Source organism: Macaca fascicularis, chromosome 5 (genome assembly GCF_037993035.2).
Source record: "Macaca fascicularis isolate 582-1 chromosome 5, T2T-MFA8v1.1".
Classification (NCBI taxonomy): Eukaryota; Metazoa; Chordata; class Mammalia; order Primates; family Cercopithecidae; genus Macaca; species Macaca fascicularis.
Genome location: NC_088379.1, coordinates 72,994,646 through 73,283,003, shown reverse-complemented (window position 1 = coordinate 73,283,003; position 288,358 = coordinate 72,994,646).

Genomic DNA, 288,358 nt, shown 5'->3' with positions numbered 1-288,358 from the left:
GGTTGGACAGGAAAAGAGGACTCAACAAAAGAAACAGGGATAGTGTAGTCTGCACAGCAAGAGGGAAACTTGAGAAGTACTTAATAAACAGCCAATGAAGACTACTAATTCCAGGAACTCAGCCTATGAAATAAAGTGAGAGACATATTTTATACCATATTTTCTAATTGGACTACTCCCATGGAAAATATACTATGATTTGAGTGTGCATAATCAACGAGTTACTTACCTTTGTGGGGATCTCTGTTGGAACTAAAGGTAGGCAGCATTGTTTCAGAGGTATTTCTGTAGAGGACTGTCTGAGCTACTGGTAGTGTTCACTTTAACACTTAAAGTCTCTGCCATTACAGTGAAAGCTACCATAGTCTTAGGGCCAAACAAGCTAATATTTGGATTATACACAAGGTATACAGTCCTAAATGCATACACAGATCCCTGGAAAGAAAACAGTACAATTGCTGGACCCTCCTCTCCCACATCCCAACATGGGGCCTACACCAGTTGGATGACTCAGGTTGTCTTCACCACGTCCTCTCAGGTGACTGGTAAGACTTAAAGTTTCCAACTCTTTTTGGATAATATAGTCTAGTCCTTTTCTTTGGAAGGACTGCTTGAGAGCAGTCAGCGTAACTTATCCCACTTTCCACACTACTAACAGAATATCGGGTGAAGTGTTTAGTTTTGATCTGAGCCCTGTAGCAGGCTGTTATGGATGGAATGCTTGTGTCCCTCTGACATGTATATGTTGAACCCCTAATCCCCAGTGTGATGGAGTTTGGCCATGTGACCTTTGGGAAATAATTAGGGTTAGATGAGGTCATGCATGTGGCACTCTTTCTGATGGAATGGGGGCTCTTATAGGAAGAGATAGCAGAGAGCTTGCTCACCCTCTCTTCTGTCTACCATGTGAGGACACAGCAAGAAGCAGCTGGCTGTCTACAACCTGAAGGAAGAGCATTCACGAGAAATCAACCTTGTGGCACCTTTATCTTGGACTTCCAGTCTCCATATATGTGATTACATAAATTTCTGTTGTTTAAATCACTAAGTCTATGTTATTTTGTTGTAGAAGCCTGAGCTGACTAATGCATAGGCTAATCATTGCATTTCCAACTAAATGTATCTGATAAAAAATAGTATCTGTAGGAGACATAATGAATCCAAACCCTAAGGCTACCATCTCCAGTTTGAAGCTGCCTACTTTTGACAAAGGTTACAATTGGAAAAATTATCAGCTGAAGACCTATATTTTCAAAAAGCAGTTTGGGTATTGTGCACCCAATGAATGATTAGATTGTGCCATGGCTTAATGGAACACTTATCCTGCAACCAACCGATTTGGGCTGCATTCAAAAGATGCTATTTGTGAGTTAGTCCACATATCTTTGATACCCAAGAATACAATGAAGTACTGTGCTTCCTTTTTGGTAGGCTGAACTAAAAAGATAGTAGTTTTGCTTTGATTGCTGGATTTAGTGTTGCAAATCAGCTCACCTAAAACTTGACTTTGTGGGCAGTTCTCTGAAATTTACTGAGGGTATTTCTACTTTTAAATTACCCAAATTAAGAATCCAAACCTTAGACAATAGAAAGTTCCTAATCATATTTGTAGTAATGGTACATATTAATAACTAGTTTGAAAAAATTATCATCATAATTACAAGAAAAGTCAGTATATTTACTTCTAGTTTAAAAAGTGGAATAAAAATGTACTATTTTAAGAAAGCACTGTTAATCTAATTGTATAAGTAGATTTAAGAAGAGAAAAGTGTTGTAACTCATTATTGGCAGTCAAAAACACTCCAAAAGTTTAAAGGTAATCAGACATAACATTTTCTATATAGAGCACAAGTATGTATTAGCAATTATTTACAAGAAGATGTCTAAATGTAACCTTTGGATTAACTTCTCTGTACAAACTCCCCCAAAACATGTCAAATTAAAATGGAAGCATGCCCAGTTTCTCAGCTTCGAGGATCTACACTGGAAGGAAAAATAAAGCAACAAAATTACTAATGTCTGTGCTAGTGAATACAGTACTCCTACTGGGACAGTAATAAGGAGAAAAATGACAAGAAGGACTTCTTAATATAGAGTGGCAATTCCAAGACAGGTACTTTGCCTTCATTGTCTCTAATCCTGGCAACAATCTCTCAAGGTGATTATTAGGATCTCAATTTCACTGAAGGAAGCAGACTCAGAGTGGGCCAATTACTTACCTAAGGCTACGCAGGGAGCAAGAAGCAAGCCAAGTTTAAACCTAGCTCTCTCTGGATTCCTGTCTCAGAATCTTTCTATGCGACTACTTCACTTTCACAAATTAAGAAAAGAACAAAATGGGATTTGAGGGAGAACCTATGTTTTCCCTCAAGGAAAGCTCAAATAGCAGGAGGATTTCAAAAAGTGTTTGGTAAAAGGCAGTGGACAAAAGGCTGGCAAGGAATAAGCACAAGATAAGAAACAAAAACAGAAGGAAAGAGTTGAAACAAGGAGAAAAGTGGCATATGTCTCCAAATAAATGCATTTTTCTGACTTCCCAATGAGAGAAGAGAAACCCGTCAGGTAAAACACATATAAAGGAAAAAATGGAAAAAAAATTCAAAGGGAAGTAAGGTAAACAGCCCATCAACAACAGAAATAAAATCAAATGTGGTGGGGGGGGGGCATGCAGAGAGAAATAGAGCAATTTAAATCAGACAATTGCATGATAAATATAATTTAAAGGAAATTAGTTAATGGAAGCTAACTTAAAAAAAAATAAAAAAAGAGTTCTGTATTTCAAACCAAGCGAAAACCGAATGTAACCAAATTACATACCACACATACACACAGGCATGCAGGCACATGTCCACAATCTCACTCTATGATTAGCCAAAAGCATAATTTCAGCAGTTGTTGTAAAGAGATTTGAAATTTTGTTATGAATTCCAGGCAGTCAGAGGCCTATGTGTTATGTTTAAATGGTAGAGAAAAGTCCTGTGTTTTCTAGTTTGAACAAACTTCTTTGATACGTGTAGCAAATCTAGTAAGTAATGGAATATCTATTTTTATATCATTAAAACCATCAATTTGAGGTTGTAAAGTGATCATACCTGAACAAAATGGGTTATGCTCCTGTACATTTTTTAAAGAGAAGGCATTGCTCCCCTGAATTAATTTCCATTGAATCTATAATTACCAATTATTTTGACTGATGCCAGCGAGGGCTTTCGTGCTCTCTATAAGACGCCTCAACTTTGTGCAGTTTACTATATATTTATCTATGCGCCAAACCACTTGCATGAACTGAAAGTATTTCTTAAGTGAACATGGGACTGAATAAGTCTTTGGACATTGTTTTTAATTTTAAACCACATTTTTAAAACGTGGATCAAGGTTCTTTGCTTTAGATATTCATTGCCACATGGGCTACGGCACTCTGCCTATTAAGTACTACAAATGGAAATACACAGTGTCTTACTATGGACTTACTGACATTTAACACTGTACTTTCAAAGGCCAACTATTCTTATCTGCCTGTTCACCATTTGATATGGTTTGGATCTGTGCCTGTACCCAAATCTCACATTCGATTATAATCCCCAATGTTGGAAGTGGGGCCTGGTGAGAGGTGATTGGATCGTGGGGGTGAACCCTTCATGTATGGTGTAGCACCATCCCTTTGGTGCTTTCCTCATTAGAGTTCTCACAAGATTGGTTGTTTAAAAGTGTGCAGCGCCACCTTCCTTTCTCTCATTTACTCCTGCTCTGGCCATGCAAGATATGCCTGTTCCCCTTTCACCTTGCGCCATGATTGTAAGTTTCCTGAGGCTTCCCCAGAAAAAGAAGTTACTGTGTTTCCTGTACAGCCTGAGAACCGTGAGCCAATTAAGCGTCTTTTATTTAGACATTACCTAATCTCAGGTATTTCTTTACAGCAATTCAAGAATGAGCTAATACACCATTTTACCTTCAACATTTAGATTTTTCTACTGAAAAGATATAGAATAATTTCTTAGCAATAAAATTCTGAAGCTCTGACTTCCTAAAAGGTGTCTTGTACTCAACAACCAATAGTAAATATCTGAGCAGCTTCTAGGTTATATATTCTGTGTTAGGTGCTAAAAATATGAAGAGCAACAGAGACATGCTCCATTAATGAAGATTATGTTATAATCAGACATAGGATAAATAATAATGACATATTTTGTAAGTGCATAAGTTGGAAGTATATAGTTTAGTGGAAGTTCATATCAGAGGTATCTAAGCTGTGCTTGCAAAGTTGGAGAAGTCTCCTAGAGAGAAAATACCTGAAAGTTGAAACATTCAGGGTGAATAGGCATTAGCTAGATGAACAATATAAGGTGAAGTTGGTTAGATAGGCACATCCCAGGGATATAAAGAAACTGATAATAGCTCAGTATGATTGCATCATAGATGCAAGTGGTGAGATAGAAATCCAGAAAGGCGAGCAAATGAAAAATTATTATGGGCCTACTAAAACATGCTTAGAATTTTGATATTTACCAAAGAGCAATAAAAGCAACAGAAGCTGAATAAAGAATAAATCACAATAAAGATGAGTTCAGCAACATCACTGCACAGAGGGGAAAAGATGTGCCACACAGAACCCACCTACAGGCAGTTTGCTCTGTCTGGAAGGCCACTGCTTCAACCCTTGAATAACTTCTATTCTCCCTCATTTACAAAAAAACAATATATATAGCAGGCAATATGTAAAAAACCCAGGATACAGTGGAGAGCAAGACAGAAAAGGTCCTAACTTCATGGACTTCACATGAGAAAATGGATTTTTGAAATTGATGCATTGTCATTATGCCAAATGGGAAAAGGGGAAGTATTTAGGATTTTTTAACCTCCACAAAGGCACAGATATACACATAGTGTCCTTTCCTTTGAGTTCCCTTAAGTGATCACACTACCTTGTACCATTATAGCAATTATTGTGAATATCACCTTTAACCTAGAGTAGTTTTACCGTATGTATATAGATGTTGAAATATATGAAAATTTTACTTGACCTTTTATAAAATTCCAAGAGTCAGGATGGAAAAATATCATGATTCCAAATTTGTATATCATCAAGAACAGATATGAAAGAAAATGTAAGGCTATGATGCCATTGCTACACTTAAGACAGTTTGAGTACTGAAAGGGGATTTCAATTGAATCTAGAACAGAAAGTAGACTAAACAGTAAATAAAAACCTATTGTATTAAATAATAGAGCCACTAAGAATATAAGTTTGAATATATGTGTTTGAATAAAAATGTTAACTGAATGCAACATACTAAAGAAGATATAAATGTATAACAGAATTGAAACAAAAATGTTTTTAAAATCCTACCATTGGCAATTAAAAATATCTTCTCTTCTCACTACATAAGTAAACAAAACTTGGAAAACTTTGGATTATTTGGGGAAAGAAGAAATATTTTTAAATTATTGGAGGGATAATCAAGAGAAAACACTCATTTGTTTATGTAGTCCATAAAAGAGTGGGCTACACTAGACATTTGTACAAAGTTTGACAGAAATTAGGAAGAACAACATTTCTAATCAATAATTATTTTGCATTTGTTTTATTTACTAACGGAAAGTAGAGAACTTTTAAATAAGGCAAAAAGAAAATAAGAATAGTTCAGAAGATGAATTAAAGGCATTATTAATGACTAAGAGGAAAATGTATTAGGAGGAGATAAATTCATATCTGTATGGAAAACCTAATAAATAACAGACCTTCCATAATATATGGGGAGAAAAAGAATAGTGGTAAACTTCCAGGAGAAAATATTCAGCAAATTTGAGAAACTACAAATAGTGAAGACGTTATGCGTGAAAGAATTACAGGAAAAAGAAAAAATGAATGAAGAACAATGTCAAGGACTCCAGCTATTACCAGGACAGTATTCTGGAGAAGTCAAATCTCAGGTAGTGTGCAGTGAATTCAAAGAACAAGTATTTCTAGATTCTACAAGACTCAACAGTTGTGCAATTTTATTCTTCTCTTTTATTTCTATTGATAACAACAGAAAAAAATGAAAAATTTAAAAAGATGAATAGCAAACATAACAACTAATAGTGTGTATCTCTCTGAGGAATCAAGCTAAAATACACACAGAGACAGAGAGAGAGAGAGAGGTGCCTATTGTAGAGAGAGTGAAAAAAATTGCAGACTGGATACTGTACAATATTTAAAACCACACTACTCTACTATGCTCTTGACATTTGCTAGGTGCTTGGAATAATGGTTAAAAAGATACATAAAGCATCTATGTGTATCTTTTGTGTATCTTATTGCAGTATTTTTTGTACCTACTCACATAACTACTGTGTCTATAAGCACAACTGCACTCAGGAATTAATTCCTTGTGCTTTGAGCTTATCAGATTTTTTAAGAGAGCCACACTCAGTTTCTTTTGTTTTTTTCTCTCTTCCTTGAAAGCTACAAAATACTGAACACCTCACTGGCTTTGCAAGTTATCGAAGGGGATATTTCACTGAAAGTTTTACTTTTGTATGTTACTTTTTTTTTTTTTTCCAGCCCTGAGTAATCGAATCTTTTCTGTGCACCTAATCCAAAACACGCAATGTAGTTTCCTGGTCCATCACATCTTTATTCCTGGTCTCAATTTCTGTTGTCAGTCAGGAGGATATAAACTATTCTTCAATTACCAACAGGCTGGATATCTCAGTGGTTTAAAATTACAAAGTTTATCCCTAATTACCACTGCATGCTTACAGGTAGTAATGAGAGCTGTTCATTTCAGTCACAGAAACAATCAGGCCGACAGAGTCTGTGTCTCAGCACGAGCTTTCATGTTCAGAGAGTGGAGGCAGGACTTCATGAAAAAACACACACTGGTTCCTAATACTTACACTTGGGAATAACACCTGTTACTTGCATTTATATTTCATTGGTCAGAGCAAGTTATACTTCCATTTCAAATACATGGGAATTTATAATGTCACGTTAGGTTGAGCATCAAATATATCTTCAAAATATAATACATCCTACCACATTTGGTTCTCCTACACATCATACCTATGTACATGTTTATTTTGTCTCTCCAATTATTTGAGCCCTATCTCACTTTTTAATAAGTGGTCTGGCACCTCCATTTTAAGTTTATTTATTTCCCCCCTTCTGGTTTAACTAGACTTAGGTTGTTGCTGGATTATCATCAGTATATGTTTCCCTAATCTTATTTTAGTCTACGTCTTGGTCCTTTATCAGTCTGCCTTTTTAAATCACACTTACCAAAAAAGTTCTGATTCCCTCCTCCTTCCTTGTTTCCTGGAACATGTTCTTTTTTTTTGAGACAGAGTCTCGCTCTGTCGCCCAGGCTGGAGTGCAGTGGCCGGATCTCAGCTCACTGCAAGCTCCACCTCCCGGGTTTACGCCATTTTCCTGCCTCAACCTCCTGAGTAGCTGGGACTACAGGTGCCCACCACCTTGCCTGGCTAGTTTTTTGTATTTCTTAGTAGAGATGAAGTTTCACCATGTTAGCCAGGATGGTCTCGAACTCCTGACCTCATGATCTGCCCGTCTCAGCCTCCCAAACTGCTGAGATTACAGGCTTGAGCTACCGCGCCCAACCAATATGTTCTTTATTATAGCAGAGACCACGCAAAGTGTTTTATTAATTTATATTTATTTCCTTCTTCCTGGGCACAAAAGTAGAATCAGTATTTTAGCATTCATGCTTGCAGTTATGTGAAGGCTGTGTGATGGAGTTCTGGGAAATGACACATTTGTAGGACATATATAACACCTTGGATGCTTGGGCCCAAAACCTCCTTTATATGCCTTCTCTTTCCTTTTCTTGGTAACACTAGAACTTAAGTATTTAAGAAGGTAATGTCATAGAATGGAAGACGTCATTGAGGATATTGAGGACATCCATACAAGAATAGGTTTCAAAGAGAGCCACTAAACCTGCACTGGACACAATATGAGCAATAAATCTATGTGAAGTTCATTCCTTGAGATTGTGGTTCATTTGTTACTGCAGTATAGACTATCCTAATTGCAACTAATAAAAATATGAAAAAAAATCAAGAGACAAACGTTGTTAGAATTATAATACCTATGAAAAAGAAAGGACATCATCTTTCTAGCTGGAATAAAATTATATATAATTTTATAAAATTTAAACTTTTAAATATAAAACTGATGATATATTAAGAAAATAGTGTGAAAAATAAGAAGAATTAACCATACATGTTAGTTTCAGGGGAACTAATACTTGAATGAAATGAGGAAAGATTCATTTAAGTGTTTTTTCTCTGGAGAAATCAAAGAATATCCTGCATTCGGAAGAACTGGAAGAATTGCAGTGTATATAGAGACACAGTATAAATAGGCTTAGTTCTAGTTTCAAATTGTTCACATAGATATAGTTATAGATGTATGTGTGTGTATATATATACACACACACACACGGATAGTTATAGATTTCCTGAGCCTAGTTGATCACTGATACCTCAAAATTATTCTCTCAGCCAATTATTCTTAAGTCCTATCAAAAATCCATTATGTATAATTAATCTTAACACCAAACCCAACTTTAAAGATTATGTGATAAAGTGTCTCTCAAACAAATTACAGACAATTGCTGAGCTTGACTCAATTTAGATTGAGTTCAAAAACGTTTCAGTCTCACTCTACACTACAGTGTTCTGAATGACCACAGTCCTACATGACTCCACCTTCCCCAGTCTTTTCCTTCAGTTTTCTATACATGCATATCTCCCACAGCCCAGTACTACTCACACCTGTAACTCATTATCATCACCACTTAGTTTCTTTCTTTCATTTAAAAACATGTATTTATCCAAGTAACTACAGCAATTTTCACTTAGAAATGTTTTTCCCTGTAAATTCCTTCAAATTCTAAATGTTGTTTCATTCATTATGCTAAAAATCCTGTCAGTCATCATGTATGGACCCACTCCTACTCAAATCCCAAAAGTAAATCAACTAAGATCAGAGTTTAGAAGCTGGAAGGAATTGATCTTAGAAGTCATTTGAACCAACCTACCACCCAACCACATCACTGAATGTGAGGTCTACCTTTTGCTTAAAACATTTTGCAGGCCATGCGCGGTGGCTCATGCCTGTAATCCCAGCACTTTGGGAGGCCAAAGTGGGTGGATGACGAGGTCAGGAGATCGAGACCATCCTGGCTAACATGGTGAAACCCCGTCTCTACTAAAAATACAAAAAAAAAAAAAAAAAAAAAAAAAAATTAGCCGGGCGTGGTGGCCGGCGCCTGTAGTCCCAGCTACTCAGGAGGCTGAGGCAGGAGAATGACGTGAACCTGGGAGGCAGAGCTTGCAGTGAGCAGAGATCGTACCACTGCACTCCAGCCTGGGCGACAAAGCGAGACTCCGTCTCAAAAAAAAAAAAAAAAAAAAAAAAAAAAAAAAAAAATTGGCAAATGAGAACCTAACCACTTTTTTAAAGAAACATAGTCTATAATTAGTAAAGTATGCTTGTTTATATTGAGCTGAAATATCCCTACTTAATACTTTAACCAGATTATTCAATTTGTCTTCATGAACAAAAGAAAATGACTCCACTCTCTGTTTTACAAACACGTTTTAAAAATGTTTTCAAGATAGCTTCTCTGTCTCTTTTCCCCAAATAGTTTCTCCTACTTAGTAACAAAGCATACATGCAGCAATGTATGGTGTAGTTCATTTGTTTGTCTTATTCATTCTGATATGGAATTAGTGCTATATTCCTATTATTCAATTTATAAGTGTCATCTCTAGATGACAGAGTAATGATGATTGTGACATGATGACTATATAATAAAGATAAACCGTCTTGACTATTTCTAGGCTTAAGTTACCATGCCATAAATTTTATATATATATATAAACTTATTTAGTCCTCAGAATATTGTATGATGGAATGAACTGTGTCCCCCCAAAATTCATAGGTTGAAGTCTTAACTCCCGGTGTGACTGTATTAGGAGCTAAGCCACTGTGGAGGTAAATAAGGCTAAATGAGGTGATAAGGGTGGGATTCTAATACAATGTGACTGATGTCTCTATAAGAAGAGATACCAGAAATGTGCACACAAGAAATGTGAGGACACAGTGAGAAAGTGACCATCTGTAAGCCAAGGTGAGAGGTCTCAGCAGAAACCAAAGCCACTGACATCTTGATCTTGAACTTTCCGGTTCTAGAACTCTGAGAAATAAAATTCTGTTATTTACGCCACCCAGTGGGTAGTATTTTGCTATGGCAGCCCAGGCAGGTCAATACAGTTGTTAATACCTCAATTTCACAAATGGAAAAAGAATTGTTTTTTGCTCTACTAGGAAGTGATGTCTGCTAGGCTACAGAGTAACAGAGGATGAGTAGTCTAAAGCTATGTTTATCAGCCTTTTAAAAATAGATACACTTTAATTAATATTAAAGTAGAAAGATTTACATCTTCTATGCAATTAAAAATGAGTAAATAAGGGATGAAAAGGAGACGTTTCAGCAATGTTACAGGAAGTAGATAAATTGCAACTTATAAAACTTCAAGGCTTGTTAATGGAGCTAAGCTTTTTTTTCATTGAAAGTTATACTTTATTTAATTTTAAAATAGAATGGCTGAAGTAGTGCTCCATTCATTTGGTGGTATATGACGTAAGTGAAAGTAAGATACATCAATAAATTTGTTAGAAAAGAAGAGGTCTATGATGGCATAACAAAGATTAGGAAAACAGTGAAGAAAGCACAACTTTTGAGTATCAATAAATACAGAATATTCAGGCAAGAAAGGAATAAACAGGGGACAGGAAGTATTGAAGATATGTTTGTTTTAAATGGGTAGATTCCAAAATGCAGGATAAAAATAACATTGTCTTCTCTCTTTTTTTTGGTAAACATATATACTTACTTTTTTTCCTCAACTTTTAAGTTCCAAGGTTATGTGCAGGATGTGCAGATTTGTTACATAGGTGTGCCATGATGGTTTGCTGCACAGATCATCCCATTACCCAGGTATTAAGCCCAGCACCCATTAGCTATTCTTCCTGATGCTCTCCCTCCTGCAACCCCCACACCCCAGAAAGGCCCCAGTGTGTGTTGTTTCCCCTCATGTGTCCATTCATTCTTATCGTTCAGCTCCCACTTATAAGTGAGAACATGTGGTGTTTGTTTTTCTGTTCCTGTGTTAGTTTGCTGAGGATAGCGGCTTCCAGTTCCATCCATGTCCCTGCAAAGGACACGATCTTGTTCTCTTTTATGGCTCTATAGTATTCCATGGTGTATATGTACCACATTTTCTTTATCCAGTCTATCACTGATGGGCGTTTGGGTTGATTCCATGGCTTTGCTATTGTGAATAATGCTGTGATGAACATATACATGCATGTATCTTTATAATAGAATAATTTATATTCCTCTGGGTATATACTCAGTAATGGGATTGCTGGGTCAATGCCTCTAGATCTTTGAGGAATCACTTCACCGTCTTCCACAATGATTGAACTAACTTACACTTCCACCAACAGTGTAAAAGCATCCCTTTTTCTCCATAGCCTTGCCAACATTTGTTGTTTTTTGACTTTTCAATAATCACCATTCTGACTGGCATGAGATGGTATCTCATGGTAGTTGTGATTTGCATTTCTCTAATGATCAATGATGTTGACCTTTTTTACATTTGTTGGACACATATATGTCTTCTTTTGGTAAGTATCTGTTCATGTCTTTTTCCCACTTTTTAACTGGATTTATTTTCTTGTAAATTTGTTTAAGTTTCTTGTAGACTCTGGATACAGGACCTTAGATAGATGGATTGTTAAAATTTTCTCCCATTCTATAGGCTGTTCACACCAATGTTAGCTTCTTTTGCTGTGCAGAAGCTCCTTATTTTAATTCAATCTCATTTGTCAATTTTTCTTCTCTTGCTGTGCGTAAGCTCCTTACTTTAATTAGATCTCATTTGTCAATTTTTGCTTTTGTTGCTATTCCTTTTCGCATTTTCATCACAAAATCTTGGCCTGTGCATCTGTCCTGAATGGTATTGCCTAGGTTTTCTTCTAGGGATTTATAGTTTTGGGTTTTACATTTAAGTCCTTAATCTATCTTGAGTTAATTTTTATATAAGGTGTAAGGAAAATGTCCAGTTTCAATTTTCTGCATTTGGCTAGCCAGTTCTCCCAGCACCAATTGTTAAATAGGGAATCCTTTCCCATTGCTTGTTTTTGTCAGGTTTGTCAAGGATCAGGTGGTTTTATGTGTGTGACCTTGTTTCCAGTCTCTTTATCCTGTTCCATTGGTCCATGTGCCTGTTTTTGTACCAGTACCATGTGGTTTTGGTTACTGTAGTCTCGTAGTGTAGTTTGAAGTCAGGTAGCATGATGCCTACATCTTTGTTCTTGCTAAGGGTTGTCTTAGCTGTTCAGCCTCTTTTTTGGTTTCATATGAATTTCAAAGTAGTTTTTCTAATTCTGTGAAGAATGTCAATGGTAGTTTCATGGGAATAGCACTGAATCTATAAATTATTTTGGGCAGTATGGCCATTTTCATGATATTGATTCTTCATATCCATGACCATGGAATGTTTTTCCATTTGTTTGTGTCCTTTCTGATTTCTTTGAGCAGTGGTTTGTAGTTCTCCTTGAAGAAGTCCTTCATTTCTCTTGTTAGCTGTATTCCTAGGTATTTTGTTATATTTGTAGCAATTGTGAATGCGAGTTCATTCATGATTTGACTCTCTGCTTGCCTTTTGTTGGTGTATGGGAATGCTTGTGGCTTTGGACATTGATTTTTGTATCCTGAGACTTTGCTGAAGTTGCTTATTGGCTTAAAAAGCTTTTGGGCTGAGATTATGGGTTTTTCTAGATACAGGATTATGTCGTCTGCAATTAAAGATAATTTGACTTCCTCTATTACTATTTGAATATTATTTATTTCTTTCTTTTGCATGATTGCCCTGGCCAGAACTTCCAATACTAACGTTGGATAAAAGTGGTGAAAAAGATCATTGTTTTCTTGTCCCACTTTATAAGGAGAATGCTTCCAGCTTTTGATCAATCAGTATGATATTGGCTGTGGGTTTGTTCATATATGCCTCTTATTACTTTGAGGTATATTCCTTCAGTAGCTCGTCTATTGAGAGTTTTTAACATGAACGAATGTAAAATTTTATTGAAGGCCTTTTCTGAATCTATTGAGATAATCATGTGTTTTTTGTCTTCAGTTCTCTTTATGTGATGAATTACATTTATTGATTTGTGTATGTTGAGTAACCCTTGAATGTGGGGATGAAGCCAACTTGATCATGGTGGATAAGCTTTTTGATGTGCTACTGGATGCGATTTGCTAGTATTTTATTGAGGATTTTTGCACCAATGTTTATCAGACATATTGTCCTGAAGTTTTCTTTTTTGTTATATATCTGCCAGGTTTTGGTATCCGGATGATGCTGGCCTCACAAAATGAGTTAGTGAGAATTCCCTCCTTTTAGGTTTCTTTTTGGAATAGTTTCAGTAGAAATGGTACAAGCTCTTCTTTGTACCTCTGATATGTTTCAGCTGTAAATTTGTCTGGTCCTGGGTTTTTTGTGTTTGGTAGGCTATTTATTACTACCTCAGTTTCAGAACTCATTATTGGTCTATTCAAAGGATCAATTTCTTTATGGTTCAGTCTTAGGAGGGTGTATGTGTCCAGGAATTTATTCATTTCTTTTAGATTTTCTACTTTATTTGCATAGAGTTGTTTATAGGATTCTCTGATGATTGTTCATATTTCCGTGGAGTAAGTGGTGATATCCCCCTTATCATTTCTGATTGTGTTTATTTGATTCTTCTCTCTTTTCTTCTTTATTAGTCTAACTAGTATTCCATCTATTTTATTAATGTTTTCAAAAACCTAACTCCTAGATTTATTGATTTTTAAGGTGTTGTTGTTGTTGTTGTTGTTGTTGTTGTTGTGTGTGTGTGTGTGTGTGTGTCTTTATCTCCTTCTCTTCCATTCTGATCTTGGTTATTGCTTGTTTTCTGCTAGCTTTTGAGTTTCTTTGCTCTTGGTTCTCTAGTTATTTAGTTGTGATGTTAGTTTGTTAATTTGAGATTTTTCTATCTTTTTATGTAGACAATTAGTGCTATAAATTTCCCCCTTAACACTGCTTTAGCTGTATCCTAGCAATTCTGGTACATCATCTCTTTGTTCTCATCAGCATTAAAGACCTTCTTGATTTCTTCTTTAATTTCATTATTTACCCAGGAGTCATTCAGGAACAGGTTGCATGATTTTCATGTAGTTGTGTGGTTTTGAGTGAATTTCTTAATCTTGAGTTCTAATTTGATTTTGCTGTTGTCTGACAGACTGTTTGTTATAAGTTCAGTTCTTTTGCATTTGCTGAGAAGGGTTTTACTTCCATTTATGTGATCAGTTTTAGAGTAAATGTCATGTGGTGATGAGAAGAATATATGTTCTGTTATGTTTTTCGTAGAGAGCTCTTTAGATATCTATTAGGTCCACTTGATCCAGAGCTGAGTTCAGGTTCTGAATATCTTTGCTAATTTTCTGTCTCAATGAACTGTCTAATACCGTCAGTGGGGTGTTAAAGTCTCCCACTATTATTGTGTGGGAGTCGAAGCCTTTTTGTAGGTCTCTAAGAACTTGCTTTATAAATATGGGAGCTCTGGTATTGGGTACATATATATTTAGGATAGTTAGCCCTTCTTGTTGAATTGAACCCTTTACAATTATGTAATGCTTCCAGCTTCCACCTTTTTTAAAAATATATATATATTAGTTTAAAGTCTCTTTTGTCAGAAAGTAGGATTGCAATGCTTGCTTTTATTCTGCTTTTCATTTGCTTGGTAAATTGTCCTCCATCCCCTTATATTGAGCCTATGTGTGTCTTTGCAAGTGAGATGGGTCTTACGGAGACAACATAACTATGGTTCTTGGCTCTTTATCCAGCTAGTCATTCTGTGTCTTTCAATTGGGTCATTTAGCCCATTTACATTTAAGGTTAGTATTGTTATTTGTGAATGTAATCCTGTCATCATGATGCTAGCTGGTTATTTTGAATATCTGTTTATGTGGCTGATTCATAGTGTCACTGATCAATGTACTTCAGTGTGTCTTTGTAGTGACTGATAATGGTTTTTCCTTTCCATATTTGGTGGTTTCTTCAGGAGCTCTTTCAAGGCAGGCATGGTGGGGATGAATTTCCATGGCATTTGCTTGTCTGAAAGGTATCTTATTTCTCCTTTGTTTATGAAGCTCAGTTTGGACAGTTATGAAATTCTGGGTTAGAAATTATTTAAGAATATTGAATATTGGCCCTCGATCTCTTCTGGTTTATAGGGTTTCTGTTGAGAGGTCTGCTGTTTGTGTGATGGGTTTCCCTTTGTAGGTGACCTAGCATTTCTCTCTGGCTATCCTTAACATTTTTTCTTTCATTTCAGCTTTGGAGAATTTGATGATTATGTGTCTTGGGGTTAATTATCTCATGGATTATCTTACTGTGATTCTCTGCATTTCCTGAATTTGAATGTTGGCCTGTCTTTCTAGGTTGGGGAAGTTCTCCTGAATGATATCCTGAAGTATGTTTGCCAACTCGGTTACATTTTCCCAATCTCTCTCAAGTACCCCAATCAGTGTTAGGTTCAGTCTTTTTACATAGGACCATATTTCTCACAGGTTTTGTTCATTCCTTTTCATTCATTTTTCTCTGTTCTTGTCTGCCTGTCTTATTTCAGAAAGATAGTCTTCAAGTCCTGAGATTCTTTCCTCTGCTTGGTCTATTCTGCTATTGATACTTGTGATTGTATTGTGAAGTTCTCGTGTTGTGTGTTTCAGCTCCAACAGGTTGACTATGTTTCTCTCTATCCTGACTATTCTGGTTATCAGTTCTATTGGTTTATTAGTATTCTTAGCGTCTTTGCCTTGGATTGCAACATGCTTCTATAGCTCAGTGAAGTTGGTTATTACCCACCTTCTGAAGCCTACTCCTGTTAATTCATCCATCTCAGCCTCAGTCTGGCTCTGTGCCCTTGCTGGAGAAGTGTTGAGGTCATTTAGAGGAGAAGAGGCACTCTGGCTTTTTGAGTTTTCAATGTATTTGCACTGATTCTTTCTCATCTTTGTGGGCTTATCTACCTTTGATCTTTGAGGTTGCTGACATTTAAATGTTGATGTTATTGTTGTTTTCTGTTTGTTTTTCTAACAGTCAAGCCACTCTTCCACAGGGCTGCTGCAGTTTGCTGAGGATCCACTCCAGACCCTAGTTGCCTCAGTTTTCCCGTACCTGGAGGTATCACTAATGAAGGCTGTGGGCTGTGAGACAGCAAAGATGGCCGCCTGGGAGCTTCCTCTGGGAGCTCCATCCCAAGGGGGTACTGACATGTTGCCAGCCTGAATGCTCCTGTAAGAGGTGTCTGGAGACCCCTGATGGGAGATCTCACCCAGTCAGTAGGAACAGGACCAGGGATCCACTTAAAGAAGCAGTCTGACTGCTTTTTGGTAGAGCAGCTGTACTGAGTTGTGGGAGACCCCTCCTTTTCCAGACCACCTGGACTCTCCAGAGCCAGCTGGCTGGAATGGCTGAGTCAACTGAATGACAGAGCTGGCAGCTGCCCCTCCACCTTGGGGGCTCCGTCCCAGGGAAAGATCAGAGTTCTGTAGATATAATCCTGACTGGAGTGCTGAAATTCCTGCAGGGAGGCCCTGCCCAGTGAGGAGTCCCTCTTAAAGTAGCAGTCTGGGTATGATCTGGTATAGCAGCTGTGCTGCGTTGTGGGGGACTCCTTGTCTGAACTGCCTGGACTCCCTGGAGTCAGCAGGCTAGAGCAGCTGAGTCAACCAAACTGCAGCAATGGCGACCACCCCTTTCCCCCAGGAACTCTGTCCTGTCATGGGCAGTTGCTGCTGGCTGACTGGAATTCCAGACTAGTGGGTGTTAATTTGTGAGGTGACGTGGAAGTAGGACCCACAGAATGACACTGCTTGGCTCCCTGGATTCAGCCCCCTTCCTAGGGGAATGTACAGAAGGATCTCTCACCTTGCTGGAATTCCTAGGGCTGGAGTATGTGTGCCAGAGTGGCTGTTCTTCCAAGACTCCACAAAGTTCTGTATATTGCACCCAGGGCCCTGATGGCATGGGCTCACAAAGGGATCTCTTGATCCATGGATTGCAAAGACCCATGGGAGAAGTGTGTTTTCCTGGTTGGTGTCATACAATCACTCACTGCTTCTCTTGCCTAGGGGTGGGGGTTCCTTTGACTCCATGTCACTCCCAGGTGGGCTGTCACCCCATCCTGCCTTTCTTCATTCTCCATGGATCCAGTTGTCCACCTAGTCAGTCCCAATGAGAGAACCTGGATATTTCAGTTGAAGGAGATGGATTCACTTGCCATTTTCATTCCACTCAGTGAGAACTACTCACTGGAGCTGCTTCTAATGGGCCATCTTGGCCCCTCCCAAGATTGTCTTCTAAAGTAACAACAATATTACAGAAATCTGTATCAGCCATGACCCAATTATTGTCATTACATGTTTATTCTTCATTTTTTATCACCACCCCCCATAGTTTATAAAGTTTAATGATCAAGAGTTTACAATCAACAGGAAATCTATTTGTATTTGTCTTACACGTACATCATCTCCCAGCTCTATGGAAATACAACCATGTGGAGATAACACAAGTATTCTGTCCTTCAGTTTCTATTTTTGTAAAAAGGGAATAACAGTATAATAGAGTTTATGAGAATATGATGAGGACTAAATAAACAAATATATACAAAGGACTTAGTACCTGAAAAATAAAGATTATCTTTTAATATTATTAAATGTCATTCTATTTTCAATAGGAAACCCGGATTATTTTCAAAATCTAAAAAGTCTATAAGGATCCTGATTTTTCTAACCATCCTTTGCTCAAACTTTTTGCTTTTAATGGGTTTTCAGATTTCTCTTTGCATAACGCTGTCTACTATTTCCATCCTGTTTTCACTCCTATTAATCTCATAAAGGATAACATCACAGTTCATTCATTACACCAGAGTACCCACTAACAAAATTCATTGTGTTAAAAAAGAAAAATAATCTCAAAGTAAAATTGTGGAAAATCAAAGTGAGGCCATAGCACTGCAGTGTGGCAGGCTAAAACTCAAATAAAAATATTACAGATATTATTTCAAAAATGCATTTGTCGTACCTGTTAAAGTAAACATATGTATTCCTATCTCTTCATAGGTGTCAACTTACCTCAGTTATATTGCATCACTTATGTTCATCCCAATAGAAATGCTGAAGTAGACTCTTTGAATTAACAGCCTCTCATATTATGTGCTTTGTTTATGCCTTTCCACACTTATTCTAGGCTACTCCATGTGACATCCCTTGGAAACTAGTGACATGAAGCAATTAGAGGTTAAGAGCTTGCATATGGGGGCTTGCTTTATTGCTGTTATAGTTATTCTAACACCATTCATACAAATAGACTGTGCTAGGCTCTCAGGCTTCCTAGCCTTCCTCACTGAAGCCACCCTAAACCAGTCAGTCCTAAATGACAAATCAGCTAGCCAAAGACACACTGGCAAGTTCAGGCAAGATCAGTCAAACTTGGGCTAGAGCAGAGAAAAATGCCCATGTGAATTCAATACTAATACCCAATTTGCAGAATGTAAGCTGAAAACATGGTCATTTTAAGTCTCTAAAATTTTAGAGTGCCATAAAGCAAAAGCTAGCTGATAAACTAGCTTATGACACACACATTTTTCATTTTTTATTATGCGTAATACTCCAGTTTGCCCAATGCCCTCCAGCAAAATGTGGGCTCTGGGTTGATCTGTATTTCTGTAAAGCCTTATTATAATTCTCCATTAATCAAAAGCCATCTATTACATTTCTTACTCCTTAACACCACAAGGAATTAACAAGCATTGAAACCATATTTTACCAATTAATCTCATAAGATTGTTAGGCAAGGTTCACCTTGCCAGCAATCACTATAAGTAGAAATACAGTTTAAACATTTTTTTTCTAGAGAAAACTTCCAGAGTCATATGTTTATTACTTTATTTTAATTTGTTTTCCCATAAAGTCTTCCTATATCCATGTTAACTTCTGATATATCCTATCAATTATGCAATATCTTTTTTAAAAAGTGCTAGATAATATTGCATTACAGTTTCTGAGTCTTCCAAACTTTAGTTGTCACCATTCTCCTGTCTCTAATGCAGAAAGAAATCAATTAAGTTGTCTTCAAAATTCCAAGAAAATGTAAGCTCAAATAATCTGTTTTAACTTGTATTCTAAATAAAGAGGAAAAAAATTAAAGCAGAAATCTGTTTTTGTATGTCATTTTAAAAGGTCTTCATATAATTTTATCAATAAATGCTATGAATAAGAAGCTATTATGAAGTTACAAACACTCTTGGCTTTAGACACCAAAAGGTCATGTGTGCATGTATTCAGTCAGCCCAGTTTGAAATTAAGCTCAATTTCTTTCAGACATCACAGCTGGATATAAGGTACTAATAAGGACACCTATTATTTCAAGATGTGCACTGGCAATTGTAATTTTATTGTTTTGCATTCCATCTGTAGCACAGGCAACTGCCAGAATATTTGGTAGATGAAAGGGCACTATAATAGGAAGTTAGGGCTCATAGCCAGTACAGTGGCATAGGCTGGTCCTTATTTCTGGATTTAGTTTTGTCTTTTGTGCATACTATTTCAAGCTGTGCGACTACCAACTCAATACAGATCTATTGATCTGCAAATATAATTACATATTTGATCATTAAATTAACAAACTAATTAACTTTTAATGGGTGACATTACTCATTGTACATTAGAAAAATGAAAATCTCGATAAAAATGTGTTTTATTCTACACTGACTTCTTGTTAAATGAGTATTTTGACCAACACAATCCTTTGGTTACCAAGGAATACTGAAACTGCATGCTATGAGTCACTATGTAAACTAAAATGTTTTAAAAAAATTTATATAATTAACTCCATATGGCTTTTTTCTTGACTCATTTGATAAAGGACAAATTCTTACACTTTTCATAATTAAATATCTCAAAATAAGTAACCTTTAAAGAATTATAAAATTAACCTGAAAATTCAATATAAAAATATTTGGAAATATGTAGTCAAGAACATTCTGATAATAATACTTATTTATTAATAATTTATCTAGGAAGTCACAACTAGAACAGAGTTAATAACATTGTTTCAAGTTCCAGAAAAACAAAGAAATAGGGGTTTATATATTTTAGTAGAAAATGATGCAGATTTTCCACAGAGCTTTAATAATATCCTAGATTTTAAAGAGAATTTCTAAAACATTCTTAAATATTTGATAACAATTTATAATCTTAAATAAGACAGAAACTAGAAATGAGAAGTCTTTGGTTTAATTCCTATTTCTGTTACCAACTTAAATTTTTGTTTATATAATAGTGACAGTGATGATTTCCAGGTATTTTAATTTTCTAATTAAATATAATAGCAGTTAGGTTACCTTTATCATAGACTGTTAATCATCCAAATCACATTTAGACTTTCTATACAGTTTTAGTTAACACATTTTAAACTTTTTCAAAAGCAATTTGTAGAGACAAGTTGATCATATCATGTTCCTTCCATATTTATGATTCTGATAGTACATGATATAAATGCCTTAAACTATTTCTGAACTGAAAGCTAAATAAGCAAAAATGTTTACTGCATAACATTCTAGTGACTTCAGACTTTCTTAATCACATCCTATAAATAAGAAATACTCTTTAAATACTGAATCAGTACACACATATGTACATGCACACACACCCAGAGCACATACATATATAATGTATACTATATAAAAGTAAAAATTTTCCAAAATAATATTTAAACTGATCACATTCAATACATTCTAATATTGTCTCCTCTTTTTTATTATGGAACATTGTTTAAATGCTGGTAGAGATTCACTAAATATATGCTAGGACTCAGTCATAGATCAAGACAAACAGCTTGATAAATAATGATTATTTTTAACATGAACAAATTTGCATGCTTGACATATCCTCTTACTCCTAATCCTTTTTTCTTTGAACGTTCTTTGTGTCTTCACCTTTTTGTACTTTTTGTGTTCTGTATTACCAACTGACAAATACCTTTCAGGTTTTATATTTTTCAATTCAACAAACTTTAGTTCTGCCTTATTATCTAAGTTCCATTCAGACGCAGTAGCTCCAAATGAGTCATCATAATCAATTAAAAAGTAAAGGATGGACTTCCAGTTTCCAGTCAGGTATATAAGGATCTTGGAATTCGTCACTTTATCCTAACAAGTAAATCACTGAAAAATCAACAAATCTTAGATCTTTCAGAGAAGTGAGGCCACAGAGCAAACCACTGTCCCCCAACTTGGAAAGGCACAAAGCAGGGTTGGGGTACAGAGAATCACAGCTTACCAAAGCAGAAAATTATGAACCTCTATGAGAACCAGTGCAGGGATAAGGAAACCGAATTGTAATTGACAAATTACTGGATGCTCACTGTGGACTGATTCTGAGATTTTAAAAATCCAGGAAGGCCCATAGGGTGGGAGTCGGGGGAGGGCAGCACACTTTTATGATTTTTACTTCCAGAAACTCTACCAGATTCTGTCATACATCCTGTAGGAGGAAGAGAAAAGGAACCTTTTGAAATTTTGAAATTTGCCAGAACATTCCGTTTTTCTTAACAAAGTCTGTCCTCAGGAAAATTTATTTTACTTGAGCCTAAATTATTGTTTTTTATCAAAGCCTTAACAACCTTGAGAAGGGAAGTACCCAACTCCAGCCCCACAGCCATCCTGTCCCACCTATGGGACAAAGGTGCAGAGGACTATGAAGCATTTAGGAAGTAAACAGCCAAGGGTCACAGCTCACTGAAAGACTGAGACCTAATCATAGGATCTCAGAATGTTACCTTCACCCCATGCCTTACCACCATTCCACTACATGTCTAAGTACTGAAGTTCCTTTTACTCAGTACATCATGTCCAGCTTTCAACAAAAAATTACAAGGCATACTAAGAGACAAAAATAACAATTTGAAGAGACAGAGCAAGCAGGAGAACCCAACTCGGATATGGCAGCAATGTTGGAATCATCAGACTGGGAATTTAAAACAACAATGATTAATTTGCTAGGGTCTCTAATGAAGAAAGTGAACAATATGCAAAAACAGGTGGGAATATAAGCAAAGAGATTTTAAAAATCTAGGAAAAATAAAAGAAATGCTAGAGATTAAAAAGAAAGAACAACACAAATTTTTATCCAATACTGTGGACTGAGGAATTATTAAAACGTCGTGTATTTTGTTGTTGTTGTTGTTGTTGTTGTTGTTTTTTGTAGAGCAGGTTAAAATAATACTTCAAGGAGAACTCAAAGCTACATTTAAATTCAAAGAACCATAGATATTGAATATATTAAATACATTCATAAAAGGAAAATTTGTATATGCAATGTAGTAACACCATGTTACTAAATGCTGAGAACTATGACTGAAACATGCTTTAAAATGAAGAAAACAATAATAAGAAAAAAATGAAAAGGGCTAGTACAATGTCAAATAGTTTCAAAGTACTCCTAAAGTGTGTCATAATTATTCACCTACACATCTATCCTTTCAAGACTAGAGGCCAATTTTTCAGAATTAGTAGTACATATTATAGTATATCAGTTTTCATAAACAGAACTTACAACTTAAAAAAGATATATGCTTTTGGATATAAAATAGGACAAATTGCAGAAACGTGAGGAAAATATGATTCACTGCAAAACACATCAAAGTGTTTTGTCATATTTGCTTCAGTAAAAGAGTTCATGAAAAAGGATGCAAAGTGAGAAATAAACTCTTGTGTAAACCAATAATGATAAGCTTTCTACCTAATATTAATATAAGGACTTACGGCCTAATCTAATCTTCACCTTCTCAGGGGTGACTAATGTACCTACTCCAATTCTTATTTTACAGAGAGGAAAACAGAGGTGTAGAGACTTGACATCCTGTTCAAGGTCACGGATCTAGTAAATGGATAGAGCTGGGTGGCAACCTAAATTATCTGACTCCAGAGCTTATACTGCTAATCAGCTCTATCTTTTGCTGCCTTCAAACCACTGCACTATTCCTATATCATGGCTGAATTCCCTCTATTTGTTCATCTTTCTCTGAAACTGTAAAATTTAAGAAAGTTTTAGGCCCTCTCAGTACCTAAGTTTTGGATTATCCAGCTATTGCTGGATTACTGTTCTTTCCTAACTGTTCTCCTTGCCATAAGCACATGTGTTATCTGATTCAACCTCTACCAGGTCACAGGAATTATTTAAGAACTGATTATGTTATTCTTGCTTAAAATTCTTCAATGATTTCCATTGATCTGCAGAAAAAACAATCCACAATCAGTTTTTCCCAATGAAAATAATTACAATGCTTTGCAAGAGTACATTGCTAAAGATATTGCAACCATATCCTGGCTTCGTAGAAATAATTGATTATATCATAAACTTAAATTAAAGGCTGCTTGGGTAGGGTACATATTAATAGAAGATTCTACACAAGAGAAGCTTCCACATTCATTTGTACTTAATGCTACATTTTTCTTTGTATTCAAAATATTCACATCATGAATGAATGTTGAATAACCTAGTGAGTGAATTAAAACATAATATATTTTAAACTTTAAAAATTCATATTAGTAAGTATTCAAATTGTATGTAATATATCCATATGCACATTTAAATCTTAATATTGTGAGATGAAATATAATTATTAAGCAATGGCATTAAAAATAAAATATTTCAGAGTGTCTTAAAAAGTTATCATGGAAAAACTATAAAAAGGAAAAACTATAAAATGACAATTATTTTTTATTTTATCAGAGAGGGATTGAAATTTAAACATATACAGAAATCTCTCATAAAGAAAACAGGGAAAGACAAGTCTCTCTGTAAAATGGACCATTGTATCTTTAGAGCTTTATATTATTTATTAAAAAGATTAAATGTAAAAACAAACAAACAAAAACAAAATTTAAAACCTGAATGTAAAAGAGGTTGAACTTGAACCTCTGGGATGCTTGACTGACAACCTGAGGTGAGAGAGGGCCATGGGTGAGAAACCTGCAGTCACAGTCCAGTGACTGTTACTTTCATTATGGAAGCAAGGACTTTGAGCCAAAGAAATAAGAGGAAGAAGAAGCAACCTGAAAAGTGTGGAGAGTTATTAGAAAACAGAAACCAGGCCAAGTGTGGTGGCTCATACCTGTAATTCCAGCACATAGATAGGCCAAGGTAGGAGGATTGCTTGAACTCAGGAGTTCAAGACCAGCCTGGGCAACATAAGGAGATCCCTGTCTCTAAGAAAATAAAAAATTAACCAGGCATGAAGGTGTGCACCTGTGGTCCCAGCTACTTAGGACGCTGAGGCCTGAGGCTCACTCAAACCTAAGACATTGAAGTTGCAGCTAGCAGCAGATCACTCCAGCCTTTGTGACAAAATGAGATTCTGACAGAAAGAAGAGACAAAGAAGGAAGGAAGGAAGGAAGGAAGGAAGGAAGGAAGGAAGGAAGGAAGGAAGGAAGGAAGGAAGGAAGGGAGAGAGAGAAAGAGAGAGAGAGAGAGAGGAAGGCAGGAAGGCAGGAAGACAGGAAGAGCCGGGCTCGGTGGCTCATGCCTGTAATCCCAGCACTTTGGGAGGCCAAGGCGGGCGGATCACAAGATCAGGAGATCTAGACCATCCTGGCTAACACGGTGAAACCCAGTCTCTACTAAAAATACTGCTTCAAAAAGAAAGGAAGGAAGGAAGGAAGGAAGGAAGGAAGGAAGGAAGGAAGGAAGGAAGGAAGGAAGGAAGGAAGGAAGGAAGGAAGGAAGGAGGGAGGGAGGGAGGGAGGGAGGGAGGGAGGGAAAGAAGGAAGGAAGGAAAGAAGCAGGGAGGGAGGGAGGGAAAGAAGGAAGGAAGAAGGAAGGAAGGAAGGAAGGAAGGAAGGAAGGAAGGAAGGAAGGAAGGAAGGAAGGAAGGAAGGAAGGAAGGAAGGAAGGCAGGCAGGCAGGCAGGCGGGCGGGCGGGAGGGCAGGCAGGCAGGCAAATGCTACAAGCATTTGATAGAAAGCAAATCTAAGCTATGTCAGGGAACTGTAACAAGAGGGTGAGAGAAAAGTTTCAAAAACAGACAGTAGAATCATTCATTAATGAATACACCTGAAAGTACAGTCATACACTGTTTTTTGTTGTTGAGACGGAGTCTCTCTCTTGTCGCCCAGGCTGGGCTGCAAAGGCGCGATCTCGGCTCACTGCAACCTCCCCCTCCCGGGTTCAAGCTTCTCCTGCCTCGGGGCTTCCTGAGTAGCGGGGATTACAGGCGCACTCCACCACTCCCAGTTAATTTTTGTACTTTTAGTAGAGATGGGGTTTCACCATGTTGACCAGGCTAGTCTCGAATTCCTGACATCAGGTGATCCGCCTGCCTCGGCCTCCCAAAGTGCTGAGATTACATGCAAGAGCTACCACGCCCGGCCCAGTCATTCATTGTTTAGGGATGAAGATACAGTCTGAGAAATGTGCCTTTAGGAGGTTTCAACCTGTGTAAACACTGGAGAGAGAGGGTACCTATGGAAACCTAGATGGTACAGCCTACTACACACCTAGGCTATATATGTTACAGCATATTGCTCCAAATCTATACAACATGTTACCATACTGAAAACTATACTGAACACAGTTGTAATACAATGGCAAGTATTTTTGTATCTAAACATATGTAAACACAGAGCAGATACAGTAAAAAATACCATATAGAATATTTTAAAAAATGGCACAACTGTATAGGGTGCTTGCATGAATGGGTCTTGCAGAACTGGAAGTTGCTCTAAGTGAGTCAATGAGTGAGTGCTGAGTGAATATGAAGTCCTAGGACATTACTATCTGTTCCTGGAGACTTTATAAATGCTTAGGCTACACTAAATTTATTTAAAAAATCTTTTTCCTTCTTCAAAAACAAATTAACCTGACATAATCTATTTTAATTTATACTTTTATTATTTTTTAACTTTTTGACTTTGAATGTTGAAACATCATTTTGCAGCACATGAATGTAATTAATTATCTTAAAACATATATGCCCTAGCTGAAGGCTATACCTCTATCAAAGGACGTTGGTAAAACTGTGTGTGTGTGTGTGTGTGTGTGTGTGTGTTGTTAGACAGATAAAGCCCAAGAATTGTATGCTTTTAGTAAAAAACTGTATACTCCATCATCTTTCTGAAAAAAAAGCAGAATATTTTAAAAACTTAAGTAGAAAAGCAACACTGAAGTGAAAATTTACCTGTCATCATTTCTAATTGACATACTGATACATCATAGATTAAAATGATAATAAGCTTAAGAGTATATTTAATGGAAAAGAATAAATGTTATGCCATAAAATGATCATCAAGACATTGAGTTTGTTTAAACTCTCCAAAAGCACTGTTTTCTTTAATGTTTAAAAAAATAAATTGGTCCTGAGTGAGTTAATATAATTTTATTTAATACAATAACACCCACTCTTGTATCATTCTGTAAATGTGAACATCTCATCTTCCACATCCTGATTTACACATCAGCCTAATCCTTCTGTAATAACTGCAGCAAACAATCAGTTGCCTATTCAATATCCATTCCCCCTTTTTCTTATGTATACGTCCAAATTTAGTTGAGTTGGGAAACAATATGCTCTGTATCAGGCAATGTGAAGTATTTGGTCTAAGTCAACTGTAATAATCTCATTCCTCTTTGCAATACTAGGAGTAATCAAATGAACAATTTCTGGTCAAGGGGAAAAGGGGCTTAGAAAAAATTTTATCTTTGACATAAACAGAGAAAGCAAAGGTAAGCCATTCCTCTCCCACCCCTTTCCTTGCTATTTGTGAAATAGTTTTGCCAGGATGCCGTGCTTGGGGTGTTACTGGGGGCAGAGTGAAAATATTGAAGAACCTAGTCCCCTGTTTTCATGACTGTTTCTGAATGAACTCTGTAACATGCTTATCTCACGCTTCACTGTTAAGTGAAGTCATACGTAACTATATTATCTAAGTCACATTTTGGCTACTCTATTACTTAAACCTGAAGACATAATAATTGATATTACCACAATATCCTTTTTCTTAAAAAAAAAAAAGGTGAATGGAAAAGAGAAAACTTTTTATCCACAAATTACAAATTTTGTATATATATTTTTAGAGAATGCAAATAAACCATTATCGTGTTTGCTGAAAACATCATTGATAATACATTTCACTATATTGCTTTATTAATTCACAATTTGTTTCCCAACTCCAAAGAAATAAGGCTTTTTCTGTTATGCTATAAACTTCAGGAGATCAGGAATTGCAGTTGGTGGTGTGGTGCACTGTGCAGGTGATCCTTTACAGACTGAAACACTCATTCCTCCAGCTGTTGGAAAAACTGCAGTCTGGCAGTTCATCCTAAGAATCTCCCTTGGCCAAAAGGGAGCTGCCTTCTTCAAGCAATGCCCCATTCCTAGAGAGTAGCTTGCATCCATGATTGGAAGCAGAACATCTCTGAAAAACCATCCCAACTTCAGTGTTCCCTGCAGGATCAACTGAAGCCTCTGTTGTGTTTGTATTTAAGTTCAAATTCTTCCTCGTTTCAGTCCTGCTTCTCTCACTCTCTCATGGGTGTTGTTCCCACAAGCACACTGGAATAATCCTATTCTCAGATTCTGATCCCTAAGGACTGTAGCCTACAACAGTTGGTGCCAGGAATTCTAAGAGGAAGATTCAAAAATGGAATTTGGGAGCTGGATTGCCAACCGCTCACCTAACAATGAAGACCACCTCCCTAGTAGGAGGAATGCTGATAGCCATTGGCAGGCAGAAGTGAAATTGCTGAAGCTTTCACTGATGATTAACTGGATTTTTTCATGAATACCAACATAAATGATTGAAATGGCAGGTATAATATCTCAGAGAAATTTATGAGGGTTGGGGTACAAAAGTATGTATAAGAACTATGGAATTGGATGATTAATTTGGAGGGATAGATGCACACACACACTTTAGAGAAGGACAATAAAATAATGAGAGTGATTATTACTAACTTAAAGTAAAACGTGAAGGTGGCATTACCTCCTTAGATGTTTGTTAAGGAGATTATTATCACTTGCAGAACAGCCAGAGTGCAGAAAAACTCAAAGATCTTGTTTGAAATTGCATTATATGGGCAGTGGAGATAATAAATTAAAATTACAGTCCTGACTGGAATTGAATGGGACCCTAAGATGTTGGATAGAGGCATTGATATGGTTTGGCTCTGCGTTCCCACCCAAATCTCATCTTGTAGCTTCCATAATTTTCATATGTTGTGGGAGGCACCTGGTGGGAGATGATTGAATCAAGTGGGTAGGTCTTTCCCATGCTATTCTCCTGATAGCGAATGGGTCTCACGTGAGCTGATGGTTTTAAAAATGGGAGTTTCTCTGCAAAAGATCTCGCTCTTTGCCTGCTGCCATCTACATAAGATGTGACTTGCTCCTCTTTGCCTTCTGCTATGATTGTGAGGCCTCTTCAGCCATGTGGAACTGTAAGTCCAATAACTCTCTTTCTTTTGTAAATTGGCCTGTCTTGGGTATGTCTTTAACAGCAGCATGTTCATATAGTAAATATTGGTACCAGTAGAGTGGGGTATTGCTGAAAAGATACCTGAAAATGTGGAAGTGGCTTTGGAACTGGGTAGCAGGCAGAAGTGGGAATAGTTTGGAAGGCTCAGAAGATAAGAAAATGAAGGTAAGTTTGGAACTCCCTAGAGACTTGTTGAATGGTTTTGACAAAAAATGCTGACAGATAGTCCAGTCTGAGGTGGTCTCAGATGGAAATGAGGAACATATTGGGAACTGGAACAAAGGTGACTCTTGTTATGTTTTAGCAAGGAGACTGGTGGCATTTTGCCCCTGCGCTAGAGATTTGTGGAACTTTGAACTTGAGAGAGATGATTTAGGGTATCTGGTGGAAAAATTTTTAAGCACCAAAGCATTCAAGAGGTGACTTGGGTGCTGTTAAAGGCATTCAGTTTCAAAAAAGAAATGGAGCATAAAAGTTTGGAAAATTTGCAGCCTACCAAAGCAACAGAAAAGAAAATCCTATTTTCTGAGGAGAAATTCAAGCCAGCTGCAGAAATTTACATAAGTAACGAGGAGCTAGAATAGAATGTTAATAACCAGGACAATGGGGAAAATGTCTCCAGGGCATGTCAGAATCCTTTGCAGCAGCCCCTTCCATCACAGGCTCAGATGCCTAGGAGGAAAAAGTGGTTTGGTGGTTTGGGCCCAGGGTCTCCCCGCTGTGTGTAGCTTAGAGACTTGGTGCCCTGCATCCCAGCTGCTCCAGCCATGGTTGAAAGGGACCAATGTAGAGTTCAGGCCATGGCTTCAGAGGGTGCAAGTCCCAAGTCTTGGCAGCTTCCAGGTGGTGTTGAGCCTGTGAGTGCACAGAAGTCAAGTTTTGAACTTTGAGAACCTCCTCCTATATTTCAGAAGATGTATGGAAATACCTGGATTCCCAGGCAGAAGTTCACAGTAGGGGCAGGGTCCTCATGTAGAACCTCTGCCAGGGCAGTGCAAAAGGGAAATGTGGGGTCGGAGCCCCCACACAGAGGCCCTACTGGAGCACCACCTAGTGAAGCTGTGAGAAGAGGGCCATCATCCTCCAGACTCCAGAATGGTAGATCCATGGACAGCTTGCACAGTGCACCTAGAAAAGCTGCACACAGTCAACGCCAACCTGTGAAAGCAGCTGGGAGGGAGGCTGTACCCTACAAAGCCACAAGGGTGGAGCTGCCCAAGACCATGGGGACCTACCTCCTGCATCAGTATGATCTGGGTGTAAGAGATGGAGTCAAAAGAGATAATTTGGGAGCTTTAAGATTTGACTGCCCTGCTGGAATTGGACGTGCGTGGGCCTTAGAACCTCTCTATTTTGGCCAATTTATCCCATTTGGAATGGCTGCATTTACCCAATGCCTGGACCCCCATTGTATCTAGGAAGTAACTAACTTTCTTTTGATTTTACAAGCTGATAAGGGGAAGGGACTTGCCTTGCCTCAGATAAGACTTTGGACTGTGGACTTTTGAGTTAATGCTGAAATAAGTTGCAAGCTTGGGGGACTGTTGGGAAGGTATGATTAGTTTTGAAATGTGACAATATGAGATTGGGAGGGGTCATGGGCAGAATGATAGAGTTTTGCTCTGTGTCCCCACCCAAATCTCATCTTGTAACTCCCATAATTCCCACGTGTTGGGAGAGGGACCTAGTGAGACATGTTTGAATCATGGGGGTGGGTCTTTTCCATGCTGTCCTTCTGATAGTGAATGGGTCTCCTGAGATCTGATGGTTTTAAAAATGGAGGTTTCTCTGCATAATCTCTGTTTGCCTGCTGCCATCCATGTAAGATGCGACTTGCTCCTCCTTGCCTTCTGCCACGATTGTGAGGCCTCCCCAGCCATGTGGAGTGTAAGCCCAATACTCCTCTTTCTTTTGTAAATTTCCCAGTCTTGGGTATGTCTTTATCAACAGCATGAAAATAAAATAATACAGGCACTGAGATTATCATACTCAAAGCTTTGCAAACTCTAAGTCCCTTTGAACCCTCTGGAATTACAGTACTGACCAAATTCTGTGAGTTAACAGTAGTATTCTTTCTTCCTCAAAGATGGAACGGAAGCCTTTGCCTAAACAGACAACATGTTACACCCCTAGGTATCTACCCAAACGTTTCATCTTGACCCTTAAACCCATACCTAGAATGAAGTGGCAGTATAATTTGTTTGGAAAAATATCATAAGGTCAGAATACCCACAAGCTGACTAATATGCACAAAAGGGCCAGAGGACACTCTTTTTACTACAGAAATCAGAAATGCTCCATGGAGAACACAGAAACTTCATTGAATAGCTCAGTAGGGCCTGTCCTCTTAGGCTAGAGCTGAAGGTAGGAGAGGCTGTTTCAGGTTTTCCAGAGGAGGAAACAGACTCTACCCTAAAATAACTTCAGTATATGTACCAGCAAGAGTAAAGACCTTGGAAACTGCCAATAAAAAATGCTGAATCGAAGAGAGTGATATATAAAGTTGGATAAATGAGATTTTTGAAAAAATGTGAGCACTCTCCCATAATGTAGAGTTTGAAAACCTGGCAAAGCCCCAGGAGAAGGTGCTAACACACAGCTGGGATGGCTCTCAGAAGCAGGGATAAATTGATGGCCCACGCTATGGGAAGTAGAAATACCAGAACTGCCATGGCAGACAGTGGAAGAAGAGATTATAAGTTAGAATGGATATAAAACATAAGGCAGAATACCCACAAGCTGACTAATATAGACAAGTGGGCCAGAGCACACTCTTTTTACTAAGGAAATGAGAAATGTTCCAGAGGGAACACAGAAACTTCAATGGGGCTTGTCCTCCGTAGGCTAGAGCTGAAGGTAGGAGAGGTTCTTTCAGAACTGACGTGCCAAAAAGTAAAAGTCAAGAGAGGCAATAATAATCAGGCATACTTAGTGGATGAGTGGCTGGGTAGGAAGGCAGCCAGAGGTAATTTAAAACACACAGAGTTATGGAGATGATTAATAGAACACACCCCTAGGAAGAACCTAGATGGGCAACAAAAGTGTTAATCTAGATAATAAATAGAAATCAAGGTTGAATAACCAGGAGCTTAGAGCAGTTGACCTTTAAAAATGTCAAAGACCACAATTGAACAATGAGAACACTTGGACACAGGGTGGGGAACACCACACACTGAGGGCTGTCATGGGGTGGAGGGAGAGGGGAAGGATAGCATTAGGAGATATACTTTCTTTTTTTTTTTTTTTTCATTTTTAAAACTTGTTTTTATTTTTTTTATTCATTTTTTTTTTACATTTTTATTTATTTATTTATTTATTTATTTATTATTATTATTATACTTTAAGTTCTAGGGTACATGTGCACAACATGCAGGTTTGTTACATATGTATACTTGTGCCATGTTGGTGTGCTGCACCCATCAACTCATCATTTACATCAGGTATAACTCCCAATGCAATCCCTCCCCCCTCCCCCCTCCCCATGATAGGCTCCGGTGTGTGATGTTCCCCTTCCCGAGTCCAAGTGATCTCATTGTTCAGTTCCCACCTATGAGTGAGAACATGCGGTGTTTGGTTTTCTGTTCTTGTGACAGTTTGCTAAGAATGATGGTTTCCAGCTGCATCCATGTCCCTACAAAGGACACAAACTCATCCTTTTTGATGGCTGCATAGTATTCCATGGTGTATATGTGCCACACTTTCTTAATCCAGAGATATACTTAATGTAAATGACGAGTTAAATGGGTGCAGCACACCAACATGGCACATGTATACATATGTAACAAACCTGCACGTTGTGCACATGTACTCTAGAACTTAAAGTATAATAATAATAATAATAATAATAATAATAATAAAGTCAAAGACCAGCTGGGCACGGTGACTCACACCTGTAATCCCAGCACTTTGGGAGGCGGAAGCGGGTGGATCACGAGGTCAGGAGATCGAGACCATCCTGGTTAACATGATGAAACCCCATCTCTACTAAAAATACAAAAAAATTAGCTGGGAATGGTGGCAGGCACCTGTAGTCCCAGCTACTTGGGAGGCTGAGGCAGGAGAATGGCGTGAACCCGGGAGGTGGAGCTTGCAGTGAGCTGAGATCATTCCACTGCACTCCAGTCTGGGTGACAGAGAGAGACTCTGTCTGAAAAAAAAAAAAAATGTCAAAGACCTCGAGCCAATTTTCAGTCTTAGAATTCATTGACTGAAAGACCAGATTCCTCAGGAACAAGGACCTGCAAGACCACAGTAAATATATAAGGTAATAATTTTATATTCCTAGTGGGATTTATGGGACATTTATTCATATGACTGTTCACTGAAAAACAAAGGGTGAAGAGAATATTCCAATATTAAAACGATTATTGGGCATAAAGTCTGAGTTGAAATTGATTTCCAGTGACCTAAAGTGTCAGGAAAAGGTAGGTTGCTGTTACGCCATAGGGGAAAGGAAGGATATGCTTGCCATGTATGTGACCCATTGGAGCATTTATTAGTATTTTAGTATTCCCCTGCCCAAGGTTTTATACAAATTTATCTTTCTATTTCCAGATTGTGATTCCTGAGGACTCTAGCCTACAGCAGTTGGTGCCAGGAATAATTCTAGGAGGCAGATTCAAAAATGGGATTTGGGAGCTGGGTTTGCCAGCCACTCAGCTAACGACAAAGGCCATCTCACTGGCAGGGGGAATGCTGATAGCACCTGGTAGGCAGTAGTAAAATTGCTGAGGCTTTCACTGATGATTAACTGAATTTATTCATATATGCTAATGTAAATGTTTGAACTGGCAGGTATAATATCTCAGGTGTTTGTGAAGTTTGGGGTACAGCATGAAAAGATAGTAGATACATGAGAAGACAGTATATACAGCATGAGAAGGGCATGATAAGTGGAGGTGCAGACCCATCCCACAAAGTAAAGCACCTAGGCCACTGGAGTTTCTAAACGAAGATGAGGAAAATGTAGACTTGTTCGTGGAGCAGAGAGGTGGTGAAAGACCAACTGTAATTGGTGACTAAGACCAAATATGATAGGTGACTTATAGCTTGTCCCACTAAACTTCCTCCTGTGAGTTTTTACAGGAATTAAGGCTAATAAGAATTTCTGAGGATCTGTTCAAAGCCGAGTCCCATTTATTTCATGAAATAAATGGATCTTAGTCGCACAAAAAGTGAACTCCAGTAGATGCTATGCTATAAAGCTCCTTTCAGATAACACTTAGGATTGAGGCTTTCATTCTCCAAAAATTGATATGAATCAAAAGGAATTGCTTCACTGGAGATTGCCATCTTCTCAGGGGCAGTACTCATCCAGTGGTCAATGCAGGGATATAAAATCCAGACCCCCTTACCCGAAATAAAGACATCTCAGATTGAGAGCTTTCTACGTAGCATTACAACTTTCTCATTCCAGTCCTTCTTCCATCACTCCATAATCGGTGTTGATCCTGAGAGCACTCCTTAACAAACTACAGGCAAGCAAATCTCCATCTCAGAGTCTGTTTCCCAGGAAACCCTACTTATGACAGGGGTTACTTATTTTCACTTTTAAAATTTCTAGAATATTTTTGGACATACTGTCTTGTAGTTTGTCTGAAGGAACCCTAAATACCAAAGCTTAAATGCATTACAGATCCTTTCCATAGTCAAACAATCAAACCATATTTTTAAAAGTTCAGGTAATATTTTCTTTGACACAGAGTATAACCAACATCTCCAACAGCCATCAGTGCACAAACTTGAGTCTAAATTATAGTTAAAATTAAATCTCAAACACCTTTAATTATGCTTAAGGATTGATTCCTTTGTGACAGGAAGTATGACATATACCCAGTGTCAAGGATTTCTACCATCATGTCTTGGTTCTAATAAAATGACAAGATTTTTTAAAAAGGAAGGAATGAGATGTTGCTAGTTACACTGACCAAAGTAAAATCGAAGAGAGGATATACTCACTAACTGCAAGTCAATTTAGCAGAAAAAGGAAATTATGAAACCTGAAATTTACTTCCTTTCCTCTGCTAAGAAGCAGGATCTTGAACCTATCCAAACGGAAGGATAAATGCATAACCTGAAACAGAAGCTAAAGATAATTGAGAAGATAGTGAAAGAACACAACTATACTCTTCAATGAATGCAACTTTCAGCCACAGAAATAATCCCTAACAGACTACTGAGTAAAGTTGTAGTAAGATTATAAAGGCATTGGTAGTAATTTCTGAGTAATCCTGGCTAGCTAGATAGTGATAAAGGAAAGATGGAAAGAATGATATCTTAATTGTGGAAAGGGCAAAAAAAGTGGGAAAAAATTACCATCCAGGAAATCTGTAATTAGATCAAATCTTGGATTATTTAAAGCAGTGTCTGTATTTGGAAAGGGAAATAGTTACAGCTAGATGTCAGGCATGTTAGAATGACATCAATCTCTTTATTGATTCAAATATTAGAAAACCAGATCAGATGGAACCATACATAGAGTACTTTAGAATGTCAGCAACACATTAACAAAGTCTCATAGTCATCATATGTATAAGAAAAAATTAATGAGTAGGATGATGGCAAAGTTTGAAACTCCACAGAAAAAAATACAGACAATACATTCAGGTCAACCGGAAGTGAAGTCCAGAGCACTTTGGCTGCAAAGATCCATAAAACATTTCTTAATATTTTGTCCAATTATATAGTCATCAATACTTTTTTTTTTTTTTTTTTTTTTTTTTTTTGAGACAGAGTTTCAGTCTTGTTGCCCAGGCTGGAATACAAATGTGTGATCTCGGCTCACTGAAACCTCTGCCCTCTGCCTCACAGGTTCAAGTGATTCTCCTTCCTCAGCCTCTTGAGTAGCTGGGATTACAGGCACATACCACCACACCCAGCTAATTTTATATTTTTAGTAGAGATGGGATTTCTCCATGTTAATCAGGCTGGTCTCGAACTCCTAACCTCAGGTGATCCACCTGTCTCAGCCTCCCAAAGTGCTGGGATTACAAGCGTGAGCCACTGCGCGCAGCCTGATGGTCATCAATACTTCTGAGGATAATTGAGAAGACAAAAATCAGAAATCCAAAAAATTTCATATGTTATCAGATGACATAAACACAAAATGAAATCATGAATAGTAAGTCATATATTTAAGTAGCAACAGTCCAGGATGAGAAGAACACTAGCTTACTGCTGCTGTTCATGTGAAAGAGACTGAGGTTTCTGTTGATTAGAAATAGGAAGAAACATTGCAAAGGGTTACTGTATTGATAGCAGAATTATTATACGAGTAGTCAAAAAATGATAATCACAACCATGGGCTTGTGAAAGTGAATCTTAAAGTCCGTCCAGAGTTCAAATTGTTATATATTAAGGGAAAAAATAGTGAGAAAGAGCATCAACATTAAACAGCATTTATTATATTCCAAGCACTATGTTAATTACACCAGAGCTGCCAATATTTATTTTTTCAATTAATTTTTCACAATAAGTCTTTGATGTAGATAAAACTATTCTAGTTTTATAGCCAAGTAAACACAAACTGAAATTGTTTAATAAATTTGGCCAAGCAAAAACAACCGTAAGTGGAGAAAGTGAGCTTTAACCAAATTCTGTCAAACTCCAAAACTCTTCTCACTTAGAGTTCCTAATAGAAACACAACTCTTAGGTACTTAATGAAGAAGCTGAAGTTCATGGAAAGTGTGGTGGCTATAATCTATAATAATGGACCTTTTAGCACTACTCTTACTCATTATCACTGTGACTAAATCAGAAGAATCATAATTCTCTTGGTCTAAGTTTTGAAGATATTTTCCTTTGTACTACTGTCTTTTCTTCCACAGAGCCTCTCTCTCTCTCTGTCTTCTTTCTCTTCATGAATATAAATGAATGCTAAAATGTTATTTACAATAAATTTATATTTATTGTGCTGTATTTATAAATACAGCACAAATGCACAGGTCCCTAGCTCTTTCCAACTCACTGAAATTCTTATCTAGAGGTGAATGATTATTTTCATTTTATCACATGGTTTCTTAAGTAAGATTATTCTGTACATTTTTAATATCACACAAACTGAAACACATTGCATAGATTCCTTCACATTATTTATTGCAAGTGTTTTGTACTAAGTGATGTCTTAAGGGTGCTTTCTGTAACTTTGCTTACACATACAAACAAAAATTATCTCACAATTGGTTTTTGAATTGTTTCTTGATGCTTATCAAGATCACTATAGTGCAAATCTGTTGGATGTGACAACAGTGGTGAGAATTTTCCGAGGCCAAATGGCTATCAGACTTTTGGTTGATCAAAGACAATTGATAGCCATTTTAATAGCTAACTAGTAATGATAAATAGATAGATTTTTAAATTTTGACCCTATTGGCTTAAAAGAAAATGTAAAATCTGTAACAGAAGACATTCATTTTTGGCATGAGATCTCTGACTCATAAGACTATAGGCTCTAAGAAGCTTACTTTATTTATATTTGACTCCATTCCATGATATACTCTTGCAATCTTTTAAGGTTGTTTATTTTTAGACCTTGGAAAACAAGGGCCATGCCCCTTCAATCTGGGCTTACTACCTAGCTTCAGGATTCCTGACCTACAATGTTCTACCATGTTATTCATTATTTTGTCCTTTGCTTTTATTTAGATATTCCCCCACTGTAGACCTGAGGCATTATAATAGCAGCCCTATTGTCTGGCTGACTCAAAAGCAATAGTTTTCAAAACTTGTATATTTAAATTCTGCTACTCACTATAAATAGCTTTTAAAATGTTTGCTTACTTATTTACATCTTGTCTAGAGAAGCTTCTTTTATTTTGATATGGTAGAGAATCTGATTTGTAGTTAACCCAGGGCATATTAAGCTCATACTAAAATATTCAAACACTACGTTAAGAAATATATCCTGACTGGTCACAGTGGCTCATGCATGTAACCCCAGTGCTTTGGGAGGCCAAGGGAAGAGGATTGCTTGAGTCCAGTAGTTTGACAGCAGCCCAGGCAACATACCAAGACTCCATCTTTACAAAAAATTTAAAAATTAGCTAGGAGTAGTAGTGCTTGCCTGCAGTCCTAGCTACTTAGAAGGCTAAGGCAGGAGGACTGCTTGAGCCCAGGAGTTAGAGGTTACAATGAGCTATGATGATGTCATTGCACTCTAGCCTGGGTGGCAGAGTGAGACCTTGTCACTTAAAAGAAAAAACAATGTGTGTCCCATTTCTAGTCTGAGAGTACAGTTTAGTAGGTAAAACAGCAATGCATGATCTTATGATGATATTAATGATACTATAGTTTTCAAAGCTAAGTTACCAAAGAAGTAGTGTCCAAACTCAACTATTAAAATCCTAATCCTTAAGGAATTCACATGTGGGATGAAAAGTTTGTGTTATTTACTGAAGAAAATAATTATTAAATGCCTAAATATAGAAAGATAGTGAAATAACTTTCTAAACTTTAATAATGTTGTATTTTTATTGTTGTGGTCTATAATGTTTTATTTATTAATGATTTATATTTATGAATCAAAGTAAGATACTCTAATATTTTAAATATGAATTTAAATATTGTTTCTTCAATTTATGAGAAACAAAGACAGAGAAGCATATGAAGCAATATTGTTTTATTTTAAAAGGAAAAGACAAAAATTATGAAAACTTAATTGTGTTTGTTAAAAGTAGATTCAGATCATCTTTCAATCTTAAAATATTGCTTGTATTCTAGTATAAATTGCTATACTCAATATGAATAATAATTTTAACTTATTACAACTTATGTAATTCTTACATTGCTTGGTTAACTATAGCCCCATACATGTTAATGTATTTAGAAGTTGCTGTCATTGACACCACATAGGAACTATGTGTGGTATCAGCTATGGTGCTGTAACTGAAATATGTTAACAGCTGTTGCAACAGACCAAAGAAATAAATACGAATTAATATCCTTCTTGAGTTGTTTGAAAGTGAAAATTATTACAGTGATATTAATGATGAGTGTACAAATCTAGACCTATATACAACATTCTACATATATATAATTAGATAGACTTTGATGGATAGATTAGATAGATAGATGCTACTAAGTATTGATTAGTGTTAATAAAAAACAAAATTAATTGAAGCACTAACCATGTGCTTCACTGTGCTAGGCCTTTAGTCCTAATAGGAACTCTATAAGGTAGGTAATTTTATAACTCTATATAACAGATTAAAAGATTGAAATTAAGAATTTAGGTAATTTTCCCTAATAGTCAACCAGCAGATAAATGAAGAAGGAGTCTTGACTCCTTCACATTTGGAATGTGAAGGCCAAAGGTGTTGACTCTAGCACTTCAGTTCTTGAATATGCCTTTATTTTATTTTGCACAGATTATTTTTTCTTTAAGAATCTCCATACTTGGAGATTTTTAAAAAGAACATACATATATGTATAAGTGTGTGTGTGTATGTGTGTGTGTGCGTGTGTGCATAAATAATAGCTACAGCAAAAAAACCTCCTCAGAAAGAGTGATTTAAGTTATATTCCAAATGGGGTGATTTAGCATAAGTCTATAAATATAAAAATATAAAATATAAACTTCAACAAAAAAGCTATGTCATGGTTTTCCCTGGTACATTAGTTCAAAGAAAACATATTTATTTTGCTCCTAGTGAGATACCTTGAGAACAAACAAGGATGAATCAGATATCAGGCCTATTATCAAAAATCTTATAATAATAAAGAGGCAATGTCTTATACAAGAGTAAGAGCAAAACGTAATAATGAAATGCCATTAAAAAAAGCATAAATAAAATAAATCTTGGGGGAGTTATAACAGGGGAAATGTCTACTTGGGAGATGATGAGCTGTTTCACTAGAAAAAAATAAGAGGGAAAATGACATTTCAGCTAGCTGTGAGTATGGACACATCAAACTGGAAGAAATAGAAGGACCAAAAAAAGAGAGGCTGTATAAAGGCAGTATGTCTGTTAAGCCAGATACGTTAGTGGAAAAATGGGAGGTAATATTAAGGAAACCTAGAGGCTAGGAGACTGAGTTTTAAACTTTTTTCCATTACTGAGGGGAGACTTCGTAAAGATGTATGTGCAGGAAACCAACATGTTCAAAAATGGACTTCAAGGGCATCAGTGTGTAAAAAGGATCAGAGCTGAGAAAATCTAAAGCCTACCTGATAAGGTAGCTACTGCCATATTCCACTTAAATGTCACCTACACTTTGGATTTAAAGGTGGGTACCATATTACATAGAGTTCTACACATCTCTCTGGTAATAAACAAAAGTATTAGTAAATTTTTGTCATCAAGGGCAAAAATCAGCCTATGGGACAAATTCAGGGGCCATGAACAAAATATAAAGTAGCACCTATATTTTTTAAATTAAAACATAGTCATGCTCATTCATTTACATCTTTTCTATGGCTGCTTTTACTCTGTGATGGCATAGTTGAATAGCTGCCACAGATACCATGTGGCTATACCACTGTTTTTTCAAAAGTGGGAAAAGGCATTTTAATAGAAACGGGAAGTATTTTGAAATATTTTTCTCAACAAAATTGTTAGAGAACACACTTTTTACATAAATGAAACATATCTCCATGTGTTTCATATATAAATATCTCATGTGTTTGACCCATTTAATTTGCCTATATAGTCTCATAGGTATATAAGTTGTCAACCACTGTTTATTATTATACTTTAAGTTCTGGGATACAAGTGCAGAATGTGCAGGTCTGCTACATAGGTATACACATGCCATGGTAGTTTGTTGCACCCATCAATCCGCCATCTACATCAGTTATTTCTCCTAAAGGTATCCCTCCCTTAGCCCTGCAACCCACAACAGGCCCTGGTGTGTGATGGTCCTCTCCCTGTGTCCATGTGTTCTCAATGTTCTACTCCCACTGATGAGTGAGAATATGCGATATTTGGTTTTCTGTTCCTGTATTAGTTTGCTGAGAATGATGGTTTTCAGCTTCATCCATGTCCCTGCAAAGGACATGAACTCATCCCTTTTTAAGGCTGCATAGTATTGCATGGTGCATGTGTGCCACATTTTCTTTATTCAGTCTATCATTGATGGGCACTTGGGATGGTTCCAAGTCTTTCCTATTGTGAATAGTACTCCAATAAACATATGTGTGCATCTGTCTTCATAGTGGAATGACTTATAATCCTTTGGGTATATACCCAGTAATGGGGTTGCTATGTCAAATGGTGTTTCTGGTTCTAGATCCTTGAGTAATTGCCACACTGTCTTCCACAATGGTTGAACTAATTTACACTCCCACCAAGAGTGTAAAAGCATTCCTATTTCTCCACATCCTCTCCAGTATCTGTTATTTCCTGACTTTTTAATGATGGCCATTCTAACTGACATGAGATGATATCTCATTGTGGTTTTGATTTACATTTCGCTAATAAATCGTAATGATGAGGTTTTTTTCATGTTTGTTGGCCACATAAATGTCTTCAGAAGTTTCTGTTTATATATTTGCCCACTTTTTGATGGGGTTGTTTGTTTTTTTCTTGTCAATTTGTTTAAGTTCTTTATATATTCCAGATATTAGCCCTTTGTCAGATGGATAGATTGCAAAAATTTTATCCCATTCTGCATGTTGCTTGTTCACTCTGATGATAGTTTCTTTTGCTGTGCTGAAGCACTTTTGTTTAATTAGATCCCACTTGTCAATTTTGACTTTGGTTGCCATTAATTTTGGTGTTGCAGCCATTAAGTCTTTGCCCATACCTATGTCCTGAATGGTATTGCCCAGGTTTTCTTCTCAGATTTTGATGGTTTTAGGTCTTACATTTAAGTCTTTAATCCACCTTGAGTTAATCTTTGTGTAAGGTGTAAGGAAGCGGTCCAGTTTCAGTTTTCTGCATATGGCTAGCCAGTTTTTGCCACACCGTTTATTAAACAGGAAATCCTTTCCCCATTGCTTGTTTTTTTCAGGTTTGTCAAAGATCAGATGGTTGCAGATGTGTGGTATTATTATTATTTTTATTATTATTATACTTTAAGTTCTAGGGTACATGTGCACAATGTGCAGGTTTGTTACATATGTATACATGTGCCATGTTGGTGTGCTGAACTCATTAACTCATCATTTACATTAGGTATATCTCCTAATGCTATCCCTCCCACCTCCCCCTTCCCCACAATAGGCTCTGGTGTGTGATATTCCCCTTCCTGGATCCAAATGATCTCATGGTTCTATTCCTACCTATCAGTGAGAACATGCAGTGTTTGGTTTTCTATTCTTGCAATACTTTGCTGAGGAGATGGTTTCCAGTTGTATCCATGTCTCTACAAAGGACACAAACTCATCCTTTTTTATGGCTGCATAATATTCTGTGGTGTATATGTGCCACCTGTTCTTAATCCAGTCTGTCATTGATGGACATGTGGGTTGATTCCAAGTCTTTGCTATTGTGAATAGTGCCACAATAAACATACGTGTACATGTGTCTTTATAGCAGCATGATTTATAATCCTTTGGGTATATCCCCAATAAAGGGATGGCTGGGTCAAATGGTATTTCCAGTTCTAGATCCTTGAGGAATCTCCACAGTGTCTTCCACAATGGTTGAACTAGTTTACAGTCCCACCAACAGTGTAAAAGTGTTCCTAGTTCTCCACATCCTCTCTAGCACCTGTTGTTTCCTGACTTTTTAATGATCGCCATTCTAGCTGGTGTGAGATGGTATCTCATTGTGGTTTTGATTTGCATTTCTCTGATGGCCAGTGATGAAGAGCATTTTTTCATGTGTCTGTTGGCTGTATGAATGTCTTCTTTTGAGAAGTGTCTGTTCATATCCTTTGCCCACTTTTTGATGGGGTTGTTTGCTTTTTTCTTGTAAATTTGTTTGAGTTCTTTGTAGGTTCTGGATATTAGCCCTTTGTCAGATGAGTAGATTGCAAAAATTTTCTCCCATTCTGTAGGTTGCCTGTTCACTCTGATGGTAGTTTCTTTTGCTTGCAGAAGCTCTTTCATTTAATTAGATCCCATTTGTCAATTTTGGCTTTTGTTGCCATTGCTTTTGGTGTTTTAGACATGAAGTTCTTGCCCATGCCTATGTCCTGAATGGTATTACCTAGGTTTTCTTCTAGGGTTTTTATGGATTTAGGTCTAATATTTAAGTCTCTAATCCATCTTGAATTAATTTTCGTATAAGGAGTAAGGAAAGGATCCAGTTTCAGCTTTCTACTTATGGTTAGCCAATTTTCCCAGCACCATTTATTCAATAGGGAATCCTTTCCCCATTTCCTGTTTTTGTCAGGTTTGTCAAAGATCAGATGGCTGTAGATGTCTGGTATTATTTCTGAGGGCTGTGTTCTGTTCCATTGGTTTATATCTCTGTTTTGGTACCAGTACCATGCTGTTTTGGTTACTGTAGCCTTGTAGTATAGTTTGAAGTCAGGTAGCGTGATGCCTCCAGCTTTGTTATTTTCGGTTAGGATTGTCTTGGCAATGCAGGGTCTTTTTTGGTACCATATGAACTTTGGAGCAGTTTTTTCCAAATCTGTGAAGAAAGTCGTTGGTAGCTTAATGGGGATGGCATTGAATCTATAAATTACCTTGAGCAGTATGGCCATTTTCACAATATTGATTCTTCCTATCCATGAGCATGGTGTATTCTTCCATTTGTTTGTGTCCTCTTTTATTTCACTGAGCAGTGGTTTGTAGTTCTCCTTGAAGAGGTCCTTTACATCCCTTGAAAATTGGATTCCTAGGTATTTTATTCTCTTTCAAGCTATTGTGAATGGGAGTTCATTCATGATTTGGCTCTTGAAAGTGGGATTACTAGGTATTTTATTCTCTTTGAAGCTATTGTGAATGGGAGTTCATTCATGATTTGGCTCTCTGTCTGTTACTGGTGTATAAGAATGCTTGTGATTTTTGCACATTGATTTTGTATCCTGAGACTTTGCTGATGTTGCTTATCAGCTTAAGGAGATTTTGGGCTGAGATGATGGGGTTTTCTAAATATACAATCATGTCATCTGCAAACAGAGACAATTACTTCTTTTCCTAACTGAATGTCTTTTATTTCTTTCTCTTGCCTGGTTGCCCTAGCCAGAACTTCCAACACTATGTTGAAGAGGAGTGGTGAGAGGTGGCACCCCTGTCTTGCTTGTCTTGCTCCAGTTTTCAAAGGGAATACTTCCAGTTTTTGCCCATTCATATGATATTGGCTGTGGGTTTGTCATAAATAGCGCTTATTATTTTGAGATATGTTCCATCAATACCGAATTTATTGAGCGTTTTTAGCATGAAGGGCTGTTGAATTTTGTCAAAGGCCTTTTCTGCATCTATTGAGATAATCATGTGGTTCTTGTCTTTGGTTCTGTGTATATGCTGGATTATGTTTATTGATTTGTGTATGTTGAACCAGCCTTGCATCCCAAGGATGAAGCCCACTTGATCATGGTAGATAAACTTTTTGATGTGCTGCTGGATTTGGTTTGCCAATATTTTATTGAGGATTTTTGCATCAATGTTCATCAGGGATATTGGTATAAAATTCTCTCTTTTTTTTTTTGCTGTGTCTCTGCCAGGCTTTGGTATCAGAATGATGTTGGCCTCATAAAATGAGTTAGGGAGGATGCCCTCTTTTTCTATTGATTGGAATTGTTTCAGAAGGAATGCTACCAGCTCCTCCTTGAACCTCTGGTAGAATTCGGCTGTAAATCTGTCTGGTCCTGGACTTTTTTTGGTTGGTAGGCTATTTATTATTGCCTCAATTTCAGAGCCTGCTATTGGTCTATTCATGGATTCAACTTCTTCCTGATTTAGTCTTGGGAGAGTGTAAGTGCCCAGGAAATTATCCTTTTCTTCTAGGTATTCTAGTTCATTTGCATAGAGGTTTTTATACTATTCTCTGATGATAGTTTGTATTTCTGTGCGATCGGTGGTGATACCCCCTTTATCATTTTTTATTGTGTCTATTTGATTCTTCTCTCTTTTCTTCTTTATTAGTCTTGCTAGCAGTCTATCAATTTTATTGATCTTTTCAAAAAACCAACTCCTGGATTCATTGATTTTTTGGAGGATTTTTTGTGTCTCTATCTCCTTCAGTTCTGTTCGGATCTTAGTTATTTATTGCCTTCTGCTAGCTTTTGAATGTGTTTGCTCTTGCTTCTCTAGTTCTTTTAATTGTGATGTTAGGGTGTCAATTGTAGATCTTTCCAGCTTTCCCTTGTGGGCATTTAGTGCTATAAATTTTCCTCTACACACTGCTTTAAACGTGTCCCAGAGATTCTGGTGTGTTGTATCGTTGTTCTCATTGGTTTCAAAGAACATCTTTATGTCTGCCTTCATTTCGTTACATACTCAGTAGTCGTTCAGGAGCAGGTTATTCAGTTTCCATGTAGTTGAGCGGTTTTGATTGATTTTCTTAGTCCTGAGTTCTAGTTTGATTGCACTGTGTTCTGAGAGACAGTTTGTTATAATTTCTGTTCTTGTACATTTGCTGAGGAGTGCTTTACTTCCAATTATGTGGTCAATTTTGGAACAAGTGCGATGTGGTGCTGAGAAGAATGTATATTCTGTTGATTTGGGGTGGAGAGTTCTGTAGATGTCTATTAGGTCCGCTTGGTGCAGAGTTGAGTTCAATTCCTGGATATCCTGTGAACTTTCTGTCTTGTTGATCTGTCTAATGTTGACAGTGGGGTGCTAAAGTCTCCCGTTATTATTGTATGGGAGTCTAAGTCTCTTTGTAAGTCTCTAAGGACTGCTTTATAAATCTGAGTGCTCCTGTATTAGGTGCATATATATTTAGGATAGTTAACTCTTCCTGATGAATTGATCCCTTTACCATTATGTAATGGCCTTCTTTGTCTCTTTTGATCTTTGATGGTTTAAAGTCTGTTTTATAAGAGACTAGGATTGCAACCCCTGATTTTTTTTGTTCTCCATTTGCTTGGTGGATCTTCCTCCATCCCTTTATTTTGAGCCTATGTGTGTCTCTGCATGTGAGATGGGTCTCCTGAATACCGCAAACTCATGGGTCTTTATCCAACTTGCCAGTCTGTGTCTTTTAATTGGACCATTTAGTTCATTTACATTTAAGGTTAATATTCTTATGTGTGAACTTGATCCTGTCATTATGATATTAGCTGGCTATTTTGCTCATTAGTTGATGCGGTTTCTTCCTAGCATCAATGGACTTTACATTTTGGCACATTTTTGCAATGGCTGGTAATGGTTTTTCCTTTCCATGTTTAGTGCTTCCTTCAGGATCTCTTGTAGGGCAGGCCTGGTGGTGACAAAATCTCTAAGCAATTGCCTGTCTGTAAAGGATTTTATTTCTCCTTCACTTATGAAACTTAGTTTGGCTGGATATGAAATTCTAGGTTGAAAATTCTTTTCTTGAAGAATGTTGAATATTGGCCCCCACTCTCTTCTGGCTTGTAGAGTTTCTGCCGAGAGATCTGCTATTAGTCTGATGGACTTCCCTTTGTGGGTAACCCAACCTTTCTCTCTGGCTGCCCTTAACATGTTTCCTTCATTTCAACTTTGGCGAATCTGACAGTTATGTGTCTTGGAGTTGCTCTTCTCGAGGAGTATCTTTGTGGCGTTCTCTGTATTTCCTGAATTTGAATGTTGGCCTCCCTTACTAGGTTGGGGAAGTTCGCCTCAATGATATTCTGCAGAGTGTTTTCCAACTTGGTTCCATTTTCCCCGTCACTTTCAGGCACACCAATCAGACGTAGATTTGGTCTTTTCACATAATCCCATATTTCTTGGAGGCTTTGCTCATTTCTTTTTACTCTTTTTTCTCTAAACTTCTCTTGTCACTTCATTTCATTTATTTGATCTTCAATCACTGATACTCTTTCTTCCAGTTGATCGAGTCAGTTACTGAAGCTTGTGCATTTGTCACGTAATTCTCGTGTCATGGTTTTCATCTCTATCATTCTTTTATCTGCATTCTTTTATCTGCATATCAGTTTTCTCTGCATTCATTATTCTAGTTATCTATTCATCCATTCTTTTTTCAACGTTTTAATTTCTTTGCACTGGGTACATACTTCCTCCTTTAGCTCTGAGATGTTTGATCAACTGAAGCCTTCTTCTCTCAAATTGTCAAAGTCATTCTCCATCCAGCTTTGTTCCATTGCTGATGATGAGTTGCGTTCCTTTGGAGGGGGAGATGCGCTCTGATTTTTTGAATTTCCAGCTTTTCTGCACTGCTTTTTCCCCATCTTTGTGATTTTATCTGTCTTTGGTCTTTGATGATGGTGATGTACTGATGGGGTTTTGGTGTGGGTGTCCTTTCTGTTTGTTAGTTTTCCTTCTTACAGTCAAGACCCTCAGCTGAGGGTCTGTTGGGGTTTGTTTGAGGTCCACTCCAGACTGTGTTTGCCTGGGTATCAGCAGTGAAGGCTGCAGAAGATAGAATATTGCTGAACAGCGAGTGTTGCTGTCTGATTCTTGCTCTGGGAGCTTCATTTCATAGGTGTACCCAGCCGTATGAGTTGTGAGGTGTTGGTCTGCACCTAGTGGGGGATGTCTCCCAGTTAGGCTACTCAGGGGTCAGGGATCCACTTGAGTAGGTAGTCTGTCTGTTCTGAGATCACAACCTCCATGCTGGGAGAACCACTGATCTCTTCAAAGCTGTTAGACAGGGACATTTACATCTGTAGAGGTTTCTGCTGCTTTTTGTTTAGCTATGCCCTGTCCCCAGAGGTGGAGTCTACTGAGGCAGGCAGGGGTCCTTGAACTGTGGTAGGCTCCACCTAATTCGTGCTTCCTGGTGGCTTTGTTTACCTACTTAAGCCTCAGCAATGGTAGGCTCCCCTCCCGCAACCTCGCTCCTGCCTTGCAGTTAGATCTGAGACTGCTGTGCTAGCAATGAGAGAGGCTCTGTGGGTGTGGGACCCTCTGGACCAGGTGTGGGATATAATCTCCTGGTGTGCCATTTGCTAAGACCTTTGGTAAAGTGCAGTAGTGAAGTGGGAGTTACCCAATTTTCCAGGTATTGTGTCTCAGTTTCCCTTGGCTAGAAAAAGTAATTCCCTTCACCCTTGTGCTTCTAAGGTGATGTGATGCCTCATCCTGCTTCAGCTCTTGCTGGTTGGGCTCCACCCACTGACTAACACCGACTGACACATCCCAGTGAGACGAACCCAGTACCTCAGTTGAAAATGCAGAAATCATCTGTCTTCTGTGTCGCTCAGGCTGGGAGCTGGAGGCTGGAGCTGTTCCTATTCAGCCATCTTGGGTGCCACTCGATGTGTGGTGTTATTTCTGAGGCTGCTGTTCTGTTGCATTTTTCTCATATCTGTTTTGGTACTAGTACCATGCTGTTTTGGTTACTGTAGCCTTATAGTATAGTTTGAAGTCAGGTAGCGTGATGTGGCCAGCTTTGTTCTTTTGCTTGGAATTGTCTTGGCAATAGAGGCTCTTTTTTGGTTCCATATGAAATTTAAAGTAGTTTTTTCTAATTTTGTGAAGAAAGTCAATGCTACACGGGGATAGCATTGAATGTGTAAATTACTTTGGGCAGTATGACCATTTTCATGATGTTGATTCTTCCTATCCATGAGCATAGAATGTTTTTCCATTTGTTTGTGTCCTCTTTTATTTTCTTATTTCCTTAGTTCTCAGTTCTGTGGGATCAGTGGTGATCTCCTCTTTATCAATTTTCATTGTGTCTATTTGATTCTTCTCTCTTTTCTTCTTTATTAGTCTGGCTAGAAGTCTATCTATTTCTTATTTCCTTAGTTCTCATTCCAGAGGTGCTTAACATCCTTTGTAAGTTGTATTTCTAGGTATGTTATTCTCTTTGTAGCAATTGTAAATGGGAATTCACTCATGATTTGGCTGTCTGTTTTTCTATTATTTGTATACAGGACTGCTTGTGATTTTTGTCCATTGATTTTGTATCCTTATATTTTGCTAAAGTTGCTTATCAGCCCAAGGAGATTTGGGACTGAGAGGATGAAATTTTCTAATTATACAATCATGTCATCTGCAAACAGAGACAATTAGACTTCCTTTCTTCCTATTTGAATGTCATTTATTTCTTTCTCTTGCCTGATTGCCCTAGCCAGAACTTCCAATACTTTGTTGAATAGGAGTGGTGAGAGAGGGCATCCTTGTCTTGTGCTGGTTTTCAAAAGGAATTCTTCCAGGTTTTGCCCATTCAGTATGATATTGGCTGTGGATTTGTCATAAATAGCTTATTATTTTGAGATATGTCCCATCAATATCTAGTTTATTGAGAGTTTTTAGCGTGAAGGGGAGTTGAATTTTATAAAAGTTATTTTCTGCATCTATTGAGAAAATCATGTGGTTTTTGTCATTGGTTGCATTTATGCATTCATTTACGTTTATTGATTTGCATATATTTAACCAGACTTGCATCTCAGGGATGAAACTGACTTGATTGCGTGGGATAAGCTTTTTGATGTGCTGCTGGATTCAGTTTGACTGTATTTTATTGAGGATTTTTGCATCGATATTCATCAGGGATATTGGCCTGAAATTTTCTTTCTTTCTTTTTTTTTTTTTTTTTTTTTTTTTGTTGTGTCTCTGCCAGGTTTTGGTATCAGGATGATGCTGGCCTAATAAAATGAATTAGTGAGGAGATCCTCTTTTTCTATTGTCTGTAATAGTTTCAGAAGGAATGGTACGAGATCCTCTTTGTACCTCTGGTAGAATTTGGCTGTAAATCCATCTGTTCCTGGGCTTGTTTTTTTTTTTTTTTTTTTTTTTTTTTTTTTTTTTTTTTTTTTTTTTGGTTGATAGGCTATTAACTGCTGCCTCAATTTCAGAACTTGTTATTGTTCTATTCAGGGAGTCAACTTATTCCTGGTTTAGTCCTGGGAGGGTGCATGTGTCCAGGAATTTATTCATTTCTTCTAGATTTTCTAGTTTATCTGCATAGAGGTGTTTATAGTATCTTCTGATGGTAGTTTGTATTTCTGGGGAGTCAGTGTTGATCTCCTTTTTATCATTTTTTATTGTATCTATTTCATTCTTCTCTCTTTTCTTCTTTATTAGTCTGACTAGCAGTCTATTTTTTTTTTTTTTTTTTGATCTTTTCAAATATCAAGCTCCTGGATTCATTTATTTTTTGAAGTATTTTTCATATCTCTATCTCCTTCAGTTCTGCTCTGATCTTAGTTATTTCTTGTCTTCTCTTAGCTTTTGAGTTTACTCTTGCTTCTCTAGTTCTTTTAATTATGATGTTAGGTATTGATTTTAGATCTTTGACTTTTAATTTTGGTTCAGGGTACATGTGCAGGTTTGCTACATGGGTAAATTATGTATCACTGAGGTTTGGTATACAAATGATGCCATCATGTATGTAGTAAACGTGGTACCTCATAGGTAGTTTTTCAATCCATTCTCCCCTGACACCTTCCCACATCAAGTAGTCCCCGGTGTCTATTACCATTTTTATATCCATGTGTACTCAATATTTAGTACCCTACTTATAAGTAAGAATGTCAGAATTTGGTTTTCTTTTTCTATGTTAATTTGTTTAGGATAATAGCCTCCAGTTGCATCCATGCTACTGCAGAGAACATAATCTCATTATTGTTATGGTTGTGTAGTATTCCATGTTGTATAGGTACCATATTTTCTTTATCCACTGCACAATTGATGGGCATCTTGGTTGACATTATGTCTTTGTTTTTGTGAGCAGTGCTGCAAGTGACACATGAATATATGTATTTTTGGTAGAATGATTTCTTTTCCTTTGAAAGTTTGACTTTGTTGAAATTGCTTGTGGGAACTAAATTATAAATTATTTGGCAAGGGTAATGTCAAGAATGGTATTTCCTTTTTTTTTTCTGTGGGTTTTATTGTCTTATATTAAGCTTTTAATCATCTTTGGTTGATTTTGTACATGGTTAAAGGAAGAGGTTCAATTTCAATTTTCTACATAGTGCTAGCCAGTTTTCCCAGCACCATTTATTGAATAGGGATTCCTTTCCCTGTTGCTTGTTACTGTGGATTTTGTCAAACATCAGATGGTCGTAGGTGTGTGACTTTATTTCTGTGTTCTCTAACCAGTTTCATTGGTTCATGTATCTGTTTTTGTCCCAGCACTAGTTTGTTTTGGTTATTGTAGCCTTGCAGTATAGTTTGAAGTCTATTAGTATGATGCCTCCGACTTTGTTCTTTTACCTTAGGATGGCTTCGGATATCCAGGCTCTTTTTTGATTCTGCGCCAATGTTATAATAGATTTTTATAATTAGGTGAAAAAAGACATTCTTAGTTTGATAGGATAACATTAAATCTGCAGATTGCTTTGAGCAAAATTACCATTTTAACAATATTGATTCTTTCTATCCATGAGCTTGAAGTCTTTTATCATTTGTTTTTCATGTATCTGATTTCTCCCAGTAGTGTTTTTTTGTAATTCATATTGTTGAGATTTTGTCACATTGCTTAGCTGTGTTCCTAGGTATTTTATTCTTTTTCTGGCTATTTTAAACGAGATTGTGTTCTCTATTTGGCTCTCAGCTTTAATGTTACTGGTGTATAGATATTTTACTAATTTTTGTACTTTGATTTTTGTATCCTGAAATTTCACTGAATTAGTTTATCAGTCCTAGGAGCTGGTTGGTAGACTCTCTGGGTTTTCCTAGTAATAATAGTTTGACCTCCTCCCTTCTTATTTGATTGCTTTTATTTCTTTCTCTTGCCTGATTGCTCTGGATTGGGCTTCCAGTAGTATGTTGAATAGGTATGGTGACAGTGGGCATTCTTGTCTTGTCTCAGTTCTCAAGGGGAATGCTTCCAGGTTTTACCCATTCAGTGTGATGTTGGATGTGGGTTTGTGATAGATGTGTTTTATTATTTTGAGATATTTTCCTTTGATGCCTAGTTTGTTGAGGGTTTTTAACATGAGGGGCTGTTGAATTTTATTAAAAGTATTTTCTGCATCTGCTGAGATAAGCATGTGATTATTGTTTTTAATTTGGTTTGTGAGGTGAATTACATTTACTGATTTTTGTATGTTGAACCAACTTCGAATCCCAGGAATAAAGCCCACTTGATTGGAGTGATTTAACTTATTGATGTGCTGCTGCATTTGTTGTTGTTGTTGTTGTTGTTAATTTCTTGAGAATTTTTGCATGTATGTTCATTAGGGATGTTGGTCTGAAGTTTTCTTATTTCAATGTGTTTCTGCCAGGTTTTGATACAGACATGATGATGGTTCTATATAGTAAATTGGGGAAAAGTCCCTCCTCCTTTACTTTTTGAAATAACTTCAGCAGGATTGCTACCAGTTCTTCCTTGTACGTCTGATAAAATTTGGCTGTAAATATGTCTTGTTCAGGGTGGGTTTTTTTTTTTTTTTTTTGGTTGGTTTCTTTTTTAAAAAAATATTGAATTTATTTTTGAACTAATTATTGGTCTAACTAGTATTTCTATATTTTTCTGGTTGAATCTTGGGAAATTATGCTTCCAGGAATTTATCCATTTCTCTTGGGTTTCTAGTTTGTGTGCAGAGATGGGTTCATAATAGTCTCTGAGGGTTTTTGTATTTCTGTGGGGTTGGTGGTAATGTCACCTTTGTGATTCCTGATTGTGCTTGTTTTGATCTTTTTATCTTCACTAGCCCTGCTCTCAGTTTATCAATCTTGCTTATTCTTTAAAAAAAGTTTTTGTTGATTTTTTGTGTGAATTTTTACATCTTAATTTCATTCTGTTCAGCTCTCATTTTGGTTATTTCCTTTATTCTGTTAGCTTTGGAGTTGTTGGCTTTTTTTCTAGGTCCTCTAGGTGTGATGTTAGGTTGCTAATTTGAGATATTTCTAACTTCTTGATGTAAGCATTTAGTGCTACAAACTTTCCTTTTAACACTACTTTAGCTATGTCCCACAGATTCTGGTATATGTCTCTGTTTTCAGTAGTCTCAAATAATTTTTTGATTTCTGCTTTAATTTCATTCATTGCTCAAAAGTCACTCAGGATCAGTTTGATTTATTTCCATGTGATTTTATAGTTTTGAGAGACCTTCTTTGTATTGGTTACTATATTTTATTGTGCTGTGGTCCAAGAGTGTGGCTAATATGATTGTTATTTTGTTAAGACTTACTTTCTGGCTGAGCATGTGGTCAATCTTAGAATATATGTTGTGTGAAGATGAGTATATTGCATATTCTGTTGTTGTTAGGTGGAATATTATGCAGAAGTTTGCTAGGTCCATTTGATCAAATGTTGAGTTTAACTCCTGAATACCTTTATTGGTATTCTGCCTTGATGATCTGTCTGATACTGTCAGTGGGTTGAAGTCACCATTATTTTGTCATTATCAAAGTCTTTTTGGAGGTGTCTAAAAATTTATTTTATGAATCTGGGTTTCTGATGTTGGCTGAGTATCTATTTAGAATTATGTCTTCTTGTGGAATTGAACCCTGTATCAAAATGTAATGCCTTTCTTTGACCCTTTAAATCATTGTTGGTGTAAAGTCTGTTTTGTCTGATATAAGAATTTTAACCCCTACTCATTTCTTTTTTTGTTCTCTGTTTGCCTGCTACATCTTTCTGTATCTCTTTACTTTGAGCCTATGTGTGTCATTGCATGTGAAATAGGTCTCTTGAAGACAGCAGACAGGTGAGTGTTGTCTCTGTATCCAACGTGCCACTCTATGCCTTTTAAGTGGGTCATTAACCCCTTTATATTCATGGTGAATATTGATATGTAAAGATTTGACCCTGTCATCTTGTTTTTAGCTAGTTGTTATGTAAACTTGATTGTCTAGTTGTTTTATATTGTCAGTGGGCTATATACTTAAGTATGATTTTTGTGGTGGCATGTATCAGTCTTTTGTTTTCATATTTAGCACTCCTATGTGGACCTCTTCTAAGGTAGATCTAGTGGTAATGAATTCCCTTAGTGTTTGCTTGTCTGAAAAGGATTTTATTTCTCCTTCACTTAAGGAGCTTAGTTTGGTGGGATATGATATTCTTGGTTGAAATTTATATTTGTTTTTTTTTAAGGATGCAGAAAATAGGTTCCTTGTCTCTTCTGGCTTGTAAGGTTTCTAGTGAAAGCACAATTGTTAGTTTAACAGAATTTCATTTACAAGTAACTGGCCTCTTCTCTCTAGTTACCATTAATATCTTTTCTTTACCCTTGACCTTGGAAAATATGATAACTATGTATCTTGAGCTGCTTGTGTTGTATATTGTCTCACAGGAGTTCTTCGAATTTATTGAATTTGCATACTGACCTCTCTCATGAGATTGAGAAAAACTTTGTAGACTATATCCTCAAATATAATTTCCATGTTACTTACTCTCTCTTCTTCTCTTTTAGGAATGCCAATAAGTTGTAGATTTGGTCAATTTACATAATTTCATATTTCTTGGAGGTTTTGTTAATTTATTAAAATCTTATTTTCTTTATTTTTGTCTGTCTGTGTAGATTCCAATGAGTGGTCTTCAAACTATTTGATCCTTTCCTCAGCTTGGTCTACTCTGTTATTAATGTTTCCAGTTGTATTATGAAATCCCTGTAGTGAATTTTTTAATTCTAGAAGTTCAGTTTGGTTCTTTCTTAAAATGGTTATGTCATATTTTAACTCTTGGATCGTTATATTGTTTTCCTTGAACTGGATTTCAACTTTCTCCTATATTTTCATGAGTTTTCTTGCCATCCAGATTCTGAATTCCGTCTGTCATTTCTGCTGTTTCAATCTGGTTAAGAAGCATTGCTGGGAGCTAGTTTGATCATTTGGAGATAAGAAGAAAATCTGGCTTTTAGAGTTGTCAGAATTCCTACACTAGTTCTTTCTCATCTGTGTATACTGATGTTTCTTTAACCTTTAAAGTGGTTATACTTTGGATGAGGATTTTTGCTTTTATATTCTTTAATAACCTAAAGGGTTTGATTGTGGTATAAGCTGGGTTTAGTCAATTGGCATCATTTCCAGATGCTTTCAGAAGGCCAAAGCTCAGCTCAGCAACCCTCGGCTGCATGCTCTAACCACTGGGGACAGTCCTGCAGGAAAGACAGCTCTACTCTCTCCAGGTCCAGCAGTTAACAAAGATTAATGCCATCTAAAGACAGATGGCCATGGAGGATAGGCAAGTATGGTCATGTTCCACTGCAGTTGTCCCCATGTGAAACCCTTTGGGCTCTGTGCAGACTCAAGTTTTGTCTCTGCTGACTCTCTTGGTAGTTCCCCCACCCAGTAAAATGTCCATGGGGCTTGTGGGGTTTCCTGCAGTTAGGATCTCAGAGGTCAATGGCAGGTGTGCAGCACTCCACAGTTATTTCACTCTCCTCTTCCTTGGGAACTCTTCAGGGCCAGAAATGAGTCCTGGCACTTGGTAACACTACATGGTTCACAGCTTCCTCTCTCATCAGCCTTGGTGTCTGTGTTGTCTCCCCTTCCACTTTAAATGCATTCTGTCAGAAGATCTGTTTGGATTATATCAGTCTACTCAATATTCTACATTCTCAGGAGGAGAAGCTCTTCCTGGCCGCTTCAAGTCTGCCACCTTGGATCTATATCTTTTAATTAACTTTTAATTCTTAAGACATTAGAGATATTTTTTAAAACAGTCACATGTAGCTAATCTCAGGCATCTCCCCACTATTCTATATCATATTTCTTTCTTAGGTATTAAACCACCCAAATGAGTCTTTTTTTTACTTTTAGCGATTGTGTTGGTTCCTAAAGTTGCATAATACATTACCAAAAAAACTGATGGCTTAAAACATCAGAAACCAGATGTTTTACTATTTCTGATCTTAAATATGTCCCTTTTCTGTCCCTTTCAGTACTTTTTGGCAATGTTTCTGCTGTTATAAAATTGCCAAAATCCTTATTTGTCTTCTGTCAATATAAAGACAAGACATGACATTAAACATTAGCATTCTGTACAAATCCTTCCTCGATAATTTTGTTTTTATTTCTAGATTCTACTGAGATGGTTGCTAGATCCTTAAGTCACACACCTACTTATATGCCTAACCAGTATCTTAGTATACAATTGTGCAACTACACACTTGACCCAATTTTCAGATCATTTTATTTGGGTGGACTGAAAACTTTCAAAATAATCAAGTGCTCATTCTTTTTTACTTAATAGTTTATGCCCTAATTTATCTCTTTACTGTCACAATTATAATAAAGAAACAATGAGAAACTAAGCTGTTCCTTCCACATTTGACTTAGAAATCTCCTCAGCTAACTATCCAACTTAATCAGTTAGAAATTACATCTTCCACTCAGTGGCTGCAAACAATTCAGCTCAGTTTTCTTACACATTATAAAAAGGATAGCCTTTCCTCCAGTTTCAAATAGCATGTTCCTCATTACCATCTGAAATATCACCAGAAAAACTATTACTGTTCATAATCTAGCAACATTCTGCTCATAATATATGTATTCTCTCAGGTAGTAGAGGCTTTCTCTCTAGCTCTCCTCATTATTTTCAGAGCCCTCACCAGAATCAACAGTAACATCTGTATATACAAGTATTCCCTTCAAAGCAGTTTAGTCTTTTTTTTTTTTTTTTTTTTTTTTTTTTATCATGTGCCTCCAATCATTAATAGGCTCTACTTGTTACCTTTAATAGAACATTTTATTTTTTTATTTATTTTTTATTTTTTAGATGGAGTCTCACTCTTTAGCCCAGGCTGGAATGCAGTGGGGTAATCTCGGCTCACTGCAACCTCCACCTCCTGGGTTCAAGCGATTCTCCTGCCTCAGCCTCCAGAGTAGCTGGGATTACAGGTGTACACCACCACGCCCAGCTAATTTTTGTATTTTTAGTAGAGATGGGGTTTCACCATGTTAGTCAGGCTGGTCTCCAACTCCTGACCTTGTGATCTGCCAGCCTCAGTCTCCCAAAGTGTTGGAATTACCGGCGTGTAATTCCAACCTAGAATTCTACCACATCCAACCTAGAACACATTTTTTTTTTTGCATAAATAACAAATATTTTCATGTGTTTAAATAGCCACTTTCCCATTTTAATGCATTTGTTATACCAGTACCTAAATTCTCAATACCAAAACTTGAATTTGTTTCTTGGACCTACTGTACAAATTACCAAAAATGTATCTATTAAAACAATAGACATTTTTATCTCACAGTTCCAGAGACTAGAAGTTCCAAATCAAGTTGTAAGCAAGACCATGATTCCTCTTAACCCCGTAGGGGAAAATTCTGTTGGCTATAAGCAATCTTTGGTGTTCCAATTTTCCCATGTCCTTCTTTCTGTGTCTGTGTTTGTGTGTCCGAATTTTCTGCTTATTATAAGAACAGAAGTCTTATTGAATTTGGGTCTACATCAGCTCAATTACATTTTCTAAGATCATGTTTCCAAATAACATTCTATTCACAGGTTTTAGGTGCATATGAATTTTGGAGGAATGCTATTAAACACACTATAAAGTTATTTAAAAAGCTTTGAGAAAGCCATGGAAATTCCATTTGGAATAACCTATATCTAAAATTTTTGTCTTTCCTAGCAAAATAATTCAAATAACTTTTGTTAACACTTATTAATCTCTTTAAAAAAATATTTTGGGCTTTATGTAAGTCATAAGTTATGTTTAGGTTTTTACTTTTATAGAGGAGACCCAAATATGAGGGTTTAGGAGGCCAAAAATAGAATACCTTACTATGTAAAATGGGAAAAATAGTATTAATGAGTAAATTTTCAGAAGAATTGATATATGCAACAAAAACCTAAATTTAATTCAAGGTAGGAAGCCATTTATTCTTCTGATGGCATCGATTACCATTTAGACACAAGCTTGATTAAACCAAACAAAGGAATACAAAACATACCATTTTCTATTCCTCTTTTAAACCATTTTACTGCAGTGGTTGATTGGCTCCAGGCTTTGGTGCCCCTGTGCCAAGGGTCTTTGTGTAAACATCAGGTTTTGTTAAGGGTCTACATGACAACAGATCTCCTTCCTTTCCAGGTGATTGTGTTGGCACCCAGATATAAGCTGCTTTCATCAGTCACAAATCAAACTCTAACACCAATTAGACTGCATAGTCACTAAAGGGAGATTTCCTGAAAGGACAGAATTGGCACATGATGTGCCAGACAGGTTGCCAATATCCTTGTTTTATTTCTATGTATCATTTTATGCTATTCCATTATAATGTGTGACTGGTCACCTAGAGATTACATTTTCCTTTCAGCATATTCTACCTCAAAGCAAATGTAAGATTGGCATTCTACAAACACTGTGGAACTTACATATGATAATGAAACAGCAAATAGGTAAAAACAGAAATAATCATTTATAGTTATCTAGAATGCTATTGACCCATTTATTTATTTATTTGCTCTTCACTGATGTCTACTATATGCCAGGTATCTTTGCATATAAAGATGTTAAAAACTAATTTTACTGTTTTTAAAATTTAGTTTTAGTAGAATAACAAATTTTATTCTACAGCACATTTAACAGCTTTACGTAAAACGTGAACAAGGGGCTTCATTAATCTACCTTGAATAAATAATTTCAGCAGGCATATTCTTCATGCGAGTAGACTGAGGGTTTCTAGAATGTTCACTGACAAAGTGCTTATTTTTTATATTGTCAGTGAATCAAAAATGCAAAAATCATGTCATAAAATAAAAATAATTTACCTTTCTAACAGTAGAGGTCAATTCAATTCAATTCACTTCAATTCAACTCTCAGGAGGTATATTAGTCCCTTTTCATGCTGCTAATAAAAACATACCCAAGACTGGGTAATTTATAAAGAAAAATAGGTTTCATGTCCGGAGAGTCTTCACAATCATGGCAGAAGGTGAAGGAGGAGCAAATATAGTCTTACATGGTGCAATAGGCAAGAGAGAGTGTGCAGGGAAACTGCCCTTTATAAAACCATCAGATCTCTTGAGACTTATTCACTATCACAAGAACAGCATGGGAAAAACACACCTCCATGATTTAATCACCTCCCACAGGGTGCCTCCCACAACACATGGGAATTATGGGAGCTACAATGCAATATGAGATTTGGGTAGGGATACAGCCAAACCATATCAGAAGGGCCTACTACATTGCCAATCTAATGGAAGTTTCCACTAAGAGTAGATCAACCATTATCTTTCTTCTCCAAAAATAAAATAGTAACTTCAACTATATACATATTCATTTATCTTCTTTTGTTTGCTATCCTGTTATGGTGATTGTGTGTCATATGTCATCCTAATTTGCTCCTGTACTTAAAAAATATCGAAAATATATTAAACTGGTGAACAAATTCACAATTTACTAATTGGCATCCTAACAATTATTATAATATGTCAAGGAAAATCAAACAGGAGTAACATATAATCTTAATTTATTATCAATGTGAAGAGAGTATAACTGACACTTACCCCTGCAAGAAAACCCTCTAAAGTGATGTCTGGGTCTATAGGAAGTTCTTTCTTCCTACTTCAGTAACATAAGTTAAAACTTGGGTTGAAACAATACTGCTGTCTTTCAGTTACATACTTAAAGAACAAAATCGATACCAAAAAGGAAGAGAAAGGGAGATATTAAAATTTACAGGGCATCAATACAGAAATTTCACCTCATTTAATCCTATTAATCATCTACACGATGTTATAAATCAAAAAATTGACTTCTTTCTTCAGTGATGTGTATTGTCACCTTCAAAATGCTGTCAATCTGTCTCACATCTCTGTATAAATCCTTAGGCTTAAATCATTTTGTTTACACTTCCAAACATAAAACAGTTTAAATCTCCTCCATTTCAGTTCACAAAAGGCTTTTTTTTCCCTCTTTTTTTTTCTTTTTGTCTCTGACAATGTATTATAGGTAATGTAAAAAAAAAAGAAAGAAAAGTCAAAATGATGGGACCTAATTCAGAATAGGTAATTAACTTACTTAGTTAAATGGAGGACAACAGTATAAAAATATAATTCCAAATTTTCTTTTTTAATTTTTTATAGCTGCCATAAGAGAAGAAACTTTGATAGCAGTTGAACATTGAGAGTGGAATCAACTTGCATTATTGTGATTCAGACTCTTTACTGAATTGTTGTCATGATGGTTTTAAGTTATGTTTTATAGCACAGAGTTAGATCTTTCAAATATTTGTATCTAGTGGTTTTTGTTTTTAGTGTTTCATTATCATTATATTTAAAATCGACATTCAGAAGAGTTCTTGTTTTTCATTACAATGTCTCCAATTGTGTGTGTAATTCCAACTTATCTCTTTAATTGACTGGGCTTTATTAATACTATTTGTATTTACAAGGAAAATGCATTTTATTGAGGTTGGCTGCTTAATTTTTTGAAATAGATAAAAAGAGAGAAAAGTGGAATGTTTTCACAATAACTGATGCAATTTTTCTTTAATATTTGTGTTTTCTTGTTGCTCCATTTTTGTATATAATATCTCTTCTTCATTTATACAAGTAATTTTCTATAATTATTATCATAGTCACAGTTTTTTCTATTAAACTCCTGTGCCTTCTTTTAAAATTAATTTCCATATAGTCATTGTATTTATTGTTCAATGGTGAATATCTTATGTTTTACTGTTTACTAATTATTTCTGGTATTTAAAAATGCAATTTTTATATTGATCTAATATATAACATAATTATCAAACTTTTAATTATAAAAGTTTGTTAGTAGTAATCTATTTTTCTGACAATCATACAATGTGGCAATATTAATTTCTTATTATTCTAATCTTACATCTATTTTTCTTGTCTTGTTAAGTTGGCTAACAACTCCAGAAAAATATAGAAGAAATACACTGATAATGGCTGTCCTTTTATATTTCTTGATTTTACAGGTAATTCTTCTCTTTGATTGTGGCCTAGACTTGATTGACCACTTGCTGTTAATGAACAGAATATTGTAAAAACGATGGGATGCCATTTTCAATACTAAGTTCTAAAAATACTGAAACTTCCATCTCATTTACTCTTATGTGCATTTCTGTCTTATATAAATTTGTTGTAGATGTGTGTTGTGAGCAGCCTTATGCAGAGAACCACATGGCTCCATTCATGAGAGCTCTGCTCTTATGACCTAATGACCTCTTAAAGGCCCTGCTTCCATATAGCCTCACACTGGAAATGGGATTTTAACATGTTAATTTTGGAGAACAAATGTATTCAGACTATGGCAACTACTTATTTCTTAATATTCTGAGTGTCATATACATTCTAAACCATCTAGGACTTGTGTTTTCTATCTGGGAAAATTTTAAATTTCAGACTTAATTTTTTACTTAAAGGAATTATTTGAACTTATTTTTCTTGTCAGTTCTGTTAATTTATATTTTTCTAATAAGCAAACTGTCTAAATGTATTTTATCATATTTAAATACCTTCTGTCATTGAAGTTATATTTTTATTTGTGCTCTTTCTTTTTCCTGAATATTTTTAAAGTTTCGTCAATGTACTAATCTTTTGAAAGAATCACATTTTGTGAGTTTAAAAATGTTGTTATATCTTGATTTTCTATCTCCTTAATTTATTTTTCTTATACTTTCTTTTTATTTTCTTTGTGTATACATTAGTGTTCATTTTCTAAATGCATAACACAAATGCTTCATTTATTTGTTTAGTCTTTCTTTTTCTTAATACGTATACTTTAGACTATAAATTTACCTCTAACTACTACTTTACCAACATCTCACAAGTTTGATAAGTAGTATTTTAATTGTGTTAGCTGAATTTCCATTTTTATTTCATCTGAACTGAAATATTATTTAGAAATGTATATGACATGTAAATTCCTGAAGATTTATTTTTTCATCTTTTTGTGGTTTTTGATTTATAAAAATCCTATTTTGGTAAGAAACTGTTCTGTATAAAATATTTTCTTTGGATTTCTTTGGCTCATATTATAATTCATTATATATGCTTAATTTTACAACTTGTCTGTGCATGCTTTCAAATGTTTATTTTGTAATAATTGGCAGAAGTTTCTATATGGCAATTATTATTATTGATTGTTTTTCTATTCCTTTAATAAATATGTACCTGCTTGACAAAAATACTAGAATAAAAGTGTTCCGATATAATGGTGGATTTGTTTCCATTTCATTGCGATTGTGTGAGATTTACTTTATATATTTTGAAACTTCATTATTAGGTTTGTAAAAATTTGTAATATTTCTTTCTCTTGCCTGATTGCTCTCCCGGTAGTAAGTTGAATAGGAGGGGTGAGAGTGGGCATCCTGTTCTTGTTCCAGTTTACAAGAGGAATGCTTCCAGCTTTTGCCTGTTCGGTATAATGTTGACTGTAGGTTTGTTACAGATGGTTCATTTTATTTTGAGGTATGTACCTTTGATGCCTAGTTTGTTGAGGGTTTTTAACATGAAGGGATGTTGAATTTCAACAAAAACCTTTTCTGCATTTATGGAGATGATCATGTGGGTGTTTTCTGAAGTATTGCACACTTTCAAATTGATCTACTTTTTCAAATTCTGATACCTAGTTCTCATTTTTACTGGTTAAGAAGATATGCATTTTCTTTCTATTCTTCAGGTAGTTGCTGTTGAAATGATAACCTGCAATGTTAGCTTTACAGTGTCTTCTCTTAATAATTTACTCTCTTCTCAAGACATAGGAGGATCATAAGCTACTATAATGTCAATCACATTTCTTTCACTTTGCTTAAATGCTATAATTCCCAGTATTTAATGTATTTTAAACAACAAAATCTAGACATCATTCAAGTATTTTTATACACTATATACTTGTTTAAACACATACAAGCATTTATCATTATCTTTAGTCATCATTTCTTCTTTTTTTGACCTTGCTTCTAGAATCAGCTCCCATCTATTAAAGTAAGTTATTTAAGAATTTCCCATACGATTCTCTTGACTGTAAATTCTTCATTTTTTCCACCCTTTTTTTTGAAAAAAAAAAAAAAGTTTTACTAAAAACGCAATTTTATTTGACTGAGAGTTTCTACAGAATTTTGATTACTATCTGGATTCCACTGGTGCCCTTGAGAAGTCACCTTTCACCAGAATATTTTATTTCTCCTTTGTTTCTGATTATTTTTAAAGTTTCCTATTGCTCTTTAAAGTTTTACTGTGTGACTAGAAAATTTCCATTATGCATATTTATCTTTGTCAACTATTTTGAAAAATATTTGCTATTACCTCTTTGATTATTACCTCACATTATTGTTTTTATGTTTCCTTTAGATCATGATTAAGAAATAGCTTTTGAGTCTTATCCTCCTAAGAGTAGAATTTTTTTTTTAGGCTTTTATTTCTTTCACTTTTTCCATGACCAGATCACAGCCAAAAATCAATCTGTGGAAGCTGTTAAGTTACTTGGATCTAAATACATGCTCCAAAATTACCCAGTGTTCATCACCATGTGATTTACCTGGCTTGGTATTTATAATTTGTTTTCATCCTTTAAGTGATTGTATTTACTTTTTGTAGGCTTCACCATTAATTTAAAAATATCCATTTTTCGAGTGTATAAATGTGTATATATATATGTGTGTGTGTGTGTGTGTGTGTGCGTGCACGTGTGTTGTGTTCATACAGTCCATAACTCTATAGTCAGGAGATATCCAGAAATTATATTTCTGGGAAAATATTTTTTGTCTTTTTTTCTCTTTTACAAAATCATACTTAAAATTCAAAGTCCAGGTGTCTTTTTAAACCTACCATAATTCTTTCCACCGGAGTTATCACACATTCCTCTTTGCTTCCAAGGCATTTTGCACATCCCCAAATTTTAATAACTACCAATTAAGTGTGAGGAATTATAGTCTATCATTAGAGATAAGTTAGATGAGAAATAAGCATTGCTCATCATTAAAAATGTCACATGACCCAATTTAAGTTACAATTCACGTATCCATGTACTAATAAGAAAATGGAAAAAAAAATCGTTGAAGAAGAGCAAACAGATTTTCTGCAGTTCATTTTTAGTCAACTTGTTAAAAATAGTTTATGAGGCCGAGCGCGGTGGCTCACGCCTGTAATCCCAGCACTTTGGAAGGAGGAGACAGGCGGATCACGAGGTCAGGAGATCGAGACCATCCTGGCTAACACGGTGAAACTCCGTCTCTACTAAAAATACAAAAAAATTAGCCGGGCGTGTTGGCGGGCGCCTGTAGCCTGTAGTCCCAGCTACTCGGGAGGCTGAGGCAGGAAAATGGCATGAACCCGGGAGGCGGAGCTTGCAGTGAGCCGAGATCACGCCACTGCACTCCAGCCTGGGCAACAGAGTGAGACTCCGCCTCAAAAAAAAAAAAAAGAGTTTATGAATTTGGCATAATAACATTTTAGTTCCAAATTATAGATACAATTCAAAATTTTAAGGTACTGGTTGTGATGGACAATATTTGAACACTTGGATAGAGTTAGGATTTCAAAAAGATTTCAGCAACCTAGTGATACACTGGATAGCTACTATTCCATTTTATCCTCAGAGGAGAAGCAATTTGTTGTGTAATAATATGACCAATTTTTTTACAGAGATTATTTTATAAACTGAAATTAAGTTGTCTTAATAGGAGACAGTTGGATAATTCTAATTACCAAATCTAAATTAGCAAGATTTTCCATTTGATCAATGTATAAAGTAAAAAACATATAAGAACCTAAAAGGAAACATTTATTAAATACTTATCAAGGAAGTGTCTGAGCTCATTAGTCCTAAAGGGGAAAGATATGCTGAGCTGAATATATATCAGCATAAAAGCAAATCTGAAGGCATATTTAAGGAATGTATATTGCAAGTATTTTAAGCAATAATAATGAAAATGATAATCGTTTTGTAAATAAAGGAATTAATTAGAAATAATACATATAACTGATTGCATTTATTAAATCATTTACTAAATGTTTATAGTAAAAACATATTAGATATGTACTATTGTCTTTTAGCTACAGAATCTTTCCTCTATACAGGTTGCTCTGTGTTCCCATAACAACCTAGCTGAGTCTTCACAGTTAAACCACCTTGCTAATATTTTGTATTTACCTGCTTATTTTCTTTGCCAATTGTAAATTTAGTGAAGGCATGAATTTCATTTATCTCGTTCATTGTGATAACGATGGTCTCTGGCACAAAGTCTAATATATAAAAAAGGTCACACTGAATGTATTAAACTAAACTCATTATACATAGCTTAGGCAATTGCAGAAATAAACAAAAACCAAGCAAATGAGAACAGACATAGCCTATTTATTCAGACTTTGCTGTAGCAAGGGAGTCAGGCGCCACCCCTTCTGGTTTCGCAGAGAGTCAAAGGCAGACAGAGGAGTGGGAAAACTTCATGGTGGAAAAAAAGGAAAGGTTTATGTATGTTCTAACAAGAGGATATTGGCATGAGGAAGTTGTAGGCAGGTTAAATAGAAATGGGGCATCATAGGTGAGGGTTGTGTTTTTGGCTTTTTTTTTGCTTGGCACTAAGTTGGAAATAGGGACAAAAATTAAGTAAGCTGTCAGTTACTAATCAAGTCCTGGCCATTTGGGTCCCATTGTTATAGAGGCTTTTGTTTTGCTATCTGGATAGTTTCATAGAGACAGTGGTTTGATTTCCTACAAGTCTGACTTATAGATAACAAGATGAGTTGGTTGCTGCAGATTGTAAGTTAGTCATAATATTATATATACTTTGACTATTGTTTCTGTATTTAGTCTCTCATAAGCATGTAATTGAGAACATAAAGAGTTTAATGGTTATTGTCATGCTTTTGTGAAGGATATACAATATACACTTTTGATTTTGTGATATATATATATATGCTTCACAAAAAACACTCTTCAAAACATATCTATATAAAAGCATGAAGATGCATAAAAATAAAGCATAAAGCCTCTCAGTTTCAATATTTGATCTAACTTCAGCTGAATATATAAGCAATTTAAAAATTCTATTTTAGACCTGTTTAAGATCACGAATCTTCAAATATGTCTAAAAGTAGATGAGAATAGATAAATGTTGCAGATATAAAAATAAAAACAGTAACCATAATTGAAGAAGAAAAGGATATTGAACTAGTACTCATCAGTGCTAAATCAGATGTTAAAACATACAGACCCTGATGTCGAATACGATAGTTTACTATGATTCATTGGTAACTAACTGAAATGACTTTAACTGATTCTAGAATAGCAGGAAAGCTGGTTTAGCCTATCTTGTCATCATTACCAAGCCACAGAGGTAAGTTTGAAAAATATTGGTTCTATTACTCTGTTGATGTTTGGTGACCAGTGAGCAAGATAAATCTTTTCATAGAAGTCTACATTTGGTTTGCAAATCATAGATAATTATAATAACTGACATAAATTGTATGAATATACAGTCTGTCAGCTGAGAAGTAGATTTAGTAACAATGAGCACAGATTAACATAAGACTTAAACACCGTCCTCACCAATAACTCATTGATACTACAACAGACGCATCATGGCAAAAAAAAAAAAAAAAAAAAAAAAAAAAAAAAAATCAAAAAGTGAGCTAATTTCAACAGTACAGAAGAAAGATTAGTTAATTTAAATATGGTATTTAATGTCACCCAACTTTAGAGGACTTTAGTAGAAAACAAAACAAAATAAAACACTATACCTTGATTACAGTTTATATTCATAAAAATGTGTACAGAATTTAAGCCACACGAGATACTAATAAACAACTTCCCTGGCCGAGCGCGGTGGCTCAAGCCTGTAATCCCAGCACTTTGGGAGGCCGAGACGGGCGGATCACGAGGTCAGGAGATCGAGACCACCCTGGCTAACATTGTGAAACCCCGTCTCTACTAAAAAAAAATACAAAAATCTAGCCAGGCGAGGTGGCGGGCGCCTGTAGTCCCAGCTACTCGGGAGGCTGAGGCAGGAGAATGGCGTGAACCCGGGAGGCGGAGCTTGCAGTGAGCTGAGATCTGGCCACTGCACTCCAGCCTGGGTGACAGAGCGAGACTCCATCTCAAAAATAAAAAAAAATAATAAAAATAAAAAATGAACAACTTCCCCAACCTCTGATGAAAATCCCAAACCCATTTGGCTAACCAGAAGTAATACAGGGAAATTTCATTTTCAGTTCACTTAACTTGGTTTATTTCCTTCCACTTTGATCTGTGCTTCATCAACTCTTGCTGACCTAGGTCTTCTTAAAATGTCCCAACATAGACCAATCCTTTAGAAACTCCCTTCCTGTGCTCCCTAAATTATCTTTAAATTATCCAGGCTTTCACTAAGACTCTCCTCTATCAAAATATAAGAACTGTTCCACTTCCACTTATTCTTTTGAAGTACAATCATGTTGTTATCTTATTCAAATTCAGTAAGTAAACATGATTAAGGATAAACATAATTCAATATGCTCGTATTTTGTGAAGAAACATGATTACTGCCGTCCTGGAATCTGATAAACTTATTTGAGTTACCATCAATAAATCATAATAAACTACCATTCCATGTCAGAGTTTATCTCTATGTTTTTAACGTAAAATTATAATTAGCCTAATATTTATTGACTTCATACAATGTACCATCCACTTTATTAGGTGCCTTCAAAAATTATCTCATTCACTGTTTACATCTGGAGGAATAGTAATCTCTATTGAGTAGATGATAAAACTGAGTGTCTGAAGGTTAATTGCTTTGTTAAAGGTTACATGGGGCGTACACAGTAAAACTGTGATGCAGTCCACCTCTTTTCTGATCTGCTGATACCAAAGCCAACATTCTTTATGCCCTCCCTTCTGGCTCAAGCTATAACACGGAAATGTGAGATAACTAATGAAACTCAAATTCAGCCTGGAAGGAAAAGATATTAGAAACAGAACAATATTTTCTGTTATCCTTCCACAAAGTTTATTGGCTTTCAGATATAGTAGAAAAATTAAACACTATATATGTCAACATATTCTTTTCCTTTTCGGAAACTAAACCCCAAAGTATGAGTCTTTCTCAAGCTCCAAAAACTATTATATACACAGATCCAAAGCTAGAACACTTCTCATCTGACACAGGCACTATTCTGTATGCCTCAAGATCATATTGAAATCACACTTAATTGTGTGATATCTCACCTGTGTCATTTTAAATGCTCATTTGTTAATGTAATGTTATTTGAATTAACAGAGGTGTGATGGGAAGTTAGACCCAGGGACGATCCATGTGCCTTGAAATACATTTTGTTGGCCGGGCGCAGTGGTTCAAGCCTGTAATCCCAGCACTTTGGGAGGCCGAGACGGGCGGATCACAAGGTCAGGAGATCGAGACCATCCTGGCTAACATTGTGAAACCCCGTCTCTACTAAAAATACAAAAAACTAGCCGGGCGAGGTGGCGGGCGCCTGTAGTCCCAGCTACTCGGGAGGCTGAGGCAGGAGAATGGCGTAAACCCGGGAGGCGGAGCTTGCAGTGAGCTGAGATCTGGCCACTGCACTCCAGCCTGGGCGACAGAGCGAGACTCCGTCTCAAAAAAAAAAAAAAAAAAGAAATACATTTTGTTAAGTGCTTGTTTATATATTTAATAGTAAACCACTTAAGAGTTTAAATAAACTCAACTTAGAGAATTTCTGGAGATAACAGCAGAATGAAGCCTGTAAACTTGTTATAGAGATTTAAACACAAAGATTTTGTTTCCCTCTGTTCTTATTTATTCAATGTAGCAAACTTTACGTAATCAGAAAGAGTAACGTTTTTATGCCAAAGAAAAGATGAGGCAGGAAGCATTTATCTCAGAATTAATCAAAAGATTTCTTAAAATTCAATAAAATCTGTCTCCTTTTTGTTATATTTAGTATGTTAATAAGGAATTAATGACCAAAATTAAATCATTTTAAGGTTGGTTAAGCAGAGGCACTTAAGAGTAAATTTTGTTCTTGGTAGAAGGATAATAAATGCTAAGCTTTATCTCTTGTCATAGGGAGATTTTAAAAGATGATAGAATTTTTATGACTACAGATTCCAATATCGTCTCTATGTAGAATCATTTAAAAATATTATAGTATTATTTTCTATAATACCATATATACCCAATAGATCTACATGATGCCAAAGCAGTTTTTAAATGTGGAAAGTTTAGTTGACTTTTTAGTCTGAATACTTCAAACAATCAATAATTAAATTGTATCCCTTTGTTTGTATTGATCAGTGATACCATCCTGGATACTTCAGAAAAATAAACATAAATATTCAAACACTTGAAAAAAAGGTTTTGTACAACATATATCAATAAAGGTATATTCCTGTAGATATCAATTTCCAAGTATCTTTTTCTAGTATGATAATTCCAAGTATATTTGCTAATGTCACATCATATGACACTAAGTCAATGTAAAGTAATGTAATTATTTTTACTCTATGATTACTGAGTATACACTGGCATTATGAATATACTAATAATGTTTAATCAAAGGTATTTATAGAAGTTAGTGCTGCATTTTGCAGAAAATTATTAGACACACACATACACACAAAACTTTCTTTAATAAATTAGTTTTTCCTCCTCATTTAATTCGTTCAGAGGAAGAGAGTGCAAGGCTGGCACAGTGGTTTTATGATATATTCACTGTCCCAGGCACCTTCTACTGTTTCTGTTTGGAATCTTCAGTCTATGCATGTCAGAAGATGTTTCTCTACTTTTAGCATCTCATTATCATTCTTGGAAAGTTATATAGGAAAAGAGAAGGTGATGGCAAATGACCATGAGGCAATAGGCAGCCCAATTTTAAAGGGGCTTCCTCAAGCCCCATCTAGTGTCTACTGAATTACATCTCGTTGACCATAACTACTAAGGAAGTAACATAGCTTTTAGTGGGCACCTCCCCCTAAATAGGAGTTATGCCTTTCCATAGAGAGTATAAATATTGAATAGGTAATTACCAGTGTCTGCCGCAGTATTCTGTAACTGCTGCAGAATGGTAAAAAGATTTAATATATCGCAAATAGGTCAATCTAATCGAGTAAAAAAGACGTCAAAGCATTCCTTATTTCCACCCCTCCACAAAAGAAATAACATATTGATTAACTAAATTTCACTAAGTAATGAAACACGCACAAAGCATACTGTCTTGTGAGAAGACATTAAACAATGAGGAAATGGAAAAACAGCTATGAACAGAAAAACCAGGAAGGTGTACATGGCAGAAAACATACTTTGGAGTCCATATTACATTTATAGTAAAAAGAGAATAACACATGAACTCCGTAAATTTACATAATATAAACCACACTGTGCTTAAGAGATAAACTTTTCTGTACCCTAATGCTTCAGTGATGCAATTCTAAAACACGGGAGGAACAAGAGGGCTTGGTAAGAAAATCTATGCCTACCAACAGGATCAACTAGATGATGAAAGAATGAGTCTTTTAAATTAAAAAAAAAAAATTGTTAAACTAATTCGAGTTGGCTAGAGAGGGCATCTCCTAATCTACAATAAATTCAAGGTCATGAAAATAATGAATTCCCATAGTTCTAGAAAAGAAAGTCTATACTAATGATTATAAGGGAAGACTCAAACAGGTTTTACACTTTTAATTAGTGGCCATTATTTAATCATGACAAGCAACACCATAACAGATTTTCATGTTTAATTGATCAATGCCAGATCACTACAGTGAACATTCTGAAAGCAAATCAATTGGTAGCTGCCTCACATTTTGAAAGTCAGCTGATCTGTGGTAGATTCACTCTCATCAACAAAATTTAGGAGGTAACTTCAATCCTTCTTGTCTTTGAACTAACACAAATACTCTCCTAATGCAGAAATAAACTGAGTCTTTCCTCAATGGATATCACATTTCTAGAACAAACGTTCTCCGAAATCTCTAAGTTTGGCTGGGTTCTGAAATAGGGATTTTCCAAGAAATGTGAAGGTATTTTCTTTTTCTTTTGATTTCAGTCCACTCTTTGGTTGTGCTCTGTGTCAAAGCTACAGCAGAGTACATCAGGGATGATTCAGATCTTCACTATTGTTATTGACTTTCTTTGAAAAAGCTTTCATTTACAGAGAGAACTAGTCTTACTCTTCAAATGTCATTCGGAATGACTTCACCATGTCTTTGTCTTTGAGTCATTTGTCTGAATCCTTTGTAGAGGCAGTGAGCATAAAGATGCATTTTAAACTCAGAACAAGTGCCATTGAAAAACTTTGAGAAAAACAAACATAATGAATGATGATAGGTTTTACTGTGATGTATTAATGTCTGAATATGCTGTTAGATTCTGTTGCTAATGTTTTATTTATAATTTTTGTATCAATATTCATTACTAAGCTTTGTGTATAATTTTCCTTTGGGGGTTCCATTCATCAGGTTTAGGTATCAACTTTACATATATTCTGGAACAACTTATGTGGCAATGCAATTTTCTAACCTTGTTGCTAAATGCTGCTAAATGTCCCCAGTGAAATCATCTGAAGTTGGTACATTTCTGTAGTTTATTTTAATAACTTTCCTTATATCTTCCATGGAAATTTTCTGGTTTTTTCCTCTATTGTAGTCAAATTTAACTACAATCCATGTAGTAAAAATCCATGTATTTTCCTTAAAAATGTATGCATTTCAGCAACATTTTCTTTTTTTATTATACTTTAAATTCTGGGGTACATGTGCAGAACGTGCAGTTTTGTTACGTAGGTATACACATGCCATGTATACTACTGCACCCATCAACCTGACATCTACATTAGGTATTTCTTCTAATGATATTCCTCCTCTAGCCCCCCTGTCCCTGACAGACCCCAGTGTGTGATGGTCCCCTCCCTGTGTCCATGTGTTCTCATTGTTCAACTCCCACTTATGAGTGAGAACATGTGATGTTTGGATTTCTGTTCTTGTGATAGTTTGCTGAGATTGATGGTTTTCAACTTCATCCATGTCCCTGCAAAGGGCATGAACTCATCCTTTTTAATGGCTGCAAAGTATTCCATGGTGTATATATGCCACATTTTCTTTTTTTTTTTTTTTTTAAATTAATTTATTATTATTATACTTTAAGTTGTAGGGTACATGTGCATAACGTGCAGGTTTGTTACATATGTACACTTGTGCCATGTTGCTGTGCTGCACCCATCAACTCGTCATTTACATCAGGCATAACTCCCAATGCAATCCCTCCCCCCTCCCCCCTCCCCATGATAGGCCCCGGTGTGTGATGTTCCCCTTCCTGAGTCCAAGTGATCTCATTGTTCAGTTCCCACCTATGAGTGAGAACATGCGGTGTTTGGTTTTCTGTTCTTGTGATAGTTTGCTAAGAATGATGGATTCCAGCTGCATCCAAGTCCCTACAAAGGACTCAAACTCATCCTTTTTTATGGCTGCATAGTATTCCATGGTGTATATGTGCCACATTTTCTTAATCCAATCTGTCACTGATGGACATTTGGGTTGATTCCAAGTCTTTGCTATTGTGAATAGTGCTGCAATAAACATACGTGTGCATGTGTCTTTATAGCAGCATAATTTATAATCCTTTGGGTATATACCCAGTAATGGGATGGCTGGGTCATATGGTACATCTAGTTCTAGATCCTTGAGGAATCGCCATACTGTTTTCCATAATGGTTGAACTAGTTTACAATCCCACCAACAGTGTAAAAGTGTTCCTATTTCTCCACATCCTCTCCAGCACCTGTTGTTTCCTGACTTTTGAATGATTGCCATTCTAACTGGTGTGAGATGGTATCTCATTGTGGTTTTGATTTGCATTTCTCTGATGGCCAGTGATGATGAGCATTTTTTCATGTGTCTGTTGGCTGTATGAATGTCTTCTTTTGAGAAATGTCTGTTCATGTCCTTTGCCCACTTTTTGATGGGGTTGTTTGTTTTTTTCTTGTAAATTTGTTTGAGTTCTTTGTAGGTTCTGGATATTAGCCCTTTGTCAGATGAGTAGATTGCAAAAATTTTCTCCCATTCTGTAGGTTGCCTGTTCACTCTGATGGTAGTGTCTTTTGCTGTGCAGAAGCTCTTTAGTTTAATGAGATCCCATTTGTCAATTTTGGCTTTTGCTGCCGTTGCTTTTGGTGTTTTAGACATGAAATCTTTGCCCATGCCTATGTCCTGAATGGTACTACCTAGGTTTTCCTCTAGGATTTTTATGGTATTAGGTCTAACATTTAAGTCTCTAATCCATCTTGAATTAATTTTCGTATAAGGAGTAAGGAAAGGATCGAGTTTCAGCTTTCTACTTATGGCTAGCCAATTTTCCCAGCACCATTTATTAAATAGGGAATCCTTTCCCCATTTCTTGTTTCTCTCAGGTTTGTCAAAGATCAAATGGCTGTAGATGTGTGGTATTATTTCTGAGGACTCTGTTCTGTTCCATTGGTCTATATCTCTGTTTTGGTACCAGTACCATGCTGTTTTGGTTACTGTAGCCTTGTAGTATAGTTTGAAGTCAGGTAGCGTGATGCCTCCAGCTTTGTTCTTTTGACTTAGGATTGTCTTGGAGATGCGGGCTCTTTTTTGGTTCCATATGAACTTTAAAGCAGTTTTTTCCAATTCTGTGAAGAAATTCATTGGTAGCTTGATGGGGATGGCATTGAATCTATAAATTACCTTGGGCAGTATGGCCATTTTCACAATATTGATTCTTCCTATCCATGAGCATGGTATGTTCTTCCATTTGTTTGTGTCCTCTTTGATTTCACTGAGCAGTGGTTTGTAGTTCTCCTTGAAGAGGTCCTTTACATCCCTTGTAAGTTGGATTCCTAGGTATTTGATTCTCTTTGAAGCAATTGTGAATGGAAGTTCATTCCTGATTTGGCTCTCTGTTTGTCTGTTACTGGTGTATAAGAATGCTTGTGATTTTTGCACATTGATTTTGTATCCTGAGACTTTGCTGAAGTTGCTTATCAGCTTAAGGAGATTTTGGGCTGAGACAATGGGGTTTTCTAAATATACAATCATGTCATCTGCAAACAGGGACAATTTGACTTCCTCTTTTCCTAACTGAATACCCTTGATTTCTTTCTCTTGCCTGATTGCCCTAGCCAGAACTTCCAACACTATGTTGAATAGGAGTGGTGAGAGAGGGCATCCCTGTCTTGTGCCAGTTTTCAAAGGGAATTTTTCCAGTTTTTGCCCATTCAGTATGATATTGGCTGTGGGTTTGTCATAAATAGCTCTTATTATTTTGAGGTACGTTCCATCAATACCGAATTTATTGAGCGTTTTTAGCATGAAGGGCTGTTGAATTTTGTCAAAAGCCTTTTCTGCATCAATTGAGATAATCATGTGGTTCTTGTCTTTGGTTCTGTTTATATGCTGGATTATGTTTATTGATTTGCGAATGTTGAACCAGCCTTGCATCCCAGGGATGAAGCCCACTTGATCATGGTGGATAAGCTTTTTGATGTGTTGCTGAATCCGGTTTGCCAGTATTTTATTGAGGATTTTTGCATCGATGTTCATCAGGGATATTGGTCTAAAATTCTCTTTTTTAGTTGTGTCTCTGCCAGGCTTTGGTATCAGGATGATGTTGGCCTCATAAAATGAGTTAGGGAGGATTCCCTCTTTTTCTATTGATTGGAATAGTTTCAGAAGGAATGGTACCAACTCCTCTTTGTACCTCTGGTAGAATTCGGCTGTGAATCCATCTGGTCCTGGACTTTTTTTGGTTGGTAGGCTATTAATTGTTGCCTCAATTTCAGAGCCTGCTATTGGTCTATTCAGGGATTCAACTTCTTCCTGGTTTAGTCTTGGAAGAGTGTAAGTGTCCAGGAAATTATCCATTTCTTCTAGATTTTCCAGTTTATTTGCGTAGAGGTGTTTATAGTATTCTCTGATGGTAGTTTGTATTTCTGTGGGGTCGGTGGTGATATCCCCTTGATCATTTTTAATTGCGTCGATTTGATTCTTCTCTCTTTTCTTCTTTATTAGTCTGGCTAGTGGTCTGTCAATTTTGTTGATCTTTTCAAAAAACCAACTCCTGGATTCATTGATTTTTTGGAGGGTTTTTTGTGTGTCTATCTCCTTCAGTTCTGCTCTGATCTTAGTTATTTCTTGCCTTCTGCTAGCTTTCGAATGTGTTTGCTCTTGCTTCTCTAGTTCTTTTAATTGCGATGTTAGAGTGTCAATTTTACATCTTTCCTGCTTTCTCTTGTGGGCATTTAGTGCTATAAATTTCCCTCTACACACTGCTTTAAATGTGTCCCAGAGATTCTGGTATGATGTATCTTTGTTCTCATTGGTTTCCAAGAACATCTTTATTTCTGCCTTCATTTCGTTATGTACCCAGTAGTCATTCAGGAGCAGGTTGTTCAGTTTCCATGTAGTTGAGCGGTTTTGAGTGAGTTTCTTAGTCCTGAGTTCTAGTTTGATTGCACTATGGTCTGAGAGACAGTTTGTTATAATTTCTGTTCTTGTACATTTGCTGAGGAGTGCTTTACTTCCAATTACGTGGTCAATTTTGGAGTAAGTATGATGTGGTGCTGAGAAGAATGTATATTCTGTTGATTTGGGGTGGAGAGTTCTATAGATGTCTATTAGGTCTGCTTGCTGCAGAGATGAGTTCAATTCCTGGATATCCTTGTTAACTTTCTGTCTCGTTGATCTGTCTAATGTTGACAGTGGAGTGTTGAAGTCTCCCATTATTATTGTATGGGAGTCTAAGTCTCTTTGTAAGTCTCTAAGGACTTGCTTGATGAATCTGGGTGCTCCTGTATTGGGTGCATATATATTTAGGATAGTTAGCTCTTCCTGTTGAATTGATCCCTTTACCATTATGTAATGGCCTTCTTTGTCTCTTTTGATCTTTGATGGTTTAAAGTCTGTTTTATCAGAGACTAGTATTGCAACCCCTGCTTTTTTTTGTTCTCCATTTGCTTGGTAAATCTTCCTCCATCCCTTTATTTTGAGCCTATGTATGTCTCTGCGTGTGAGATGGGTCTCCTGAATACAGCAGACTGATGGGTCTTGACTCTTTATCCAGTTTGCCAGTCTGTGTCTTTTAATTGGAGCATTTAGTCCATTTACATTTAAGGTTAATATTGTTATGTGTGAACTTGATCCTGCCATTATGATATTAACTGGTTATTTTGCTCATTAGTTGATGCAGTTTCTTCCTAGCCTCAATGGTCTTTACATTTTGGCATGTTTTTGCAATGGCTGGTACCGGTTGTTCCTTTCCATGTTTAGTGCTTCCTTCAGGATCTCTTGTAAGGCAGGCCTAGTGGTGACAAAATCTCTAAGCATTTGTTTATCTGTAAAGGATTTTATTTCCCCTTCACTTATGAAACTTAGTTTGGCTGGATATGAAATTCTAGGTTTAAAATTCTTTTCTTTAAGAATGTTGAATATTGGCCCCCACTCTCTTCTGGCTTGTAGAGTTTCTGCCGAGAGATCTGCTGTTAGTCTGATGGGCTTCCCTTTGTGGGTAACCCGACCTTTCTCTCTGGCTGCCCTTAAGATTTTTTCCTTCATTTCAACTTTGGTGAATCTGGCAATTATGTGTCTTGGAGTTGCTCTTCTCGAGGAGTATCTTTGTGGCGTTCTCTGTATTTCCTGGATTTGAATGTTGGCCTGCCCTACTAGGTTGGGGAAATTCTCCTGGATGATATCCTGAAGAGTGTTTTCCAACTTGGTTCCATTTTCCCCCTCACTTTCAGGCACTCCAATCAGACGTAGATTTGGTCTTTTTACATAATCCCATACTTCTTGCAGGCTTTGTTCATTTCTTTTTCTTCTTTTTTCTTTTGGTTTCTCTTCTCGCTTCATTTCATTCATTTGATCCTCAATCGCTGATACTCTTTCTTCCAGTTGATCGAGTCGGTTACTGAAGCTTGTGCATTTGTCACGTATTTCTCGTGTCATGGTTTTCATCTCTTTCATTTCGTTTAGGACCTTCTCTGCATTAATTACTCTAGCCATCAATTCTTCCACTTTTTTTTCAAGATTTTTAGTTTCTTTGCGCTGGGTACGTAATTCCTCCTTTAGCTCTGAGAAATTTGATGGACTGAAGCCTTCTTCTCTCATCTCGTCAAAGTCATTCTCCGTCCAGCTTTGATCCGTTGCTGGCGATGAGCTGCGCTCCTTTGCCGGGGGAGATGCGCTCTTATTTTTTGAATTTCCAGCTTTTCTGCCCTGCTTTTTCCCCATCTTTGTGGTTTTATCTGCCTCTGGTCTTTGATGATGGTGATGTACTGATGGGGTTTTGGTGTAGGTGTCCTTCCTGTTTGATAGTTTTCCTTCTAACAGTCAGGACCCTCAGCTGTAGGTCTGTTGGAGATTGCTTGAGGTCCACTCCAGACCCTGTTTGCCTGGGTATCAGCAGCAGAGGTTGCAGAAGATAGAATATTTCTGAACAGCGAGTGTACCTGTCTGATTCTTGCTTTGGAAGCTTCCTCTCAGGGGTGTACTCCTCCCTGTGAGGTGTGGGGTGTCAGACTGCCCCTAGTGGGGGATGTCTCCCAGTTACGCTACTCAGGGGTCAGGGACCCGCTTGAGCAGGGAGTCTGTCCCTTCTCAGATCTCAACCTCCGTGTTGGGAGATCCACTGCTCTCTTCAAAGCTGTCAGACAGAGTCGTTTGCGTCTGTGCTGAGGTGTCTGTGTGTCTTAGTTTACTGTGCCCTGTCCCCAGAGGTGGAGTCTACAGAGACAGGCAGGTTTCCTTGAGCTGCTGTGAGCTCCACCCAGTTCGAGCTTCCCAGCAGCTTTGTTTACCTACTTAAGCCTCAGCAATGCTGGGCGCCCCTCCCCCAGCCTCGCTGCTGCCTTGCCGGTAGATCACAGACTGCTGTGCTAGCAACGAGGGAGGCTCCGTGGGTGTGGGACCCTCCCGGCCAGGTGTGGGATATGATCTCCTGGTGTGCCTGTTTCCTAAAGCGCAGTATTGGGGTGGGAGTTACCCGATTTTCCAGGTGTTGTGTGTCTCAGTTCCCCTGGCTAGGAAAAGGGACTCCCTTCCCCCTTGCGCTTCCCAGGTGAGGCAATGCCTCGCCCTGCTTCAGCTCTCGCTGGTCGGGCTGCAGCAGCTGACCAGCTCCGATCGTCCGGCACTCCCCAGTGAGATGAACCCAGTACCTCAGTTGAAAATGCAGAAATCACCGGTCTTCTGTATCGCTCGCGCTGGGAGTTGCAGACGGGAGCTGCTCCTATTCGGCCATCTTGCCGCCACATTTTCTTTATCCAGTCTATCATTGATGGACAGTTGTGTTGGTTCCAAGACTTTGCTCTTTTGAATAGTGCCGCAGTAAACATATGCGTGCATGTGTTTTTAAAGTAGAATGATTTATAATCCTTTGGGTATATATCCAGTAATGGGATTGCTTGATCAAATGGTATTTCTGGTTCTAGATCCTTAAGGAATCGCCACACTGTCTTCCACATGGCTGAACTAATTTACACTCCCACCAAGAGTGTAAAAGCGTTCCTGTTTCTCCACATCCTCTCCAGCATCTGTTGTTTCCTGACTTTTTAATGATAGTGATTCTAACTGGTGTGAGATGGTATCTCATTGTGGTTTTGATTTGAAATTCTCTAATGACCAGTGATGATGAGCTTTTTTTCATATGTTTGTTGGCTGAATAAATGACTTATTTTGAGGAGTGTCTGTTCTTTGGGTAAAAATAAATGAAAAAATTTGAAAAAACAGATCTTCAAAATAAAAGATTACAAAGGAAAACTAAACATTGCAAAGAAAATTAACAAAAACAGACACTTTATATAAATTCATTAAAAATGCTTTGAAAATTTTTGAAAATTTTGAAAATTTTTAATGAATTTGGGGAAAATGTCAGTTTTTCTTTTGTGTAAAATGTCTTTTGTGTTAATTTTCTTTTGCAATGTTTAGTTTTCCTTTATAATCTTTTATTTTGAAGATCTGTTTTTCTAATTACTTTTATTTATTTTTCAATTATTTTCATTAGCTTTTAATAAACATTTTGATTTATTGATTGCTCATTATCTTTGTATTTGTTGTCTTAATCTTGTATTTCCCTTTGATTTACCTTATGCCTTTTCTACCTTGTTGAGTTGATTTGCATGTGCATTCTTAAATTTTCATTGATAATGCCCACCTCTTTAAAATGTATTCTTTTCATATTAGTTGTTTATACTGTCATATTTTACAAGTTCTACCATTTGGATTTATATTTTCCTTTTCATTTTGGAGATTTTCAATAGAAAGTTTTCAAATTTCCAGATGGAAATATTTTTTTGAATTTTTATTTTGAATTTCTAGTCTTTTTATATAATTTTATAAGAAACTATTTGTAATTTCTCTATGGCATGTAACTTAATGATGTTGTTTTAAAATGTAATGTTTGAACAATTGTTTGTTAAAGTTATCTGTGTGCTTGAGCAGAATATATATTCTTTCTTACAGGGTAAAATGTTTGAGACATCACCTAAACTTTTATGTTAAGGATTATGCTGTTCACAAATTTTATTTCCTCATTTTTGGTTCACTTGGCCTATATTTAACTGTGAGTGCTGTATCTAACTCTCTTATTAGTGTTTTCTGTTTATATCTTCTTGGGTCTCCTGTAGTTTCTGTTTATGTAGATTATTATCATGTCACTTTATATGTAGATATTGGTAGTTTTTATACCTCATTGTGAATTGGGGCTTATACAATACTGAATCATCTTGTTTGGCATATTTAGTTCCTTTCTGTCCTGAATTCCTTTGTCTGGTATTTGGAATGCAACTTCTACTTTCTTGATATTCAAACATTTCTCCTAAGTACATATTTGCCCCTTTATTTTTAGGCCTCTTTTATACAGCTCAGAGTTATGTTTTATTTGTGAGCCAATCTGAAAATCTTTAAGTGAGTTAAACCTATTTACATTAATTTATATGACTGAAACGTCATGTTCCAACTCCGCCATCTTATTTTGTTATACTTATTGTATGTTTCCCTTTTATGTATTATGTTTCTTTCTTTATGTGATATAATTCCTTAGATTTCTTATTAATTTATTTTAATTCATTTTGATATGTAGATTGTTTAGATTGATTTTATTATTATGTATTATTTATTTTATGTTGTTTTATTTTTTCTTCCAGGTACTCTAATTGAATATGTTATAGATTTTCATTACCCCTCATTATGTATGCATGTGGTGTTTTTGTTCAAGATTCTTTCCTGAGTTTGATTAATTTTTGTTTTATGTCTTTGTTTTTCTATATTGTTTTGTTTTCTATACATTTCTATATTGTTTTTTAATTCTACATTTAAGGTATTTCTCTTATCTGATAATTCTTCAAGTATGTTTTATTCTGGCTGGAGTATTGTGATGCAGTTGTCTTGATGCCTTGAATTTATATTTGGTGAGAAAAATTCATAATTTGAAATATTTTCTGATTTTTTCTTCTTTCTGAACCATTGTATCAATGGTGTCTTCCACTTTCTGTTCACTTCCCAATTTTATTTCCCCAGAGACCAGCAATAACAGTTATTTCACTCATACAAGAAAGAGTGGGGGTCTAACTAGGTTTCTTAGTTCAAGACTGCCCTCTTCCACTGGCATAGAAAAGTGCAGTTTCTTTAAATTTATTGTGTTCTTTTATTTGGGTAGGAAGGCAATGCTGTAATTTTCAATAATGGGCCCCAAATATTTTCGTGTTCTCGTCCCTGGAACCTGTGAATGTTACTTTATATGACAAAAGGGAGTTTTGTTATTAAATTGAGAATCTTGAGATGTGGCAATTATCCTGGATTATGCAAGTATACCCAATATAATCAAAACAGTCTTTATAAGGAGGAAACAGGAGGATCAGAGACAGAAGGCAAAGCAATGATGGAAGCGGAGATTTGAGTGAAACACTTTGAAAATAAAGGAAAGGCTCATACGCCAAGGCCTCAGGCAACCACTAGAAACTTAAAAAGGCCAGAAAGAGACTCTTCGCTAGAGCCTTCAGAAAGAAGCGGTCTGGCTAACATCCTGACTTTGTGAAAGTCAAGTGAAATGATTTCAGTGAAAATGATTTCAGACTTCTTGTTTTAGCTACCAAGATAAGGTAATTTATTATAGAAGCAATAAAATAGAAAACTAATTAAGGGCGTGACTTATGAATTTATAATTTCCTTGTATTTCAGCAGGATCATTTATGTCTTATTTATTTAAATATTTATTTTAAGTTGAGGGGTACAAGTACAGGTTTGTTACATAGGTAAACTTGTCTCATGGAGGTTTGTTATACAGATTATTGTATCACCCAGTATTAAGCCTAGTACCCATTAGTTATTTTTCCTGATCCTCTCCCTCCTCCCACACTTCACCCTCTGCCCTCCAAAAGACTCCAATGTGTGTTATTCTCCTGGATGTTTCCTTGGGTCTTCATCATTTTGCTCCCACTTACAAGTTAGAACACGTGGCATTTGGTTTTTTGTTCCTGTGTTAGTCTGCTAAGGATAATGGACTCCAGCTATTTCTTTTCCTGATCGTTCTTTTTCTTTACCACCAAATCTCCAAGAGATGATTCCTCTTTCCATGTTATCACCTTATCCTAAAGAAGTGGCGCCTTCTCAGTACACGTCCCACAACCTTTCAAGCTTCTCCCTTTTGATTCCTCAATAGCTATCGCTGTAATGTATCAGATATCAGATTTGCTCTCAGTATTCTGCATTCCGCATGGTATCTGTCTTTCTGAAGTTATTGTGTCTGTATTCTGTCACAGCTAGGTATACAGTCCGGAGCTATTTCTGGTGAATTGGTGTGTTTATTTTCCATATGTACAGGTAGTTTGAAGTTCGTAGTACTGTCCATCTCACAGTTATGATGAAGACGTGAGTTTTAATTTTAATTGAGGTTATACTGCCATCGTTTTATGATAAACCAGAAATCAAAGCTGTATCTATTGACTCCATAGGAATGATGAGGATTTTGCTATTTTCAAAATTTGCTCTCTGTAAATTAGGATTTTTAATATGTCTGTTATTATTTTTCTATTTGTTATATTTATTATTGTAAATTATATTCTTGAAACTCCATCAAGGTTTGAAAGGTTTCTTTAGCTCTACCCTTTGTCAGATAAGGATATTAGTGAGTAACACGAATTTTTTCTCCCTTTTCACTGCCCAAGTTCTTTCAGCTACACATTTACTTTCACTTTTACTTTTGCATTGCCGTGATGATTATCATTTACTTTTTGTTGTCCAATAACTTGCTTTTTCTTAGACTTAATCTGAAATTCATCTCCCAGTAAAGTATAATTATATGATTTTTAAAATCTTTTTTTATATCAAGTTGTGAGTTAGAATTATATTTATTTATTTAGCAAATAACATGAGCCTGCCCTTCTAAAAGGACATTGTATCTAGGAACAAGGTCAACTGGAAACTTTTATTATTCTCTTTAAGTCACGACATATTTCAGAAAGTTAATAGTTCTCGCAATCACTTTTTCTAAATACTTCATTTTTCTTATCATATCCTCATCTTTCCTTCATCTCTTACATATTGGTTTTTTGCGTGCCATGCATTGTTCTTATTCATTTATACATTTTTGCAATAATTTTTAATTTATTTTTCATTCATTTTTACAATAACATTACTATATCAATACTGTGGTATTGATGAACATAAGCTACAGAGTTCATGACTTTTTAATGAAGCCTACTATCCTGATGTTAAATCACGTAATCACATAATCTTTTCTTTTCAGTCCTCCTCACCCTTACACTGACCCTCTCTCTGGAAAGCTCCCATTTAGAGCTCTCTCTCCTGCTGCTCCAATTTATAATGCTCACAGTATAGGCCTGCTGACATGTTGACCTATGACTCCTTGCCTTCCTTACACTGCTCTTCTGGATTAGATACAGAGTGAATTATTTGACAAGTGCTAAAGCAAATCTGCTGGCATCCAATCTGATTGGTCTGTACCTAAGCTCTACAAACTGCACCTAGTTTATTTCCTAGTTTTCCTGGAGTACATCCCAAAAAAGTTTCCTAAGAATAAGTACATATCAGGTGAAAGTATTAAGTCCACAATGTTTTAAGAACATCTTATGATACCTTGGCAATTAATTTACACATTATTCAGATGTGGACGATAGGTGAAAATTTTTAAATACTTTTTGAAGACGTCGTTACAGTGCCTAAGAAATTAGTTTCATGCCATGTTTAGCTTTAAATCTGCTAAAACCACCATTTGTTTTTCCTGAATATCCTAATAGGAGAAAAACTAGACACAAGGGACTAGTATTTTTTCTACTAATAGAAAAGCCTGAACTCTTTTTATAGACTTCAGTAAGATTAACACAGTTCATTAACTTATTTTCCTACAACAGTCTATAGATTAAATAAACATTGAAATGTTTTGCAATTTAAATAAGACCCTTTTTGCACTTGTCTGATATATTAGTAGCAATCCCATTTTACCATGTTCCTGAGGTTATAGAGTTTAAATATCTCTATCTTACCAGAATAAGTATATTTTATTCTTAAGGCTTATCGGATACTTTTAAGACTACGATTTTTTTTTTTTTTTTTTTTTTTTTTTTTGAGGCTGTCGCCCAGGCTGGAGTGCAGTGGCGCAATCTCGGTTCACTGCAAGCTCCGCCTCCCGGGTTTATGCCATTCTCCTGCCTCAGCCTCGAGAGTAGCTGGGACTACAGGCCCCCGCCACCTCGCCCGGCTAGTTTTCTTGTTTGTTTTGTTTTGTTTTGTTTTGTTTCTATTTTTTAGTAGAGACGGGATTTCAGCGTATTAGCCAGGATGGTCTCGATCTCCTAACCTCGTGATCAGCCCATCTCGGCCTCCCAAAGTGCTGGGATTACAGGCTTGAGCCACCGCGCCCGGCCAAGACTATGATTTTAACCAAGGTGATATTATAAGTTGAGGTGATGTTACAACACATACAAATAGCTAAGTGTTTCAATTTGTATTGGAGAAGATACCAGTTAGAAAGCACTTCTACATAAACCTTTTTACTCTAAGGGAAAATTAATAACCACTTCTTTTGTCTTCCGTAGACCTGAAAGTGATAAACAATACTATTCTTAATTTGAAAGGTTGCTTCATTTCACTCAGTAGAAGAATTTAATAATGCTGTTTTTCAACCACTTGTGTACCATGGAAATTTTGGGAAGGAAAATTACTGACAGTAAAATTTCTGAGAACATTTGTTAGTTTTCTTGTGGTTTGTTCCTTGATACATTGTGTTCTACACTTGAGTATTGTTGACAATCTGTGGAAAGATATGATTCTGGTGTTCAGTATGATAAAATAAAAGCCTTCCTTTGGTATGTGAATACATATATGCATACACTGAAGCCGAATGCTATATGCAGTGTCTTTTCTGGGTCATTTATTTTGTTTTCAAATGTTACATCATTATGAAAATTTCCATTTCAAAGTGAAAAAAAATAATAATATTATACTGTCACTGAAATGTAAGTGCTCTGTCAGGAACACATTCTATAGCAAAAGTGTATTATTATATGTTCAAACAAACAAAATAGTAAACCCAGTAATTATTCACATATTTAGAAGGAAGTAGTATTATGCATTTGCCAAAATATTCAACTACTACATCCAATACCACAGCATTTTATTTTACAAAGAGATAGTCCTTTGAGTAGAGTGTTTCACAAACTGATCATCTCATTTGCCACAGTACCATGCATCCAGACAATAAATCCTCAAACATATTTTCTAAGTAACAAATACTTGCAAAACTTTCCAAAATTTTGTCTCCATTTATTCATGTGGATGTTCCCTCTCAACAACACTTTTTTCCATATTAAGAGACAAAATAGCTTAATCTAGAACATTAGTATTCTTGTGTACCAACATAGAGAATGTATTTAACTAAAGAATTTTGGCTCATGTCTGTAATCCCAACACTTTGGGAAGCTGAGGGGGTAAGATCATGAGGTCAAGAGATCAAGACCATCGTGGCCAACATGGTGAAACCCCATCTCTACTAAAATTACAAAAATTAGCTGGGCATAGTAATGTGTGCCTGCAGTTCCAGCTACTCAGGAGGCTGAGGCAGGAGAATCACTTGAAACTGGGAGGCAGAGGTGGCAGTGAGTCGAGATCGCACCGCTACACTCCAGCCTGGCAACAGAAGACTCCGTCTCAAAATTAAAAAAAAAAAAGAAAAAAAGAAAGAATTTCAATTATGCCTTTAAAACAAGTGTTCTTTGTAGCGTTGTTTAAATAGAAAATCTTTGTGTTTCAGAAGTGAGAAATCATTTGCTTTAGCAATGATTTATTAAATACAAGTAATCATATATTAAATACTAGAAAAAAATTTAGTGTAGAATTTGATCTTAAAAATAACTTTTATAATGTATGTTTATTAGACTACACCTTTTTGCCTAATTACAAATATTTTGCTTCTTTGTTTTTTTAATCTTTTGAGACAGGGTCTTGCTATGTTGCCCAAGCTGGAGTACAAGGACAATTCACATGTGTGATATTAGCACACTGTAGCCTAGAATTCCTGGACTCAAATAATCTTCCTGCCTCAGTCTTCTGAGTATCTGGCACCACAAGAGTGTGCAACCACACACAACTCCCTAATTATAAGAATTTTAAAAATTATGGGGATGTCTGAATATCTGTCTTCTCTAAGTAGAAATTCAAGAGACAGATGTTACTATACAACCCATACATGCACTCTTAAGTTTTTGACATTGTATTTCCAATAAATAATTCACAAAGATATTAACTAGTTTGGTGAATTGTGTTACTTTAGTGCTAATAAACTCTCTCTCTCTTTTTTTTTTTTTTTTTTTTTTTTTTTGCTGTGTAGAAAAATGAACCTTTTCTGGTCATAGAGATTGATATGGTTTGGCTGTGTCCCCACCCAAATCTCATCTTGAATTGTAGTTCCCATAATCACCATGTGTCATGGGAGGGACCTATTGGGAAGTAATTGAATTATGGGTGCAGTTTCCCTCATGCTGATCTCGTAATAGTGAGTGAGTCCTCATCAGATTTGATGGCTTTATAACCATCTGGCATTTCCCTGCTGGAACTCGTTCTCTCTCCTGCCACCCTCTGAAGAGGTGCCTTCTGCCATAATTTTAAGTTTGATGAGGCCTCCCCAGCCATGCAGAACTGTGAGTGAATTAAACCTCTTTTCTTTATAAATTACCCAGTCTCGGGTATTTCTTCATAGCAGTGTGAGAACAGACTAATAAAGTAAAGTGGTATCACAGAATGTAGGGCATTGCTATTGAAACGGGATACCTCTCTTGATCCCTACATGGGACATGTAAAGGCATTGGCTCATTTACTCAGCCCATGGCTCTCAACCCTTCACAGGAGGGGAAACATGCATGTGAGTAGGTACAGTGGCCAGAACAAGTGATTCTGGATGCCAGCAGGAGTAGATCGCTGTGCAGCCCTGTGACAGCATCTAAGGGGATGCCTGCAACCCCCAGAGCCCCAGAGCACATGTGATACAGTGTGTTCATTTAGCTTTGCCATCCATGGATGGCTTAAGTGTTTAAAAGCTCAGTGGAGGATGAGGGTGATAGCCTTTTGCACACCCCCTTGGTACCTGAGCTCTTGTCTGACATCCAGGAAGAATCAGGCTGTGTGAATGAATTGAAAGGTGGTAAATGTGAAGGATTTTATTTAACAACAGAAATGGCTCACAGCAGGAAGGGGAGCTGGAAAGGGGATGAAATGAAAAGGTGGTCTTTTCCTGGAGTTTGGCCATCCCCAGTCAAACTCTTATCCAAAGTCCCACCATCAAGCTATCCCTCTGAAGTCAAGCTCCTTCTCTCTGACACCCAGCTGCTTCTTCTCTTCCTTCCTTCTTTGCCAGTGGAGTCTGGAGTTTTATGGGTACAGTCTGGCAGGGCAGGCCAGAGTGGTTTTGGAAAAGCAACATTCAGGCGAGAACACAGGAATGTGTGTTCTCACTTTAGGCCATGGTCCCAGGCTTGAGGGTGTGACTCCTGCTGGTGGTCACCCTCTTCTACCCAGTATATCACTGCTTCCTGTCTGTGTCACCATAAACATACCCAAAAATGTGGAAGCAACTTTGGAACTGGGTAACAGGCAAGGGTTGGAACAGTTTGAATGGCTCAGTAGAAGGCAGAAATATGTGGGGAGGTTTGAAACTTCCTAGAGACTTGTTGAATGGTTTTGACCAATATGCTGATAGTGATATGGACAATGAAGTCCAGGCTAAGATGGTCTCAAATGGAGATGAAGAACTTCTTCGAAACTGGAGTAAAGTTGACTCCTGCTATGCTTTAGCAAAGAGACTGGTGGCATTTTGTCCCTGCCTTAGAAATCTGTCGAACTTTGAACTTGAGAGAAATGATTTAGGGTATCTGGTGGGAGAAATTCCTAAGTGCTAAAGCACTCAAGAGGGAGCAGAGTATAAATGTTTGAAAAATTTGCAGCCTCATGATGCAATAGAAAAGAAAAATCCATTTTCTGGGGAAAAATTCAAGACAGCTGCAGAAATTTGCATAAGTAACTAGGAGCCAAATGTTAATTGCCAAGACAATGGGGAAAACATCTCTAGAGCATGTCAGAGCCCTTCATGGCAGCCCCTCCCATCACAGGCCCAGAGACCTAGGAAGGAAGAATGGTTTCCTGGTCTGGGTCTAGGGCCCCCCAGCTTTGTGCAGGTTCAAAACTTGGTGCCCTGCATCTCAGCTGATCCATCCATAGATAAAAGGGGCCAAAGTACAACTCAGGCCATTGCTTTAGAGGGGGCAAGCCCTCAGCGTTAGCAGCTTCCATATAGTGTTGGTCCTGCATGTGTTCAGAAGACAAGAACTGAGGTCTGAGAACCTCTGCCTAGATTTCAGAGGATATATGGAATTGCCTGGATGTCTAGGCAGAAGTCTGTTGCAGGGGAGGAGCCCTCATGGAGAACCTCTGGTAGGGTAGTGCAGAAGGTTGGACCCCCACACACAAAATCTCCACTAGGACATTGCCTAGAGAAGCCATGAGAAGAGAGCCACTGTCCTCCAGACCCCAGAATGGCAGATCCATGGACAACTTGCACAGTGTGCCTGGAAAAGCCACAGACACCCAACACTAGCCCATAAAAACAGCCATGAAGGGAAACTGTGCCCTGAAAAGCCACAGGTGCAGAGTGCGCAAGGCCATGGGAGCCAACCTCTTGCATCAGCGTGACTAGCATGTGAGATGTGGAGCCAAAGGTGATTATTTTGGAACTTTAGGGTTTAATGACTATCTTCTTAGATTGTAGATGTGCATTGAGCCTGTGTCCCCTTTGTTTTGACCAATTTATCCAAGTTTGAACCAGTACATTTACCCAATGCCTATACCCCGATTGTATCTAGGAAGTAACTGACTCATTTTTTATTTTACAGGCTCATAGGCAGAAAGAATTTGCCTTGTTTCAGGTAAGAATTTAGACTTGGACTTAAGTTAATGCTGGGATGAGATAAATCTTTGGGGGACTGTTGCGAAGGCAGTATTGGTTTTGAAACATGAGAACATGATCTTTGGGAGGGGCCAGGGGCAGAATAATATGGTTTGGCTGTGTCTCCAGTCAAATCTCATCTTGAATTGTATCTCCCATTGTCCCCATGTGTTGTGAGAGGGACTTGGTAGGAGGTAATTGAATCATGGGGGTCGTTTCCCCCATGATGTTCTCATGATAGTGAGTTCTCACCAGATCTGATGGTTTTATAAGAATCTGGCATTTCCCCTGCTGGCACTCATTCTCTCTCCAGTTGCCCTGTGAAGAGGTACCTTCCACCATGATAGTAATTTTGATGAGGCCTCCCCAGCCATGCAGAACTGTGAGTCAATTAAAGCTCTTTTCCTTATAAATTACAAAGTCTTGGGTATTTTTTCATAGCAGTGTGAGAACAAACTAATAGAGCGATGGAGTAGGGATATTATATATCCCTCTTAAAATCTAATAAATACCAGGAAAATGCAGTGATGGATATGCATACAAACTTTTTCACATATTTTCTATATTGATCATTAAGGATATGTTTGAAGGATGTGTTAGACATAGCACTATGGTGAACCTGAGAGTTAGAGAGGAAGAAAAGGGGTAATAATAGCTGTAGCCTATTTCTTTGAGCCTAAAAAACTAAACATTGTTGAAAATGAATGATAGCAGGCAATAGGCCTTGACTCATCAAATAACTTAATGACATAGTGCAAGTTTTCTGGGAGTTATGGAATAGGAATAATCTTCCTTGAATCACCTAGTCAAAGTAGCCTCCCTGGAAAAAGATGAAATTTAAAATTTTGTTCCATAATAGTTTATTAAATAATTTAAATTTGAAAATAACTGGTAAAAGTTGATATAAAAAAGTTTTAGCGTGCTTTCTTTCATCAAAGCTGAATAAATTAGTGAAGATTCATTGCAACCTGAATTTTGACAAGTGGAAAGATTTGTGAAATTTGAATACAGTGACTGGAAAGTTAATTGTGAACAGGAACACAAAGAAGGCATAAAGACAATTGCAGAATGAATAAAATGTTTATTAGACAATGTTGACAATACAAAGCTCTGTCCTTGTAGCTAACATTTCAACTTTTGGAAAATTGTCATTGTCTATTAAAATTGTATGAACAGGTAAGCAGTAGTATTGATATCAAATCTGATAGAAGCCTAGTTTAACAAAAATAGTATTCAAGATAGTCAAGGTTAAAAACAATGGCTTTTAGTAGAGAATACAGCTCAAAATGCTTGAGAAATTTTCTTTGTGAATGCTCAGTTAGGAACCATTTTGAAGAAATAAAATGTTGATTAAGTATGTATGCCATGTGCCCCTAATATTTCCCTATTGCCATCAAATATAATAATCTTTACAGCTTTCTGTGCAATTATTATACAAGATCATTTACCCTGAAAAAAAAAAAAAAAAAACAAAAAACAAAAACTAAGATCAGAAAGGAATAAGGAAACCATACAATCTTATTATCTCATTTTCTATGCTTGATGTTTCTCTGTAATTATATCTTGTGCTATCTTTTTAAGTAAAATGACAATACATTTGCTCCTAAATCTATGCCAGTGTTTTCTCTTGAAGAGTAAAGTGTAGACAAGTATCTTGTTGGGTTGAACTTCCTGGGTTTTATCCACTTCCATTCATCAATTGTTTCCTGTATGAGGGAATAATTATGAAAAAAAAAATCCTGTGGGCTGAGTTTTTGCACATTATAGGTACAAATGAAAACAAGAAACAATGTGTGTGAAGTGTTTTGTAAACTTTGAAGTGCTATACAAATTTGTTTATTAGAAAATATAACTGGGGATGAGTTCTCTCACTGTCCTACACATTGCCATCTGTTTTGAAAAATATTTTCATGCCCTCTTTTGTGCCTTAATCAAGAAATCAAAATTTTGTTGGCATTTTGTTTCCATTAAGAATTTTTATAGTAAATATTGTTTCAAGTGTGTAATAATATGTAACATTCTTGTAGTCTATTATCTCATTACAAATAGACATTTGATTATTTGATAATTCTTAGTCACTTCTCAAAATATCCTGAAATTCTTCCTTGTATTGACAATTTAAGTAAATATTACAATGTTGAGGAGATTAATATATTTTAACAACCCTATTAATTTACTAAGAATGTTCAGTAGATAAGATAACTACACTCCGAATATCTCATAAGTTTCTAATGATTTTGTAGATAGAGATGATAAAATTTCTACAGATTATTTGTTTCTACAGAAAAACATAGAACAAATTGGTGATGATATTCAAAGATTTTACTCCTGCATGCCCCTTTATTAGGATTTATTAATAACAGAGTCTTACATTTGTATAGTCAGCATTACCTTCATGTTAACTTCAAAGCTTTTACTAGGTTGGTGCAAAAGTACTTGCATATTTCGCTATGACTTTCAATGGCAAAAATCGCAATTACTTTTGCACCCACCTAATATTTTCAAGAAGAAGCAAAAAATAGTCCAATGCTGCATTTTCTGCTCTGGGCTGGAGGCTTTTGTATGATAGCACTGCTTAACTGATATAAAAATAGTCACTCTGATACATAGTAAGGATAATATTTTGCTTATACATGATACTATATCCCATAGTCCCTACATAAGCATTGAGCCATGTATCAGTCAGGTTTCCTTAAAGAAAAAGTAGTAATAAGATATGCATCCTGTTTTAGAGAAAGAGAGAAATTGTTAAGAATTGACTTGCATGACTATGGGAACTGGCAAGTCAAAAATCTGTAGAGCAGCTGGCAGGCTGGAAGGTAACAATTGATCTTGAGTCCAAAATCTACAGAACAGACCTACAGGCTGAGTACTCACACAGGATTTCTGTTATAATCATAAGGCAGGATTATTTCTTCTCTAGAAAGCCTCAATTTTTGCTCTGAAGGCTTTGCACCAATTGGATAAAGCCTATCCACATTAGTGGGAGTAATCTGCTTGACTTAAAGTCAACTGATTATAAATGTTAATCACATCTACAATATACCCTCACAGCAAATTCTAGACTAAGAGTGTCAACAAACAACTAGGCACAATAGCCCAGCCAAATTGACATACAAAATTAACTATCACAAATTCTAAAACAACCTAGCCAATATTTGACTTTTCTTTTACATTCTTACTCTTGAATTAAAAATGTGTTGAAATATATTATTTAGGGTCCAGGAAGGCATAAAAATAATATATTACATTTTTATTTAGAATTGGAGCTAATGTTGGCTGGGCACAGTGGCTCACGCCTATAATCCTAGCACTTTGGGAGGCCAAGATGAGTGGATTACCTGAGCTCACGAGGTCGAGGCCAGCCTGGGCAACAGAGTGAAACCCCGTCTCTACTAAAATACAAAAAATTAGCCGGGAGTGGTGTCATAGCCTGCAGTCCCAACTACTCAGGAGGCTGAGGCAGGAGAATTGCTTGAATCCGGGAAATGGAGGTTACAGTGAGCCAAGATTGCACCACTGCACTCCAGCATGGGCAACAAAAGTGAAACCCTGTCTCTCCCAAATAAAAAATAAATAAAATAAAATAAAATAAATAAATAAACACATAAATAAAATTGTAGCTAATGTTTATTAGAAAATAACTGAACTAGTTATAACCAGTATTGATACATTATTGATGATTTGTTTCAAAATTGTGTGAAGTCACTAAACTAGGGCATGACATGGACAGGTACCCACTGCTAAAGGGAATTCTTTGTTATTTACCTTTCCATGACAGCGTAAGTAAAGACACGTGCAATTCATCACATTATGCAAAGAAAAGCAATTACATGTACCAGTAGTTATGTTAACTTTTCATACACAAGACAAGTAAATGTTGCTTCCATTTGGCAGAAGTTATTTACTAGCTTGATAATTTCATGATTCATCTATTTCCCTTCAGAGCTTGTTTTGTTATAACATTGGTAGATGTACATTTCAATCTTTCCTGGAAGGTAGTGTTTCAGAGATTTTTACATCTATCTTTTCAATTCTTGTGCAATGTTTTTCTATTTCAGAAAAAAAAATATATGTATATATATATATATAGGTGAAAATCCAGCCAGAGAACTAAACAGTAAAAGCCGTAACTGCTTCTCATGTGGCACCTAACAACCCATCACCCTCTTTACTCAAATGTTATTTATATAATCTTTTTATTCATCTCCCTTTTAACAACTCTTTTTCACCTTCCAGTAGAGATGAGACTTAAAATACAAGGACATGTTAGATCTTCTTCAGTTTAGTTAAAGTCAAACTGAAGATTCAGAAATCTCTCTGAAGATTTTAGATTTTTCACCACTTTGACCATGTCAAAATATGAGAAATTAAGTTGACAGTTTAAAGTCTTTTACAATATTTATAATTCCACTAGTTTTTTTCAGTGCCATCTTATTTACTATCATTTATGAAGGTCATTTGAATAGCTCTTTACAAACTGTTAAAGAATTCAAATATGACAATATGACATCAAATCTCTCACTCCCTATTAGACTTTTCTTTCTAAATAGATTCACTGTGGCTGTTTATAAACATTCAGGTGACTTTCCATACTGAATACATTTTCATACACAGGCCGATACAGCCTAATGTCTTAAGGACTTTTCAAAAATGGTAAAAGCACAAACTAATCCTTTAAATATCAGAAAATAGGGCCAATAAGTCCTGCTAATTTGCATATGATAAGTTTTTCCAATTACTTTTTAGTTTTCTCTTTTGAAACAGGATTACACTCTGTCACCCAGGCTGGCATGTAGAGGCAGAATCATAGCTCACTGTAACCGCAAACTCCCGGGATCAAACAATTCTCCCACCTCAGCCTCTCAAGTAGCTAGGGCTACAGATGCATTCCACCACACTCAGTATTTTTTTATATTTTTTATATTTGGTAGAGATGGGGATCTCACTATGTTGCCCATACTGATCTTGAATGCCTGGCCTCATGATCCTCTTGTCTCAGCCTCCCAAACTGCTGCAATTATAGGCATAAGCCACCATGCCCTGATTAATTTCTATTCGTTTATCTGCTTTTTTGTCAAAATTTTCAGGTCTGTCTTTCTCAGTTATAATTTTATGAGAAATTGACAAATAACATGATAATACTGTTCTATTTTAACATCATCATTAATATTCTTCTTTTCTGGACGATTGCTCTGTTAGATTTCCCCCGGGTATGATATCTTTGTAAAGGCTTTTTATTATAATCTTAAAAGCCATTAATAAACAATAAACTCATTCTATATTTGATTTTCTACTTCAATGTGCTCTCTTAAATTATATGTAACTTTTTATATTCTGTTTCTTTTTTTCTCCTTGTTTCATTTTCAGAATGTCTATTCCTCTTTCCTTCTATAGCAGCTTTTTGTTCAGTTACCTCTTTTTCAAATAGAACTATAATTTAAATTACTTTTATTGTAATATCTTTTTATAATACAGCATCTTTCTAATTTTTTTAGATTTCTATACTTAATTTTTCCTTGTTAAGCCTTATAGATGTCTTAGTTCACTGAACTTTCTCTAATTGAAGTGAAATATCATTTCCCATAGTACTTAAAAGTAATATTCTACTATATTGAAACAAAGTAATTTCTGGTACAAGACTGTTTTTAAAATTTGCAATAAAGATTTCATAATCATAAAAAAAGTTTTTTGTTTATATTTAATATAAGCTTAATAGAGTGGTCTATTTTGATTGAATTCTGTATTTTCTGGTTAATAAGGTCACTCAAAGTGAAATTTAATAATCTATTTGGTATAGTAGATTTAGCTGCATTTGTTATCTAGAAATAACTGATATATTATTAAAGTATAAAATATTACCAAATATTGTAAACTGCTTAAATAGCAGTCCAAACAACATATCTTCAGAAGCTGCTTGTGTTTCACGTGTTATTGTGTCAACTAAATAAGAGACAAGAACCACCTGTGTTATTTACTGTGTCATTTATTCATTAAGCAATTATTTTTTCATTATATGCTGGGCCTTGGTCTGCATTTGGGACCCAAATGGGACACCAGACAAGGCTCCTAATTTCACAATGCAGGGTAGAAGGGCAAAATAATCAATAAAACATCAATACGTAATTTAATGAAAAGAAAATAGGGTGAAATAATAGTGACCAGGAGACTTCTGAGAGGAGGTGTTTAGGGAAGGCTTTTGGATGACATGACATTTGAGCTGAGGTTTTACTAATAAATGGGAAACTGTCTTATAGGAGAGCTTCCCAGGTAGAGAGAAAGCTAAAATTAAAGCTCTGTATCCCAAAAGGCATGGCGTGATAAACTATCAGAAAACGAGCTGTGCAGTAGAAGCATAGAGACTTGAAGGTAGATGAGGTACCACACATTTGCCCTAGTTTTGCTATCTGAAGTGATATGTTCTCTCTTTCAAATGGCATTTCTTTTCATAGCTGGTTATAAGAAACGTTTCGAGTTAATCAGTATCTTTAGGTACCAGAGTAATAGAGTAGTAATTGATGAAGAACAGTTGTTTAGCTTAATGGTCCTAAGAGCAATTTAGAGAGTCTTGCCTACCTTGTGAGAGTCTCTGGGTTCTGCCTTGCGAGCAAGAAGAATATGTGAGTGGCTGCAAGGGTTAGAAGAGAGGAAAAACTCGCAGGTTTGAAAAAAGAGGATATTTTCATGGGATGTAACTTAAACCATATGAACCTAACATCACAGTAGGATCTGTACAGCAGCATCAGGTGCAGCAGAGACCAATACCCAATACCCTTGTCATGCACAAGACAATCTGCGTCTGAGAAATGGCCAGCAGAATACACTCAGGAAAATCCACCTCCTACATTACCAAATGTTGCTTTAATAAGTGAAATTATGCTTGAAAACTGAAATTCCCTTGGGAGAAAGAAATGAGGGGAAAAATAATGATTCCTGAACTAGGTAAGTATTTGCCTGAGTAAGTATTCAACTGAGAATTGATTCACCTTAAGTCAGCAAGACATGTTCCAATCATAAGTTGATACTGGGGGAACTAGAACTAAGGTAAGTTAAATTGTAGGAAGCTCAGGTTGCATATTTGCACATCCAAAATTATAGCTATTAAAATATTAAACTTTTCCTCTTGTCTATGGACAGGACCTGTGACTTGAACTAACAGAATAAGACACAGTTGATGGGATGTCATTCTTGAAATAGATTATGCTATATATCAAAGAATTTCACTCTCATGATTGTTTTCAATAGATAACTTTTTGTTCATTTGTTTCTTTGGTTTTTGAGATGGAGTCTTACTCTATCACCCAGGCTGGAGTGGAGTTCATTGTCTCAATCTTGGCTCACTGCAACCTCCCCCTCCTGGGTTCAAGTAATTCTCCTGCCTCAGCTGTCCAAGTAGCTGATATCACAGGCTCCTGCCACCACTAAATATTTTTGTATTTTAGTAGAGATGGTGTTTTACCATATTGGCCAGGCTGGTCTCGAACTCCTGACCTCAGGTGATCCATCCGCCTTGCTTACCAAAGTATTGGGATTATAGCCATGAGACATCAAGCCCAGCCTCAATAGGTAACTTTATATGGCAAAGGTTGTGTGATGTCTTTCTTATAATTACATTACATTATATAAGACTTTATCTTGGCAGACTAGAGTGAGAAAGACTCTCTTTGTGACTTTGATGAAGTAAATGACCATGCTGAAGAAGTCCTTGTGGTAAGGAAATGCAGGTGGCCTTTAAATAATTGCAAGCAACCAAGTGATGTCAGCAAGGGGGCAGAATAGGAAGTCTCAGCCTCCACTCCCCTCTACAGAAAGTTCAACTAGCAACTAGGAACATTTTAGAGCACGCTTTTGAAAATCCCAACATTTGGAACAAGCTCGAGATACTCGTATGGTACACAGAACTGAATGAAATCTGAATTAGTAAGGTAAGAATGGTTTCACTACAACTGTGCCTCTATCCCCACCAAACCAGCACAATGTCAGATAGAGGGGATTTTCCTGGGCCCATAGTTTCTGCATGAGGAAAGAAGAATTGAGAAAGTCATCCAGCTTCCCTAGCATTCTGAGACTCTTGCCAGGAGTCCCACTCTAGTTTTACCTCACACGGAGAACACTGGGGGAAATGGCATAGATAGAACACCCCTCCTAGCCATGTACAAACAAAAGAAGGCAGAGGTTATAGTGACAAGCATGCAGATCTTGGTGGTAGCTCTGTGGCTCTGTATTTCTGCCATCTTTAGCTCAGAGTCAGAGACATCAGCCAACCTCATAGTCCACAGCAAAACTGAGTGGTGACCTTCAAAAGCCTGATGGGAAGTGCAACCTACCTTGAGTGCCCAGATTGCTAGTCTCTCTGCCCAGCCTCAGATCCCACCCTAATGACCTTGTCCAGGTAGGAAGACTAATACCTCTGCACATTTCAAAGAAGCAGAGGGGCTAGATCTCTTGATCCAGGAGGTGAAACAGCCACTGAACTCAACTTAAAGCCCACCCCACAGTTCCACCCTGACAATAAGGCAATACTCAATTGCACATTCTTATTCTTTCATCCTTCACATTATTATTTACAGTGGCAAATGCTAAGATACAATTAATTAGATTGAAAATGTAGGTAATTGATTATTTCAGTGAAATACACTTGTTTATCTCACAGAATGACCCATAATAAAGGCAGATAATGTGTCCTCACCTTTTGTAACCAAACCAGATACCTAAAAATAAGTTAATCGAAACTAAAGAGCATAATCTTTAAATGATGAAATAATTTATCTATAAGTATAAAATATAAATATTTTTTGATACATTGCTATCTAATGGCTTTTTAAATCATTTTTATTTTTTCTACTAAAATTTTGCCAGATTGAATGAAAAGAGAATCTACTGTATTTTCATTTGCATCAGCATTAGTTAAACATCCTATAAATAGAAGCAAATTTTTATTATTTAAATTCTGCACAAAATGCAAGATGGCTACATTATTTTCAGAAAGATTGAAACAGTCTCAAAGAATAAGCCGATTCTCTTATAATTGCTATGAAATTCCAAGTTCCAATGTAGAGAATATTTTTGAGTCTAATTTTTATCTGATCTTCTACAGTAACATTACCACGGCCATATTAATTCATTCAAATTGACAGAGTTTATACTCAAAGATACAATACAATGCAATAGAAAAAAGTAATGTAGCCAAAATTTCAATGTTTTAGAGTCAAAGAAACATGCTTTCATAGCTACCTACTTGAATTAGAGATATATTCCAATTTCTCTGAGGCTGAGTTTACTTCTTAAATTGGAAATAAAATATTGTTTGTATTTTCTTATTTTTGGTAAGAAATACATAAAATATTCCTGTCATATAGTTGGTACACAAAAAAATGACAGTTGGTATCATTAAGTATAAACATCACTGATTAGGAAAACAAGATGTCAATTCATGATGAGTTAAGAAGGCCTAACATAATTTTCTAAACCTAATTAGAAAATAAACATTGAACATGCAGAAAACCAAAAATTATGTTTAATGATACTCTTCCTTACTGCTTTATTTTGTCTTTTCTAGTATCTATTCACTTATACTTTCTTATTCTGTAATTACATAATTCTGAAAAGTTAAGCTTCTACATGTTGGTACTACATAGCTGCTTGATGAAGAAGAAAAACGTCAGATCTTCTGTCACTCAAAAAACGCAATATATAAAAGCTGACCAAATCTTTTGTAGCTCCATTGAGATTTTTTAAAAAATGGTGTATTAAGCAGCTCATGACTAGGAGAAATAATTTAAGCACTATTCCTATTCCTAACTCAAGTGATGTTCATGATTCTGGAAAAAAACACCTCATTCATCAGGTAAAACATGTAAAATTATAGGTAAAAATAAACATGTTGCTTGATATAATCTTATTAACTTTAAATATTTTTCACACCAAATGAAAGGATTTTAAGCAACATCATATACAATTTAGGTTGGATGAGAATTTCCTTATTGTACCAGTAATCAAATATTAGAATGACATATAAAATATATTTTGACATCTTTCACAGCAGATTAGCATCTAAATTGGCAGCATTTAATTATGTAAGCTTATGTTAAATAATTTCCCCAAATTATGTCTACCTACAGCATTATAAATGTTCAATAATTTAAAAAAATAAATTACATATGCTCATTTATAGGCACTCATTATAGGCACTCATTAAGTGCCTATAAATGAGCATATTTACTTAGACTGTACTTAGACTACAAATACTAATAAAAATTAGCTTCTAAGAGAACTATTTATTCTTCTTCCCATTATAAAAGATGTAAAACAAAACCTATTAGAACAGTTAGTTTAAAAAGAACCGATTTTAAGTTGTTTGTTTGTTTGCTAAATACCGACAGCTGTCATTGTGGATAGGAAAGGTACTAAAATCATATGGCTGACACATGTTTGAGACAAATACCTAGATATCACCAGTTTTAGATAGTCTCTTTAATATGCAGTTAGATTTGCAACAGGAGCTTAGTGTTTGTCTTCAGTGCATTCTGTATTTAGCAATGTTTATATAAACACAGTGTTCAGTCCTTTTTTGTTCCAACTAAGATGTGCACATATGATAAGAAACTAATTTTTGTATATGCTTCCGCCCCCATTTGCTGAGGGCCATTCATGATCAACTATAATCAAATGTAAGCCTGTCACAAATTAAACACATAGTATTGTAGTATTTAAAAACATAGTATTGTAATATTTAAACATGTAGTGTTGTCATATTGTAGGCAGCCTTAACAGAAAGCTTCATGTACAAAAGCATGCTTTTATGTATTTATTTGCCTTAATAAAGCTTTGAAATTACAGACCTTTCGACTCTTGTAGTCAATATATACAAGAGTTTATAAGGATTATTTTCACAAGCATAAAGAAGTAGAGGAGTAGAATTTATGGCTTTATTATGTTCAGCTAAATTTCGCTTTTTTCTAATAAGAAAACACTCCATTACCCTATCAGCTAAGTTGCATGTCAGACACAAGTCAATTTAGTAATTACATTTTTTAAAATAAACTGTTAATTCATCAAACATGTAGAGTAGTTTGTATGGCACAAGCATTATTCTAGGTACTCTGGGCAGCATAAACTAGAATTGTATACCAAGTGGCTATATCTTTCAAAATTAAAAATGATAATATGGTTTTAAAACAAAAATGCTGTAGAGTTAAACAGCAGCTGATTCATAGTAATGGATATATTGAAGGAGTTCTTCAATAAAGAAAATTATTGCAAATTTAACCATGAGAAAGAAAGGAAAGAGGGAAGGAAGGAAGGAAGGAAGGAAGGAAGGAAGGAAGGAAGGAAGGGCAATAAAAGGTTGAATATGTGATTAAATCTAACATGGTGGTAAACAGATGGTTAGACCTATTTGCTAATAAATTAATAATAATAACGACTTGTAGAGTTTTAATATATTTTAGAATTAAATTATATAGCCACAATAACTGAAAAAGACAGGAATGAGGTTAATTAGAGTTAATATTGTCCAAAGTAATGCTATTCAATTTTAACGTACATAAAACACACCCGGAATTCTTATAAAACTATGGGATCTGATATACTAAGTCTAGGGTGAGGCCTGAGCATTCTGCAGTTTTAGCAAGCACCCAGGTGATATCAATACTGTTTGTCTGTGAATCAACTTTGTGGTGCACGTGTCTGTTTTATCATCATTTGGAATATAGTTAATATATTATTGAATACAATAATTTAGGTAAGTTAACATTGCATATTGTAATCTCCAAGATACTCTCAAAATAATAGTTGTAGAATGTATAAATAACATAGTAACAAAGCGGAAAAATATTTAACAAAAATCCTAATTAACTCTAAATAAGGTCAAAAAAGGAGAGAAAATTGAGTATGGAACAAGTGACACAATCAATAAGAAACAATAAGATTATAGATTTAAACCCAAACACACATAAATGGACAAAACAATCTAATAAAGACAAAGACTTTTAGGCTGGATTTTAAAACAATGCCCTGTTATATTCTTTTAAGAGACATCCCTTAATTATAACACAATTTGCAAACTGTAAGCCTAAGGAAAAAGATACAAAATAAACAACTAATAGAAAGAAAATTGACTTTAAAACAAAGGTCATTACTAACAATAAAAAGGAATAATTTCTTAATGATATAGGAGCCAATCCACTAGGGAGATACACAAATTTTAACATCTAAAATCATATTCTAAACATAAATAAGTTAAGAATTAAGAGAGCTAAAAGGACACATATGTAAATGTATAACTTGGTGTGGGCTAATATATCCTTTTCAATAACTGAGAAAACAGAAGGCATAGATGTAGACTATTTGAAAAGGTTTATGTGACTTCACCTAATTGACTTACATGAATGCTTTACTCAAAAATTTCAGGATGGAAATCATTTTCTTGTGTTTTGGAACATTTATATATACTGGCACGTTGCATGTTCAAATAGCAAATGTTAGCAAACTTCAAGATCATGCAGAGCACAATAAAATTAAGCAAGAAAAAAGTAAGATAGCTCAAAAATCTCTAAATATTTGGGAAATAAACAATACAGTTCTTACCCACTCATCAAAGAGAACTTCCAGTGGAAATTTCTTAAAAAATATCAGAACAATCAAAAGTTGTGGGATCTGGCTAAAGCTGTGATTAAAAAGAAACTTGTACCTTTAAAAATGTACACTAGAAAATAGTTAAAACCATAAAACAATAAGGTAAGAAATATCTAATAGAAAAAATTGCCTAAAGTTAGGAAATAATAAAATTGTAAAGACCCTACTAAGAAGGACCAAGAGAAAAAAAGAAAAATACATGTTGTATTATGAATGTAAAAAGGATAGCACCAGAGATTCTAGAAGACACTGAATTTAATGAGATCATTTAAGTAAATTTCTGCCAATAAGTTTGAAAATTTAAATGAAAAGAAAAAATTTCTTTAAAAAATACAGAAATTACCCAAACTAACAAAGGAAGAAATTTTTAAAATATATTAGACCTTTATTTATTAATGAATTTAATAATTCAATTTCTTTTCAACAAACACCATGACCAGAGGACTCCACAGTAAATCCTTACATTTAATAAAATAACAACCTAAACTCAGAGAATAGGGAAGTAAGAATCAATTACACTGCCTGAGAATAAGAAAAATATAATCTATTTTCCAGCTTGTTTCAAAAAGCCAACATAACAGTGATCTCAAACAACATAATATTACAAGAAAAAATATTATATGCCAATCTTTCTCATGAATGTTAAAATTGTAAATGAGTTTTTAGCAACCAAATCCAGCAATATTTTTTAAAGAAAGAAAATCAATTTTAATCAAATTATATTTGTTCAAGGAATGTAAGCTCATTTAACTAGGCAAGAATGTCTGTTTGTATCACTTTTACTCAACCTTGTATTGGAGGGCAAGAAGAAGAAATGTAAGTCATGAAAACTGAAAAATAAAAAGTAACACTGCCTTTCTTCATAAATGATATGATTGTGTACATTAAAAATTTAAAGATGTCTTAAAAATACTATTGAATTGCAGCAAGGTCTCAGGATTCAAACTTAATTGATGAAGAATAAGAAAATAAAATGATATGTGCTGAATGATGTACATTTAATTAACATTTATTTCTAAGTTATTAGTAGAAGAAATGGAAAAATGGCAGTTATCAAATATTATAGAACTGTTAATATTGATGCCAAATGATTAAAGCAATGCTGAGATCATTTTGTGAATATAAGTGTCTGGTAGATTTAAACATATTTGATATTCATAATTTCTTCCAAAATTCATAATTTCTTTTCATAATTTATTCATAATTTCGTTTCATACTTCTTTTGTCATCTAACTGCATAGTCCTTTATTCTTTCTCCATTAGACTAATTCTGCCTAAGGGTATATTCAAGTTAGCTATATATTTTTACAAAAGATTTGACATACATTATACTGCCGCAAATGTAAGCAAACTTTAATAAAACACAAAAGTGCAAATGTTGCAAATAGAACTATAAGCCTAAGAAAATATGAGCGTACTGGGATTTTCTTATATTATACCATCACCGGTAACATCCAGAAATATACCTATCAAATATTATATGTATTTGATCAATAAACAAATGCCTTTTAAATGATTGCCTTTTTGCCATAATCCAGGTTGATTCTCAAATCTAGGAAATTCAGTGCTCATCTAGTCTTGTGAGGAATCTTTCATGAGAAGACATTACTAAGGCCAGTTGGGAAAGTTATTTTCCATGGGAATGTTATTTTCCATGAACTATTTATTAAATTTACGTATAACATTTTGAAAGCACAGGGCAATCTCTGCCAGTTTTATTAATCTGTTAGTGTCAAACCACTCGGGTACATTAGTTTTGTGTCATTTTATTTATTTTCTAGAGGTTCTAAAGATACTGTTTTCTTTTTTCTTTCTTTTTTTTTTTTTTTTTTTTTTTTTTTTTTGAGACGGAGTCTCGCTCTGTGGCCCAGGCTGGAGTGCAGTGGCCGGATCTCAGCTCACTGCAAACTTCGCCTCCCGGGTTCACACCATTCTCCTGCCTCAGCCTCCCGAGTAGCTGGGACTACAGGCGCAGGCCACCTCACCCGGCTAGTTTTTTTGTACTTTTTAGTAGAGACGGGGTTTCACCGTGTTCGCCAGGATGGTCTCGATTTCCTGACCTCGTGATCTGCCCATCTCGGCCTCCCAAAGTGCTGGGATTACAGGCTTGAGCCACGGCGCCCGGCCTAAAGATATTGTTTTCTAAAGCCTCTCTCCCTATGGCATGACATTCAATGCTCCCCAACAGTGTGGAAATGTTCTGTGTGCTGCAAGGTGTTTTATACCACATCCTAAATACTTTAGTCTCTCTCAAAATTCTATTTTTCTAGAAAGTTCTCTGAAATAGTTATGCCAGGCATAAAAATATGGGGAAAAACTTCATGCCTGGTTTGTAAAAATTCTGTCAGTTGTTTATTTTTTTAATTAAATATTGTCCTCTCCTCCACTAAAGGATTTGGGCATTCCAAAAGGAAAAATAGTCACATAATCCCATATTTGCTCAATGCCCTCAAATCGACATTGGTTGGATGGCTGAATTTCCTCCTTACCCTCAAGTTACCATGTATACTACCTCAACAGCAGTGGCCCAAAGATGTGACTTCTCCAATATAACCACCAAATACCTATACCTCTATACTATGCTGTTGAAAATCACTGTCATTGATTTCTGCAAGTGTGCCTTTGATCTCTAACCCTAATTTGTTTTTCTCCTCAGGGAATTGCTTAGTGATCTGCGCTAATAAATCTCAGCTATGGGTTATGAAGGAGAATGTGAGTCTCGGTGTTCTTTTTAGATAAGAATCTTAACCTGATCTTTGGCTTTTGGATTTCACTACTGTCCTCCAACCAGAGGTTAACTATTATAGTGCTCAATCTTCTCCATCATAGATGATTGGGATAAACTTGATTAGCATTATAATTAACACATATGCTGCAATTCTAGGGCCATCCTTCATTTAGTTAAGTGGGTGATTCTATTCATTATGCCAACTCTTCCTACTCTATCTTGAATCACATGCATTGTTCTTAATATAATGGCACCTGAAAAATTCTCCTAAATTCTTAACTTACCAAATACTGGGCCCTTGGTCCCTGAGCATGCTGAAATTAAACCATCATTAATCCATACTCTTGGAGTGGACAGAGAAATAATCCTAAATACACAGCCATGGCCATCCTGAGTTCCTCTTCTTTCTTCTTATAGAACTGTTAATTTTAATCGCACGTTTAAGACTTTGGAAAGTAACATTCATTTTGAATTTTAGAAAACAAATAACACTTTTAAAATGCATATATTATTTTCACATATGTTTGGTAGCTTTAACATTTATGTTGACGCTGTATTACTTATATTTTCTTTTTTCATCGTGCCTTCCAAATATAAACTCCAGCAGAAGTTACTGATATGCAGATCTGTTTATGCTACCATATTTCTTATTTCATTAAGTCTAACCCCTTCAATCTGACATTCAATGCCCACTTTCATTTGACATTGTCTTAGTCTTTCAGTTTTGCAAAGTGCTTACGTCAGGAAACTAAAACATCTGAGTTCAAGTAAAGATCTCTTAGTAAGTTCGGATTGCTATAACAATTTCCATAAAGTAGGTGGTTTGAACAGCAAACATTCATTTTTCAAAATTCTGGAGGCTGGAAGTCTGTGTTCAGGATGCATGCTTAGGTTCTGGTGAATATCCTCTTCCAGGTTGGAAACAGCAGACTTCTCTTTGTATCCCCAAATAGAAGACTGTAGAAAAAGAACTAAAGAGCTCTCTGGACCTTCTTATTAGGGAATTAATTCAATTTCTGAAGGATTTACCCTTATGACCTAATTACCTCCCAAAGGCCCCACCTCCTAATACCAACATATTGGGTGTAAGGATTTCAACACGTGAATTTGTGGGGTGGGAGGGACACAAACATTCAGTCCATAACATATCTTCTATTTTACTAGCTCTGAGACAAGTTACATACAAGTAAATGAAATTATTCAATAATATAATTGTTCATATTAAATAACTTCTGAATATTCCTACTTTCTTTGTGCTTGCTTATTCATTCCAAACACAGATTTTACTTTCAGCCAATTTCCATGCTACACTTATGCCACTCTCCATTCTTGCTTTCCCTCGTATCTCCCTCAATCTAACTTTTTCATGATTTGTATGTGCAAATAACCAATGAATTTCTAAAGTCAATCTATGGTAATATTTCCCTTGAGTTTCTAAAACAATTATTTGAACAATATTTTATATTATCTATTAATATTTCTTAGAGTTAATATCCAAGTAATTGAAACTCCTGATGTAAGTAATACAGATGTATTCAGGAGGGGTACTTCTAATTTTATGAGGACTCAAATTTTGCTTTAAATAAAAAGTTCCCCAAGAGTGAGGACTTATTATTGAATCTTTTAGAGTCCATGACAGAGCAGAGCACTTATGGAATACTTAATAGGCGTTGTAAATAAATAATTAGTTACAATAGATAACTTAACAATTGGCACACAGAAATTTTTAAGCAATAAGGTAATGTGAGTCTTATTAATATATTTGTTAACTATGTTTCATGTTCTTTCCATACATTTGGTTACTATAATTTAAAAAGTTTATGCTTTACTATTTGTAGTGTATAAACTTAGGTGTCTATATGAAGAAATTATATCAAGGAGACTTTTATAAATTACAATTGTGACCTGGAAGCAAGGTCACAAAATATAGCTTCACTACCATTCAGCTGTGCATAATTTCTTTATTTTGTTTACCATGCACCTGGACATTCATCAAAGCCTGTGTCTGGTACTAAGGTGGCAAAACTCACCTGAATGTTTAATTTGGCTTAAAGTTAAATCAATGTGATAATTTTAAAATTTCCTTCAAGTAGCACTCATTCCTTCTTAAATGAAAGGATATTGATACCCTTTACAATTCACCCTTACTTCTATTTCTTCTTCTTTCAATGGCCTCTGAGAGTCTGAATATGTCTCGGCAAAATTCATATGTTGAAATGTATTCACCAAAGTGATATTATTAAGAGGTGGGGCTTTTAGGAGGTGATTAAGTCATGTACCCTCATGTATTAGTCAGGGTTCTGTAGAGGGACAGAACTAATAGGATAGATGTATATATACAGGGTAGTTTATTAAGGAGTATTGATTCACACGGTCACAAGATGAGGTCCCACAATAGGCCATCTGCAAGCCGGGAAGAAAGAATGTCTGTCTGAGTCCCAAAGTTGAAGAACCTGGAGTCCAATGTCTGAGGGCAGGAAGCATCCAGCATGGGACAGAGATGTAGCCCAGCAGACTAAACCAGCCTAGTCTTTCCACGTTCTTCTGCCTGCTTTTATTCTGGCCACACCGGCAGCTGATTAGATTGTGCCTGCCCAAATTGACAGTGGGTCTGCCTTTCTGAGTCCACTGACAAATGTCAATCTCCTTTGGCAATATCCTCATATACACACCCAGGAACAATACTTTCCATCCTTCAATCCAATCAAGTTGACACTCAGTGTTATCATTACACCTCATTAGTGGTGTTAATTCCCATATAAAACAGCTGCAAGAGAGCTATTCACCCCTTTTTTCCCTTCTGCCATGTGCACCAACAAGGCACCATCTTGGAAGAAGAGATTGGGTCCTCACCAAATACCAAACCTTCAAGTGCTTGTATCTTGGCCTTCCCAGCCTGTAAGAAATAAATTTCTATGGTTTATAAATTACCTAGTCTAGGACATTTTGTTATAGCAGCATTATCGGACTGAGACAGGGAGCCCAGGATGACAGACACGGGGCTATGCATCCTTACGATTTAGAATAAGGGAGACTTTATCCTGGACTTTGGTGAGGTGCTGCTTGCATCAGCTTGTTTGCTTGACAATATCACTTGTCCAGTCACCATTGATTTTTCTGCCATTTTCTAATGTGGAAATCTAAAAACGATATATTTGTAGTCTCTTTTCATTTTATGTATTTACTTTTTATTCAGTAAATGCTCCCTTCCAAATTTGATGTTCTCCTCCAGAACTGAATTAACTGGTTTCATATATCAAAATCTGTAACTGTTTTTCTCTATCTACCTCAGTGGCCCAGAGGTCCCCCAACCTCCACTGCAGGGTCACCCCAGTCTGTCCACATGACACCGCCACAAGCCTAATGGCTCTTACCCCAGAACTCAATGTCACTAACAAGCACTTATTTTGGCTCAGGAGAGTTAACGCTAAAACTCTACCTTGGTCTAATCTCATCTGGATTGTCGCCTAGATTAACATAGAGAAGCCTGAAATGTGGATTATTTTCATAATTTCAAGGAGAAGCTGGAGGAGAATGCTAGACCACTGTAGGCGATTATTCCTCTCCTCATTTCCCCAATCATACTTTGTTCCTCTCAATCCAGAGTAGAAAGGTAGAAATTCGGAATCTGCCTGATTATCTAATCTCTTCTCTCTTCTTTCACTTTCATAACATTCCTTGGAGGCAATGAAGAATTGTGCTCTCTTTGAATGCCCTACAACATCCCCTCTTTCCATCTCAGCTAAAATTTAAGAGGGTACTAGAGCGTTCTCCTGCACTATGTACTTCTGTGCACTTAATACTATCAGCTAGGTGATAATTGAGATACTAAGTGGAGAAAAAAGAAATTTGAGAGATCCTTTCTTAGAACAATATCTGGATCGAAAATGTATACAATTGCATAATTGTTTTTTTGAATATCAGAAGCTAAATAATACTAATATGCCTATTTCACTCTATATTACCTCTGTCACAAGTTCCAATCTCCTCTTGCCTCTTTCCCACTAATATTCTCATCCTTACAGATGGGTACCCCAATATTAATACAAAAGCCCTATACACTTCACACGAAAGGACAAGGACAGTAAAATATATATTAATATATTCTATAAATAACTTGCATGAAGTATTATAACCAATCAGTTTACACTTAGAAAAATGACTATAATTGCATTACCTCTTGCTACCTTTTCTATTTAAGGTATAAAATATCTTCATACCTATACAGAGAGAGATCTAGTAGTCTTATTTAAATTTACAACTGTATGAGCTATAGAAAGAATTTACAACATGTACTTTTTAAAACTAGAAGTTGCTCAATATTATTTTTGTGTGTGTAGAACCAATTGTTTTCAGATTTTTATATATTTATTCTTAATAGAATGCTATTAGAATTATTAACTATTTTCTTTTCTGATTCTTTACATATAATTTTGAAATAAAATATCTAATTGGTATTGATCTTTTTAAAACTAATATAAATATTTTACACTCTTCATTTAAATTCCAAGTCACTGTATGTTCTATTTTAAACCTCTATTTACATAAAATATTACGTTCTTAATTAAATTGGTATGAATCTATATTACTGAGTCCTGATACACTTGAAGACAAGGTTTTTGGACTTTGTAAAACTATGTATAAGTTTTGCTGTTCAAAATGAAAATATAATACAGCAGGTGTAATGTCTTCGTTTAAAAGCTATCTGAATTTTTTTCAATATATTATTTGGATACTAACATTTGGGTCACGAATTTGACCTTGAGATTCCTTTTCAAGTTTTTACTATAATTAATAGCGACCTCGTGAATGCCATATCTCTGCAACTGAGCAGGCAGGCAGGCAGTCATCATTCAGTTGGTAGTCCAAATGGATCAGTTGTCAAGGGAGTATGGAATTCAGCATTTCCTTCTGCAGGGGCTGTTTGTTTCAACTTGGGCTTAAGGCACACTTCTAGTCTCAAGGAACTATTTATAAAAGAATTGGGCCAGGTGTGGTGGCTCATACCTGTAATCCCACCACTTTGGGAGGCCAAGGCAGGTGGATTGCTTGAGGTCAGAAGTTCAAGACAAGACTGACCAACATGGTGAAACCCTGTCTCTACTAAAAATACAAAAATTAGCCAGACGTGGTGGTGGGCCTCTTTAATCACAGCTACTTAGGAAACCGAGGCAGGAGAATCGCTTGAACCGGGAGGTGGAGGTATCAGTGAGCCGAGATTGCGACATTGCACTCCAGCCTGGGTGACAGAGCAAGACTCCATTAAAAAAAAAAAAAAAAGACAATGGAAATAATATTATAAATCAGAGGTCAGCAAACTACGGCCTATGGGCCAAACCTGGTGCATCATCTGTTTTTGTAAACACATTTTATTGAAACACAGCCACACCGATTTATTTATGTATTGTCAATGACTGCTTTTGTCCTTTCACAGTAGTGTCAAGTCATTGCAACAGAATCCCTATAGTTTACAAGGCTGAAAATATTTACTACTTGTCTCTTCACCAGAAAAGTTTGCCAAAGCATGTCCTAAATTAAAAATAGATTGTAGCTATTTAAAAGCATATCAATTCAGAAATGAAATGAGTGGCCTTGTGATTTAAAATAATTATTACATGGCATTTACCATGTGTCACCAATTATGAATAATTTTGGTATGTTAACTAATCAAATCATCACAATAATCTAATGAGACAGTCAGGGGGGCAGAAAGGGGATTTAAATTTTAAAAAATCTGACTTCAGAGTCTGCTGTTAACCGGCAATTTATACTAGCCCCTGTAAATGGTAAATGTCTCATTATTGGAGATGTTCAGCCAGTTTAATGAAAGCTTGTCAGAGATTGTAAGAAAAAAAAAGTAATTTTAAGGTCATTTTCCACAATACAATCCCAATAATTTGTCATATCCGAATCAACAAAAAGCAATGCAGAGAAAAAAAAGTATTTGATTTCAAACTCACTGAGAGTTTTACGATTCAATAACAATGAGATATTCTTAAAATTAAAAAATAAGCTAAATATTCTAAAAGTTAAGTATTTGAGCTTTTAACCCCCCAAAAAGAAGAAAAAAATCAGTTCCAATGAAGAGGTGGAGCGTGAAAAGAATTTTTACACAGTTCACTTGGTCTCTGACTTACTAATGACTATTACTATATTATATGGAATCTTCCAACATAAAGTCATTAAAACAATAAAATCTGACTTATTGGCAATAAAATCTGACTTATTGGCACCTGTTGCTGTTAGCCAAAAACAAATATCCGAGTAATATGCAGGATTATTTATGGTTCAGTCATGTTAAGGATGTGTTTATGTCTGAGATCAACTCACTCTGTTTTTCCAATTAGACTTATACCAAAGTCCCCGTGGAAGAACCCTTCATTCCAGTCACTATCCTGCCCAAGTCACTGTCAGAGGAGATGTTTAGAATGCAGAATCACAAAATTCATCCCCTCCTGACTTACTATGTCTCTCTTAGGAAAGGAGATCTAGAATGGCAAGGTGTTCTTATTCCCTCTTTCCTGGTCTCCATGTAGTTCCAAGTCCAGTCCTCACTCTCCTCCTGCTCCATCCCTTGATCTCACATGAGCATCTGACTCTCCTTCTCTGCTGCTATGAAAAGATAATTAAGCCTGAAGTGAGAGGACCTGGTACCAGCTGGATTCTTAATGATTCAGTGTGTGTCTATGCAGTGAATAGTGACTCACTTCTTTTTTCTTACTTTCATTTTCCCGTTAGAAACAAGACATAGTAACAGTAGCATTGTATTATTTGGAGAAGGTAAATGCAAAGGTTCTGTAAAACTAGCAGAGACAACTGTCATATATTATTTGGTATTCGGTGTATATTTTTTCAGTCTGAAACTAAATGATCAACTAATGCTGAGAAAAGTTATATACAGTTACTTCACATCTAAAAAATATATTATTTAAAGTCTAATGGAGAAGATAATCTTAGGGCATAAGATTTATTTTTTTTTCCAATAGATTTTGGATGAAACTAAACCTCTTGTCTGTATGAATATTTGTCTCACATTTGTATGTGCATAACATTATTTTCTATTACATCTAACAACACCATGTGATTTTCCCAAATATTTTTATAATAGTTACTTTAAGCCATGAAGGAGAACTGTGGAATGCTGGGGGAAAAACAGTTAAGGTCATACAAAGTCAATCCTGAGCCAAAAGCAATGGCCTGACTCATTTCAAGTGAATGTGTATTTCGGTAATGGCTGGAACCCAAAATGTAACAGAATCTAAAAATAATGATGATCAAAATTTGGGCACAGTGTTGGCTTCTAGTTATAATTTGGTCTTTTTAGACACATTGATCTTTAAATAATAAGGTAGGGGGCTGACTGTTACCATACGTTTCTTTAAATTTTCATAAAACATATCAAGTTAACTTCTCCTTCCATCCATAGACAAGATGCAGCTATTCTGAGTCAAATAACATTTCAACTATATGTTCTTCTTTTGATACTACACAATTCACTAAAGGATTAAAAGAATGGCAGATATATCTTATTTTCAACATCTTCCTCTTTTCATTTATCACAAAAATTAGTAGAATAATGGGATAACACAAAGTACTTTTGCTTTGGAACATCTCAAAAACAAATACACAATGTAGGCTCTGACTGATACGTAGACTTTGTGGGCATTATGCATTATTAGTATTCTATTACTAAAAAAGGCAGTCAGGAACAAGTAGGTATTACATATTTTGTACTTTATGAATACTCTGTTTTCATAAATAATAACTTTATAAGTATAAGCTATTAGCACCGAAGCTGTAATTTTAAAATAAATTTTGCTAAAGAATATTAGCTCTTATGAGAGTAAGCTTAGGTAGCATAAATGTAATCTCTCTTTTTTTTTTTTTATTATACTTTAAGTTCTAGGGTACATGTGCACAACGTGCAGGTTTGTTACATATGTATACATATGCCATGTTGGTGTGCTGCACCCATTAACTCGTCATTTATGTTAGGTATATCTCCTAATGCTATTCCTCCCCGCTACCCCCTCCCCACAATAGGACCCTGTGTGTGATGCTCCCCTTCCTGTGTCCAAGTGATCTCATTATTCAATTCCCACAATGAGTGAGAACATGTGGTATTTGGTTTTCTGTTCTTGTGATAGTTTGTTGAGAATGATGATTTCCAGCTGCATCCATGTCCCTACAAAGGACATAACCTCATCCTTTTTTATGGTTGCATAGTATTCCATGGTGTATATGTGCCACATTTTCTTAATCCAGTCTGTCACTGATGGGCATTTGGGTTGATTCCAAGTCTTTGCTATTGTGAATAGTGCCACAATGAACATACGTGTGCATGTGTCTTTATAGCAGCATGACTTATAATCCTTTTAAAATATCCCCAGTAATGGGATGGCTGGGTCAAATGGTATTTCTAGTTCTAGATCCTTGAGGAATCGCCACACTGTTTTCCACAATGTTTGAACTAGTTTACAGTCCCACCAACAGTGTAAAAGTGTTCCTATTTCTCCACATCCTCTCCAGCACCTGTTGTTTCCTGACTTTTTAATGATTGCCATTCTAACTGGTGTGAGATGGTGTCTCATTGTAGTTGCCTCCAAGAAGTATGGGATTATGTGAAAAGACCAATACTATGTCTGATTGATGTGCCTGAAAGTGATGGGGAAAATGGAATCAAGTTGGAAAACACTCTGCAGGATATCATCCAGGAGAACTTACCCAACCTAGTAAGGCAGGCCAACATCCAAATTCAGGAAATACAGAGAGTGCCACAAAGATACTCCTCGAGAAGAGCAACTCCAAGACACATAATTATCAGATTCACCGAAGTTGAAATGAAGGAAAAAATGTTAAGGGCAGCCAGAGAGAAAGGTCGGGTTACACACAAAGGAAAGCCCATCAGACTAACAGCAGATCTCTCAGCAGAAACTCCACAAGCCAGAAGACAGTGGGGATCAATATTCAACATTCTTAAAGAAAAGAATTTTCATCCCAGAATTTCATATCCAGCCAAACTAAGTTTCATAAGTGAAGCAGAAATAAAATCCTTTACAGACAAGCAAATGCTTAGCGATTTAGTCACCACCAGGCCTACCCTACGAGAGATCCTGAAGGAAGCACTAAACATGGAAGGGAACAACAGGTACCAGCCATTGCAAAGACATGTCAAAATGTAAAGTCCATCAGTGCTAGGAAAAAACTGCGTCAACTATCAAGCAAAATAACCAGCTAATATCATAATGACAGGATGAAGTTCACACATAACAATATTCACCTTAAATGTAAATGGACTAAATGGTCCAATTAAAAGACACAGACTGGCAAATTGGATAAAAAGTCAAGACCCATCAGTTTTCTGTATTCAGGAGACCCATCTCACATGCAGAAATACACACAGGTTCAAAATAAACAGATGGGGGAAGATCTACCAAGCAAATGGAAAGCAAAAAAAATAGGGGTTGCAATCCTAGTCTCTGATAAAACAGACTTTAAACCATCAATCAAAAGAGACAAAGAAGGCCATTACATAATGGTAAAGGGATCAATTCATCAGGAAGAGCTAACTATCCTAAATATATATGCACCCAATACAGGAGCACCCAGATTCATAAAGCAAGTCCTTAGAGACTTACAAAGAGACTTAGACTCCCATACAATAATAATGGGAGACTTTAACACCCCACTGTCAACATTAGATAGATCAACAAGACAGAAAGTTAACAAAATGTAATCTCTTTGAGAATTTGTACTAAGTGTTTTACTTTGAAATTATGTTCCTATCAGGCATAAGAAAATAATATCTCTGCCTAGTTAAATGGATTTTGCATACTAGCAGAAGACCGTTTTATATCATTGTCAATTCAATTATATGCAGCATTTATTAATGTTTACCATTAATATTGACACTTCATACACATTAATTCAACTGTCATAGACTGTCAGATATCTATCAATTCTTTCATTACAATGAATTTATATTAATTTACATGATACATTCATTAAAGCATGAAACTAGTCCATAAATTAAGCTAGGACATTATTTTCTAAATATTATGTTAGGATATGTTCAGAGATACATGTTTAGTATTTCTTTAAAAAATGGTTATAAACACATAGGTTTTAAATGACATTTCTTTGATCTTGTTTGAATTATTTTGACCCTCCAACTCCCATTTCAGGTTTGTTGTTGTTGTTTGTGATTTTGTTTTGTTTTATTTTGTTTTGTTTTATTTTGTTTTGTTTTGTTTGATACAGGTTCTCTTTCGCCCAGGCTGGAGTGCAGTGGTGTGAAATCTGTTCACTGCAACCTCCACCTCCCAGGTTCAAGCAATTTGCATACCTCAGCCTCCCAAGTAGCTGGGATTAAAGTGCCCGTCACCATGCCTGGCTAATTTTTGTATTTTTAGTAGAGACAGGGCTTTGCCATTTTGGCCAGACTGGTCCTGAACTCCTGACCTCAAATGATCCACCCACCTCAGCCTCCCAATGTGCTGGGATTACAGGCACAAGCTACTGCGCCCAGACTCAACACCCACATTTTAAAGGATTATTTTACCTGTAGTCCAAAACAAAGCATTCAAAATAATGCGCAAATAGCACAGATGCTCCTCAACTTATGGTGAGGTTATGTCCCAATAAATTCACAGTAGTTTGAAAACATCAAGTCAAAAATGCAGTTAATATAGCTAACCTACTGAACATCAATTATAACCTAGCCTATCCTCCCTTAAATATACTCAGAACTCTTATAATAGTTTACATTGAACACAATCATCTAAGATAAAGTCTATTTTAAATACAGTTTTTAATATCTCATGTAATTTTTTGACTACTGTACCGAAAGTGAAAACAGAATGGCCATACAGATAATCAAAGCATGGTTTTGACTGAATGTGTATAGCTTTTGTAGTATCATAAAGTCAAACAATTTTTAGTTAAACCATCAAAAGTCAATGGACTGTCTGTACATTGAAAGCAATATAATTTGCACTTTAAAGATTTCATGTTATTTTATTAAAGTATAATCTTCCTGACTAATTATAAGACTTTATGACCAAGTAATATCATTATGTCAGAGAATTCTATAGCAGATGTTTTCTAGTAAGACCTATGTAGTAACTAGTTTAATATATATTTTATAAATATATTATATATATAAATATATAAATATATATATATTTTATAAATATATTTATATATATATATTTTATAAAATTCTTACCCCCTTTGGCTTCCCCTAGGGGATCTACAGAAATCTCTCACCTTCAGGCTCAAACCAGAACTGTTCCTGTCTGAAGTGGGAAATATATCAGCAGCCTCAGTTTCTCAATCTTATAGAATTTACTCGTATCACCAGTTCTAGCATTTCATAGGCAATGACTGTCAACTTCTTTTTAATTCCTACCTCTATAGCCTGCTACCCCCATTAACTTTTGTCCTAGGAGCCCAGGTTATGATTCATACAAAAAAAACTAAGATGTTCCTGAAACCCAGACATTCTCAAACTCTACTTCCTCAATAAGGGAACCTAATATTCTTATTGTGAGAGTTTCAAAAGGTATGCATCACAGTCATATTTATTTCTTGCAAACGTAATTCCACGGCTCTGAAACATGTGGAAACTCACTGTACTAACTTTATAAGTTTTCCATTATTTTAAAACTGTTCTAAAATTTCCATTATCTAAAACTACTCTAAAATTATTTTTTAAATGCAGCTCTCTGGGTTCTATAATACATCTGCTAAATTCTAATTCCTAAAAGTGGCATGATGGGGAGCTACTTTTAATAAACACCTTAACTGATTCTTATGTACACCAGAGTTTCTGTACTGACCAGGAACAGGCTTATGCCCTTTGTACTCTTCCGTATTGTCAAATTGGCCAACTAATCCACCTTTAAGGAGAAACTGGAACCCAAGATGTTTTTATTATCACCCACTGTCTACCATTCCTGTTCTTGTTCTGTGTCTACAAGAACAAGAGTAATAACTTTCCAAGCATAGAAATTAGCCTGGCAGCACTTGTAGGCAGGTCAACATACCAAGTAGACTTCCTGGATTAAGTAATTTGGCATAAACACCAAACTCCTTTCATCAGGTTCAGCTTGAAGTCCTGGACTAGTCCTCCCTCCCTTGCTAACTCCCTTTTCTTAGATCATGAAATATCTCCTTCCACTGACATGTTCCTGAGTTAGAATGGAGGCAAGAAAGAGAATGATGAACACTGTTTTGGAAAATAAACAAAAAAAAAATGCATCACCAAAACAAAATTCTAAAAACTAAGCACAGAGTTGTAGTAAATGAGAATGTTTAATGTGTTTCTTATGACTTTCTAGACTCAGAATTCTATTACTTATTATTTATACTACTTACATATGTTTATATACTACTTATTTATTTTTAAATAACTTTTACATTAAATAAACTCAAAATATAAATGTTACTAGTTATCTAGCTGTATTGACTGATCAACTATATTAAAATTGCTGAATCCACTCATCAGTAGTTGTAAGATAAAATTTGTCACATTAGCTTTGCATGAAAGATTCTTAAGAAATCCTGAATATAATTTTGAGAAAATAACCGGATCACTATTGAGTCTTTTAAACATAGTCTTTACCACTCTTTCCTCTCACAGGAGCTGAAAAAATAAAACTAGAATTATTTTAAGGTACAAATTGACCATTTAACACTTCAACCTCTCATTTACTCATTTAAGATCATTTTCCATACATTTCAATTTCCATATGTAGCAGTCAAGTCTCCTGAATAATTGCAGAGAGTTATGTTTGTAATAAATTTCTTAAATTATTTGATTTCAATCTGGTCTCCTTTTAAAAGATTTAAATTAAATTAATGAAGAGGAAGTGTCTCTGTGTGCCTAAGTAGAATAAAAGCCAAAATATTAAAGCAACATGTCAAAACCTGATTCACATCATTCAGTGGTGGGAAGCTGGTATCAGGCAGCCTGAATCCCTATGCTACTTTTGTCCCATGGGGACCAAATCAGAAACAACTAGTCATTGTGGAGTATTGTTTAAAAATGAATGTGCTGAAGATTTTCTGATTCGCATTTATTATCCACTGACCTGTTCTCAATGGATTTGACAAAAAGTAGCAAAACTAATTACCTCAGGCCAGGTTGTCTGGAAAATAATGACATGATGATTTAGGTGAAAGGATTCATTCTTTAGAGGCATTTGGAATAGCACATATTTTTTAAAGTTAAATATGACACTTTTTTGATAATAAAGCTTTTGCATTTGAGCTAATGCACCCTCATTTCTTTGAATTAAAAAGTCAGTGCTAAACAATGAAGACCTTTGTGTACTAAATATTCATAACATTAGTTTACTTCATCTTAAGTGATTGTAGCATACTTGAAAAAAGACTTGCACAATACAGGAGATTATATGGGAGTGCTTTAGAAATGAAGAGAGAAAATAATATAATAACCCATTAAGAAGTCTTAGAGCACAGGAGGTCATCACTTAACGTTGTTGATAGGTTCTTCGAAACTGCAACGTTAAGCAATACATAGAAGGTACTTAAATAAAGTCATTTCATTATGACGTTGATGAGAAAAAATTGGTTTCTTTTATATGTCGTTTTACTTAAAGTCATTGTGTCCAAGAATCTATTGACAACATTGTGAGGACTTATGTATATGTGAATTTAGTAGATTCTGGAAACCTGTAGAGATCACAAGACCTTAGAGAAAAATAGCTAAAATTAAAAGGGGAATCTGTAAAATGATTATACACTTATGACCACAAAAGTAAAGCTAATCAAAAACACAGTGGAAGTTTGGCCAAGCAGGCAATATAATATCCACTCCCAGAAGCCCTAATTATGAGGTGCTCTTGTGGTTAGAGAATAATCATATGAAAATTAGTAAAGAGGAGCTAGAGATGAAACTTTAGTGATCCAAATGGTTCCACTTTGGATAAGGTCTAGAAGGGTTTGGAAGAGAATTATACTGTCCAGGTATACCTCATTTGATTGTGCTTCATTTTATGGTGCTTGGCAGGTGTTGCATTTTTTACAAATTGAAGATTTGTGGCAACCCTACATTATTCAAGTCTATCGGTTCCATTTTTCCATAGCACGTGTCACAGTATGTCTGTGTGTCACATTGTGGTAATTCTCAAAATATTACACAATTGTTATGATTCTTAATCTGTTATGGTAATCTGTGATTGGTGAACTTTAATGTTATTGTTGTAATTGTTTTAGAATGCCACAATGCACACCCATATAAGATGGGAAATTTACTTGATAAATGTTTATGTGCCGACTGCTCCACTAGGTGGCCACTCCTTCATCTCTTTCTCTCTTGCCTTGGGCCTCCCTATTCCCTGAGACTCAACAATATTGACATTAGTCCAATTAATAACCCTACAATGGTGTGTTCATGTTCAAGCGAAAGGAAGAGTTGTATAACTCCCTCTTTAAATCAAAAGATAGAAATGATTAATCTTAGTGAGGAAAGCATGTCAAGAGCTGAGACAGGCCAGAAACTAGTCCTCTTGTGTCAGTTAGCCATGTTATGAATGACAAAGAAAAGTTCTGGAAGGAAATTAAAACAGCTACTTCAGTAAACACGTGAACACTAGGGGGTGAAATAGCCTTAGGGCTGATATGGAGAAAGTTTTATTGGTCTGATAGAAGATCAGACCAGCCACAACCTTTTCTTATACCAAAGACTAATCCAGAGCACTCTGTATCTCTTAAATTCTATGAAGACTGAGGAAGTTAAGGAAACTGCAAAATAAAATAAAAGTTTAAATCTAGCAGAGTTTGGTTCACAAAGTTTAAGAAAATAACCTGTCTTCAAAACAAAAAAGTGCAAGGTGAAGCAGCAAGAGCTGCTGCAGAAGCTCCAACAAGTTATCCAGAAGATCTAGTCAGGATCATTGATGAAGGTGGCTATACTACACAATAGGTTACCAATGAAGGCAAAATAGTCTTGCACTGAAAGAAGATACTGTTTAGAACTTTCATAGATAGAGAGAAGTCAATGTCTGACTTCCAAGCTTTCAAGGAAAGGCTGATTCTCTTGCTAGGGGCTAATAAAGCTGGTGGCATTAAATCAAAGCCAATGTTCATTTACCATTCAGAAAATCCTATGGCCCTTAAGAATTATGTTAAACCTATGCTGCCTGTCCTCTATAAATGGAATAATAAAGTCTGGATGATAGCACATCTGTTTACTGCATGGTTTACTGAGAATTTTTATTGCGGGATCTGGCCAGCAGCCCACAATACAATGGAGTGATCTCTTTGTTCTCAGGAGAATCGGCAGGTCGAGAAATAATAGACATACACAAGATAGTGAAAGCTGGGTCCGGGGGGTCACTGCCTTCTGGTTCAGCATTTATTATTAAGTTTAGTGAGGGCAGTGGTAAGTTAGTGAGGGATTTAGGGTCATTTGATTATGAGGTGAGATGGTCACATGGGGATGAAATAATTCTTTAATATAACATCTGTATGCAAAAGTACAGTATACAGAGGTAAGAATTTACAATACAATGTGTGCATCAGTAATTTCTAACAGAGCCTTAAAGCAGAAACACAGTCTTTCCATAACCTATGATTAGCAAGATATTAATCAGCAGTAACAGTTGCAGCAAAAGCTGGTTACGAACAATCCATAGAAACAGGATGTGAAGCTAGACAACCGGTTAGACCAGAAATTCTCAGAAGAGAGTGTGCCTTAACCCTAAAGAGGCCTAGAAGAGCCGTGGCAAGATGAGGGCGTTTATAGCTCTATCTTATCCATATGGACAGGCTCCCCCCATGCATCCATTTGTAGGCTCTCCATGAGGGTCGCGTTCCATTCCCAGGGCTATGAACATCTGCTTTTCTGGGATAGGAATCTTGGTGACGTGAAACTTCCCTGACTGCACGTCCATTCATAGGCTCTCTGCAGGGGGAAGCACATCACGCACTGTTGGCTCATTCTGGCAGTCCAAACTGGCATTGTCTTTACACAATCCTGCATGCAATTTTGTATTTACAATAATCAGGAGCGTTTCATCTTTTAATCCGTAGCAATAGTTTCAAGGGATATCCCTACAAATTTTAAGCCCAATGTTGAGATGTCGTGCTCAGAAAAGAAGATTCCTTTCAAAATATTACTGCTCATTGACAATGCACCTAGTTACCCAGGAGCTCTGATGGAGATGTACAAGAACACCTATGTTTTATGCCTGCTAACACAACATTCATTAGACAGCCCAGGGATCAAGAATTAATTTTGACTTTCAAGCTTTATCATTTAAGAATTTTATTTTGTAAGACTATTGCTTCCATAGGTAAATTATTCCGATGAATCTGAGAAAAGTAAATTGAAAACCTTATGGAAATAATTCCCAATTCTAAATGTCAATAAGAACATTTGTTTTTCATGGGAGGAGGCCAAAATATCAGCATTAACTCTGAAAGATGTTGATTTCAATGCTCATAGATGTACTTTGAGGGGTACATCTTTGTACCCCTTTGGCAGAGGAAGTAACTACAGATGTGATGGAAATAGCAAGAGAATCAGAATTAGAAGTGGACCCTGAAGATTTGATCAAAGTGCTTCAATTTTATGATACAATTTTAACGAATAAGTAGTTGCTTCTTATAGATGTGCAAAGAAAGTGGTTTCATAGAAAGGAATCTATTCCTGGTGAAGATGGTGTGAACATCGTTCTAATGACAACAAGGAATTTAGAACGTTATATATAAAACTAGTTGATAATGTAGTGGCAGACTTTAAGAGGATTTACTTCAATTTTTGAAAAAAGTTCTACTGTGGGTAAAATGCTATCAAACAGCATCACATGCCACAGATAAATTGTTCTTGAAAGGAGGGGTCAATCAATGTGGCAAACTGCATTGTTGTCTCATTTGAAAATATTGCTCAGATAGAAGACATAACAGTACTTGTCCAGAAAAAAAAATTGCATTACATTTGTTTTTGAAGTTGTATGAATTTTTTTATACTTCCTGTCAAATTGGGTATCATAAACAAAAGCCCCGGACCAGATGGATTCATAGCTGAATGCTACCAGAAATACAAAGAGGAGGTGGTACCATTCCTTCTAAAAATATTTCAAGCAGTTGAAAAGGAGGGACTACTCCCTAACTCATTTTATGTGGCCAGAATCATCCTGATACCAAAACCAGGAAAAGACACAGGAAAAAAAACTTCAGGCCAATATCCCTGATGAACATCGATACAAAAATCTTCAACAAAATACTGGCAAACCAATGGTTCAACATATGAAAATCAATAAACATAATCGATCACATAAATAGAACCGATGACAAAAACCACAGATTATCTCAAAAGATGCAGAAAAGGCGTTTGATAAAATCCAATATCCCTTCATGTTAAAAAGTCTCAATAAACTAGGTATTGATGGAGTATATCTCAAAATTGTAAGAGCTATTTATGACAAACCCACAGCCAATATCATATTGAATGGGCAAATTGAACCTCTGAAAACTGGTACAAGACAAAGATGCCCTCTCTCACCACTCTGATTTAACATAGTGTTGGAAGTTCTGGCCGTGGCAGTCAGGCAAGAGAAAAAAATAAAGGGTGTTTGAATAGGAAAAGAGGAAGTCAAATTTTCTCTGTTTATAGACGACATGATTTTATATTTGGAAAACCCATCATCTCTGCCGCAAAACTCCTTAAACTGACAAGCAACTTCAGCAAAGTTTCAGGATAGAAAATTAATGTGCAAAAATAACAAGCATTCCTATACACAAACAGTAGACAATCAGAGAGCCAAATCATGAATGAACTCCCTTTCACAATTGATACAAATATAATAACGTACCTAGGAATACAGATAACAAGGGATGTGAAAGACCTCTTCAAGGAGAACTACAAACCACTGCTCAAGGAAATAAGAGAGGACACAAACAAATGGAAAAACATTCCATCCTCATGGATAGGAAGGATCAATATCATGAAAATGGCCATACTGCCCAAAGTAATTTATAGATTCAATGCTATTCCCATCAAACTACCATTAACATAATTCACAAAATTAGAAAAAAAAAAACTATTTTAAATTTCATATGAAATCAAAGAAGACCCATATAGCCAAGACAATGCTAAACAAAAAGAACAAAACAGGAGGCATCAGGCTACCTGACTTCAAACTATACTACAAGGCTACAGATACAAAAACAGCATGGTACTGGTACCAAAACAGACATGTAGCCCAATAGAGCAGAACAGAGGCTTCAGAAATAACACCACACATCTACAACCATCTGATCTTCAACAAACCTGACAAAAACAAGCAATGGGGAAAAGATATCCTATTCAGTAAATGCTGCTGGGAAAACTGGTTAGCCATATGCAGAAAACTGAAACTGAATCCTTTCCTTACACATTATACACAAATTAACTCAAGATGGATTAAAGACTTAAATGTAAAACCCAAAACCATGAAAATCCCAGAAAAAAACCTACGTAATACCATTCAGGACATAGGCATGGGCAAAGACTTCATGAAGAAAACACCAAAAGCAATTGCAACAAGAGACAAAATTGACAAATGGGATCTGATTAAACTAAAGAGCTTTTGCACAGCAAAATAAACTATCATCAGAATGAATAGGCAACCTAGAGAATGGGAGAAAATTTTTGCAATCTACCCATTTGACAAAGGTCTAATATCCAGAATTTACAAGGCACTTAACTTAAACAAATTTACAAGGAAAAAACAAACAGCCACATCAAAAAGTAGGCAACGAATATGAACAGATATTTCTCAAAAGATGATATTTGGCCATGCGCGGTGGCTCACACCTGTTATCCTAGCACTTTGGGAGGCAGAGGTGGGCAGATCATGAGGTCAGGAGTTCAAGAACAGCCTGACAAAGATGGTGAAACCCCATCTCTACTAAAAGTACAAAAATTAGCCAGGTGTGGTGGCAGGTGCCTGTAATCCCAGCTACTCAGGAGTCTGAGGCAGGAGAATCGCTTGAACCCAGGAGACGGAGTTTGCAGTGAGCTGAGACTGTGCCACTGCATTTCAGCCTGGGCAACAGAGTGAGACTCTATCTCAAAAAAAAAAAAAAAAAAAGATATTTATGTGGCCAAAAAACATCTGAAAAAAAGTCAACATCACTGATTATCAGATGAATGCAAATCAAAACCACAATGAAACGCTATCTCATGCCAGTCAGAATGGCGATTATTAAAAAGTCAGGAAACAATAGATGCTATCGAGGCTGTTGAGAAAAAGGAACGCTTTTACACTGTTGGTGGGATGTAATTTAGTTCAACAATTATGGAAGACTGTATGACAATTTTACAAGGATCTAGAAAGAGAAATACTATTTGACCCAGCAATCCCATTACTGTGTATATACCCAGAGGAATATAAATCATTCTACAATAAAGACACATGCACATGTATGTTTATTGCAGTACTATTTACAATAGCAAAGACAAGGAACCAACCCAAATGTCCATCAGTGATAGACTGGATAAGGAAAATATGGTACACATACACTATGGAACACTATTTTTTTTTAATTTATTTATTATTATTATACTTTAAGTTGTAGGGTACATGTGCATAACGTGCAGGTTTGTTACATATGTATACTTGTGCCATGTTGGTGTGCTGCACCCATCAACTCGTCATTTACATCAAGTATAACTCCCAATGCAATCCCTCTCCCCTACCGCCTCCCCATGATAGGCCCCGGTGTGTGATGTTCCCCTTCCTGAGTCCGAGTGATCTCGTTGTTCAGTTCCCACCTATGAGTGAGAACATGCGGTGTTTGGTTTTCTGTTCTTGTGATAGTTTGCTAAGAATGATGGTTTCCAGTTGCATCCATGTCCCTACAAAGGACACAAACTCATCCTTTTTGATGGCTGCATAGTATTCCATGGTGTATATGTGCCACATTTTCTTAATCCAATCTGTCACTGATGGACATTTGGGTTGATTCCAAGTCTTTGCTATTGTGAATAGTGCTGCAATAAACATACGTGTGCATGTGTCTTTATAGCAGCATAATTTATAATCCTTTGGGTATATCCCCAGTAATGGGATGGCTAGGTCATATGGTACATCTAGTTCTAGATCCTTGAGGAATCACCATATTGTTTTCCATAATGGTTGAACTAGTTTACAATCCCACCAACAGTGTAAAAGTGTTCGTATTTCTCCACATCCTCTCCAGCACCTGTTGTTTCATGACTTTTTAATGATCGCCATTCTAACTGGTGTGAGATGGTATCTCATTGTGGTTTTGATTTGCATTCCTCTGATGGCCAGTGATGATGAGCATTTTTTCATGTGTCTGTTGGCTGTATGAATGTCTTCTTTTGAGAAATGTCTGTTCATATCCTTTGCCCACTCTTTGATGGGGTTGTTTGTTTTTTTCTTGTAAATTTGATTGAGTTCTTTGTAGGTTCTGGATATTAGCCCTTTGTCAGATGAGTAGATGGCAAAAATTTTCTCCCATTCTGTAGGTTGCCTGTTCACTCTGATGGTAGTTTCTTTTGCTGTGCAGAAGCTCTTTAGTTTAATGAGATCCCATTTGTCAATTTTGGCTTTTGCTGCCGTTGCTTTTGGTGTTTTAGACATGAAGTCTTTGCCCATGCCTATGTCCTGAATGGTACTACCTAGGTTTTCCTCTAGGATTTTTATGGTATTAGGTCTAACATTTAAGTCTCTAATCCATCTTGAATTAATTTTCGTATAGGGAGTAAGGAAAGGATCCAGTTTCAGCTTTCTACTTATGGCTAGCCAATTTTCCCAGCACCATTTATTAAATAGGGAATCCTTTCTCCATTTCTTGTTTCTCTCAGGTTTGTCAAAGATCAGATGGCTGTAGATGTGTGGTATTATTTCTGAGGACTCTGTTCTGTTCCATTGGTCTATATCTCTGTTTTGGTACCAGTACCATGCTGTTTTGGTTACTGTAGCCTTGTAGTATAGTTTGAAGTCAGGTAGCGTGATGCCTCCAACTTTGTTCTTTTGACTTAGGATTGCCTTGGAGATGCGGGCTCTTTTTTGGTTCCATATGAACTTTAAAGCAGTTTTTTCCAATTCTGTGAAGAAACTCATTGGTAACTTGATGGGGATGGCATTGAATCTATAAATTACCTTGGGCAGTATGGCCATTTTCACGATATTGATTCTTCCTATCCATGAGCATGGTATGTTCTTCCATTTGTTTGTGTCCTCTTTTATTTCACTGAGCAGTGGTTTGTAGTTCTCCTTGAAGAGGTCCTTTACATCCCTTGTAAGTTGGATTCCTAGGTATTTGATTCTCTTTGAAGCAATTGTGAATGGAAGTTCATTCCTGATTTGGCTCTCTGTTTGTCTGTTACTGGTGTATAAGAATGCTTGTGATTTTTGCACATTAATTTTGTATCCTGAGACTTTGCTGAAGTTGCTTATCAGCTTAAGGAGATTCTGGGCTGAGACAATGGGGTTTTCTAAATATACAATCATGTCATCTGCAAACAGGGACAGTTTGACTTCTTCTTTTCCTAACTGAATACCCTTGATTTCTTTCTCTTGCCTAATTGCCCTAGCCAGAACTTCCAGCACTATGTTGAATAGGAGTGGTGAGAGAGGGCATCCCTGTCTTGTGCCAGTTTTCAAAGGGAATTTTTCCAGTTTTTGCCCATTCAGTATGATATTGGCTGTGGGTTTGTCATAAATAGCTCTTATTATTTTGAGGTACGTTCCATCAATACCGAATTTATTGAGCGTTTTTAGCATGAAGCGCTGTTGAATTTTGTCAAAAGCCTTTTCTGCATCAATTGAGATAATCATGTGGTTCTTGTCTTTGGTTCTGTTTATATGCTGGATTATGTTTATTGATTTGCGAATGTTGAACCAGCCTTGCATCCCAGGGATGAAGCCCACTTGATCATGGTGGATAAGCTTTTTGATGTGTTGCTGAATCCGGTTTGCCAGTATTTTATTGAGGATTTTTGCATCGATGTTCATCAGGGATATTGGTCTAAAATTCTCTTTTTTTGTTGTGTCTCTGTCAGGCTTTGGTATCAGGATGATGTTGGCCTCATAAAATGAGTTAGGGAGGATTCCCTCTTTTTCTATTGATTGGAATAGTTTCAGAAGGAATGGTACCAACTCCTCCTTGTACCTCTGGTAGAATTCAGCTGTGAATCCATCTGGTCCTGGACTTTTTTTGGTTGGTAGGCTATTAATTATTGCCTCAATTTCAGAGCCTACTATTGGTCTATTCAGGGATTCAACTTCTTCCTGGTTTAGTCTTGGAAGAGTGTAAGTGTCCAGGAAATTATCCATTTCTTCTAGATTTTCCAGTTTATTTGCGTAGAGGTGTTTATAGTATTCTCTGATGGTAGTTTGTATTTCTGTGGGGTCGGTGGTGATATACCCTTTGTCATTTTTAATTGCGTCGATTTGATTCTTCTCTCTTTTCTTCTTTATTAGTCTTGCTAGTGGTCTGTCAATTTTGTTGATCTTTTCAAAAAACCAACTCCTGGATTCATTGATTTTTTGGAGATATTTTTATGTCTCTATCTCCTTCAGTTCTGCTCTGATCTTAGTTATTTCTTGCCTTCTGCTAGCTTTTGAATGTGTTTGCTCTTGCTTCTCTAGTTCTTTTAATTGCGATATTAGAGTGTCAATTTTAGATCTTTCCTGCTTTCTCTTGTGGGCATTTAGTGCTATAAATTTCCCTCTACACACTGCTTTAAATGTGTCCCAGAGATTCTGGTATGTTGTATCTTTGTTCTCATTGGTTTTAAAGAACATCTTTATTTCTGCCTTCATTTCGTTATGTACCCAGTAGTCATTCAGGAGCAGGTTGTTCAGTTTCCATGTAGTTGAGTGGTTTTGATTGAGTTTCTTAGTCCTGAGTTCTAGTTTGATTGCACTGTGGTCTGAGAGACAGTTTGTTATAATTTCTGTTCTTGTACATTTGCTGAGGAGTGCTTTACTTCCAATTACGTGGTCAATTTTGGAGTAAGTATGATGTGGTGCTGAGAAGAATGTATATTCTGTTGATTTGGGGTGGAGAGTTCTATAGATGTCTATTAGGTCTGCTTGCTGCAGAGATGAGTTCAATTCCTGGATATCCTTGTTAACTTTCTGTCTCGTTGATCGGTCTAATGTTGACAGTGGAGTGTTGAAGTCTCCCATTATTATTGTATGGGAGTCTAAGTCTCTTTGTAAGTCTCTAAGGACTTGCTTTATGAATCTGGTGTTCCTGTATTGGGTGCATATATATTTAGGATAGTTAGCTCTTCCTGTTGAATTGATCCCTTTACCATTATGTAATGGCCTTCTTTGTCTCTTTTGATCTTTGATGGTTTAAAGTCTGTTTTATCAGAGACTAGGATTGCAACCCCCGCTTTTTTTTTGTTCTCCATTTGCTTGGTAAATCTTCCTCCATCCCTTTATTTTGAGCCTATGTGTGTCTCTGCGTGTGAGATGGGTCTCCTGAATACAGCAGACTGATGGGTCTTGACTCTTTATCCAGTTTGCCAGTCTGTGTCTTTTAATTGGAGCATTTAGTCCATTTACATTTAAGGTTAAGATTGTTATGTGTGAACTTGATCCTGCCATTATGATATTAACTGGATATTTTGCTCGTTAGTTGATGCAGTTTCTTCCTAGCCTCGATGGTCTTTACATTTTGGCATGTTTTTGCAATGGCTGGTACCGGTTGTTCCTTTCCATGTTTAGTGCTTCCTTCAGGGTCTCTTGTAAGGCAGGCCTAGTGGTGACAAAATCTCTAAGCATTTGCTTATCTGTAAAGGATTTTATTTCTCCTTCACTTATGAAACTTAGTTTGGCTGGATATGAAATTCTGGGTTTAAAATTCTTTTCTTTAAGAATGTTGAATATTGGCCCCCACTCTCTTCTGGCTTGTAGAGTTTCTGCTGAGAGATCTGCTGTTAGTCTGATGGGCTTCCCTTTGTGGGTAACCCGACCTTTCTCTCTGGCTGCCCTTAAGATTTGTTCCTTCATTTCAACTTTGGTGAATCTGGCAATTATGTGTCTTGGATTTGCTCTTCTCGAGGAGTATCTTTGTGGCGTTCTCTGTATTTCCTGGATTTGAATGTTGGCCTGCCCTACTAGGTTGGGGAAGTTCTCCTGGATGATATCCTGAAGAGTGTTTTCCAACTTGGTTCCATTTTCCCCCTCACTTTCAGGCACCTCAATCAGACGTAGATTTGGTCTTTTTACATAATCCCATACTTCTTGCAGGCTTTGTTCATTTCTTTTTCTTCTTTTTTCTTTTGGTTTCTCTTCTCGCTTCATTTCATTCATTTGATCCTCAATCGCAGATACTCTTTCTTCCAGTTGATCGAGTCGGTTACTGAAGCTTGTGCATTTGTCACGTATTTCTCATGTCATGGTTTTCATCTCTTTCATTTCGTTTATGACCTTCTCTGCATTAATTACTCTAGCCATCAATTCTTCCACTTTTTTTTCAAGATTTTTAGTTTCTTTGTGCTGGGTACGTAATTCTTCCTTTAGCTCTGAGAAATTTGATGGACTGAAGCCTTCTTCTCTCATCTCATCAAAGTCATTCTCTGTCCAGCTTTGATCCATTGCTGGCGATGAGCTGTGCTCCTTTGCCGGGGGAGATGCACTCTTATTTTTTGAATTTCCAGCTTTTCTGCCCTGCTTTTTCCCCATCTTTGTGGTTTTATCTGCCTCTGGTCTTGATGATGGTGATGTACTGATGGGGTTTTGGTGTAGGTGTCCTTCCTGTTTGATAGTTTTCCTTCTAACAGTCAGGACCCTCAGCTGTAGGTCTGTTGGAGATTGCTTGAGGTCCACTCCAGACCCTGTTTGCCTGGGTATCAGCGGCAGAGGCTGCAGAAGATAGAATATTTCTGAACAGCGAGTGTACCTGTCTGATTCTTGCTTTGGAAGCTTCCTCTCAGGGGTGTACTCCACCCTGTGAGGTGTGGGGTGTCAGACTGCCCCTAGTGGGAGATGTCTCCCAATTAAGCTACTCAGGGGTCAGGGACCCACTTGAGCAGGGAGTCTGTCCCTTCTCAGATCTCAACCTCTGTATTGGGAGATCCACTGCTCTCTTCAAAGCTGTCAGACAGAGTGGTTTGCGTCTGCAGAGGTTTCGGCTGTGTTTGTTATTGCCCTGTCCCCGGAGGTGGAGTCTACAGAGACAGGCAGGTTTCCTTGAGCTGCTGTGAGCTCCACCCAGTTCGAGCTTCCCAGCAGCTTTGTTTACCTACTTAAGCCTCAGCAATGGCGGGCGCCCCTCCCCCAGCCTCGCTGCTGCCTTGCCGGTAGATCACAGACTGCTGTGCTAGCAATGAGGGAGGCTCCGTGGGTGTGGGACCCTCCCGGCCAGGTGTGGGATATGATCTCCTGGTGTGCCTGTTTGCTTAAAGCGCAGTATTGGGGTGGGAGTTACCCGATTTTCCAGGTGTTGTGTGTCTCAGTTCCCCTGGCTAGGAAAAGGGATTCCCTTCCCCCTTGCGCTTCCCAGGTGAGGCAATGCCTTGCCCTGCTTCAGCTCTCGCTGGTCGGGCTGCAGCAGCTGACCAGCACCGATCGTCCGGCACTCCCCAGTGAGATGAACGCAGTACCTCAGTTGAAAATGCAGAAATCACCGGTCTTCTGTGTCGCTCGCGCTGGGAGTTGGAGACTGGAGCTGTTCCTATTTGGCCATCTTGCTCCGCCCCCCTATGGAATACTATTGAACCATAAAAAGGAATGAGATCATGTCCTTTGCAGGGACATGGATGAAGCTGGAAACTATCATTCTCAGCAAAGGAACACAGGAACAGAAAACCAAACATCACATGTTCTCTGTCATAAGTGGGAGTTGTACAATGAGAATACATGGACACAGAGAGAGGAACAACACACAACACACAGGGCCTGTTGGGGGGTGGGAGGTGAGTGTGGGAACTTAGAGGATGGGTCAATAGGTGCAACAAACCACGATGGCACACGTAAACCTATGCAGCAAATCTGCATGTTCTGCATATATATCCCACCTCTTTTTATATAATAGAGACAAAAATGGTTATCATTATTTCTTCCTTGTTCCTTTCTACCACAGAAGAGGCTCTCTCATCTGCAAACCGTGACTCAAAATACTTTTTTAGAGTCTTCCTTGACACCCTACTGTAGAGTCCACCACCTCCTGTATCTATTATCTGATAACCTTGACTTAATGTTTCTATTACTAAAATTATCACTTTACATTATAATTGTAGATGTGGTCTCCATACAGTTTTCAGTTGAATGCCAAATAGTTAAATGTCAAAATTAATATTTAGGGGAGGCCAACTAACACTATTCTAGATTGAAATTATGGGACTTCCAGAAAAATCTGAAAATGTTCCCGAAAATGTAATTACGATTATAGTTTTACTAATAAAAATGTTAAAAGTCAATTCTAAGGGTTTCAATATTTAATTAGAAAAAATAACTTCTCCACTCACTTTCAACTGTGGATAGTGGGTATGCAAAAGTTTTGGAGTAACTCTGCCAGTACAGGCTTCTCTGTGGATAGTGACGTTGCCACTAAATTTGAAAGTTTTCCATTATCTAGGTAAAGATTTCAAATCCTGTGAGGTCATAGCATCAATCCCTCAAATGGAAGTTTTTCTCACTGAATGAAGAAGATTCTGCATATTTTCAAAACTGTCTTCACATATTATTTTATTGGGCATATTTTTATGTAGTTGTTGCCTTACACTTACCTAAGGTAATTTTTTTTTACTCTTGGATTTAGCAATATAGCAATGGAGATATTTAATTGGTTTCTGTATAACAAATCTCTAAATTCCCACCTGTACCTCAGCTTTCATTCCATGCACACTAATTTCAGCAGGTTCTGTCAAGCAAAACGTTGGAAGATATTTTGTTTTTATAGAAAGCACAATATAAGAAATACTTCTGTCCTCAAGTCATACCAGTTAGGTTATTTCCTTAGCAGATTCTAATAAACTGTTATTTGCAAGCAAGTTGTCTTTTATGTTGGTACTGTCACTGATGTAATACAGTGTTAAAGCTTTCTTAACATTAATCTCTTTAAAAAGTGTTATACCTTCAATTCCATCTTGTTTGAACATCTGATATCTGGCAAAGCAGTTCCATTATCTTTCTTATGTCATGTAGATTATTTTTGGATAAGGTAGAGTGATAACATGAAATCACTATTTTTCTGCTTCAGGGCAGTATTTATGTTATGCTTTTTGTGCTCTAATTACTTTTCCAACACATACTAAAGTATGTGAACTAAATATCCATCATCTGCTTATTCCCATGCCGCTCACAGTCTTCATCACATTTGTTTCATTGTTAGTCACAACTATATGACATTTTGTTTGCTGATTTCCCATTCCATAAATAAGTCACCAGATTCACTCAGTTGTTAGTTTTGTGAGACTCAGAAAATTTTCAAACAGAAGAATGATGAAAATCTTCATTGGTTCAGCATACTCAGACTTAAAGATTTATGGTAATATCTTTATATCTAAATATGTAATTATAAAAATAAGAAAAGTACTTATTCAATAATATCACAAACTTTTTGTTGCTGTATACAACAGAAATAAGTCCAGAACAAGCTTTTCGACAACATGTCTTCTACACAGAATTCTGTTGCTTAGAATTTACAGCTTGAGAAAAATAAAAACTTCTTGATATTCTTTCACAGAAAATGCTTGCTATTCTGTTGCAATCATTATACTAGGAATCTCCTCCACATTTTTGCCTCTACAGGCTTAAAATAATAATTTTTAAAAATCTGTTGCTAAATCATTTGTGAAAACTCTGTATTGTAGTTTGATACATGAAAACAAAATTGAATTTTTGATACATTTTTCCCTGACTTTTAAAAATTTTCTTTTTACTGCTTATTTTTATATCATAGTTAAAGATGATTTATCAGTGCTATTTTGGAGTCTTGGAATCTCATGAAATTTTGTAATGGCATTCTGGTCTTAATTCATTTTCCCAACTTGTACAGAGATTCCCATAAAAGGAATACTAAGGCCAAAACCAAATTTTCATGCTTCCCAAAATATGTGTTTATGTGAATATTCTCTCCATTAGGCTATGAGAATCATTAAAAACATTCATTTTATTTATCTTTCCATCTCAGTGTCAAAAACAGGGCATGACAGATACCAGGCACTCAATGAACATTTATTAATTGAAAGAACATTTATTAATCAAAATGAGGCAGCATGTTACCTCATTTTAAAAGTAATTTAAAAGTATTGCATTTGTGTTCAGAAAGAGATATATATATATATATTTTTTTTTTTTTTTTTTTTTTTTTTTTTTTTGAGACGGAGTCTCGCTCTGTCGCCCAGGCTGGAGTGCAGTGGCGCTATCTCGGCTCACTGCAAGCTCCGCCTCCCGGGTTTACGCCATTCTCCTGCCTCAGCCTCCCGAGTAGCTGGGACTACAGGCGCCCGCCACCTCGCCCGGCTAATTTTTTTGTATTTTTAGTAGAGACGGGGTTTCATTGTGTTAGCCAGGATGGTCTCGATCTCCTGACCTCGTGATCCGCCCGTCTCGGCCTCCCAAAGTGCTGGGATTACAGGCTTGAGCCACCGCGCCCGGCCAGAAAGATATATTTTTGTATATGATAGCACTGTAATATTGGACAATTTAATAAACATCTTTGAACATAAATTTCCTTATTCACAGAATACTCCTTGAACTCCCTGATTTTTATGATACTTATGGGTGTATTTCAAATCCCAGCATAATACCTGTCATCCAGTAGGTGCTCCACATGGAGACTACTAGGGAGGAAGGACAAAAGTAAAAATGTACATTAAAGTTTGCATTGATTAAATAACTATTTTTCTGTCCAATATATAAATAGACTTTAAAGATCTAATTTACTAAACTGAATGTATTGAGCTGAAAAAAATAGCATTCTATCATTAAAATTACAAACTTTTTTTTCAGTGGATGGTTCAAGGATAGATTCAAAACATATTTTCAGAGAAGTTTCTTAAAGTATATCCATTTAACTCCTCAGTATCAAAATTTCATTTTTAGTATCAGATCTCATTTGTCTAATGCGTATGAATGAGCATTTCTGCATATGGATCATGTTTCTACCAAGTTACAAGTAAAGGCTATAAATCATTATGTTATGTCCTCACAGTCTCCCTTATTTCTAGTAATTAGTGGGACTATTTCTTGGCTTGCAGCAGCAAACTCAAAGGAATCTCTACACTTATGTTAGCTCTGCAGACTTTCCGATTTATATGAGAAATGACCTCAATTACTCACATTCCTCACCCTTCCTAATTCCTTTAAGTATTGCAAAAGTATATTAAGCAGAATGATGTTCCAAAAATTAATATTTCCATCAGTCATTTCAGTTTTCTCAGTCTTGATCACTGATACTAATCACTCTTTGTATAAATACTAATTAGATTCAGGCAAATTCTTTGGAATTAATGAAAGTCTACTATACTCAGGCTCTAGTTTTTCTCTAGTATTTAATATTTTCTCTATTGGTATTTTGGTCACTGATTCTCCACCAAACATATATGCTTCCAAGTAATTTTTTAGTGAAATTATGAGGTTATAATATTTAGGAATTCATTAAAAATATTGGTCACTTAAAATAAACTTTTAATTTTCATTAAAGTAATACAGTACATATTTAAAAAAAAAAAATCAGTTTGACCTAGATTGGGAGCGGTGGCTCACACCTGTAATCTCAGCACTTTGGGAGGCTGAGGCGGGTGGATCACCTGAGGTCAGGAGCTCAAGACTAGCCTGACCAACATGGAGAAACCGCATCTCTACTAAAAATACAAAAATTAGCTAGGCATGGTGGCAGGCGCCTGTAATCCTAGTTACTCGGGAGGCTGAGGCAGAAGAATCTCTTGAATCTGGGAGGCGGAGGTTGCAATGAGCCGAGATCCCACCATGGCACTTCAGCCTGGGTGACAGAGTGAGACTCCGTCTCGCAAACAAACAAACAACAAGAAAAAACGGTTTAACCTAAAGATCTTATAGTGATAAAACGATACTATTTCTAAATCCAGAGTACCCTAGCCCAACTCAATTCAACACCCATTTCTAATTCTTTTAGCTGTTTCTATTGCCTGATATTTACATAATCTAAACCAGGGGTCTACAACCCCTAGCCCATGGACCAGTACCAGTCTGTGGCCTTTTAGGAACCAGGCCACACAGCGGAGGTGAGTGGCCAGTGAGTATTTTCACCTCCTGTCAGATAAATGGCAGCGTAAGATTCTCATAGGAACTCAAACCCTATTGTGAACTGTGCATGCGAGGGATCTAGGTTGTGCAATACTTATAAGAATCTAACTAATGCCTGACAATCTGAGGTAGAACAGTTTCATCCTGAAGCCATCTCCACCCCGCCCCCACCACCCCTCACAACCCTGGCATGGAATAATTGCTTTCCATGAAACCAATCATTGGTGCCAAAAAGGCTGCGGACGGCTGATCTAAACAATATGGCGATGTAGGGATTGCTCAATGTTAGAACTTCATTAACTTCGTTTATGAGAGATGATCATTTAGTTCTCTAGCAAACACTTTCTCATCAGCATTCTTTCTACACATTTATATATATATATAATATATATAATATTGGAATATATAATATTTATATATATCTACACATTTATATATAATATATATAATATTGGAATATATAATATGGAAACATTGACTTTCTTGTGCACTTCATACTTTGTGTTTATTTGCTGTGCATATATTAGCAATGTTTTCCCCAACTCTGTTAAATGTATATCTTATATTCAAAATAACAAGTTATTAGTGTTTCTTTTCTTGCTCTGGGTTTCCATCTTTCAGCATATCTCATCCTTCTGCTCCTGTCTGACTTCCTTGTCCTGCTGTAGAATATATATATATATATATATATATATATATTTTTTTTTTTTTTTTTTTTGAGACAGAGTCTCGCTCTGTTGCCCAGGCTTGGGCACAGTGGTGTGATCTTGGCTCACTGTAAACTCTGACTCCCAGGTTCAAGCAATTCTCATGCCTCAGCCTCCCGAATAGCTGGGATTACAGGTGTACGCCACCAAGACTGGCTAAGTTTTGTATTTTTAGTGGAGATGAGGTTTCACCACGTTGGCCAGACTGGTCTTGAACTCCTGACTTCATGTGATTCACCTGCTTGGGCTTCCCAAAATGCTGGGATTACAGGCGTGAGCCATCACTCCCAGCCAAGAAAAAAATTGAAATTATGCATTTCTCACATGGACATTATTTATTGATATTTTGATGAGGTATTATTTTTGCAGAATTATTGACGTGTAGTTTGATGCACTTCTCATTTCTAATAATAACAGTTGAGAATTTCCAATATTGGCCGTGCATTGTGGCTCACACCTGTAATCCCAGCACTTTGGGAAGCTGATGTGGGCAGATCACGAAGTCAGGAGATCGAGATCATCCTGGCTAGAACAATGAAACCTTGTCTCTACTAAAAAATACAAAAAATTAGGCCTGGTGGCAGGCGCCTGTAGTCCTAGCTACTCTGGAGGCTGAGATGAGAGACTGGCATGAACCTGGGAGGTGGAGCTTGCAGTGAGCCGAGATTGCACCCCTGCACTCCAGCCTGGGTGACAGAGTGAGACTCCGTCTCAAAAAAAAAAAAAAAAAAAAAAAAGAATTTCCAATATCTAGTTTATGATTACTTGTACAAATCTATTCTTTTTTTATTTTCCTGGAAACATTTTGTGTTCTCTTTATGACCTGCCTTCTTCAATTTGTAATGTCATCACACATTTTCAAAATCTCACATTCTATAACTCCTAAAATTTGAATGTTTCACATCCTGAATTTATCATTTTATTTTTATGTTTCTTGCATTTATTTCTATTCTTCTCTGTTGCATTTTGCTTTTCTTTTCTCAAAATTTCTGGAATTTTAATTCAAAGGAACTACTAAATGCATAATTTTCATGACTAATTTTTAAGCTGCTTTTTCTCATTCTTATTCTTCCTATTTTAACAGCCTGTTACTATTTATGAGTAAGATATCTAATTTTCCATCTCTTCATGAAGATTATGTTCCTGTAATAGTGAAGTTCTCTTCTGTTCTCTCTATTGTCTGGTTTTCCTTTTGGTTCCTTTAAAGAAAAGAATGTTTAAATAAAGGTATGTTTTTTGCTATCAAAAATTCACATCCAGAATACATAAGAATTTTTACAAATCAGTAAGAAAGGAGAAATTCCAAATTTATCGTGGGTGAAATACTTGAACAAAAACTTCAAAAAAGAGTATACCCAAATACCTAATAAGCATATAACAATGTAGAACAAAAACTTCAAAAAAGAGTATACCCAAATACCTAATAAGCATATAACAATGTATTCAGTGCCATCAATCATCAGAGAAATGCAAAATAAAACTGCAATGTGATACACCTACACACACTCCCAGTCCCTAAAATTCAAGATTGATAATAACAAATATTGACAAAAAGCGTGGAGTAATTGAAAGTTGCAGTAGTAGAATATATCCCATTTCAGAAAGCCATGTCACAATTAAATCCAGTGTATACTTTGTTTCCTTATCTATGACCTCTTTTTGTCTACTTGTTTGCTGTGGAAGAGATGGTAATAGTCAAAAATTCCTGTTGCTGCTGCTGCTGTATATCTGTCATTTATGTGTTTTTCAGTATTTTTTACTTAATGTATCATGATAACAAGATAAAACATGTCATGTTCTCATATGTCTTTTATTAAAATGAACACTATAATATTTTAATATAGACAGTTCTATTTATTACTATAAAATAACATTCTTTGCGTAGTGTATTTGTTCTCAAATGCTTTATTTATCAGATATTAATCTCAACCCTATTGCTTTGGACATAAATGTGCTTGCCTTCTAATCAACTTTATCTCTTTCAACTTGCTGTGTATATTTTCTCAAATTTGTCTCATATGCAGCCTATCGTCGTATCGTTGTATCTTTTAGTACAACCTGGATAAGCTTTCCCTTCAACTTCCTTACCATTAATTTAAACACTCACTGTCAATGTAAAGCTCCATTTATTAGCCTACCTGTAACCACATAACCAAACAAAACATTGCTCTGCAGCTAAATCTCAGAATGATCTCTAGGCTATACCCTAAATAGAGATCACAATATTGGTCTCATTTTAAAAATTGTTAAATACATTTTTGGCTTTGTACATGGAATTATCTTTTTTTATCCCAGCTATACAAGGTAGGCAGTTGGAACTAAACTAACTCTCTGACTTGAGATTTAGCAATGTTCATAATACTGCTTTCAGTTTTGCTTCATCAGAGCTATTCATAGGCTAGGGTTGTGATGCCAACATAACCAAGCTGAAACTGTTAAATATGGCACCTTAGCCCAGAAGAGCTCTGCTGTGATGTCACTTGTCCAGTTAGGATGGCAAATCATAATTGCAATGTTTGAACTACCTTCTGAAGTAGTATTTTATGTGTCTAAGGGTGATGTGTGAGTGTGTGTGTGGGGGGGGGGGGGCGGTCAGAGATCAAAAATGATGAAAGTTTTTCAACCTTTTTTTTTTTTTAATCTATTCCAGTATCCCATTCATTACCAAGTTTGTTTATTCCTATTATAAAAATATCAACATAAACATCTTTTGCACATTTGTGTGAGAATTGCTATAGGACTAACTTCTAGGGATTTAATGGTAGGTTAAAATGTGTGCACATTTTAAGGCTTTTGATTCATGTTTTCAGGTTGGCCTCTCAAGCAGTGCAAGAACATGCTGTTTTCTCACCATATTTTTGCCAGTTCTGGAAGTCTCTGTTCTTTTTACCTTTGTCAATATATTATGTGAACCACATTTTTGGGAGTATCAAAATTTACTTTTACCTAATATTAATTTACTTAATATGTGCTCCAATTTTTTCCAGGGATATAAAGATCAAGGAGAAAGAGAAGGATAGACTCCAGAATTTGCATTATAAATAGAAACAGATTTATCAAACATATGGTATCAAAATCAGAACGATACAAATGCCCAGTCCATACTCTCATAAATATTGGCTCAATTATCCTGAAATTGTGTCTGAGGTTGAGTAATGTTTTTTAAGCTCCCCAGATAATTCTAATATGACATTTGACCCAAAAACCATTTACTAGTTTATATTCTACGTTCATTTCTCTCAATAAATGTGCTATCCCTGATAAGAAAATAGAATCTTCTAGAGGCAAAAAATCTGGAGTTGAAAAAGCATCTTCACATGGAATATTGAGTAAATAATTTAAGTCTTTCTTTTCTCAGTTTTTATGTATAGAATCAGAAACATAATAAATGCTCACCTCACAGTAATGTAGCAATATTTGGATAAGTATATATAGTAAGATATATGATTTTTTATTAGAATAATAGCTACCATTTAGTTATATTTTAATCATCAATTAGTATGCTTTTAAGTTAACTCAATAAGTATTCATTGAGCATTTACTGTATGCCAGATGCTGCTAATAAATTAGAAAACAAAAATAAACTTAAATTCCTTCCTAGAGCCTAGATTTTGGAGGGAGAACAAAAAACTATAAATAAGTAAATAGACTGATAGCTAGATAAATACATAGATAATATAATAGTAAAAAGCATTAAGTGTCATGTAGAAAATAAATCATAGAAATAAAATTAAAAAATAAGAGGGCATATAATTTTGATTTAGATAAATAACTCAGAGGGTGAAATATTTGTGTAAAAGCCTGAAGGAAATAAGGAATAAACCACTGGGATATCTGCAGAGAATATTCCATTTAGAGTTTACAATTAAAAAGTCCTAAGGTAGGTATTGTTTTGTTGTTGTTGTTTGGGGTTTGGGGGGCTTTTTTTTTTTTTTTTTTTTTTTTTTTAGACAGAGTCTTGCTCTGTGGCCCAGGCTGGAGTGCAGTGGCAATTTCTGGCTCACCGAAAGCTCTGGGTTTGGGGGGCTTTTTTAAAACATTGTTTGTTTATTGAGATTAGCTAGCAAGCCAGGGACCAAATAATGTAGTGTCTTATAAGTATAATGCAAATTTTGCATTTTATTCCAACAGTGAAAAGAAATAATTTTAGGTCTTTAAAAAATGTAATGACATAAACCAACTTTTTTTCATATCTGTCACCTAGGTTGGAGTTCAGTGGTGCAATCATATTAGGTTGGTGAAGAAATAATTGCAGCTTTTGCCATCCAAAGTAATAGCAACCACCGCAATTACTTTTGCATCAACCTAATAACTCACTGCAGCCTCAAACTCCTGGCCTAAGGCAGTCTTCTTATCTTGGCCTCTCAAAGTGCTGGCATTACAAGCATGAGCCATGCCTGGCAATTTTTTTTTTTTAAGATCACCACGGAGTGGTGTAGAGGACAAGAGTGAAGGGGAAGCATGTAGTTACAAGGCATTTGCATTTGTTGCTAATTCCATTAGAGCTATATTGGTGAAGGTGTTGAAAAATGAATATATACATATATATATATATATATACACTTTGAAAGTCAAATCAGTTTGATTTGCTAATGGATAAGATGTAGAGTTAAAAATAATATGATAAATCCAAAATAACTCCAAGTTTTATTATATACTGAACAATGAACTTCATTCATATATATTATCTCATTTAATCTTTTAAAAGGCCCTCAGGCTCAGAGGCATTATGCTGAAGAGGATCAAAACATGCCACCTCAAAATATGCTACTATTGTTGCATATTGTTTATTTTGAGCTCAAGGCTATTGAGGAAAAAGGAGATACAGGAAGAAGTCTCTGATCTCCCCTTTCTACCTAAATGCAGGCATAAAATTTCCCATGAGAAAGGTGCCCTTTCTGTACCAGGAAGCAGAGCATATTTTCATTCCTAGAGGTGAGAAGTCAATGTTGAGATAAATCAGTACAAACAAACCTACTAAATAACCTTTATCTTCCATCGCTCATATATTTCCTAGTCACTTTCCCACAAGTTGCTGCCCTAGCCCAAACCACCTTTTCCTTTGCCTTGACACATATCCACAATGTATTGCTCTTTGTTACAATATTATATAAGCTCTCAGGTCTCTCACTTCATTTGGGTCTTTATCTCTTATATATGAAGGCCTTCATATACAGGCAAACACATTAATATCAACATTTGTACACATTTATTCTATTAATCTCTCATCAATTTAAACCTCAGGTTCAGCCACATAAGCTGAAAGGGTAGAAGAGAAATCTTTTCCCCACTACACTGGCCATTTTACAAATTAGAAAAGAGATTACAGAGAATTTTACTTTTTGTACAACATACAAAGCATAAATTGTTTTATTTTGTTTTGATTTTATTCCACATTCTTGTTATTGTGAGAAGTTATGAAATGTTCTTGTATTTTACAAATTTCATTTACTTTCTGATGTAAATAAAATCCCAATTTATTTCAGCATATGATGAGATAGCAGTAAGAGTGGAGAAATCTAAACAGAGTTGGGAGTAGAAAAAGAAATTTGGACTTAGCATAAGTTATGACCAGAAAATGATTAACAGTTTATTATTTCTGAGTTATAATGTGAGAAAGGAGATAGTAAAAGCATGATAAAAGGTGGAGAGATGAGCAGAAGCTTCTGGGAGCAATTCACCTACCATATTGAGTAGCATGGACTTTACCTTCAACCAGAAATTCTCTGCAAACCATAGTCTTTAATGGCAATTTTTTTTTTTTTTTTTTTTTTTTTTGAGACGGAGTCTCGCTCTGTCGCCCAGGCTAGAGTGCAGTGGCCAGATCTCTCAGCTCCCTGCAAGCTCTGCCTCCTGGGTTCTCGCCATTCTCCTGCCTCAGCCTCCCGAGTAGCTGGAACTACAGGCGCCCGCCACCTCGCCCGGCTAGTTTTTTGTATTTTTTTTTAGTAAAGACGGGGTTTCACAATGTTAGCCGGGATGGTCTTGGTCTCCTGACCTCGTGATCCTCCCGTCTCGGCCTCCCAAAGTGCTGGGATTACAGGCGTGAGCCACCGCGCCTGGTCTAATGGCAAATTTTTAAGTCAAAGGCCTAAAATTGCTAGCCTTTCAACAAACTACAGAAAATCACACTACAATGAGCTAATTCTTTAAAAGTGAGTATACACTTTACACACAAAAAAATTATTTTAAAACAAATTGATTAAAATAAATTCCTCTGGTAGTTTTGACTATAGCTAAAATATGCTTAAATAAAATAAAAATAAAACATAACTATTGCAACATTGTCATTCCCTGCCCAATTTAGTCTTTATATTTTTTATTATTGGAATAATAATTATTGGATTAGAATCATAACTTACCAAATAAAAATTACCTCTAATTATTTTCTTAAGTATTTCAAAAGCCAATAATTAATTACTATGAATTAATTCATAAATTAGAGCTTTAAAGACTTCAAAAGTCTAGCAGTTTTATATTTTTTATGTTTAATTAGAAATAATTTTATTTTAATTTCTAGGCCTCTGTCACTTTTTTGGATGTGGTTTAACCACCATGGTTACTGGCAATCAAGTCTGCTAATATAAATCAGAGAATTACAGCTAGTTGCCTGAAGAAAATATTTCTGACTGTCTTCTCTCTGTCTGCCTCTGTATCTCCATGACTTTAAATTATTCCGACAAGTAGCATATAATATCTTCATGGTAGATACCTTTTCAATAAGAAAATCACAGCAAAGAACATGAAAATAGTTGACAACAATGACCAGATTTTCATACTTTCCAATCTATTTTCAGATTGTTGCTGAGCTTCAGCTGGTTTTCCAGAGTATAAAGAAATAATTTTCCATTTTCATAGTTCTAATATCTCCTCCCACTCTCTCTCTTTTACTATTCAAAGGAACTTAAGGTCTTATGTTTCATAGATTGTGTTAACAGTAAACCCCAAAGTTGGCCGGTGGGTGTTACATTTTCTGAAATATTTTAGTATTTGGCAGTTTGGTTTGGTTTGGTTTGATACACTATTATCTATAGTTAGGAAAGATAAATTTAAAAGTAAATGACATTAACCATCATTTAAAAAGCTTGGCTTCAGGGGTACTTCATAACATGAAAGAGGGAAATCTCTAAATGAGAGAAAAGGTTAGAACAATGGCTCATTGTTCTGTTGTACACAGCAAAGGCTCCCCCAGTGGACCACCAGTATCACTATAATTTTAGAACAGTACTACTGATTTGCAGCCCACTCCAATTCTAACAGAGTTTGAGTTTTTGGTCTTGGCTCAAGTACAAAATCATTTCATATTAAAGGTGTTGATCTCATTCTTGTTATCATTTGGTAGTTATAAACATTGCAACAGGTTGTATTGTCTCTCGTTCCTCCATTAACTCCTCATTTCATGAAAGTTTTATTAGCTTTTCTGGACACAGCTGGTAATGTAATATGAAATAGTGGAGTTTTACTCTTATAAGATGATCTTGAATTGACTGCATGGAAAGCTCTAACCCTTCTCTCAGACAGTCTGGAAATGATTCTAGGTGAAGGAACTAGCAGACCCATGAAGAGAGCATGACTCCTCTCCAAGAATCAGATGATCAATGAGACTGAATAAGCCTGTGAGAGAGAACACTGTAACACGACACTGAAGAAATAAGCTGGAACCAGAGCTTGCAAGATCTAATCAAGCATATTTAAGATTCTGTTCTTATTTACAGAATACCAGGAAGCCACCAAAGGATTTTAACTGGAAGACAAATGGTCTTATTTTTGTTTTGGAAATATCATTTTGACTGAAAAGGAATAAGACAAGACTATGTACAGAGTCAAAACGAATGAATGGTGACATGAAGCCAGAATTGGGTCACTACAGGGACCACTGTAAAGTTGTTCCATCCCGATCAAAATCTTCCTCTTCCTACATAATGAAACCTGAACCTCAGTCAAAAGACCACCCTTTGAACTTAAATCTTTCATCATACGTTAATTTACAAATATTCTTAGAGAGGATGTGAGTTGTAGTTTAGTGGGTATATGGTTATAGTTCAGCAAAATAAGAAGAGTTCTGAGGATTGGCTGCACAACAATATGAATGTATTATACATTATGAATTCTACACTTTAAAAATAATTAAGATGGTAAGTTTCATGTTACGTATATTCCACCATAATTAAAAATTTTCAAAAATTATAAAAGTGGAGAGATATTTGTGAATCATTCAAATGTTTACAAAACACTTAATATGCATTTTAACAATCTGATCTATATCAAATGAGCAGTATTAGTCTCATTAACAATTTAAAATACTAGAACTCAGGGCAGTTAAATAAATTGTTTGATATTAAATAGATCTGTAAGTGGAGAAAGTAATTTAATTCATGACTTTTGATGCATAATCCCATATTGTCTGTACGCCCCCAAAAGGTTCTGATGTTTGATATTGAGAGAAAGTTGGGATTTCTGATTTTATCATTGAATAAAAAGAAAGAGTATGTCAGAAGTCAGACATTAACAAATAATATTTTAAAAGTCTGGGAGCCTTGCAATCAAATTCAACTACCTCAGATTATATTTTTAACTGTGCTCCTCTCTGCCTGGTATAATATCATCCCATTTGTGGGGGAAAAAATACTAGTATAGAAAGAAAAGACAACATTGCTCACCTTATCACAAGTATTAGGAAGACTAGTGAAAGGAAAGGAAAACAGGCTCAAGAAAAGAAACCAGTCTCAGGGAAAGAAGAAAAAAAAAATCATGTGGGGCCAAATGAAGACCATCTAAATAAGAACTGGCAGATGCAATTTATTCAGAGCTTGCTATGCCAGGAAGTCGGACACCATCACTTACTTTTGACAGAGACTCAAAATCAGGGAAAGGAGTAGGAAAACTTTACAGTGAACAAAAAAGAAAAGACTTAAGCTGTGCTCTGGGGATTGTTGGCAGAGTGGGATGCAAGCTACCTAGAAGCAGGACATGTGATTGGTTTGGGAAACATACAAGACTTTCTCTGGTCCTGAGAAACAAAAATTATGGCAACTGACGGTCATTGACCAAGTCCTGCCTGTTCTGTGCTGAATGCTGCAGACTGTGGTTTGACTTCTTGGGCAGGTTGCTGTTGAGATTATATGTATGATTTCTGTTTTCATATATGGTCCATTGTACATGCATTGTCTCAAGCACATGGGAAAGATTTAGAGATTTCAGATGAGAAATCAATGAGGGAAAATCTGTTAAAAGTTCTCTGTGTGGCGGCAAAAGTTTCGATAAGAGTCGAAGTCCAAGGTAACATGAAAAGTAAAGTGTAATACTTGAAAAATACTGAATATTTTAAATAAATAAATGATACTTAACTTAAGCCAATGTATACAGTCTTAGCCCGGGAAGAAAGAAAAAAATAAATAAAAATAAATCAGCAACAAAATATATGGCTTTTTTTCTAATTTCTCAATATGTTAACCAAAAATGAATTCTAGCATATCTCCTAAACACCTGTCAAGTTCTCAATTTCTAACAACCAGAAATCTCCATTATTCATTTAAGGAAGAAATCATTCAGGCACACACAATTTACACAAAGAAATTATGCAAAAACTTAAGTTGTAATACTTTCAGTGTTTTCAATATAGTTATTCTTATGAAATATGTAGTCATTCAGTTATCTCAAATCTACCTACTTTTTTCTTCACTCTTAGAGAAGTCAATCCATATAAGACTAAAAGCAGTCTTTTCAAAACCGTAAAATTATCACTAGAATATTATAGTAAAATCATTCCGACTTAAGAATTAGTCCAAGGGAAATAATTTTTCCTTGTTTCCTCCATTCTTCCTCTGTCCTTTATTTTCTCTTACTCCCTCTTCATTTACCCTTTCCCCCCCTCTTTTTCATTCTCTCTCTTCAGTGTCCCTCTTCCCCTTAGGTCTTTCTTTCTTTCTTTTATTCTATATAAAAACATATTTTCTTTTATCCTTTGTGATTGCATTAATTATGTTTTTGCTTTCTATATTTTTTGATGTTTTGACATCTTGGCCTTTCTGGCCTGGAAAAGACTGCCTCTTCCAAGGCAAGCAATTTCTAGAGATAATTATGAACTCACCTGCAAGTGTGACTTTCATGCCTTTCAAGTGCAAACCAACCAATCTAAAGCCCATATGCCCCAATCACCTCCTTCACAAGGTTCTTACACTCCAGATCCCTATTTCCCTATTCTAATTTTCCTGGGTCCAGATATCAGACAAGAAACAGCCCCTGTGCTAGTCCATTTGTTTTGAAATAAAGAAACACCTGACACTGGATAATTTATAAAGAAGAGACATTTATTTTGGCTCACAGTTCTGCAGGCTGCATGGAAAGTGTGTTGCTGGCATCTTGTCCTGTTGAGGGCCTCGGGAAGGTTGAAATCATTGTGGGAGGGAAAGGGGAAGCCGGCACATTACATGGTGAGAGGCAGCATGAGAGAGAGGGAGGAAGGGCAAGGGTCTTTTAAGCAACCGTATTTCACATGAACTCACACAGAGAGAACTCACTTATTGCCTTGAGAACAGCACCATTCCATTCATGAGAGAACCATTCCATGAATAAAAGACCCCCCACAAGGCCCACCTCCAACATTGGATGTCACATTTCAATGTGAGATTTGGAGGGGAAAAGAAAAACATTCAAACCATATCAGCCCCTATGACCAGAATCCACTGAAGTTCTTTAAACTAGACAATTTTAAACCCATCCTACTTTGATTTTCTTGTGAAAACCACAATAAAGGCTCTTGCCACATTTTCCTCCAGCTCCTGCTAGCTCCTGCCAGCTCCTGCTTGCCCTCTGTGCTTCCCTGCATGGTCTTGCATGGTATGGTGTGCCCCTCCCTCCTCTTAAAAACACTAATTACAATCTTTTTAATAGACATTGTCTCTTAATCTGTTGCCCTGACCATCCCTAAATAATAACAAAATGTACATTTTTAAACAGACATATCTGAGGGAAAGGAGGGCAGTGGATTGCTGAGTGAGAGGAAAAAAGTCAGCACAACAATTTTTTACAGACTTTCTTTGAGTTCAAACAACTGATTGGTTTTCTGATGAATTCTCAAGCCGTGCATGTATATAGTCCTTAATGAGCACTAATGCCCTGACCTTGTTTGATGAAAGCCTTCTGAAGTAAATTTATGGTAGATAGAAAATTACACTTAAAGCATCTGGAACACTTTTAATTTTCTTATCCTCAGAAAATAATAGAGAATTATCTGACTTACCCCTACAACTTGTTATGCATTTTTAGAAGAAATTGAATAGGCTCATTCTTCAAAATAGCCAACCTGTAAGAGCACCCAAATAATTTAATCTTCTCCATCAGAATGAAGGATAAAGGCACAAAGACATTTTACTAGGGACACATACAGAAGAAAAGCTTTCCATAAAATTGCCAAGAATAGAGTGCATATTAATAGGGAATATAACGCTGGTTGGTGTCAAAATCAGTATTTTCCAAAGATTTTTGGTGACCTATCTCCTCAATACAAAATCTTGACTCATTCTCCAATATATTAACTTATTTCTGAAGCATAAGTATGTGTGTTCTGTCAATCTACCAATTAAATAGCAGTGAGGCATAATTTATTTTCTAATTTGTAGATTAACACAAATAAATAGAATGTATTATTTTCTTTTTACACTTCATTGCTTCATTTATGACAATTCCTCTAGTGAACAAGCCTCCTTTTAGAAAACTTTAGGCAATCTATAGCTTGCAGTCTAGTCCGGATTACTGAAATACCCTGTATAGGGGAGAAAACATCTTTTTCAGGTTGTTAGTTGCGATAGTATCCTGAAAACAAAAGTCCAATTAACAAAAGAAGCAGAAGTTTATTATCATGTTCTATATCCATCACACAGTACCTGCCTCCATCCAAAAGTATTTATTTGTCAAGGCAATGGTTTAGGGGCCTCACTTAAATAGTATTTTAACAAGAATCGTAAATCGTTTCTAGGGAGAAGAAAGGTGCCTTCTCTGGGCCCGTAAGTAAGTGCTCCGGTAAGGAAGGATTGATGTCCTGCCACCGGGCAATAGAGGCTGAGGCAGAGTGTTCCCCTGTGTTTCGAATGCCTTTAATTTCACAATTCTCAGTACTTGGGGTAGAAATATTTTGTTTTTTTTCAGTTGCCCCTTTGAAATTTTACTTTTAGAAAGTTTTACATATGAAAAGCCAAGATGGTAGCTTTGGAAGGATTTGGGTTAGAGGTTTTGAGATAAGAGATTGGCAAAAAGAGAGAAACCGTGGAAGCAGAAGAAAAAACAAAGGTCATATATCCTAATGAAACAGTTCTTCAGTCTTGAGAATAGTAAGTTCAGTTAAGCAGTTGTGTTTCAGTCCAGGAGGTGGTGGTGTAGGTGGGATGTTATTAAAGTTAATTCTCTATATGGTATAGGCAAACAGGTATTTAGTAAGAAACATTGCTATGGGAGCAAAAGAAAAACAGAGATTAATGTCTGGAGCTACCTACCAACTAGTCTTGAGTTTCGGAGGGCAGTTAGCTGACAAAATTTTCAGATTTGCGTTTGAAATATCTACAATTGGGATGGAAGTAAACAGTGACAATCTGACAAATTTTCCTGGATTATAGTTTGTACCAGATGTTTCTTTAAACAGTGAACCTTTTGTCCATAAATAAATTTATGTATGTTTTCTCTGAAGTTAATATCAAGTTGCCTAACTTCAGCTTGTAGGGCTTCAGAAAAGCATGGTTTACATTTTAGTGATTTTAAGTCAGGAAACTGGGAGATAAAAGCATTAGTCTAGAAAGTTGAGGCCAGATAATAGAAGAAACTAAAATTTAAAATTTAGTTCAGAAATTTTTTTGTAAAATTTAACAATGGAGAAGGCTAGAATCTAATAACAGGTATATAGTATAGGATTTTTAAAAAACATTATATATATATATATACACACACATATACACATACATACATAATGATGGATTTTCTTTTTTTTTTTTTTTTTTTTTTTTTGAGACAGAGTCTGCTTCTATCAGTCAGGCTGGAGTGCAGTGGCATGATCTCGGCTCACTGCAACCTCCTCCTCCCAGGCTCAAGTAATTCTCTTGCCTCCGCCTCCCGAGTAGCTGGGATTACCGGCATGTGCCACCACACCTGGCTAATTTTTGTATTTTTAGTAGAGATGGGGTTTCACCATGTTGGACAAGCCGGTCTTGAATTCTTACTTCAGGTAATCTGCCCGCCTCAGCCTCCCAAAGTGCTGGGATTATAGGTGTGAGCCGCTGCGCCCGGCCCATATATAAGATGCTTTTAAAAAATATATATTATGCTATTATATATATATAATGTGTTAGAAAAATCATATATATGTATGGATGTGTGCATGTGTATATGTGTATATATACATATATATGTGTATATATACACACATACATGTATATGTATACACATATATACACACACATACATGTATATATATACACATATATATACACACATACATGTATATATATACACATATATATATACACACACACGCACACACTCAAAATTAAGCCAATTTTTACTAAAATTGGAATCTCACTCTTGTCCCCCAGGCTGGAGTGCCATGGTGTGATCTCTGCTCACTGCAACATCTGTCTCCGGGTTCAAGTGATTCTCCTGCCTCAACCTCCCAAGTAGCTGGGATTACAGGCACCTGTCACCACGCCTGGCTAATTTTTGTATTTTTAGCAGAGATGGGGTTTCACCATGTTGGCCAGGCTGATCTGGAACTCCTGACCTCAGGTGACCCACCAGTCTTGGCCTCCCAAAGTGCTGGGATTATAGGCGTGAGTCACCGCGCCTGGCCACTAAAGATATTTATAGTAAGACTAATTTAATTGTAAAATAAGTTTTAGCTTCAATATACGTGGCCTAATTATTTGCATAAAGTGAAGCAAGCATAGTGACTGGCCACATCGACTCTTTTTTCTTTAATCTACTTTGTTGGAAATTATCATAAGAAATCTGAGAGTAGACCTTTAAAACTTCTTTAGGCTAGGAAGTCAAGCCACGGACTTCTCATCAGATTTCGTCTATAGTACCTAGGTAAATTATTCATTTCTTGAGGTCTCATATTATTTTGAGGTTCCTGAGCTGTCAGAAAGTTACATTTTTTTACTTACCATAACGCTGAAACCTTGTAGGGGAACTGCATAGACCAGGTACCAGGTCAGTTCTTTCAAGAATGTTAATGGCTCCTTAGCATTAATTTTAGTTTCCTGAAGTAGTCTAGTCATTTCAGAAAATGTGACATCCCAGTCAAGGCCCCAGTAACATAACCTGTGTTTTAAATTGTTCTACTAAAGAGAGAAATATTTTATTGAACTTAGGAAATAACTATATTGTTTTAAAATATGAATACTCACAAATAATTTTAAATTCTCAAGGAATCAAGTAGAGAGAAAGGCAAATGTTTCAATTTTGTTTACAAAAGCACATTTTACCTAATTGCTGCAAGCTACACGAAACTTATTAGAAGAAAAAAGTTTCCTTGACTCCAGAAAGAAATACATAAAAATAATCAATAATAATTTAAGCAAAAGAAAGTCCTGAAAAAATCATTTTATTCCCATATCAAGTTTAGTCCTATGTGATTAACTCTTGTTCTTCTAAAAGTTGGGCTAGTAATCTTTATGAACCCATCAATTTTTTCATTTGAGTTCTTAAAATTTTTACACAGTCCAACGGTATGATCTACAAAGTTATCAGAAATCTATATTTAAAAGTATTTGTCATGATCCTTTTCCATTAATTTTCTTGAATAAGAAGCAAATTTTAAACTATAACCAATTGCAAACAGTCTTTTGAGAAGAATAAAAGTAAAACAATAAATGCCTGTGGATGACAAAACACTTCAAATAGCTATGGCTAAAGATGCAATTGACAAGTAAATTTGGTTATTTCTAAGGCATACAACAATTTAAAATAATAATCAGAATTTTGACTGGTAACATATACCAAGATAAAATTTTTAAAAATTTTATACAATTTTGGAACACATACTAATAATACACTTATATAAATAGAACACAAATAAAGTTAAACATTATTTTTTATTTGACAATGCTGCCCCTATAATTTAAGATATCAAATGAGCCTAATATGTCTCTTTTGGACTTCTGTCTCTTTTTTTGAATGCCTAAAAGCTAGTTTGAGGTCAAAAAGACTTAATTTAGAATTTGAAATCTGATTTTGAGAAGCTTGCCAAATGTGTCAAAGGTCCAAAACATTTGATCATAATAGGATCACAGGTCACTGTGAAATAATCATCATTTATTTAGTCAAAGTGATAATTAACAGATTTCAAAAAGTAAAAACCTTTACTCTCTGATTGGTAAGAGGCATAGTTTTTTGATAAAAAGACCTAATAAAGACAGGGTGAGACAAACATTTCTTTTTTTTTTTTTTTTTTTTTTTAGTTTTCTCAAAAAGAAAACCAAAGTCTTTTATTATCTCTTATTAATATTATACAAAAAAATATTCAAAAGAGAAAATCAAATTCTATCTTTGTATCAGTTGTATTATTCATACTAAATATAAGTTCCATAAAACCTTATAAATAAATCCATCCAATCTTAATTAGTTTTGACCACACAAGATTTCTCTAAACCTTTTACTATCTCTTATAATGTTTTTCAATTTTCCTTTTTCTCCAACTTTTATATCCACTTAGTTTATTTAATTGCTTCCTTTTTTCGTTTATTCTAAAGTGCCATATAAACTAGGAAAAAATCACTTTTTTAACAAAAATATATTTTCAAATTTCATAACCTCCTTTATGAAAAAGTCTTACTTTTATTATATATTCTGTATACAGAATTGTTTCCCTTTTCATCGCTACTTTAAGTTACCACGTATTAGCCAGAATTTTAATTTTTAGGAAACTTTATAATGAATATCTAAGAAGTAGATAATTTTTAATGGTCAGTCACTTACTAACAATTTATTAATACACATTTTATAATTTTTAGAAATACAGCTTTTTAGTGGAATTATTTTTCCATGCAGAACAGAATATATTTACTAACATATCTAAAGATATTTTATTTGTCTGAAATAAGAAGCCTAGATTTAGTAACCAGTGTCTTAGCATTCTATCTTTTTTGAAAATGATGTAGATATTTAATGACTGTCTATCATTTAACTGAGCTGAGCAAAATTTTTAGGCTATGGTTACCAAAAAGATTTGAGAAATACTTTTCATTAAACATAAAAATAATGATTAAAAGTTCATAAGCTTTATCTCATTTTCATCTATTTTATTTATTTAATTTTAAAAATTATAGTTGTAAAATGTTATGAGACATTAGACAAATCTAGTGATCATCTCAAGTTAAATTTTCTACTTACCATTTTTATATTACCATATGTTAGACAAGTACCATAAAATAAAGAACTTTAAAATTAAACACATGTATGTTTTGCTACTAGCTCAAGACATAGTTCTTTTTATTAAACCAAGAATTTTAAACTGGTCTTACTCATCAAAAAAAAAAAAAAATGTATTCACATCACACGAGCTTGAAAAATTTTGGGGCTATTTATTTTCTTTATGGGTACTTTCTATCTTTGAGTTAATTTGGTACCATGTAGACAATATGCATATATGTGTAGACATACATACATGTAAATACAACATGTAAAATACATATGCACATATATATGCATCTAAAAGCCAAAGAGATCAAAGAGTTTAATGCAAAAGAGCATAGAGCTTTGGGTTTGTCTACTTACAACTATTGGAGTTGTAAGGAATCTGTCCACTGAGAAATATTGCTCATGAGAAATATTCCATGAGAAAATAATGGAGATTCCTTCCCAAAAAAGGACTCTTTGGCACCTTTTCTGTTGTTCTCAAGGGGTCCTAGTGTTGTTAGAAATCTTCCTTAGGTTGCTTCATGACCTCAAGGGTAGCAACTGGAAGCAGGGACAGAGAAAAGTAAATGGAAGAGCAAGTCCTAGTGGCAAAAATTATGTCACCAAGAAGATAGACAGGCAGAGGGAGTTTATAGATGAATAGTTAGCAGGGCTTTACAAAGAGAGGAATTTAGTCAACTGAGAAGCCTCTATAGAGGAGAGAACAGGAGTCTTAATATATATATACACACACACACACTTATATAACCTAAATATATGTATACTATAGGTAAAATTTGAAATATGTAAGTCTTAAAAAGATTAGCAGATTTTAGCTGGGCAAATGACAAATATTCTTGTGCCTTGGTTCCTGGACTTTTTCTTTCTGAAATGTAACTGTTTTTCAAATCTGATCTCTGCAAATTCAAATTGTTCCACTAAAGAGAATGCTACTTAGCTGATTTCCTCTATGTTAACATTTTAAAGTCATGGTAGGATTTACAACTCCAAGGGACTGAAAAGGCTCTCTTTAAAAAAATGCTTTCAGATACAAAAGTCCAAATTTTCAAAGGTATACCCACTTTAATTGTAACTTAGTACCAGTAAGCCTGTTTTTTTTTTTTTTTTTTTTTTTTTTAGACAAAGTCTCACTCTGTTGCCCAGGCTGGAGTGCAATGTGCAATGGCACAGTCTCGGCTCACTGCAACCTGCGCCTCCTGGGTTCAAGCGATTCTCCTGTCTCAGCTGCCTGAGTAGCTGGGATTATAGGTGCGTTCTATCACACCCAGCTAATTTTTGTATTTTTTTTTTTAGTAGAGATGGGGTTCACCATGTTCGTCAGGCTGGTCTTGAACTCCTGACCTCGTGATCTGTCCACCTTGGCCTCCCAAAGTGCTGGAATTACAGGCATGAGCCATTGCGCTGGGTCAGTAAGTCTTTTTATGGCTTACAATCAGATGCAAGAATAGAATCCCTAAAGAGAGTATAAAAAAACAGTGGCCCCTCAAGATCTAAAGTTTCTTTCAAAGAGTATGGGTGCAGTGGCTCAAGCGTGTAAACCAGCGTTTTGGGAGACCAAGGCAGGAGGATTGCTCAACGTCAGGAGTTTGAGGTCATCGTGAGCAACATAGTGAGACCCCATCTCTACAAAAAATTTAAACATTAGCCAGGTGTGGTAGTGAGTGCTTGTAGTCCTAGCTACTCCAGGAGGCTGAGGCAGGAGGATCACTTGAGCCCAGGGGATTGAATATGTAGTAAGCCATGATTATGCCACTGCACTGCAGTCTGGGTGACAGAGTGATACCCTGTTTCTAGAAAAAAATAAGATAAAATGAAACAGGCAAAAAAGAGGCTCTAAGATAGTAATATCCCTCCTTACAGCAAGGCAATGAAAGTTGAGACAAGAAAAATTCCTCAAAGCTGGCACATTTGGACAAATAGACATTTGGTACCCCCAGCTGAACTCCCAGATGGCTGCCTTACATGATACCAAAATCTGTGCCCTTCAAGGTGTTAGAGATGAGAAAATAAACTCGCTTGTTAGAAAGCCAAACTTCTTCAGAAAGAAAACAAGACAAAAGGAGAACCTTATGAGACTTTTCCTTCTCATGACAAACCATGCAAAGATACAGAAACAAGGAAAACAAAGCCCCTCGTAGGAAAACGACAGATCAACAACCAAATAAGTCACAAATTCAAATAACTAATCTACAATTCAATAACAAATCTACAAGAGTCACAAATTCAAATAACTAGTTTTTATAGATTTTTTTTCCTGTTAATATGAACCTGGAAAGGGAGGGACAAGGAAAAAAAATTACTTTCCTCTCTCCACCAGGTACCACAGAGGGAGAAGCTGGCTTTAGTAGGAAATCTTACCTTTTTCTGCAGACTTTTGCCAGTTCTCTTTCAGGATTCCCTCTATAGGTCCCAGAACAAGTGGATTATCTCTGTTTTTCCAGGCTGGATTGACAAATTGTAGCGGAGAAATCATAATTTCTTCTCTTTTTCTTTTAAAGTTCTTAGTTGAGACATCTTCTAAAAACAAAAAGTCAAATTAACAGAAAAATAAAAAACAACCAGAAGTTTATTAAAACATGCTGTACCCATCGCGTAGGAGAGGCCTCAGTTTAAAAGTATTTCTCTCTCAAGGTAATGGTTTAAGGGCCTTGCTTAAATAGTACTTTAACAAAGAGCCATAAATCCTATCTAGTGATAAGACAGAGGAGAGAGCAGTTCTCAGTCTTTTAAAAGGCAAGAACATGTGAAAAGATTGTAAAATCTGTTCCCAGATTCTTCTGGTGCTTCGTAGTGCCTTCTCTGGGCTCATAAGCAAGTGTCGTCTCCAGTAAGGAGGGATTGCTGTCCTGCCACCAGGCAAATAGAGGCTGAGGCAGAGCATTCTTTTGTGTTTTTAGTGACTTTAACTTAACAATTCTCAATGTTTCAGGGAGAAATATTTTGGTTTCTTTCATCTGTGATACAGTTTGGACATTTGTCCTTACTCAAATCTCATGTTGAATTGTAATCCCCAATGCTGGAGATGAGGCCTGGTTGTAAGTATTTTGGTCCTGGGGGCAGATCCCTCATGGCTTGTTGACTTCACCATGGTGAATGAGTTCTTACAAGATCTGGTCACTTAAAAGTGTGTGGCACCTCTCCCTCCACACTCTCTCCCCACTGCTTTTGCCATGTGACGTCTATGCTCCCCCTACACCTTCCACCATGAATGTGAGCTTCCTGAGGACTCCCCAGAAGCAGACACCAGTGCTATGCTTCCTGTGCAGCCTGCAGAACCATGAACCAATTAAACTTCTTTTCTTGTAGTCAGTCTCAGGTATTGTTTTGTAACCATGCAAAAACAGCCTAATACAACCTGCTTACCTTTGTTCCTTATTCTCCGCTTTCCCCCAGCCCCCATTATCGGTTCTTCACACAACTGCTGCAGTGATATTTTTAACATGAGTCAGTTTTTGTTTTTCTCTTTAGATTTCTCCAAAGTCTTCCAACTGTCAGAGGTTGAGTGTCCCAGATGGAATGTAAGCTGAGCTTTGGTATGCGAGTGATTTGATAAGAAATTGTTCCCAGGGAAACTGGTAAGGAGCTGTCCCCAGGGGAGAGCTGAGAAAGCAGGACAAGAAAGGGCAAAATCCAAGCAAGGGTGTCATCACAGGCAAAATCCTGTAAAACTCAGCTTCAGCCTAATCCCACAGAGCAACTCTGGAGAGAAAATTCAGCCTCAGTGTTTTCCCAACTATTAGCTGCACCTATTAATTATCTAATTATTGGGCGGCAGATTGTGGGCACACATTTTCAGATATTTCTCTGCAGTGTAGACCAGGCAGGATCCAGTAACTTGAGGACATTCCTCCAAACAAGATTCATAGAAGAAAAGTGCACAGAAACTGAAATATGCACAAAAATGGTCATCTAGATCCTAGGGAATTGGGGGACCAATATTATCCATTCCATGATTCTACTTAGAAAGACATCCAAACTACTTAGCATGGTTTTGTTTAATTAAGCCCTGACAAATTCTACAAACGCCTGTCTCCCACCCAACTGCTCACAGTAACCAAACTAATCTCCATTGTCTTGCTTGGTTAAACAAGGTTGATCCCTGTGGCCTATTTCCTTTGCCCAGATTCTCAGTTCAACTCCATTGTTACATGATTGACCCTATTGTATGATTCTGATTTAGTTAAAAATGATTCCTTTTCACAGAGTCCTTCCCTCATCATCTGCTGCAAACTTCCACACTTCCCAAACTCTTGATTAAATGAATTTGTTTTATTTTCTTTATAGCAGTTAATGCCATTTGAAATGACCTTGTTGTTTTATTGTCTCTAACTCAACTCATCGCAACATAAGCTTCATGTCTGTCTTGTTTACCCTTTGAACTCCACCACACAGAGCAGTGCCGGATACAACACAGGTGATCAATAGTTATTTATTTAATAAGCAAATAAAGGGCCATACATGACCTACTTACATTTTATGCCTACTCCACCCTCACCTCCTTGGATTCCTAACTCCTATTAATAGGGTTGCTGCTAGGAAATTAAGAACACCTCATCGAGAATAAAATAAGAAGAAATTTAAGAAAGACCTTCCTTAGCTTATAATGATGCAGTTATGTAAGTTACTAGAGTGCACTGCCATGTTGTTCAAACTTCCTGTTTGTGAATCTCAATGAATCTTTGACGGATCTTGCTAAGGTCCCTTATGAAAAGCTGTTTCTTTTTATATAAGCTATACTCTAGAAGTCGTCAATATATCAGAACATAACAGGAAGAGAATACAGCCCAAGATCTCTGATTTACAAAATGGCATATATGGGTGTCCACATTAAGCTCATAATACCTCAGATATACAGACAGAAATATGCCTAATTTAGTTTGTCTATAAGCAATGTCTGTGACTCCCCAAGTTTCATCATGGGTTAAAGGAAAAATTTCTACTTTGGAAATTGTGTGTTGAAAACTTAATCCAATTCAATAATTTGATTAAAAAATTTATAGGAAGTCATTGGTTTGGATTGAGTTCCTGCACTAGGCTTCAACAGACAAAACCAAAATGGAGTCACTCGTGCTAAACTTCTTCATTTAACAAACTGACACTAAGTTGTTTATCTGACCTACCAAGAAATCAGAACAGAGAAAGATAATAGCCAAATCCCCAAACACTCCTGTTTTACCAGACATCATAAAAAACAAAAAGTCTCCTCTGCTTTAACTCTGAAAAGGAAAGAAACATGGAGTAATTTAACAAATGCTAGCCAATCTGCTTTTTGTTCCCTGTTTCTAACTTCTTCAGCCCTTTTCTTCCTATAAAGCCAATCTCCTCTGCTCAGTTCATCTGAGTACCTTTTCTAAATCTTTAGATGGGAAGCTCTCTGATTCACAAATTGCTACAATGATCGATCTTATCAGGAAAAATTTCTCAGTCACTCAAATATCGCAGGCATAGGCATAGTATTATTTTTCTGTCCATTTTCATTTGGTCTATGTTCTAAGATTTTTTTTCATTGCAGGTAGAAGATATAACAAGTATAAAAAGACATTTTTAGAGAATATGCATAGCTCAATATTTATATGTGAAAATAAGTAATTAATATTATTGAAATCATATTCAGTACATTTCTTAATATAATATGCATGAAAAATTAAAATTATTTTATTTATATTACTACATATAATTTTTTCTTTCATATTTTTGTCACACTGGGAATTACAATATTTTATAATTATAGTCTTGGAAATTAATAAATTAAACTTTCCATTTTACAAATGGAAAAGCTATGACATACAACAGGATATAAGAATTTTTTTTAAGTCTCAGAAATCCGGAAGTTTCAAATATGGAGTCTAGGTCCTAATTCCCAAAATAATGTATTTTCGTCTATCTACTGTCTGTGTGTCTCTGTGTGTGTGTGTGTGTGTGCATATAGACAGCCACAGAGAGAGAGAGAGCACACTTTTATAATACATTCATTTATTGATGGCTGATTCCATACCTTCATTATGGTAAACAATGCTGCAGTAAATGTGAGAGTATAGTCTTCTCTTCAACATATTTATTTTATTTCCTTTGGATATATACTCTGTCATGTTGGGACATAGAGTAGTTCTATCTTATTTTTTTTTTAAGGAACTTCCATATTGTTTTCCATAATAGCTGTGCTACTTGATGTTCTTAGCAACAGTGTACCATGGTTCCCTTTTCTCCACATCCTCTCCAACATTTGTTACCTTTTTTTCCTTTCTTTTGGTAATAACTTTTCTAACAGGTGTGAAGTGATATGTCATTGTCATTTCAATGTGTATTTCTCTTGTGATAAAGGATTTTTAAGCATTTTTTATATACCTATTGTTTATCTTTACGTTTTCTTTTGAAAATGTTCTATACAGATCCCTCGACTATTTTAAAATCCGGTTATTTTTCTTACTACATGGTTGTTTAAGTTCCTTACATACTTTGATTAAAGTTGTAAAGTTTAAGTTGCTTACATACTTTGACATAATATTTGATTAAATATTAGCTAATTATCAGATATATGGTTTGCAAATATTTACTGTCATTTCACAGGCTGTTTCTTCACTCTGTTGATTGTTTCTTAGGCTGTGCAGAGGCCTTTTTAGTTTGATGTAATCACATATATATCTTTGCTTCTTTTGTGTGTGGTTTTGGGTGCATATTGAAAAATCATTGCCCAAACCAATGCTATCAAGATTTTCACCTATATTTTCTTCTAGTAGTTTTACATTTTCAGGTCCTACCTTTAAGTCTTTATCCCTTATGAACTAATTTTTATACATGATGTGACATAAGGGTTTAATTTCATTCTTGTGCATATGGATATCCAGTTGTCCCCAAAGAATTTATAAAGAGATTGCCTCTTCCCCACTTTGTGTTATTGGCACTTTTGTCAAAAATCAATTGACCAGAAATATATGAATTTCTGGACTCTCTTTTCTGTTATATTGGCCTGTCTTTCTAGTTATATGTCAGTACCATACTGTTTTTACTATAATGGCTTTGTAGTATATTTTGAAGTCAGGTGGCATGATGCCTCCAGCTTTTTTTTTTTTTCTCTCAAGGTTGCTTTGGCTATTCAAAGCTTTTTGTAGCTCTATACAAATTTCAGGATTGCTTTACCTTTCCATGAAAACAGTCATTGTGGTTTTGCTAGAGATTGCATTAAACCTGTGGATAGCTTTGGATAATATGGACATTTTAATAATTTTGGTTCTTCCAACTCATGAACAGAGAATATCTTTCCATATGTTTGTGTTTTCTTCAATTTCTTTCATCAATGTTTTTTAGTTTTAGTGTACAGATCTTTCATCTTTGGAGAAATTACTTTATTCTTAAGTATTTCATTTTTTATAGCTATTGTAAATGAGACTGTTTTTATCATTTCTGTTTTTAAATATTTCACTGTTACTGTATAGAAAAGCTACTAATTTTGTATATTGATTTAACATCCTGCAACTTTGCTAAATAAGTTTATTTTCAATTTTTGGTGAAGTCTTCAGTTTTCTATGTATAAAATTGTGTCATCTACAAACAGGAATAATTTAACTTTGTATTTTCCAATTTGAAATTATTATCTAATTAATGCCTCATTTCCTCTTCTTCATTCTGCAATTTAACTAGAAGGGCCCCTACTTCTCACCAAAGCTGTTATCCACTTTTTAACATATTTTTCTTTCTCAGGACTCTGTGAGTCATGATTCTATCTTCTCATTAGTTACCTCTAAGGAGATGATTCACAAATAATCTTTTAAAAGAACTTCTTTCAACTTCCTCCTGTCATTTACCACCCACACTGAATTTCTTTTCCTGTAATCACATTCCTGTCAGTAGCAGAGTAATTTGCCCACTATTTTAAGTTTTAGGTATATCCCAACCACTAGCTTGACAGGGCATTCAGTATTAAAATTAATATCTCAACAAATAAATTGAGTTCCTATAATTTTTTTTTTCTTCCAACTACAAAGACCTGGACATTTCTGGTGCAGAGAAGGTGAGACATACAACTGTGAGTCTCCAGTGATACTCACATTCTCACATGAAGAGAACATGAAAATTCAATTTCTACTGCTTTTTCTACTGCAAGTATATCTAAGTCTTCTCTGTATGGAAATATACTTTACAGATTATAAAATTCCATTCTCCTTTACCATAGTTCTGTGATGATAGAGAGGCCAGGACTCCAAGTTGAGAATCATTGGCTTGTTAGAATTAACAGGTAACTTCTATGTTGGGCTATATATACGTTGGACTGAACCTCAAAACAGAGACTGTGATATTACATAGCCATTAAAATATGTGTTTATAGGGAATATTTTTTAATGTTGGAGACTACTTAAGCAATATTATTTCAAGGAAAACAAAGAATAGCATCTACAAGAAAGCCCAAATAAAAATATGCCAGAATTTTAGTAATAGTGTTTTCCTTTGCAAGGACGTAAAGGGAAGTGAGTTGGTTACAGTTTTGTTCTTTGATTCTTAATCCTTGTATTCATTTTCCATTAAAACCAATTATAATAAGAATAAAAACTAAAATTAGATGGTTAAATATAATTTTTTTTGTCTGGAACTTTGTAAAGGAAATTGCATTAATTGTACAACTTTGAACATTAACCTCTGCTGTGAATTTAAGAACTCTCTCTCTCTTTTTTTTTTTAGATGGAGTTTTGCTCTTGTTGCTCAGGCTGGAGTGCAATGGTTTGATCTCAGCTCACTGCAGTCTCCGCCTCCCGGGTTCAAGCGATTCTTCTGCCTCAGCCCCCAAGTACCTGGGATTACAGGAGTGTGCCACCATGCCCAGCTAAGTTTGTATGTTTTAGTAGAGACTGGGTTTCACCATGTTGGTCAGGCTGGTCTGGAACTCCTGACCTCAAGCGATCCACCCACCTTGGCCTCCCAAAGTGCTGGGATTACAGGCGTGAGCCACTGTGCCCACTCAAGAGCTGCCTCTTGGTTTATTTATTTACTCAAATCATTTTTTTCTGGCTGCTATTTCTCATTTGTCTCACACTCCTTAGGAAAACATTCTGAAGCATATTCTCTTATTTTATACGTGGTTACTTTACATAGACATTGAACTGAACCTCATCACAGAAACTGTGATATTATATAACCATTAGAATATATGTTTCTAGGGAAATTTTTTTAATGTTGGAGAATACTAAAGCAATATTATTATGAGGAAAACAAAGAATAACATCTAAAAGAAAGCCTAAATAAAAATAGATAAAAATTTCAACAATAGTGTTTTCCTTTGCAAGGAAGTAAAAGGAAGTGAGTTGGTTATACTTTTGTTCTTTGACTCTCAATCTTTTTATTCATTTTCCATTAAAAGCATATATATAAAATATGGTTACATGTATATACAAGTATATAATCATACTTTATATGTAACCATACACAAAATATGTTCGTACTATGTATGTGTTTGTGTTGCATTTCTTTTGACTATAAAACAGTTTTTTGTTTGTTTGTGTGTTTGTTTTGAGAAGGAGTCTCTTTCTGTCATCCAGGCTGGAGTGCAGTGGCCGCGATCTCGGCTCACTGCAAGCTCTGCCTCCCAGGTTTACGCCATTCTCCTGCCTCCGCCTCCCGAGTAGCTGTGACTACATGCGCCCGCCACCACGCTGGCTAATTTTTTGTATTTTTAGTAGAGACGGCGTTTCACCGTGTTAGCCAGGATGGTCTGGATCTCCTGACCTCCTGATCCGCCCGCCTGAGCCTCCCAAAGTGCTGGGAATTACAGGCGTGAGCCACCACGCCTGGCCTGTTTTGGGTACATCTTATTACTCGTTCAAACTCTTGCATGGTATTCGATGGTGTATAACTTTATTATTTTACTTCTCTCAGTAATAGATTCCCAGGCTGCCTTCAAATCCCCAATAGCACAAACAAAACTGAAATGTAGATTGTCATTTCAGTGAGAATTTTACTAGAAAATGTATATAGAAGCAGAATTCATGGATATGTATGGATGGATGGATTAATAGATGATAGATAGATAGATAGATAGATAGATAGATAGATAGATAGATAGATAGATTTTGTTCCGGAAAAGCTGAAAAAGTCTATTTTCTCATCAGCTATACATGATAATTTCCCATACCCCTAAATTCTACCAACACTTTCTGAAAAACCATTTTTTCAAATATTTACTAATTGAAAGAGTCTAAAGGAGTAGTTTTGGGGAACTTTTAAGATGATTGAAACAATGATATAGCTATATTTTAATTTTTCTGAAACTAGGGACAGGAACTAGGATACTAAAATGAACATATGATATGTACAAAGAGGTAGATAACAATATATTACCATGAACTCACAAGTATGTGTGAGGGGGGGCAAACCACTAATCACTGTAAGAGTTACATGGTAAATATGATGGAGAAACAAATGAGAAACAACAGCTCTTGTGAAAGATGAAGAAATTACAAAATAGTCATTAGGTATGTATTAGTCAGTGTTCTACAGAGAAATAGAGAAATCAATAGTGTATGCATTTTGTACTATTGGTTCTGTTTCTCTGAAGAATCCTGATTAATGTGTGTGTATGTGTGTGTGTGTGTTTGTGTGTGCGTGAGTGTGTGAGAGAGAAAGATTGATTTATTATGGAAATTTGGTTCACACGATTGAGGAAACTGAGAAATACCACCATCTGCCTTCTGCATGCAGGAGAACCAAAGAAGCTGGTAGTATAATTCACTCTGAGGCCAAAGGCCTGAAAACAAGGAGCAACAATCTCTCAGGGGAAGAGCCAGAGAGAGCAAATTCGTCCTTCATTTGCCCTTTTGTTCTATCCAGACAGTTAAAGCATTGGATGATGCCTGTCCACACTGTTGAGCTCCGTGTCCTAATTTAAAGGCTAATGTTTTTCTGAAATACCCTCATGAACATACAAAGAAATAATGCCTTACCAGTTATTTCAATATCCATTAACCCAGTCAGGTTGACACAGAAAGTTAACAATTCACTCACTGTAAATCTCAGAGGGACAGTTTAAAATTAACAGTTGGAACTGGAGATAATTTTATACCCTGCAACAGTAGACAGTAGATGAGTCTAAAAGTAAAACAGTAACATCTGTAGGATGCCAGAGCTTTCTGAGTCTCAGAATTCTCAAAACTAAAAAAGTTGCTGAGAAAAGAATAAAAAGTGAGCATCACAAGAACAACAGAAAAAACTGAAAGATGAGTTTGCCATAAAATTGGGAGAGGAGATCAGATCCAGAAGATTTTAAAAAGTAAGCTGCCATGTTTATTTAAGTACATGAAAATAACAGCAGAGACAGCCAGGTTAAGCCAGAAAAGCTACCTTGAACTTTAACCTTCTGAGTGCTGAGTAAAACCAAATTAACGTAAAAACTAATAGAAAAAGAGAAGGGTCCAGTCTGCAAAAAGTTAAAATAAAAGACAATAAGAAGCAAAATAACATATCTATAGATAACAAATGCATGCTAGGAAATCATGCCTATAGTTAAAATAATAGCTTATTATTTCAAAATAAACAAAAAGCATCCATAAAAGTATATGATTATGGAAAAAATTACAAAAAATAAATTAAGAAATATAAATAAGTAATATTATTCAAAGAGAAAACTAGAAAAAATGCTCACAGATGAAGAGAATGTTAAAAAGATTGCAAAGGTAAATAAACAGCAATTAGTTCCCTAAAGCTAGAAAAAAAGTGATTTTAAAAATGAATAAAAGACATTAACTCAAATCAAAAGAAGAGGAAATGTTTAAGAAATAAATGATGTATATTCAACAGAGATATAAGAGGGATCTTGAGGAAGAAAAGTAGTTTAATCCAAGAAAAAAATGTCCTGAAGCTAATACAAAGATTCACAATTACATCTTGAGAAAACACACTACATAAGCTGACCCTACATGAACAATTACTTGACTTCAGGAAAAAATAAATCTACCTAAAGAAGCAGACAGAGCAGATGACTCATTTTATACTTTTGATATTAATGAGTTGTTCCAGAAGAAGATGACATAAACACTTTAGTATACTGAAGGAAAGAAATTGAAAGCTGAGGATTTTACATTCAGATTATACAACTTGCAAACTGTTAAGAGCAGATGAGAACTCCGGTTAAATTAAGCTATAAGTTCTGCCTAAGGAATCTTCCAGGGAACAAATTCTACACAATCAAGATAAGTTGAGCCACACTGACAAAGTACTGGCAGAGAACATTAAATATGTATTCTTCTGTATAACTAAGAGTATACGAAGTTAAGGAGTATTATGTAATGAATACGCTTTAACAATGTAGAGCCCACAAAGACTTAAAGGAAAAATAATAAAAAAGTTTGTGTTCTAACCACAATAAAATTAAATTATAAATAATAGAAACATATAATTTCCAAAATATTGAAATCTAAACAATACACATTTGCCTCAATGTTCAAAGAAAAAAGTATTAAAAATTAGAAATTACCTTGAATTGAATGACAATAGAAATAGAATATAAAAATTATTTTTGTGTGATGCAGTTAAAGCATTAAATATCAAGCAATTGACAGCACTAAACACCTAGACTGGAAAAGAAGTTTTCATTGCAACAATCTAGGCTTTCATCTCAAGAGGAGAGAAAAAGAAGAGCAAATGCAACCCAATGAAAGCTAGACAAAGAAAATTTAGAAGTAAAATAAGTGAAAGGCAAAAACAGTAGACAAAATTAACAAAAGCAAAAGCCGTTTTTATGAGAAGATAAATAAATAAAATGGATAATAGACGGATAACCATTTAGCAACCTGATGAAAAGAGAATAAACATAAATTGCCAAGGTGAGGATAAAAGGGGGATACCATTAAAGATCTGGAAGATATTGAAAGAATCATAAAGGAATATTTTAAAAAGTGTCGTGACATTACATTTGACGGCTTAGCTGAATAGAAAAATTCCTTGAAAGTCTAAAATGACCAGAGTTCACTTAAGAAGAAATAGAAAACCTAAATAGACCTTGTCTATTAATGAAGTTTATCTTGTAGTTAAACCCTTCCCTCAACACATACCACACATACACAGACACACACACACGGCTTCACTACTGATTTTTACCAAACATTTAAGGAATGAGTCTGCAATCTCTATTTTTTTTTTCTATTGCATCAGTCTATCTATTTGTTCTTTCATTGATCCTGTTCTGTTTTCATTAATGTGGATTTGTAATACGTCTTACTACACACTCCTTTTCTCAGAATTAGCTTACCTTCATTAGGACCTTTATTTTTCATACTAATTTAAATTGTTTTTCAAATTTCTCAAATTTGAAATTACAGAGTTGTTGAATTAGATAGTTACAAATTAAGTTTTATAATTTTGATTAATTTATATTTTTCTCCTCATCGATGTAAATTTTGTGTTTTACTCTATTTTTAAGATTTTTTTCATAGAAGTTAGATATTTTTTGTTAAGATCAATATTCTTTTATGAATGTTTGCATTAGTATTATCTTATTATTTATGATAATTTCTTCTCAGTTATTGCTACAATAGGAAAATAAAACTCTGTAAGTGGTCTTATATATGACAACATTGAACTGCATCATTTCCATTTGATAGGACTTCTACTTTTCAATACTTCTAAACATTTGCTATAGTAAATTTATTACTTTATTGTTGGAAATAAAATAAAATATAAAATAACATAAGAACATGTGTTCTAATGTAAACATTATCGTATTTTACATACACTTGAATTCTGCTATCATTGTTTTTTATTAAAATAAATAAGAGAACTATCAACTGCAGGACTAAAGAAAATCCTTGTTAACCAATAGTCATATACTGCAATCCACACTGTCTTTAATCTCTGGTGGAGTAATCCTTCCAGTTTGTTTTTGGAATAGCTCTGAGACCTTTTATATTATGATACACTTCCCCTGCCCTGCACTCCACAACCCATTCACTCAGGGAATGGCATTGGAACTAATACTAAGCATTAGGGAAGAATACATCTGTTGTTCTTCTGAAGTTTTTTTCCTTGTAAAATAATCTTCCATTAGAGAAACCCTCCTAGCCTCTTGCCACCTATTTGCTCATTTTTCTTCAGCAAAGAATTGACCTATCAGATTATCAAGTTTAGAAGGATGAGTTAGATGTACGATCAACCTTCTGTTTATCTGAAATCTGTGTGGCAGCCAAAGTCCTGCTCTCTGTCCTTGGTCTCAAGTTCATTGCTAAATTTGATTAAATATAAATGCTTTGACTATGGCTTTAGTTTTTCTGTAGTAAAATGTAGCTTAATTTACTCATGAGTGTCAGGTTTTCTTAATAAGAAGAAAACTTATAAGACTATCCTATCTACTTTTATTTAAGGACATAAACAATGAAATGATTAGAAACTCAAAGGTTGACAAGGTTCTTACAAAGACCTGTGCTTGGAACTTCTGGCTCTGAGAATAATACTTGCTCAGAGAATCAAAGACAAATTGAAATGACTAGAAAAACTGCTTCAATGTTCCCATCAGGTAAGGAGCAGCAAAGAATAAAAACAAAAGAAAAACTGACTATTTTAGGGAAAGAGATAGTTCCTCAAAAGGAATGTTAAATCTTAGAAAGAAATTTAAAAAGATATAACTTAGAAAATAAATTCTGGAAGGGCAGGACAGAAAGATATAAAAAGGGAAATGAAGTAGAAAGGGTATCTGGAAATAGAATGTTGTTTTAGTTGTTAACAGATCAGCTAGTATAACTAAAGCTTCAAATGTCAAGATCAAAGACTAATAACTTCCGAGGTGAGATTTAGGGTCCAGGGAAATATTGAGAAGTTATAGAATAAAAAACAAGCACCTAAGAACTGACACAGGTATCTCAGATGGTTATATAAAACTGGTAGAGATCTTAGGGAAGATCAGAAAGACCATTGTAAGACACTATAAGAACTACTGGGTTAGTTCTAAGGGAATTTCTTTAAAATAGGTGGGATACAGGTATTACATGTGCTGGGCCAACATGCTGAAAAGTATATTAAATTAGGATTTAATATAGAATCAAAGTTAGAGAAAACTTTAAGTAGGGCCCATGGCTATCCAATAGGCAAAATTTTGCCAACTGAAAACAAGTTGCTCTGTGATTTGGGTAGACACAGCACCATGTAAGGGCACACAGCTCCACAACGGAGATACAGGTTGGATATCTTCTTTTTTGCAGTTTACCACCTATAAGGCATAATGGCTCCTGGGTGTGATTATCCAACTCAAGGTAAGAAGGAAGAATAAAATTTTTGAAACAGTGGGTCTATTTGGCAGATCTATGGTTCTCACTAAGGGAAACTCCCAAGAAAAAAAATATTTAAAAAAAAAGTTAAACAAAAAAGAATAGTTACTGTACAGAATGTTTAGAAATGGCACAACAAACTAGGCACTCAACTCCAGCAAACAATAAGCCTGGCATATGTTGAAAAAAAAGAAAAAAAATCAAAAGAAGAAAGGCTAAAACATAAAGAAGAATCATTCAGTTATTTTTAAAAGAGCAGAAAAGTGGTTCTCAGCACATACTCAAGCACCTAGGGCATTTAAAAAAATAATTAAGGCTCCTGTCCTAGCTCATAGTTACTGAATTTAAAACCATGGGGGGTGAGATTATTTTTAAAGAATTTCCTTCCTGATTCCTGTGTGCTGTCGGAGTTCAGAGGCGTCACATTAGAGGCAGATTCTACTGCTATATAATGATATGGATTGGAAGGCTGCTGCACCAGGTCCAAGTCATTCAGAGCTAGGTTAACACAGTCTCTTGAGACAGGCGTGGTAAAAGTATTGTACACTGCTAGGTCCCTAGTGGAAAAACTTTGGGCAGATTAAGAGTTCCTTCAATTTAGGAATCTTTTGGAGGTAATTCTACAGCAGAAACAATTACAGGGACTGGGGACAAAGTTTCCCTAGGAGGCAAGTTTCACAGGCGTAAGCAATAGCAAGAGGTAATAACAGCAACCAATAGGCAGAGGACAGAAAATGCTTGATCATGAGACCATAGAAAAGCTATGCCACCAGGCAGAGTTCACACTGAATGCTGCCCTAGCAAGACAGAGACATAGGGATTCAGGAGGAAATGAAAATTAGGCATCTTAAACCATTCCGGATTTAGATTTTTGGTTGAGGCTGCCAACGTTGTACATTTCTAACCAATTTCAGAAGACAGGAATGATTCAAATGTCACTCTCTAAGAAAGAATCAAATAGAAATTATTTTATACTTCACAAAACCAATCACTGTATTCCTGAAAATGGGCAACAATCAAAACAAAGCAAAAACAATAACATCAAAGTTACAATTTTCCCTTTTATGATGCAACTGCTTCTCTAATTTTTATGCATTGAAGAAATAAACCAGTAGGCTGGCTTTCTTCTCACTTAGATAAGTTACCACCTTTGCTTATACCTGTTCTAGAAACTTAAACTGCTGAAAGTCAGGATTCCATCTTTCTGACTCCTATGAATGTAATCTTCTCCCCTGCACAGTAACTGAACCATTTCATCCATTGGTGAGCCAGCAAATTCAAATTATCTTCCATTTGTTGTCCTTCACCAGGCTTTAGTTTTCTTCTCTCATTTGAAAATGCAGTAAAAGTCCTACGATCATGTGATATGTAAGATCTAAAAAATATATCATTTTAAATGCTGGATCATGTTTTGAGGTTAATGACATGTCTTGAGTAAGCCTGTGCAGCTCCTTGATCAGGGAATCTGAGCCTGTGAGCTCCAACTCCATCCAAGGCCTGCCTGCAATCTGGTGCCACCTGGTGGCAGTTGTTCCCTCCAGCTTAAATAATAAATGGGGATGTTTCTGGTTCCTGTAAGAGGCTGGAACTTCTAGGACAGAAGCAGTGATTTCAGGAATGTGCCTAGAAATGGACCTATTTTGTTGGTCCAATCTGGAGTCATCAGCGTAGGAGAATAATGAGGATATGAAGACCCACATTCTCAAGATGCAATTGTCTGCTATTTCCCTACGTGTACTTGTCTTCCCTCCAGAAGAAAAAGACTACTTCCATTTGAGAACACAGGTTGGTCATAGGCTGAGAGTTAATCACTAATTACATTATTTCCAAACTTGGATTAACCCTGGGTGAATTATTGCAGGGATTTGCTGTACTATTTTTCTGGCTCATGTCTTTTCTAATTTTAACTTTTAGCTTCCTTTACAAGAAGCTTCTACTAGACAATCACTGCAACCTTCACTCTATTTCTCCGAGTCTTCAAGATTCAGCTAAAATATGTTGTCTTTTCCTAAATGCTTCTCAGTCTCCTTCCCCTGACTTCCTTGCTCTCCCTTACTCTGTGCCTCTTCAGATCTGAATAAACATGGATGTAGAACGTATCACCCTCCCATAATTTATTGATTACTTATCAGCCCTCTTGATCTTGAGCTGCTTTAGGATAATAACTTATCATCATTCTATTCCCAGAATTGACCACAGTGCCTAGAAAATTGTTGATGATTATCTAAGTATTACTTTATGTATTCCCTCTATGTTACACATCCATAACATTATAGATGATTTCTTTATTGGCCCTCTAGTTCCTTGAAGAATGCTTTATTCATAGTAGCAGAATCACAGCTAACTTGAGTTCATACTGAAAGCATCTTTTTCTAAAACTTTAACATTTACTCTGTCTGTTTAATATAGAAGCTACATTTGGACTGAAGGTTGTTAATTTTAGCATTACCACTGTCTACATAAAGCTACTTTACCCCTTTATCTTTTCTTTTTCCTCCTTTCTTTTTAAACCAGTGTTAGCTTTTAATCTGGAGTATTTTCTGTGATCCACTATAAACAAGACACAGTGCTGGCAATGTGAAAGTTAAAAAATAAATACCACAAGAGTGTGTCCTCATCCTCTTAAGCCTAAAACATAAAGAACTGATGTTGATACTGTTGTAAATGACGATATTTTAAAGAAAAGTGTCATGTTTTAAAAAGCAGACTACATAATAGGTACTACAGTAACTATTTTATAATGACCTGAAACTAAATATGTACTTCTCATACCTCATGGACAATGAATTAAAGGAGGTTTGGGAATGTCAACAACCTGCTCAGATATATAGAATGAGTAAATGTATAATTAGCACGTGAACATTGACTCTTCAGTTCAATGACTCATGTACTTAACCATGACATTATGTGTCTACATGTGAGAAAGGCAATGCAGGCAATGTAGAAAATACTGATATGCAAGATGAAAAGGAACAGATTACCTTCAGGTGGACTATTCAGGAGAAGTTTCACAAAGGAAGTAGGATGTGAATTGGTTCTTGAAATCTATGAAGGGGAAAAGACTGGCAGGGTGAATTACATAATACATCTGGAAAAGAGGTGATTAGATATTCTATTAGTTTTTTTGACACTTCTATAAATAAATACCTGAAACTGGGTAATTTATATTGAGAAGAGGTTTAACTGGCTCATAGTTGTTTGGGCTGTACAGGCTTCTGCTTCTGGGGAGGCCTCAGGAAACTTCCAATCATGGAGGAAGGCAAAGGGAAGCAAGCATGTCTTCACTTGGTCAGCAGGAGAGAGAGAGACAGAGACAGAAAGTGAAGGAGGAAGACCTACACACTTTCAAACAACCAGATCTCATGAGAACTCTGTCAGGAGACAGCACCGGGGGATAGTGCTAAATCATTAGAAACCACCCACATGATTTAATCATCTCCTAACAGGCCCCACCTTCAACTTTGAGAATGACAATTCAACATGAAATTTGGGTGGGGACACACAGCCAAACCATATCAGATATCAAGCTTCATATTGGGTAATTCTAAAGACAATCTTTCTTTATTTGATTTCTCATAAATAAAGCTCTCATTTATTTTCTCTCAATATGGCATTCAAATTAATTTACTGTCCTAGTAGAGATTTGAGTTCAAAGGGATTCATCTGTTAACTACGTTTTTGCCTGGAGCCTTTTACAGATAAAAAAATAAAGTGGAAAATAATTATTCTGGATTAGGTCTAGTATGTGATAAGGGACAGAGCAATGTAACTATAGAGAACAAAAATAAACAACATTTGTACCAGGCTGACTTCATCCACTTACTGGTAAACTGTATAAGAAAATGTTGTGCACATATCCGTACATCTTTTTACTCTTACAATTATATAGTTTAAGAAGTAATAGAATTGTATATTTGAAATTAAGAAAACAGTAGTAATTGTTTTGTGATCATTAATATAGTGGCCAGAGAAGTTTTCTAGTTGCTTCAACCTTGTGCTAATAGGTCACAGAGACAAAATAATGAGAAATATGAAAGCCTGTATTAATTATAAACTAACTGGAGCGGCAGTAGAAGAATGAGTTTGAGAGTCATCATGTTTTGATATACATGTGAAATAGTTGGTTGCTAATAAAATATGCTTTATGGGAAGTAGGAAGCCTTAAGGGAACAGATATTTTCTCCTGAAAAAAATGCTTTCACTCAGACATCACAATACACAAGGTTCTACTTTTTGAGATTTGTTGTAGTAAGAGATGTTCAATGTACTTTCCAGCAAGTAGAGGTGACAGAAAAAGTATCCAGGAAAAAGCTACAGGTACGCTTTTTATATTCTTGTATAATTTGTTCAGTGTTAATTGCTGTTTACTAGCCCTGTGTTCTTACTTTGCAAGGGCAACATGTCCATAACCCTTCAGCAAGGTGAGCAACTCTTTCTGCTTCCTTTTCAGTTGATCTGTTATGAGTATGACCTTTTACTAGTGTGTCACTATATGACCATATCAAATGTACTGCTTCTGTGTGAAATATTTTTTAAATGAGGTAACAGATATGAGTACTTTGAAACTGAATGGTGATTGAAAATGACATGGTATTGTCATTACTAATGTTTATTATACTATCTTCTTATTGTACATACAAAACTTCCCCAAAATCTCCAATAATGATACTTTCTCAAAAAAAAAAAAAAAAAAAAAAAAATTGCTCAGGAGAATTCTGTCACTGAAAGCTCTGTTTGCTTATAAATTCCTATGTCTAGAATAAGTACATCCTGCCATTTCATTTTGCCCTCAAATGTGTTACACACAAAAGGCCACATTATATGTGAAAAGTTTGGCTGGAAAAAACAAAACTGACTGGTCAAAATTTAACAATGCTAACAAAAATATTAAATTATTCTTCTGGCCTCTCAATTTTTTCTAAATATATTTTATAAAATATGTTCCTAGAATATTGTTTTTTCTGGATGTTAATAGATATTGTACAAAATAAGGTTTTGTGGCTACAAATGTATTAAATTCATGTAGTCATATAAGTATAGAGATAAAAATTTCGATGACTGTAATCTTTTGAAGAGTTTCTAAGAAATGTAGTGCTTAGAAAATTTAATATTTTTAAAAAATTAACTTTAGAAGTATTATCTCAATCTTGACAAAAGTCTCATTAATTATGCCATTTTATAGGTGAGATATCAGAAACTTATTTAGAGCCATTAAGTAAACTGCTGAAAGTCACACAGTTTGTAGCAGAGCCAAGATCTAAATCAAGGCTTTCTACTCAGTTTGAAATTTCCCTTACATTAAAAGGTAAGGATGTTTTATTTTTTACTCCAGACTATTTTAGAGCTGCTAATATGTTAATGTGTAACATGCTATATTAGTTAGGATTCTTCATAAAAACAGAACCAGTGGGAGATATATATAGGTAGATAGAGTAAGAGAGAGATCATAAGGAATTGGTTCACATGATTACAAAGACTGAGAAGTCTCAAGATCTGTAATCACAAGCTGGAGACCCAAAAGAGCAGATGGTGAAATGCAGTCTGCATACAAAGGCTTGAGAACCAGGAGGGCCAATATGTAAGTTTCAATCTGAAAGTTAGGCAGGCTCAAGACCCAAGAAGCAATGACTTTTCAGTTGAAATTTGAAGGCAGGAAAAAGACCGTCCCAGCTCTTCAGAAAAGCAGCAAGAATTACCTCTTTTTGTTGTATGCATGTCTTCAGTTGATTGAATGATGCCCATCTACATTAGGGAGGGTATCTGCTTTACTCAGTCTATTGACTCAAATGTTTATTTCATCCAGAAACAGCCTCACAGACACAACCAAGTAATGTTTGACCAAATGTCTGGGTACTCCATGACCTGGCCAAATTGATAGAAAAAACTAACCAGTATAAATTCATATATGTAAACCTTAGGGTTAAGGTGAGACAGGAAGATGGGTATTTTCCAAATATAATTGATGGCAAAATCTATCTTTTTGAAGAACAATTCTCAGGAGCAATGCTCTATAGAACAGCTTTGAGATTTATCACTTGAGACTTTAAAAACGATTACATTACCTCACACTCTCTCTATAACCTTTGAAAGTTTTTACTCTTCCATTTCATTTTGAATCAATGTGCCCTCAGAAAGCAATAACTCTAATAGAACCCATCAGAATGGAGGGAATTTGTCTTCAAGTAACTACGGTGGATCGTTGCAATTCTCAACTGAAAAATCACATGATTTATAAATTGAGAAAGGAAACTTTATTTCTTACAAAGAATTTTAGCCTCTACACTGGTTATCCTGACAGGCTGGGAAGCATAGCGTCTAGCAGAGACCATTAGCGGGTATTCTGAAGGAAGAGGGGTTGGCGCAGGAGGTTTATGCTGAAAGGATTTGCTGAACATATATATTCAAAAGGCTATAGGAGAAGATATGCATATTCATTAAGGAGATCCTGATGCATGTGTACTGAGCAAACATGCATGTTACATGCTTTGCCTGTTCACTTTGGGGTGGAGGCTTAACATGTAAATGCATTACAATCAGACTTTATATGTCAAAAGTCAAAGCAGATACACAGAGGCACTCAGTGTCCAGCCTCTGTAAACCTGCCAGAATGAGTCCGTTGTTGGTGATCTCTTCTCAGGTAAAGTTGCTCAAATCACTCTCTTGTCCAATCAAACCTGTAGTTCTGGCTCGTGGAACGGGGTCAGATAGTCAATGTCTGGGGATGAATGAGCTGCAATTGCTTTTTATTGTTTTCCTTGAGACCAGTGCTTATTTAGCTGCTAGAGAATAAACAAACCTTGTGGCAGTCAGAACATAGTTTTTACTTTAAGCGTAGGGGTGCCTGACTTAACCCTTGCCTGCCATGGTCTTAGGTCCTGTTTATAATTTTGTATCTTACTACCACAAAGAGGCTGTTTCATCAGTCTCATGACCTCTGTTTTAACATTAAGACTGGTCAGTTGTTATGTCTAAATTGCAAATGGAAGGGCTTATGATGAAGTGTGTCTGATCTCCCTTCCCATCATTGCTGGGAATTCTGTTTATAAGACTTTGGAGTCCCCTTGGCCAAGAAATGGTCCGTTCAGTTGGTAGTGAGGCTTAGAATTTTAGTTTTAGTTCTCACACTAATGACATCAAGTTTGTTCACACTTATCTGTACCAATGCCTTTGGGTAGTCCTCTGGTCCACTGACAATAGACTTGACCATGTCACTTTCTTTGATCAGTGAGACAATAGCAATGAGACACAAGCAAATACTTGAAAAGTGATGGATCATTGGAACTTTTCTTCTTTTGCTGATTTTGGAACCCTGCTGGATAACAGAGACTGGCCCAGTCTACCCTTTCACCTCAGCTGCCAGTCAGCCAGTCCTCGGAGCTGTAACACCTACTTGACTGCCTCTGCTTGAGTAAGTCTAGTCATAATCAGCAAACTATCCACTCAGCTGAATCCAGCTCAACCTGCTGACCTGACCCATCCACCATGTTGTTGTAAGCTGGTAAATCTGGGGAGACTTGTTACTAAGAATTTGGAATTTGAAAACCTGATTCTATGAAGTTTTGGCTGTGTGACTCAGCGTCTGAAAACCTTAGCTCTTCCTCCTTAAAGTTAGGACAATAATAAAATGTACTTAAAATTGATTTAATAAAGTAAATAATAAATGTGAAAAATATTTGATAAGCTATTGTTGATACAGAAACACTGTATATGTCATTTTATTATATAACATATTACCTATTATTATTTTAGTTATCATGCTAGCTATTATTTGTATTGTTTGAATAATATTATTTACTGCCCTATTAACTGAGTTCTCAATAGCTATACAGATCATCTGGTTCCTTGGCCAGACCTGTGTGGACCTGGCCTCTAGGCCAAGGCAAAGGGTTTAGAATGGACATATAACCAGAATTTGTTATACCTTGTTCAATGAACCCCTTGTGTTGTTCACAGAGAACTTTGTTGGATATCTTTAGCAAGCTTCACACATGGTAGAAACTCCTGCACAAAACAAAGAAATCCAAGGTCTGGCTCTTCTAGTTAGTATCTCTACTGCCTGGGAGAAAGGAGAGGCCAGTCTTAGCCATCTGAGGCCTCATAGTATGAAGCATGATATCAAGCACTTTCTTTCTTATGTTTCTTGATTTCTCTCTGCTTTAGTTTCTTCATCTACAAAACTTGGGAAAATAACAGTAACTACTGCATAGTATTGTGAGAAATAAATGAATTGATGCTTAGAAAGTGATCAGAACACTACCTGAAACAAGTTCTCAATAATATATATCATAAGTGCTCAAGAAGTAAAGAGCTGTCATTATTTTTACAATTTTTGTAATATCATAGTACTGTTGTACTGTTACTACTGTTTTATTGCATTATTTTTCTTTGGATTATTTAGTCTATAAAATCTCTACCAGTTCTCTTGTTATTTTTGCCATATATAAACTATCATGAATATACAAATATTTCAAACTGATCATCTAGGCTATTTTTAATATTATTTACAACATGTAGGTAAAACAATTCCTTGATTATTTGACATATGAATTTAGATAGAAACTTATCAATACAGATTTTGAGAGGGAAAAAGGTATACTTAGTATACATAAATGATTATTGACAGACATAACAAAATATCCCTTAAAAAGCTGATGTCTAAGAGACATCAGCATTTTTGTTCATTGGCTTTTCTCTATTTAAAAACAATGGGAGGAAAATTTTTAACCGAACTGAATTATTTCAGTTGAGGGGAAGAGTCAGAATTTCTTTTTGTGTTTGTTATATGCATAAGGACTTTTTTTTTCTCATTTCTATTCAGTATTAAGTTCATGGCTTTTCACATGTTCAGGAAATGTTATTTACGATAGAGCTTGATAAGAATATAGCTGCTGTATTAGCAATAGACATATCACTGAAAACCGTACTTGTTATTATGGAAAATACCATATCTGCCAATCCGTAACTGCAGCCACTAGACAAGGGAATGAGGTCAAAGAAAATGGATGAAACAGTAAAATACAAAAATCTGAGCAAGAACATTATTATTTCATACCAGATATCCTGAATCCTTAGCTACCCACAGGATAATCATGTAAGAAGAGAGAAACAGATGAAAAAAGGAGGCTAAAGCAAGTGAAACCCAAGGAATTTCCCACAAATCTAGAGGCCATGCACTGTAAACATGGTTAATTCCCAGAAATCGGGCATTAACAAGAGGCAGAAAAGGAGTCCCTGAAGGTGTAGGAGGGGAAAGCCAAATGAGTCGATTCTACATGTTAGAATCTATGTTTAGAATTAGAGAAAAGAACCAAAAAGAAAAATGATAACTTGAGGAATACCTTTAGAAAAACAGAAAAAAAAAAAATGTTAAAAGTTATACAAGTCCATTGTGCTAAATGTTTTTTTTAGAGTGGGAATATATTTAATATTTTTATTTACTATAATTAAAATATTACAGCAATTTACATGGTAAGATAGACATCTGTTCCTGTTTCTGGTTCTGGTCTCTTCTCTTTAAATATTAAGAACATAAAATAAAATTGAATGTATAGTAATCAAAACAGTTTTTCCATAAGTTAATATTCATATTAAAGTAGTGTTACATAAGATATGTGTTATATAAGATATAAATGATAAGTAAAATATAACTCAAATTTTTCAGTAATTCTGAACAATTAAGAAGTTTCTCCTAATGTAAGTAGGAATAACAATATCAAGTTATTGATTAACTAGAAACCCACGATATATGGATGTTTTATATAGTGGAGTATATTATCACATTCTAACAAATTATTTTGATTAGTCATAAAATATGAACATTTTATTTTCTTCATTGTAAATATCATTACTCTCATCCTCAGTGACACCACATAAGGTGAAGACTCAAATTTTGAAAATTTTAAATTAGATTTTTGAGGCTAGGAACAAATTCTGCCTAGTTTTTGAAAGGTAAACACATTAGATAATGGTTTCTCTTGAATATGAAAGTTAAAACTCAAGTTTTTCAAGGTGAAAATCACTGGAGGGCAGACCAAATAGAGAAAGTGACAGGAAGAGGGAAGGAGAGCAGCCAAGAAACAGAACTCACAGTTCAACACATACTTCCTCTGAAATTATTTGCACTTTAAACTATTAATTTTTCACATATAGTTTTTCAACTTGATTAATCCTACAGTGTTCAGATTTTATTCTATTTTTTCTGTGGTGTTCTTTGCCGTTTTACTTACTAACTTAGAATTTCTGTTCATTATCTATTTCACCTGTCCTTCATATATTAACTTGCATTTTTGTATGGTAATTAGGTACACACAGATCATTCATATTTACTCTTTCTAAAATCGGAATTAGGCAAATAAAGACTCGGAAACACACACAGGTCTTATGAGCAGTCACTCCCTTCCTGCTACCGGCTAGTATCAAAACTGATCATTTACTATGCCTGGGTTTTGTGGTGCTATTGGAGGCTGCATGTTATTTACCTGGAGTAACCACAGGAAAACCACACCCAACTGAAGGTGTGACCCACCCACACCGGCACATGTTTTCTATACTTACATCAAGTGAAAACACTTTTTTTTTTTTTTTTTTCTGTTTCAGATGGAGTCTTGCTCTGTCGCACAGGCTGGAGTGCAGTAGCATGATCTCGGCTCACTGCAACCTCTGCCTCCTGAGTTCAAGTGATTCTCCTGCCTCAGCCTCCTGAGTAGCTGGGATTACAGGCATGCACCAGCACCCCTGCTTGTATTTTTAGTAGAGACAGCGTTTCACCATGTTGGCCAGGCCAGTCTTGAACTCCTGACCTCAGGTGATCCGCCTGCTTTGGCATCCAAAAGTGCTGGGATTATAGGCATGAGCCACTGTACCCAGATCACTTTACTTTTTAAATAAGTTATGGAAATAAAAATAGAACTTAATTCTATTAAATTCTGAGTATATTTCCACTGGGGCTAATATTAACAAAATATCAAAATACTTTTTCATTGGGCATTTTTTCCAGTTTTCATTTTTTTTATTGTTGCGAAACAAATTACCATAAACATAGAAGTATGAATTAACATGTATTAATTACCTCACAGTTTGACAGCTCAAAGGTCAGGTAAGGTTTATCAGGACTTCTATTCTGGGTTTCACTAGACTAAAATGGAGGTGTCAGCTAGGGATGTGTTTTCATTTGAAGCTTGAGGCTCTCTTTCAATCTTACTGGTTGTTGAAAAATTTCAGTTTAAGTGATTATAGGACTTTCAGTCGTATAATCCCCCTTTTCCTTCCATTTATTGGCTAGAAACTGCTCTCAGTCTTAAAGGCCACCTCGATTTCTTGCCATGTAGCCCCCTCAATAGGCAATTCAAAAGAGCAATTTTACTTCTTCTAAGTCTCAGCAGGAGAAATCTCTCTTGCTTCGAAGAGATCTGACCTCTTTTAGTGGCTTACATGACTGAATTAGGCCGAACCAGGATAATTCTCTTTTGATTAACTCAGTTACTGACTGGGAACCTTAATTACATACTCAGAATCCCTTTTGCCATATAATGTAACATCATCATGGGGGGCCATCTCACTGTATTCTAAGCCTCTTTCAAAGTGAGGTATATTACACAGGGTATGTACAACAGCATCATGAGAATCCTGGGGGCTAATTCAGGATTCTGTCTACCACAGCTACAATCTGGATATTTTGAAATTTTAATTTGGATGTTTATGAGAGCTATTAAACCACATAAAGCACTAGATATTTAAGAACAAAAATTTAGCTTCTACATCAGCTCAGAAGTTGCCACACATCATGACCACATGTAATTTAATTGACTTCAGAAATCAAATATGGTTATTTGCTCTGATTACATAGAGAAAAATATTAGCATCTTATTGAACTGTCTTAATAGCTACAGTGTTTATATTGAGAGTCTGGGTAAACATCTAGCCGCATAAATCTGTAAATGAAAAATATGAGACTGCTGATTTCAGCTCTGACATGTAAGAGATTGGAAGTCAACACTTTCATTCTTACAACAAAAAAGACGAAACAAATAGAAAATCCATTACTTTTTCTTTTGACCCATCAGAGAACTGAAGTCTCAAGGCAAATTGTCACCCCAAAAGCTGGAGAGACAGAAAACCACAGCTGAGATCTGCTTAACTAGAACAGAAGTTGCTGGAACCACAGACTTGTAGAAACACTTAAGTGGTAATGTGCTCAACTGCTGGCTGCTGAGTGTAGACTAGCATGAGAGTGGAAACTCTGGCATCTTCAGTCTTAGGGAGTTCCTCACACTTTCACAGGTTTTACCTCTAAGTTCTATAAAAGGATCTCAATGCAGATCCAAGAAAGATCTCCTTGCGGCTTTGGCAAGAGGAAGAAAAGACTAATAGGAAATACCCACAGACCCTCACCAGTACAAAATCTTGCTTTCCTGGGGAAAGACTGTACCCAGTTTTATCCTAGTTTTAGAAAGGGGACTTTTCCCACTACTATTAGCCTTCCTACCACATAAGCAGTGGGGGAGGGAAGGGGTGGGAACTGGAATTGCTAGCAACTGGGGAAACAATTGTAAGGGTCACAACCCAGAGACACAGGCCCACAGTAAGACTGAGATTTAATCAGAAAATTATACAACACTTCTTCTCAATACCATACCACTACATTCACAGGATCATATTATAACAGAAGATTACAGCTGACTGAGCTCCAAGACATAGACTCTCTCTGAAGAGGAATATTTAGGGAAGCCCAAACTGAAGAGTGAATTTAAAAAAAAAAAAAAAAAAGGAATTATAAAGCCTCTTACACCTATGACCCCTATACCTACAGGAAACAATAAACACAGCTCAGCTTCTAATCAGATTAAAATACAACCACATACTAAAGATCTATTTACCTTAGTTTCAATTACCTGATACAACATATGCACCTTTCAACAGAAAATTACATTCAGGAAGATAGAACATACTCGGACCATTGGGAAAAATAAACAAAAACTAATGTGTTTAAAGGAAAGAAATCATCTGAGGCAACGTTGACCTCATAGAACGGATTTGGAAGTGGTTCTTCTTCAGTTTTTTTGGACGAAGATTAAGAAAGATTTGTGTTAATTCTTTTTTAATCATTTGGTAGTATTCACCAGTAATGCCATCTGGTCCTGGACTTTCCTTTGTTGGGAGGTTTTTGGTAAATGATTAAATCTCCTTATTCATTACTGGTTTTTTTCAGGCTCTCTAGTTCTTTGTGAGTCAGTCCTAGTAAATTATAAGATTTTAGAAATTTATTCATGTCTTCTAAATTATCCTAGTTTGTTAGCATATTGTTCATAATAGTCTCTTGTGATCCTTTGTTATTTTTGTGGCATCAGTTGAGAAAAAAGCACACATATACTGGATATACACATGCAAAAGAATGGAAGTAGACACTTGTCTTCAGCAGTACACAAAAATTATATCACAATGAATGAAATATCTAAATATAAGACCTATAACTGTAAAACCCCTGGAAGAAAACATAGCAGAAAATCTTCATGACATTGAACCTCACAATGATTTCTTTGATGTAACACCAAAAGCAAAAGTAACAAAACCAAAATTAGGACAGTGGGACTACATCAAACTAAAATGCTTCTGCACAGCAAAGGAGGCAATCCACGAGGTGAAAAGACAACCTACAGAATGGGAGAAAATACTTGCAAACCATATATCTGATAAGCTACAGAAATCCCAAATGTATAAAAAATTCCAACAACTCAACACCAAAAAACAAATAACATGATTTTAAAATGGGGAAAGATCTTTAATAGATATCTTTCCAAAAAAGACATATGATAAAATGCTCAACATCAATCATCAGAGAGTACAAATCAAAACCTCAATGAGATGGTACTTATACCTTTCGAGGTTACTAAAACATACATGCACACACACACATACACACACACAAGTAACAAGTATTGGCAAGGATGTGGGGAAATCGGAACCTTTGTCTACTGTTGGTAGAAAGGTAAAATGGTGCAATCACTAAAGAAAATTGTATAGAGATATCTCAAGAATTTGGAAATATTACATGATCCAGCAATCCACTTCTGAGTATATATCCAAAAACATTGAAATCATAATCTCAAGAGATTTAGCGCTTCCATATTCATTGCAGCATTATTTACAATAATCAAAAGGCGGAAACAACCTAAATGCCATCAATGAATTACCTGATAAAGAACATGTGATATAATACATTTGACTATTATTTGGCCTTAAATACAAAGGAAATTATGCCATTTTGAACAACATAGATGAACCTGAAGGACGTTGCAAATGAAATAAACCAGTTACAGAAGAATGAATACTTCATGATTCCACTTAAATGAGGTATTTAAAATAGTCAGATTCATAGAGAGTAGGACAGTGGTTTCCTGAAACTAGGGAGAGAGGAAAACAAAAAGTTGATGTTCAATGATATGAAGTTTTATTTACTCAGAACCAAAAGTTCTATAGATCTGTTGTGCCTATAGTTAACAATACTACGTTGTAAACAGTTAAAAAATGAGAGGGTTTATCTCATGTTAAGCATTCTTACAAAAATAAAAAGTAAATTAATTTTTTAAAAATTATAAATAACAATAAAAAATTCATCTGGAAAATGTCCAACTAGGTGAAGATCAAACAAAATACATCTAAATAAAATATGGAACTAAGAAGCAGTCTCAAAGGAGATTTAAGAATTATTTTGCACTTAATAAAAAAACAACCTGTCAAAGCTTGTGTAATGCAGTGAAATCAGTAGTTAGAAGAAAATTTATACATGGAATATATGTACTAAAAATAAGAAAGGTCTAAAATCAGTACCCTAAGATTTCATCTTAGGAATTTAGAGAATGCAGGGAAATTTAGCCTAAAGCAAGCTGAAAAAATGAAAATGAAAGCACAATTCAGTAAAACTGGAAACAAAAATAATAGAGATAGTCAATGAAACTAAAGGCAATTCTTTGAAAGTATTTAAAAATTGATAAACTTCTCTCCAGACTAATTAAGAGACAGAGATAGAACACAAACTACCAGTATCAGAAATGAAGCTTATACATTTATATAATAAATCATATTTTTAGCAACAAGAAGAAATGACCTATCAGGCCACTAAAAGACATGGATGTATCATTAATCTACACTGCAAAGGGGAAGAAACCTGTCTGGGGAAAAACAGCAACAACATCTATGACAACACATATTGGATAAGTTCCAGAAAATGCAAAGCTATAGAGATGAAAAACAGATTAATGGTTACCAGTGTTTGAATATGTAAAGCACAAGGGAATGTTATTTTTAGAAGAAAGAAACTATTCTATGTGGTACTATAATGACAGATGTATGACACTATGCCTGTATCAAAATCTGTAGACCCTTACAGAATAAAAAGTGAAACTGAACATATACAAAATTTTCAACAGGCCATTTAGGAGGTTGAAGAATCTTAATATAGAATTCAGAATGTGACAAAACAATGTAACTGCATTAAAAATGTATGAGACAACTTTACAGCCAGGAATAAAGGGAAAAACTGCTAAATTAAATAACTTTCAAAATCAATACAATCTGTAAAATAAATGCAAAAAGAACTGTACATAGCATTGCACTTTAGTTGATAAAATAGCTTCCCACAGAGGTGTGGCATAATAATTTTGATAGCTCTATATGTGTAGGCTGGTATTTAACAATTAAGTTAATGAAGGTAGGAGTAGGATTTCTCACTGTTGAAGTGCAAGATTACAGATAATCAAGGAGAGAAGTCTAAAGAGATCCATATGGAAATGTATTAGAGTTAGAGCTGTAAACATAAGTATGAACTTTAATTAGTATAAATTAATATACATATATAGATAATTCTAGACATCTAGTGTAGTACCTTACTGACAGCAGGAGCACCATCATCTCAGACAAACACTGCCACTTTAGGTTTCAGTTCCCTTTCTAGCTTAAATCATTTCAAGGAAATAACCTCTCTTCTAACTATAAGCAGCCAGAGAAAGCAGAGAGTAAAACACTGATAAGACAGCTTGGGCACAGAAGGAGGTGGGGGAAAAGTCTCTTGGTTAACTGCCAAACTTCTCCCTCATACAATGAACCCCAATAAAACAGTGGGCCTTAATAAACACATTCCTTTCCCTTCAAGTGCACTAAAATAGGAAAGCTAAAAGCAGACTCAGGGGTATGCCTGCAGCTGCAAAAAAAAAAAAAAAAAAAAAAAAAAAAAAAAAAAGTGTAAAAAAAGACACACAACTTTCCCTCCCAGAGAAGCATAGCAAAAAAACACAGAAGCAGTCCAAGCCTCTAAAAACTCTCCCACTTTAAATCCTTAAAAATTCTTAGTCTGTAAACAAGTGTGCCTCTAACCTAATGCAGCCGCCAAATGCCCCTCTCAGGTTTGTTTTCTCTAAAATAAACCTGTCTTGACTGTCAAGCCATCTTTTATGTTTCTTTCCTCTTTAATTCTTACGCTTACACACACACACACACACACACACACACACACACACACACACACCTCTTTGCTCTGTCAGCTGAAAGGGCCTAGAAGCAACAACATCCTGGAAGCAATTAGCACACTTAACACTCAGATCTTGATTTCTAATACTATTCTCTAATAAAAAGAACCAATAAAATGGCTGATTCTAAGGCTGACATAGCAAACATACAATATGAACCCAGAGCATTATGTAGTGGCAGAGAGTAATAAATTGCTCAAAAATTAAAAATAAAATTAAAAAAAAAAACAAAAAACACCCACCAAAGAGACAGAGGAACCCAAATGAAAGAGCCCCTAGTGGCCAAAACTATAACAATTTGTGCAACAAACTAAAGTACTATTAGACTATAATCCAAAGTATGCAATGATTGTCCATGAGTACATACTGAAATAGTTACATAAAAGTATAGAAAAGACAAATGACCAGGCAGAAGAATTCCAAATAATTAATTTAGATACTCTGCCCTCAAGAAGGTTAAGTACAACTCCCCACTTCTTAAGTATGAGCAGAGCATGACATCATTTCAGAGAATACAATATGGAAAGTGGGGACAAAGAGTAACTTCACGGTAGAGAAACCTGACAAGTATTACCTCAGCTAGGTGATCAAAATTAACACTAACAGAAATAAGTCATGTTGATATCCTGTAACCTTGAGAAGATATGATAAAAATAGTAATTAATATCTTTGGTCACTCTCCTCAAAAATGCACAACTCCATTCCATTCATGAGATAAACATGAGAAAAAGATTCCAACTGATTATTTAAAATACCTAATCAAAATTGTAAAAATCAATGAAAATGAAGAAAGCCTCTGAAGCTGTCACAGCCAAGAGGAGCCTAATGGTATATGACTGGTAAATGTAACATGATATTCTGAATATGACACTAGAGCCAAAAAAAAAAAAGAGAGAGAGAGAGAGAAAAAAGAAGAAAGATGGAAAGATAAAACAAGGTAAAAACTAAACAAAAATAAGTATGAAAACAGATTTATTAATTATAACAAATGTACTATACTAATGTAAGATGTTAACAATAGACTAAATTAAGTATAGGACATAGGGAAACTTAATACTAGTTTTACAATTTTTCTGTAAATCTAAACTGTTTCAAAGTAAAGGTTTACTTTCAAAGGGAAAATATTATTTAAGCAGTCTGATATGGGCTGAGTTTTGTCACCCCACAATTCATATATTGAGCCTCTAACGCCCAGTGTGATTGTATTTGGAAATAGGGCCTTTAAGGAAGTAACTAAGGTTAAAGATGTCATAAGGGTGGGCCCTAATCCACTAGGACTGGTGTCTTTATAAGAAGAAACACCAGAAAACTTCTCCACACCTGCACAGAGGAAAAGTCATATGAGGATATAGTGAGATGCAGACATCTGCAAGCCAAGAATAGAGGCCTCACCAAAAAGGAAATCTGCCAGCACCTTGATCTGAGACTTCTAGCCTCCAAAACTGAAAGCCAATGCATTTCTGTTGTTTCAGTATTTTGTTATGGCAGCTAAAAGACCAATACACTTTCATTAGCAGTGATATCAACTTTAATACACTGTGTTTGGAAAGAGATACCCAAGTAAATTTCAGGAAACTTGAAAAATATTAATCTAATGTGAGCATACTCTAATATTAATGAATATGCTGTTTGATTTACAGTTGAAATAAAAGTACTACGCATGTTTGTATTGTCAGATAATCATGTTTGAAGGATGAATAAGCTTAGCGGTCAGAGAAAAAAGATTTGTGCTTAGGCAACAATGGAACTGTTACACACTGGCCATCTAATATTTGTATATTTTTACCATTTCATACAGTTAGAAGGTCAAGTTCGATATATGAGATCAAATAATTATCTCACCTGTGATTTAACTATTTTTTCAAAGTAAGAAATATTTGCATATGCCTATTTCTTTGTATAAGTCTCCCTTTGTTCTGATGTTTTGGTCTAGACTAATATAGTCTTGAAATATGATATCCTCACCAACACCACCATTATGTGCTTTATTCGCATTTCTCACTTACAAGAAGTTACACCCTAACTAGAGCAATAGCCAGAATAGTAAATTTAAGCAAAATTAACATATAATAGCTTTGCTGGTTGCAAATTCAAATAATGATGCTTAGAGGTATAGTGCCTGTCCTAATTTAATGAGAACATTAAAAAATTAAATGTCTGCTCTCTTTCTTTGACTTAATTCAACAAAATCATTGAAGTGATTTTCCATTTTACTTTAACGAACGGATTTTAGAAAGCATTTCCACCCACTTCAGAATCAACATTACATGGAGAGTTTGCAAATCAGAGTTTTAATTAAAGCTCTTCTCAAACAATAATGAAATTACATGAAAAGTTTATTTGACTAGGAACAATAGAAACCTATTAACTCATTGGACTCTGCTCACTGAAGGCATGATTTTTAATAAACTTAGTTAAATATCAGAGCATTCTCTTATTAACTGTAATAGTAATTGGAGTTCGGAGTACTAAACTTATTCATAAAATTTTACACAAAAATGTCTGAAAAAGTAGTTGATGACCGGCCAGGCGTGGTGGCTCACACCTATAATCCCAGCACTTTGGGTGACCGAGGCAGGTGGATCATGAGGTCAGGAGTTCAAGACCAGCCTGGCCAACATGGTAAAAACCTGTCTCCACTAAAAATACAAAAATCAGCCAGGCATGGTGGCAGGCGCCTGTAATCCCAGCTACTCGGGAAGCGGAGGCAGGAGAATCGCTTGAACCCGGGAGGCGGAGGTTGCAGTGAGCCGAGACCACGCCACTGTACTCTAGCCTGGGCAACAAAGCAAGACTTCATCTCAAAAAAAAAAAAAAAAAAAAAAGATGATGACTAATCATTCACAATTCTTCCTTGGGTAATGCTCTCCAGAAGTAGAACATAAGTTCTTTGAGGGTGGCAACATTTGTTTCATTATCTTCTCTATCCCCAGCATTAGAAAAGCACTGACATATAATAGGTAGTCTCTAAATACTTATTTATTGAACCCATTATGACTTTTACAGAAAGCATGAACTTGAGAATTGTTTCTTTTTCCCTAAATAATATTGTAGAAACTATGACCCTTGCAGAACCTATGTGAAGTGGCTCCTGACAAAGTTTAAAGAAGACAAATTCTATAATGCAGGACACATTGATCTGCATTGCTATCTGTGCTACCTGGCTACTAAAAATTTTAAACTGAATCAAAAACAAGATTATGTTCAGATCGTAGTATTTTAGTAGTCTTATTATTTTCTTTGATAGTCTCAAAGTACCTTTCTGAGAAATGCAAAACCAAAGTTAAATAAAACAGTGAAGAATCCAGAAATTCTACCATATTACAATTTAGCTGTAAAGTTTTGAAGGATTATTAATAGAAGCAAATGTAACTGGTTTTTTTTGCTCCAAAAGATATAATTTATTTTGAAGGAAGTTTTGAAATCAGTATAAGGAATATGGAATCATTATAGCTGTTGATTTTTGAAATGAACACTCTGGTGGAGAGGAACTCCCTATTACTTGAATATTTTTGAGATATGTTAGACAAAGATTCTCGACACAATCAGAGACTTGAATATACATTAACTGAGGCTATTTGTAGCTTGGAAAGTCCACAAGACTATGCTTATTTTCATATATTTACAGTCATCTATTTTACTACTGTATAGTCACAAAAGCACTAAACTTGGTTCATATGTCTTTAGTTCAAGTACCAACTGTGCAGACTATTTTTGGGAAATTGGATAGTCTCTGTTAGTCATTTGGAATTGATCAAAACATTCTTCAGAGACTCATCAGTAAGGACTAAATATAATATAATATACATTCTAAAATATTATATAAAATAATATATCTATATATAATAAATCATTTATTGATCACCTATATACCAATATCTTTCACTTACTTTTCCTTTCACTTATTAGGGCTACTGTTTACCAGGCAATAAGCTAGTCTCAAAGATGCAAAAGCAAACAAGTACAAACATCCCTCCCATATCCAACAGATGTTTTCCTCATGATCTAGTCATTCTAAATTACAGTTGAATGAAACAATGCTTCAGCTTATGTAATAACTTGCCAAGGACTACACCACTATCTGTGGCACAGCTAGATTAGAACCAGGTCTGTGTATATCAAGACCCCATAGGTAAGGTCTTTCGTCCAAAGAATCCAGATATTCATGGACATTTGATTATTTATTTTCATACAATTAGTATAATATAGGGAGTTCTCTCCTCCTCCTCCTCCTCCTCCTCCTCCTCCTCCTCCTCCTTCTCCTTCTCCTTCTTCTTCTTCTTCCTTTTTTTTTTTTTTTTTTGAGACCAGGGCCAGGTCTCACTCTGTTACCTACGGTGGAATGTAGTGAGCTCACTGCAGCCTCCAACTCCTGGGGTCGAGAGATCCCCCACCTCAGCCTCCTGAGGAGATAAGACTACAGGTGTGCACTACCATGTCTGGCTAATATTTGTATTTTGTTTTTGTAGAGATGGATCTCACTATTTTCCAAAGCTGGTCTCAAACTCCTGGCCTCAGGCAGTCCTGCCTCTTTTGTGCCTGGCTTCTTTTGCTCACTTTTATGTTTGTAAGATATATTCCATTGTGTGATGCCACAATTTATCTTTTTCCATTTATTCCTTATGCATATTTTGCTATTTTCCAGTTTCTGTCAGTTACTAATATTGCTCATATGAACATGAGATTTATGCTTTCTGTTGAACATCTGTATGCATTTATGTCATGTAAATGCCTTGTAGTAGAATTCCTGGTTCTTAGAGTGTGTGTCCACCTTTGATAAGTACTGCCAGTTTTTCAATGTAGTTGTAGCCATTTCCACTCTCACTAGCAATGTTGGTCTCTCTGATCCCTTTCAAACACTGTGAGTTTTCCCCCATCCATCTTTTTCATTTTAGGTAGTCTGGTGGTTGGGGAATTGTATTACTATTTAATATTTATATCTATGATGTATAATAAAGATGAGCTTGTTTTCATGTGTTGATTGGCCATTTGTATATCTATTGTGATGTGAATATTCAAGTCATTTGTCCATTATTCTGTTGAATGTTTAATGTGCAGAGACCCAGGAATTTTGACCCTGGCAACCTTAATATTTGGTACTTGAAATTCATTACATTTTAAATTCTATGAGATAAGCAATATTTGATTTTTTCCTGTTTTCTTTAGTACTGTATTCCTGGCTCCTAGACTAATGCTTCAGTTATTGGATTTTCAGTAAATACCAAAATGATTAATATAAATCTTTTCATCATATTAATGCATATATGACAGCATAGGTGTATATCAAGCTGGGATTTTAACATAGAAATCTACCTTAAAGTTTTAGTCTTTTAAATAGTTGGCTTTTGCCAAAATCAGTTGATTTTCCAGAAATTGAAACAGGTTTGTAGTAAGTGTATTAATTTAATTGTTTTCTATACACATAGGAAACCTGTAGGGCTCCGTTTGTTTCCCATCATGATGCCTGATGCTACAGTTTTCTTCCACTTTAGGAAACCTCTTTGTCTTCAACTTGTATATAATTGTCATACTCAATCATAATATTAATCTCAACTGTATTCTCCCTCCAGATCTAACTGTCTTTTCAGTGCAAGAAGTAGAAAAGAAAACACAGCTCCTTTCAGTTCAACACATCAGAGGAGGCTAGAAATCCAATTTCCTGATTCCCAGCTCAGTTTTCTCTCTATTACAAACATAATACCACTGAGTGAACTTTAGCTACTAAATCTACAGAAAGTTCTAACATTCGGAGTCACAAATCGACATGTATACAGTTTTCTTCCAATTCAGAGGGTGCACACAAAAGGGAAAAAGGGAAAAACAAAACAGTTGTGAGGAAGGTATTTGGGTAGGGATTTGATTTATAAACTTTAAGTTTAATTTACTCTTGAACTCCACACATCCTATTTTTTTTGTGGTATTGTTACTTGAAGCTACCAGAGCATTTGACTCAGACAGGACCAAAATAAACAGAAAAGAAGACTGCTGGTTAAGAAGAAGAGAATAGGCCTGGTCATAAATAAAGGCAATGCCTGTGATAAAGGATTATCATTATGAATTCACACACCGAAAACATATATAAAAATATCTAGACATACTATATAATAAAGATAATACCTTTTGAAGCACATCATTAATAAATCAGAAGCCTTACACTAGCAAACTTTTCCATCTGATAGTAAAATTAGAAACATTGAATTATCAAACCTCATCAAATATTCCTGTGTATAAGGATGTTGTACTGAATTATACTGAAATTGTGGAGAGTGCTGAACAGTACCCAAATATCACCAGCATTATTCACACAAACATTACAAAATAAAATAACACCCTAAAAAAAAGAAAGGCATTTCCATAAAAGGAATGAATTTATTTTCATTTGATAGTTCATGCCATCATTGTATTTTTTGTTGACTGTAGTGCAAACTAAAAGCAGGGTTGTAACAGAGAACAAGTGAAATTACCAGTAATAGCAGGTTCCAAATTCCCTTTCCCATCACATCAACCACAATACAAGAATGGTCAATAACAAAAATCAAGATAGAATGCATCTTTGTTTTTAACACTCAATGTATTTTTTTAATATAGACCTATGAATGTGATAGCAGCAGTGCTCTTTTGCAATGTCTTTTTCTAACTCTTTTATGTTAGATTGGAAAATAAAAGCATTCTAACAAATAAATTATATTAAAACTGAGTTTCCTATTTTTAATTTAACAAAATATTAATTCCAAAACATTTTAACATTTACCTGAGTAAATAGTTTACAGGCCAAATCATATAATTTCCTTTTAAAATTTTTTTAATTGTTTTTATTTTTAACTTTTGTGGGTACATAGGAGTTCTATATATTTACATGTTACATAAAATATTTTGATACAGACATGCAATGTGCAGTAATCACATCAAGGTAAATGGGTATACACCCCCTCAAGCACTATCATTTATGTTACAAACAATCCAATTGTAATTTTTTTTTACTACAGTCACCCTGTTGTGCCAGAAAATACTAGGTTTTATTCATGCTTTCTAACAATTTTTTCTACTCATCCCCACTTTCTTCCAACCCCCCGCTACCTTTCCCAGCCTGTGCTAACCATCCATTTTTACAGTGTCTATCTCCATGAGTACAATTGTTTTAATTTTTAATAAGTGAGAACATGAGAAGTTTGTCTTTCTATCTCTAGCTTATTTTATTTAACATAATGACATCATGCTGTTGCAAATGACAAGATCTTATTTTTTTATGGCAAAATAGTACCCCATTGTGTACATGTACTAAATTTTCTTTATCCATTCATATGTTGATGGACACTTAGTTTGTTTCCAAATCACGGCTATTAAGAATAGTGCTGCAATAAACATGGGAGGGCAGATATCTCCCACCAGCAGTTTATGAGGGTTACCTTCTCTCCACATCCTCACCAGCATTTGTTATTGACTGTCTTGGATAAAGGCCTTCTAACTGGGGTGAGATGATATCTCATTGTATTTTTGATTTGCATTTCTCTGACAAGCAGCGATGTTACCATGTTTTCAAATGCCTGTTTGCTGTTCATATGTCTTATTTTGAGAAATGTCTATTCAGATATTTTTCCCAACTTTAAAGCAAATTATAAGTTTTTTTCCTATAGAGCTGTTTGAGAATTTATGTATTCTGGTTACTAATCCCTTGTCAGCTGGGTAGTTTGCGAATATTTTCTCCCATTCTGTGGGTTGTCTCTTTACTCTGTCAATTGTTTGCTTTGTTGTGCAGAAAGCTTTTTAACTTGATGTGATCCCATTTGTCCACTTTTGCTTTGATTGCCTGTTCTTGTGGAATGTTACTCAAGAAATCTTTGCCCAGGCCAATGTTCTGGATAGTTTCCTGAATGTTTTCTCATAGTAGTTTCATTTGGAGGTCTTAGATTTAAGTCTTTAATACATTTTGATTTGATTTTTGTATATGGCAAGAGATAGCAGTCTAGATTCATTCTTCTGTATATAGATATCCAGTTTTTCCAGTACCATGCATTGAAGGGACAGTCTTCTTTCAATAGATGCAATATACGTTCTTGGCAGCTTTGTCAAAAATGAGTTGACTGTAGATGTACAGATTTGTTCCTGGGTTCCCTGTTTTGTCCCATTGGTGTATGTATCCATTTTTATGCCAGTACCATGCTGTTCTGGTTACTATAGCTCTGGAGTATAGTTTTAAGTCAGGCAATATGATTCCTCCAGTTGTCTTCTTTTTGCTCAGAATAGTTTTGGATAATTCTGGGTCTTTCATGGTTACGTATAAATTTTAGAATTGTCTTTTTTATTTCTGTGAAAAATGTCATTGTTATTTGATAGGGGTTGCATTGAATCTGTAGATTGCTTTGGGTAGTATAGACATTATAACATTATTAATTTTTTCAACCCATGAACATGGAATATCCTTCCATTTTCTTGTGTCCTCTTTAATTTCTGTCATCAGTGTTTTATAGTTTTCATTATAGAAATATTTTACTTCTTTGGATAAGTTAATTCCTAGGTATTTAATTTTATTTGTGGCTATTGTGTAATTTCTTTTTCAGATTGATCAGTGTTGGCATATAGAAATGCTACAGATTTTTGTATGTTGTGTCCTTCAACTTTGCAAAATTTCTCAGGTCTAATATTTTTTGGTGGAGTCTTTAGGTTTTGCAAAATATAAGATCATATCATCTGCAAATGATGATACTTGCTTTATTCCTTTACAATTTGATGCTGTTTACTCTTTTTTTCATGTCTGATGACTTCATTTAGGACTCCCAGTACTATGTTGAATAATGGTGGTGAAAGTCGGCATCCTTGTCTTGTTCCAGATCTTAATGAAAAGGTTTTCTATTTGTCCCCATTTACTATCATACTAGCTATGGGTCTGTCATTTATGGCTTTTATTATGTTGAGGTATGTTTCCTCTATGCCTAGGTTTTTAAGGTTTTTATCATGAAGGGATCTTGAATTGCATCAAATGCTTTTTCTGCATCAGTTGAAATGATCATATGGCTTTTGTCCTTCATTCTGTTGATATGATGTATCACACTGATGGATTTGTGTATGTTGAACCATCCTTGCATCCCTGGGATAAAAGCCACTTCATCATGATTTATTATCTTTTTAATATATTGTTGAATTTGGTTTGCTAGTATCTTATTGAACATTTTTGCAGCAATGTTCATCAGAGATACTGGCCCGTGGTTTGCTTTTTCTGACATGTCTTTGTCCATTTTTGGTATCAGGGTACTAGTGGCCTCATAGAATGAGTTTGGACGCATATCTCCTCTGCTATTTTTTCATAATAGTTTGAGTAGGATTGCTATTGTTTCTTCTTTAAATGTTTGGTAGAATTCAGTAGTGAAGACACCAGGTCCCAGGCTTTATATTACTAGGAGACTTTTACTATGGCTTTGATTTTGTTACTTGTTATTGGTCTATTCAAGTTTTGGATTTCTTTACGGTTCAACCTTAGTAGGTTGTATGTGTGTAGGAATTTTCCATTTCTTGCAGATTTTCCAATTTATTGTTATATTGTTGCTCACAGTAGCAAGTAATGATCCTTTAAATTTATGTGGTATCATTTGTAATGTCTCCTTTTTTATCTATGATTTTATTTGGGTCTTCTCTCTCTTTTTCTTATTAGTCTGGCTATAGCTTTGTCAATTTTGTTTATCTTTTCAAAAAACTAGCTTTTCATTTCATTGATCGTTTGTGTTGTTTACTTTGTTTCAGTTTCTTTTATTCCTGATCTGATCTTTATTATTTCTTCTACTAATATTGGGTTTAGTTTGCTCTTGCTTTTCTAATTCTTTAACATTCATTATTAGTTGGTTTATTTGAGGTTTTTCTTCATTTTTGACATAGACACTTATAGCTATAAGTTTTCCTCTTAGTATTGCTTTTGCTGTATGCCGTAGGTGTTGGTATGTTGTGTTTCCATTATCCTTTGTTCCAAGAAATTTAACTTCCTTCTTAATTTTGTCACTGACTCACTGGTTATTCATAAGCATTATGTTTAATTTCCATGTGTTTGTCTAATTCCCAAAATTCCTGTTATTATTGATTTTTAGGCTTATGTATTGCTGTCACAGAAGAAGCTTGACATATTCCAATTTTTTGAATACTTTAAGGCATTTTTGATCTAACGTATGGTTTATCCTTGAGCATGATCCATATGCTGAGGAGAAGAATGTGTATTCTGCAGCTGTAAGATGAAATGTTCTGTACATATCTATTTGGTCCTTTTAGTCTATAATGCAAATTAAGTCCAATGTTTCTTTGTTGATTTTCTGTTTGAAAAATCTGCCCAATGCTGAAAGTAGGGTGTTGATAGCTCCAGCTATTACTGTGTTGAGTTTTATTTCTCTCTTTATTTCTAATATTTGCATTATATATCTGGGTGTTCCAGTGTTAGGTGCATATTTTTTAACAAATGCCATGTTCTCTTGCTGAATTATTCCTTTTTGAATTATAGAGTGATCTTCTTTATCTCTTTTTAGGTTTTGTCTTGAAATCTATTTTGTCTGATATAAATATAGCTACTCCTGTTCTTTTCTTGTTATCATTGGCATGGAATATTTTTTCCAACCCCCTGTTTTCAGATTAAACATATACTTATAGGCAAAGTATGTTTCTTGTAGGCAACAGATCATTTGGTCCTTTTTTAAAATCCATTCAGCCATTTTATGTCTTTTGATTAGAATTTAGTCTATTTACATTCAACATTATTATTGATTAGTAAGGCCTCACCCCTACTATTTGTTAATTTGTTTTCTGGTTGCTTTGTGGTCTTTTCTACCTTCTTTCTTTCTTTGTGTTTTCTTATAGTGAAGGTAATTTTTTCCAGTGATTTAATCTAACTTCATGCTTTTTACATGTACATGTTGTATTTTTTGAGGTTATGATGAGGATTGCAAATATTATCTTGTAACCTATTACTTTAAACTAGTTATAACTTAATACTGATTGCATAAACAAACAAATAAGCAAAAAGTAATGAATAATGAAAGTTCTACACTTTAACTTAGACACATTCCTTGCCACTTTTCCCTCCCCTTTCCACAAGCAAAAAGTAATGAAAATTCTACACTTTAACTTAGACACATTTCTTGCCACTTTTCCCTCCTCTTTCCACAAGCAGAAAAGCTTCACCCCATTGCTACCATCATGACAAGCCCATAGGGAGTACTGCCAGGCTGCCAACAATGTACATTTCAGGCCCAAGGTCTCTTCAGTCAGCTTATGGTGAATACTGACTGACCTGGGACTCACCCTTTAGAACAGAGCACTGGACTGCCCTCTGTCCCAGGGCTCATCCAGAAATGCTATCCAAGAGCTTAGGCCTAGAATCAGGGACCCAAAATGCCCATTTGATTCTCTATCCCACAGTGCCCAAACTGGTACTTAAGATGCAAGGCAATGTTCAAAGTTCTCTTTACTTTTCTCTCTGCTTTTCTTGATCAGAGTCTCTTCATATGTACCACTTCTGGGAATATGCTGAGTGTCATCTCAAGTCAGCATGTCTCAGAGTCTCACCCAAGGCTGATGACATATTACCTGAGTATCACTGCTGGTTACTCTGGGCCCAAGGACTCTGTATTCATCAGGTGATGAGTTCTTCCAGGACTGAGTCCCTCTCTTCAAGGCAGCAGATTTCCTTCTGGCCAAGGATATGTCTTTCTAGAAATGTCTGGGAGATAGGGCCTGGAAAGGGGAGCCTCATGACCCTGCCTGGTGTTCTATCCTACTGTGGCTGAGCTGGCATCCAACAAGCAAGACAAAGTCCTCTGTGCTCTTCCCTCTCCTTTCCTAAAGCAGAAAGAGGGTGTCTCTTTTGAAGCGATGAGCTATGCCATCTGGGGTTGAGGGTGGGGTGGCACAAGCACTGCCTTAGATACGCCAGCTGCTGCCTCAGTATGTTGCATGCCCCCCATCCTCCACTGGCTCTGAGTCAAGTTTAGCACTAGGAGTCACCCAGGAGTCACAGTCATTATGGCCTAGTCTTCCTCACTAATTTATTTGGAATCTGAGAGCCCTTTAGCCCACAGTAGTAAGACTTGCCAGAACTCAAGTTCTGACCATTAGTATAAACAATTCCCCTCTGGTTAGGGCTAGTTTAAATGCTCTCTCAGTGGGCAGGTATCAGCTGAGTTCAGCACAGTTTTGCTTTCTGCTATGACAGGGCAGCAGTGAGTTAATGCAATGTCTCACAAATGATGCATGCTCCCTCTTCCAAGCATACAGATTTTCTATCTATGCCACAGCTACTGCGATGGGTTGAAGGAGGGGTAGCATCAGCAAATCAAAACTGTCTTTCCCAACTTCTTCAGTGCTTCCTTCAGTGATATAAATTTAAAACCAGATACTGTGAGTGCTTGCCTGATTTTTAGTTCTTATGAATACACTTTTTGTGTGTAGATTGTTGTTAAATTTGGTGTTGTTGTAGAGGGGATGATAGAGGGAGCCTTCTATTTTGGCCATCTTTCTCTACCTCTCTTGTCATATCACCATCAGATGCAGAATTTATGTAACCTGGTCACATGGACTGCATCTATTGCATTGACAAAAAGTAATTTGGTTTCTGAGCTATGAAATAAATGTGTAGGGAAATTTTTTTTTCAAATTTATTATTAATGTCTTTCAAAACTCATACTAAAATAAACCAGATTAAAACACAGCATATAAAAACAATGAACCAAAAAATCCAGTTATATACTATACATTCATGAATTTGAGTTACTTGTTTTTAGGTCAAGAAGTAAAGAAAATGAAGAAGAGAACGATATTATTAAATAAGTACTTACAAAGAATTACATTTTGACTTTTTTCTGACATTATTGATAGTACAGTTTCCCATGCATTATTAATCTGTTATGTGTATCAATGAAATATTAATTTAATTATCTAAATTAATCTAATTTTTCAGATATTTTGTACAAATAATCTTTTTTATAATTGGAAATTATATTTGTTTTTATTGCTGGTGTTGCATGAAACAAATTTGAATTAGAAATAAAGACACTGTAAGAAACATTCAAACACAATGGAATTACTATACATCAGCAGTAACTTGTGAGGAGATGGAATAAAAAAACACTCATTAAGATGGCTCTTATGAATTTGACACTTACTTTCAATTTTGCAGATATTCCTAACCTAAAATCTACATTTACTTGATTACACTGAAGCTAAGCTCTTGGATGCAAAATATATTTTAGTAATTTACGGTATTGCCCAAATTTGAAAGACAGAAATGAAGCAGAAGCCCTGTTCCAGGTGACCTTCTGACAGCAAGCAATGTCATAACCACATGAATACTGAGAGACAGTTGCAGCGGCCATGCTTCACATCTAGTAGCCAGCCAAAAATTCATGACGGTTGTAGAGAAAGCAATGGCAGTTTTCTGATCTTTGGGTTACAGACATAGGAGTGTTCTCAAAATCAATGAGGTACAGATGTCCCCTGATTCTCCCTCTTTTAGCCCTTCTAATCATGCTCTAAGAAACAAATATCCTGTTTAAAATTCCCTAATATTTGAAACATCTAATGAGCAATATTTTTGCTGTACTGTATGCTGACTGATAGGAAAGAAAAATATGTGGGAAACTAAAAAAAGAAATCTAAATACATGCATGTATAAAGATATTTATATATATGAAGATATTACAGAACATACAAATGAACAGAGATACACTTCATGTTTCAGGAAAAGTATAATTTTTTAAATAATCTAATTTCACTAACATATGAGATTAAGTCAGATGAAAATAATAAGTGAATTATTATGGAGCTTATGAAACATGATTTTATCTGTAAATATAAATAGATATAAATATTCTAAAAATAAAAGTGATATGGATATTATATTAGATATTAGCTAAGATGTAGCTATAAAAATTAATTCAGTATAATGCTAGGAAAAAAACTGTAAATAGATCCCCAAAATACAAAGTAAATAGCAGAAAAATGTGTTCTTATATCTAAATAATTATACAATAAATAAATCATTAAAGTCAGTGAGGAAAATACAAATTAAGCAACAAATGATTTGGGTAAAATAGGTATTTCTATTAAAACAATGAAAAACACAAATTTTGCCTCACATAATAATTCAAACTTAGTTCCCCATTAAGAAACTTAAGTTACAAATTGTAATCATATACTCTAAAAGGATATTTACAATTTGATTTAAATATTATGTAAATGATTTAAGAATGGACATATACATTGAACAAAAAGACATTGCAAAAAATCACAAAGAAAAATAAATAATGAAAATAATTTCAGCATGTAAAGCAAATATTTTTATGCCAACAATCTCTTAAATGAGATTGAAAACAAAAAATTGAGAGAAATACTGGCAATGATTGTGGGAGACAAAGAGTTAATTTTTAATTTAATTACAATACAGAGATTACAAACAAAGCAATAAAGAAATTATGTCACCAGAAAAGTGGAGAAAGAAACTGAGTTATCCTCAGTAATAAACAAAAAAGAACACTCAAAATAAATGATTCTGTTTCACATTTTAAAAATAAACCTCAAGAATTTTTTCTTATTATATAATTAGAGATGAAGATAAACAATATGAAATAAAAGAACAGATTTTAATGTCGTTTCAAATGATGAAAATTAGAAACAATATAAATTTGCACCATTAAGGAGCATTTGAATTAATTTTGCTGATGAGTTGTTAAAATCTTTCTTTTAATACTGAATAAAAAGATGCTCAAAACACAGGAGCAAGTGATGAAAATCAGCATCTAGTACCTTAGGTAAGAAATTAGTCATTTAAAAAAAAATGTATATAAATTAATCTATTTATTTAAATATATCCTGGAAAGAAATGTATAAAAATATCAGTTAATTGCAGAATTACGGGTGATTTTTATTTACTTTATACTCTTCTATATTTTCTCATTGTCTGTAATAAGCAGAAAAGTATTTTTAACATAGTACATTAATTGCATAACCCAACAAAACAAAAAGTATTTTAATCTACAGTTTGGATTTTTTTTTCCACATTGAATGAAAATATGATATCTTACAAAAAATCAGATAACTTTAATGAAAAATGAAGGGAGTATTGTAAGCAGAATTCATAAAACATCATTATAAAATTGTATTTTCTGTTTAAAACGACTTCACTATGACATGTTACTTTTGCTTAAATAATATGATTAGTGTGCCAAAAACAGCATTAAAACAACATGTAAATCTTACAGAGTCCACATTGCAAGTAATAATTTAGAGAAAAATATCAGATTGATGGTAAATTATAAATGATACCTTTGATCAATATATAGTATATGTGTTTCTATAATCAGAAGTGACTACATCTATACTTGCCTGTTATCTTTCCTGATTTATATTGCACGTCTCAAGCATAAGGAACAAAAATGACATTTATATTTTCCAGTACTTTATTCTGAATTTTCTCAGCCATAAATGGAAATTATGATGCAATGCCTATATTTTTTCAATAGGGCTCTTAGGATCATCAAAATGAACTGAAAATATAAGGCAGTGATAGCAAGAAGAAAACTGAGGACATAAGAATGTACAACAGGACAGAATATTCAAGTATCATTAAATAACAATTTTTATAGTATAAATGAGGTTAAGCTTGAGTATTAATTGGGATGCCGTTGAACACAAGTGACAGAATATTTAATCCATACCAGCTTAAGAAAACAAATATACTGGCTTATGAAATAGAATTTTTTATGCCAGTATGAAGTTTTTCATCCAGGCTTGATTCTGGGACCTAAACAATGTTGACAAAACCCAGATCCTCTAGTTTCTCACTTCTAATTTACGTGGGTTAACCATGTTAATCATTTTCAGGATGATCCATACATCTAATTGTCCAGAACTTTTGTCTATTTTGTTCATTTCTGTATTCTAAGTGCCTATGCTTGGCACAAGGTAGATGTAGCAGAGATATTTGTTAAGTAAATAAATAAACAAAAGATGAAAGCGATATGGCTACAGTAATTCCAGCTTCCCATCCTTGCAGTTCCAGTGGAAAAGAGTTTTTCACTTATATGAGTAGCCCCAGTCTAAATCTCTGTGAGTCTCCTCAGTTCATCTTTGAACCAAACAATGGGTCTTTATCCAGATTCGGGCAGAGGCCAAGCCCAAAAGATAACTGTCCTATCTCAATCAAGGATGGAGGAGAAATGGGTATTTACACAGATGAAATACCAAAAGAATATGGTATAATTTATAGGAACTCAAACAATGGCAATGAGTCATTATTATATATCTATGTTAATAAAAAATAGCCATACATAATCCTAATATGTAAGTTATGTCTACGAAGCAATGAATAGACTTTCCTCTATTAAGAAAGGTAAAACTTAAGAAACGTTCTATGAAATCATTCAGGGATAATGTTTTGCAAAATGCAGGTTTTGTTGATTGAGCCAAGATACTCCAAGTCTGCAGTTGGCTGCTTAAGGGGAAATCAATAAATGCCTTTCTTCTTAGAGAGGATCACGTAGAATAGAGCATAAGTCTGAAAGAAGACTAAAAAAGCGCTGACCTATTAAGACGAATTAGTTACCTTTTGTATTAGAAAGCACAAACAAAGCACAAGAATGGATGACCCCACTCACAGAAGGCTTTTCCATTACAATTTTATCTTCGGTATTATTCAATGGATTGGTAAAAATGTTTTTTGAATGGGTTTCAAGGCACAAATCCATTGATTTACTTAGAGACTCAGCTATCAATACAGCGTCTCCAGGCTGTCTGGTACATAAGTCACCTCCAGGCAGTGTTTTAAATGAAGAGTAGGTAAACTGCCTTCATGTTTATTGGAGACTTTCATCTATTGATTAAGAATTATACTAAATAATAAAATATGAAGAAAAATTGCCCATTGGCTAATATTTCCATATAATATATTGATGATGTGATTTTTAATACAACACCATAAAACCATTCCATAATGTCTTTCTCAAAGTGCTTTGTAAACACTTTGCAGGTAGATTCCTAAATATTTTCCAGATAAACTTTTTCTCAAATAAGCCTCGTTTTGTATAGATGGAAACTGAAATGTAAATGTTAATCTCGCAACCTTAAGTCCTAGGGCTGATTAGTTACTTGAGATAATTACATTGCATTAATTCAACCAAAGTCTACTGATAGTTTACTGTCCTAAAGTCAGTGTGCTATAGTGTTTAAGAACATAGACTCTGGAACCACACCCCTACTTTACCACATATTGGCTGTGCAACCCTCATAAAGTTATTTAAACTTCTTTTGTCTTAATTTCTTCATCTATAAAACAAGGGAGGTAAGAGAGTACCCGAATTTACAGGACTGTTGTAAATAGTTCAATACATGTAAGTCACTTAGGAAAAAACAGCGTGGCATATGATAAATATTCCATAAATACTGGCTAGTATTGTTATTTTTTAAAGTTTTATAACAATCCTACATGGCAGAGACTGGTACCTAAACACTCACATTATCTGGATATGTCTCTCTCTCTCTCTTTTCTGTGAAATGTAGCCATGTGACTAAGCAACAGCTAAGAGACTATTAGCAGAAGTGAGCTGTGCCACACCCACGCCAAGCCTAGGAAAGCTTCATTATACTCACTCTCATTTTCTCTTCTGGCTGATTGGAATGTTAATGCCAATGATAGCCTTGAAAGGTAATTGGTGAAAATGGAAGTCTCTGACTGCCTGGTTCCTGAATGTTGTAGAGGACATCTGCACAGCTAACCTGTGTACTTGCCTAGGACTTTTCCATGGGTGTTAAATGTGTTTCCAATGAGTAGAAACATATGTCTTTCCGGGCTATTACTTTACTTTTTTGGATATTTTTACTATAGTCTGTGCTTTTCTAACTGCCTTGTTGGCAAGAAATAAAAAGCTGAAGAAGCTTATAAACTTATTTTTAAAAAAGCAGAGACACAGGAATGAAAAGTTCAGAGTTGTGAAAAGTTTCAAAGGAAAAAAAGTATCCTGAACTGTAGGAACTCAGGGGGTTCCAGGGAGACAAGAGCAAACATGCAGTTGGGAAATCTTGCAATGTTTCCGGCAATTGTGCCTTTTGAACTGTGCCTTCAATAAGGAGTAGGATCATGACAAATCATGAAGCTTCTCAGGCACAGGAAGTAGCATGAAAAAATGCAAAGGGAGAAAGCGTCAAATTGTTTTTGGAGAATAGCAAATATTAAATTTGCATAAAGTGAAAAAACAAGTAACTAAGGATGAACAGGTGGGCTAGTCTTTTTTTAAAGAAAATCTTTAATTTCATTTAGAAATAGTCAGGATTGATGATATGAAATGAGAAACACCTAAAGTTATGAGAATAGCAGCTTGTGATTATAGTCATAATTAAGGAAGATTTTATAACAATTCATATTGTTCCTTGCTGAATTTTCTGCTTTTCATACTCCATAATTCAGCAATGCTACACACCTTGTATATACTGAACTTCCACTATTTTACATCTCTATATCTTCGTATGTATTGCTCCCTTAATTGTAGCACCACCTGGTTCAGATGTCATCTTTTTTTTTTAACTTGCTAACTTTCTGAAGTTCAACTATTTCATTATTCTGTGACTGCACTGTGTATATGAGTTTGGCACTTAGTAGATACCTGATAAATATGTATTTAATTAATATACTTCTACTCTAGATTGCCTCATGAACTATATCTATCTTTACTACAACACAGTGAACTCACTGAATACATTTGTTATGTGTCATCCAGCTTTGTATCATCACCTTGTCAGGCACATAGTAATGATGTTTATCAAAGTAAATTGACATGTGGTATGGATTAGTGTGATGAGAAAATAGAAGTAGAGGAACTCTTTAAAAATGTACCAAATTTTCATCCTTAAAGAAGCATCATACAGTTATTTCAAACTCACTGTTCAGGTTATTAGATTAACAAAAATGCTATAGGTTACTGAATTAGTAGCTAATACAATATAAATGAGTTTGGGATGCCACAGGCCTTTTATAAAAGCATGATTCTCTTTGGATTGATGCTTTTAAATCATGGCGAGACTGAAACTGATGGACTCTCAGCAAACTTAGTGGTATCACAGCAAAATAGGTTGAGATACCAACAGTTCTTTTATGTAGGTAATCATTCACTAAGTCCAAGACAGATATAATTTAAAATATATTATTAATAAAACTTACAATATGATGTAAGGTGCAGTGATATGGTAATGTTTTTGGAGATGCATGAACCAGACTTGCTAAGAAGAAATTCTGTGAGGGATTCAACTTACTTGACCAGCTATCCCCATCCACTAGAATCTTAACTATAAATGTCAGGTTTGTCTTCTTGTCTTGTTAAAAAAAAATATTTAAGTGATGTTTTCTTAGTTAATAAGTTGGAATTAATAAAATCATTGCAACTCAATTTTCTAAGTAATAAATCTTTTTATTATTTTATTTTATTATTATTATTATTATTTTTGAGACGGAGTCTGGCTCTGTCGCCCAAGCTGGAGTGCAGTGGCCCGATCTGGGCTCGCTGCAAGCTCCGCCTCCGGGGTTCACGCCATTCTCCTGCCTCAGCCTCCGGAGTATATGGGACTACAGGCGCTTGCAACCATGCCCGGCTAATTTTTTTCTACTCTTTAGTAGAGACGGGGTTTCACTGTGTTAGCCAGGATGGTCTCGATCTCCTGACCTCATGATCCACTCGCCTTGGCCTCCCAAAGTGCTGGGATTACAGGCACGAGCCACCGCGCCCGGCCAGTAATAAATCTTAATGTTAGTATACGGGTATATGAAGAGATCACAATATGCATGATATAAAATGCTTTGTTCTTAGATGTTAGTAAAACTTACAGGCATGAGCCATTAGGGAACTGCCCATCTTTTCTCTTTCCACTTAGCTTATTTTGGATTGAACGCATCCTTGTAACAGGACTGACATAGCAATTTCAGAGACATCTCAAGCTACAGAAAGCAGAGTCCTTAATATATAGTCTTTATTATGTGTTTTCATATAACTCTGATATTTTATTCATGTTATTATTATTCTGCAGAGATCTTCTCAAATACCATGGTTGTATATGATTGCCATGGAATGGCTTCTATGCTGGTATCAAAGAAAACGTATAGTTTTTCTCGGCTTCTGATAAGAGTGAAACAACTTCCACATACAGTGTCATAGAAGATGTTTCTTCCGTTCTTTTAAGGTTTTGCTATCTATAATTTTGTTTCCTGTGTTGAATCATTATTTTCCCATGTATCAGTAAGTAAAACTGTATAAAGGTACTCACTATTTGTTGCTTTGATTTTACATTTTTGTTTTATACTCTCTTAATTTGGTTTGCATAATGATAAAATGCAATAAAATTAATAATGTTTATGACCAAATCCTACAAATACTATATAAATCTATAAGAGGTGTGTGAAATAAGTAAAAGCACCAGCTCTGGAGCCAGTGGAACTGGTTGCAATCTCAGCTGTACCATGTGACATTGGGAAAGTCACAAATGCTCCAAGACTACATTTCCTCATCTTTAAAATGGGAAAAATAATAAAGCCTGCCTCCCATGATCGCTGTGGGGATTAAATGAATGAATAATATACAAAACTTTTAGAAGTGAAGCACCATAAAATGTTTGCTTTTGAAATATACAATGATTTGGTTCTTAGACTATATTGAAATGAGTGGAAAGCCTGAGTAAGATAATTTTTTAACAATATTATCTGATTATCACAAAAGCATGTAGCTATTTAAAACATTGAATCAAAACCACGACAAACTTAATTTCATTTGGGTCATTAATACTCCCTAGGAAACTTTCCCTCAGCTGTTTCTTCTAATGATTTCCCTTAATAGATATCCCTAAATTTTCAAATGTCTTCTCACAGCTCCTATATTACTTATGCCTCGGCCTCAGCACATGGCTGTTCTTCCCACTTTTCTGAGTAAATTAAGCACATCAGCCAAGAACCCTTTCCACTTCCTTTCAGGGCAATATCAAAGCTATTAGGACTCACATTTTTCCCTCTCTTTCTTTCCTCCTCCTATAATGAGAGAATATTCACCGGGTGTGTCCTTTATCCTATCCTTATTCCCCTTCTCAAGGACTTTGTTCTAACAATCATCAATTCTATATTAGAATAACTCTCTTCGGGATTCTATATGTACCTCAAATTCAGCATATCCAAAATTGAATTTGATTACCCAGCTCACTCTTTATAAACTAATGTTCTTCCTGTCTTCCCTATCTTGGTGAATAGGACCACCCCCGAGCCCAATATCCAAAGTTATAGTCACTTTGTATCTTTCCACTCCCTAATTCACCACATTCTTTGTAAATCTCTTTTTCCTTTAGACAAAAAACTTCCTTCCCCATCCTCATTAGAATTCCATTAGTTTGTCCATCTTCATCCATATTCTAATGTTTGAATTACGGCAACAGCCTTCTACCAGGATGTCCTACCCCTGGACTTGAGGTATGAAAAAACAAAGGGTAACACCAAAAGAAATCTATTTTCTAACCCATGGTCTATTGAAGCCAGTTCCTGCTGTTTCATGAGAACCAATTGTTAAATGCTCAGTGATTTTTTTGAGTGGATTTTCAAACCACAGGTAGCTTAAAATCACCCATGGGGAAAATATCTATACTGCAAAAAGCGGCAAACACTTCAACAGATTTACCAGCACACGACAGATCTCCACTCTAAAGCAAGACTAATACTCTTCAAGAATAATTTCTATGATTTCATTTTCATGTTTAAAATTGGTTAGTGGCTTCATCTTCTTCCTGCTCAACCATGGTGGTTAGAGTGGAACAAGAGGACTTCTCAACCTCCACACCTCTGCTGTTTTTCTACTTGTTAAAGCCTACTGTTCTTGCCAGCAGATGTACTGCCCTTGTGCCTGTCTCAGCTCAAAAGAATCACGAACCTCAAAAATCATAGAATGATTTGTCATCTGCATCTTCCTGTTATTTTGTCTTTTAGTGGCTTTTTGTCCTGTATATTGAGAAATTTGCTTCATGGATCTGGTCCCAGACGTCGCTTATAATCAGGACTATCTTCCCCTCCCATACCTTCTTTTCCTTCTACCATGAGTAGGGTGAGTTCAAAAAGCTGACATTATTTCTCTAGTTTCATTTAAACACTAGGGACGAAGGAGATACTGTATCATCACCTTTCATTAGGAACCAGGGAATAAAACTGCAAAGCTTGATGAATGTAGGTTTTTATCGTACTTTTTACAGAGTCATGAGCTAGAGTTTGACTGCCTGGAGAGTTTGTATATGCAAGGAAAAAAAATGAAAAGATTAAATAGCTGCTGCAGCAGAATATGGCTAATTTTCTCATCCTCACCATCATAAACAAACAAGAAAAATTATCAAAGTATTGAGGATTACCGAAGGGAATGTAAACAGTCCCAACCAATATAACCTAAAAGATGAAGAAAGGAAATGTAAGACTTTTCCGCAGTAACATTACTAGTAGTCACTGTGCTAAATAGAGATCCGATTCTAGAAGTAAGAGTCTTTGCCAAAGTCTCCATCATTCTGTCATCAGTGATTGTGAGACATGCATCTCACTAGGTGACTGAGTGTCACCTTCTACCACTTGACCTTCAGTATTAGAAGCTTTACTTCAGTAATAATTGCTACCTAATTCTAACCACTTGTTGCCACATACTTGGGGACATCAACAAAGAGAATGAGAGGTATAGTCTAAGGCTTCCCAGGTTCCTTCCATGCACAGCTAAGGCAAAACACTCAAAGAATTGATACTCTGAGGTCAGATGAGTTTTCACTACATGTTTGATATCCGGGCCACAAAGAGAAATGTGACAGTTTTATGATGTCCCTGTCTTTTAAGTAACCACACTTGAGTGAAAGTCATATGCCATAAATAAAGCATTAAAACATCATCTATAAATGTTTATTTCTTAATAAAAAAAATCTATAAACTCCATGAGGAAAACAACTTTCTCTGCTTTGCTCACTACTCTATCTTTACCACCTAGGATGCTGCTTGGCATTTTCTAAGGTCTTAAAAAATATTTGTTGGTTTAATGAATATACTCATTTGAACGTGTTATTAAAGGAAAGGAGCACAGAGGCAGAAGTTAATAATTCCATTTCAACAGCTTCAGGCACTAGTCTACTCCCCACAATATAGAATAAAACGGTGGTCCTGCCTTTCAGGCACTATCTGTCTGAAGAAGACCCTGACACACTGAATAAGAACTTAGTTTTGTCTTCTTCTGAATGTGCAATGTGGAACTCAAGTGTCTATGTTTCCAATCAATGTTTTAACTTAAAAAAGCTCTAATTGTTCCCAAGATAGTTTGTGTAAAATATGAAGTGATTTTACAGATGTTCTGGAATATACTTATATCTACAATAAATGTATTGTGGCTACTGGCCAGTCATCAGGTCTCTGTGCATGGTAGGCCACAGATGAGAGCTCTATAGCTGACGATAAAGCTCAGCATGGAGGGCATTGCAGGAAGGCAGAAAGTGGCATCACTCTGGCTTAATCCATGATGCCTTGATTCCAACATGCTTGTTGCCAACATAGACATAATTGAAGAATTCTAGAATTTAAAAGGCCATATTACCTCTTAAAATTTTCCCACAAAGTGGATGGAAAAGATCAAAAGCAATGAGCAATGTGGAGATAATTGGATAAACCCTAACGAGGTCATCATGTCGCCTATAGAAGGGGCCATTCTATAATCAAGCAAAAATGCCAAACCAATTTTCCTAGTAATGACCCATTTTTCGAACCTGGAACTGTAGACATAGATTGGGGATGATAAGGCTTTTGAATACTGGCCCTTATGCTCTTTTGATTCTCTGTCCAAGGGATCTTGTATCTCTCAGCTAAATTTAAAAGATGAAACATAAGCTTATAGCTCTAGCATAAATAAATCACATGGTAAATGTTCTATAATATTGTGTTTACAATAAAGACTAATAATAAATATCTATCAATTATTGAGCATGCCATTCTATGTTTTTGATGTCTCCAGGTACGTGGCAACAGTAAGTTCAAATCAGAGAGCAGTTGTCACTGAAATACAGCTTCTAACAATGAAGGTCAAGTACTAGAAGGTGATCTTCAGGTCATCTGCTAAAATGTATGTCTCCAGAGGCTTTTAAGACCTGCAGAGCTTTCCAGCTTTTCATCTCAGTCACTATAATTAATCATTAATTTTATTTGAACTAATCTGAAAAGTTATGTCAATGTTTTTAAATTGCTCAAAGTTTACAAAGTAGGAAGTTGGCCAGAAATGAGGAAATATCATTTAAAAGATGAAAAAAATCAAAAATAACTAGTGAAAGAATGAGCAAAATGTATGAATCATGAAGAGTTGCAAATGACCTTTACATATGCCAAAATCATCAATGTGAAAAACCACATCCTGTGATGAAATATTGATTTTCAATCAAATTGTCATTTTATATAGACTCTCAAGCTGACCAATATGCTTTTGGCCAAATTATTTTTAGCCAAATCACCTGGTGTTAGCAAATGAGCAATTACAACATATTGGGAAATATGCTGAGAGCTGGATAAGTGTAAGACGCCATGGAAGAACATAATTCCATCTGCCTGCAACGTATGAGTCAAAGGAGGCCTCCCAGAGCAAGGAACCCATAGGCGGAACCTGGAGGGGCTAACAGTATTAAAGTTAAAGCAGAGAAGAAGAACAAAGAAAGAGGCTACTACACATAGAAAACTCCAGCATGATAGGAAGCAAGCACATTTCTCTTTGACTGGAACAGAGAAGACGAGAAATTTATTGTCAGCACGTAGCACAATACCTGATATGTGTTAAGCACACTGTAAATATTTCTTAATAAGTTATTTTATCTTGCTTATCTGTAACTTCTATAATGAATATATATTCCTTTTGCACTGAAGAAAAACACACACACATTTCTCAAAAAAGGAGATTATAATAATACTTACTTTTTTAACAAATTCCATGATGCTCCAAATTAAGTGTTTGCAAAACAGCTGACCGAGGTTGTTCATTGACACCCAACTAGTGGATTCAATCAAATGTGTCAAGTGCATCAATTTCCAATTATTTTCTTTGAGCAAAGATGTCTTTTTCAATGTTGTCTCATCAGAAACTAGCTCAGTACTTATGGCACACTGCACATATTTAATAACTCTGGACTGAATGTGAATATGCTGTTTCCAACCCTTGTGCACTTAGTTTGGAATTCTCTATTGATCTTCATGTTCATTACCTCTTGGACATTTCACTTGGATGTCTCATAAGCAACTCAACACAAAATTTCAAAATATGTGCCTTTTTCTGCATTCCTTATACTAGTAAATGGCACAACCACATCTAATATTATTAACTATTAACTATTTTTTTCTCAATTAATGACTGACTTCATCAATTACTAAGACCTATCCATTCTCTCTTTCTAAGTGCTTTGAAATCATTTCACTTTCGATATTTCTCCTGCCATTCTCCAAGCTCTCATCCTTTATTAAGTGGATTACAGTCATATCCTCCTAATTCTACTGACTTCCACCTTAGTGTTGTCACAATGATCTTTCCAGAATGCAAATTTGATTAATTTTTGCCCTTTAAAAAAATCCTTTAATATCATTGGGATACCTTTCAGGATAAATTTTATACTCTTCTTTAAGTTAGTCTTTCTAGTAATCTTTGAGATTAAGACTACCTAGCTCTACAAAGAATTTAGAGGTCCCAAAGTAATTTATAAATAGTATCAAAATGTTTCTATAAAATATGAGATATCCATTATCTGTAAAATATAAACATCATGAGTTATTTACTAAAAGTGAAATATAGGATACTTTTTCATGATTCTAATCTAATCAGATCACTCCCTATTATGATTTTACATACAACCCACACATTTTTCACAGGTTTATTGCTCACCCTTCTTTAATTTTCCTATGCCTGATTTTGACACTAAGAGACACACAGGTTTTTAGCCAAAGTGACATGACCCCTCAGCATTTTGCAACAAAATAATTCATAGATACAAAGGAAGGATTAATAATAATCCTTAGTACATTTTACTAATTTTTTTATCACTTTTCTCTCCTTAATTTCCAAGAAGTTTCCCTGCCTCTTTAAGTATTTAAGCCACTGGGGAGTCAATATCCATGCCTTTGTTTTGTTATATGTTATACTTGCTCATGTCTCTTAACTACAAGCTTTCTGGGACAGCAAACTACTTGTCTAGAATTGGTTCATCATATATATTTCCTGTCTTAAACAGTAAATAAGAAGAACCAGCTGGTACCTGTAATGTAAAAGAACAGCATGAACAGAGCAACAAAGCAAATCATGATTCAGAATGTCACAATCATCTTGGATCTTCACATTCTACCATTTGCATCAGAATGGTAGAATGTCCAATTGCTTTGTCCTCCTCATCTAAAATAGCACCTTTATTGAACTGATATCTCCACACTATGCTATATAGACTGTTTTTTCTTCTGCATACAAAAATCTTTTCTTCTACTTTGCTAATTCACAGTTTGCATGGGTATTTTATTGCTGCCTGTGTATTTTCTGCCAATAACCTTTGATTTGCTTTTATCAGTTTACATTATTGGTTGTATGTAGTGAATCTTCAATTTAAACAGAAAAGCAGTTAACTTCATTTAACTTTTATATCTGTTCTTCCTATGGATGCCACATAGGAAAAGAAAAATTAAAAAGAAACTGATGTTTCTTTTTAAATGTAATCAAAATAAACTATTAAGCACTCATTTTCAACTGACCCAAAGACTAAATTTTTCTTTTTAAAATATCATTATGTTTTCTTATGCTTTCTCTTGCACACTATAGACTAAAACACAGAGGAAGTTTCATTCGAATACCTATGTCAGAGATGTTTGAGCCAGAGCAACTCCATCTTGACTAGGGGCTTGGTAAAATAAGGCTAGGATTTTCTGGGCTGCTTTCCCAGGAGGTTAGACATCCTAAGTTACAGAATGAGATAGGAGATCAGCACAAAGTACTGAGTAGTAGATCAGTACAAAGTCATAAGGATGCTGATAAAACAGCCTGCAGTAAAGAAGCTAGCCAAAACCCACCAAAATCAAGTGGCGACATGAGTGAACATCTGGTCATCCTCACTGCTACACTCCCACTACTGCCATGACAGTTTGCGAATGCCATGTCAACGTCACGAAGTTACCCTATATGGTCTAAAAAGGGGAAGCATAAAAAATCCACCCTTTGTTTAGCATCCACCCCTTGTTTAATAAAGAAATAACCATAAAAATGGGCAACCAGTATCCCCCAGGAGTAGCCATTCTCTTATTCCTTTACTTTCTTGATAAACTTGCTTTCAATTTACTCTATGGACTCACCTCAAATACTTTCTTGAGAGAAATCGAAGAACCCTCTTTTGGGGTCTGGACTGGGACTCCTTTTCGGTACTACCCACAACTACAAACAAATGCCCAGTAGAATAAAGCTCCATTTGGATTTCAGCTGATTACTGTAGAAACAAAACATTGTTGATATTTACAAATCATTTTATCAGTAATTTTATGAAAAGAGAGCTTTCTATCATGCCTAATAATGTAATAATTAATTACCAAAAAATGGCCACAAACTCCTCTCTTCCTCAAGGCATGTACCCTTGCAATATGACTTTGCTATTAGGAGGTGAGATCTATCTCTCCACTTATTGCTTCTGTATTAGACTTCATAACTAATTGGACATTAGCAAGTAGGATTAAGCAGAGGCTTGAAAACTACTTATACAATCTTAATCTATTCCCTTTTACAGTTGGGGATATTTTTTTCATCATATAAAGAAGCCCTGGCTAGCCTAATGGAGGAAGCACATGCAGCAGAAATGAGCCATCCCAGTGGAGGATCCCTAATGCCAAACAGGAAAGTTGCAACCATCCTAAACTCTCAGCCCCAGTCAAATCACCAGCCGCAGTCAAATCACCAGCTGATGGTAGAAATCAAACATGCTAACCCTACCCAGAGGAATAACCCAGCAGCTGACCCAAGAGTGGCGAACTAGTAAAATGGTTGTTATTAAGTTTTGGCTTAGTTTGTTACGCAACAATGGATAAAATAGATAAGGGTTTGCTCTCTGTATCACAGTCAGATAAAAATGACAAAGGTGCAATGGGAAGCTGCAACTAAGCTGGTTCTGTCTTGTTTCGTGCCACCAAGAAGTAATTATCCTTTAATTTCCTTTACTCCTTAGGGTTTTTTTTTTTTTTTCTAATCTCAATCATCAAAAAAATGTTATCCAAAACCCCAAGCCACCCAAGAAAACACAGTGACTCAAAGGGACGGTTAAAAACCTAGAAAAGAGTTTATTTGTGCATTTTAACAGCTGCAATTTTCCTTCCTCCACTACTAAATCTGATCATAATACCTGCATTTATTGCTGGAGCCTCAGAAAGCAAAGGTGGCTTATAGAATCATACTAATTTTAAACAATATTCATGATTTAAAAAGGAGCTGGCTATCTCGGAAAGTTTGTTATAATAGAATTTAACAATATAAAAAATTACATTTAGATAACCTTATCATTTAAAATCCTTTTACCCTTTATTAGTCAGATAAATATTGAAAAATGATGTCACTAAATTCTCCTCTGTGATAAAATACATATTTAGTCTTCGTTTTTGACACCTGTTACAGAGCTCCTAAAACCATTGGAATTTCCTGGTTGATAGGAGTATCTATTGTTATTCATTTTCAGTCACTTTTGATCACACCTGTGTTCATGCTAATGCGGTGACTTAGGTTGGAGCCCCTAGATAGCCTCAGGATTGAGATGGTCAACAGAAAGACCTACTGATTAGAGGGTTAACTCTTTCAGCCACACCTTCTGACATCTGAGGAGCAGAGGGAGACTAGAGAATAAGCTCTATAAAAACTCTTAAACAAGGATATTTGATGAGCTTTGGTGTTGTTGAACAGGGGGTTTACTGGGAGGATGGTATATCCAGAGCAGGCCTAGAAGCTCTGCAACACCACCACCCAGCCCTTCCCCGTATCTTGCCCTATGCTTCTCTTCCATCTGGCTCTTCCTGAGTTGTATCCTTTATAATAAACCAGCACATCTAAGTAAAGTGTTTCCCTGAGTTCTGCAAGCCATTCTAGCAAATTATTGAACCTAAGAAGGGAGTAGTGGAAACTTCTGACTTATAGGTGGTAAGTCATAAGTCATAGGGGCCCAGACTTGGCACTTGGCATCTGAAGTGGGATCAGTCTTATGAGACTGAGTCCTTATCCTGTGAAATCTGATGCTAAATGTAAGTAGACAGATAGTATCAAAATTGAATTAAACTCTAGGGCACCCAGCTGAGGTCTATAGAGTTGGAGAATTGCTTGGTATGGAAAAAACCCACACATCTTGTGTCAGAAGTGTTGTGTGAATGTGTAGAAAACAGTGTGTTTTTGTCATCTATCTATTCTATCATGAATGAATGATAGAGTATATTCTTATCCATATTATCAGTTATATATTTAGATAATTGTATTGAACACAACTTTATTCAAGAGGTCTTATGGATTTTCCTGTTTTTCCCCTCTAGTCAGTGTGTTTACAAAGAATAAATTTAAGAAAATTTAATAAGAGACAGCCAGATATAAGAACTATAGTTCTGCAATCAAAATCCATGGTAGCTGAAAGTTTTATGCATTTTATAAATTGTTATAGCATATTATTCAAGGAGAGATATTTAGCAATTATTATAAGCCTTGCTGTAAACTATATGTATGACATATGCTAATAGGCTGTATTGTTGTGGTTTTTTTTTTTTGTTAGTAGCTTTTTTTCATTAAGCTCTTTATTTTGAAATAATTACAGATTCACAAGAAGTTGTGAAAGTTGTTACATTTCTGTGTTCCTAATGTCTCCTGTACAAAATGTGTAATATATGAGACAAAAAGAAAACCCAGGGATTCCTCAATATTTCAGGACTCAAGGTCTCCTCTGCTTTCTTTCCTCCATCTTCTAGAGATTTCTTATTTTTGTTTTGTATATAATAATCAAGTTTCTTAGCTATACTTAGAAGAATAAAGAAAATACTTTTTACAAGCAAAAGTCATTAGGGGAAACTCCAGTAAATTACGTAAGAAGTATGTGGGAGTTGTATTTAGACGTCTTTGAAGAAAAGAATGATATAGTTCAAAATATGATCTGAGTTATGTTGATGTTCTTTTTGCAACTTTTTAAGTAAAGCTTTCAAAATAAGCTCTATGGTGATCTATATTCTGAAAGCTTTCTCTGTTCCTACTCATTCAATCAGTTCTACAGAGAATTCTTGGGAGCATAAATGTATTAAAGGAATCTTATGGATTTTCCTACTTTTGCTGCTACTTATTGTTTAACATGTTTGTAGGTAATAAATGTAAAAAAATTTGATAAAATATGAAAAAAAACAACTACAGTACCACATTCAAGTCCCATTGTAGCTCAAGTTTTTATAAATTTTTAAAAACACTGTAGCATATTCATCATGGAAAGATGTTGCTCAATTACTATAAAGCATGATGTGAGCCATATACATAATACACGACGGTAATTTTATATTATTATAATGGCTTATAGTCACAAGTACCAATTTTCTCAAAAATTTCAAGAAGTTCTCCAAGGTCCTACAGTGACTCTCTCAGAGAAAACAATCAAAATCTCTTCTTCATAGAGCAACTCGCAGTATCCAATTCTAAATATTTTAGACATTAAGCAAAATATAATTGTCTCTTGTTTCAAGAAATATCTTATCTAATGTCTTTTTTCCCTTGGAAAAAATTATTCACCTGTACCATAGGAATTCATTGCCTATAAAAGCATTGTTTTAGTTTCAAATGGAGAAACCCCAGAAAACAAATATCTAGATAATAGTGTTTTTACACCTCTATTCAGAAGGGTTTGCTTCGTGTTCTGTTTGTTTTATCATACGTATGTTTGTAGCATTCTATGAGCCAGACTGCCGTAAGCCAGATCATAGTATTAAGAAATAGAATATAGAACTAAGTAACTTTGTCAAGGCAAGAATGACAATGATTTTACTGGTAATAGGAGAGACCCTTGACCACAATTTAGTCCCATCCTTAAGCTAATTAAAAAATCCTGTTCTTGTAGTCTCTAACATAATATATTTCTTATTTTGTAAGGGCTTCTTTGACCAACAGACTTGGAATGTGCTTTCAGGAGAAATCAGGCAGGCAGTGAAGCTGTTCCTATTGGTGAATGTTGACCTCTCTTACTGTTTTTTTTTACTTGGTTAGTAGTAAATCTAAATGAAGGAACTTCAACCAAGCATGAATTGTCATCCTAAAGGTTCTTATAACCTGGACAAAATCCCCTTCACCTAGCAAAATATGTCATCACGTGCTACTTTAAAGCTTCTTTGCAACTTCTTCAATCAATTGGACTTTGGGCTTCCCAGTATGCTTCCCTGACATGACTATAACCAAAGCAAGCATATTAATAGCATGACCTGCCTCGGAAATGCACTCAAATGCAGCATTGCAGCATCAGAGTATTTTAAAACGCTTATGCATACTCTCTATTTTCTGTATCTATGAAAATTAATTGGGACTCAAGTATAATGTATTATTTACATTGCTCCGGGAATTTAAGCCCTTTGGTCCTTCAGAGTATTGTAATTTATAAAATTATCTTCTCCCAATATCCTATGACAAATGGGTCACCACAATCCTTCTCCTAAATTTATTAATGTGAAAAATGAAACAAGACCGTAAGAAGACCTGAGACTTATGAGAACAATACTGGGAGGGGAAGGGGAATATACAAGTATTGTGATCTAAAGTTTGCTGTCTACCAGGCCTTGAGTTGAATATTGGTTTTGTATGAGCAGCTTAAAGACTGTGAAATTTACATGGAAAATAAGCACATGTAAGAACAATAATTAACAACAGTGACTTAAAAAAAAAGAAGTAGCAAGTGTTCAAGATATACTAGAAACTTTGTACTTGAGAAAGACAGCACGAAACTAAATCAAGGACACCTGATAAACTACTTGTTGAAAACAAGCTCTAGATTTAGCTTTTGTTTCTCCTGGCAGCCAGGGAAATATCGATTTTATTATTAGAAAAATAAAAACAAAGAAGTGTATTTTGAGAGCAAAAACATTATTTGCACTAAAGTCTGGGACGTACCTACCTGGTACTCCCCAATATAGTAGGGAACAGTGTTTTCAGATATATATTTGTAAAGATATACAATCATTCTTCCAAAGGCCATGTCTTATAAAAATCATAAGCCTTGGTAGATATAGCCTGGAAAGTGAAACTAAATGACAACACAAGAGAGCCTTCCTATAAGCAACGAAAAGAACATCATCCACAATATTATCCAGGTCGTCATGAACTGAATTGTTTACTACCACCCACCTCCACCTCCATCCCCCTCCGGAAAAATACTCATATTAAACTGCAGGAATCCCCAGCCCCAGGGCCGCAGACTGGCACACCGGTCCATGGCCTGTTAGAAACTGGACCACACAGCCGGAAGTGAGCGGCGGGCAAGCGAGCATTACCGCCCAAACTCTGCCTCTTGTCAGAGCCGCTGCGGCATTAGATTCTCATAGCAGCGCGAGCCTTTTTGTAGACTGCACATGAAAGGGATCTAGGTTGCCGGCTCCTTATGAGAGACTAACTAATGCCTGATGATCTGAGATAGAGCAGTTTCGTCCCAAATCTTTACGGTTCAAAAAGGTTGGGGACTGCTGAATTAAGGCCTTATCCCCCAATGTGATATTTGAAGATAGGGCCTTTAGAAGATAATTAAGCTTAGATTAATTTATAAGGGTGGGGATCTCATGATAGGATTAGTGCCTTTATAAATAAAGGAAGAGAGCAAGAGAGCTCTCGCTTTCTGCGTGTGCACGCAGAGATCATGTGAGCACACAGTGAGATCATGGCCACCTACAAGTCAAGAAAACAAACCTCAGAATTACACTCACCTTGACAGCGCTTTGATCTTGGACTTCCAGCTTCCAGAACTGAGAAATAAATTTCTGTTGTTTAAGCCACCTAGTCTGTGGTATTTTGTTATGGCAACCAGAGCAGATTTATACATAGGTATTTCCTTTTATCTTGCTCTAACACAATACAGTTGATGTGTTTGAGAAAACTACTCTCTAAAGAGAACAACATAGTTAGCCTGTCCCTTAGACTCTATGTTTTAGATACCAGATGTTTGCACAGAGATTTTTGGCAAGAGCTGGATTACATATAATTCAAGGTTCAATTCTTTGTTTCTATAAAATCAATCCCGTGAAATGGTTAAAAGAGCAATACCTTATATTTTTATAGCTGTTTAAGTTTTACAACTTTTTTTTTTAATATCTTCTCTTATCTCAACAAAACCCTGGGTTACAGGCATATATTTTTTTTTCCATTTTACAGATAAGAAAACTGAGGCCTTTAGAGAAAAGTGAATTGCTTGAGGTCAGTTTATTTATTCAACTGACATTAAATATGTATTTAGTGCCTTCTTTTGTTTTCATTCCAGGCACTGTGCTTGCAGGGGCAATATGTTGATAAGTGACTCAAAGTCAGATGGGGTCTCTAGGCTCTCCATAAAATCTCTCTTTCTTCAACCAGGTTATCTTACTTCTACCTGCAAGGCCCAGCACAACCATCATCTCTCAGGCAAGCCCAAACTTCTACAGAGATAACTCAGATACGGCATCAAGTAACATTTACTGAACGTTTGTCTCTATATTTTATTCAAGATCAGGAAAATGTCAGTCTTTTCTATTGGTAAGGAACAATCCTGTTTTTCACTTTATTTCCTCACATAATTGTGAATGTGTACAGCAAAATCTCTAGAGGTAGAGTAATAGTCAAGTCTGTGGTCAGCCACTTGCCAACTTTGCAAAGTATGGATATATTATTTTATATACCCAAGACTCAAATGTTCACAACTGTAAAAAATATATATTAGTACTATCTATCTAATGGATTTTTGTGAGCATCATATTATTTTCAAAACACTTAAAACACCTGACATACAATAAATGCTCATTAAAACTAAATACTTTTTAATAAGTGCCTCTCAGTATCACAGCAGCACACATGAATCTCGGCTTACATTATAAGTTAGTATTCTCTAATTTAGCTGAATTACCTACTCCAAATCCATTCTGCTTAGGTGCATAAACACATAACCTAAGTTCTCACCTCTATGTCACGGTTATGCTAGAGGCCTGAAACTACCTATGGTGGCAAGCTCTTGATAAGAAAGGAGGTTGGGGACATAAGGTCCTTTGTCATTGACCAGCTCTGTTAACTGCTATTATTTTTCGTGCTACCCTACAGCAGGGAAATAATGGCCATGCTGCCTCAAATTCTCTCTGCTGAGATGTCTTCTGTCACCATCGCTCTCTTGGGCCTTGCTACCTCTCTATTCTAGGACCCATATATTTTCATGCACTTTGTCTTCCATTGTTTTACTGTCCAAAGTAGTCTCTTTGTAGACAAGAAAAATATTCTTTATCCCTCATCTTGGTCTGTTTTCTGTTGCTTATAAAAGAACACCTGCAACTGGGTAATTTATAAAGAAAAAGAATTGCTTTATTATGGTTTTGGAGGCTGAGAAGTTCAAAGTTGAGAAGCTGCATCTGGCAAGGGCCTTCTTGCTGGTGGGGACCATGCAGCATCCCAAGTGCTACAGGGTGTCACATGGTGAGAGGGTTGAGTGTGCTTACATGCTATCACACTCAAGTCTTTCTTACTCTTTTTACAAAGCCACTAGCCATACTCTCAAGATAGCTTATTAATCCATTAACACATTAATCAATAAATTAATCCATTCATAAGGGGAGAGCCCTTATGACCCAATTATCTCTCAATACTGCCTCATTAGGGATTAAATTTCAACTTGAGTTTTGGAGGAGTCAGACACTGAAAATAAAACATCTCTCATCACATTGGTTTTAAGTCATCTTCTCACTTTAGTGCTTAATTTTTTAGAAGGAAAAAAGCCACAAAATACGTTATATGTTTCTCTTCCCTGAGCCATCTTCTAAATAAAGGAAAGAGGGAAAGATATTATCTAATGGCCCCAAATAGGATTTCCACTCAAAATTCTGGTTCTTCAATTCTGGGACCTTGTGTCTGAGAGTATCACCATCTGTGGGTAGATTTCCCTGGTGCCTCTGCATGCTTCACCTCGGTGGAGAAGTAGCATTGATTCCCAACCATCTGCCATGTGCCTCTGCCTGCCTTTACAGGAACATTCCATTCCTCTCCTCTCTGAAATGCCTGGCTCCAGCCAAATTCCTATGTATGATTTTTGAGACTTAACCATAAACAGTTACAGTCTTTCTCCTGCAGGCCTCATTGAGGAACACTGTCCTCCCCACAGCAGGCTTGGAGCACAGAGAGTAAACTGCAGTCTCTGAAAGTACTTGTAGTCAAGGACACAGGCCCTCCTAGCTGGACAAGCTGTTAACACTCAACTGTTTCCCTATCTCAGGTGCCGCCATTTAGAGGCTTTATTTATTTATTTATTTATTTATTTATTTATTTGTTGAGACAGAGTCTCGCACTGTCACCCAGACTTGAGTGCAGTGGCAATCTCAGTTCACTGCAATCTCCACCTCCCAGGTTCAAACAATTCTCCAGGCTCAGCCTCCCAAGTAGCTGGGATTATAGACACCTGCCACCACGCCTGGCTAATTTTGTATTTTTGGTAGAGATGGAGTTTCCCCATGTTGGCCAGGCCAGTCTCGAACTCCTGACCTCAAGTGATCTACCCACCTTGGCCTCCCAAAGTGCTGGGATTACAGGCATGAGCCATTGTGCACAGCCCAGAGACTTCTTTATAGGGTGCCTTCATTTGAGGCCTCCCCCAGGTGCTTCTGCTACTAAGACATCCTTTTGGGGATTGGGGTGAATCTTGAGGTCACTTTTCCCCATTCTCAGTACTCAGCACTTTTCCACCATGAGCTCTTCCTTTCCTCCTTTTTGTCAACCCACTGGTCCATGAAATGGTGCAGCCTTTGGTTCAAGGCTTCCTTGGGAGTGAGACAATCCCCACATGGGTGCTGATCCACTGACCTGGAACCATTACTTGGCGGGAGGGTGCGGGGGAGGGGGCGATGAAATGATGGAGAGCTGGCACTTGTTCCCGTTTTATATCTTGTTTAGACTATCACAGTGCTTAAAGGTATGACTGCTACTTTCTTTTTGGCTTGTTGCTTTAATTGGCTTTCTCCAGCTGAGCTCAGCTCTTGACAACCTCCAATGCTTAAAACAGATCCAGACTTCAGTCTGTTCTATACTCCTTAGAACTATGTTCCTACTACCTCATACACATTCCTTATACCTGATACTGTTTCTATGGCCTCTTCTCCATCCTCTGTATACGAATCTGAATTCACATACCCAAAAAGTTGGCCCTGCTCCTCTGCAGCTAACAGGGACCTCACTAGTGCTGCCATGAGACTATAATATGTGGTAAAGATTTTTCTCCCAACTACACCATTTTTCATTTATTAAAAAAATACATATGCCTTAGATATTGTAAAATTTCCTTTATGTTTTGGAAACATAGGAACCAAATTATATGGGCCTATTATCTGTAGGTAGTAATAGCTTCAATTTTTTTTCTCCAAGGAATTTCTCATGCAGTGGTTGTGAAGAAATTTGTATTTGCTTTAGAATCAAAGAAATATGGGTTCTTAGCTCAGCTCCTCCACTTCCAGCTTTAAGTACCCTGATTCTCAATTTTCTTAAATGTAAAAATGATTATTAATACTCCCCCACAGGGTTGTTAGTAAGTAAAATCAGATGGCATATGTAATGTGTTTAGGGATGCACTCACCCAAAGGTATCCACTCAACAAATGTTAATAACATTTTGTTCCCTTAAATTGAGAGTAAACAAATATGCATAAGAGAGCTTATTAAAATATTTTTAATAAAGGAGAGTTTTTATTAATTTATTATCTTAATCATAAAATAACCTGTTGTCTATTGATTTTCAATGACACTGTCCTAAGATGCTCATCAAGTTCAATTAATCATAAATGCATTCTCAAATGGCATTTTAAATTAATGTTTTAGATAGGTTATCTGTAATGTTTATTTAGGTGTTGAAGAATAACTGTTCAAAAAACTTTTTTAGTAGAGTAGTTACAAAATTGTTCTCTCTGATACTAATTGGATGACAGCTACAGCCACATTTTAAGCCAAATTTAGTTCTTAATAATAAAGCATGTCATTACTGTACAGTGGGATTCATACCTTTCTATATACAATGATATAGAGAAATCATTTTGGTTCCTTTGGACCAAAGTTTATCAGAACTTGCATAGGTAAGCAAAAAGACAGCATAAGGAATCATGCAGTTATATACCTTGCTAAATTAAAACCGAAAGTCTCAAATACTTTTTTCCCACTCTGAAACTTGATACTATTTGGGTACTGCATTTGAAAAATAAGGCAACGTTAGCCAAGATGGTAGAGCTTGACCAAAAGATATTCCCCATGTATGGAATTGATGAAATGTTAATGACTGTTATCGATAATCTTATCAGCTATCTCATTGAAATGAGGCAGAGTATAGTAGTCATTCTTAGTAGAATTCCACATAAAATTTGTTTGCAACCAACAAAATTTTAATAAAATTTTAATTAAAAATAACTTGTTAAGCAAAATAATATCTGAATGGCTATACATTAAAATGGTTCTAGAATTTAATGTAATTAGACATTAGCTTTTAGTTCTCAAACCCACACTAGGTCTTCAGCTCCACGGAGAGAATGGGCTTTTGTAATTACTAATCTCTAGATTATACCTCCTTCTCACTTTTATTCTTCCAGCAATAGATACAGCAGAGGCTTCCTATAATTTGAAGTCTAAGTAAAGCCACTTTCTCCCTTTTGTTTCTCAAACCCCTACAACATTTTTATAACTAATTCCTTGCAATATATTATCTGTTAGAATATCTACTGTAGTTTCTGTTTCTTGCCTGGATGATGGCAGATGTGTTTTAATAAACAATAGGTGATATTTGCCATGACGTAGTCTGTATCTACCATAAGCAGATTACATCTAAGAAGTAAGGAATAATGTCTGTTGAAATTAAATTAAATTAATTTAATCTGGTTAGTTGACAAAGTAATTCTCCAAACATTGTTTTATTTGATTCTTACAATGATTAAAATGTAAGAACATAAAAATATGTTTGAATATGCAAATATATATGTACAGTACTTGAGATTAACTGATCTGCTTATAATCATACAGCTAATTTATTTACGGAATAACTAAGATATCAGGAAGTATCTTTAGCTGAAATGAATTTGAGTATTCTAAGCATAAAAATCGTTATTAAAATAATATTGGGTAACTCATAGAATTATTGTAAAACTCTGATACCAGGCTTGGAAGATAAGCGATGGCAAAGGGAAGCTGGACAGAAAATTGTATAAACACTTACCTACCAAAGTCATACTATCTGGGATTGAATCCCAACTCTGCCACTTAATTACTGCCTTGTTTGGAACAATTTGATTATCTTTTCTATTCCTTATTACTTCATGTGTGCAATGGGGATAAAAATAGTGCTTACCTCGGATACTTTTTATAAGGAATACATGAGTTTAATCAATGCACAGTGTTTTAGAACAATACTGGGGCTACAGAGAGATCTCAATAAATATTAAATGAATAAATGAAAAATCTTACCATTCTGGGGACAACAAACAAACTCTGAACTAGTTTCTACACTTTTCACTACCAGACATTGCAAGCTGCTACTGCACAGCTCTGTCTGAAACTGGAAACGACACGTGATTTTTCCCTCCATCTCCATGATACATGCCCACTGTCTCTGCCTACATTACCAAGTCCTGATTGCTGATAACGAGGCACATATTCATGCTTCCACTGCTGTAAATGTCCAAAGGTCTTGCTTAGGTTCTAAAATTGCAGGTAGATTCTAGCTAACCAAGGTCCATAGAGTAGATAATTACACAGACATAAGAAAGGGCTTCATATGATAGTCAGGAGAAAAAAGGAAGAGAAAAAAGAAATAGACAGATGTTCTCTAAAGCTACTTAATATCAAAGGCTGGGTTTTTAATTCTGAGGATAAAAAGATATGTAATCCATCATTATTACATAACAATACACATATTGGGGATGGGAATAGTACTTTACTCATCTCTTTTGCAAGATGAACAATATAATTTTAGTAGCAGTCCATAGTTAAAAATTTCTTTAGAATTCATATGCAGGTTCTATTATTTTACATGTGGATAAACTCCGAACAGATTAGACTGTATTTTTCTTCTTTGTTGTCTCTTTGTGTCTAATTCTACTGCTTTCCCATGTTTCTGGGCTATAATTTATTAAAAAAAAAAAAGCTGATAGACATAGTGAGTCAAAATAGAGAACTTTTTGTAATATGTTAACCAGTAAACTCAGTGAATCAGGTATAATCATTGAGTAACATATTATTCTTGCCTGGAAGATTGTTTCTTTACCTCAAAGTTTGTAGCCTAGCTGAATTTTATTGCACATAAGCAGGACTTAACACCTCTCTCTTTGTTCATTCTCTTTTTTCATCTCCTCTCCCAATATATGAGATAGGTAGTATCTTGCAATAATAGCACAAGAGCACAAAATGTGACTCCACAAGAATAAGCCTGATATATTTACAAATATGCCGGTATATAAATATGCAAATAAGTACACTAACAACCATCTCTTTTGAAATCTATGCATTACTTTAATGATGATATTGGTGTTTGATCACATCTGGAACTCCTCTTCCAAGAATTGTTTCTTAATCAGTTTACAGCCTACAAATACATTTTTTTCTAAATTACATTTCATTCATTATACTAAGCATACAAAGATATTACTAATAATAATACAACTTGATTATGTTATTTATTAGATTTGGTTTTGAGTAACTTTTTTTTTCAGTTAAAAAATCCAATCCATGCAACAAAAATATTTTTCCACTAAAAAGGATTTTATATTTTGCTTGGGAAATAATTCCTAAGTATATATTTTGTTATGTGACTTTTTAGAATCAGCCTTGTCTGACTATACCACATTTTGTGGTGTTATTATTCACAAAATATGAAATTAATCTATTTGCTTTAGCACACATATCATTTGAAACTAACTTAAGGTCATAAACATCCTGTCTGATTGATTGTTAGTCCTAGTTCCTAGTTAAATCAAAATACATACTTACCAAAGAGAAAAAATACAATATATGGCAAAAGAGAAAAGAGAGGGAGAGAAAATGAAGTAGAGAAAAATAAATGATATAGTCCTACCATTACACAGGCAGCTATTTAACCCCAGAACCTTCATTTCTCCTGGCTAGATTTCTCTGAGACAACATCTTGAAAACTAATTCCATTTCCTTAGAACTCTTTAAAGGCTTCAATTAAATTGTGTATGTACACAGAAGCTGAACCAAAGGTCACCTACCCAAGCAAACAGGGAAAACACATAATTGTAAAACATTCAATAAATGTGTTTTAAACAAGTGCAGAATACACCAGATTAACTTCCAAATTATATAGTAGAGAAAGTAGCTAGCCTAGAATGCTGACATAGTTGTTTTCCCTTCCTCAACCTCGCTTTCTAATAGAGTCCATGATGTGTCTTAGTCATTAAGAAATTCCCATTATTAATTAATTTGCTTCTTTAAATTCCAATGAATCATGTCCATTAACTTAACCTAAGAAGCATATTATAAAATATGGTATGATTATCATTGGCTTTGAACTTCTGAAGACCCCAAAAATAAAAAACCTGTTTGATGATTCTTTAAGTACCTGGTGTCCTATGTTGTGTTTTGGGTCACTGAAATATACATACCATTTCATACTCAAACAAAAACCCATTTCAACAAACTTACGAACAAAAAAATGGGTAAATGGAAAAAATAACAATTTATTTTCACAGCAATTGTTTTCATAATATGAAAGAGAAGAGAGCTGCCAGTTCCTCTAACTTTCTTTGCAGCATTTCAAAAGCCAAACTTATTTTGTTTACTTTATTTGTGGTGAAGTATTTGTTTTCACAAGGCCATGGCAATAAAGACAAGTAACATCTAACTATAGGGCATCACACTGCAGGCTTACAGCTTTATTATCTCATAAGTATGAAAATAGAAATTGAACTCATATTTTAGAAAAGTTAGTCAATTTCTAAGGTGTGTAAGGACAAATAATTTTACAAGCAAATATTACATACTTGTCCACTGATTAGAAAAAAAAATGAGAGGAATGTTAAGTTTCATTAAGTGGTGGTGGGTGATTAAACAAAACTTAAAAGAAATATAACACTTTTAAAAATAATACCAGAGCTTAAATATGTAAAAATAAAAGACTGTATTGTTAGACATGTTCAATTTAGAATGTATTTCCTGAAGATGTTTAAGGTCTGCATACTGTGATATATTAAAGAGTGGCAAATCACACAAGACAATGAACTGAGATGAACACCTTGCTTTCTCTTACTAAACTAACCTAGAGAATTTATAGAAACCAGAAACTTGGATTCCAATAATTAACAAAAATTAATGACAACAAAAGCAGTAACAATAGAAATTACAAGCCCTTTGGATGCAGAAAGAATGAGGGCTAGTGTACCCCTCCAACCCAGGTGTGAGGACAGTCATGGGTGGCAGGAAGAGACTGCAAACGTAGTTTACAGCAGCAGTAGGCATCCAGACTTGAAGTGTGGAGTTCTTGGGAATTCAACTCGCTTAAATGATATAATTTATCTTACACATAAATTAGGACACTTCCACTATGTTTATATTATTATAACTTTATAATTATTATATCAATTGATATGTTTCTAAGAACGAATGAGAAAACCGAAAATCCAAAAATAGTTAAGGGTAGCTAATTTTCTTATTGAATCGACTAGACCACTTGCATAGCACTTATCATGTGCAAGACATTGTGGTGGATAGTGTCAGTGAGATAAGGTGATGATTTTTGTGAAAAAAAAATTCACAGCATAGTAATTAAAAAAAAAAAAAAAAAGTACTAAGTACTGAAGTTCATGAGGGAAGCAGAATGGGATGAACCAGAAGACCATGAGAATTCCTTCCTCCACTGCTCCTCCTACAAATAACCAGGAAGGCTGGATTACAGAATGGAGACACTGGCTCTCCGAAGGGGTTTATAAGGACAAGTCAACCTAAGATGTTCCTTGGCATGTTGTTGTCATGGGGTCCTCTATCCTGGCATTCAGTGTTCACTTGTCCCTAATCCTCAACAGACCAACACAGAGTAATGCTCGGTTTGAGCCCTTCCCAATACACAATCGAGAGTATAGCTGAAACTTCTTCCTAGAGGAACATGAAGTCACGGGTAAAAGTTACTGGACACAGGAGTTACATACCTTAAATATAAAATATATTCCTGGAAAAATTGTCATTCAGTGCAGAGTTACTGAAACAAATTCACATGTAATTCAAAACAACAATAATATATCATTATTGTTATTTAAAATTATAATGTATCATTTATACTTAGAGGATAAGAGAAGATAAGAGAATAATTAAATCAGAAAATTACAGTAATGAATCAGAAAAGAAGAAAAATGACATGAAACAAATAAAACAATCTATTGTATAAATAGTAAGATGGAATCTGCTGAAGAACAAGTAATCAGATGCATGAAGGAGGAAGGAAAGGATAAAGTGGATCTATAGAGATAGATGGATAAGCCACTCAGATAGTAGGGGTGCCAGAAGAACATAAAAACACACAGATGAAAGACAAAATATCCCAAATATAAGCAATCCATACATTGACAAAGTGAACAAATGTGGTGAAATGTGAAAACACAAAGATAGAAGAAAATATATAGCCTGCAGACAGAGCAGATCACCTGTAAAAGTATGAGTCAAATAATGTCAGATGTCGCTGGCTACACAAAGACAGCATGATATTTCCAAAATATTAAAGGAAAATCATATTGAGCCAATTATTTGATAGCCAACTTAATTATAACTTAAATAGATGACATAATAATAATAGCAACAACAATTCCAGACAAACAGGACCTCAGAAAATATGCTGTGCAGGGATCTGATTTGGGAATGTTTTTAGAAGAAGGACTCAAATAACAAAAGAACTCAGAGAACCTAAATATTTGAGCTGGTACTTGAATTTAACTCAGACTGTTTATAAAGTTCTATTCTTTCTACTCCACCATACTGTCTCTAAAATTAATCGCAATATTCTATATCTTTAATGTCTTTGTAGGTAAAGCATGGTACAGAAGCAAAAATTATAGCAGTGGTTTTAAATTTTTAGTAGGAGTTACAGAATTCAACTCACCTAAATGATATAATTTATTTTACACATAAATTATGACACTTCCACTATATTTACATTATTATAACTTTATAATTATTGTATCAATTGATACGTGTCTAAGAACGAATGAGAAAACCGAAAACCCAAAAATAGTTAGGGGTAGCTAATTTTCTTATTGAATCTTCTAGACCATTTGCATAGCACTTAGCATGCGTGAGACATTGTGGTGGATCGTGCCAGTGAGATAAGATGATGATTTTTGTTAAAAAAATCACAGCATAGTGATAAAAAAAAAAAAGGAAGACAATCACAGACCAAACTTTTTCAAGTTGTCTTTACCCTTTTTTCCCAGCCTATATCCATAAATTTTATTTGTTCACTGTCAAAATGTACCCTAAAGACAACTCCTTCTCCCAATTCCACTGGCACCACTACAAAAGTCTTCTAACTCTTTCTCTACATTGAAGTTTCTCTTCCTTTTATATCTTTGCTCGATATTAGCTACAGTCATCACGTGATGGCCTCTTCCTACTCAGTTTTCTTCAGTGGCATTCCCTACATTGAAATGAGCACTTTCTACATGCACAGCACTATTTTTAGTTCTGACTTGCACTAACTCACTTGCTTCTGAAACATATCTATGATCCTGATAAGTAAGTTAAGGCATAGAGACATGAAGCATTTTGCCCAAAGTCATCTAACCAGTAGGTGGCAGTCAACTTTGAAGTCCGTGGACTCTGCTTTAGCTCTATCCAAACTGCCTGATTGTGAATGGATACTTTCCAATAGTCCTTTTCTTCTGCCTTCTTAATAGTAGATTCCCACTCTTAGCTAGACATGTGGATGCTTCAAAAACCATACTCCCTAACTGCTGTCCTAGCTCATTGCAGCCATGTGCCTAAGTTATGAGAAAAAAAAAAAAAAAAGTAAGAATTGTTTTGAGGCAGGTTGCCAGATATCTAGAGTGTGCCTTAGACCCTTCTTTTTATTGTTCCCTTTCCTGATTACTGGGATGCAGACAATGACAGGTGCTTTAGCAGACATCTTGGAGTGGAAAGAATATATACACCTTAAGGATAAAGGAGAAGGTTTAGAAGGGCCTGGGTCCATGATTATACTAGCCCTGGCTATCTTAACTCTAGATTTCTCTCACTTGAGGAAAATACTCTGTCTTGCTAAAGAACCGGCATTTGACATTTTTGATAACATGTAGCCAAACTAATACCTAACTATAAAACATTCAAGTAGAAATATTGAGTATTTAAGTTTGACATAAGAGGAGTTAAGGTCATTTATATTAGATGTGATTTTGTTATAGAGCCTGAGATACAAATATCAAGTAGATATTATTCAAAGGCACAGAATGAATCAATTGGAATATGCACAGGCATCATTATCACATTTCTTAGACAAACCAATGAGGTCAACGCATGGGTGATATCACTATTTATAGTACATGATATGGTTTGGATTTGTGTCCCCACCTGAATCTCATGTCGAATTGGATTAGGGGCCCAGTGGGAGGTGATTCAATCATGGAGGCGGATTTCCCCTTTGCTGCTCTTGTGATACTGAGTGAGCTCTCACAAGATCTAATGGTTTAAAAGTGTGTGGCACTTCTTGTTTCACCCTGTCTTGTGCCCGTGTGAAGAAGGTACTTACTTCCTCATCACCTTACACCATGATTGTAAGTTTCCCAAGGCCTCCCAATCATGCTTCCTGTTAAGCTTGTAGAAGTATGTGTGAATTAAGCTTCTTTCCTTCATAAATTTCTCAGCTTCAGGTAGTTATTTATAACAGTGTGAAAATGAACTAATACAGTAAATTGGTACCAGGAGTAGGGCATGGCTATAAAGATACTTGTAAATGTGGAAGCAACTTTGGAAATGGGTAATGGGCAGAGGTTGGAGAAATTTGGAAGGCTCAGAAGAAGACAGGAAGATGTGGGAAAGTTCAGAACTTCCTAGAGACTTGTTGAATAATTTTGACCAAGATGCTGACAAGGATATGAACAATGAAGTCTAGGCTGAGGTGGTTTCAGATGAAGCTGAGGAACTTATTGGGCACTGGAGTAAAGATCACTCTTACTATACTTTAGCAAAGAATGGTGGCAATTTGTCCCTGCCCTAGAGATCTGTGGAACTTTGAACTTGAGAGAGATGATTTGGGGTATCCAGAAGAAGAAATTTCAAAGAAATAAAGCATTCAAGATGTAGCCTGACTGCTCCTAATAGTGTATAGTCATATGCATCCACAAAGATGTGATCTGAAATTGGAACTTATATTTAAAAGGGAAGTAGAGCATAAAAGTCTGGAAAATTGCAGCCTGACCATGTAATAGAAAAGAGAAACTCATTTTCTCAGGGGAAATTCAAGCTGGCTGCAGACATTTGCCTAAAGAGGACCCAAATGTTAATCACCAAGACAAAGGGGAAAATGTCTCCATGGCATGTCAGAGATATTCAAGGCAGCCCCTCCCTTTAGAGACCCAGAGGCCTAGGAGGGATAAATGGTTCTGTGGGCTGGGCCAAGGGCCCCACTGCTCTGTGCAGCCTTGGGACATGACACCCTGCATCCCAGCTATTCTAGCTCCAGCCATGGCTAAAAGGTGCCAAGGTACAGCTCAGGCCATGGCTTCAGAGGGTTCAAGCTCCAAGTCTTTGTGGTTTCCACATGGTGTTGGGTCTACAGGTGTGCAGAAGGCAAGTGTTGAGGCTTAGAAGCCTCCATCTAGATTTCAGAGGATGTATGGAAACACCTCGAACTCCAGACAGAAGTCTGCTGCAGCGGCAGCCTCTACTATGGCAGTGCAGAGGGGAAATATGGGGTTGGAGCCCCCACACAGAGATCCTACTGGGGTCCTGCTTAGTGGATCTGTGAGAAGAGAACCACCATCCTCCAGACCCCACAATGGTAGATGCACCGACACCTTGCACCGTGCACCTGGAAAAGCCACAAGCACTCAATGCCAGCCTGTGAAAACAGCTTCAGGGGCTGTACCCTGCAGAGCCACAAGGGTAGAGTTGACCAAGGCTGTGGGGGCCCAAAAGGGCATACCCTTGCATCAGTATGCCCTAGATATGAAACACGGTGTCAACGGAGATTATTTTGGAGCTTGCCCCTTTGCCCTCTCTCTCCTGCCACCAGGTAGATAAGGTGCTTGCTTCTCCTTTGCTTTCCACCATGATTGTAAGGTTCCAGAGGCCTCTCAGTTATGTTTCCTGTTAAGCATGCAGAACTGTGAGTCAGTTAAACCTCTTTCCTTCATGAATTACCCAGTCTCAGGTAGTTATTTATAGCACTGTGAAAAACAAACTCATACAGGATACTCTAAGAAAGCTAAATGTAATATGTTTACAATTTCTGTGATTGCTATCAAAGTCAATCGTAGTATGTGCTGGGTACTGTTACACATCTCACAGAGATTGATGTATTTCAGATTCTCAACACCATCAGGAGGTAGATTCTAATTCCGTCTCCATTTGAGAGATGGGAAATTGAGGCTCAGAGAGGTGAATAACTAACCAAAGATCAAAGTATCTGTAAGCATTGAAAGTTGAAGTTGAACCCCAATCATCTGGCAGCATGTACATCCCTGTCTGGTGCCTCTCATGAGAGACTGCATAATTCTGTTTCATCATGATTGCTTGTTTAGTATTTACTTTGAGATGTTCTCCAGGCAAGGAATCAAACCTTATCAGCAGAAACTCAACAGCCAGTGAAGTGCCTGATACTCAGGATCTGAATAAATATTTTTATTTTGAGTTTTTTCAAATTCATACAAATGTATGGGGTATAAGTGCAATTTTGTTACATGCGTAGAATGTGTATCGGTCAAGTCAGTGGGTTTAGGCCATCCATCACCTGAATAAAATACATTGTACCCATTAAGTAATTTTTCATCATTCCCCCTTCTCCCAACTCCTCATCCTTCTAAGTCTCCACTCTCTATCATCACACACCCTATGTCCTTGTGTATGCATTTTTTTTTTTTTTTTTTTTTTTTTTTTGAGACGGAGTCTGGCTCTGTCCCCCCGGGCTGGAGTGCAGTGGCCGGATCTCAGCTCACTGCAAGCTCCGCCCCCCGGGTTTACGCCATTCTCCTGCCTCAGCCTCCCGAGTAGCTGGGACTACAGGCGCCCGCCGCCTCGCCCGGCTAGTTTTTTGTATTTTTTTAGTAGAGACGGGGTTTCACCGTGTTCGCCAGGATGGTCTCGATCTCCTGACCTAGTGATCCGCCCGTCTCGGCCTCCCAAAGTGCTGGGATTACAGGCTTGAGCCACCGCGCCCGGCCGTGTATGCATTTGTGTGTGTGTGAGAGACAGGTTCTCCCTCTGTCACCCAAGCTGGCGTGCAGTAGTACGATCCTGGCTCACTGCAACCTCCGCCTCCTGGGTTCAAGCAATTCTCCTGCCTCAGCCTTCTGAGTAGCTAGGATTACAGGCACGCACTTCCACACCCGGCTAATTTTTATATTTTTTAGTAGAGACGGGGTCTCAACATGTTGGCTAGGCTGGTCTCGAACTCCTGATGTCAAGTGATCTGCTTGCCTTGACCTCCCAAAGCGGTGGGATTACAGGCGTGAGCCACTGTGCCCAGACGTGTATGCATTTGTTAACTCACTTTTGAGAACATGTGACATTTGTCTTTCTGTGTATGACTTATTTCACTGAAGCTAATGACCTCCAGTTCTATTAATGTTGCTGCAAAAGACAGTATTTCATTCTTTGTTATGGCTAAATAATATTTCATTTTGTATGTACACCACATTTTCTTTATCCAGTCATCCACTGATGGACACTTAGGTTGATTCCATATATTTGCTGCTGTGAACAATGTTGTGATAAACTATTGGGCAGAGACCCAACAGTAGGATTGCTGGATCAAATGGCCATTCTTTTTTTCATTATTTGAGACATCTCCATATTGTTTTCTATAAGGGTTGTACTAATTTACATTTCAACTGAAAGTGTATAAGCATTCCCCATTTTCCCACATCCTCACTAACGCGTGTTATTTTTTGACTTTTTAAATAATAGCCATTCTAACTGAGAAAGACAATAACTCATTGTAATTTTCATTTGCATTTCTCTAATGATTATTGACCTTGATTACAGTGGCACAATCTTAGCTCACTGCAACCTTGAGCTCCTGGGCTCAAGCAATCCTCCTGCCTCAGCCTCCAAGTAGCTGGGACTACAGAGTAGCTAATTTTTACATATTTTAATAGAGATGAGATCTTCATATCTTGCCCAGGCTGGTCTCAAACTCCTAGCCTCAAGTGATCCTCCCCCCTTGTCCTCCCAAAGTGCTATAGTTACAGGCATGAGCCACCACACTTGGCCAGGAAAATCCATGTCCATTCCCAACATCAAAATTTTAAAGATCTAGTATTTAAATTATGTTTTTAGGCTGAAGTAAATCTATTCCTTATCATCAGCTAACTAAACTAACAAGTAATTCACATAGTACCCTGCCTAACACAATCAAAAATGATCCTGGAATTTTCATTTAGGACCATAAAATCTGTATACATTAAGTATTAAAGTCTGAATTCAATTAAAATATGCAACTTGATTGCAACATAATATAAAAACTTTGCTCCAGGTAAAAACCTGCCAATAGCACCTCTCTGATGTATATGGCATTTTAAATATTACAGCAGCATGATAAAAGATCATACCTTCAGTTTTAGTCTTATAGATTTATAGGATATTGGCTTTCTTCCTCATCTGAATCCATTTTCTTTTTGTTCTGTGTCATACAGAGGACATTTCATTTACTTGAGCCAATTCTGAAAGATGCTGGGATATTTTTTTCTCATTGTTGCCCATTTGCTCAGCTTTATCCCCACTTCCATGCCTACATCCACAGGGTAAAGCAGTTAGATTTTTGGAGATGCCAGTAAACTGCACAGTCTCTTTATGGTAAATAAAAAGCCATACACTATTCATTAGTCCCCTCTCTGTCTTTGTTCACAGAGTTGCATATGTGGAAGCAAAGACAACCAGTCTGTATTGTCAAAAAGTCAACTGCTTTCAAGCAGTTACCCTGGCTCAATTCCTACCTTCCAGCAGATGTATGACTATTTTCCCAGACCTCCATTACAAATCATAACCTGTAAACTGCCAAAGAGAGCCAGCAAATCCCAGACCAAATTCCTGAAACTGAAGAATGAGAGCACCCGTGGAACTGAGTAACACCAAAGTAAGATTCCCAGTGAGATGCTCTAATTCTTACCAAGGTTCGTCTGTCCTGTTTCAGGCACAAATATTACTAAGAATTGCCAGGAGCTGGAGGAAACACTGGCAGAAATGGAAGAAGGCCTCCCACAACTTATTCAGAAAACCCTAATTAAATCCTCATGGGCTTCATTTGCCAAAATGTGAGCTTGATGAATGAATGTGATACATTATACACATTTAGACTTAGAAAATTTCCAAGTGTGAGCACCACAAGAAAAATAGCAGAAACGGTTTGCATGGCAAAATTTCCATTTATTTCTTTCTATAATGAGTTTTTTAAAGTTGTGAGTATCCTTAGATCTCCAGAGGAAAGGCATTTTATTTTATTCAAGATTTCATTTCTTCAATTTGGACTTTGAATATACACTGCCAAGCCTCCACTAGTATCATCACACACATACTGCAGATTCCCCAATAGGACGCCTTTTCTGAGTTTTGTTACAGAGCCATATTTGATCTGTAGTAGCAGCAATGCTTTTAACACCAGCTCTTTTTCACTACTGTTATTCAGATGGAGTACTCACCACAGTTTAATATTTCTTGCCAATCCCTGAAAAATCAAAGCCATGAAATACAGACAAAGGGATTCCAGGTCGTTGGACACGATTTTAGGCTACCTCTGACAAAAGCAATAGCAGATTGAGAAAACACTTTTTATTAAACACTTACATTGCCTCAGCATAGTCCTAAGCATTTTATATGTATCAGGTCATTTAATTCTCTGGACAACTCCATGATACAGTTGCCATTATTACTGACTTTTTTTTTTTTTTTTTAACACAGATGAGGAAATCGAGTCCCAAAAAAACTTAAATTAACTGTCCAAAATGACAGGAAGTAAGTAGTTGTGCCAAGATTCAAATCCAGTCTGTCTTTTCTCAGAGCCCAGTCTCTTAACTACAATATGCTGCTACCTCTCATTAACAGTGATAGCTAACATTATTTAAGTACATTCTAGGTCTTTCCTAATTTCTTGGCAAAAGTGGGGTCACTAGTTTTAAACTGCTCATCAGACTGTGAAATAACCTTATCTTCCTGGGTACTGTGATTTGAATGTTGGTATCCCCCATCTCAAAATTAATATGTTGAATCTAACCCCCAAAATGGTATTAACAGGTGAGGCTTTGGGAACATAATTAGATCATGAGAGATGAGCTCTCATGAAAGGAATTAGTGTCCTTATAAAAAAAGAGGCCCAAGCAAGTTTCTATGCCTCTTCCACCATGTAAGGCAAGAGCCAGAAGGTGTGATCTATGAGAATGCAGGCCCTCACCAGACTCTGAATCTGCCAGCACCTTGATCTCATACTTCTCCACCTCCAGAATTGTGAGAAATGCATTTCTGCTGTTTATAAAGTACCAATTTATGCATTTTGTTATAGCAGCCCAAATGGACTAAGACTCTGTATATTCAATTGATGTTAAAGTGGTAGGACCTGGAGGTATGGTCTTCAGTTCATATTTTCACGGTGGGCTATAGGAATGAAGAGGCAAAAATATGATGTAGCTGTTTGAAAGGGGTGTCTTTGGTTCACACAACAAATATTTTCAGTTAACCATTCCCTTTACAAAACTGACAAAAATGGGACAAGAATGGAATTTGAATTTACTATGATGTACTATTTTGTTAATAATTATTTTATCCCATTTGGCAATCCCCCTTTGTATGTTCAGTTTAAAAGTTAAATATTAAATAAAGAAACAGTTTAAGCTATCTGAAGGAAAATTTAACCTAAATGCAATGTGGTTTATGTTCACTGCTTTTTATACTGGGATTATTCAAAAATTATTTAAATCATTGAGTTCAGAATTCTGATTCAAATTATAATTGGAGTGAGAAAATGGATAAGGAATCTCAAGATAGCATATGAGGAAAGAGGTATGAATATAGCAAGAGATAAATCAAATATTGCTTTAAAAAAGAAAAGAAAAGAATTTTCATTGCTTCTAGTGTATTAAAACACATTCGGGGTTTTGTATTATATCTGAGTATGAGTAAGAATAAGACGGGATGAATTTCTCTGCTTGAGAAAGGAATAGCAATGTGGAGATTTCCCATTTGGTAGCCTGGTGGAAGTAGTAAAGGATATCAGACTAGGAGGCTCAAAGAAGTGGTGACAAGCTGAGGTCTAATGAAGCACAATAGCAAGAAATTTCTCTTGGTATGGAAGACATAATAAACATTTAAGACAGTGGTTTCTACTTAAATTTTTTCCCTTAGGCTCTAATTATCCTTTACTCCTTTACTATGCCTTTGGTGAGTGTCTATAATATACAATAGCCTATGTAAGCGGTGATTTACAAAAATGAAGGGAGGGATCAAGCCATTTGGGCTTGGCATGACAGTAGTTGCAGGAGCTTAGAGTGATAATGAGAATGAGCTTAAAATGGTGAAGTCAGATGCAGCACCTTCCTTGAGGAGGATTTCAAGACCTCTCATATTGATGACAATATAGAGATAATCCCAGAAATTTAGACCAGCTGATCTATCATCTATCTATATCTATGTATCTATGTATGTCCTATGTATGTATGTATGTATGTATCTATGTATCTATGTATCTATCTATCTACCTATCTACTATGTATTATTTATCATCTATCTATCCATATCTATCTATCTATCTATCTATCTATCTATCTATCTATCTATCTATCATCTATCTATTGAGACAAAGCAGACAGACAAAAAGGGAGGAAGAGAGTTTATTTTCCTTAGGGAATTTTAATTATTTTCACAAAGGGACGACACGGAAAGATGCCCACCCTGCCCACTCCCACTACCTCACTCTCACTTCCACAAATTACTACGGAAAGAGATCAAATTAACACATGGAACTAGCACAGCAGGCAATTTCCACAGTAATCACTGCATCACGACAGAGACCAAGATTCCAAACTAGAAATATAATAATCACATTATTACCTTTTCTCTAATAAAACAATGACCTCAATCCAGTGGTTTTATTCAATATAAAATTTACAAAAATTATCTCATTCGACTTGCAATTATTTATATTTTTATGTTAATAATAAATTGTTAGCATGTACAAGAAGGAAAAGGAACCAATTTTAAATAAAGTTGTTACTTTTAAAGTCTGGCTGTATATTGGCTTTTATTTGGTAGCCAGGATGTCCATGACTACATGCATAAATTGAGTAATGAGATGTCTTAGGCCATTTTCTGCTGCTGTAACAGAATACTTGTGACTAGGTAACTTATAAAGAACAGATATTTATTTCTTACTCTTCTGGGGGCTGGAAGGTCCAAGATCAAGGAGCACATCCTGAGAGGGACTTCTTACTGTGTCATCTTGTGGCAAAAGGCAGAAGAGCAAAAAAAGAACAAAAGGGGGCTGAACCCACTTTTACAACAAACCTACTCTGGTCATTAAACCACCCCTGAGATAACAGCATTTATCTACCCATGAGGGCAGAGTCATCATGATCTAGTCATCTCATGAAGATCTCACTTCTCAGCATTGTGCATTGAGGATCACGTTTCCAACACATGAACTTTGAGGGAAACACTCAGTCAAAAGCAAGAGAATATATTTGTGAGCTAATTGTGGCATGATTTAGGTATATTAGAAAGAATAAAATTATACAGAACCAAGAGTTTTCATGTGGTAAATAAGAGAAAAAGAGAAAAGTACACAATGTTCTATTTGCACACCATGAAAACTAGGGGTTAGAGGTTTTTTATTTTTTATTTTTTTAGCTTTAAATATATATTAGTGAAAAAAGAAGAAAAAGAGAAAGAAGAGAAGGAAAGTAAATGATAAAGGAAAAACTTATCTGCAAATTTCCACTTTTCAGGACTCATAAGGAAGTAAATGGCAGGCTAAGACAATAAATGAAACTATCAAGACATAAAAAAATAGACTTTCCTAAATTCTATATTTGTATTAGAAGTGCATATCTTTGATTTCTCCCTTACTGCAGATGGATGGTGCTATATAAATAGACATAAAGTAAATAGTATCTACTGAAGCAAAGTGCAGGTAGGTCAATGGCTGACTTGCTAGGGACAGCACCACGACTCATGAACAGAAATAGAAAATGACTATTGTCTATAATTAAAACAAAACCACAAACAAAAACACGTGTTTTCTAACTGAGTGAAAGCACATGTCATGTAGTGGATATAACTATTGTTGGAGTTTCATGTTTCTAAAAAATAAAAAGTTGTCTCCTTTCCTGTGTCCTGGTCCTTCCTTTGCTCTAGTTACTGTTATTGAAGACTCCATTTCTGAGCTTCTGCAAGGGTGAGTAGTCATTTCATCAGGAAGAACCATCCACACTTTCTCTTCTGAGCCTCAAATATGATATGCCAACAGTTTTGCATTCATCAACCCTGGAAGAAAGCAGGGCACTCTTTCAGCATATAAGTCCTATGTCTCTCCCCTCTCTCTACACACAGTAATTTGGAAATGGAGAATTAATAGTTCATAATAATTTGTTTTATATTAAAATCCATAACCACAAATGCTAATGATGAATACCTTGTTTTTGCCTCTGTTATTTTCAAGACTGGTTATATACAACCACTTTAAAGAAGTGACAGCTTTGGCACTTTCCTGTAAAGTTAAATACATTACCGGGAGTGGTGGCTCATGTTTGTATTCCTAGCACTTTGGGAGGCTGAGGTGGATGGATCACATGAGGCCAGGAGTTTGAGACCAGCCTGATCAACACAGCAAAATCCCGTCTCTACTGAAAATACAAAAATTAGCTGGGCATGATGGTGCACCCTGTAATCCCAAGCACTCGGATGGCTGAGGCACAAGAATCACTTGAACCCAGGAGGTGGAGGTTACAGTGAGCTGAGATCACAGCACTGCACTCCAGCCTGGGCAACTGAGGAAGACCCTGTCTCAAAACAAATAAAATAAAAAATAAAGTTAAACATATACCCATCCTATGACACAGCAATTTCACTCCTGAATATTTACCAAGGCAAATGAAAATATGTGCAGTCCCTCAAAAACTTACTAAAGATGTTCTTAGTAGCCTTACTCACAGTTACCAAAAACTATAAATGACCAAATGTCCATATGGAATATTTGAACAGTGACATACTACTTAGCAAAAAAGGAGATTAGATGATGATGATGAAGAAAGATAGATAAATGATAGATAGATGATAGATAGATAGATAGATAGATAGATAGATAGATAGATAGATAATAGACAGATACACACTTACATGGATATGTATCTTGTGTGGGTGTATATATACACTCAACATAAAGAATACAATATAAATAAATTCCACAGATATTATGCAGAACCAAGGAAGCCATACCAAAATGAGTTTATACAATATGGTTTAATTTATATGATATTCTTGATCAAGCAAACAAAATATATAGTGGAAAAAATAGAAAAGTGGTTTTGTCCAGGAGTAGGCTGTGCTGGGCAAGTTAAGAGAACCATCAGCACAGCGAGCAGCATGAACCCCTCCAGACTGTGGTGCCCCTCTTCCTCTGCCATCCCACAACTGGCTCCCCAACGACCTCCCACAGCCTCGTGGTGATGCAGGAGGTCTTCACCACCAATGTCTTTCCCATCTGTCCTCCACTAAAAACACTAGTACAACTAGGCCGAGGACACTTGGTCAGGTAGGAGACTTTGAAACTCAGGTATCAAGAACTGAACCAGACGTGCATCTGGAAATCAAACTAATGAAATCGGTACTTTGTGGCTCTCCTGCTCACCCATGCTGTCTGGAAGAACCCAGTTGCATGTTTCCACGTTCCCCTGCAAATAGGTGCCAGCAGCTTGTGTAACTTACCTGTGGGTGACGGGTGCTGAGCCCAGGTCTGCAGCAGGGCTCCCACGCAGCTTGCTGGCACCATGGGCCATTTGCTCTGTGGTGCTTTCCAGTTAGGAGTCAACCTGTTAGATTTTTTTTTCCCTCTTTTGTAAAATGTAGTCAAGTCACATATAACCCACATCCCTCACAGGTTGCACAACTACCACACAAATGCATTTCAAGTTTAATTACTTTTTTTCTTTACAGAGTGAACCTTTTTGATTTTTATTTTATTGTTTTATTTTATTATTTTTTTAATACAGGGTCTCACTCTGTGGCCCAGACTGAAGTGCAGTGATGAGATCTTACCCCATTGCAGCCTCGATCTCCAGGGCTCATCCAATCCTCCCACCTCAGCGCCCTAAGTAGCTGGGACCACAGGTATGTGTCACCACCCACACCTGGCTAATTTTTAAAATTTTTATAGAGATGGAGTTTCACTATGTTGCCCAGACTGGTGTTGAACTCTTGACCTCAAGTGATCCTCCGGCCTCAGCCTCCCTGAAGTGCTAGGATTACAGGCACGAGCCGCCACACCCAGGCTGGATTTTTAAAGAAGCCTATTTGTGCGAGATTTAAAATATCTCTATTGAGTCTCTAGAATCTTCAAAAAATTACCTTTTGACCTGTCAGGCAAATTGGTTTAAAACATTTCAAATGTTCTTTTTCTTAACTTCATTTGAACCAGCTCACATGGATGGGCACGTTATTGTGTGCTGACACAAGCGTCTCCAGGAAATTCAGTGTTGTACGCTCGACACCTGCTCATGGCCACTATGTCCCAAACTCCCTTTCCTGTGCTCAGCTTCCAGCCCACGCGGCAGGAGTTAAGGGACTTGGCTGGGTGGCCTTCTTGCTTTAGCGCCTGAGCCCTTCAGGGGCCTTAAATACATGAGGGAACTGAGTGCTCTGCACAGCCCCTCCCTGGCGATCGCTGCAGTGCGAGGATACCTGCCTGTGCGGGGCCATTGTGCCATGACGGGACTCAGTTTAGGAATACTGTGTGCTAGGTTAAGATACAGGAAAGTGTAAAAATGTATTTTATAGCCACGTGCTTAATTTAACACGTTTTGTATATATGATTTTTATAAATCTATTAAAACTTGTGTGAGATATGGCAAGGTTTCTCTTCAAACAGCCTGCTCAGCTTCTTATTCTCTTATTCCAAGTACCCCCTTCCCTTTCTTCTCCTTTTCTTCTTTCTGATTTTGCTGCATGCCCAGACATGCCACAGCCCCAGGTCACATTTCTTTCCTTATTTGGGAATGGACTGGCTTTCTAGTCCTCTGTTGATGACCGCTTCCTCCTCTCCCCTCTCTCCCACCACGCACCCACAATATCTAAGAAAGTTTAAATGTTTAGTCAACTGGGTCTAGCTTAGATTGCGCAGTCAGATCCCAGCCAACGGGGAAAGGACACAGAGGCAGAAGTCGCGTCAGGAATAAAAGATTCTACTCTTCTTTGTTCTATGTTCTTTCGTGGCAGTCAACCCTACGAGAAACAACCTTCTGTGCAGAAGTAAATTTGCTTTGCTGAGAAATCCTTTGTTTGAGTGCTCATTTTTCTTTATGACTTAGAGCTTTATTTCTAACGACTTCACTTTAATTAAAAAAAAAAAGAGAGAGAGAGAGAGAGAACCATTTGGGTAATGATTGTTATTTGCCTACCATTTCTTTTTGTAACAGAATCTGATTGGCTGGTTGGTTGGTTGGTTGGTTGGTTGATTTTCAGGTTTCTGAGCCATCCCCAGCTCCAGGGAGGGATCCCGGAACAGCAATTCAAGGGGACCAAACATACTTACAGGAGGAAATTATAATCCATGCTTGGGATGGAACCTTCTGTCTTACCCTTCCACTGGACATGAACAAACAAAACACTAACTTAGGTATATCTAGTAGCTGTTTTTTATTTTTTATTTTTTTGCTTGCTTGTTTTTATTATTATTTTTAATTGACATAATTTTACATGTTTATAGGGTACAATGAGATATTTCAATACATGTTACGATGTGATCAAAGAAGCATAATCAGCATATCATCACCTCAAACATTTATCATTTCTTTGTGTTGGGAACATTCAAAATCTCTAGTAGTCCTTTAGGAATAAAATGGAAATCAATATCAAAGTGAAGTCTGCTTAGAATGATAAAAAAGAGAACCAGAAATAATTCCTGTTCTAGCCATTAATTCAGTCAGCTCTGGAAATTGCCCTACTCTGTACTTCTCCATATTAAAATATACAATTTTTCAAAAGTTTACAGCAGTTTGAGTGAGATATTCTGCTGTCAAAGCATACTAAATGGCATACTGTGGTTCTCTATTTGGGACTCCTATAAAATTATGTCACTTAAAATTATTTCACTTGGGTCTTGCAGTTTAATATTGCACCACACAAGATTTTCTTGAGTTTGAGGAACTTTACATATATCAGACTTCTAGATTATGACCTGCCCCAACTCATTAGACAAGAATAGCAGAAAGTTTACTCTTTGACCCAAAACTAGCATCTCTTACACATTTCCTACTCTATGTAAATGGAATCTGCATACTTCTAGTTCCTCTTACCAAAATTTCAGAATCATATTTGACTCTGTCTTTTTCCAACATCTATCAGAAAATACTGTCAGTTTTGCCTTCGAAATATTTCCAGTATTATTGTTATGCGGACTATTTTTCTTAGAGGCTGCATGATAAAGCATTTAGGAATGGCATCATGATTTTTCTATAAACTACTTCAAGTAGTTTTTCTATAAACTACTAAATAAGTTGGGTCACCTTAAATTTGTGTGTAAACCTACATGCTTACATGCATACAAAAATACTCAGAGGAAGATAAAGCAAGGACAGTGAAATAATAATTGGTTAATCTAAGTTAAATGCATATGGTTGCTTATTTTGTGGTTATTTCCACTTTCTGTAGATTAAAAATGTTAGAATATAAAGTTTGGGCAAAATGCTAATTCTAAAACATATGCAGAATTTTTCCAGAATCTAACCACTTATTACCACCCCCAAGCAACCCTACCTTCTTGTTCTTAGCCACTCTTCTCTTGACAGGCTACTGAAGCAGCCTCAGAACTCTTCCTGCTTCTGCTCGTATGCCTCTATAATCTATTCTCCCTAGCAGATTAATCTTCTTCAAAATGACAATATACCACACTTATAATGGTGTAATATATGCTGTAAAATATTTCTATGGCTTTTTAGCTCACTCAGAGTAAAAGCCAAATTTCTGACCACAGCTAATTAGGCTCTTGGATCTGCCCAAGTCACCTCTGATCTTCTCTCCCATGACTCCTTTTTACCACTACACACCTGCCACCCTGAGTTTCTTCTTATTGCTCCAAAAGAACACTCCCACTGCTTGCTCGTATTTCTTAAGTGAGAGAGCTACATAGTTTACTCCATCATTTCCTTCAAGTCTCAACTCAAATGTTAACCCCTCAGCCAAAAATTTCCTGATGGGATGTAGCAAAGGAAGTGAGCTCTCTACCACAGATGGTTTTCCTCTTCCATGATGTTGCTGGTAACTGGCTGCCCAGACATGGACTACATTTCCTAACTCCCTTTGCATACAGCAGGTCCACTTAGCTGTATAACATGCAATGGAATGGAGGAAAAGGAAAGTAAGATCCACCACTCTACGCCTACTCCATAAAATCTCCTATCAGAACTCTACACTCTCTTCCCTTATTTGCCATATTGATGCCCAATGGGGCACTGGAAGCCACACATTGAAGATGGTAGAGCCTCCATTAATCTAGGTCTCTGAATGACTTCAAAGAGCTGAGCACCCAACTGTCACCAACATATGCATTTGCATATGAATGACAAATTTATATTTGGATAAGCCATTGAGATTTCAAGTTTGATCTGTTACAAGGGCTATTGTATGCTTTAAATGATATACCATCCTATGTACAATAGAAAGCCCCAGATATCAAGCTAATATGCCACATATTTATCAGTTTGTTGTCTATTTTCCCCAGAAGATCACAAATTGAATGATGTTAGTGACTTATATTGCTTTTGTTCCTTATGAATCATGATTACTTGAAATACCTACTTCTAGGCAGTAGAATCTCAATAAATATACGTTAAATAGCATGCTGATTCTAACCAATTGAATGTGACTACCTGGAGCAATAGTTTGAGAAGGATTATGACAGTGCATCTGGACTAATATTAAAAGTTCTATGGTGGATTAATAATTTCTATCATGGATTTGATAACAGAGCTGTGTGTGGTGGCCTTCTGGCTAAATAATTCATGCCCCAGTTCTAGAAATAGTACTCATTCAAAGGTATTCACAGACCTAGAGTTTAAAAAATAATGTAACAGAGTAGCTATTCTTGCACTGATTCTGTAGAAGCCTTACTCATTTATTTATTCAACCTTCTTTGGCCTTTTATTTTGTATTCATTCTTTCAGCAAATAATTATTGAGGAACAATTCTAGTCATGGAAGATAGAGTGGTAAACAAAATGCAGAGTTAAACAAAATGCAGAGATAAAGAATAATACAAAGACCCTGGGGTTAGTCTAGTGGAATAAACAGACTATTTAGATGATTTAATGAATAAATGAATTAATATCAAGTAGTGATATAAACTAATAGCAGGATGTAACATAAGCAAGGACTCTAGCTTTTGTTCCTGCCGCACTACTGAAATTTATCCTCTCAAGCCCACAAACAACTTTCCTTTTGTTAAATTCAGTGAAAATTTCTGTTTTCATCTTACCTGAACCATGAGCAGCATTTGATACAGTTTATTAGTCTCTTCTCTTTGGAACACTCTTTATTTGGCTTCCATGACACCAAATTCTGCTACCTTACAGCTTGCTCCACGTTTCTTTAGCTGGTTCCTTCTTCCCTTTTTGACCTCTTAGCAGAGTATTGCTCAGAACTCGGGCTTTAGACATTTTTTCTATATATATATATTATTCCCTTAGTGAGTTCATCCAGTCATGCCATAAAAATGATGTATTTCCTGATGACTCCAAAATCTATATTTCCAGTCTTGTCTCTCGAAATTCAGATGCATCCATCTTGACATCTTCACTCATATATCTAGTAGCATCAGAAAGAACAATTCCAAAATTTAGCTTCTGCTGTGCTATCCCAGTATCAATCAAGATAAACTAGATGATGATGCAAAAGTAAGTAGCCCCAAAATCTTAGTGGTTTTGTGTAACAAAAGGTTATTTCTGGCTTTAGCTATATCTCCAACATAGATTAGCAGGGAAGTAGAATAATCATAGTTATTCATGTACACAGATGAAGCTCTGTTGCAACTCATGTACCCAGAGGCTCTATCGTACTGTATACTTCCACGATCACTTCTGAAAACAATTGTAAATATGTGTAGTACCATGCACAGGCCCTTAAAAGCTTTGAATGGTAAACAACCTCCATCATGTCTGCTCATATTTTATTAGCTAAACCAAATCACATATACATGTCTATGTTCCAAATTTGTAAGTGCAATCCTTTTATTCTCCCAGAAGGAGGAGATTTGAAATATTTGAGAATATTTCAAATGTTATCCAAGCACCCCATTCTGCAATAATCTGTTTTTATCACAGTCCAATCCATCTCCATAAAGGGAAGTTCCTTTCTTCTGGGTACTTGGACTCATTCTCTATTTCTCAGATTTTTCTCAAGTCCTGTTTCTTAACTACAAGCATATCTATTAGTTCTACCTTCACAATATATCCAGAATATCTTTACTTCTTATTATTTTCACTGTTAACACCATCACCACCTCCTGGATGACTACAAGATCCCCCTAACAGGTCTTTATGCTATTGCCATGTCCGTCTTCATTCTGTTCTTAACAAAGTAACTTAAGAGATCCAGTTCAAACTTCACTCATATTCCCTTTCTGTTCAAAACCCTACCATCTCAGAATAACATAATTTATTTTCTCGGGTTTTTGGATTTTGTTTCCTTTAGACCTCCTCTGTCTTACTATGATCTCCAAATTCTTACACCATCTAAACCTTTTTCTCCCTTTATCTATTAATATGCTCCCTGTCAATCATTACTTTAGCTATAGTGGCCTCTTCTATGGTTCTGAATGAAGCATGTTGGAATCTCAAGTCAGAGCTTTTTCATTTGTTGCTTCCTCCTCTTGGAGAGCTCTTCTGTCACATCACTGCATTGTGTGCTCCTTTATATCCTACATGGCTTAACTAAGTATCATTTTTCTTTTCATCTGAGGCTTCCCTGGCCATCCAACATTTCCTATTCCCCTTCCTTTTCCACGCTCACTAACATAAATATTTTATATTTTATTTTTGTCCTTTGGTATTATGTATCTCCATGCTAGAATTTAATCTCCATGAGAACAAAGATTTTGGCATATTTTTGTATTCTGTACCCCAGTGCCTTGATAAGTATTCGGTACATAGTATGAGCTCAAAACACATATATTGAATAAAATTAAAAGTTTTATAGAGGAATACAAAGCGGGTAAACAGAGACAAGTGACAGGAAGGGCTATTTCAGATTGGATGCTAGGGAAGTCCTCTTTAAATAGGTGATAAATCAGCAGAGACTTGAATCGAGTGATGAAGTAAGCCATGCAGCTATCTAGGGGATGAGACTTCCAGCCAACAGAAACAGAAATGCAACAGCAATGAGACAGGGGTGTATTTTCTAGGAATAGCAAGCAGGCAAGCGTGATTAGTTTCAGAGAGAAAAAAGACATAGTAAGAGATAAGATTATAACTTTAGCCAGAGTAAAATTATATTAGCATTATAAGCCATGATAAGAAATTCAGATTTTAGTCATAAATTAGATTTGACAACTAAGTTTCAGAAGCTGTGGTAGAAGACAGGAATACAATATTTACCAGAAATTTCTAGTTACTACCCTCTCGACAGTCTAACGATAGAAACACATGTTAATGAGCCAAATCAGTTGAATAAATGTAAATTGAAACTGTGTTATCAACGCATACCCCATTTTCTATGATGACTACCACCACCAAAAGGGTGGTTCAGAAGTGGTAGAGATGTAAAGCTCTATTCTAGGTTTTCTAATTAACTGACTCCTTGACATTGAAAGAATTGATTAACCTCTTGATGTCCCTGTCTCTTTCTAAACATTTCAGAACAATATTTTCACACTGAGAGAATGTAAAATGAATCATTTAAATTATATCTAGTAATTAAAAATAAAACAAGTACAACAGGGGGTATTTTCATCCTGTGCCATGTAAGTGAAAAAATAATTTTGTTTATTTTTTACCTACTTAAATTCTAGTTTCCTTCCACTCTCCCTTTCCTGATGACTCCATTCCCCCCTCCCTGTTTTTTTTTTTTTTTTTTTTTTTTTTTTTACTGTTTATTTTTAATTTTTTAATTTTTAACTTTTTTTTTGAGACGGAGTTTTGCTCTGTCACCGGGCTGGAGTGCAGTGGCGCGATCTCGGCTCACTGCAACCTCCGCCTCCTGGGTTCAAGCAATTCCCCTGCCTCAACTTCCCAAGTAGGCTGGGACTATGGGCGCCCACGACCACGCCTGGCTAATTTTTGTATTTTCAGTAGAGATGGGGTTTCCCCATGCTGGCCGGGATAGTCTCGACCTCCTGACCTCGTGATCCGCCCTTCTCAGCCTCCCAAAGTGCTGGGATTACAGAGTTTAGCCACGATGCCTGGCCTTATTTTTTATTTTGAGACGAGGTCTCGCACTGTTGGCCAGGATAGAGCACAATGGCACAAGCATGGCACTGCAGCCTCGACCTCCCAGGCTCACGACTAGCTGGGACTACAAGTGTGCACCACCACACCTTGTTTTTTTGCTTGTCTGTTTTCTGCAGAGAAGAGCTCTTGCTTTGTTGCACAGGCTGGTCTCAATCTTCTGAACTCAAGCCATCATTCTGCTTTGGCCTCCCAAAGTGCTGAGATTACAGGGGTGAGCCACCCTACCCAGCCTCTCCTCTTTTTTTTTAATCTTCATGGCTCCATGTAATCCAAATGTCTCCTGGAATCAGTCCCTTCCCACTGTCAAAGGGCGGTGTGCTTTGGAGAAAAAAAGTTGGGAAATAATGTTCCATTGGTTTACATAAAGAAAACATTATAATGATAGTTATAGTTTATTCTCATATAAAAACAATATGTAAGTTTATAATATCGAATGGATACAGTAAGTATAAGTAGAAAGTACATACACATATATTAGCAGTGCTTGCCTTTAAAAAGGAAGCAATCAACAAACAAAAACTGATAGTTACATGTGTGTCCAAAGAAAAACAAGACTATTTTTACACCTTTAAACATAAAAAGGTAATGTTCAGGCCTTGTGTCTTTTCTTTCATGTGGAACACTCTCTCAATATTATTAATCTTAATTTCTGCTTCCATCTTCAATTTGATTACTCTTAATTATCACTAGGAATACCTTTAAATAATAGTAATAACTATATCCGCTATTATCACATTAAGTTTTTCAGACAAGCCCAAAATCTACTTACTATTACCATTATTTTATAAATGAAGAAGCTAGATCTCAGAGTGGTTAAACAAATACAGAATAGCCATAATAGGAAATGACAGTGTCTGCTTGGTTAACTATCTTCAACCTTTAGCAAAGTTCCAGGTACGAAATAGGTCACATCACCAGTTGTGATGGTTAATAATGAGTGTCAACTTGATTGAATTGAGGGATGCAAAATATTGTACCTGGGTGTGTCTGTGAGGATGTTGCCAAACGAGATTAACATTTGAATTAGTGGACCTTGAGAGGCAGACCCACCCTCAGTCTGGGTGAGCACCATCTAGGCAGCTGCCAGCTTGGCTAGAATAATGCAGGCAGAGGAATGTGGAAGGACTAGACTGGCTGTCTTCTAGCCTTCATCTTTCTCCCTTGCTGGATGCTTCCTGCCCTCGAACATCAGACTCCAAGTTATTCAGCTTTCGGACTCCTGGACTCACACCAGTAGTTTTCCAGGGGCTCTCAGGGCTTTGGCCACAGACTGAAGGCTGTACTGTCAGCTTCCCAAGTTTTAAGATTTGGGGACTCGGACTGGCTTCCTTGCTCCTTGGCTTGCAGATAGCATGTTGTGGGACATCATCTTATAACCATGTGTGTCAATACTCTTAATAAACTCCCTTTCATATATACATCTATCCTATTAGTCCTATCCCACTAGAGAACCCTATAAACTTTTTTTTTTTTATGAATGGGCATGCTGAGATCAAAATTCAAACTTCTAGACACAAAAAGTCCACTATATCTTGCAGTACATACTAAGATACTTACGTTTCAATCATTAAAAATGGGGCAAGGATGTCTTAGATAAATTTGAAGTGAAGTGTGGGAGTAGTCTTTATTCATTATGTGTCTAGATGAGGTATCTGAATAACAAATTATAGCACAGAGTGAGGGACAGCCAAAAACACATTATAATTATGCTAACAATAAATGTATTAAGCATTTATTATAGGTATATCTACCTATCTTTATATCCGTATGTATAATGTCATTTTATTCCTTCCCACATTCCTTAGAGAAAAGCATTGTTTAGTAAATTCTTCAGGATGAAACAGACATTAAATGGCTCTGTCAGGATTTATGACCTGGCCTGCCTGACTTCAAAGCCATTATGTAAGTACTTAAGAGAGTATTTTTTTATTCCACCTGAGACAAGGTAACAAAAATGTGTGTGGAAAAGAAAGGGTGAATAAAAATTGTAATTTGGTAATATAAATGATAAAATTGGAAGAATGATTAGACATGGAAGTAAAAGGTAAATTAATGTTAAAGATGACCTTAATGTTTTTAACCAAGTATTTATAACATTACTGGGAGACAGCATAAGAGCAGAAGAATTAAGACAATGGAGGTAGAGTGAATAGTGATATTGAAAATGTTTTTCAAAATATTAATTCATGAAGTTGAATATAAATTACTGTAGGGCAGTTTCAGAGAAAAGGTGGCATTGAAGAAATGGAAGAGGAGAGCTCAAGATATATTACTAAGTTATATAAAGATAAAAGATATAAAATATTAAATTGCTATTGCTCAGATAATGTACTTGTGCTTATGTGAAGAGGAAAACAATAAATCTTTTCTCTGAAAGATTGTTTATAAGATGTACTACCATACGGAGCAGCATGAATAGAGTCAATGATCAATAGAGTATTTGTGGATGATGATGATGATACGTTTTTTGGAAGAAATAGCTATATCAAGTATTTTCTTCAAGAAACATTTTGGGAACAAAGCTTTCCATTTTCCTATCTCCAAACAAGCTCTGAATTCTAGCCTTAATTTCCTAGGTAATAGATCTGCAGTGATGAAGCTTAAATGTTTTAGACTACAAAGTTAATTCATTGCTCAGCAAGAGTGGTAGGTCATGTCCCCTCAGCCATAGGGAGGGAGATTGTACACCAAGTGCTGTTTCCACACACACTGGAGTCAATGTGTCCTTCTTAGTCAAAACCGACATACATTCTGGCTCTTGAACTAGCTTGCCCCTGGTCCATCTGCCATGATGGCAATGTGCCCATTCAGAAAATACTCTGCCAGGTTTAGCTGGACAAAGGTACCAAAGAGAGATTAGAAAGGGGGTTTGTTTCACATGCAAATGAATATACTAAGGTTAAAAAAATATGCCTTCACCCTTGAAGACGCATCGGAACTGTGAATACTGAAAACACTTTACACCATTTAATCAGAATAAGTAATGGCCTTCAAAAGGCTTGAAGATTCAGGTTGTATCCCATTGAGTTAGTTACAGGTCTGTTTCACTAAAACTAACAGGAACTAACTATTGATTCTTCAGCACATCACTATAGACTTTTAGAGCAGTAAGCCTTTGTAAGAAGTAAGTAAAGGCAAAATTAATCTTTAAATTAATCGTGGTGTCAAAGAAGAATAACAGAGAACAGAGAATGATCAGTCTTCTTGACTGGGGCTAAATCATAGTGTTCAAATATTTGGACATTCTATATTCTTTAGTTTTCTCATTTTGCTATTAGTAACTGTAGTAGTTCCTCACCTTATATTTCTAACATATGCAATCATAGGAATTCTACCAACAAAGGTATGTAACACAATTTCCAATAAAAGTATGGCATTGACTCAAGTAATGTGTTTCTAGAGAAGTTAGTTGGCTGAGAGATGATAACCAACCCCCTTAAGAAGAAAACTAGTTTTTTATAGTATTTGGCAACAATAATTAAGTAGGTACTCAGCTATCAGAAATAAGCCATTTTTGCTGCTTTTGTCATGTCATCAGAATTACATTTCATTAATAAAGAAACTATCCATACATTACTGCCAAATTGTAGGTTTTGCCTATCTTTTATTTAACTATTGTTATTTAGCTGTAAAATTCACCGGAATTTCTTAGTGTACCAACCATAATTTTTAGCTCCAGACCTACAGATATTCTCCCACTCTTAATGGTTGGCTTATTTTCCTCTTTCAGACAACTCTTTTGATCTAACTAGGCTTCTTCTTCCATAACTACTTCATCCCTTCTGTTTTCTTCATAGCATGATTACTATTCGGGCATACATTTATTTGTTTATTTACTTGTTAATAATCTGCTTCCCTCAATAGATTTTAACTTCCATATCTAGCTTGACAGTGTATTTGTGGCGACTAATCCAGTGTCTTAGTTTTAAGAATTATTTTAAAAGAATACGTACATGAATATGGATTATCTTATATTAAGAGGCTTTAATGAAGTTCTTTCAATTTGCAGAAGTTCTGTATTACTTCAGGATTCTTATTTGCAGACAACAGAATCTACTCTGGCTAGCTTAAGTAGGAAAACACTTATTACAGCCTATTACTAACTCAGAATTTGGGGGAACTCCAGGAAACGAAACATGATGCTAAAAAGCCAGAGTGACCCAGCTTGAAGATATATACAACACTACCACCAGAAATTTCTCTATCACCACTATCTTCTGTACAACAGTCATGAGAAGCAAAAGCCAGACATAAAATAAACCATCAGCCTTTTTCTCCAAATTTTTATTTTTGCCATTCTAATCTTATATATGTGTGTGTCTGTTTGGTGGAAGTAAGTCTCATGTAGAATTCCAGATGCATTGGAATCTAAGAAATGTAGTCATTAGCTTTTTCTATCATTTAGCCCCTGGTTTAAAGAAATGCATGGTACAGGGGAGACAAGTAGAGTTCAATGAGCCAACCTATAGTGTTTTTCACAATCTTTGTGGCTGAAGAGAGTGTAATGCAATCAAAGAATGGAAAGAAAGTCAGTGTAGCTGAAGCACAGTGAAAGTGAGTATATACTCTAAAACAGAGGGCCCCAATCCCCTGGCCATGGACCGGTACTGGTCTGTGGCCTATTAGGAACTGGGCTACACAGCAGAAGGTGAATGACAGGCAAGTGAGTGAAGTTTTGTCTCTATTTACTGCCACTCCCCATTGCTTGCTTTACCACCTGAGCTCTGCCTCCTGCCAGATCAGCAGAGGCATGAATTCTCATAGTAGCCCAAGCCCTATTGTGAACTGTGTGTGCAAGGAATCTCAGTTGTGCACTCCTTATGAAAATCTAATGCCTGATGATCTGTCACTGTCTCCCAACACCTCCAGATCAAGTTTCAGGAAAAACAAGTTCAGGGCTTCCACTGATTCTACATTATGGTGAGTTGTATAATTATTTCCTTACATATTACAATGTAATAGTAATAGAAATAAAGTGCACAATAAGTGTAACGTGCTTGAATCATCCCCAAACCATCCCCTCCTTGCCCCTCCCCACTGAGCATGTGGAAAAACTATCTCCCATAAAACCTGTTCCTGGTGCCAAAAAGTTTGGGGACTGCTGCTCCAGAGTCATCATCTCAATTGAACCTCACCACAGTCCTCTAAGTCGAGCAATAGTAATAACTTTTATTCAGGCAAAAGTAATACTTTACAAATGTGAAAGTAAGTCTTGCCAAATACCACAAAACTATTCTGTCTTAGCCTTCGAATTTAAACCCATCTATTTGACCCTAGAACTGAATGCTTAAAAATTAACCTGTATTCTTTTACTATTATTACCACAAATATTTAGCAATCACTTCCATATTATGGAAATAAAAAGAAATTATAGAGACAAAGGGAAGTCTGAGGACCATAATATCTTTTAAAAATTCCCTTATGTTAGAGCTCTTTCCCCAACCTCTTAGTTATCCTTTATTTTAGGATTAAAATTTTAAAATACCCATTATTGCCCATTTGTAAATCCCTAAGTAGTCTCACATGATTCCAGAAAATGAGCTGTCAATGTTAGTTTGTCTTGTGGGAAACCGTCCAAAAGTATCCTGTTGGTCTACTTACACTCAGTCATGCATAATTTACTGGATAATCACTAGTGTCCTAATCAATAACTCTATCTACCTACTCACTAATCCAGTTGAAGAGCTATGTGATTTAACATGCAATAGACTTAGGACTAGCCCTTGGCAAAACTGAATTCTGTGTTTGGTATCTGCTTCTCTCCTTAACAGCTATTCTTCCCAAACTCAGACCATTGTTCTCACGTAATTTCAAGCAAGAAGGACTTATGAAAGCAATGTGTCCACTTCCCCTCTCTCAGTATGGGAAAATTGAGACTCATAAAGAATAAGTTATTTATTTAATCTTATTTGACCTAAGGCCATTAAATTAACCAATTAATAATGATGTCAAATCTAACAACCTGTCTTAGGTATGCTGATTCCACATTCCAAAAAACTAACCATGGTTTTTCTCTAAAATGTTTCCAAGACAGGCCAGACCCAAAGGCTCACACCTGTATCCTAGCACTTTGGGAGGCTGAGGTGGCTGGATCACTTGAGCTCAGGAGTTCAAGACCAGCCTGGGCAACATGGTGAAAACCCATCTCTACAAAAATACAAGAAAAAATTAGCCAGGTGCAGTGGTGTGCGCCTGTGGTCCCAGCTACTGGGGAGGCTGAGGTGGGAGGATCGCTTGAGTATGGATGCAAAGGTTACAGTGAGCAGAGATTGGGCCACTGCACTCCAGGCTGGGTGATAGGCATGAAACCTTGTCTCAGATGCAGGAAAAAAAAAAATCTTTGCCTGTGTGTGATGGGAGAATAAGGTTCTATGCCTTCCACTTGGTTTCAGCTAAAGAAATTCACCTTTGCTTTAAAGCAGCTTTTAATATTAAAAACTCACTGGATGCAATGAACTGAATGTTTGTGTCCCCCCAAAATTCACATGTTGAAATACTAACCCCCAGTGTTATGGTATCAGGAAGTGGGTCTTTGAAAGGCAATTCGGTCATAAAAGTGGATCCCTCATGAATGGGATTTGTGCCCTTATAAAACTGACCCCAGAGAGCTTCTCAAGCTATTTCCACCATGTAAGGATTCAATAAGTCAGCAGTGGGCAACCCCAAGTGGGGTCCTCGCCAGAAACCAACCATGCTGGCACCGTGATCTTAGACTTCTAGCCTCCAGACCCCAAAGAAATAAGTTTATATTGCACATAAGCCACCCAGTCTGTGGTGGTTTGTTAAAGCAGCCCAAGCTGACTAAGACCCTGAGTTTCTAGTCCAGCTCTGGTCTAATCAGTGCTTACCTTAGGCAAGTAACTTCATCTCTCCAGGTCATAAAAATAAAATATTAATAAAACAAGAACCTAAAATTGATAGCCTTTAAATTCCCTTTTCAGCTTAAGAAATTCATGAGGCCATAGTACTTCTGCTGTCCAGTAAATGAGGTATCTCAGGTGAATAATGACAAATTTATAACATTTTATGAAAGACAAATATATGTCCCAGTTTGACTAGTACAGTCTTGGTTTACACTTGTTGTCTTCATGTAATTAAACACTTTCACTCTCAAAATTATTCTGGTTTGGAAAATAAATTGTAAAAAAATAAAAATAAAAACTCTGTGCTTGTAGGAGAGATCAATATTGGGACAGGTTAACATATTTATATGTCATGTAAAAAACTGATAATGATAATAATGTCTACACTTAAAAGAGCAACTACTATGTACCTAAATACTTCTATATCATGTCATTCCAAGAGTGCAGTGTCATTGCTAAGAGGATGACATCTAGTGTCAGATTTCTGGATTCAAACTTCACTCTGCCATTTATTAACTATGTAAGTTGCCAAAAATCTGTTTCCTCATCTAAAGAAAAAGGAGATGGTTGTAAGATTAACTTTTAAGGTCTAAATGAGTAAATTCAGAACACGTGCTTCAAATTGTACCTGGTAAAGAGTAATTGCTTAATAAACATTAGGTATCATTATTCACAAAACAAGTATATGAGGCACATCATATTAGCTCTATTTTATAGATCCTCATTTGAAGCTTCAGGGAAATTTAAAAATTTTGCCTACAAAGTGACATATTTTATTTCTTTCAATTTTTGAATATGCTCATCTCTTTTTTTTATCATGTGGCCTACAGATTCCACTCTCATTACCTCAATGACTCTTCTTCCCACTTTCCAAATGACTGCCCCCATTACCTTTCAGGCCCCAATTTAAATGCCTCTTCTTCAGAAAAGCGCTGTCTAATTCACCAGTGCAAAATGTGTTACAAAACCCAGATCTTCTTACTTTCTCACATTGTTCTTCTTCAAAGCATGTGCCTCCATATTTGATTATATTTGCTGGGTTGGTTGCAGCTTATTCCTGTTTTCTCCACAAGGCCCCATATTTGGGGAGGTCAAGACACATATCAGTGTTTTTCATTATGGAGTATCTGGCACACAATAAACACTTTAATAATGTATGTGTAGCACCTTTTTTAAAGGAACTTGTTATGCGTTTATTCAAGGAATGGACAACTAACAAGTGCCTAATCTACCCATATTAGGCAAAATACTTTGTTGGTACAATCATTACACTGCACCTCCATGTCAGATGATCTGCTTAAGAAAGCCTACAGAATCTTTAGATAAATCACATACTTTTAAATAAACCAAATTTATTTAAAATGAACTTGAAACTAGATGTCTTAAAATGGAATTTCTAATCATTCTTAGAGTTTGCATTTTCTCCTGCACAGGATAAAAAATAATTGCATTAGGTTTGCCCACATGAAGATGCCATTTTTATAAGTCAGTATCAGTTAAATAATTTCTAGACCAGGAACATTGGTCATACATTCATAAGGATGGTTCTTGGGTTTCAATTCCCTACTATGTATAGCTAATCTGGTAACATAAATAAAATGATTTAGAGGCAAATAATTGAGTTATAAAAACAAAAGGAAATTGTGTGCAAGTTGGTCTTTATCACAAGTGCCCATGAATAAACCAAAGAGATAGAATTTAAAAAAATATACTTCTTGAGAATCATCTGTAAAAAAAATTGTCATGTATTGTAACTTGTCTTTGTTTTATTCAAATTTATTTGGTCTGCATTAAGGGCAGAAAGTCCACATAAATATGAAATTCATGTAATTCAAGAGTCATTGCTAAAGGACAGAAGAAAATGAATTAAGGCAATTCTATGGGAGAAAAATAATATTAATGACTACAAGTAAGTAATAAGTGGTATAATCATGATTCTTTGTGTTGTTAGCAAAAGTTACTTCAATCCTTTACTTTTTAGTAGGCAGTTTGCAACCTAGTTTCATGGTCTCCCAGGGACTTGGGCTCTTTAAATAAAGATTAAATTAGATACCACAGTTGAATCCAGCGTTTAAGAACATTTATTTCTATATTTTCCCTAATTCTCCACATCATATTCAGTTTAGATGTTAGCATCTCAAATGCTGTATGTTTTATATTTTAAACAGGTAATTGAATAAAATTTCAACTAAGAATTAATTATATCTCTGAAATGATCTCTCTCCTTCCTGTTCGTGCGTGAATCATACACTGGAAGAAACATCATCTTCAGGATGAGAAGATTAGCAGGAGGGACTGTTTAGTCAGTTTTCACATTAACAGGCAGGCCAATTGAAATTACTCCTCAGATTTGATTTGGCCTGCAGCCAGATGGTTGATACTGTTAATAGAGAAAACATCTGTTTACCCTAATGTGTTAGTTTACTGAGCTTGGAGGCCATCAAGCTCAGTAACATGAGCCGCTGTGCACAGGTATTATAAAAGGAGTGAAAACTATTTTTTTTCCTTTGGAAGTCAGAAGCAGATAGAGGCATCTAGTTTCATCATCCCCACGTTAGGCTGTCCTCAGACCCTGATTGAGAAATAATTACAGACAGACCAGAGAGCACAGAGTCTTCTTATTAATTATTTATGAATCATTATTTCTCTTTCTTCAGATTTGAGTGAAATCAGATTTGATATTTCTAATGAAATTGGCTGAAATGAAGCAATTAATAAGAAAAATGTATACACTGCAGGTAGTTAATCAGCAAATTCAACAAAATCAACCATTATTTAATAGTGTGACTTCTGAAATAGTCTCAGAACAACAGCCTGGAATTTATTTTTCTTTTTATTTTTTGCATCTAAAACAGATACTCAATGTACGTGATTTACAGAGACCAGGTTAAATTTACTGATGGTACTAAATAGCCATCTCTGCAATAGATAAAACCTTAAAACTCGTACAAATGTGTGAGAAAAAGACATCTCAAACTTAGGGAAGGGGTATAATATCTTGAAAAACGTAGAAATTACATGTTCAGAGAAGTTCTTATGAAGGTTGTAACCAAACTTCTGCACTATCTTGGGTCATTATGCAAACCTTCATAAATAATTATTGGTTATTAAAGTACAAGGAAAACAAGTTTTCGTATATGGAGAAGGTCATTACTTAAATGTAGATGGTCTCATTGCTTTGTGGGATAGGCTAATGAAAAATGTACTTGCTCACCACAGCAAGAATCAGGGCATGAACTAAAGCCATAAAACTTTTATGGCGCTTCTCCACAGATACCACATTGCTTTCCTTGCCTTTACTCTTCACAATGCACTTGATAGGAAAAAAGCTAAGTGCAAAACCAGTATTCAAAAGGATTGCTCAAACTTAAATTATTTTACTTTGGAGCTGAAGCAGAGTCCTTCTGACAGCTTTACTGGCTGCAGGTTTGGTGGGAGGTAAAGCCACGCTCCATGTAGTGTTGCAAGTATGAAGTATAAATCAGGTTTCATAAATATGCCCATTTGGTGTACTCAATTGACTGTAAAATAATTATGCTCTGCTGTGTAATTGTTGTGCTGTGGAAGAAAGCAGGACTTCCAAACATTTAACGGAAAGTGATTATGAGAACTGAATTAAGACTGTATTTTCTCCCACCATCTTCTGTAGTGCAACAAAAGCATTTTGTAACAATTTCATCTTAAATCCATAGGGTGTAAGGCTGCCTAGGCATTAGGGTTTTTTTTTTCTTTCTTTCCTTTCTTTCCACACTTGTTTCTGACTATTTGTCCTTTGTCACTATTTTAGATGAATCATAAAAATAGCACATTTCAGTGAAAGTGTCAGGAGTTTCTCATACTCTAGCAGCATTTTACTGACCAAAGAAAAGGTGAGATGTGATGTTTAAGGAGAAAATATCCATTAACTATAAAATTTTGTTTCATCTCTTTGTTCTGCTTTTTTATTTTAAGTTTTTCCTGGAAATTTGGTAGTGTATGTTTCAAAGACTATTTATCGGATAATCTTCAGATATATTAATAATGTAAACATTTAAGATACACCTTAAAATATATGTCCTAAGTTACAGTGGCATCCATTTCTGTATCATGGTAGAACTTCACAGAAATGTTCAAGATCTGTGCCCTTTGTTGTTTTCTCCAGATATTTCTATTGAGCTAAACAGATAAAAAAAATTCAGCAGAAAATAAATAAGAATTTTCATTGTAATATTTCCAGTTCTGTAATCTTCTCTGTTTGTAAAATCAATAAGTGCTCATTGTATGAAAATTGGAAGACACATATGAGACGGGCTACCCATAATGCTATTGTTGACATTTTAATTTATGAAATGTACACTTTAATATACAAATATTTTTCTCATGTCATCAGGGCTCTGAACATTTGCCATTGGATATGTTTCTCAGTTCATCAAGTCTGAATGTGAACTACAGTGTGGCAGTCCCAGTGTATAAATGCTACTGTATGCACGCATTCAAGTCCTTCCCTGGGCATTATTTTATTCCCTATCCTTTCATACTTAAAATTGCCATTTGTGTTGATATTTTTTTCGTGAAACTAGAAAAGAAAATTAGGAAAATGGCTACTGTGAGCTCTTCAGTACATCTTTGTTAGTTTCCTAAAAATAGTATTCTCTTCAGCTTGTGTCGATAAACTGTAACAACTTGCCTCTAGTCATGGCCAATCTAATCTACAAAGATCAAGGCCTTGGCATGTCATTGCCCTATATATGAAAAACTTATCTCACTCTCTTTTTCTTAAATTTTGCAATAGCTGGAGAACTTCAGAATGTCTAGGGTGAAGCCATTACTCTATGTGAGGCTTCTTCAAAGACCATCACAATCTATGGAGCTGGTGCTTTGAAGTTTATCTTTTTTCTTACTTGTCTTTGGAATCTCCAGGGGGCAGGCATTTAAGTCTATATTTCTTTAATCTAGAGCCAAAATGACTTCCTGTACTGTTGCTGCCCTCATTTATGGTACTAGAAAATTATCTGCTCTTAATTAAGGGAATCAAACTACTACCTTGGAGTGCCAAACATTAAACTTCAAGGATAGAAGTGACCATATTAAGGCAAATATAACATATTTTGTTTTAATATTTGTTCTAGTCAGATTTTTTTTGAATGAAGGTCATTTTTATGTGCTTAACATGTAAATAATGTATGTAAATATATTTAAAAGGCCTAATTATAAAGACAGAGGCCAGAGAGTCAAAAGAGGATAGTCAACAAACTGATTTTAATAGGAAAACTTAAAAAATGATTGAGTTGAATTTTCTGTTTTTCTAGAAAAAGGGAATGCACCCTAGACGTGCAATTCAAGAAAGTCATTAGAGTAATTTGGTGAGACTGCAAAATTCTTCCTCATTTAGATATCATTTATTAATTTATAGAGGGCTTACAATCTGTAAAACACCTAGTACTAAACGGTTGACCAATTTTCCCCATATATTCCCCATCCACTTCAAAACTGAAGGCATTTTATTCTTATAAATTCGCATTCCCAATTCTTCAGCAAAGGTTTAAGTGTAATCATGTTGAGTACTTCTGTTAGAGCCCTGTCCAGTAGAACTTTCCACAATGATAGTCACATTTCAAGTGCTCAACAGCTACATGTGGCTAATGGTTTACATGTGGCTGTTGAGCATTTGAAATATGACATGTGTAACTGAGGAACTGAATAGTTAGTTTTGTTTAATTTCAATTAGTTTTAAGTTTAAATGGTCACATATTATTAATGGCTATTAGACTGGAAAGTGCACAGTTGACAGACTACCACCCAAGTCCTTGACAACTCATTCAGGCTTCATTCTTTAAGAAAATTAATTATTCTTTTTTGTGCTTAATGATTACATTTTTCTTCACATATATGCAAGTAGATATGCAGCAGTATTTCTATTTATTTCTCTATTTTATAGTGTACTATCCTAAATACAAAAATTAATGACATCTGCCATCAGTGGGTACAGGGAAGAAAAAAAATTAATGACAGTTTAAAATCTCATCTATGCTTTATCATAGTGATGCACTCTTGGGAATTAAGCAGCTTTGCATAATTAGCAGGTCACATGCTTGTGGATAACGTTTTAGATCAGAAATTCAGATGCCTCGTTAAGCTTCGGTAGATTTCAATAGCAGAAAGATAGATGTATATATGTGACAAAAGGTAAAATAAATATGGTTTAAATAAATTATGCCAGAGAGTGTTGACATAGTTTATGAACATACAAAATTAATTCTTATTTGGTCTTCTCAATCTTCCTTGAATACAAGGTCTCACCTCAGGGCCTTTGCACTGATTATCTGCCTGCTACACACTTGCTGCAAAGAGCCACAGGTCTCGTTACATTACCTTTCTCCAGTCTGCACTAGTAGCATCTTCTCAGTAAAGACAACTCTAACCACCCTATTCAAGAACACGCACTACCTGCCCCTCCGCACTCCCAAATTTCCCTGCTCTATTTTACCCTACAGAATTCATTACTTTCTAATACACTATATCATTTCTTCAGTTATTTTATTTTTGAGTCCTCTAAGTAGATGTGAGGTTATGAAAGTAGGTATTTGGGTCATTTTTGCTCACTGATATATCACCAGCTTCAGTACACGTCCAGGTGCTTTTGATAGCCCTCAATATATATTAGCTACTGCTCAAATGACTTAATGAGTTGTCTAATATATGGGTTGGCAATGGCAAACTTTTTCTATAAAAAGCCATATAGTATATATTTTATACTTTACAGCCCACATACATTTTCTGTCACAAGATTTTTAAAAAATGTAACACTTTCTTGGCTGGCAGGTAGTATAAAAGTAGACTGTGGGCCAGATTCATCCACAGGCCATAATTTGTCAACCCCAGGTCCAATTTAATGGAGAATGCAACAGTAGAACAATACTCAGAAGATAATTAACCCTAGAATGATTTGTACTTAACATGGCAGTTTGTGATTATGTTTGTTATGTTCAACTTCCTAAAACTAGAGAAAACACCAGTGTGGTTAATTTAGTCAGAATGACTAGAAACTGATCTAACTTAGCAAACTACATGCTTTTTTAATCCCCAGTCTACCAAAATTGTTGTTCTCAGTCTCTTACAAAACATTAATACTAAATTGATGCTTGGTCCTTAGTTTATTTTTGATAGACCACAAACACTATATACAAAACCAATAGTTTGATGGACTCTTTTCTCTCCCAAAATGTGCATGTAACCATGATTTTGCACACAGATTTTAAGGGCTAATAAACTCACTGAAGCCTGATATGAAGAATCTCTTCTCTCTTCTTTAGATTTGCTTATCTCTCTGGCTCACATTTGTTTTGTGTATCTAATAGAATGAAAAGATTTGCTTTAAGTGGCCTTTCCTTTCAACTTATTGTTACCTGACACAGTGGAAAATGTCAAGAACTTTAATCAAACACAGCACCTAGTAATGTCAGCAAATACTTAAAAGTATGTTTTGCCTAAGATAAAATTTCAGGCAGATCGTTTCTCCAGCAATCAGAATTTTATCATAATGGGAAACAATGTTTTTGTTGCTTTTGTTTGTTTGGTTCTAGTAATCAGTACCATAGTATCCTTAGATTCCTCCAAATTGATGAGATCCACATTCATTTTGGGCATTTGAAAGTCTTAGTATAATCAATAAAAAACAAAAGCATAATGGTCAGTATTCTTTCCTTTCCACACTGTTGTCATCAAGAAGTATAAGATCTAGACATTTCTTTTCTGTATCTTCATTACATGAACCATTACCAATTTTATAAGGTATTCTATTTGTTTTTTAAAAACGTCTTCAAAGAGAGCCGTTTTTACCAATCCTGAAGTTCCCAGCATCAAATTCAGGTCTATAACCTTAGATATCATCTAGAGCTGCAATTCTCAACCAGGGAGTTGTGACAGTCCTATGTCATGCTGTTAAGAGAGGTATGTCACCTGGTTTGTTTTATTGAAAGTGTTTGAAGTATTGCTATTCCCAATTAATTTGCTTTGCAAAACATTTAAAAATAAAGTTGTTTGTAGTTACTCCTACAATAGTATTATGTATACCAACATTGAGTTGGGTCTTCACTACAGAATGAACTCTCATACAGGATTGAATATCTTCCTATATAAGTTCATGTGAGCATGTTGGTCACGGGAGCATCATCTGTCAAATGTGTCTCATCAGAAAATAATAAATTGTGAGAATCACTGAACTAGAAATATCATCCCTCCCTGTGGAAAATATACATTCATTGTGCTAATTAAGGTAAAATACTTCACATATCCACTAATATTGATGGGCACCCTGTTTAAAAATTCCCAGGGACTTAAGTAAATCAACCGCTTAGGCTCAAGAAAATGTAAGCTGAAAACTGTTCCTTTGCCTGGTTAATCACAGTATACTTACTCAAGCTTCTTGGAAGGAAATGAAGATAAAATTGTGGCAAACAGCCAGGATTAATTAACAATGTCAAGGTCAAATTCACACATATTGCCTGGAAATGCTGGAAGTTACAATAAGAAGAAAAGCTATGACAGAACTAGGATAATGACAATTTTTAAAATAGACATGGATCGTTACCAAAAAAGAAGAAGAAAACTGTTTTACCTGTTTGATGATTCACAAATCCCATTGCCCTTCAGTAAGACATCTCTTAGTCTTGTTTTGTCACATTTTTAGATAAAGAAAAGCCAAAATATATCCCATTAGCCAAACACTAGATAACAAGAACAGATCAGGGTTTGAGATGTGTAGCAGTCATAGGAAGTCCAATAAATTACTGGTAGAGAGGAATTTGAACAAGCTATCTTCTCTCTCATCCAAATATAATAATTTTTTTAAGATCAGAGTGCATATCACATGAAGTTAATAAAGTAGAAAATGACACTATTTACCTTCATCAAATAATATGTCAAGAAATTTATAGCTCAGCTCCTTGGAAATCTGTTTTATTTAGCCTGCTGTTTTGTGTAACATTTTAATAGCCAGAAGCAAATGGGGAACATAAAGCATGCTAGACCAAGAAAAATTTAAAAAAAAAAAAAAAAAAAAAACATACACACACACTCTTTTGCTTTATTTAGTAATCCTTTGTCTTGTATCATTCTTATTATTTTCTGTAAGTGGTACATATTAATATCACAGAAATTAATGTGTGACATTGGGTAGTTGGAAAAGGCACAAAATTACATGGTAAATAATGAGCTAACCAACAAAAGGAAGAGATGATTGGTAAGACAACTTCTTGAATAACCCATGGTTTGTCTACAGATTACTGCATGTCCCCAGGAACACCAGGCTAAAGACTGTATTTCAAAGAAAGCCAGTTTTTCTCATCATAGAAAGGATTCCCCATTCCAAGTAATATTAATAATCCACTTATTCTAATATCTTTCATAAAGAAGTGATTAGTTTGAGTTTTAAAAAGAGATTGAGGAACGGGAGATGAATTTTTCTAACTCGTTTTGTTTTTTACTATTGTCATGAAGGAGTGGATTTTATCTAAATTCTGAAAGGGAAAGGTGAATTCATTATTCTTGCCTTGTATCAAGAGCTATTTATTGTTTTATCTGCTTTACTATTTACAGCAACAATAATAAAAAAAGCAAAAGCAAACAAATGCAATCCCTCTTAGTATTATATGAAATCATATTATATAATGTTGAACAAATATAAAGAAACTCCTATAGTTGACAATTATATAGTTTTATATAATTCTATATAAAATTTATACAATTAAAATTTAGGTAGATTTATTCTTTCTAGTTAATCTTCATTACCCACCCATTTGACAAATGCTTTTTAATACCAGTTTTATAAATGCAGACATTGAGACTCAAAAAGTCTCAGGAAAATCTCTGTGTGTATATACTGTAACATTCTGGCAAGTTAATTTGTACCATATCAAATAATTTCAAGATTCTCTTAATAGTCATACGATGACTAAACGTCCCCTACGTTTATGCACTGCATGGCTGAAAATCTCTTGAGGTGATATACTTACATTCACTGTAGGCATTTATTCACTGTTTTCAGAACACTGAATTGTGAAATTTATTTTCCTTTATTTTGAAGTGGATCTAACTCATCATTTTAATGCTGCATCTTAGTATTATATAAAAATGTAAATGTCTTTTTACATAATATGTTTTTGAATGCCTATTTTTGGTGACATAATCAGGAATTTTGTCAACAGAGTTATTTTAATGTGTGCTGCTTATTTATTTATTTATTTATTTATTTACTTTTGAGACAGAGTCTCTCTCTGTCTCCAGATTGGAGTGCAGTGGCGCATTCTCAGCTCACTATAACCTCTGCCTCCTGGGTTCAAGTGATTCTCCTGTCTCAGTCTCCTGAGTAGCTGGGGCTACAGGTGCGCGCCATCGTGCCTGGCTAACTTTTGTATTTTTAGTAGAGACATGGTTTCACCATGTTGGCCAGGATGGTCTCAATCTCCTGACCTCATGATCCGCCTGCCACAGCCTCTCAAAGTGCTAGGATTACAGACGTGAGCCACCACACCCGGCAGTGCTGTTTTTATATAATGAAACATTTTATCTGAAATACAAAACGATTGCAAGATATGGATAGATAAATAGATAATCTAGGTAATTCACATCCACCATAGAAACATAGTATTAAATTATAATAGAATTGAGGCATGGGGGCTCATGCTTGCAATCCCAACACTTTGGGAGGCCAAGGCAGGCATCTCACATGAAGTCAGAAGTTTGAGACCAGCCTGGCCAACATGGTGAAACCCCATCTCTACTAAAAAATGCAAAAATTAGCCAGGAATGGTGGTGCATGCCTTATTCCCAGCTACTTGGGAGTCTGAGGCAGGAGAAGCTCTTGAACCCAGGAGGCGGAGGTTGCAGTGAGCCAAGATAGTGCCACTGCACTCCAGCCTGGGTGACAGAGGGAGATATTGTCTAAAAAAAAAAAAAAATTAATAGAATTGAAAGCCTTTATATACTTCTGTTGAATTTTCTCTTCTCTTCCCAAAAGTATCTACTCTCTTGAATTTCATATTTATCATTGTCACATATTCTGTCATAATTTTAATTTATACATATTTATCTCTCAATCATAATATGTTATTTTGGTTATTTTTTAAATCTATGTAAATGATATCACATTTTATAATCAATGCTCATACCTGAAAGGAGCTTATCTAACACAATTTTTCTGTAAGACGCATCGCAGACTTCTTGCACTTAGGAGAAATAAGCAAGAATTCAGTACTGTACTTGGGAATAATTTCAAACAACAAAATCACCAACAAAAAGCATAAAAGTGGGGGAAAAAAGTGACACTAAATGGTCAATAAACAACACCTTTCTTTTTTTTTTTTTTTTTGAGACGGAGTCTTGCTCTGTCACCCAGGCTGGAGTGCAGTGGCCGGATCTCAGCTCCGCCTCCCGGGTTTACGCCGTTCTCCTGCCTCAGCCTCCCGAGTAGCTGGGACTACAGGCGCCCGCCACCTCGCCCGGCTAGTTTTTTTGTATTTTTTAGTAGAGACGGGGTTTCACCGTGTTAGCCGGGATCGTCTCTCGATCTCCTGGCCTCGTGATCCGCCAGTCTCGGCCTCCCAAAGTGCTGGGATTACAGGCTTGAGCCACCGCGCCCGGCCAATAAACAACACCTTTTTACAGTAAAAGAACCAAAACAAAAAAATAGAACGTGGCCGTGTTTGACTTTGGTTGGGAATGTTTACACGGGGCTGTTCAGATTTGCTTTTGAGTTGAAAGTGCACAAGTTCACAAATGACTGTTTAAGCACCATGAGCATAGATTTGGGGATTACAAAAAATGTTAGCAAGTAGGAAAATTTATAAATATGGAATCAACAAGTGAAGATCAACTGTATCTTTTTATAAAATCAATTTCACAAAGGGAAGATAGTTTTTGTGCATATAGAAATTAAGGCACTTAAAACTCTATAAATATTATTCCGTGTCTTCTAAAGTTTTATTGCCATATCAAATATTGAAAGTCAGTCTGGCTTTCAGACATTTTCTATATATGTTTCTTGATTATTTGTTTATTCATTGCATGGGGCTTTAATAAGGAATTTTTTCTTAGTTTATTCAAAATTCCTATTTCATCTGAAAATAAAGAGATGTCATTAGTAAATATCTGGCATAGTTATATTTGTTGTTAATTCTACTCAGCAACTGAAGAGCAAATCATCTTTTTGTTTGTTTGTTTCTATTTATTTGATTATTGGTGGTCTTCCAGTTCATTCTTTGATTTATTATTTCTTCCTGAAAAAATATGCAAATAACAAATCACCATGCTCTAAATTCCATCCTTTATTTTCTTTTCAAACGTATTTCTCTCTTGTTTTTCTTTGAGTGGAATTCCATTATTTCTTCCTTGGTTTAATTTCTTCACTTTTTAGAAGTATTTATTTTATTATTCTGTTATGTTGTTTTAAAATTCACGACATGTCTTTACATATATTTTAAGGTAAACTTTACCATATTTTCTGAAATTTTATTATTTTCCTCATAAGCAATGCATAAGTAAAATAACACTAAGAATAAAAACTGGCCGGGTGCGGTGGCTCACGCCTGTAATCCCAGGCACTTCAGGAGGCCGAGGTGGGCAGATCACGAGGTCAGGAGATCCAGACCATCCTGGCTAACAGGGTGAAACCCCATCTCTACTAAAAATACAAAAAAATAGCCGGGTATGGTGGCAGGTGCCTGTAGTCCCACCTACTTGGGAGGCCCAGGCAGGAGCCTGGGAGGCAGAGCTTGCAGTGGTCTGGGATGGCACCACTGAACTACCTACCTCAGATGAGCATTCAGGTTTCCCACAGGAACCTCCAACTCAATGTATCTCCTCCAAACTCACCTCTCCTTTGCTTCTAATATTAGCCAAGACAGGAATTTTGAAGTTCCTGGGCATCTCTGTCTTCCACAACAAACCTATTTGATCCATAACCCAATGGCACTGACATATATTTTTAATTTCAGGTGTTCCTCCTCAGGTAAATTTCCACCACTTGCCCTAGCTTTCATCATTTGTCTCCTAAATTCTTGCAAATGCCTCTTAATTGCTTTACTCTTTTCCCAGGAAATGCTGATTACCTTCTCCTTACTGTTCCTGCAAGCTTCAGATGTTCAGACGCAGCTCAATAGCTAGTGAAGCCACACAAATGTACTAAGACCCTTGGACTCTCTTGCTTGGAAATAAAATTGGCCAGTATCCCTCTTGTGTTTGTGTCTCAGCAATCCTCCCTCATCAACTCTCATTACCTTATTTTAGATTCCAGTATAATTAACTATAGAAGTTATTTTTCCCTTTTCAATTTATTCACTGAGAGTACAATAGAATCTATTAGGTAGTCTATGTATTCCAGAGCTGGTTTATCACTATTGTTTCTTCCATTATACCATGTGTCACAGTGTATGTTAAATTTGTCTTTTTTTTAACCTGTTAGTCTTCATCTTGACAGTATGGTATTCTTGAACACAGGTATACTCATTTTTATTTCGATAGCCTAATTGTCACCTCTCTCTATATATATACATATAGAGAGAGTACATTATATATGTGTATATATAGATATATATATGGAGAGGATATATATAGACAGATGATAATCTAAATATATTTATATAGAGAAATCTATATATTACATTTATATATGTATGTATAAAATGAATATATATATACACACATATATATGAAATAACACTAAAAAAAAATGAGATTGGCAATTTTGTAAGTACCATTTCTTTTCTTGCCCACTTCCTCAGACCAAAATATATGCCAAAATCAACTTCCAAGGATATCTCTTATACAGGTTTTCTTTTGCATAAAACCCCTGGGGCTTTCATGTTCACGTAATTGTAGTTGACCAGTGTAATCACATATTAAAACAAAGAGTTAAAACTTAACAATTTAAGGGAGGGAGAGTTTTATTAATTTCATTGTCAATGTACTAATTATTTCTGATAATCTTTATACAAAGTAATAAACCTTTGATCATTTAAGAATTTGCTTTAATCCATTAAGGTTAAATTTTTATTTACTTGCTTTTCCCATTGTTTAAAGTTGTTTTAATCCCTTGCTGTCTTTGTTTTTATTTATTTATTTATTTTTTTTTTTTTGGGAAATGATATTTATTTTTTTTTTTTAACTTTTTTTTTTTATTATACTTTAAGTTGTAGGGTACATGTGCATAACGTGCAGGTTTGTTACATATGTATACTTGTGCCATGTTGCTGTGCTGCACCCATCAACTCGTCATTTACATCAGGTATAGCTCCCAATGCAATCCCTCCCCCCTCCCCCCTCCCCATGATAGGCCCCGGTGTGTGATGTTCCCCTTCCTGAGTCCGAGTGATCTCATTGTTCAGTTCCCACCTATGAGTGAGAACATGCGGTGTTTGGGTTTCTGTTCTTGTGATAGTTTGCTAAGAATGATGGTTTCCAGCTGCATCCAAGTCCCTACAAAGGACTCAAACTCATCCTTTTTTATGGCTGCATAGTATTCCATGGTGTATATGTGCCACATTTTCTTAATCCAATCTGTCACTGATGGACATTTGGGTTGATTCCAAGTCTTTGCTATTGTGAATAGTGCTGCAATAAACATACATGTGCATGTGTCTTTATAGCAGCATAATTTATAATCCTTTGGGTATATACCCAGTAATGGGATGGCTGGGTTATATGGTACATCTAGTTCTAGATCCTTGAGGAATCGCCATACTGTTTTCCATAATGGTTGAACTAGTTTACAATCCCACCAACAGTGTAAAAGTGTTCCTATTTCTCCACATCCTCTCCAGCACCTGTTGTTTCCTGACTTTTTAATGATTGCCATTCTAACTGGTGTGAGATGGTATCTCATTGTGGTTTTGATTTGCATTTCTCTGATGGCCAGTGATGATGAGCATTTTTTCATGTGTCTGTTGACTGTATGAATGTCTTCTTTTGAGAAATGTCTGTTCATATCCTTTGCCCACTTTTTGATGGGGTTGTTTGTTTTTTTCTTGTAAATTTGTTTGAGTTCTTTGTAGGTTCTGGATATTAGCCCCTTGTCAGATGAGTAGATTGCAAAAATTTTCTCCCATTCTGTAGGTTGCCTGTTCACTCTGATGGTAGTTTCTTTTGCTGTGCAGAAGCTCTTTAGTTTAATGAGATCCCATTTGCCAATTTTGGCTTTTGCTGCTGTTGCTTTTGGTGTTTTAGACATGAAGTCTTTGCCCATGCCTATGTCCTGAATGGTACTACCTAGGTTTTCCTCTAGGATTTTTATGGTACTAGGTCTAACATTTAAGTCTCTAATCCATCTTGAATTAATTTTCGTATAAGGAGTAAGGAAAGGATCCAGTTTCAGCTTTCTACTTATGGCTAGCCAATTTTCCCAGCACCATTTATTAAATAGGGAATCCTTTCCCCATTTCTTGTTTCTCTCAGGTTTGTCAAAGATCAAATGGCTGTAGATGTGTGGTATTATTTCTGAGGACTCTGTTCTGTTCCATTGGTCTATATCTCTGTTTTGGTACCAGTACCATGCTGTTTTGGTTACTGTAGCCTTGTAGTATAGTTTGAAGTCAGGTAGCGTGATGCCTCCAGCTTTGTTCTTTTGACTTAGGATTGTCTTGGAGATGCGGGCTCTTTTTTGGTTCCATATGAACTTTAAAGCAGTTTTTTCCAATTCTGTGAAGAAACTCATTGGTAGCTTGATGGGGATGGCATTGAATCTATAAATTACCTTGGGCAGTATGGCCATTTTCACTATATTGATTCTTCCTATCCATGAGCATGGTATGTTCTTCCATTTGTTTGTGTCCCCTTTTATTTCACTGAGCAGTGGTTTGTAGTTCTCCTTGAAGAGGTCCTTTACATCCCTTGTAAGTTGGATTCCTAGGTATTTGATTCTCTTTGAAGCAATTGTGAATGGAAGTTCATTCCTGATTTGGCTCTCTGTTTGTCTGTTACTGGTGTATAAGAATGCTTGTGATTTTTGCACATTAATTGTGTATCCTGAGACTTTGCTGAAGTTTCTTATCAGCTTAAGGAGATTTTGGGCTGAGACAATGGGGTTTTCTAAATATACAATCATGTCATCTGCAAACAGGGACAATTTGACTTCTTCTTTTCCTGACTGAATACCCTTGATTTCTTTCTCTTGCCTGATTGCCCTAGCCAGAACTTCCAACACTATGTTGAATAGGAGTGGTGAGAGAGGGCATCCCTGTCTTGTGCCAGTTTTCAAAGGGAATTTTTCCAGTTTTTGCCCATTCAGTATGATATTGGCTGTGGGTTTGTCATAAATAGCTCTTATGATTTTGAGGTACGTTCCATCAATACCAAATTTATTGAGCGTTTTTAGCATGAAGGGCTGTTGAATTTTGTCAAAAGCCTTTTCTGCATCAATTGAGATAATCATGTGGTTCTTGTCTTTGGTTCTGTTTATATGCTGGATTATGTTTATTGATTTGCGAATGTTGAACCAGCCTTGCATCCCAGGGATGAAGCCCACTTGATCATGGTGGATAAGCTTTTTGATGTGTTGCTGAATCCAGTTTGCCAGTATTTTATTGAGGATTTTTGCATCGATGTTCATCAGGGATATTGGTCTAAAATTCTCTTTTTTTGTTGTGTCTCTGCCAGGCTTTGGTATCAGGATGATGTTGGCCTCATAAAATGAGTTAGGGAGGATTCCCTCTTTTTCTATTGATTGGAATAGTTTCAGAAGGAATGGTACCAACTCCTCCTTGTACCTCTGGTAGAATTCAGCTGTGAATCCATCTGGTCCTGGACTTTTTTTGGTTGGTAGGCTATTAATTTTTGCCTCAATTTCAGAGCCTGCTATTGGTCTATTCAGGGATTCAACTTCTTCCTGGTTTAGTCTTGGAAGAGTCTAAGTGTCCAGGAAATTATCCATTTCTTCTAGATTTTCCAGTTTATTTGCGTAGAGGTGTTTATAGTATTCTCTGATGGTAGTTTGTATTTCTGTGGGGTCGGTGGTGATATCCCCTTTATCATTTTTTATTGCATCTATTTGATTCTTCTCTTTTTTCTTCTTTATTAGTCTTGCTAGTGGTCTGTCAATTTTGTTGATCGTTTCAAAAAACCAACTCCTGGATTCATTGATTTTTTGGAGGGTTTTTGTGTCTCTATCTCCTTCAGTTCTGCTCTGATCTTAGTTATTTCTTGCCTTCTGCTAGCTTTCAAATGTGTTTGCTCTTGCTTCTCTAGTTCTTTTAATTGCGATGTTAGAGTGTCAATTTTAGATCTTTCCTGCTTTCTCTTGTGGGCATTTAGTGCTATAAATTTCCCTCTACACACTGCTTTAAATGTGTCCCAGAGATTCTGGTATGTTGTATCTTTGTTCTCATTGGTTTCAAAGAACATCTTTATTTCTGCCTTCATTTCGTTATGTACCCAGTAGTCATTCAGGAGCAGGTTGTTCAGTTGCCATGTAGTCGAGCGGTTTTGATTGAGTTTCTTAGTCCTGAGTTCTAGTTTGATTGCACTGTGGTCTGAGAGACAGTTTGTTATAATTTCTGTTCTTGTACATTTGCTGAGGAGTGCTTTACTTCCAATTACGTGGTCAATTTTGGAGTAAGTATGATGTGGTGCTTGGTAAATCTTCCTCCATCCCTTTATTTTGAGCCTATGTATGTCTCTGCGTGTGAGATGGGTCTCCTGAATACAGCAGACTGATGGGTCTTGACTCTTTATCCAGTTTGCCAGTCTGTGTCTTTTAATTGGAGCATTTAGTCCATTTACATTTAAGGTTAAGATTGTTATGTGTGAACTTGATCCTGCGTTTATGATATTAACTGGTTATTTTGCTCGTTAGTTGATGCAGTTTCTTCCTAGCCTCAATGGTTTTCACATTTTGGCATGTTTTTGCAATGGCTGGTACCGGTTGTTCCTTTCCATGTTTAGTGCTTCCTTCAGGGTCTCTTGTAAGGCAGGCCTAGTGGTGACAAAATCTCTAAGCATTTGCTTATCTGTAAAGGATTTTATTTCTCCTTCACTTATGAAACTTAGTTTGGCTGGATATGAAATTCTGGGTTTAAAATTCTTTTCTTTAAGAATGTTGAATATTGGCCCCCACTCTCTTCTGGCTTGTAGAATTTCTGCTGAGAGATCTGCTGTTAGTCTGATGGGCTTCCCTTTGTGGGTAACCCGACCTTTCTCTCTGGCTGCCCTTAAGATTTTTTCCTTCATTTCAACTTTGGTGAATCTGGCAATTATGTGTCTTGGAGTTGCTCTTCTCGAGGAGTATCTTTGTGGCGTTCTCTGTATTTCCTGGATTTGAATGTTGGCCTGCCCTACTAGGTTGGGGAAGTTCTCCTGGATGATATCCTGAAGAGTGTTTTCCAACTTGGTTCCATTTTCCCCCTCACTTTCAGGCACCCCAATCAGACGTAGATTTGATCTTTTTACATAATCCCATACTTCTTGCAGGCTTTGTTCATTTCTTTTTCTTCTTTTTTCTTTTGGTTTCTCTTCTCACTTCATTTCATTCATTTGATCCTCAATCGCTGATACTCTTTCTTCCAGTTGATCGAGTCGGTTACTGAAGCTTGTGCATTTGTCACATATTTCTCGTGTCATCGTTTTCATTTCTTTCATTTCGTTTAGGACCTTCTCTGCATTAATTACTCTAGCCATCAATTCTTCCACTTTTTTTTCAAGATTTTTAGTTTCTTTTCGCTGGGTACGTAATTCCTCCTTTAGCTCTGAGAAATTTGATGGACTGAAGCCTTCTTCTCTCATCTCGTCAAAGTCATTCTCCGTCCAGCCTGATCCGTTGCTGGCGATGAGCTGCGCTCCTTTGCCGGGGGAGATGCGCTCTTATTTTTTGAATTTCCAGCTTTTCTGTCCTGCTTTTTCCCCATCTTTGTGGTTTTATCTGCCTCTGGTCTTTGATGATGGTGATGTACTGATGGGGTTTTGGTGTAGGTGTCCTTCCTGTTTGATAGTTTTCCTTCTAACAGTCAGGACCCTCAGCTGTAGGTCTGTTGGAGATTGCTTGAGGTCCACTCCAGACCCTGATTGCCTGGGTATCAGCAGCAGAGGCTGCAGAAGATAGAATATTTCTGAACAGTGAGTGTACCTGTCTGATTCTTGCTTTGGAAGCTTCCTCTCAGGGGTGTACTCCACCCTGTGAGGTGGGGGGTGTCAGACTGCCCCTAGTGGGGGATGTCTCCCAGTTAGGCTACTCAGGGGTCAGGGACCCACTTGAGCAGGGAGTCTGTCCCTTCTCAGATCTCAACCTCCGTGTTGGGAGATCCACTGCTCTCTTCAAAGCTGTCAGACAGAGTCGTTTGCGTCTGCAGAGGTGTCTGCTGCGTCTGTTTAGTTTACTGTGCCCTGTCCCCAGAGGTGGAGTCTACAGAGACAGGCAGGTTTCCTTGAGCTGCTGTGAGCTCCACCCAGTTCGAGCTTCCCAGCAGCTTTGTTTACCTACTTAAGCCTCAGCAATGCTGGGCGCCCCTCCCCCAGCCTGGCTGCTGCCTTGCCGGTAGATCACAGACTGCTGTGCTAGCAATGAGGGAGGCTCCGTGGGTGTGGGACCCTCCCGGCCAGGTGTGGGATATGATCTCCTGGTGTGCCTATTTGCTTAAAGCGCAGTATTGGGGTGGGAGTTACCCGATTTTCCAGGTGTTGTGTGTCTCAGTTCCCCTGGCTAGGAAAAGGGACTCCCTTCCCCCTTGCGTTTCCCAGGTGAGGCAATGCCTCGCCCTGCTTCAGCTCTGGCTGGTCGGGCTGCAGCAGCTGACCAGCACCGATTGTCCGGCACTCCCTAGTGAGATGAACCCAGTACCTCAGTTGAAAATGCAGAAATCACCGGTCTTCTGTGTCACTGGCGCTGGGAGTTGGAGACTGGAGCTGCTCCTATTCGGCCATCTTGGTCCGCCCCCCGCTGTCTTTGTTTTTAAATTAAAAACCTTATAATGAAGCACTAAGTTTAAACTCTTTCTAGCTAGCATTTTCTTAGCTCTAGAAGTTAATTTAAATTAATAGAAATTAATGATTTTCCCAGACATGGTAAATTATTAGAGATAATAGTCAGTTATTCTCTCAAATAGTATAAGAACAAAACTCCAGGGGGAGAGACTTAAATTAAGTAAAACATTTGAAGGAACTATCACTGAGAGTTGTAGGACAAAGTAGATTTATAAGCAATTGATGTTACAGACTAGTATCAAAATGCTGGAGATATTTAGGACATTGAGCGATTGATAGTTTTTTGGAATTATGAAAGCACAATTTAAAAACAGGTTCAAGTTGTGTTCATCCTGAAAATTCCTTCTCTGGATACTTCTATCTCTTCAAACTTTCAAATAATTTTTGTTGCCTCCATTTCTCAATTTCCTCCAACTAAATTTTCAACTGTTTTTCACTCTGTCTTTGATTCCTATGTATTAAAATTAATCTGATAAAGTGTCCTCTGATGTCTTTCTAGTCTCATATTACTTAAAGTCTCAGCTATATCTGGCATTTTTATTATTTCTCCCTTTATGAATTCTCCTTCCCTGGCTGCCCATGATACTAAATTCTGCCCTTTTAATTATTATGATTATTTTGTTATTATCTTTGAGACCGAGTCTCATTCTGTTGCCAGGCTGAAATGCAGTGGCACAATCTCGACTCGCTGCTACCTCTGCCTCTGGGTTCAAACGATTCTCCTGCCTCAGCCTCCTGAGTAGCTGGGATTACAGGTGCCCATCACCACACTCGGCTAATTTTTTTTTTTTTTTTTTTTTTTTTTTTTTTTTTTCTGTAAAGTCGGGATTTCACCATGTTGGCCAGGCTGGTCTTGAAATCCTGATTCGCCCTCCTTGGCCTCCCAAAGTGCTAGGATTCCAGGTGTAAGCCACCACACCTGGCCCTGCCCTTTTAATTCTTTTTGAATTTTTTTTTATTGTTGGTGTTCCTGACACATCATATATACTGATATGTTTTCTTGCCATATCCATAAATATATGTATCCACTAATATACCTTCCTCAGTTTTTCTTCTGTCTTCCTTCTAGATTCTCTTGTGAAATTTTTTTTGGCTTCTGCAGCTTCAACTATTGTGGTTATGCTTGAGTCTCTCCTTTCACAAAACATACAGCTATTTTTAAACTGTTTACAAATTCTCAGCTGAGTGATTTGCAGATATCTCCAATTCAGTATACCCCCAAATGAATTTTCCATCTTTTGTCTTTTCTTGGGAAGCATTACAGTGTGGTACTCAAGAACCTGGTTCTATGTCTAGAATCTGTGCATGCTGCTCCACCGTCTACTAGCTTATTATCACCTTGAGCAACTTTCTAACTTCTTCACACCTCAGTAACTATATCTACAAAGGGTAGAAAGAATAGTACTAACTTCACAAAGTAGGTGTGAGGTTTCAACAGGTTAATATATATTAATGGCTTAGCAGAATACATGGTAAGCGCCATTTCTATTTGTTATCGTTCTTATTGTCAACTTCCCTTTCTCAGGGAACACTATCAGTGTCTGCCCATTTGCCCAAGCTAGAGACCGTGAAGTAATTCTACCAAGTTCCTACCCCAATATTCAATTCCTTACCAAATTCTTTTTCATTTACTTCTAAGATTTCTTGCAGCTTCTTCTTCTCTCTACTCCATTGTTAATGCCATAATTCCACCACTTACTGCCAGAACATTACTTTAAAACTTCCTAATCATGTTCTCTGTCTCCATTCTCTCTTAGTCCATGAATGTGATGATTCTCAAAACAGAGTTAACTCTGCTACTTCTTTAGAAACTGGTGTTTACTGATTGCTTTTAGAATAATCTAAGCTTCATAGAATGGTGTAAAGGTCACAACTTGATGCCCCTGTAGTCATTAGCCCCCACTTCTGTGTTCCCAGTCCCGTTTGCTTAAACCATGCCCCTGTAAATAGCCCCGTGCTTCAACACTGTGTCTAAATTACCTTGTCTACTAGGCAAAGTTCCTTTCATTTTCTAGGTAACATTCCAAACATACTCCTCTCTATAGCTCCTGATTCTCTTGATCATGCTCCCTCCCCTCTTAAGAAATGTTACTTGCTTATCTATATTTTTGCACTATTTCAAAGCTCTCCCCATTATACTGTGATTATTTTCTATTTATTCTGCTCTTAGACTTTGGTCTTCTTAAAGACAGAAACAATGCCTTCTTCCATATATTTTAGTAACAAGTACATTACCATTAGTAGATATTATCATATCTAACTGTAAAGCAGGCTGAAAAATGCAATCTATCTGCTCAAGAAGAATAGTGTAAATCAGGCTTCATATCTGTTGCAGCTTTAATCTTGTGTCCCTCAATCACTTCTAGGGCTGGTTAATTGGTTTATCACCTGTAGTCACTTTAGCCTTTATTCAATATGAAAATGTTTATTCACAAGTGGCAGTAATTAGTAAAGTCGTAAGTATAGAATAGTGCACTTGCTTAGACTGTGTTCACATAGTTATCTGGGCTTCTGACAGTTAACTGGAATACACATCTAATCTGGAAGGGCAAGAGCATTCAAAAATGTAACAGTTCTAGAATAATTAATTTAGTATCAGTTTATGTGTACTATTCAAATAATTTTGGTCAGTATACTAAAAGCTATGAATAAATAACATTTATTTGCCATAGTGAAGTTAGGTGTGCATATTTTCAATAGACTTGTTTAGTTTTTTGATATTATGAGTTTATTTCAAAGCTTTCAACAGTATTTCTTGACATGGGAAGACTTTGCTCAGAACTGTACTCCTATTGGATTGGTCCTAAACTTACAAAAAGTTAGGGTAGGTCAGGTCCTTTGTGGAAATATTTAGATATACTTGTTTTATAGAAATGTAGTATTGATTTGTCATTCTAGCTTGAAGGGTTACATGGTCATGTATTTCTACTTTTTGTCTAGATGTGGCTATGGAGTCATGGTTTTACAAAAGGATACATGTTAACAATAATGAAAAGGCTAAAAAGGAAATTGTAAAAAGATTAACAGAAAAAAAGAGTCACATTTGTTGTACATTTATGTACCAGACTTGAAGATAATGTTTTGTTTTGTTTGAAAACTCTTACCATTACCATAAAATGAAACAAAAATAATTTCTAAAGAGATAAATAGCACTCTGTTGAAACATAAGGATGTAGAGGGTCTTTGGTCAGTTTCTTCATTTAAGGATCTAGTCTCAGCATTGCAGTTCTGTACATTTGACTGTTGGACCAAAGATTTGAGCAAGTTCACAGAAATTGCTCAGGAATAACAAATGCAAATGATAGTTAATAATAGAACCAAACGATTTTTTCAAGTGACTACAGGGACAGAAATACAAATTGCCCCTGTTTGCAGATGACATGATTGTATATTTAGAAAACCCCATTTTCTCAGCCCGAAATCTCCTTAACGTGATAAGCAACTTCAGCAAAGTCTCAGGATACAAAATCAACGTGAAAAAAATCACAAGCATTCTTATACACTAGTAACAGACAAACAGAGAGCCAAATCATGAATGAACTCCCATTCACAATAGCTTCAAAGAGAATAAAATACTTAGGAATCCAACTTACAAGGGATGTAAAGGACCTCTTCAAGAAGATCTACAAAACACTACTCAACGAAATAAAAGAGAACACAAACAAATGAAAGAATATTCCATGCTCATGGATAGGAGGAATCAATATCATGAAAATGGCCATACTGCCCAAGGTAATTTATAGATTCAATGCCATCTCATTCAAGCTACCAATGACTTTCTTCACAGAATTAGAAAAAACTTTAAAGTTCATATGGAACCCAAAAAAGCCTGTATAGCCAAGACAATCCTAAGCAAAAACAACAAAGCTGGAGACATCACACTACCTGACTACAAACTATACTACAGGGCTACAGTAACCAAAACAGCATGGTACTGGTACCAAAACAGATATATAGACAAATGAAACAGAACAGAGGCCTCAGAAATAATGCCACACATCTACAGCCATCTGATCTTTGACAAACCTGATAAAAACAAGCAATGGGAAAAGGATTCCCTATTTAGTAAATGGTGTTGGGAAAACTGGCTAGCCACATGCAGAAAATTGAAACTGGACCCCTTTCTTACACCTTATATAAAAATTAACTCAAGATGGATTAAAGACTTAAATATAAAACCTAAAACCATAAAATCCCTAGAAGGAACATAGGCAATACCATTCAGGACATAAGCATGTGCAAAGACTTCGTGACAAAAACAACAAAAGCAATGGCAACAAAAGCCCAAAGTGACAAATGGGATCTAATTAAACTAAAGGGCTTTTGCACAGCAAAAGAAACTATCATCAGAGTGAACAGGCAACCTACAGAATGGAGAAAATGTTTGCAATCTATCCATCTGACAAAGGGCTAATATCCAGAACCTACAAGAATCTTAAATAAATTTACAAGAAAAAAAAAAAAAAACCCATCAAACAATGGGCGAAGGATATGAATGGCCACTTCTCAAAAGAAGACACTTATGCAGCCAACAAACATATGAAAAAAAGCTCATCATCACTGGTCATTAGAGAAAAGCAAATTAAAACCACAATGAGATACCATCTCACACCAGTTAGAATGGTAATCATTAAAAAGTCAGGAAACAACAGATGCTGGAGAGGATGTGGAGAAATAGGAACCCCTTTACACTGTTCATGGGAGTGTAAATGAGTTCAACCATTGTGGAAGACAGTGTGGCGATTCCTCAAGGATCTAGAAGCAGAAATACCATTTGACCCAGTGATCCCATTACTGGGTATATACCCAAAGGATTATAAATCATTCTACTATAAAGACACAAGCACACGTATGTTTATTGCAGCACTGTTCACAGTAGCAAAGACTTGGAACCAACCCAAATGCCTATCAATAATAGACTGGATAAAGAAAATGTGGCACATATACACCATGGAATACTATGCAGCCATAAAAAAGGATGAGTTCATGTTCTTTGCAGGGACTTGGATGAAGCTGGAAACTATCACTCTCAGCAAACTAACACAGGAACAGAAAACCATACACTGCATATTCTCACTCATAAGTGGGAGTTGAACAATGAGAACTCATGGACACAGGGTGAGGAACACCACACACTGGGGCCAGTCAGGGGGTGGGGGCTAACGGAGGGATAGCATTAGGAGAAATACCTAATGTAGATGACGGGTTGATGGGTGCAACAAACCACCATGGCATGTATAAACCTATGTAACAAACCTGCACGTTCTACACAAGTATCCCAGAACTTCAAGTATAATAAAAAAAAATTGTAGAATAAAGCAAAATGAAATAGTAAAAAATGTTGATTTTATTCATGGTAAAATAAATAAAATAGCCTGCTTATCTATCTCCACTTTTCAAAAATATGCATATTCTCAATGCATAGAATATTCAAGTACATTTTTATAGACTATCCTGAAAAAAAGGAGGCTGACTTCTTAGTTTAAATATTCGAATAATTCTGTGGATGATTTCGCTTTGTCAACTTTTTATATTTTAAACAAAGGCTACAAGGAAGAATGTCTGCAACTTGATTAGAATTTGAATCTCCCAATATGGTTCATCCACAGTCAGTTATTATTACATTTTTGTTTCCTCTGATAAAACAAAATCTGATCTTACTTACTTGTGGATTTTTCATTATTTTATTCTTGCAACATAACCTTATCTTTAAGTTTTAAAGAATAGCACAATGTGGCCCCATGAACTGTCAAAACACATGTAATTTAAACTTCAGAAACTCTGAAGTAGTTATAACAGTAGTATAACACATTTTTGCCAATGATCAAAGAGTTAATTTGGCTAAGATTACATATATTAAGTTGTTGAGCAAAGACACAAATCCAGACATGACTGTTTGTCATATTTCACCATTTTTTGACAGATAAATGTTATGGCACTTCTAAGATGCTAGACAGTTTAAATGTATTTCTTTCTTTATATCATTATCTCTCAGGATGAAAATTATTTTAACTTTTCTCAGAATGATAATTATTTTTAGCTTAATCAAGTACATGGGCATTCACACACTAACGCATAGTCTTTTGCTGTGGAAAACCCAGTCATTGACAAATAAGGTATTTTACAAGAGGAAAAAGTTCAGCTAAGTTCAAACCTAGACTCAGCCACCAAAATATGAGTGAGCCTATAGGAAAGGTACTTCAACTTCCTATATTTATATTTCCTCAACTTGCAAAATTGCCAGCTGATACTTACCTTGCTGACTACTGTCAAGTTTCAGCATAATATACACAGGATGTGTAGCATGAAGGCACTACTCAATAAATGGCTGCTCTTAAACACGATTGGTGAAAAAAGATATTATTTCAATGGACAATAACATTTCTATCACTTCATAATAATCATTAATATAAAGACATGTTTCTGAAAATACATTACAAAAACACTTATAGATGTGTGTGTGCGTTTGTGTGTGTATGTAACAAAAAATACTCTTTATAGTTAACCAAAAGAATGTTTTTCAAATAAATATATGAAGATTCAGAGGACTTAGAGATGTGAATAACCATACTTTATTTATCCCGCATATTTACTGGGGAGTAGATAAAAAAAGGACATATGAAGATCATATTTCCATGATTTCCTTACCAGCTGTAACTGCCTTATGTGCCTTTGAACAATTTACAGCCACATTTCCACCAATGAGACAATAGAATTAGATGTTTTTTAAGTTACATCACAACCCCAAAATTCTGTTCTGACTATATTACACTTCCCAATTAAATAATATAAAGTTATCACAACTATGACAACTCATTTCTTCCCTCAAAATGACGAGTCTATAATATAACGATAAATTAATCTATGCCAACCACATTCACAATGCATATTATTGTAGAATGTGCATCACATTGGCTGAGCTTTTCAGGTTCGTTTTTACAGTACTAATACTATGATGGCAATTCTAAGTTTTGTTCTTAATTTTGCAGTGTACAAACTCAAAATGATCAATTTCAACAAGTCCCTGAGATTAGATGTACCCTACAAAATTTATACAAACCTCTGCAATGACATCCTGCCAACAGAAATTTATCTCTATGGAAGCACTGCCAGTGGCATGCAGACATTCTTGAATAAAATAAACCCTCCCAGGACCCCATGTTCTCCTATAATCATTACCTCATTTTCCTCACCATTGTTCCTAGGATCACTTCTCTGTTTTGATAACATTTGACTATTTAGCAATATTTGACACTGTTGGAAATTTTTTCTTCCTTGGATTTTTTTGTTTGTTTGTTTTTCTCCATTCATTCGAAATACTTCTTTCCTAGGTCCCCTTTCTAACTGGTTACCTCTCTATCTCCTTGGCCTGCTTCTCCATTCCACTACATTTCTCACTGTTCATGGATATGATCCAAGACCCATTATTTTCTCCATCTTTTCCTTGACAACCTCAATTAGCTCATAGCTTTAAACACACTGACATGCCTTTGACTTCCAAATGTACACATTCAGCCCTGGGGTCTTCTTCGAATTGCAGACTCAAACCCCCAACTGTCCATTTGATATATACACTTGGGTTTCCGATAGGCATCTCATAATTAATATATCTCAAGTAGAACTGTTTTTACCCTCCTCCCACTCCACTCCCCAGCAATTCTGATGAATTTAACCTCTTATCTTCGCTGTTCTCACCCAAGCCATCATCTCTCATCTTGCTTATTACAAGTGACTTCTAACTGATCTCTCTGCTTTACTCTTGCCCTCTTCCACTCTAGTCTCACCAGAGCAACCAGAGGATCTTTTCAAAATATAAATCAAATTGTAATGTTCCTCTGCTTAAAACCAACCCAAAGCTTCACATTACACTTAGAATAAATGTACATACAGTAAACCTCAATATGTATCCCCTGCCACCTTCTGACCACGTCTACTGACGTTCTGCCCCTTGCTCAGCACCTTCTACTTATGCTAATCTTTTTGTTCTTAAAATATATCAATGTGTCTCAAATATTAGGGACTTATCTTAAGATCTTTGAAGGGCTGACTCCTCAAATTCAATAATCAGCTTCAATGTTATGTCCTTAGAGCAGCCTTTCCTATCCAATTAATCTCTCACACTTTATCCTGTCTTATATTCAACATATTGTACGGTTTATTTTGTATTAATCTATTTATTTATTTTTCTCTCTTTCCCCCTGTATATAACTTTAGACAGGACCTTGTCTATCTTATTCACTTTTTTATACCTAATGCCTAAAACATTGTTTGCCTCTTGGCAAACTCTCAATGCACGTTGAAAAAGCAAAGTGCAAATGTATGTAGATGTATCTATTCATAATAGGCATAAAAATGGTATCAGATATTTAAACAGGTCTTGGATATCCTTTTCAAAAGATTAATAAAATGTCACCTTGGCTTAGTCTAAGAAGAAGTTTTTGTATTTTTCTAATAACCAGAAATCAATTTAAGTATCTGTGAATAGCATAGACATAATGGATGTTATGTCTTTGGAACTTATATATATATGTTTTCTGACCAGTATGTCTTTCCCATACCAAAGCGACTCTAGCAAGAAGGCAGCCACTAAAAGCAATAGGCATTAGGAAAAGCAGAGTCTGGCGGTCATAAAGTGCTGGCCTGCTTATGTGGGCACATAAATGCAACTTCTTGTCAGTTAAGTCTATGGCTCTAACTTAATTTGAACAGGAAGAACTGAATAAAACATCCCAGTATGCCCATTTCTACACAGATTGCATTGATAAGCTCAGTCCTAGAAAGCTCCAGGCACAGGCCTGACAGTTCCATTATTTTAGAGGTCATTATATGTGGCACTCAACACAACTCCTAGGGTTTGAGATTAGGTCATGTTTCCTGGTCAACCATCAATTCTCTTACAGTTTTTTAAAAAATGTAGAAATGCCTCTAATAATTTGTACCACGGTAGAAATATTGTTAGGGATTATTGAACACTATTTCCTCAGGAATATTCAAGAGAGTTGCCACAGTAAACCTTAGGTATTGGAAGCCATATGTGATTCAAGGCTGAGTGTCTTTAACAAGCACGGACACACACCTCTCCTGCTGTGTAATTCATAGCCACTCTTCCTAAAGAAAAACACAGGCGGGAAAAGGTTAGTCTTTAGTGACCTAAATCTTCCAAGTACTTGCTTGAATGGCAGGCATGAGACAGAGGCTGCCTCCCTGAGGGTTCAGGGACATTTGCCTATTTGTAGATTCTCATCCCTGTGGATGGGTCACTGTTAGACCAGCATTTCATTAAGTGTAATAAGGTATGAAAACCTATCTTTTATTTTACAGAGAAATTCTCTTTCTGTCCATATTCTTTTTCTTACCAGCAAAAAGAATCTGCTAATAACACAGTTCTTTAACAAGTCTAAGCTCATTTATCACTATATGAGCTCTCATTTGGTTTCTTTAATTATTCTCCATTTTGCTAATTGTGATTATCCAGAGTACCACAATTTATCATATTCCTCTACCTCTTAAAATACTCATTTACGGTTCTTGTTCTTTCATGAATTCTTATTAACATTTTTAATTGCAGCTGGTTTAAAGGATCTTCCATACTTCTCTCTTCTTCTCAAAGTGCAGCCATATTTATCTTTAATGTCCCTAATCATTTTTTTTCTAATTTATGCTACTCTGTGTTGCTGTTAGAGGTGCATTTTTTTTTTTAAATCTAAACCTTTCTACATAGGAAATTAAAGCCTCTCATTGATTTTCTGTTTAGATAGTAATGGCATGAATGTCACCTTGTAGGAAGGTAAAAGCAGAAAACTTGAATGTTTTATTTAATAAGTAATAAAATGCACTGGACACAATTCAGTGAGTCAAATTAAAAATAAACCCCAACTAAATAAACAAACAACAGGTAAGTTCTGCAACAGATTTCACAGAACTTGGCATGCAAAGTTTCTAACTTCATTTATTGGAATCCACCTCATCTATATTCAAGAAACAGAAATTGTACAACCAAGAGATTCAGAATAATAGGTTAAGTAAAGATAAAAATGAAAACTGAGTTCTCCTATTAAATATGTAGCATTGTATAGATGTGATACGATGTATAGAGTAATACAGAAAGATCAATGTGCTTCAAAAGATCAGAGGGAAAAAAGACACCTTTTAACTAGGAAAATCATGGAATACTTTGAGGAAGACGTGACATTTGAGATAGAGCTTAAGATTTGGAATATTTGACATAGTTACTAAAGCTAGTACCCCAATAAAGCACAGAAGTAGAAATATATGAGATGTATTTTGCAATGATAATACAGTAGGGATAGAGAAAAAAGTACATAAGGGGATGGTATAATATCAAACAGTTAGAGGTTGTTAAGTTTTAAGTAGCCCAAACATATTCATTATTTTTTAATTCTCACCCCATTCTTACGAAGCTAGGAATCAGTTTACCATTAAACCAAATTAGAACATGTGATGGGAGAATAGATTTAGAGTGAAGGATAATAAATTCGGTTTTAATTTTAGATACAGCTTTAGTCAAGATTGGGTAAGCTATGCTGCAGAAAGTTATCTCCCATACCTTAGAAATCGAACATAAGATAGTTTATTTTTCACTCTCATTACATGTTCCACACAGATTGTCTGGGGACTCTTCCTATACAGTCACAGACTGGTAGAGTTCTGCCCTCTTTAGCTCACATTTGAACCAGAGGGCCTCTGACTGTTCCACAGAAAGAGAAACTGGGATGCAATAGGCATGAGTTTTTTTACTGCGTCTCTGCCCAGACATGATCCATTTTATTTCCATTCCCAGTCCATTGTACAGAGCTAATTACATGGTCTTAACATAATTGTAAGGGATTCTGTGAAATGTAGAGGAGTACATGGACTGCTTAGTGAACACGACTCTCTCTGCTACAGGCACCATCTGTTTCTTTACAAGACATAGAAGTATAATAGAAATGGTGTCCAGAACCAAGTATAGAGCTCCCAATTCATTTTGCCAATGATATGCTAAAGTAGAGGTCCTAGATCCCACCATTTTCTTACTCAGAATTTTGTCTTCCACAATGTGATTATATTTGCTGAAAAATTTCTTCCCTTTTCTTATCCTAAAAATCTCTATTTATTCTTCAAAATGCAGTTCAATATGTTGAAGAAATAGTACTTGGTTATCTACAGCAAAGGACAAAGACCTGTCTCAAATAAAACTATATTGTGGAGAAAATGAAAAATAAATATCAATTTTTAAAAATATTAAATACTTGAAGAAGATATAGGATAACATTTTGATATAGTTATAGGAAAAATTACAAACAACATTAATTTATCTGATTACATAAATATAAAATTTCTAGACATAAAATACATTGAAAAATAAAAACAAGAAAAACATTTGTAAAATGTAATTATTTTAAAAAAACATATCTCTAAAAGGAATATTGCAAAGAACAAGTAAATTCACGAAGTCAATACAAATAACCACGAGAAACCTTTAAAAATAAGAAAATACTAATTATTAAAGAAATTCTTAGTATAAATAGCAGTAAGGTTAGCTTTTATACCTGTGAAATGGGCAACTCAGAATTCCAAACACAGGAATAAAAACAGACACTATTTGTGAGTGTCATTACTATGAATGTTTCTTAACAGTATTTAGTAAGTTTATTAATTCATTTCACAGATATTTGCACATCTACTCTGTTCCTGACATTATTGCAGGCATTTAAGACACATCATTTAAAAGTAATATTAATTTCTATAAGTAAAGGATCTCTACCTTCGTAAAACTTACACTTTATTTGATGTCTCAGTTTGGGTTGCCTTAGAAACAGATCGTGAATAAAGGATTTCACTGCAAGTAATGTATTTAGAGTGGACCATTTGGAAAGCACAGTAGTGGGCAATTGAATTAGGGATATAAAAGTAGCCAGTTGGCCAGGTGCGGTGGTTCACACCTGTAATCCCAGCACTTTGGGAGGCTGAGGTGGGTGGATCACAAGGTCAAGAGATCGAGACTATCCTGGCCAACATGATGAAACCCCGTCTCTACTAAAAATACAAAAATTAGCTGGGTATTGTGGCGTACACGTATAGTACCAGCTACTCGGGAGGCTGAGGCAGAAGAATTGCTTGAACCCAGCAGGCGGAGATTGTGCCACTGCACTCTAGTCTGGTGACAGAGTGAGACATCATCTTAAATAATAATAATAATAATAATAATAAAGTAGCCAGTCAATGAGGAATTAATAAATCAGTTATCATGATGGGAAACTGCTATTCCATCTTGCATGGAAACTATGAAAAAAACTGTAAAACACGGGCTTGAAAAGTGTCCACCCATGGACTGAGAGAGCTGGGGTATATATGGACTAATTCATGTAAGTCATTGGTTGGGAACTGCTTTGGGGTGCTAATTTCTCCTACATTCAGGCTTCCAAACCAAGACAGACTTCATGGTTCCCTAAGGAAAGCCCTAAAGCCCAGAGATGCATAAAATGGTACTTGGGTAAGAGCAGGAGTATATAAAAGTTACCCAGAGTTTGAGCAGGGCACGGACAAGGATGCTAGACTAATATAGACAATACAGAACAGAGTAGAAAAGTAAGTTTCAAGTATGTTACAAGGTGACAAAAAATGTTATTGGCAAAAAGAAAAGAATTAGAATAAGATAAGAGTGACTGTTATTTCAAGGTAGTGGGAAGGTTAGTTTCCAATGTCAAGTAGAGTGATTAAGACAGACCCCATTGAGAGGATAAGATTTATACAAAAATGAAGGAGGACAAAGAATCAACCAAGCAGATTTCGAGTAAGATTATTACAGACAGAATATTTGAGCAAATGACCATTGGATTTTACCTGAAATTTCTGAGGAACAGCAATGAAGTTATTGTGATTAGAATGCTGGCAGCCATAGGAGGAGATGGAATGAATGAATTGACTGAGGGAGGGACAGAATATAAATCGTGCAGGACCATCTGAGGACTTGAAAGTCTTTTTGCTATAACTGAAACGGAGATTCACAGTATGTTTCATACAGAGGGTAACATAAAATATTTTCTCTTTCAAAAGGATTGCTCTAGCATTTTTACTTCTAGCTATGAGGAGGTAACTGGTTGAGACATATCCTTCTGCAATAAACATATAAAACAATAGACAAACGATATGAGATAACTGTTTTCTGACATTGGACTGTGGTTCCTGAGAAAAAGAAAAGAAAACTTAAAGGCTCACATAAACCACTTAAGGAGAGTTAATGAATGAATGCCAGGCACAACCTCTACACTGAAAATGACAAAACATTGATAATAGTAATTAAAGTAGGCATAAATAAATTGAGAAATATACCATGTTCATTGATTGTAAGACTCAGTGCTATTGATATGTCAGTTTTCCCACACTGGTCTATATGTTTTAATGCAGCCCCAAGCTCAATAAAAATTTGGTGGCAATTCATAACCAGATTTAAAATTTATATAAAAATACAGGGTTCTAGCATAAACAAAACTACTTTTAAAAAGAACATATTGTGGCAATTCTTGCTGCCTGAGTTTAACAATTTCTAAAAAGCTATTGTAATTATACAGTAGTGTTGGTGTAAGGGAAAGAATATAATAAACCCAAATAGAGAGTTTAGAAATAGAATTTGCAGAAACCTGATTTTCATCAAAGATGCAATTTTGTGGGGAAAGTGAAATCAACAAATGCTACCCTAACAACAGGATAAACATAAATCACAAGCCCTACCTAATACTGTATACAAAAATTAATTTGAAATTAATCATAGGCCAACCATGTGACCCTTAAGGATCACATATGAGAATATCTTCATGACCCTGGAGTAGGCGAAGATTTCCTTAACAGGACACTGTAAGTTAAAACCCTTAAAAAATGATAAATTGGACATCATCAAAATTAAACACTTTATTTTTTGAATTATAAAATTATAATATGGTACTACTTTGAAAAACTACTTAGTCATCTACTCTAGACCCCAAACATTCCACTGAGTTTGACTGAGAGATTTACTCAAGATAAATGAAGATATATGCACATGAAAAGAGTTGTGCAAAAATGTTTATAGAAGCTTTATGCGAAACAGCCGCAAACTGGAAACAATCCAAATGCCCAACAAGTGAATGACAATATATTGTTGAATACATATACATTATAATGGTACTAAGCAATTTACAAAATCAACTACTGAAACAGTCAACAATATGAAAGAACCTCTGAAATATTATTTCAAACAGAATAAGGAATGAGCTATCATTATGATTGTACAACGTATGGAATAAGAAGTCAGAATTATCTTTGTCCTAAATTCTCTTTAATTACAACTCTATACAGGAGAAGCAGAAGATGGCTATGGGGTATTTTATAATGCTCTTTCAGATTAAATTATTCTTAGTGCAATGCTTTTCATATCTGTGCTTATGATGTCATAGAAAGTCCTGAAATTGACTAAGAGAAGGGCAGAAGTTACATGTATGTTCAGTTGTGTTCTCTCAACATGACAACGCTTCTGCTGATTCTAAAATATACCCTGCCTTCTGAATGTCTCTGAAGGGTTGACTTAAGGGTCATCTGTGTTGCTTTGCAATTCTGGAAGCAAACATGGAGGAAAATGTAGGGGCGGGCAAGTTGAAAGGACACAGAGAAAGTATCAACAGCTAAATATTGAGTTTGAAAGTTCCGGGCTTCCTCGCTAAAGTATATGCTGCTGTTCACTCATTTTGCCACAATTCATGTTTGGGTTGGAGCTTTATAGAAGGCAAAGGAAGATGTAATCTGCTTTGACTCATAGCCTGTGACTCTTTGGCATAGTTGTTATCAAAAAACAAAATTCCAGATGACAATGTGACATTTTTATTAGAAGAAATGGCTGCCAAAATTGGAAGTAAGAGTCTCTACCAAAGTCCTTTTTATTGTGCTCAGAACTTTCAAAATTATATATCCTTGCTTGAAAGGGACAATGTTGTTAGAAATTAAAACTTCCTTCACACCTATTGCCTTCCAGTCATTCAACCAATGACCTGAATTGGGTGGAGCCATAGTTGACGTAAAAAATCCTAAACTCCAAACTCCAAACTCCCTCTGGGTCCAAAGTGAACCTATTTCTCATTAAAATAAAGAATTTTCCTATTCTCCTTGGTTTTCGCAACTACGGTTAGGGGTTAGAAGGTAAAGGCCATGGGTAGGGTTTAGAAGGCACTTCCTTCTGAGCCCAGAGGTGTTCAACTGACAATCTCAATTACTTTTCATGATAGTAACTTTGGTCTGTTCAGTCCACTATTCCCTGTATTGTCCAGTTAAAAACCTTTATTATGCAAACCTTCAGAGGAGCCCATATATATAATCATGAAAACTCAGGGAGATATGACTCAGCTCTTTAAAACTTGAAATTCTTAAAGGAAAAAAAAAAAACTCACATGAAAAGAAATAAAAACCCAATGCTGCAGCTGCCCATAAAATCTGGGAAAGTATGTTAAGTGGGTGTCCTTACAAGGAGTTATATGGAAACACAAACTGTGAACACAACAGAGTTTGCTTTTGATTTCCATATACTTTTGGCTCTTGCTATTTTTAGGCCCACAGGTACATCCACAGGTGCCACATGAAGGAGCAACTGAACCAGAAGTGTTCCAGGGTTTACTGAAATATATCAGTAATGATCACTCCTCTATAAACAGAACTTGGAAATTTCAAGGGCTTATGACTGTCAGCAGCCATGTTGTCATTGCTGGAGAACCCAGAGGCAAGCTGTTCATCTTCTGATGCTTCTCTCTCCTGTGTTCAATGTTCATTATGCTTTGGAAGTGCAAGGCCACTGTCATAATAAACGGCATTCAAAGTGAGTTATTGTTTTCTGCTGATGTTTAGACTTTGGCTGCTATGTACTATTGCCAAAAGCACAGACTTTTATTTGTTCTGATGTATTCTAATGATCAAAATGACCTGAAACAGAAAGGCAGGAAAGGTGGGCAAGACAGTCTAGTAAGCTGTTAAAAGCAATTTTAATTCTGTGGTAAGAGGCTAGAGAAATTCATCAAAATCCTCTTATTCTCTAGAAGCAGAACTTAATCTTCTAAGTACTTCATTTCTCACCTAAAATAAAAGATTCTAAAGACTTTTAGTAATCAGA